The 233,057-nt window shown below is 43.6% G+C and overlaps 39 protein-coding genes across 55 annotated transcripts; 21 read left to right on the top strand and 18 right to left on the bottom strand.

Annotated features, from left to right (window-relative positions):
* Window positions 1-12,902: 12,902 nt before the first annotated feature.
* On the bottom strand, window positions 12,903-13,177 carry LOC27206863. The gene has a single exon (XM_016182646.3). It carries the CDS (start codon window positions 13,138-13,140, stop codon window positions 12,967-12,969), a length of 174 nt encoding a protein of 57 aa, XP_016030767.1. The 5' UTR covers window positions 13,141-13,177; the 3' UTR covers window positions 12,903-12,966.
* A 2,224-nt stretch (window positions 13,178-15,401) lies between these two features.
* Window positions 15,402-17,219, top strand: LOC6737138 (carboxypeptidase B). The gene is made up of 3 exons (XM_002083949.4): window positions 15,402-15,707; window positions 15,931-16,821; window positions 16,889-17,219. The coding sequence occupies exons 1-3, from the start codon at window positions 15,640-15,642 to the stop codon at window positions 17,184-17,186; spliced, it is 1,257 nt and encodes a 418-aa protein (XP_002083985.1). The 5' UTR covers window positions 15,402-15,639; the 3' UTR covers window positions 17,187-17,219.
* Window positions 17,220-19,565: 2,346 nt separating this feature from the next.
* LOC6737137 (carboxypeptidase B) lies at window positions 19,566-21,191 on the bottom strand. Its single transcript, XM_002083948.4, has 3 exons — window positions 21,056-21,191; window positions 20,100-20,996; window positions 19,566-20,032 (listed from the first exon to the last, which is right to left on the bottom strand). The coding sequence occupies exons 1-3, from the start codon at window positions 21,133-21,135 to the stop codon at window positions 19,726-19,728; spliced, it is 1,284 nt and encodes a 427-aa protein (XP_002083984.1). The 5' UTR covers window positions 21,136-21,191; the 3' UTR covers window positions 19,566-19,725.
* A 270-nt stretch (window positions 21,192-21,461) lies between these two features.
* On the bottom strand, window positions 21,462-22,972 carry LOC6737136 (carboxypeptidase B). The gene is made up of 3 exons (XM_002083947.4): window positions 22,864-22,972; window positions 21,878-22,780; window positions 21,462-21,817 (listed from the first exon to the last, which is right to left on the bottom strand). Exons 1-3 carry the CDS (start codon window positions 22,935-22,937, stop codon window positions 21,520-21,522), a joined length of 1,275 nt encoding a protein of 424 aa, XP_002083983.2. The 5' UTR covers window positions 22,938-22,972; the 3' UTR covers window positions 21,462-21,519.
* A 108-nt stretch (window positions 22,973-23,080) lies between these two features.
* LOC6737135 (carboxypeptidase B) lies at window positions 23,081-25,119 on the bottom strand. Its single transcript, XM_002083946.4, has 2 exons — window positions 24,085-25,119; window positions 23,081-23,442 (listed from the first exon to the last, which is right to left on the bottom strand). Exons 1-2 carry the CDS (start codon window positions 25,116-25,118, stop codon window positions 23,136-23,138), a joined length of 1,341 nt encoding a protein of 446 aa, XP_002083982.2. The 5' UTR covers window position 25,119; the 3' UTR covers window positions 23,081-23,135.
* Window positions 25,120-25,527: 408 nt separating this feature from the next.
* LOC6737134 (carboxypeptidase B) lies at window positions 25,528-30,771 on the bottom strand. Its single transcript, XM_002083945.4, has 5 exons — window positions 29,846-30,771; window positions 27,201-27,876; window positions 26,645-26,755; window positions 26,411-26,565; window positions 25,528-25,944 (listed from the first exon to the last, which is right to left on the bottom strand). The coding sequence occupies exons 1-5, from the start codon at window positions 29,941-29,943 to the stop codon at window positions 25,653-25,655; spliced, it is 1,332 nt and encodes a 443-aa protein (XP_002083981.2). The 5' UTR covers window positions 29,944-30,771; the 3' UTR covers window positions 25,528-25,652.
* A 3,080-nt stretch (window positions 30,772-33,851) lies between these two features.
* Window positions 33,852-35,700, top strand: LOC6737133 (carboxypeptidase B). Its single transcript, XM_002083944.4, has 2 exons — window positions 33,852-34,510; window positions 34,574-35,700. Exons 1-2 carry the CDS (start codon window positions 33,971-33,973, stop codon window positions 35,543-35,545), a joined length of 1,512 nt encoding a protein of 503 aa, XP_002083980.2. The 5' UTR covers window positions 33,852-33,970; the 3' UTR covers window positions 35,546-35,700.
* On the bottom strand, window positions 35,685-39,360 carry LOC6737131 (nuclear valosin-containing protein-like). 2 transcript variants are annotated; one of them, XM_016171008.3, is made up of 9 exons: window positions 39,186-39,360; window positions 38,868-38,991; window positions 38,473-38,814; window positions 38,369-38,419; window positions 37,972-38,312; window positions 36,614-37,906; window positions 36,220-36,552; window positions 35,929-36,153; window positions 35,685-35,866 (listed from the first exon to the last, which is right to left on the bottom strand). In XM_016171008.3, the coding sequence occupies exons 1-9, from the start codon at window positions 39,240-39,242 to the stop codon at window positions 35,795-35,797; spliced, it is 2,838 nt and encodes a 945-aa protein (XP_016030763.1). In that variant the 5' UTR covers window positions 39,243-39,360; the 3' UTR covers window positions 35,685-35,794. The 2 variants fall into 2 exon arrangements, with proteins under 2 accessions (XP_016030763.1, XP_016030764.1); XM_016171009.3 differs by having other exon boundaries at window positions 38,369-38,416.
* Window positions 39,361-39,666: 306 nt separating this feature from the next.
* On the top strand, window positions 39,667-44,030 carry LOC6737129 (sphingomyelin synthase-related 1). Its single transcript, XM_016170052.3, has 4 exons — window positions 39,667-40,569; window positions 42,162-42,665; window positions 42,724-42,890; window positions 42,956-44,030. Exons 1-4 carry the CDS (start codon window positions 39,960-39,962, stop codon window positions 43,478-43,480), a joined length of 1,806 nt encoding a protein of 601 aa, XP_016030762.1. The 5' UTR covers window positions 39,667-39,959; the 3' UTR covers window positions 43,481-44,030.
* A 1,029-nt stretch (window positions 44,031-45,059) lies between these two features.
* On the bottom strand, window positions 45,060-48,228 carry LOC6737128 (akirin). Of its 3 annotated transcripts, none has more exons than XM_016171005.3 (4): window positions 47,866-48,228; window positions 46,008-46,373; window positions 45,562-45,918; window positions 45,060-45,500 (listed from the first exon to the last, which is right to left on the bottom strand). In XM_016171005.3, exons 2-4 carry the CDS (start codon window positions 46,243-46,245, stop codon window positions 45,490-45,492), a joined length of 606 nt encoding a protein of 201 aa, XP_016030759.1. In that variant the 5' UTR covers window positions 46,246-46,373; window positions 47,866-48,228; the 3' UTR covers window positions 45,060-45,489. The 3 variants fall into 3 exon arrangements, with proteins under 3 accessions (XP_016030759.1, XP_016030761.1, XP_016030758.1); XM_016171007.3 differs by having other exon boundaries at window positions 47,982-48,228; XM_016171004.3 differs by having other exon boundaries at window positions 46,008-46,348; window positions 47,982-48,228.
* Window positions 48,229-48,357: 129 nt separating this feature from the next.
* On the top strand, window positions 48,358-53,395 carry LOC6737126 (SH3 domain-binding glutamic acid-rich protein homolog). 3 transcript variants are annotated; one of them, XM_016170056.3, is made up of 6 exons: window positions 48,358-48,509; window positions 48,605-48,845; window positions 49,768-50,193; window positions 51,225-51,305; window positions 51,539-51,587; window positions 51,641-52,805. In XM_016170056.3, exons 2-6 carry the CDS (start codon window positions 48,801-48,803, stop codon window positions 52,525-52,527), a joined length of 1,488 nt encoding a protein of 495 aa, XP_016030755.1. In that variant the 5' UTR covers window positions 48,358-48,509; window positions 48,605-48,800; the 3' UTR covers window positions 52,528-52,805. The 3 variants fall into 3 exon arrangements, with proteins under 3 accessions (XP_016030755.1, XP_044779071.1, XP_016030756.1); XM_044923136.1 differs by having other exon boundaries at window positions 48,455-48,845; XM_016170057.3 differs by lacking the exons at window positions 51,539-51,587; window positions 51,641-52,805 and adding an exon at window positions 52,812-53,395 and having other exon boundaries at window positions 48,459-48,845.
* On the bottom strand, window positions 53,289-57,145 carry LOC6737125 (translocation protein SEC63 homolog). The gene is made up of 4 exons (XM_002083936.4): window positions 56,633-57,145; window positions 55,215-55,924; window positions 53,899-55,147; window positions 53,289-53,819 (listed from the first exon to the last, which is right to left on the bottom strand). The coding sequence occupies exons 1-4, from the start codon at window positions 56,754-56,756 to the stop codon at window positions 53,641-53,643; spliced, it is 2,262 nt and encodes a 753-aa protein (XP_002083972.1). The 5' UTR covers window positions 56,757-57,145; the 3' UTR covers window positions 53,289-53,640.
* Window positions 57,146-57,425: 280 nt separating this feature from the next.
* Window positions 57,426-60,301, top strand: LOC6737124. Of its 2 annotated transcripts, XM_002083935.4 has the most exons (7): window positions 57,432-57,731; window positions 57,802-57,974; window positions 58,050-58,184; window positions 58,257-58,795; window positions 58,859-58,948; window positions 59,019-59,188; window positions 59,248-60,301. In XM_002083935.4, the coding sequence occupies exons 1-7, from the start codon at window positions 57,628-57,630 to the stop codon at window positions 60,083-60,085; spliced, it is 2,049 nt and encodes a 682-aa protein (XP_002083971.2). In that variant the 5' UTR covers window positions 57,432-57,627; the 3' UTR covers window positions 60,086-60,301. The 2 variants fall into 2 exon arrangements, with proteins under 2 accessions (XP_016030751.1, XP_002083971.2); XM_016170059.3 differs by having other exon boundaries at window positions 57,426-57,731; window positions 57,802-58,184.
* A 260-nt stretch (window positions 60,302-60,561) lies between these two features.
* Window positions 60,562-63,755, top strand: LOC6737123 (transcriptional repressor CTCF). The gene is made up of 4 exons (XM_039293002.2): window positions 60,562-60,745; window positions 60,867-61,259; window positions 61,320-63,280; window positions 63,344-63,755. The coding sequence occupies exons 2-4, from the start codon at window positions 60,869-60,871 to the stop codon at window positions 63,443-63,445; spliced, it is 2,454 nt and encodes an 817-aa protein (XP_039148936.1). The 5' UTR covers window positions 60,562-60,745; window positions 60,867-60,868; the 3' UTR covers window positions 63,446-63,755.
* Window positions 63,697-69,075, bottom strand: LOC6737121 (geranylgeranyl pyrophosphate synthase). Of its 3 annotated transcripts, XR_005543870.2 has the most exons (8): window positions 68,679-69,074; window positions 68,336-68,490; window positions 65,913-66,057; window positions 65,583-65,843; window positions 65,414-65,516; window positions 65,213-65,340; window positions 64,573-65,076; window positions 63,697-63,979 (listed from the first exon to the last, which is right to left on the bottom strand). XR_005543870.2 is itself a non-coding variant. In XM_016171003.3 (7 exons), the coding sequence occupies exons 1-7, from the start codon at window positions 68,742-68,744 to the stop codon at window positions 64,918-64,920; spliced, it is 981 nt and encodes a 326-aa protein (XP_016030749.1). In that variant the 5' UTR covers window positions 68,745-69,075; the 3' UTR covers window positions 63,697-64,917. The 3 variants fall into 3 exon arrangements, 2 of the variants coding, with proteins under 2 accessions (XP_016030749.1, XP_002083968.1); XM_016171003.3 differs by having other exon boundaries at window positions 63,697-65,076; window positions 65,913-66,021; window positions 68,679-69,075; XM_002083932.4 differs by having other exon boundaries at window positions 63,697-65,076.
* Window positions 69,076-69,307: 232 nt separating this feature from the next.
* Window positions 69,308-70,043, top strand: LOC6737120 (signal recognition particle 19 kDa protein). The gene is made up of 2 exons (XM_002083931.4): window positions 69,308-69,497; window positions 69,570-70,043. The coding sequence occupies exons 1-2, from the start codon at window positions 69,433-69,435 to the stop codon at window positions 69,985-69,987; spliced, it is 483 nt and encodes a 160-aa protein (XP_002083967.1). The 5' UTR covers window positions 69,308-69,432; the 3' UTR covers window positions 69,988-70,043.
* A 170-nt stretch (window positions 70,044-70,213) lies between these two features.
* Window positions 70,214-71,667, top strand: LOC6737119. The gene has a single exon (XM_002083930.4). It carries the CDS (start codon window positions 70,318-70,320, stop codon window positions 71,539-71,541), a length of 1,224 nt encoding a protein of 407 aa, XP_002083966.1. The 5' UTR covers window positions 70,214-70,317; the 3' UTR covers window positions 71,542-71,667.
* Window positions 71,668-72,172: 505 nt separating this feature from the next.
* On the top strand, window positions 72,173-75,563 carry LOC6737118 (major facilitator superfamily domain-containing protein 8). 2 transcript variants are annotated; one of them, XM_044923134.1, is made up of 7 exons: window positions 72,173-72,267; window positions 73,493-73,774; window positions 73,832-74,338; window positions 74,399-74,550; window positions 74,613-74,814; window positions 74,883-75,209; window positions 75,276-75,563. In XM_044923134.1, the coding sequence occupies exons 2-7, from the start codon at window positions 73,583-73,585 to the stop codon at window positions 75,348-75,350; spliced, it is 1,455 nt and encodes a 484-aa protein (XP_044779069.1). In that variant the 5' UTR covers window positions 72,173-72,267; window positions 73,493-73,582; the 3' UTR covers window positions 75,351-75,563. The 2 variants fall into 2 exon arrangements, with proteins under 2 accessions (XP_044779069.1, XP_016030747.1); XM_016170063.3 differs by having other exon boundaries at window positions 74,613-75,209.
* Window positions 75,550-78,030, bottom strand: LOC27209382 (RNA-binding protein lark). Of its 3 annotated transcripts, XM_016184814.3 has the most exons (5): window positions 77,841-78,030; window positions 77,536-77,576; window positions 76,669-77,474; window positions 76,324-76,562; window positions 75,550-76,085 (listed from the first exon to the last, which is right to left on the bottom strand). In XM_016184814.3, exons 3-5 carry the CDS (start codon window positions 77,368-77,370, stop codon window positions 75,968-75,970), a joined length of 1,059 nt encoding a protein of 352 aa, XP_016030743.1. In that variant the 5' UTR covers window positions 77,371-77,474; window positions 77,536-77,576; window positions 77,841-78,030; the 3' UTR covers window positions 75,550-75,967. The 3 variants fall into 3 exon arrangements, with proteins under 3 accessions (XP_016030743.1, XP_039148937.1, XP_016030744.1); XM_039293003.2 differs by having other exon boundaries at window positions 76,669-77,576; window positions 77,841-78,029; XM_016184815.3 differs by lacking the exon at window positions 77,536-77,576 and having other exon boundaries at window positions 77,841-78,029.
* Window positions 78,031-78,389: 359 nt separating this feature from the next.
* LOC6737115 (N-acetyltransferase eco) lies at window positions 78,390-81,920 on the top strand. The gene is made up of 2 exons (XM_002083926.4): window positions 78,390-81,456; window positions 81,519-81,920. Exons 1-2 carry the CDS (start codon window positions 78,560-78,562, stop codon window positions 81,721-81,723), a joined length of 3,102 nt encoding a protein of 1,033 aa, XP_002083962.2. The 5' UTR covers window positions 78,390-78,559; the 3' UTR covers window positions 81,724-81,920.
* A 189-nt stretch (window positions 81,921-82,109) lies between these two features.
* Window positions 82,110-83,851, top strand: LOC27206243. The gene is made up of 3 exons (XM_016170066.3): window positions 82,110-82,288; window positions 82,479-82,835; window positions 82,910-83,851. The coding sequence occupies exons 2-3, from the start codon at window positions 82,542-82,544 to the stop codon at window positions 83,102-83,104; spliced, it is 489 nt and encodes a 162-aa protein (XP_016030742.2). The 5' UTR covers window positions 82,110-82,288; window positions 82,479-82,541; the 3' UTR covers window positions 83,105-83,851.
* LOC120284201 lies at window positions 83,111-83,851 on the top strand. The gene has a single exon (XM_039293004.2). It carries the CDS (start codon window positions 83,111-83,113, stop codon window positions 83,282-83,284), a length of 174 nt encoding a protein of 57 aa, XP_039148938.1. The 3' UTR covers window positions 83,285-83,851.
* Window positions 83,852-83,909: 58 nt separating this feature from the next.
* Window positions 83,910-87,895, bottom strand: LOC6737112 (structure-specific endonuclease subunit SLX4). Of its 2 annotated transcripts, none has more exons than XM_016171001.3 (5): window positions 87,754-87,895; window positions 87,152-87,675; window positions 86,161-87,093; window positions 86,056-86,100; window positions 83,910-85,999 (listed from the first exon to the last, which is right to left on the bottom strand). In XM_016171001.3, exons 1-5 carry the CDS (start codon window positions 87,798-87,800, stop codon window positions 84,099-84,101), a joined length of 3,450 nt encoding a protein of 1,149 aa, XP_016030738.1. In that variant the 5' UTR covers window positions 87,801-87,895; the 3' UTR covers window positions 83,910-84,098. The 2 variants fall into 2 exon arrangements, with proteins under 2 accessions (XP_016030738.1, XP_016030739.1); XM_016171002.2 differs by having other exon boundaries at window positions 85,858-85,999; window positions 86,056-86,095.
* On the bottom strand, window positions 87,523-88,279 carry LOC27209356. Its single transcript, XM_016184791.3, has 3 exons — window positions 88,028-88,279; window positions 87,754-87,962; window positions 87,523-87,675 (listed from the first exon to the last, which is right to left on the bottom strand). The coding sequence occupies exons 1-2, from the start codon at window positions 88,150-88,152 to the stop codon at window positions 87,800-87,802; spliced, it is 288 nt and encodes a 95-aa protein (XP_016030740.1). The 5' UTR covers window positions 88,153-88,279; the 3' UTR covers window positions 87,523-87,675; window positions 87,754-87,799.
* A 223-nt stretch (window positions 88,280-88,502) lies between these two features.
* Window positions 88,503-91,108, top strand: LOC27206244 (major facilitator superfamily domain-containing protein 1). Its single transcript, XM_016170067.3, has one exon. The coding sequence runs from the start codon at window positions 89,056-89,058 to the stop codon at window positions 90,490-90,492; it is 1,437 nt and encodes a 478-aa protein (XP_016030737.1). The 5' UTR covers window positions 88,503-89,055; the 3' UTR covers window positions 90,493-91,108.
* A 9-nt stretch (window positions 91,109-91,117) lies between these two features.
* On the bottom strand, window positions 91,118-93,777 carry LOC6737110 (RINT1-like protein). The gene is made up of 5 exons (XM_016171000.3): window positions 93,517-93,777; window positions 92,634-93,461; window positions 92,350-92,575; window positions 91,503-92,295; window positions 91,118-91,423 (listed from the first exon to the last, which is right to left on the bottom strand). Exons 1-5 carry the CDS (start codon window positions 93,655-93,657, stop codon window positions 91,237-91,239), a joined length of 2,175 nt encoding a protein of 724 aa, XP_016030736.1. The 5' UTR covers window positions 93,658-93,777; the 3' UTR covers window positions 91,118-91,236.
* Window positions 93,778-93,847: 70 nt separating this feature from the next.
* LOC6737109 (guanine nucleotide exchange factor DBS) lies at window positions 93,848-96,256 on the top strand. Of its 2 annotated transcripts, XM_044923135.1 has the most exons (5): window positions 93,848-93,970; window positions 94,031-94,191; window positions 94,257-94,814; window positions 94,872-95,425; window positions 95,485-96,256. In XM_044923135.1, the coding sequence occupies exons 2-5, from the start codon at window positions 94,059-94,061 to the stop codon at window positions 96,169-96,171; spliced, it is 1,932 nt and encodes a 643-aa protein (XP_044779070.1). In that variant the 5' UTR covers window positions 93,848-93,970; window positions 94,031-94,058; the 3' UTR covers window positions 96,172-96,256. The 2 variants fall into 2 exon arrangements, with proteins under 2 accessions (XP_044779070.1, XP_002083956.1); XM_002083920.4 differs by having other exon boundaries at window positions 93,931-94,191.
* LOC6737108 (uncharacterized protein F13E9.13, mitochondrial) lies at window positions 96,199-97,300 on the bottom strand. The gene is made up of 3 exons (XM_002083919.4): window positions 97,145-97,300; window positions 96,989-97,071; window positions 96,199-96,925 (listed from the first exon to the last, which is right to left on the bottom strand). The coding sequence occupies exons 1-3, from the start codon at window positions 97,218-97,220 to the stop codon at window positions 96,257-96,259; spliced, it is 828 nt and encodes a 275-aa protein (XP_002083955.1). The 5' UTR covers window positions 97,221-97,300; the 3' UTR covers window positions 96,199-96,256.
* A 7,013-nt stretch (window positions 97,301-104,313) lies between these two features.
* On the top strand, window positions 104,314-157,170 carry LOC6737106 (BAI1-associated protein 3). Its single transcript, XM_039293053.2, has 13 exons — window positions 104,314-104,629; window positions 105,131-105,413; window positions 128,579-128,715; window positions 138,317-138,922; window positions 141,168-141,417; window positions 144,239-144,479; window positions 146,291-146,459; window positions 148,708-149,014; window positions 149,774-150,286; window positions 150,380-150,853; window positions 152,339-153,728; window positions 153,836-154,082; window positions 154,158-157,170. The coding sequence occupies exons 4-13, from the start codon at window positions 138,493-138,495 to the stop codon at window positions 154,247-154,249; spliced, it is 4,113 nt and encodes a 1,370-aa protein (XP_039148987.1). The 5' UTR covers window positions 104,314-104,629; window positions 105,131-105,413; window positions 128,579-128,715; window positions 138,317-138,492; the 3' UTR covers window positions 154,250-157,170.
* Window positions 157,171-159,310: 2,140 nt separating this feature from the next.
* Window positions 159,311-172,406, top strand: LOC6737105. 4 transcript variants are annotated; one of them, XM_016170072.3, is made up of 5 exons: window positions 159,311-159,506; window positions 160,151-160,294; window positions 170,833-170,953; window positions 171,021-171,443; window positions 171,505-172,406. In XM_016170072.3, exons 3-5 carry the CDS (start codon window positions 170,931-170,933, stop codon window positions 172,022-172,024), a joined length of 966 nt encoding a protein of 321 aa, XP_016030732.1. In that variant the 5' UTR covers window positions 159,311-159,506; window positions 160,151-160,294; window positions 170,833-170,930; the 3' UTR covers window positions 172,025-172,406. The 4 variants fall into 4 exon arrangements, with proteins under 4 accessions (XP_016030732.1, XP_016030730.1, XP_016030733.1 ...); XM_016170070.3 differs by having other exon boundaries at window positions 159,311-159,616; window positions 160,148-160,294; XM_016170073.3 differs by having other exon boundaries at window positions 159,311-159,622; window positions 160,148-160,294.
* Window positions 172,407-172,575: 169 nt separating this feature from the next.
* Window positions 172,576-173,586, top strand: LOC6737104 (mediator of RNA polymerase II transcription subunit 4). Its single transcript, XM_002083915.4, has 2 exons — window positions 172,576-172,912; window positions 172,970-173,586. Exons 1-2 carry the CDS (start codon window positions 172,676-172,678, stop codon window positions 173,507-173,509), a joined length of 777 nt encoding a protein of 258 aa, XP_002083951.1. The 5' UTR covers window positions 172,576-172,675; the 3' UTR covers window positions 173,510-173,586.
* A 160-nt stretch (window positions 173,587-173,746) lies between these two features.
* Window positions 173,747-177,325, top strand: LOC6737103 (cell division cycle protein 27 homolog). Its single transcript, XM_002083914.4, has 3 exons — window positions 173,747-174,441; window positions 174,517-174,592; window positions 174,662-177,325. The coding sequence occupies exons 1-3, from the start codon at window positions 174,418-174,420 to the stop codon at window positions 177,262-177,264; spliced, it is 2,703 nt and encodes a 900-aa protein (XP_002083950.1). The 5' UTR covers window positions 173,747-174,417; the 3' UTR covers window positions 177,265-177,325.
* Window positions 177,326-177,678: 353 nt separating this feature from the next.
* LOC6737102 (meiotic recombination protein P22) lies at window positions 177,679-179,187 on the bottom strand. The gene has a single exon (XM_044923085.1). The coding sequence runs from the start codon at window positions 178,699-178,701 to the stop codon at window positions 177,697-177,699; it is 1,005 nt and encodes a 334-aa protein (XP_044779020.1). The 5' UTR covers window positions 178,702-179,187; the 3' UTR covers window positions 177,679-177,696.
* On the top strand, window positions 179,101-179,902 carry LOC6737101 (39S ribosomal protein L50, mitochondrial). Its single transcript, XM_002083912.4, has 3 exons — window positions 179,101-179,190; window positions 179,247-179,356; window positions 179,413-179,902. The coding sequence occupies exons 1-3, from the start codon at window positions 179,161-179,163 to the stop codon at window positions 179,840-179,842; spliced, it is 570 nt and encodes a 189-aa protein (XP_002083948.2). The 5' UTR covers window positions 179,101-179,160; the 3' UTR covers window positions 179,843-179,902.
* On the bottom strand, window positions 179,899-181,252 carry LOC6737100 (nuclear receptor coactivator 5). The gene is made up of 2 exons (XM_016170997.3): window positions 180,743-181,252; window positions 179,899-180,679 (listed from the first exon to the last, which is right to left on the bottom strand). Exons 1-2 carry the CDS (start codon window positions 181,162-181,164, stop codon window positions 179,986-179,988), a joined length of 1,116 nt encoding a protein of 371 aa, XP_016030727.1. The 5' UTR covers window positions 181,165-181,252; the 3' UTR covers window positions 179,899-179,985.
* Window positions 181,253-181,649: 397 nt separating this feature from the next.
* On the top strand, window positions 181,650-182,843 carry LOC6737099 (60S ribosomal protein L18). The gene is made up of 4 exons (XM_016170074.3): window positions 181,650-181,720; window positions 181,785-181,814; window positions 182,100-182,186; window positions 182,256-182,843. Exons 2-4 carry the CDS (start codon window positions 181,812-181,814, stop codon window positions 182,730-182,732), a joined length of 567 nt encoding a protein of 188 aa, XP_016030726.1. The 5' UTR covers window positions 181,650-181,720; window positions 181,785-181,811; the 3' UTR covers window positions 182,733-182,843.
* Window positions 182,763-184,532, bottom strand: LOC6737098 (folliculin). The gene is made up of 3 exons (XM_002083909.4): window positions 183,273-184,532; window positions 183,058-183,160; window positions 182,763-182,998 (listed from the first exon to the last, which is right to left on the bottom strand). The coding sequence occupies exons 1-3, from the start codon at window positions 184,429-184,431 to the stop codon at window positions 182,878-182,880; spliced, it is 1,383 nt and encodes a 460-aa protein (XP_002083945.2). The 5' UTR covers window positions 184,432-184,532; the 3' UTR covers window positions 182,763-182,877.
* Window positions 184,533-184,940: 408 nt separating this feature from the next.
* Window positions 184,941-185,780, top strand: LOC6737097. The gene is made up of 2 exons (XM_002083908.4): window positions 184,941-185,504; window positions 185,571-185,780. The coding sequence occupies exons 1-2, from the start codon at window positions 184,987-184,989 to the stop codon at window positions 185,710-185,712; spliced, it is 660 nt and encodes a 219-aa protein (XP_002083944.3). The 5' UTR covers window positions 184,941-184,986; the 3' UTR covers window positions 185,713-185,780.
* Window positions 185,781-187,400: 1,620 nt separating this feature from the next.
* Window positions 187,401-188,312, bottom strand: LOC6737096. The gene is made up of 2 exons (XM_002083907.4): window positions 187,700-188,312; window positions 187,401-187,570 (listed from the first exon to the last, which is right to left on the bottom strand). The coding sequence occupies exons 1-2, from the start codon at window positions 188,215-188,217 to the stop codon at window positions 187,429-187,431; spliced, it is 660 nt and encodes a 219-aa protein (XP_002083943.2). The 5' UTR covers window positions 188,218-188,312; the 3' UTR covers window positions 187,401-187,428.
* Between the last annotated feature and the right edge of the window lie 44,745 nt (window positions 188,313-233,057).

Here is a 233,057-nt window from a genome sequence, read left to right as displayed (position 1 = left end):
CCATGGAATGGAATGGTAGTGGGAATGACAAGCCAGCCAAACGGAGAAATGACAATGACTCCGGTTTTGACTACGACTCTGACTTCGGATCCTTCGTTAATACAGGACGAGTCCTGCGGTGCAACTCACAGTTGGAGACTTTTGATTGGCATGTCCTACATACGGACAGTGCGTGCCACAACAATATGGTTGTAAGTAAAACAAACTTCAGCATGAGCATTTTTACTTAAATATAGTATTTAGTATGAATACCCTCTACTTTTGTTCTTACTATTATTATTATTATTATTTTTTGACATTGGATTAAAGTAACCCCTTTCTGATTTAATTGCATTTAATAAATCACATATCCATCCAAAATTAGCCTGAGTGAACACTTTTGTGTTGAGTCAACGCAAACGGAAGTGCAAATCACGAGTCTTATTAAAAGTTTATTTTAGATCATTAAGAGAATAATGCAAATAGCATAATGCCGCTATATATATACGAGTCTTGAATATTTGCTCAGGTGCTCGAGGGAGGGGAAAAAATAATTTGCATTTCATTTAGCCGCCAAATTTTTTGAAGTAAATTCTGCGCCTGAGGGGAAATGCGGATTGTGCGCTAAGATCCGGCGGAAATGACGGCTATAAAAGCCAACTGCCGTATGTGGGATACATGTAGCTAAACAACCGTAAAATATATGCAAACCCCAGACATTGTGCCACCCCGCACGCACGCACAGCAAAGACAATTAGTGTAAGGCAAGCCATGCCACCCCTCCTCCCGCGCCCACTTCGTGACTTTTGGCGCTTCATCCTGGCAACGTTTGGCTTCCCCCTCCCCACAACCTCTTCAAAAAAAAAAAAAGGAAAATACCACCCCGTGCCGCTGTTTTTCCTTTTCACACATGAGCATTTTCTTATTTGCACAATGCGAACTGAACGAATGAAATAAGGTGCGGCAGAGGCCATAAAGCGAAATTAAATAAAAAATACTTACATAAAAAGGCGGCTGAATGGTGGAAAGCCCCAAGGACACGCCACTCTTTGTTTGAAGATTTCATTTTCGCTGCAAATGTTTCTCAAATGTGGTGCGTAATGTGCCATTTTTGAGCATCACGAATTGAGTTTATTCTGAGACCTAATTAAATGCGAAGCTTAAAAAATGCGATTAAGGAATTGTGGCTTGACTTTGGTTACATGTACATACGTATTATAAGAACAATTGGATTTTCTTCAACATGATTGTGTACACTTTGTAAGCACAGAACACAGAACTCAAATAGAAAACTCAATTAAAGCGTTTACATTGATGTAATAAAAGTTAATTGCTTGAGCATATATAAGCCAAAACATTTTGATTTATTAGCAACACGATTGAAAACAAATGATGAACACTTTCATAACTTAAGAAACCACTTTCATATGAAATATAGTCTTCAAGTTTCTGATTTTTTTTAGTTTTTCTAGTGCTGGAAACTTGGTAAAACTACTCCCTGAGTTAGTCATAAGTCTGGCAATTACAATTACGTAAGCCTCATATATTACTAGATGCCAGACTATCCCAACACACCATTGCCACCTCATACAAGTTATATAATTCCATTGGACTAAACCACGAAAAAGTGCCTTAAGAATTAATGATTTCCCAGGCTGACTGCTGACCCTTAAGAACGAAATTCCTCTAATCGAATTAGTGGAATTAATTTTTGATGATATTGAAATTAGTTGCAGGCAGCACCACAAATTTCACGACTTCCAAACCAAAGTATGTGGGTATTATTTGCACCCCAGGGGGTTGCTCGGTGAATCGTGAATCGAACTACAAAACACTTTTGGCTGTCCCCCGAATTCCTCGATGGCGTGTGGGTGCATAAATTTGCTTTGACATCCCGGGGTTGACTTTTGGCCCGTCGCCTTTCATTGTGCTCTTTTGGACCACTTGATTCTGGCATGTATATATATATCTATAGGTAAAACTGAACTCCAACCCTCCAGTTTCAACGTCTTCCACCTTCATTATTAATGACTCTTCGACATGTGTGTCAGGTTCGGCGAGCGCAAGTTTTGTTGAAAAGCAATTTTATTTACTTTTATTTGGCGGAGTTGCAACAGCAACTGTTACTGCTGATATCCTTCGATTTGTGCTTATAAATGGGGGAGGGGACAGGCTGCCATGTGTCATGTTATTATTTATTGTGTGCTGCAAATTAAATGCCAAAATACGTTGAATATTTAATGCAGTTGTGCTTAAAGTTAGCCGCCCCTCAACACGTGAGTTGGCGTTGAAGTTGCCAAGTTTTCGCTACATTTCCTACATTGTCCTTGTCCTTGGGGCACCCAGCCACCCATCCAGCCATCCGCCCACCAGGACATGATAGCACTCTAACTGCTGGCTAAAATAAGGACCCTGCAGGCGCGAGTGAGAGCGCAAGTGTTTGCATGTCAGCGAGTAATAAGCACAAGGGCCATAATAGTTTTGCCAGTTATTTTATTTTTTTTTCTTCTCTCTCCGACCGAGAAGCATTTGCGACCGAAATTCCGCCACGATTACGCGGCCATGACTTGAAAGCCGCCAAGAGCCAACTCTGCTCCTGCTGCAGATAGCAAAAAGTTGGGGGAGATCAATTTGGGATTGACCTATGACCTTTCCATATGTTAAAAAAATTGTTTCTATGAAGTTAGTTCTTATCTAAAAACCAATGAAATGTTTATTTTGTTCTACGAACTTTATTTTTAAAGTTTCTATTCTTTGGACCAATACAAAAAGGGGCGTACGAAACTAAACATTCCATCAAAATTAAAGAGCACATTTTAAATGCGCATTTTAAAATCATAACTCAATACAATATTGAGTAACAGATCTACAAACCTTTTCTAAACTCAAAGAAATTATTGACTAAATGTGGAATGAGCGTTCAATATATTGATTTATAAGGTTCTCTATAAAAAGGTTAACCTATTAAATTCTACCCATTTCCCCCATGTTAAAATCCCTTGAAAGTCTCACATCTGGAGTAATTCTTTTCAGTGTAGCCTAGACCAACTGGAGGAGGCCAAGCCAGGCCAAAACAGAAAAGAGCCGAACAGAAGAGGCGCCTCCACCTCGTTGAGCGTCTTGGGAGGCAGACATAAATGTTGGACATTAACGGGTAATTTTCTTGCAATTTTGTAGTCGTTAGCGTTTTGTGGCAAGGACGATGACGACGCGCGCCGCGTTGACAACAGCAGGCAGAAATTTAATTTTCGCCAAAAATGTTGCGCCACAATTCGCATAAATTGTGCAGCTAATTTCGGGTGGCAGCATCAGGAGCGGCTGCAGCAGCCCGGAGAAAACTTCTACCAAAAAATATATATATACTTCATCTGCAATTATTTAACTTGCAGCCTTAAAGCGCAGCAGAGGCAAAAGCAAAAGCAATTCCGAATGGAAATCCATTAGTGGCGGACAAATTTGTAATTTCCGCTGTTGGACACACGCACGCAGGATAGACAGGACATCCAGGACACAGCTGGACACCCGGCAGGACACCCAACTCATCGCTGTTTTTGAGGTGTGTTCGGTCAGGTAATTTCATTTACCTTACTCATTTAGCACGTTTCTTTGAATGAGCGTCGCGATGGGGGTTGTGGGTGTCGGTCGGTGGGAGGTCCGGCTTTTTCCGGCTGTTTGCATGATAAAAATCACATACACTCCTTAAATTTCAACAGCACGCGATGTCGGATGATTATCCTTGAACCAAAAAAAAAGAAATACCAAAAGAAAAACACCAAAACCGAGAGGAAACAGCATGAGAGAAGTGCAACCCACACCTCTTTCATGGCTTTCCCTTTGTCTCCTTTCCCGTGCAGCAGACACTCAACCTTTTTGACTTTCCTGATAGAAATTAATGCTCTGGCTTTTGTCCTCATAAAATTTTATTTAGAATAGTCTGCTATTCATTCTCCCAGCGCACGCAAGCTCCAGGAATCCAGCTTAAAGCAGAATTCTACTTCCCACCTTCCGGTTCCGGCAACTTTTTAATGAAATTCCATAACCTGGTAATCAAAATCCAGCACCCAGATGACCAGAAATATGCCCAAGCACTTGACGCCGGAGCGGCGACAAGATTGAACGGAAGTTGTCAATTATTCAGGCCAAATTTGTTAGCCCCGAGGGTTGCCTCAAACTTTCTGCTTACAATCCTTGCATAGAACACAAGAGTTCCAAAAATGCAGAATTTAAATTATAATTTTTTGTAGAATTGTATAGAATGTCTACATCAATGTACAAACTATTGCATGCTCAATTTGCTTCAATCAGACTTGAAATTAAACCAACTCCTTTTCTGTTCGTAGCCTGCCAATCTGCAATCTGTTTCCACCTCCGGGAGCCAGTTCCTCTGAGTTTTGTGTCCCCGTTCTAGGCTCAGTTTAATTTACATTTATCCACACGTTTAACCAGTTTGCTGCCCCGAGACTCCAGGTGGAGTTCATTTGCCTATTCCGGGAGTCGGAGTCCTGCTTCTGGTCCGACTTTTGGTCCTTGGTCCGTGGGCCAAAGTCCCCGTGGTGCCTTGGCACGCAGACACACACACACACACACACACACTCTCGCACAAACAGGAAGCGACTGACACCGTACAAAATGTTAAACACTTTGGCAACATTTGCTTAAAACTTTTGCCAGTCCCTGACTTTTGGGTAGGATTTTTCCAGGAGGGAAAGGGACTCGGATGGCAAGCGTGTGCTTTCTAGTTGCGGTTACTGCACACAAAAAGTCAACCGGCACACTGCAGTTAAACCAACAGCAGCGCCAGTAGCAGTTGGTATGCACTGAAAGAAATTAGTATGAATAGAAAACATAAGCAACCTTGTCCGTACAACAAACTTCACAGCTTACTAAAAAGGATAAGCTAAAGAATCCATGTTGCCAAAATACTGAACTATTTATATTATATATATTTTTCTCTGTGCAGCAGCAACAACAAAGGGCCAAAAGGTAAACGTGGCAAACAAAAGGCACGCCCGGAAATGGCAAAGCTGCTCGACTACAAAAACAACAGCAATGCGATCCTGGCGCAGGAGCAGGAATGAGGAGCCTTATTCAGGAGCTGGAACAGCAGACGCCACTTGGCCACTCATTGTCGGTCGCCATGGTGAATCCTCAGGTGTTTTGCGCACAGTTTACTACGTTTTTCATTTAACCAACGTTGGGTTCAGGTCGTTTGTCCTGCTTTTTCCTGGATGATGTTGCTCCTGCCGCTCGTTGTTTGCTGCTGGTTGGTGTTTGGTTTGCGGTTGCCTGTGGACGGCAAAGCGACACCTCTTGCTGTCCGAGCATAATTAAAAATTCACATAAATTTAGCTTAGCGTTGACGCACACACACACGCATTCTAATTGGGTTAATTATGTGTCGCCTGGACCTTAAAAATGTCAGCCAGTCTGTGTGTGTGTGTGTGTTGCACCTGTATTATGGCAAAGTTGTCAGCTTCAGGTGGACAGGACAGCACAGGATCTGAGTTCCAAGTACATTAACACCAAATTATGTTGTCGCATATGGGGTGAACGAAAGGGAGTTCAAAGGAGTTGGTTGTCCATGATGTGCAGGGAAAGTAAAATGGTTTAAATGTAATCCCATGATGTTTTGCTCTTTCATGCTGACAAATTATTGGCTACTTATTCAAGCCTGACCCCTTTAAATACAAATAAAAGGGTTAATACTGTGGCTGCTGTTCTCTGTAAGTTACTTTCATTTCATATTTAGACTAAACATTTATAAAGCGTGCTTTCTTTTTCCTTAACCATTTAAAATAACATATTCCTAGTTTTATACAGGTGCACATAAAATTGCAAGCTTTCTCAAAATTTAATAAAACTTCTGTAGTGGGCTTACTTCTATATTTAAGCCCCCTTTCGTATATTTCTTACCCCTAATGCTGATCCACTGTTTCAAGCTAAATTACACATACGCCCCGTTTGACATGCTCCGGACGGATGTCCGTTTTTATGGCCACCTTGTTGCATAATTTAGACCACAATTTCGGCTCGGCAACGGCTTAAGTAGCCAGAAAAGTTTTTATGTTACCCCGTCTACGTGTGCGTTCCCCTAAGACCAAACGTGAACTTGGCAATAAAACAGATTTAAGTCGGGAAAATGGCATGAAAAGTGTGACAAGATGGCCCATAAAATAATGAAACATAATCATAATAGTAATAATAGGGCGAGGTCTGCTTTTAATCCCGAAGAAAGGCTCTCGACACTCGAAGAAAGCAAAAAGGGACACAAAAGTATGCAACCTATAATGGCAAATGTCAACAGCATGAGCGCTGGGGGGAAAATCGGGAAATCCGGGTGGGAAAACGAAGGGGAAGCCAGCCAAGGCAAGACAAAATTAATTACTCGACGTGGAAATGTAATTACGAAAATATTTAGCCCAAGCTCAGCGGCATGCCAAGGCAACAAAATGCCATTTGTCAAGCGGTGTCCCACCGAGCGGATTTCTTCGGGTCAGGCTCAGGGGAAATCCTTGATATCCTTGTTGTGTGAGTGTGTGTGTTTGGAAGCAATACTATGCCGCATACTAAATTTAATGATTTATGAGCCGAGGCAATTAATCAAATCGAATTAATCAAAACCTCATTAAACTGTGGCGCAGTGCAGCTACGCCCATTTTTAAATGCCTCAAGTATGGATTCCCATTCTATATATCACTAATTTTTGTATATTTCCCCATCCGTTTCTTCTTTGACATTTGTGCGTGCCATATGCACATTAATTCCGCACAAGGAGAACTTTTCCCGGCACGGCGTGTGGAAAAAAGTTCACTTTATGGCCCACTTATTTCAGAACGATGCGGTTTTCCTATAGCGCCAGTTCCGCGGTAATTATCCACTCACCATCCGTCCTACCAACTTGCACAATTGCCTTTCTATGTAAATCCGTTCGGACGGGAAATCAGAAATGGTAGTACTAGTACAATTGCCTTGTAAATGCCATCCAATGGCCTAGATGCGTTTTCTCTTGGGAGAGGGAATAACCACGTCTTTATAAATATACTTATTTGAAATTTAAAGTTAGTTAGAAATCTATAATTCAGATACATTTAATAAACGTTACTTCAAAAAAATACGCTTTGAACTAAGATCGAAAATCCGAGATCTTTTAAGGACCTTATGCTCAAAGTATGTCATCAAGTCGAGTAAATTGAATCCAAGCTACGGAAGGGATGACGATGGCGATGATGACTGCGATGGTTATGGCCATGTCTCGCTTTCAGTGTTGACAGCTCCGCTGACAAGCTGGCCATAAACACGGCCAATGCCAGAAGGGAAATCATGGCGGGAAGATTGGCGGCAAAGGACCTGCACCGAAAGGGCTTCGGATTGGGTTGTGTGCTGCCGCCAGCGTAAAACCGCAAAATTTAATTCCCTTATCAGAAAGTGACAAGCGTGCGTAGTTAATGCAATTTTGCAGCGCATTTAACATGACATAGCTGCCATCAAGGATGAAGGAAACCTTTGTTATGATGGAAAACGTTGGAGCAGCATAACTGCAAACAAATATGCATCAAGCACAATATAATAAAAAATATCGTAAAAAATAATTCAGAGTTTTACGAATTTGAATTCTAAGCATACTTATAGATACATACATCTTACACACTTTTTCTAAAATCAGTTAAAATGTATATAATTTGATAACTTCTTTCTTTGTGTAATCTTAATAAAACGCACCGATCCGCATGGCATTTTCCATTATCCAGCGGAAGTTGTTTGCGTCCAGGATTCCCCTTATTCCATGGCCACATTTCTTCCTTTTGTCTTCGGAGTGGAAAAACCGCAAATTGCGCAGCTGGAACTTGCCCACTTTTGGGCCAAATTACAATTCCGCTGATTGCATTGCCCACTCTGGCCAGGATTTTCTTTGGGTCGCGAGTGAAAAGCGCCTTCGGCTCATTCACATTTTCCACGCGTTATTCACACTTTACGCCTAGATTTTGAACGCCATGAATCCTCCAACTGTTTTGCATATTTGCGTGCCTGATCCTTGCTCCGGACTCCAAAGTCCGGACTCCGTAGTCCGTAGTCCGCAGTCCGCGGCTTCTGCGTCCTTAGTTTGCCGTTTTGTTGCTGTTTTTGTTTCGTTTGGTAGTTTTGCATTCATTGCGAAAGAGATAAAAATAATGAACATACCAAAGGCAAACTCGAATGGCGAAAAAAAAATGGGGAAATGCCAACAAGCAACTCAGCACAACTGCAGATATAGCTCCTTCTGATCCGCCAACGCTAACTTCTAAGCCCCATTCCCATTCCGCCCACCCATTTTTTTTTGTATGTGCAACGGAGCTGCGATTCAGCCAAGTTTTTGTTGGCTTAGATTTATGTGCACCGAATGCATACACGTACAGTAGATACTGTGTTTAAGGAACCCCAACTATAGATAAACTCCATTATTGATATTTATTATAATTTTATATTATAGTATACCTTTTAGTTATACTTCTTTCTCTTTGTTTTAGGCTTAATGATTTTTTATTTATTTATGTTTATTTTAGAGGGTACCATCCCTGTATTTCTATACTTAAAATCGCCTTCAGTTTGAGTGAGAAATGGGCGTTTCCCTGCATTTTCCTGGGCGCCGTGCATAAGGCAAATTGCTTGTAAGTTCAACTCGTATTTTGCATTCTGCCTCACTTCCGACAGTTAAATTAAAGCCATTGTCTGAGTTGTTGTGGCCGTTAGTTAGTTAGTTTTGTGCGCCTAACGTAACAATTGCCCGGCATTTTTATCTGCAACAAAACGCTGCAGCAACAAAAACAACATTAGCCGGCAAAAACAGGAACAGGATTAGAAGCCAAAACAGTTGAAATACGACAGCGAAAACAATTTGTTAGGCCAGAAGTGTTCTGCAAGTTTTGTTCTTGACCAAGTACCTTACCACCCACCATTCCCATTTCGTAATTTGGTTTGAATTCCGACTTTTGGCCATGAAGTTGGGGGTTTTGGTTGCGGTTTTAATTAGTCAAGCAACGCGTCGAAAGAAAAAGCTACAATCAAATGCGGAAAATCTTGTTTTAGACTCTGCATTGCGCGGAAATTACCTAGCTTGATTGAAGAAAAGCATTAAGGATTTACATATCTACTTATATGTCAAAAAACAAATACCTATTTTTGCTGATATTTAAAGATATTTAAACACTATAATTTCACGTAAAAAACGTGTGATTTTTAATTGCTACATTTAGACCTCATCGAGACCCAACTGGCAGCCCACTCGATGCGGAAAAACAACAGCTGGAAAACGCATTAATTATGTGACTACGGAAAGAAGGTTAGTGCCTGGGGCCAAAGGCACCCAACGACCCACCACCACAGGCACCACCAATGGCACCACCCACCGCAGACAACCAGCAGGATGACACAGAAAGAGTGTTGAGCTGCAAATGAGGCAACAATGCGACCAAAAGCGGGGCAGGGCAAAAAAAAAGAAATAAACAAAATAGGGGAAAATGTGGGGAAAATGCAAAGTGGAAATGCTTCGAGTGCAGGCCATGCGTGGCGCAAACAAACTCGGAAAATGCAAAACGGATGTGTAAATAATTTAGACGAGTTGCCAGCACAACCGGCGAGTATCAGTGTGTGTATCTTTTTAGTTTATGTATCATTAAAAAATACTTACAGCAAAACAAAGCGCGAAGAAGCAGAGCATAATGAAAGGCAGTGGGAAAAGCGGAAAATGTGCCATTTGCGAACTGCAAAGCAAACAGAATGGAGGTTCCGTCCTATAGTATATACATATATATACATATATAGTGGCTTCGTACTTTTCCGGAACGTGCGAGAAGTGCAATAATTATATGCATACAAAGGCACAAACATTTGTGTAGTTACTTTTTTGACATGCTGCAAATTAAACAAGAGCAAAAAAAATGTAAAATAAAGAGATCGAAAGACGCTTGCCGAAGTAAATTACTTTTTGCAACAACTGCACACAATCAAATGCAAGGGGATTAAAAACCAACAAGTAACATGTAACAGCGATATCACCTTTGGATTATGCACTAAAAAACACTCAGGATTAAGATCAATTCAGTCGGCAAGTTGGAAAACTGCATCAAATTTCAGTTAAAACCAAAACGATTTTCAAACAAAATCCAAAGGGATGCTGAACTATGAAGCCATGTTATTTAAATTTCCCAATCTTAATTGAATTTTTGATTTTATATCATCATTTTTACTCGCAGTGCACAAAACGCTTCGTTGCGACCTGTCAGTCTGGATAAAGGATGGGGTAAGCATCCCAAAAAGAATGGAACTGGGTGCAACCTGGCAAACCTCCGGCGGCATTTGCATACCTGATGCTAAAAAACTATGTTAATGTGTGAGCTATCCGGGATTGAGGCGAACTGGCAAGCAAGTTGCTCGCCCGAGCTGGAGAACCAGCTGTGAGTCCGCCGGCGGGACAAACCGCAGACATTGAAAGTGTCGCCCGCTCCGTTCGTTTCCTTTCGTCCTGTCTGCCTGTCTATCTCTATAAATCTCTACGGATGTGTTGTTAACTGCCGTCGGGCTTCTGAATTACTCCCCCTTGCATTTTTCCGCCTCCCAGACACAGAGGGGGGCGTGGCGGGGAGGTGGCGCCTCAATTTGCACGCTTCGTTATTCAATTAGACACTTGGCACACAAACACAGCGAGTGGAGAGAAGGAGGAGAAAGGGCAAATTGGGAGGAGCAGCGACTACAAGGGACGCATAATTTTGATTGATGGCCCAATAATGGCGGTGATTTATCATATTTGCATGCTAACATTTAAGCCAACGAACGGCTGGTCTGCTCTTGAAGCCAGTTAGCGAATATGTCTGCGAATTAGCTGCATATCATAATTAAATTTAACCCTTTCAATCTGGGAATTCAGTGCATGGAATTTAGAGAAACCCATAGAAATTACTTTAAAAACTGTATAGATTACGTTTAATAATAATTTTAAATCAAAAGCTTAAAATATATATACTTTGTATATATCTTATATATCTTAAAGTGTCCAAGTTAGCTATAAACTTATTTTCTTACTGGCCACCGAAAAGTATGCTATGCAGCTGAGCAGTTGACACCAATACAACTGCAGCTGTGTGCGTGTGAGCTGCACATATATACGCATGTATTCCGCTAATTGGTCTTTTGCTCTCTGCAAATGAAAGCGTTGCTCTGGCAACAGCCACGTGCTGCTGTGGCTCCTGGGCGTATACGCAATATTTGTAGTTTTTTATTGCACTTTCTCCATGTACGTGTATGTATGTGTGAGTGAGTTTCCCCAGAGCGGCTGTATGTCTATAAAATCCGGCTTAAGCCGCTTGCTACCTGCGAAATGTATGAAATTTTTGCAGCCACTCAGCAGCCTTCACACACACGAACACACATATACACACAGGTGTATGTGTGGGGATAAAGCCAGCGACAATGCAACTTCGCACACGCAAAAGTACACAAAGGAAAATATATGTATCTTAAATAATGAATTTTATTATATTATTAGAGAACAATAATAACGATCAACATAAAATCAAAATAAACTTTGTAATACATTTTTGAACAAGTTAAAAATACATCTAAATTAAATAGATTCAATGAAGTAGGAAGTTAATGAATTGTTTAAGCTTAATATATTTTCTAAAATAATAAGAATAATTTTATATTACATAAGCAAGCTATTATACATCTTTTTAAATTTTTTTCAATCACGGTTATTTTTTGTAATGCACAAATACAAAAAAGCAAAAGTGGAACGCATTTTTGCCAGCAGGTTTAGCTGCCGTACCCGCTGCCTGTGGCTTTGCCGTCGGCTTGGAACGCTGGTAAACACTCAAATCCAATTAAATTTAATACGACTTACTTGGCTTTGTTGCAGGTGGATGTGTGGACAAAGGGACCGGGGGGAAAAACAGAACAGAACAGAACGACGTGTGCCGTTTGTTTGGCATTTGGTTGTTCTCGTTCTGGTTTTTCTTGTCGCTTTATTTCCACTCGCAGGTTGTTTTCTTTTCAGTTTTTATTTTGTGTTTCATTACTTTACTTTTTGCTGTTTTTTTACCAGGTACCTGTAGAGTATATAGCTTTCAGAGACACATATTCTTCACCTGGCTTAAGGACTTTAAGTAAATCCCGCAGCTGATCACTTACCTCAAACATCTAAATTACTCCAACTTTAACATAGTTCTTTATTTAATGTTGTAAATGTTTTTCATTTATGTGGTGATAGTAAAATATGAGTAAATCTTTAAAATAGATTTTCATTTATTTACACTTAAATCAAACTAACGAGCAAGGTATAGTCGTAATACTTTCAAACCTTCTTTCCAGTTTTGTAATGATTTTGCGGAGTCTGCTTTCGTTTGGTTTACCCGAGTGCTTTTGACTTAATTAAAGCAACATTTGCCAAATAAAATTGGCCCCTTCAATGAGCTTAAGAGAGCTAATTGAGTTTTGTGCCCCCGACTCGGAGAATCTGGCTCTACGGGAAGTTGATAAAGTGAATTCGCCGCAAAACCGGCTAAAAAAAAAAACAGCCGTAACTCGAAAATGAGGCAATTAATATCGCCCCGACTGTCAGCGATCGAAACAATCCGGTCCGATTCGTTCAGTTCGAATGGGTTTATTCATTCCGCAACTTCCTTCCGGTTGTCGTAGGTCCCGCGGTGCCACTGGCATTGTAAATATGCATAAGCTCCAGAAATCACTTGGAATATTCATGGAGGTGTGTAAAGTGCCAGGAGCTGCAATCTATGTCATATGCAAAACAAACTCCTTGATAACGGAGGAGTACTCGAGGTGACAGTCTAGCATTTGCACAAAATCTATTTAACAAAGCTTGAATAAACCATTTAATAGTTTAAATCACATCAATTGCAAAAATATGAAAAAAATCCATATAAGCTGCAGTGTTTTGTCATAAATCTAAACTTTATTTTACGTAATATTTAGAATTAATTTCATTTATTTAATAATTTATCCAAGACCCTTCAGACTTTCCAGGGTTCGTGATCCCACCCTTGCAGCATTTGGTGGCGACACCTTTGGCGCTTTTTCTCGATTAACTGACGGAAAATTAACTGGTGGATTTTCGGCCATGAAAAGTGGCAGCAGCAAGATCAGGCAGAGCAGAGCCAAAAGTCGTTTCATCTTGAGTCAAATCGAACTGGCAAGTAACTGGCAATTGAATGTCGAATCGGTCTTTTATACGAGCTTACATTTTGCGAATACACTCGAACAAAGCACAGCTTCGGGGCCAGTTTGCGTTCTAAATTTAAGTGGAAATCGTATACAAGTTGGATTTCCGGCTGGCAATTAAGAAAATTGGCCAACACAACGCTGCTGGCTGGCAACGAGTACATAATGGATTGTAAATATTTGACACCTGCCACCCACTTAACCCCAGCCCCAATCCCAATCCCCATCCCCATCCAACTCAACCCATTGATGTGGCCTTAATCCAAACGCAGAACAATGCCAACAATTTACTCAACTTAAACTGCCACCCAGCGCAAGTTCTTTGTCCAATTACTTTTTGCACGATTTGATTTTACATTTAACGATTTTTCGCACTTAATTAGAAGCCAGTGTCGATGTCAGTGGCAGGCGGAGGTGGATGTGGAGGTGGAGTTGGATGTGGAGTTGAAGGTATCCAGCCAAGGGGTTGCCATGATTTGATTAAATGTGAAGATGAATTTTAATTAAAATCCTCCCCCCAAGCTCCTCCACCATGGCTGGGAGCTCCTTCACCCTTTTGTGGCCAAGTTTTTGACACTCAACGCTTTTCCGACACTCCACCGAAAATCACCCCACTCCTAATAGAGCAATAAAAGCCGCAAGTTCATGCCAGACTTAGTCATCGTAATTTATGCAAAATGAAAATTAAAGATCCGCTGGGCAAAAGTTTTTAATGCAAATGACAGTAGATTTAATTCCCTAACTACATACAAGCAATTTGCCAGAAAATCTACACATCTCGACCATCTATTTCAATTAATGACTTTAAGGCTCTGATTATTATCAATTCATCAAACAGTGAATTATTTGGCATAATTTCCCTTTAAATGGGAACAATGCCGCTTTGTCCAGGCGAAAAAAGCCAGCTGGAAGACTTTAGTTAAAGTTTTTTACCAAAAACAAAAAAAGTAAGCACAAAGGAAAACAAATACAGCCGAGCAATCACACACACACTCACTCGCACAGAATTTTTACGGGCAGTCACATACAGTCCACAAAAAGTACAAAATACGAACAGGAATCGCTGTCCACAGGGCGAATACTTAATGCCCTTAATTTTCTTGATTCATCCCCTTTTAAATAAGTGTTAAATATTATAAAATAATTAAATAATATGGCTTTCTTATTGTTAAGGTATAGAAAACATATTTTAGATTAGAAATCATTGTTTTTTAAGGGACAGATTATTTTTTAAAGATGGCACTTTACCTAGTTTGCAAAGTTTAAAGTACTACCCATCATGAGTAAAAGTATTCAAAGACGGCCTAGAATTTCAACGATATATGCCAAATTTTCAGAACTTGGCTTAGAGGAAGGAGGGGTTTTGACTGTCGCCGCCAATGGGCCATTCAAAATTACGAGCCAACAGTTTCCGCAGTGTTTTTTGTCATTTCCATGCGCTCATTGTCAGTTTTAAGTAAGCAACTTCCTCGTTGTCTTTTTCATTTTTCGAACCAGCAGCCGAAAGTTTTGTGACCAAAACTCTGCCTACAAATGCAGACAAATATGGAAAAACTCATGAAATGCAATAAATTTTCAAATATATTTTGTGTGCGCGGCAGCCGAGTTTTTAGTTAGTCTGTTTTTGTTTGTTTTTTTGTTATCCCTTTTTTTGCGTGCAGGTTAGTTTTTCTTTTAGTTTTTATTCTGTGCGAACACTGTACGGACTTTCATTGTTTTAAATCGAAAACTTTTTTCTTGGTGCAGTGCACAGGGCAAACTGATAAAGCCACGTTTTGCAAACAAATTCAAATACCAAAAAAAAAAAATATAGATAGAGACTGCGACTGGCGCACTCCAAGAATTGACAGAGTCTAAGGCCGAAAAGGCCATATAAATCAAGTGGTGATTGCGCAAAGTCAGATGAACAAATTTACGAGTCGCTCCAAAGCCGTCTAAAAATGGCAGATATCTTCGGTGAATGACATATACAAAATTGACCCAAGTACATGTCCGCACTTAGTTGTTTATTTAAAACAATCAAAACGGTTTACTTTAAATGCGTTTTAATCATTGACTCACCTAATTTTCCAAGCATTAACGTCACAAAACAAAATGTTTTAAAACCCCGCCGAGTAGTCATGAGTTAGTTAAGTGAAAAACTTTTACTACGAGCCAGTCTGTCATCCTCTTGTCAATGAGTATAAATTTTGAGAGATTTTTTTTAGAATTGCCCCATCGCTCGGCGAAGACACAACAACAAATCAAATCAAATGAAATCGAACATCGCCCATCATCTGCGCGCTGATAACTGCTCTTTGCCGATAGAGTTCTCCATTGATAAGAAGCCCAAGTGGGTGGTGGTGGGCTGTGAATGATCGCTGAGCTGGCAGTTGGCTATATAAGCCACAATCTGTGTGTGCGAGCCACATTAGAAGCCCTGGGCCCAAACGGAGCGGAGCGGACTGAAAAATGTTGAAACTATTTGCTGCGGTGCTCCTGCTGGCCAGCGTGGCCTTGGCGGTGGACGACTACGAGGGGTGAGTGAACCGGCGGAGGTGGAGTGGTTCCACAAGCAATTAGCCATTCAGTCAGTAACTTGCACAAAACCTTTTAGCTAGCTTAAATCAATTAAATCAGGGGTGCAAGCTGCTTTCTCAAGGATATTTTAAAAATAGCAAATTTAAGAGCCTGTAAAACTCTAAAAAAAGTAGTTTTAAACAATTTGTTAGCTATTTTACTGATTCCACTTTTTATCTGCAGCTACAAGATCTACGACATCAATGCTCGCAACGCTTTTGAGAAGCAGCTGCTGCTGCGTTTGTCCGGAAATGAGGCATACGACTTCTTTGACCTGCCCCGCTCCCTGGACGCGCCCAGTCGCGTGATGGTGAAGCCCGAGGATCAGGAGGGATTCGAGCACCTGCTGGAGAAGTACGGCGTAAACTACTTGGTGATCAACGAGAATTTCGGCGAGTCGCTGCGTCAGGAGCGCGATGAGAACCAGAACCAGAGGTTGATGAACCTGCGATCCGCTGAACGCAGCGTTAGCTTCAAGGCGTTCCATCGCCATGCCGAGATCAATGCCTACCTCGATGAACTGGCTGCCGCCTATCCCAGCCGTGTGTCCGTCCAGGTGGCCGGCAAGTCGTATGAGAACCGTGACATCAAGACGATCACTATCACCAATGGCGATGGCAAGACCGGCAAGAATGTTGTCTTCCTGGATGCCGGCATCCATGCTCGCGAATGGATCGCCCATGCTGGAGCTCTGTATGTGATCCATCAGCTGGTGGAGAACTTTGCTGCCAACTCGGATCTGCTGAAGAACTTCGACTGGGTTATCCTGCCGGTGGTGAATCCCGATGGCTATGAATACTCTCACACCACCACCCGTATGTGGCGCAAGACCAGGAAGCCAATCAGCAGTGCCTGCTATGGAACCGATGCCAATCGCAACTTCGATTTCCACTGGGGAGAGGTGGGTGCCTCCAGCTACTCCTGCTCCGATACCTTCAAGGGTGAGACGGCCTTCTCCGAGCCGGAGACCCAGTTGATTCGCGATATCCTGCTCAGTCTGACCGGACGTGGCAAGTTCTACCTGACCCTCCACTCCTATGGCAACTACCTTCTGTATCCTTGGGGCTGGACCTCGTAAGTGTCATTGTTGAATATCCGCATCTAGTCCCTCATTGCTAACCCATCCCCAATCTTATTGCAGTGCTCTGCCCAGCAGCTGGCGCGACAACGATGAGGTGGCTCAAGCTGGAGCGGCTGCCATCAAGAGTGCCACTGGAACGAAGTACACCGTTGGCAGTTCCACCAACGTTCTGTACGCTGCTGCCGGCGGCAGTGATGACTATGCCTTCGGAGTGGCCAACTTCCCGGTATCCATTACCATGGAACTGCCGGCCGGCGGTACTGGCTTCAATCCCAGCACCAGCCAGATCGAGGGCTTCGTTTCCGAGACCTGGGTGGGCATCAAGGCCATGGCCGAGAAGGTTGCCGAGAAGTACTAGGCGCGTACAATAAATGCCATTGATATTTTCTAATCGCGCAGTCTTCTTACTAATTGGGAATTCTATTCCCGTTCCTTTCATTTGCACGCTTGGCAAGATAGACGGGCGTCCCATCGGGCATGGCGCCCATATCACTCGAGCTTTGCCATTGACACAGTATTCTAATTGGGCGGGGCACTCGACTCGGGATACTACGGACTTATCGCGGTCTGCTAATTGGGTTCATCAAGTGGAACGGATCTCAAGTGGCGGTCTCGATTAACACGGTTACTCGGACATTAACTGAGTACGAAACTCCAAAATGAGTCAAAACAAATGAGGCATTTGATTCACCAATATAATTTAAAATATAAATGAATACAATATAATTGTCATTTGTTTAGAAAGATGTTTAACCTCCTTAGGCCTGCGGAGTTGGCGGAATTTCCTCAATCGGGTTTCTATTAGGAGATCATATCAGTTTTGTTTTTAAATACAATCCAATCTGTAGACTTACCCCTCCTTGAGCAATTGAATGATTTTACGTTTAACGATAAATAACAAAAAAATCGAAATACCGAACGACGCATGAATATAGTCGGCTAACCACAAAAGCTGTGGAAAAAAATCATAGGTCTGCATTATACAGAGAATCAAATCTAGATTCCAAATAACTCCAAAGTTCATAAGTATTCTCGGCCAAAACATGCCCCTATGATCGAAATGAAATATATATATGTATATAAGTTAAATTCTGAATTTAATATATTCATGCACTTACATCTCTAACTTCACACTTGGACTGCATTCACAAATGATCCTTACATTTCTCAAAAACGTCTTTAAGATCAGAACACTGATGAACATGTTGAAAAGGCTTAAAATCAGCATCACGCCATAGTAGAACACAACTGTGTATGGATAGTTCACAGCGTTCAATTCAATGGAATACGGAAACATGTATGTTGCGTCGTTCTCCAAGAAATAACTAACTAAACAAATAACTACGGTCCAGATGGCAGCAGTTAACCAGACACATAGACAATAGAACCGAAATCGGGGAGTCTTTTGATTAAATTCACAGAAAACTTTGTTAAAAACATGATTCGTGGCCAAGAACCAAAGAAACGAGGCCGTCCAGAAGAAGTAACTAATGTAACCTGCAAATAAAAAATAATAATAGTAATAATATATGGTTAATAGAAAGGACATTTCCAAGGACTTACCTGCTACAGAGCAGTTTATGTTCGACAACCAGAAGAGGCATTTCATAAGCATGCAGATCATGCAAGAGATAAAGCACTTGGAGTGTAAATTCCGAAATCTCCTTAAGTACAGATAAACCGCAATAGTCAGTACATAGCATACACATGAAATCACACCAACTACAACAAAAAAAACCGAGTGATTAAAATAATTCGAGCATTACTAAACGATAGATTTACTTACGTTCGCGCACACCTGGCAACAATTTCCGGCATAAGATCAGCTTAAAGTTATATATATTTTCAGTTAAAGAGTCTCCCGTTGGGCTCCATTGGTGTAATTTTATATCTAGAGTACTATTCTAGAAGCAAGATTTAGATGTTATTATGATAAGACATGACAAATCAACAACAAACCTGTGCCAATGTATGCCAATTACTCTTAGGCTCTTCACAGGAATAATCTCTAACTTTGATATTATCCTCGACAGTTACATTTTTGATGCCATTCATTATGAATAATGAAATGAATAATGAATAATGCTCTTCAATGGGCGCAAATGTCCTACTGGAACAACAATATAGGACGCAGTTGCTCTCTTTACAGAAATATGATATTGTATCGTTTGCACCTCTCGGATTTGTGCAACTATATTGTTCCGTTACATTGACAGGAACTTGGAGTTTTCCGTGCATAAAATAGTCATCCACACTTTTTAAAACACCAATATCCACCGTGTGAATACAGTCAGACATTATCGCTTTCGATTCGCATAGAATAATTAGAAGAATAAATACGTTAAATAATTTCACAGACTTCAGCATTTTGGAACGTGATTCGATGAGAGTAAGTCTCGACTGGCCGTTTGTAAGATTTCTTCTTATATATATATAGTTTCGACACCCACTGATTCCATACGGAACTTAATCTCGGTGTTTTTATTTCGCTAAATTCCACTTGGGTGACCCAACCACTTGAGATCGAAAAATCCCATAAAATCCTTCATAAGCCTTTGATATGTATGTTTTTGATAAGTCGAGAGTCTTGATTGTTAAGCGAAACGGATTACAAATCGATTTGTCAACACACTTAGCTTCAATTACTATAATTGTTGAAATTTTAACTATAACTCAATAAAAATATTTTTTTTCTTTCTATTATTTTATTTCTATTTTAAAAAAATACAGTTTAATAATAACTATCTCTCATTGCTATTCGTTTATTTGCAAAAATTACCAAAGACTTTATCGTTTAGATACCACAAACATGCTATCAAACTGGCGTTCTCCGATTGTGTTTATAATGGTGAGGAAATCAATAAACTGAATAATCGAACAAATTTGTTGTTATAGTATTATGCAAGCGGATACTTTTGTATGACTTTCCGGGCCATGGCCGCAATGCCCACCCAGGTCTCCTTGACAATGCTATCTATATCCGATGCCGGGGGATCGAATCCTTTACCACCGAAGGGCAGTTCCATGGTGAAGGAAATGGGGAAGCCAGCATTGAAGGCATAATCATCGCTAGCTCCGGATGCAGTATAATTAATGGTTGTGGTAGAGGGTCCAATCGTATAGATAGTGCCAGTGGCCTCCTGAATAGCACTTTGACCTGCTGCAGCAACCTCATGCAGATCCTCTTCTGTATCAGGAACAGCTCTGGTAAATAGAAAATTGCAAAATATTTAAAAAAGTATATATAAATTATTGCACTTAAGATACATACGCAGTCCAGCCCCAAGGATACAGAATAAGTGATCCATAGGAATGCAAAGTCAAATACATCTGTCCGCGATCCACATAGCTATGGATGAGATCTCCAACGACCAGAGCCTCTGGTTCTGAAAAGGCCTTGGCGCCAGCATATGTGATATCACATGGATCATCCGAGGCACCCTCCTCGTTCCAGTGGAAGTCAAAGTTACGGTTGGGATCGGTGCCAATGCAATCCGAACTGCTGGGCTTCCTGGTTTTGCGCCACAAGCGAGTATCCTCCGATAACTGGGTGTACTCATAGCCATCGGGATTGACCACAGGAAGGATCACCCAATCGAAGTCCAGCAGAAGATCGGCATTATCTTCGAGATTATACACCAGCTGGTTGATCAGATAAGTAGCAGCTGCCGGTGAGATCCATTCTCGCGCATGGAAGCCACCATCCACGAGGATCACATTCTTATTACGCCTGGCATCGCCATTGGTGATTGTGATGGTTTTCAGCCAGCGACCTTCGTAACTTCTGCCCACGGTTTTCAGGAAAGCCCTACGCGGATGCTCCCTAGCCAAATCCTCGATGAACTGGTTGATCTCCTCATGGTTGTAGTATCTCTCAGTGCCCAATCTTCCATTGTAGGGAAACCACTGGCGTAACATCCGGTTCGTTTCGAATTGACGGCTCAGAGTGAGACCCACATTCCGGTTGATAATATCATACTGCACATTATTCTCATCCATTAGCTGTACAAAGTTCACCTGCTCCTGAGGATGCACCATAATCTTGGCTGGATTACCACCATTAAATTCCGAGAACACCTCATAATATGACGCATTCTTGACCAGTTCGGAAAGAGTTTCTGCAAAGGCTACCGAACGAGCTTTACCAGAGACTTCATAGACTTTATAACTAAAAAAAAAATTTCTTTAAATTACAATTTAAATTATATATTTTATTTTATATCCTACCCTTCGTATTTATTGGTTCTCTGCAGTCCTGCTGACAAGCTCAGACAGCTTAGTGCCAGAAAGACCCACCCAACTGTCATCTTTCAAAGGCGATCCCTATCTGAGCACTAGCAATTCCAAGCTATCGAACAAACTTTTGTTGACAACATTCTTGATTCGTTATCGGTAAATCGCACTTTTTATATGGTGATGGTGGTAAAATCAAGAAAAATCGATTGGAGAGTAAGATTGCTAACCATAATAATAACGAGCCATTATCAATTTGGTTCCCAATTACGTTTTCTCTGAAAGTCAAGTGAATCTAATTCGATTTTAATTGAATACTGTTTTCCATAACAAAGAACTGAAAAATGTTTTTAATATTAGAAAATTTACGTCTCTATCATCAGTGACATATCAGTGGGTATATATTGTGTTCTATAGATTAATGGTAATTTATTGGAAAAACTAAAAGACATTTTCTTCTAATACATCTCGATCACTTTCTCGGCCATGGCACGGATGCCAATCCAGGTTTCGGTGACGAACTCATCGATGCGGGTCACTGGAGGATTGAATCCAATGCTGCCAGCACCGGACAACTCCATGGTGATGGACACATTGAAGCCGGCATAGTAGCCATAGTCATCACTGGCGCCAGCAGCAATATACAGGACATTGGTGGAGGATCCATAGGTGTACACCGTACCAGTAGCGTTCTCAATGGCCTCAGCTCCAGTGCGGGCTACCGCATCCAGATCCTCCCAATTCTCGGGCAGATCGCTGTGAGTTATTAGTTACTTGTTAAAGTATATAATTTAAAATACGATAGCCATGACTTACGACGTCCATCCCCAAGGATACAGCAGATAGTTGCCGTAGGAGTGGATGGTGAGGTACATAATACCCCGATCGGCCAGTGAGTGCATCAGATCCCGGACGGTAATCGTCTCCGGTTCGGAGAAGGCCGTTGGTCCAGCATAGGTGTCCGCACATGGGTTCGAGGAGGCGCCCTCCTCGTTCCAGTGGAAGTCGAAATTCCGGTTGGGATCAGCTCCGTAACACGTCTGTCCAGCGTACGTGTATGGCTGACGGGTTTTGCGCCACATTCGAGCCAGAGTTCCGGTCTGGGTGTGCTCATAGCCATCGGCATTGACCAGTGGCAGGATGACCCAGTCGTAGTCCTTCAGCAGATGGGCGTTCTCCTCGAACTGCTCCACCAATTGATCGATGACGTAGAGGACTGCTGCTGGAGAAATCCATTCCCTAGCATGGAAACCACCATCCATGAAGATCACTTTCTTGTTAGCCTTGCCATCGCCATTGGTGATGGTGATGGTTTTCAGGACTCGCTGTTCGTAGGACCAGCCAACGGTCTTAACAAAGACTCGTCTGGGAAAACGCTTGGCCAGGTCATCGATATAGTTGATAATCTCCTCGTGCGTGTAATAGCGCTCCGTGCTCAAGCGACCCTTTCCCGTGATGGGCGCCAAAAGGCGCTGCATCTGCCGCTGGGCAAACTCCTCGGCTATGGAGGCGCCCAGGTTGGAGTTCACCAGAGTATGTGTCATCTTCTCTCCCTCAACCAGCTGCTGGAAGTGCTCCAACTGACCGGGACTCACAATCACACGAGACGGATGACCCAACAGACGAGTCTCGCTGATGAAATCGTATCCCTGCACACTAAGTTGGTGCAACAGGTGAGCCTGGTCGGCAGTCGAGGGAATCACCTCATAGATGCGGTAACTGAAAGCGAATATTTTAAATATACAATTTTATATCTAAACCCTGGCAGATATCCTTGTTGGGTCAGTAGATCCAATACTTACCCCTCGTAATCCTGTTCGCCAGCCACAAGAGTGGCGCCCAAAAAGAGGACTAGCAAACCCAGAGAGAACTTCATCTTCGCACGAACTGAGCAACCGCGTGGATGTGCCGGGCCACTTAAATAGCTAGACACAGTCAACTGGCCACATATCTAATCGACAAATGGATCCATAAATAATAAACCACTCCAAAACTCCCGCACGAGTGACCCGCAAATCAGAGCAAATCAGAGCTGGCGCAACTCGACGCTAATGTCTCTTTATTTACAGCCCGATTACGCCGGATAGCGTCTTATCACCTCCGCGGCCATGGCCCGCACTCCCACCCAACTTTCCGTGACCAATCGCTCGATGTGGGAAACCCAGGGATCGAATCCCTGGAAACCTGCAGCCGGCAGCTCCATGGTCATGGCAACTGTGGCATTCACCACGCCGAATGCAAAGTCCGCCGTATCGCCGGATGTCGGATATAGGACGTAATATGTACTTCCGTAGCTATATATTCCATTAGTTGAGTAGATGATCGCCTTGGCCCCCGCATCTGCTACGGACATCATGTCCTGGTAGGTATCCGGAAAGTCGCTGGGGAAATTAAATAATAATAATTATTATTTTATTACATATAAGGAGTAAGAAGAGAAATATTGCTCCAGATACTTGCCAAGTTACATAATATTTTTGATAGGCCTAAGAATATGTAGATGGTTCACTTAGAAACTGTCTTAAAATAATATACAAATTGTACTTGTTATGTAAGCACAAGGAACGAACTTTTTGATTGAGATAAAGTCGCAATTTACGATCTAAGCCACCAATAAATTTTATCGTTATCAATTACAAGAAAAATCTAATTTACTATCAACAAAAGCTTACATAATATCTGGAAAATATTGTTCCATAAAAAATCAAAATGAGAACAAAATGTATAATCAGTTATTTCAATAGAATTTACCAAACCATTTTGACTACAATAGCTATTGAATTTAAAATATTGGTAAGTGATAATTCAAATCTAAAAATAAAGAACATACTGATAACCCAAAGGAGCAACTCATTCTTGCCATACCTTCCGATTTCTTTAATTTGGCAATCAAGTAGATAAATATATTAGCTATCTTAATAATTATCTGCGATCTCAGTGGTCACTTAAAGACAAAATACTTTTCTATTAAACAGTTACCATCAATGATGGCCATTAAAAATTATAAATGATAACAAACGTACCTGGTATAACCCCATGGTAACAGAAAATAGTTTCCATACGAGTGTAGTGAGAGATAAAAGTTGAGTCGTCCCTTATAATGGAGCATCACATCTCGCAGGACCTGGGACTCGGGTTGGTCGAATGGTCGCTCTCCTCGGTAAATAGGTTCGCACGGATCCGAGGAAGATCCCTCATCGTGGCCCCATTCGTAGCCAAAATTCCGATTGATATCCGTGCCAATGCAATCCGGATTGCTGGTGGGTCGACGCGATTTACGCCAGTAACGAGAATCCGTGTGTGTGTACTCATATCCATCCGCATTGACTACTGGCATAATTACCCAGTCGTAGTCCTGTAAGAGCTCCTGGTTATCCCCATAGTTGTCCAACAGCTGCTGGATGATATAAAGCGCCATCGATGGTGATATCCATTCCCGAGCATGGACCGTGCCATCAATTAGAATCACCGGCTTATTCCGCCTACCATCTCCATTTGTTATAGTCAAAACTTTGAGGGGGCGTCTCTCGTAACTCCAACCAAATTGCTTCACCTGAACTCGTTTCGGAAATCTTTCGGGTAAACTATCCAGATAATCATTAATTTCTGAATGGGTATAAAATGCTGATAGTACATCAATGTGTGGCCACGGGATGAACAGCTTCTTGCTAAGATTCTCAGTTCGTTGGGCATGCACCAAAGGAGCCAGATCCTCGATCAGAACCTTATACTCCAAGTGGTAGTTTCGCAATGTTTCTAAAAACCTTTTAGCTTCCTCAGGTGGTATCATCACGTTTAGTAGGCTTTCATTGCGTTTTGGCTCGTGAAAGTCCCATAAGGGATTTTCCTTCGACCACTTCCTTACAAGATTCTGCTCCTCAGCTCCTTCGATCTTCAGTTCGTACAGTTTGTAGTCCTTGTAATCCTGCCAAGCAAACAGCACCACGGGCTGCAGCAGCAGTAGGGTTAGCAAACCCAAGAGAAGTGAAGACATTATTGCCCAAAAGTCCGATATTGACTGGGCTAAAAGACTGACTGGCGTGAGGGCTAATCGCATTAACCGTTTTTATCACTTTATTGGAGACGCTGCCGACTGCTTACGATACCAAAAAGCCGGATCGCTTTTATGACCAAGTAGGTAGTTCCCCTTCTTATATTCAGGGCTCGAGAGAACCCACTAGTTCCAGTTCATTTAAACCTAAATTTAAATTTATAAATCATAAATAAAATAGCGAAAATAACTCTGTATTTTATTAGTCGTTGTATATGAGTGAAGACAAATCAAATTTCGTTTCAAAATCAAGTCCGTGATAAATGTTGTCCAGTTTCATATATTTAATTAACATTCTTTTCATTTTTTGGCTACACTTATTTTAATTACCAGCAATCTGCAATTCATTCAGCAAATGCATATAAAATCAACGAATAAATATGCATTCCTTTCAGGTAAAAGAAATAAAGAAATATTTAAACGGAAATATTTATTCACTATTCATCTCTTTAATGCTTAACAACGAGGTCACTTATCATTTTAGTTTTAACAAACAATAAATTCAATTGCTTAAGGTCTTAGGAAATACAGTGGCGCCTCCTAGTAAAGGCTGACGTGCCGAATGAACTCGATGAAGCCGGCGAATGTCTCCTTGCAGACGTGGATGATGTCGTGGGCGGGCACATGGAACTCGTCACCGGGCAGCTCGAGCGTGTAGGACAGCGGGATTCCCAGATTGCCATAGGCGAAGTCGTCCAAGCTGCCGGAGGCCTCGTACAAAATGGACGCGGAGGTGCCGGTGGTGTAGCGCGTTCCACGGTACCTGCCGATCTGGTTGGCGGCCCTCAGAGCCACCGAGCGCAGCGTTCCCACGGTGGGTGGCACGGTGTTTCTACACAGAGAGGAATTATAGATTAAATAAAAATTTAAAAACATATTAGCAGCAGAATGAATATTTCTTTTCATCAAATGTAAAATATTTTAATTGTTGAGTTTTCAAAATTTCAACTAACATTTATATAAACAATCAAAGAAAACCCCGCATATTTTTTAAGATTTTAATTATGACTTATTCCATGCCTTAAAATGATATCACAAATTTTAAAAAAATTAATAGTTTGCCTGTCATCAGTTTAAACTTTAGTATTCAACGAGCAGTGCAACAAAAATGAATTAAATGGTTGCATTGGCAGAAATATTCGCGTTTAATTGCTTTTAGCAAATAATTGAAAAGTAAATTGAATTTCTTTCGGGGCCACCCGCTGGTGGGGCCTTCAGCCACAGCCGAGGATTTTCGGACATGGTACATGCAACATGGAAATCAGGGTGGCTGCACTCCACTTTCCGCCCGTACTCACTTCGCATAGCCGTAGGGATAAAAAATGAATTTGCCAAATGAGTGAACATCCAGGCTGAGTTTCACACGGTTTCGATTGAATTCCAGATACCGCACCACCGCCGAGGTCTCTGGCTCCGAGTTGGGTGCAGTGCCCGAGTAGACCTCCGAGCAGAGCTGTTGGTTTTTGGGAGTGGAAAGAATTTTGGCACGGATTACGTGGCGAAGGTCAATGTCGGGTCAATGTGTGACTTACGTTCTGGCTGGCTCCCTGATAGTTCCAGTGGTTCCCAAAGTTGCGATTGATGTCCACGCCGGAGCAGGAATGACCCGCATAACGATGACGGTTCTTGCGCCAGAAACGATCCTGCAAAGGATTTCAAATATTTATCAAATTCAATAAACAATAAACATAACGGCAATTGAATATTATGTGAAATATGTATTTTTTAGGTTACTTATGCTCAAAATTCATGTGATCATTTAAACTGGCGGTTTATGAGCACGCAAAACATTAAACATATATTTAAAATGTATTTTAAGTCTCATGACATCCAAGCACTTTTCAAATGACACTTTTCTCTAAAATAATTTATGTGTTTTCCCTCAGCTTTTCAATGGATATTTAAAGCGTATATGTATTACAAGATAAATGAGCAAGACTTGTTCAACACATGTTCGAATCTTTGATATTTCGTTGTTTAATTATATAAATTTAAGTTTTTCTTTTGCCCTAGCTGACATAACAAATGAATACAACTTATTTGGATTATATGCATTAGTAAATAAGTTAGTTACACCCCCTCACTTACCGTCGTGTGCGTGTATTCATAGCCATCGGGATTGACCAGAGGCACCAGGAAGATCTCCACATCCTGCAGGACTCTCGTGAAGGCGCGCAGATTGCTCAGCAGTTCGTAGGCCAAGTAGAGAACGGTCTGCGTGGTAATCCACTCCCTACCGTGGGTGGCTGCCTGGATATAGGCCACTCGACGAGGACGTACCCTACTGTTCAGAGAAATCGAGAGAGCAGCTATGTGCCGACCCTCGTTGGAACGACCCAAGGATTCATAGCGACAGTACTGCGGATATCTAGCGGCCAAGCCGCTCATGAAGCTGAGCACCTCGTGGTACCGCGGATAGTGCGAGAAGAAGCCGCGAGCCTGACGACGAGCCCTACGACGTGGTCGCTCCGCCTCCTGGCACTCATCCTGCTGGCACTCCTCGTACTCCGCATCGTAGTTATCCTCCGCGTAGGAACTGTTCGCTTGAAGGGCCGCCATCAGCTCCATGAGCGGCTGCATCTCGTAGCTAACTCCCAAACTGGAAAGACTCGCCTCGAACTGCGTCTTCCGCGTGGGACTCACAGTCAGTACGGAGGAGTTTCTGGTCAGCAGCCAAAAGTCCAGCTCTGCGTCGTTCGTCTGAAGGTCGACCATGTACTTGAAGGCATCCTCGTCTCCATGTTGCACCGTGTATTTTGTATAACTGAGATAAAGATTTTAAAATTTTCTAGTGTTGTAATTTTTTATAAAAAATAATGAAATTAAATCACAATAATAAAATTTAATAAGTTAATTTTGCCAACAATTTTAAAGCCATAATTTCCAGTGAGTATGTCAAGGTTGGGTTATAAATTGTTTTGATAGATACGTGTTAATTAATTCATTGTTGAGATACGCGTTGTTTGGACAAATAAATATTAACATTCAGTTGGCAGGCGTTTAATTAATTTAACAGCAAAACATTTTCGAACTTTTTGCTAGTTGTCTTCAGCAAAACACATTTTTTGTTTGAAACTAAAAGTGTGATATGGTCATTAGTGGTTTCTAATTAACTGATACACCGGATTGCCAGATAATCATAATCTAGCGGCGGGAAATCCCGATGATTGCTCCACATGTCTCAAACTAATTGGACAACAAATTAATTTATGGCTCGCCCTCGCCTGGCGTCAAAATGAGTTGTTGATTCATAAATTTATGCAAAACGACTGCTGGCCGCTGTTTGTTGGCTCTTTGCCACCTCGCAGCGAATCGGTGGCCAATTTATCATCTCTCGAAATTCCACACACAAAACCACACATTTATAAGAAAATACATAAAAATATGTGAATAGTGAAGCAACAAGACTAAATATCTCGTTTGCATTATGCGATTTCGTGGGTGGCAGGGGGCATTGTTGCATTATGATATGCTATTATATGCCACACAAAAGCTAATCACGTGAGCCGGCCAACGGCATTCGATGATAATTTAACAAGACGCCCCAAACAGTTGGCCAAAATAAAATAGCCAGCGGGGCTCATTTTTCAAACTTAAAAGTTACGATTTATTTTCGAAATTTTCCCAACGCCTATTTAATCAAATCAAAGCCTATTGTCCAACTTGGCCTTGTGAAAATGTTTATATCACTCAGCATGCATATCTTTATGTTTTTGAACTTGAAAACGGTTAGGAAACCAAACATCTGGCCAGTATTTAATCGGAAGTATGCTTTTCATTTCGATACGGTCTTCCAGTCGGAAGTTCTGCAACCACAAAGCCATCATTACTCATACGCCACATGGGCCAATGACAGGCGGGGATGTATGCGCGATGGGGGCGTGGCATGTTTGGCAAACAGTTTGCACTGCGATCGCTTGCCAATTGCAAATGTCTGGCAATTATCAACGGAATTGCTGAATGTACATCTGTTGGTCTTTGACCAAACGACAAAACGTTTAGCCCTGCTCATTGTGATGACTTCTAATCACGGCCAATGACCATGGACTAGGCCAACAACAATAAGAAAAAAATGATTTAAAAACATACAGCTTTTGTTTATCCTATGATTAGATGCGGCTTTATGGTGTTTGCATATTTTAAGATGTTCAACAAAGTGCACTGGTAGCCAAAACACAAATCAAGTTTTTCATTGTTCAACGAAAAGCACACAATCAAAATATTTCTAAAACAGAGCAATTTGTATTAGTTAAAAAAAATAATAATAAATATTAATTTAGTGAGCTAACTATCTCAAAATAATAAGCATGAGAAATTTGATAAAATTTTGAATATTTTACTTAGTATTGTAAATTTTTGCAGATGCATATTTTGTTTAGATTTGGCCCTATTCTCTGGCTTCTCTATTCTCTGTAAAAACAAGTAATCATTTGTTTCCTTCAGGCATTTGTTATTTAACCATTACATTTTGATTTTGGTTACTACACTTATGTTCTTTAAAGCTGGACCAGTGGAACTGATCCGGGCCATGAGGGATCATCAAAACCAACTGAAAAAGCCCTGATCATGGATGCGATGCGAAAACCAGTTAATCAGCTAGAAACAACACTCGACCACTGACCAACAAAAAACGTTTAAAATTGATGTATATTACGTATTTCGGCTTTTTTTTCTACTTTTTGTAAACGTTGTAATTTAAAATTAATGCGAGTAGCCGCTGCTGATGATATTACCCTTCGTAGCCGGCGAGATTGTTGGCGATGCCGAGATCCGCCAATCCGACGAGGCATAAAGCCAAGCTGCACACGATTCCCTGCCACATTTTTACCATTTATATGTAAATTTTATATATATCTATATATATATATATATATATGTATATACTGTGCACATGCACCGAGATGCTTCCACGATCTTTGGCTAATTATGTATTAAAATATGCTGTTGCATGGACAGCCGCACACGTATTTGTAAGATTTTTATTTTTGCACTTTTGTTTGGCTGTTTGTTTGTTTTATTGTTTGCACGCTGCACACTGACGGCGATTGGGTAAGAGTTTCAGTTTTTCAAGAGCTCTTAGTTGAAGTGATTAGCTTGGGGAAAATATTATAACACTAAAAGAAACTCTGTTCAGCGGACGCGATCCGTGCGTTCCATCTCCGGTCCGGCGGAAGACTGACGGGCGGTTTGTAAAGCGGCCGAGAAAGAAGACGAGATCTTGGCCAAAAAATGGTCTCGGATCCGAGAGTCGATTGTTTAGAAAAGTGAGTGTCAAGGTCGGGCTTTGCGACCAGTTTTTAAAGTTCCGAAATAAAGCGGCAAACGCGTCACGAGACGAGATTTTGGGCACGCGTCCTGACCATTATAAATACTCCGACTTTCGGCTAAGAACTTTTGTGATATTTTTGCATAATTTATTCACCGGTTCGATTCCCTTTAATCTGTACTTTTTCTTTTCTTTAATTGATTGGGAATTTTATTCGTATTTTTTTTTTTTAGATCGAAAACTCGTTTGTCTCGAAATCACTTTTGATCAGTTTCGCCGCACTAACAATTTGTTCTGGCTTATTTTGTGGCTTTTGCATCCGCATATGTCGATTCGTGAATCGATTCTGAAGCCGCTGCTAGTTAATTTTCTGGTTTTTATAGACAAACTCGCTTCCTAATGTCATCATGATGATGAGTGTTCCTTAGCGTTTCGATTTGAAAGTTCAAGATGTGCTCGTGATGGAGATGGTCCATACTATTGGAGCACTGAACTTTCGAATATTTTGGCCAAAAACGGACAAGGTCACTGGGCCCCAAATAGCCGGAAGCAATAGTGCGATGGGTTCAGTTCATTACAGTTACCATTTGGCGTCTAATACGCATTTATTGAGTTCATTAATTCGTGAAGAGATCATCATCATTGTGATCGCCGCCAGAAGCCAGGTCACTCAATGTCCAACTCATCGTCTGATATTTATATTTGCTTTCGGCACCATTCGTTTTGGACCGCTTTTGTGTGTAATTATAACACTTGGCCATAGCTTCGGGCACTTCCGCCTGCATTTTTTTCGATAGGGAATTTGACAGATAAACAATCGATGAACCGCCATATCGCATATTTCCGGTGCCGAAACCGATTCGAAAAACAACTTGTTTGGCTGAAATAATTTACATTTGAAATTTGGTGCGACTTCTGTGGCTTAATGGCACCACTTGGCTTAATGCCAGCCCGCTCTAGTCGGCTTCTAAATCATTTTAGTTTATTTATTAACCAAATCCAGACACCGCCACATCTTCACAGAAGCCCAAAGGGCATTCAACTTCCCCAGCAAATTAATTCACAATCTCCACGCGACGATCGCATTAGCTTAAAGGCTTATATACATATGTACATGATTATATGTTCGTATAAGGAGGTATCTATTTGGCTTTCGGTATTGTTCGACTCAAGGCATGGCCATTGTTTTTGTCGCGTTTTCGACCGAATTATTTGCATCTGAAAACCCACTGGTGACAATAGATGCGTTTTGGCCTTAACCATGAACATGAAAACTTAAATCTTCGCTTGGGAACGGAACTGCGAGCTGCAAAGGCATAAATTCAAGTGATAGCAGTATAAACTAATTTACTTTTAAGATCAAATTCCAGCTTAGTTATGCTTATTTAATAGAGCGTTTATTGTTTGCATAGGAGTGAGTAATCATCTTGTGCTCGCATAGCAATCAAAGTAATCAGAATATTGCCTCACAAACTATGCCAAATTGCACAAAGTTAAATTGCCCTGCCACATGACAAAAATCCAGCTCATTGGGGCAGGTCCAGGCAACACAACTTTGCCAGCAAATCCGTATTCGTTTGGGCATAATTGTTTGGAATTTCGTTAATTCGTAAACAGTTTTATGCTACATTACGTTTCGTCATCGCAACTCGAACAAAAGACAGGAGACAGCTGTCATTCCTGGCAAGAAAAAAAAAAAAACGGCACCGAATTCAACAAAGTTTGGCCCTTTATATTGGCCAACATGCTAATGACATAATGCATACTTGAAAAGGGGTTTCCCCTTTAACTTTTACCCCCGCAGAAGGACGACCGACAACCGACTGACTTACTGACTGGGAAAGGCTTCACTTGCTTCGTTCATCCATTTGGTTTTAGTCCTTGCGTGTTTATGCATAGTTCCACACTGAAAAAAAACATGAACACATTTTCAAAGAGTATTTTAAAGGGGCTACTTATGTAAATAGCCTTTTTCAGCTAAATTGGTATCTGGTTCCACAAAAATATCATTTTATTTCTAATGTAAAAAGATAAAGATATAAATATTATAAATAAATAGCTATTTCAATTACACAAATTTTAAATTAAATAACTAACCAAGTTCCTAAGCATCTAAGAATAATTTAATTTACAATAGTAAAAGGGTATACAACCGGAAAGGAAATAGCAACGTATTATGTAGACATAGCTAGACGTAAATATATGGCAGTCACTGTGTCAGGAAGTTGACTAAAAGACCGTTAAATGAAAATCAACACGAACATGCTTCCTGTATAAATCAACTGGTTGCGTTGCTCCCGCTATATGCCATACATATTTATACCAATTTATATGGATTCAGTTAAGGACTCCATGAATTTTTGTGGGTGGTCCTGCACCGAACTGCCGCGCACTTTTGACTTTTGCGTTGACATGACATTTGCCAGGACATAGGAAGCATATTACACTAGGCAACAAGTTGTCGGAAAAGTATGAGCACCTTGAGGTGGAATATTTGTCTAATATATGGAAAATATTATTGCTGCACAATAAGATATAATATTATTAAAACAAAACCAAGATTTTATTTAAATAAATAAAAAAAACAATTATAAACGTACATATTAAATATTTAAGCATTTAATATTACATATGTCTGATCTGAAACTAAAAGATTCATTTATGAATATAATTATTTGCCTGCAGCTCAGTGTAATCAGGAAGCCCAGCTCCACAAATGAACTTCGCTGCAAAACGCTTAACCGGAGAAGGCTCCTCCTCCAAATCCTTGTGGCTCGTTTCCCAGGCTGCACGCCAGCAACTGGAGTCCCTGTTTATTTGCATTAGTAGGCGCCTCCTGCGCTTTTGGACGCCCACGTCGCTGCTCCTCCAGCGCCCATTCCCAGCCAGTCAAGCCACCCCGTCCTCCTGTCTGACATTTAGCATATTTGCGTTTTGTGGCAGCTGCAGCCAGGCTGGGGGATTCCGATTCCGAGCCGGAATCCAAATCCAATTCCGCATTACATGCTACCGTGCCCAACTTATTAAACGTTGTCGCTGTCCCATTTACCCACTGCGAACCGCACACTCGAAAAAAAACCTATAAAAAATGTACACACAAATGAGCCCAAATATACTATACTGGTAAAAGTTAAATGTAAGTTATTAGTTACTTAATCTTGCGAAATTCCATAGCCAATAGAGGCTATTCCAATTTAACGATCTCACCAACAACTTGTATCGATTTTCTTGCAGTGCATCAGCAGGAGCAACTCAATGGCGGGAGTTGGACTTTCTGTGGGAGTACGAATTTCGCCATTTGGGAGTACAAAACCCAAGCGTCCGCTGCTCCAGGCCCGCACAATGGAGGACAAACCCAAGCAGGGCACACGGCTGGCTCTGCTCGTGGTCGAGCGGCTGCACCTGAACATCAAGTGCCAGGTGAGCGAGGCACCCAGCAGGCCTGGGTGATTCCACTTAGTTGTCACTGCCGATCGAAATCTCAGTTTTCATTTGTGCTTCTAGCATACGAAGGGTACAAATACTTAAATTCTCAAGTGATAAATCTTTTTCTTGTTTGTTTCTCTGTTAAAATTCTATCGTCTGCTCTGCGATGGCCACCATAACCAAACGTAAAAATCAGACTGCAAAGGATCGGAGCCGTACAGATGCCGCTACGGCGCTTCGCAGGCTGGTCATCCCTCGACCGGACATCCTACACACCTATCTGGAGTACAAGCAGATCAATCAGTATCTGCAGTATCTGGAACAGCGGTATCCACACTTCGTACACGTCCACATCCTGGGCCACACGCACGAGAAGCGGGAGATCCGAGGTCTGGAGATCAACTGGATGAACTCGGAGAACGTGGAGCTCTCGCCGCAAATACGGGAGCACTTACCCCGGCTCTTCGAAATCGGCCCCAATGGACGATTCACCGTTCCGGTGATACACGTGGGTGAGCATTGCCGGAAAACTGTCTTCATTGAGGCTGGCACACATGCCCGCGAATGGATAAGCATCTCCACGGCCCTCAATTGCATCTACCAGCTGACGGAGCGCTACACCAGGAACATCGAGGTGCTACGGAAGCTGCGCTTCATCATCGTTCCGCTGGTCAATCCCGATGGCTACGAGTACTCCCGCACCAAGGTAAGAAAAGATTTTACCAGATTTACCAATTACGACTCATCACATTTTCCAACTCCATGTTAGAATCCCAAGTGGCGCAAAAACCGCCGGCCACACAAGTCCACCAAATTTGTGGGCACTGATTGCAACCGAAACTACGACATCTTCTGGAACAGCGGGCCCAGCAAGATCAACCGTAACACATACAAGGGTGAAAGTCCGTTTTCCGAGCCGGAGACGCGGGCCATGAGGTGCATTCTCGACAGGATGAGTTCGAACCTCCTGTTCTTTTTGTCCCTGCACTCGTATGGCCAAAGTATCATGTACCCTTGGGGCTACTGCCGTGACAATCCGATTTACTGGCGTGAATTGAGCTCCCTGGCGAGTTCCGGCAAGAGTGCGATCAAGTCCTACAATGGCCGGGAGTACCGAACGGGTAGCATCAGCTGTCTGACCAAGCGAACCATTGCCGGATCCGTTGTGGACTATGTATATGGAGTGTTGAAAGTGCCGATGGCATTGGTAATGGAGCTGCCATCTCGAGAGCTCGGCTTTCAGCCGCCAGTGGAGATGATCAGTCAAATTGGCCACGAAAGTTGGTACGGTATCCGGGAGATGTGCAAGCGCTCCTTTGATTTGCGACATCAGATTGTCCGTGAAAAGGAGCCACCACTGCCGTGGCCGGCTCGTAACGAAAGCAGTAATGAGGGCGTGGCTATCCAGAGTACGTCAACGCCCACGGAAGAGACCAATGCGGCTGGTGGCGATTTTGCCAAAACCACGACCAAGAAGAAGCGATCCAAGCGCACGTTTCGCTCGCAGCACGAGAACATTGTACGGCTGCAAAAGAGTTTAAAGGCACGTGAAGCCCAAGATCTGCCCGAGGGCATTCAAGCCCTGCAGCCCGGACTCTTCCCGCGGCAAATGGAGCCGCATTATCCACCGATAAAACGATCCGGACTCAGTCGTGATGGACAGGGCGGTGGAGATGGCGTGATTCTGACCAGCCGTGGCAAATCTACCATTTCTTCGCCAGTGTCGCTGGTGCTCCTATAAGTTTAGAACTTTTTTTTTGTGATTAGTGTGGCAACGTGAAATTAAATGTGTAAGTCAAACTAAACTGCGATGAACCCAAATAGTTTAACTTTTATTTTGTAAGTTACTACAAAAAAATTAAAACGAACCAAAAACAAAATACATTTCACATGGTAGGTTAAATTGTTTTTTCTGGGTAACATTTCGCAATTTACAATTAAATTGGTTCGCGATGGTGCTAAAACAACAAACTCAATATTGTTGATCGGTTTACTTATCATTTGGGCTGGGTACCCTAGGTGCAGCATATTTCAGGCGCAGTTTATCGTATATTTTGCGGTCCTGTTTAGTAAATAAATACACGTTAAACAATTATAAGTAACAATGTATTGGGGCATTCTTACCTGTTCGTTAACGGAGGGCCGAAGCTGCTGCAAAGCTTCCTTGAAATGCTGGCTGCGTACGCACAGATCGTCGAGATTTGTGTCGCCGTTGTTTAGAGATTGACGCAGGGAGAACATGGAGGCCTGCTTGACCAATCCTGCCAAATCTGCGCCAGTATAGCCCTCGGTTTGGGCAGCAATTTCATCGAGATCCACATCGTCGGCCAGAAGCGGACGCTTTCCGTTCTGCGATTGAAAAGAAAAAAATTATTTAAATATAATTTATCGAATGAAATGTCAGCAAAATTGTACCTTTGTGGTGGCCTTCAAAATCTCGGTACGTTCGCTCTGCTCGGGGAAACCCACGTACAAAATGGTGTCCAGGCGACCCGGTCGCAGGATGGCCGGATCAATGATATCAGGTCTGTTGGTGGCCGCCAATATGTACACACCCTTACGCTCCTCGACGCCATCCATTTCGGTCAGCAGTTGGTTAACGATACGAGTGCCCGAATTGTTACCATCGCCACCATCCGATCGCTTGGGACACAAGGAGTCGAACTCGTCGAAGAAGATGACGCAGGGTGCAGAGTTACGGGCACGTTGGAAACAGGCACGGACAGCGCGTTCGCTCTCGCCGACATACTACACAATATACACACATGATGAGCAATGCAAGAAATATACAACATTTCAGTTATCTTACCATGTTCATAAGCTCGGGGCCCTTCACCGATATGAAATTGATGCCAGCCTCATTGGCAATAGCCTTGGCCAAAAGTGTTTTGCCGCACCCCGGCGGACCGCATAGCAGAACACCTGACGGAGCTGTCAGCCCAAGACGTTCCAGCATTTCTGGATACTTAACTGGTGCCAAGACAGCCAACTTGAGCTCTTCGCGAATTTTCTCTAGGGCACCAATGTCATCCCACGTGGTGTCTGGCACTGTTATAAAGCCCTCGCGCTTGGCCGAAGGCTGCATCACCTTAATGGCATCTACGAAATCGATGAGAGTGAGGCAGAAGTTTGGGTCGGCGAACTCCTCGGGGGGGTTGTCAAGAAAATTGGTCAGCTCGGCCAGCGTGGGTTCATAGTACTCGTCGTTGGAGGAGGAGGAATCCACCTCCTGCTCAACGGCTTTTTTCGGCGCCTCGGGAGCGACTTCGTCCACATCCATGGCTGCGTCCGTTGGTTGCTCCGCTGATTTCTTCGGTGTTTTCTTCGGCGACTTCATCAATGATTTGCCGTTGGTCGCTTTCTTGGGGGTTTCAATTTTGGGCGAGTCGCCTTCTGATTTATCCTTATCAGATGTTTCCTTGTCACCATCTTCTTTTTCTTCTGCCTCTGCATCTTTTGCAGTTTCTTCTTTATCTTTTGAGTCAGCCACAGTTGTTGGTTCATCTGCGTCCTCGCTGGGCTCGTCGTCATCCAAAGTGACCGTTGTCATGTTCTTCTCACTGGCAGCGTGCAGTTCACGGAACTTCTTCATGGACCTACGCTTTACGGCCACAGAAGCTGCCCGGCTGACGAGAGCCATCAGATCAGCACCGACATATCCCGGTGTTAGCTCTGCAATCTTATCATAATTTAGTTTGGGATCGACGGACAAGCCTTCGCACTGGATGCGTAAGATTTCACGACGCTCCTTCCGCGACGGGATGTGTATGGCAATTTCGTGATCGAAGCGACCGATGCGACGAAGTCCAGGGTCCAGGACATCGGGACGCGTGGTGGCCGCTATGACGACAACTGATTGGCCAAACTCATTGGCCTTCAGGTTGTCCAGGCTGCTTATCAGCTGCGAAACAATGCGACGTTCCATATCCTTGGACGCCCACTGACGATTTCCTCCGATGGCGTCGATCTCATCGATGAAAAGCACACAAGGCGAGTAGCCAATGGCCTGATCAAAGACCTCGCGAATCCGCTCTTCCGACTCACCAGAGATGCCACCAATTAGTTCCGTGGCTGGAATTTCCATCAGAGGCATTTTTAGTTGCTGTGTCGTAAAGCAGAGATTATTTATATGTGAAATAACAATTTATTTTTAGTTATAAAACACACCCCGCTAATGGCACGAGCAAGAAAGGTTTTGCCACAGCCTGGCGGTCCATGCAGCAATAAACCTCTCGAAGGCAATAGTCCCAATTGAAAGTAGAACTCCGGCGACTTGATATGGATCAGCATTTCACACAGCTCCTTTAGAGTGCTATCCATGCCACCAATGTCCCGGAAACTTTCCGTGGGGTGCTGCACCTCCAGATCCCTTTTGAACTTCCGGAGGCGATCGCGACTTGGGTTTTGGTGCAACTGCTGATATAAGCCAGGCACATTACGGTGATCTTTGGAACGCGGTACGGCGTCCTCTGAAAGATTTTTCGCCCTATTGCCCACAACTTGGTGCACTAAAACAAAAGGTTTAGGTTTCATTGATTTCGCAAAAGTATTTCAAATAACTTACGCTTTTGAATGGTATCCGCACTGCCGGCGTGAATAGTATTCGGTTTAGCTACTAATGAAGAATGTCATTTAACCAAGTCATAGACTAATGGATTGGTAACCCACCTTTCTTTGCAGCCACTGCGATCTCCGGCACGTCCTGCATCAGGCGTTTCAAAGCGCTGCCCTGCACTGCTGGATTAGGAGGAGGAGCAGCAGCAGCAGCTCCTCCATCTCCGTTGGTGGTGTTTGTATTGGAGTCATCTTCGTTCTCGTCTCCACTGGATATATCGATGGGCTCGCTGATTGGCTTGGGCGCCAGCGGCTTTCTTGGTTGACTGTACAGGCTGTTCATCATATTGTTCATTACACTATTCGTGGGTGGTGCCTCGGAATCCTCGCTAACACAATCTTCCTCGGAACTGCTTACCTTGTCCAAGTTGTAGCTTTCCGAAATGATCGAGAATGCTGCAATAGAAATATTAGTTAAAAACAAAAACACCACTATCTTTCATGTTTACCTTGGTGCACCAGCTGTCTGAATGGTCCGAATTTGCGACGTGAATATTCCGGATACTTTTGCATCAACTCCCTGGTCATCTGCTTCACATCCAGGTAGGTTTCCCCGATGTGCTCCTCCAGATACTGAAATCGAAAGTAGAGCGCAATTAGCACACAATGCGGGTAGCCTGCGACCTAACCTTGTTTTCCCTTGCCCAAATTCGCCGCCCTGCGAAGGGTTTTTGTGTTTTTTTTTTTTTTGGGCTGCTTTCATGGGAATTTACCGGCTATCGGGCAGCTGGCTAGTTTGTGGATATAAACTACTGATATGGACCCACCTTCTTTACTCGGATCGTTATAAGATGGTCGTGCAGCAGCGGCTTGGCTTTCTTCATATTATTCGAGGATTAATTCTGTCTAGACATTCGCACGAGGACAATTAAATCACTTTGCCGCTCGCAAAATGCTAACGAAGCGAAGCTGTGGCTTCGATATCTTCGCTTTGGAGGCCGTTTCCACTCTTCCACTTCTCCGCCTCGGATTCGTATTTATCGAACGTGATTTATAACAATCAAGCGGTAATTTTTGAATAATCTCTACACGGCAGACGCCTCAAATTGTTTTATTTAAAAGAATATTTAGCTAACGATAAACCTAACTTTTAAACCTTTTGACTTTTACGAGTGCAAATTTTGCCGTGTGAACACGCAGTAAATCCGGCAGTAACTGTGTCATCGATAACGTTGGCGTTGTCCAAGAACTATCGATGGCCGAAGTCAGCTGTTCGGCGTTGTTATCTCGCTCCCGCCCCCAGCATAGTTGCTCACTCCGCTCTGCTCTCTCGCTCGCTCTCTGAACGGAACAACTGAGTAGTCTGAATTTTACAAGTAACCAAACCAAAAATTAAATGTGCTTTTACATCAACAAACGCTGGACGCGCAATAAGTGAGGTGTTAATTATGCGCAGCAGCAGCAACAGCAGCCAGCAGTGAAAAAATGTTACACTCCATCTGAGTTCGGCCGCACAATTGTTTTGGATTTTGGATAAATCGCAAAATTGGAACGAATAAGAAACAGCCAGAAGAACATCGAACGGAAAAAAAGAAAGCGCGATGTGCGACGGTGAAATTGGCGATCCGGTGACTCAGCCACGTTCCGAGGGCGGTGGATTGGTCACAATGGATCAGGAGACCCGGACGCACTACCCCGACGCGGCGTCAGATAAGCACCTGACCAATGGATCGCCAGATTCGGAGCCCGTGGATCCGCTACTCGTGGCCCAGTGGTCCATCGAGAATGTGACCAGTTGGGCCACCAGCATGGAGCACTTTTCGAGAACACTGCTCGACTGCCTGCGCCAGGAGGCCATCGACGGCGAGGTGCTGCTCTCCCTCACCGAGGATGATGTACGTGATATGCGCTACAAGCTGGGCTACAAACTCACCTTCGGCGAGCTCAAGAAATTCTGGCTAGCCGTGCTCAAGCTGCAGCTACTGGTGAAGAACAGCTCTGCGGAATCCGTAATGCTGGGCATCGAGAGCCATGTGAACGGTAACTCGGTCTACATGCCACTAGCCAGCACCGGCTGCGGTCCACCGTCCTCATCCACGTGCCCCTGTCCGCAGGCCGAATGCCCCAGCTATGTGTCCGATTGCGATACCTATTTGCGCATGGGCGGACGCTATGTTCCGCCGGAATACTTCAAGACCGCCATGAGCTTAGGTGAGTGGTCCACAACCTGTCCCCCTCTTCAATTACGAAGGTCAATTGTCCATTGATTGCTTCGGCGGGCTTATCGGTCGTGTGCCAATTCTCGAGAGCTTTTCGCTTTTCTCTATATAGCGCAGTTCAGGCATAAACTTTCCTTGCGATAGCCGAGAAGTAAGAGGTTTCCCCATGGGTATGACTAGTATATACATACATATATGTAGATAAGAAGCTGAGGCATACGGAACAATATATTGGCGATTTGCCCAGTTAACTTTAAAACGAAATAATGTATTACATAAACACTGCTGTATTTTATCAGACTTTTGCTATCTTTTGCCTTAATAATAATACCAATAAGCTAGGAAAGATTTAATATTTAGTTCTTGTTCTTCAAATTCTGTTACCAGAAACAAACGCTTTTCATGTGACAAACATTGCTTTAATTAGTAAATCTATTTCTAGAGTACATCACTCAATCCAATCACTACATCAGCGATAGGCCAATAATAATGGTTTCAATGTCACGCGTGTTATAAATGTTTAATCATACCATACGTCATTAAATCCCATTTATAGTTTCTGGTTAGTAGTACCCAACCTACGAAAGTAAACGAATTTACCTTCGAGTTCATGGGTTCATTTGCTATAAATTCTAGAGATACGTCACTCTAACTTCAATAATAGTTACTGGTCACTACTGGCGACGCGTTACTATTATTTATTTTGAGCACTTCGGAGGTTATTTGTGGAGACGTCGCTCGCATTTATTTGTGCACTCATATGCCGCTCATTCTGGCTAACTGGTTTTGTTATTTTTGTGTAACTTTGCGTGCGTTAAATTTCAAATTCCCATTTGTTTATGATACCCTTCAATCGGCTGGCTTACTGGGAAATTTTCAACAAATTTAGCGGCAAAGGAAAACATAAACACAGTAGCCAATCGCGTGTTGAATTTTAGCATTTATTTATTTATCTATTGACAAGTTCTAGCTTATTAATTAGAAAAGGAAGGTTCTGTAAAATTATGATTCGCTTGAGAAATGTACTAAATATTTAAGCGATCAAAGTTCAAACGAAACAACGGGCTTATCTAGGCTAATTTGCTATCAGTGGCTTTTTATTTCGATAATGCATTTATCATTACAGACTATGCTTGTTTTTCTTTTGTCATGGCCATTTCAATAGATAAGCCTACATTTTGGCAGATAAAGCTGCTGAATAATAATACTTTTGGTAGTAAATACTACACTTTTATCACTTTCGGAACGGGGTGAAACACACTACCAATAATAATACGAAAATAAAATGGTTTCCTTTTCTTTGTTAAAAGGTTTGCGCATTATATACTAAATTATTATACAAACAAAGATTATTATCAGAAAAGCGTACATTTGCTCTGATATCTCGAGTTTAGTCATCATTGTGATTCAACTTTATAAATTCGCCATCTTGAGATCAATTTAAAATACAAACGGTTTTGAAAATTATATTTAGACAGTTTATAGAATTGCCGATTCCATAACTATTTTTTTTCCGCCTGCTGAACCAAATTAGTCACCCTCAGAATCCGCATGGTAACACCATATTTTTTGTCCCATCAACAGGCTACTCGTTCGTTGTCACCTGGATAACATCGTTAACAATGGTCATTGTGCACGAGCGGGTTCCGGATATGAAACGCTATCCGCCGCTGCCGGACATCTTCCTGGACAACGTGCCGCATATTCCGTGGGCCTTCAATATGTGCGAAATAACCGGCTCACTACTGTTCACCATTTGGGTGGTCGTGCTAACCTTCCACAAGTACAGATTGGTCCTGCTGAGGCGATTCTTTGCTCTGGCGGGCACGGTTTTCCTGCTGCGCTGCGTCACCATGTTGATCACGTCGCTGAGCGTGCCGGGAACGCATCTGCAGTGCAGCCAGAAGGACTTTGCCATCGATGATCCCAATGTGGACATGGTGGGCGCCTTGATCATCCGCATGTCGCGAGCCTATCGCATCTGGAGCGGCCTGGGCATGTCCATTCAGGGAGTGAGGACCTGCGGCGATTATATGTTTAGTGGTCACACGGTGGCCTTGACCCTGCTCAACTTCTTTATCACAGAATGTGCGTTATTTATTTATATCTCCTGTGCTGCTTACTGACTTACACTCTGATCCTTCAGACACGCCGCGGAATCTGTACTTCCTGCACACGCTGACCTGGCTGCTCAACATGTTTGGCATATTCTTCATCCTGGCCGCCCACGAGCACTACTCCATCGATGTGTTTGTGGCCTTCTATATCACCTCACGTCTGTTTCTGTACTATCATACTCTAGCAAATAACAGGGTGAGCATTTAACAGCTTCGTTTTTGTTTAGGAAAGGGCTTTCTAATAATAACTTGTTTCCACAGGCTCTCATGCAAAGCGACTCCAAGAGGACGCGTGTTTGGTTTCCCATGTTCAGCTACTTCGAGAGCAGTGTCGATGGAATGGTGCCCAATGAATACGACACACTTGGCTCGCTCATCGATGGGATTATTGAGCAGATCTTCAAGGCCAAGGACCAGTTGGCCATATCCGTGAAGCGCTGCTGGCTGGATGCCCCGCTGTCCGGCAGTTCATCGGCTCACATTTTTGGCGGCGAATCTGAACAGTGTTTGCGCAATGGCACAGCATCGGCCGCTTTCTTTAGTCCTCACCAGTCGCTGATCGGAGGATTGGGTGGTCAGGAGCGCCAAACGCATTTGCATAGTGCCCAATCCGGCTCCGCCACACCCACCACACATGCTACATCGGCGCCGGCCAAGAGTGTGCCGACCCAGAAGAAGACCTTCAGGGATGCGAGTGTGGATCCCTTCTCGCGCACGACGTTCGCTGCGGTCCAGCAGGCAGAAAGCGCCAAGGATTCGCCGCTGAAGGAAAAGAAGCATCTCTGATTCTCACAGCCATTCGCTCTTCCACATTCGTATATCGATATCGATGTCGCTCTTCGAAAAGCAAACATGCAGAAACCAACCATACCGACTGATATTTTTATTTCGAAATTTCCATCGACCCCCTTCCTCTCACAGCTCTCCCCTGTATTATTGACAGCATTCTACCATTTGTAGTGCCTTCCGGGTCAGATCCCCCCAGATCATCCACCCACCATTTAGAAAATCGTTGTGTCCCCCAAGAGCCTTTCCTTAGTTTACTTGTGGAATTTTATGAATATCGAAGTTTTTTTTTAGCCGGGAGACGCTCCACGTCGGCTTTGAATTGATTATGATGATAAGATAGCCCTCCTCATTCCGTTCAATTGAGTTTTGAACTAAATGTATTTATTATTGAAGACTTTTTAATGCATTATTATGTAATTGTAAGCATGTGAATCAAGCGTATTTTTAGTTAACTAGTGTTAAGTTTGGAAAGTTTCTGTTGAACGCACAAACACATCAATAAATCAAAATGAATATTATTCTCAGAGTCTGGAGAAGCCACTTTAAAGGTTATTCATAATTTTATTCACTAAATGGAAAGTTTTGCACAAAAGGTATCTCTCTTTGCTCAGTCTTTTCCCCACCTTTGGTAGTTTTGCTCCTAGATTCGCAAATTATATTGAAAAACCTGGTTAATAATTTAGCATTAGCTGCATTTGGAGCAACCAGAACCAATTGAGTTTTATTAGGAAAGTACGGGTTGGTATAAAAAGAATATTGTGGGTTACAAACGGATGAAATTAAGAGTTCGCTTCACAAACAGAATAAAAAGCTTTAAAAAGAAAAGACCAGCGGGCTTCTACAATTCATCATTTTATTTTTGTTTGTTTTAATATAAAAATGGCATTTCTTTACTAATTTTAAGTTTAAATTACTAATATAAAGTATGTATGATTGCGGTAATTGAAAAATATATATATATATATATCATATATTCTCGTATATATTCTTCAAGGTGTGAAAAAATAATTTTAATGAACATGAAACATCTACTTTCTGTCAAGCGTATTTTATAAGAAAGCGTTCACTTTAACTTAATGAATAACTTTTATACCTTTTTTGTTGTTTGCCTTTTCTTTTCGTTTCTTCTCATTATTCATTTTTTTATGGTGTAAAGCAAATCGAAACATTTCAGTTGTTTTTTGTGTTTACATTACTTTGCAATAATTCGCATCAAAGGAAGAAACAATTAACAAACGATACTCGAGAAAATAGGCAAAGTCAAGCGTTCGTTTCTCGCCTTAGTGAACAATTAATATGCAAAAATAAACTATGAAAAGTGTTCTTCATGAGTTGTGAGTTATCTTTGTTGCTTCGCTTCGCTTCATAAATTACATTTTCAAAACACAATATATGTAGTTTGATACGTTTTACATCATACCTTATATGCTACATCATGTGCCTAACATTATATTTGCCAATTCTGTCGGTTTGAGTTATGTACGAAGCTACGTTTGAGGTTTCATTGAATCGTTCTCTCTACGGATGCACCCATATGTATATGTCTGCTGTGGCGGTGTGCTTATAGTTCATATAGTTCATATTAGATATTTGTCATTTTATTTAGAATTTGCGTTATTTGAAAAACATAAATTTAACAAGTTGGTTTGTTGGTTTCTCTCTTTTGTGGTTTATGCTTGCTTTTAAATAATTCAATCCTTTTGCTGCTAACCGATACAATATATATGTAAATCTAGGCATAAACTATAACTGTTTTCTTCGCGTGTATTTCAAAATATATTAAACACGATGTATGTTGTAGTTTGTTTTTTTTTTTTTTTGTTTTTTCGTTTTTTGCTTTTTAGGTTTGTTTTTTGTTGGTTTGTTTTGCGTTTGCTTTAGTTTCCTTATTTGTTGTTTGTTTTAGTTTATGAGGGCTGTTGTTGTCGCGGTAGATCTACCGTCACATAAGATCGTAGTGCAATTATTAATTTCTTCTTTCTGAGGCTACAGCTGCGTACACAGCTTTACGACAGGTCTGAAATGAAAATATGATGTAATTAGCAATATAACCATGACGGTTGGCAACTTGAACTCACAGCTAGGCGCTGCCTCGTAGCGACGCTGTATCTGATCATATGTGAACTTCACAAAGGCATCGTACTGCTCGGCCAGCTTGGTGGTCAGCACGGACTCGTATCGCTCCCTCAGCTGATTCTCGCGCTCCTTGATCATGCTCTCGCAGATGAGCTGCACCTGCTTGAACGTGAACAGGGCCTTCTCGCCGTGGCGCATCAGGTTCTGTGGACTGTCCGGGCGGCGCGGACTCTCCGGACCCATCTCCGATCCGCTGGACTCCGAATCCTGCATGCGCTCCAAGGCCGACGATGTGATCGGCAGCTGTTTGCGCTTGTGCAGTCTCTTGATCTCATTGCACAAGCTCTCGGCCATTTTGTCTGTGATTCGAAAAAAGAAGAGTTTATTTAGATAATATGCTCAAAAGGGATACGAAATCCCTTTTCCAGCATCGACCTGATTTACTAACCCGGTGACATTTTGGCCAGCGACGACTCACTGAACGGACTGGGTTCGGTGCTGTCCTTGGCGAATCGGTTGCTGGGCGTGTGGGGCAGACCCGCCGAGGTGCTGGGACCGTCGCGGGATGGCGACGCTGGACCTGCATTGCTCCCGGCCTGTCCAAAAGGATTGCAGCGCCGGCGCTTCGGAGGCCGCTGGTTCATCGACTCCCAGTCTAGGGCTCGTTTCAGGGTTGCACAGGCCATCGCTATGGTTGAGGTTCTACTACCCGGTGGTCTTCTGATGAATAGATGGCTTGCTTGATTGTCGGTAGCTGCTGATTATTGCCTCGATTCCGGATGATGGATGCTGCAGATGGAAGATCAAGCGTCGGCTGCAATGGGCAAACAAACAATGAATGAGTAAGGTGAAGTGAACACCTTGCTGGCAGAGAAAAGACGGACGCAAACTGGTTTCAAGGAAAAAACAGGATTCACAGGCGTGCACTCACGCACACGCAGCAGATAAAAGAAAATGGTGCAGCGATTTATGGCCGCCAGTGCTGGCAATTTGGCCATTTTCTCGCCTTTATGCATCGTGGGCAAGAATTGAACGCTCTCTTATCTTATCGCTTTATGGGGCGTGATTTTGGAAACATTTTAAAGGGGTATGATAACTACCAGATGCTTTAATGCTATAAAAACAAGGCCTTTGCTTTATGAGAGCCGAAAAAAAGGAAGTTAAAAAATGTATTACCAATACAGAAATTAAAATGGGTTTTAACGCTATTATCCGATATTTTTCCCAGAAAGCTATAGAAAATATAAATGCCAGTAAAAAACTTTTAAATGCGAAGTTCACGTAAGTTTAATGACTTTGATGACGTCCGTTTTAGATAAATATTCACGACAAAAGAGATGTGAACAAATTCAAGCCAACAAAAAAATGCATTATTGTCCCCATTTTTACGTTCGTCACGACTAAATTATATTGTTTAATAAAATTATTAAGCAATTAATCATATTGTTATATTCTTATATAGTCAAACCTAATTTTTATAAGACTATCATAGTTTCCAGGACAATTAAAAGGATGTTGGCTTCCTTGGGGTTTCTAGCTTCTTTCGGCTATCGCCGACAGCTCCGATGCCCTGCAAGCAGCTGCTGTTGTCACTGGAAAAGGGCGATACCGAATCGGAATACGAATCCAGAAACTCCAAAGAGAAGGAGAAACCAGGCAAGGAAAGCGATGAAGCGAAGTGGCGCTGCGCAATTAAAGGACGGCCGACAATAAAAATAAAAAAAACCACCACGACAAAGGCAAAATGCATAGCAATGCAGAGGGAAAATAAAGAAACAGAGAAAAGTGTAAACTGTAACCCAATAGCAGAACAACCACCGATAAAAGAAAACTACGCAGGATAATAAAGCGTGTTCTTCTCTCTCTTCCCCTTTCTTTCTTCTCTTCTTCTTCGTCGCTGCAGCGGCAGCTGTACCAGCTGTTTTCCGCACTAACACACGCACACTGCCCTCTCGATAAACCGCAACACGTGTGTATGCGTCTGCTGCTGTTGTTGCTGTTGCCCACAATTATTAAATATTTAAAGTCATATTGAAAACGCTTTTGGGTTTAACGTTATACTCTTTTACGTGACAAATGCCAGAGATTAGTTTAAAAAAAAGCAACTGAAATGGCAGCAGGCAAAGCGATCACACTGGTTGTCCCACTCTAGCCTGCACACGCACGAACACAAAGAAACGCACACGCACACCGTTGTGAGTTGGAATGTTGATTTCATGAAATTTTAAAAATGGTCGCATCGCATATCATTATCAGCTTTTCAGAGAAACAAAAAGTTAAACAGCTTATCCAGACATCGCACTTACATTAATGCGTATTTGAATTTTTCCTTCCGACTGCCTTTTTGCTTTCTGCACCACTTCACACGCGCTTTATTTACTTTTTTATTGTGCCACTAGTCCGCTGGCACATACCAACTTACATTCACGTCCGTACTTCGGTTTGGGTGATTAATTTAGGTTTTCGGTTAGATATAGTTAATGTTATTGCTTGCTGGTTGTTTGAGCAGTATTCCAAAGGCCACTGAAATGCACTGTCAATAGTTGTTCGTCCTCGGCGACTCGCTAGATATAATTTACAAATTTTCGTCTCGCTTCTTAGCAAAAATGGACGACGATGCTTGCGTGACGGGACGTGAACAGAGTGACCGCATTTTGACCGTTAATATTGGTCGCCCTGCTAACGGGTGTACCAGAAAATACTTTATGTTTATACGTATAAACTTCATATTACGCAAAAAAGTGGGAAATCGTAAAACGATTAAAAAATTAGAACCTAGCATGGGAGCATAATAAAATTTAAGTTGTCTTAAAAATAATTAATTTTGAAATATCACTTAACTAAAAAGTCTTTAGTATTTTAATCAAGCATAATATTTAGTATATTTGATAAGCCGGAAGGTTTTCTATAGCCGTCAATGGGCGGTCCCACCATTCAATTCAACGACAAAGTAGGAAATATTTTCCACTCTTGATATCAAATATTTTTGCACTTTTATAAGCGTCGCCAGGCAATTTTTTATCCGCGTCTTTGCCGTTTTTACAGCCAATAAAACCAACGACCTTGCCCAGTGCGTGTGCCTTCGTCACCAGTGGAAAAACATTACGTAGGGGCGCAGGACGGAAGAAAGCAGGAAAAGAAAAGATCTATAAATATTTTTAATCGCCGTGAAAGTAGCCAGCGGATTTTAGTCGCAAAATATTATTTCATTTGCGGTGCGAGGACACAGTAATCTGCGAAAATGGTCTTGAAAGTCTACGTCAGCGGCATGTCCGGCAATAAGGAGGTGAGTTTGTGGGCGTGTCGGGCTTAAAACCGAAATAGTGTCATGTTATTGGAATGTTTGGCCCTGGTATTAGCGACAAACAGATAAAAAGGAAAAGAACCAAACTAATGTGGTGACGAACGCATTGCAAATTCTATTTCTTCTGCTGCGTTTCGTCTTTGTATGTATGTACGTGAATTGGACAATGATGATGATGTAGTGTGTGGTATGTAAGTCTGTATATTTGTACAGTCAAAGAAAAACAAGTGGGTATTTTCGTGAGTGCGCTTGTGTGCGAGTGTTAGTGGTGGCAAGAAGCAGAACAAACATACATTTCATTGCCCATATAAGCTCATTCCACTGTGAACTGTAAATTGTTCATGGAAGAGAGGGATTTCCATTGATCGCAGTTGCGTGGGTCGCGTGCATGTGTGTGTGTTGCGTGTGCATGCGTGAGGGGTGATTCACTTCCCCTCTCTCTCTTTCGCTGCCTTTGTTCAATTGGCAGTCTTCCTCTCCCAATAAGAACAAAAACATAACGGTCATTGTCCGGTTCACAATTAATAGGTTTTTGTCCTGCCTATGTACACTTTAAAAAAGAGTTGGGAAACACATATTCTTATCGTAAGATAAATGCTGGGGTGCAACAAACCATTTTAATTAGCTTTATCATATCGTGAGGTTCTGGCGTTGTTTGTACGTACATATGTTTATATCGGCGGGAGTTGGCTTTGCGTGCGCTTGTGTGCGTTTGGGCTTGCCGGTAACATTTCATTAGCGATTTGTCATCGCTGTAATTAACAGTGTTGCTAAAGGTAGTTACACTGAACAAAACGATACATGTTAAAGGTATTTTATATACTTTAATTTGTAACTTTCTTTTGAAATTTAAATGTGCGATCATATAAGTTCTTTCACTGACACTCGAAATCCATTTTTACAGGTGAAGAAGCGCCAGCAGCGCGTTCTCATGATCCTGGACAGCAAGAACATCAAGTACGACACCGTGGACATCACGGAGCCCGGCAAGGAATCCGAGAAGGAGCTAATGCAGAACAAATCGACGAGCAACGGCGGAACGGTCAGCGATCCAGAGCCCCGTCATCCGCTTCCTCCGCAGCTGTTCAACGATGACGAGTACTGCGGTGACTACGACGCCTTCGACATGGCCAACGAGATCGATACCCTGGAGGTGTTCCTCAAGCTGGCCCCAGCCGACACCACGGCGGTTAGTACCGCCCAAATCGAACTGAAACAGGAGAACGGCGATGCCAAGAAGGAGGAGGCGGAAGCGGAGGCGGAGGATAAGAAACCGGAGTCCGGCGATGGCGATGTGGATGTCAAGGAGGAGGCTGCGGAGAAGGCCGAGGTTTGAACTTGAGCTATTTTCACGTATTTTCCGTTAACTGTTACGACGCAACAAACGCAGCCAGCAATCATCTGCAGCAGAGCAATAGAATTAACAACAACAGCAATGTCTTGAAACTAAAGCCCTTACAGTTAACAGCAGCTATAACACCCAATGTTACCTAACAGCACAGACACTACCAACTTTCTACATATATCAATACTTTATGGAGCCCGTCTTCGATTTCTACGCCCATAGGGTTTGCAGAGTTGTAATTGCAGAATATGAAGTGCAATCTACTTGAAAACCCTTTTAAATTATACATACAAATTCACAAACTAACTTTTAACTACGAGATTTCTTTAGACCTTTTAGACTTTTTAGAGCATGAAATCGAAGATCTTCCAATTTTTAACGAATTCATTATGACGACTGCGGTTGTTAAGCTAAGTTCATGAGCGTATTTAAACGAGGGCGTTCGATTGTGTTGGCCCCCGGTGAAAAGACAATTTTAATCAAAATATTTATATTCATTAACTGACATCCAACAACTTGTATGTACCATTTATACACACCTGTAAGGACTCGGAATACTTACTCGGAGCACTTAAGCCTAAGTTGGAGTAGTGTAGAGAGCTGAAACTTATTGTGCAGCCGTTATGTTAATGCTAAAACATAAAAAAGCGCTGCCCCTGTAATAAAAGGAAATATATTTGTATTAACTAAAAAAAAACAATAACCAATCGCAAGCTTGTTTTTCTAACACTATGCAACACACTCAAACTTTAACACCAACACATCATTAACTCAACGGCTAGTTTAACAATGAGAATGTGACAACTAAATTTACTCAAGGCTTTTCTAATACCAAAAATCTATAGTGAGATTTTCCAAAGTTGGTCTTTAGTTTTGACGAAAGAGCTCTTCGCGAGAAGTACAGGAATATGGTGAATTTCCATATTCTTGAGCAATTTCGTTGCCTTAAAGACCGACTATTTCGAAACAGTTTCGTAATGTAAAAACATTACTAACAATTGAGTGATTCTCCAAAGAACGAAGACGCTGACGGCAAGGACAAGGAGAATTCAAAGGGCGAGGATGAAGACGCAGATGAAGAAAAGGCCGAGCAAAAGGTAATAGATCGATAGATCCTGCATGACCGAACCATAACTCTAGGCTTTTAGGGCTTGTAGGAGCTAACAAAGGCATGATCTCTTGCACTGTAGTAGCCCAGCGATCGTAGAGGTCTGATCTTGTAAATACAACTTCCACTTTCCTCCCAAAAAAAAAAAAAAAAAAAAAAAAAAAACCACCCATCAACAACCCACAAAACATTCGCACGCCTAATCCCACCACCCACAAAAAGACTGAAACCGAAGAATCTGGGGACAAGAAAACGGAGGAGGAAACTGCAGGTAAAGTAGGAAGATCGTCCCTAGACTCTAATCAAAATTTCTACCCCGTAAAGACGCTGAAGGTGAGACCCAAGAAAAGTCCGAGGAAGTGGATACCAAGGAAAAATCAGAGGTTGAGAGTACCAAAGATGATGAGGTTGGAAAATCCGAGGATGTTAAAGATGATGAGGTTGGAAAATCCGAGGATGTTAAAGATGATGAGGATGAAAAATCCGAGGATGTTAAAGATGATGAGGATGAAAAATCCGAGGATGTTAAAGATGATGAGGATGAAAAATCCGAGGATGTTAAAGATAAATTAGAGGGAAGTGAGACCGCAGAAACATCGGACGATGCTGAGACTACTGAGAAACCCGATGTTGAGGCCACCAATGATGATGGGGATACAAAATCAGAGAAAATTGAAACGCAAGAAAAGTCCGAGGAAGTTGATGCCGCTGAAGAATCGGAGGCTGAAAGCTCCAAGGAAAAAGCGGAGGAAAATGAGAGCACCAAAGTCAATGAGGATGATAAATCCGTGGATGTTAATGAAAAGAGCGGAGAAAATGTAAAAGAAGATTCCTCGGATGCGGATAGTGCTACAAAGTCAGAGGTTAAAAGTACCGAAGATGAGATTGTAGAATCGGAGGATGTGAAAGATGATGAATTGGATAAAAATGAGAGCACCAAAAAGGTCGAGGAAGTTGATAGTACTGAAATATCCGAGGTTGTAAGTACGGAAGACGAAAAATCAGAAGATGTTAAAGAAAAACCTGATGAAAATGAGGCTCAAGAAAAGCCCGAAGAAGTTATAACTGCCGAAAAATCTGTAGAGGAAACCGAAGAACCAACCGAGGTGGAAAAACCTGCAGAAACGAAGACAGAAGACACGCCCGAAAATGAAGAAAGTAAACCGGCTGGCGAGAATTCCTCTTCCGAAGAAAGCGAAGAAGAAGAGTAAAAGAAAAGCTATCAAAATCGATTGAACGACAACAAAAATCGCACTGACATCCGCATTACCAACACCAATGCACAAAACACACACACACACGCACATAAAAAAACGCACATTTAGCCAAATAATACCAAAAATGTTTTGTAAATAGAAACAAGAACCCACTAATAACGAGTCTGGTGACGGGTAATGAACCCTAGTTTAGGCCTTTATGTGACTTATTTACAATTTTTACTCCTTTCCCAAAACAAACAAAAAAAACTCGCTCGTGTCTACAACAACAATAAAAGAAGTTACCAGCGACCACAACAACAACAACAGCAGTACCCGCTAAGAAGACTTCAGATTCCCAATCGGATCTCTTATTGGACAGCGAGCGGGCAGCGGCTGCGCAGTAGGCGTCGACGTCAACGCAGGCAGAGGCAGCGCCAGCTTTGATTTAAATTATTTTATGATTTCTGCAAACTATTCGGGCTTGTTGCAATTCTCACTAAATATATCAAAAATCTAATTCTAAAAGCTGTAAGCAATTCGTTTATTTTAATGCTTACCAAAAATGTAATAAAACAATAGACTTTAAAACCGTGGTCAATAACTTACTTGAATGGTTTAAATTAAAGTAATTGTGATGCTATTTATTTAAATGTTAATCTAGAAATCCAGCAAATTGTGCAATAAATTTATGTTGATTCAGCATTAAAATTGGCGAAAGTAGCAACAAGCCCGTGAGTTTTTCTTTATCAGTTTATAACACAACAAAAGAGTAGTAATATCAATAGACTTTTGTATTTACGTGTCTCACTTTTAGTTCTTGTATCCAAATAATTAAATATACAGTACATTATAATTATGTTTAGTACAGTACACGGTAAAATGAAGTTATAGTTATTTACGCACTAGTTCGGGGACTTTTCCATTACAAAACTAGTAAAAATGCGAAGGAAGGGTCGCATTGGTGTGCCTCCGCCACGCGCCACGCGAAACTCATTTACTAAAAGGAAAACAAAGAGGCTTCTCTTCCGTCCCAGTGAATTAGAGAGGAGGTTGAGGTTGATTGGGGTTCGGGACGTCCATCCATCCATCCGTCCGTCCGTCGCACTGTCCATCTAGACAGTAGATTTAGTCGCTGTCCTCCTCATCGGACGTATCTGTGGTGTAGTCGCTCAGGTTCTCCTGCTGATCGGTGTGCTCCGGCTCCGATTCGCTCAGATCCCACTGAGGATGATCCGTCGGTGGTGCGGGCGCCTTCTGTACATCCAGCTTCAGCTCCTGCTGCTGATCCATACCCAAATACGAGTCTGAAACAGAGGGGACATTGTGTGAGAATCCCTTCCAATGACAATGTACTATTCAATGCAAACTCTTTTAGAAACTCACCCGATCTCAGGCAAACGGTGAACGTGTAGACGCCCGGCCAGCGCGGCGCGGTGAACTTCAGCTGGATCTCCTCCTTCTCGACCAGATTGGTCACGTGATAGGGCGCCGTGAGCAGGGTGCGCGACTTGCGGTCGCATATGTAGGTCCACCAGTACTCCTGCTTCTCCTCGGGGAAGTAGGGGCAGTGGACGGTGTGCGACAGCCGAGACTTGCCCTCGAGACGCTCCCTCTTGTTAAGCTTAGCTTGCAGTCGCTCCCACTCCTCGTCATCGTCGTCGTCCAGCGAGGAGTTGTTCTTGCCCTTCTCCTCATCCTCGCTGCCACTGCCGGCAGCCGATTCCACATCGCTGCCCTCCGCATTTCCAGCCTCCGATTCGGCATCAGAGTTACCCGCCGCCGCTTGATCCTCGGATGCCGTGGTCGTAGCTGTGGCCGCAGCCTTGGCCGGCACCTTCTTCTGGTTCTTTTGGTTCTGGGCTGGTTTCTTACCACCCTTTCCCTTGCCACCCTTACGTGGCTTGGCCCAGGCGGAAGCCTTCTTGACCGGCGCAGCGGCAGCAGCCTCATCCTCATCACCGGCAGCCTCCTCGTTGGTCTCATCCTTGATGCCCTGCTTCTCAGGCGCCTTTGTGTCACCGAACAGCGTCTTCATGTCCTTGCGCTCCAGCGTAACCGTGACCGTAACTATGGCCCCGGCGGTCACCACATTGGTGTTCTCATCGTCGATAACCTCGCAGCGAATGGAGAAGTCAATCAGCGGCATCTTGCCCAGCACTTTCATCGTGTTCTCGTACTCAAAGTCAGATAGGTTCTTCAGAAGCTGACGGCTCTCCTCCGGCTTGAGCTGGGCGAATTGCTGTAGGTTCTTGACGTGCCTCTTCTTGTTCATGAAGTACAGATGGTCCTCGGTAAGGTGGGGCAGCTGCAGCAGTGGCGATTTGAACTCCCACAGGCCTTGGATAATCATCGGCGACATCTTCATGCAGTTCTCAATCGTTTCGATGCTGGGCAGGCGGGGCACACGTCGGGCATAGGCCATCATGACCAGCTGGTGGACGCAGGAGACCATTTCTTGAACCAAATACGGACACTTCTTCACCACAAACTGGCGATCGCGCTCCAGGGTTTCCGGATTGAGGGGCATGCGACTGAGATGGGCATGCAGGATGGCGCGAGCCTTGATGGAGTACATGCGGCACAGCGGATGCTCCTTGCACTTCTCATTCAGATTGGGCAGCTGCCTAATTAGCTGTATTCGAAATGGAGTGTTATTTGTAACCGAACAAGGTATGGAAATTCCAATAAAATGCACTCACCGCCGGCACCTCGTCATTGTCCGACTGCCGCTCCTGGACCTGCGAGTTGTGTCGCTTGTCAAACTCCAAACTGGCTGCCAGCACCATAAGCGCCCGCTTTAGAAGCATGTGCGGTGTCTTGTGGATAAAGTAGAAGTACATCTGAGTGGTATCGAGCAGCACCTTGTCGCCACTGAAGCGGATTGAGCGGTACCACCAAACACCCACTGCCGAGGGCATGGCCACCATGAAGACCAGACCGTACAGACCCAAAACCCAAACGCTATTCTCCTTCTCCACAATCCACGAGGGCAGGGCGATGCCAAAGGACATGGCACCCGGACCATCTGGATTACCATATTTCTCGTAGTTCTCCTTGGCCACATCGTCGGTAAGCGCCTGGTACGCTTTGCTCAGCATCATAAAGGACTTCTCGTCACCCGTCTCCTTGTCGGGATGCAGCACCTTGGACAGCCGGTAGTAGGCCTTCTTGATCTCGGCCTGCGACGACGTCGGCGGCACATTCAGGATCTCGAAGGGATCGAAGCTGGCCATCTCGTAGTCGAACTGCGAGACGCGGTACGTGAGGAAGAGCAGCAGGGCCCACCCCAGCACAATGGTCAGCTTGATGGTCCATGACGTGAGAGCTCTGTACGGCTCGGCATTGGCCAAGATGGTCTTCTTTTTCTGGCAGTCGGCGCACTGACATTCCTCTTTAAGCTTGCTGTTATCTGCAAGTATGTGTAAGAAAATTGGGTCAGTACGGGGATTATATAGGCTATTTGATAATAGTATTTGAAATTTATGATTTTCACTTAACATGGCTAATAAAATGATTTAAAATAAAAACTATCTTTACAGGTTAGCAGGTTATACGATTAAAATTAGTTGAGGTCTATGCACAATAATTTTTTTATATTTTTACCGGGAATGCCAGCGCTACAGAAATGGAAATCTCGCGAGAGGAAAATCGTGAGAGAGCAGCCGATTGGTCAGTGAGCGTGTGTGCAAAGTGCACAAGCACAGCATGATCGCGATAAGTCAAAGGTAACTTGCTCTTGATCACACCCCCTCCACCGATCACAATGATAGGGGAGTTATCTCGATATTAGCGACGCATGAACGCTTGTGGAGCGCAGAGTGCGCTGTCCCAATTGGAAAATGAAGAGAGCTCGACTTGCGGTAATCGCAGCTTTCACCCATACGAAGACGATGAGCTGACGTTGTTAGAATAACTTATTGGAACGTGTCCATTTGGTTAGTTGCGGCGGCGGGAGGAGGGTGGGTTAGAGCAGCGGAGCGGGGTAATCACATGTATGTCTCTGCCTCTGCCTTACTGGCACTCACTCACACACACACTCGCGCACAGCTGCAGGTGGAAAATTAAAAAACAAGAGCGAAGAGAGTGCGATTAAAATCGGCTAGGAAGCGGCACTTACCTTCTTTCTTTTTACGTGGCCAATAGTAAATGGTGGTCGGTATCAATATTAGCGCCAAGAACGATAACACAAAGTAGTAGAACGTTCCGCCGCTCTCATCGTACTGAAACTTTTGACCCGCCATCTCCGACAGCGACTATACGTTTCTTGTATTTTTTGTATTTTGTGTTTTGTCTGGCACTGCCTTTTGGCTCCGTTCCTTTCCTTTCTCTGCCGCCGCTTTCCCCTGCACTTTTCCTCCGGCAGATCCAGCTGATGTTGCTGTCGCGTTGGAGTTATCGCTACAATCGTTGCGCCCCGTGGCTTTTCGATCGACACGCGGCGATCTGCGGGATTCGAATGGGGCAGGAGCTGCTGTTGTTGCTGCTGCTGCTGCAAGATTTCGCGAGATTGGCACGCCGCGAACTTAAAAAACTCTGTATTTACACCGACGCATGAGACTGACACGTAGGGTTGTTTGGCTCGTGCTGGAGCCGATAGGCGTAGCTGGAGCGGAGCCAGTTCGATTGCACGGCTATCGATAGTCGGGCGGCAGCATTCATAGTTTAGGGTTGCCAAAGCTGGCAATACTAAGTTTAGAACCTGATATTTTAAGTCACCAAGTATTAAAAATGTTTTCAAGCAAAACTTTTGTCAGCAAGTTTTCAATAAATGTATATTTCTAAATGGATTTGCCTGTTTTTTTTTATAATATTATATGTGCTCGCTAGGAATCCAAAGTAATTATCTGATTAGCATGAGCTCATCGTTTCGTTCGATTTTGGGTTTAGCACGTTAGCAGCCTATTAAATTTTGCTCATCCAAAAAGGTGTCGGTGGAAAACGGGCTATTAATACAAAGGTGTGACCCTTTGAGTGCTTTTCTTCTAGCTTGGCTTTTCGGTATTTCGAGTACGATCGTTCAATTAGTGTGTGCGTGAACCTAAAAGCTGGTGATTTCCCAGCTCAACTCCATTAGCAGCGTAACTGTGGCAAGGAAAAGGTGACAGCTTAGAGATGGCGGATAGCATTGGAAACCGTGAAGTTAACCGCACCGCACGTGAAGTGCAGCAAAACTTTGCCGAGTCGCTCGGCTACGCGGAAGAGATAATCTGGGATCTGTAAGTACTGCTACTGCGCATTAGAATTTTGAGTCCAAAGTGTTTGAGGTAATGCCGTAACCCCTCTCAGGTTGTCCCATGAACAACCAGGCGTGCTGAGGGGCAAACTCTGTCAACTGATTCGTGATTCTCCGCCACCGGAAACTGCAAAGGAAACTGAGAAAGACAAAAAAATCCGTCTGAAGCACAACGCGGATAATGAGCGCGCCCGTCAGATCATTTTCGATGCCGTTTGGGAGCAACGTGAGTTGGACTTACCGATTATATATAGTATAGTACACTATTTCGCTGGCTTAACTGCTTACAATTGTTTTCCAGGAAAGTATACCAACCGTCAATCGCTGACGGCGATCATTTACGTAATGGTGGTAGCTGACGAAACGGACGTTAATCGCGCCGAGGACTCCAGAGTCTTCAGCGTGCACCCAGTCTTTCGGGCCCGTCGATGCATCAGTGAGTCATCCTGTGCATACGTATGCAATCTAGAATATATTTCCCATCTATTCCATCCGATTTGATACTCAGCTGGCAGCAGTGGCACCAGCAGCGACAGTTCGAATTGCTGCAATCTGTTTATCGACGAGCTTGGTCGGGTCTACCAAAACTGGGATATGTATGTGACCACCAACGAGTTGCCTGCCGGAGTGATGGTGGCCCCAGAGAGGGGTATTTATCGCCTGGTCAGGGATCAAGTACGTCTGGATAAGTACACAACGCCGGCGGGCACGACCAACAGGAAGGTGCTGGGCTACCTGGATACTGGGTCGGCAATCGGAGGATTTTTTGCTGCCTGTGTGCCCATTGCTGCCCTGCTAACGCTGCCCGTATCCGCTCCGCTGATGGGCGCAGCGGGAGTAGTAGGTTTGGCCAGTGCTGGATACGCCGCAACGCGGTCGGGTAGCAAGCTAGTCGATCGCAGCCAACACGAGCAGTCTATCAATGTGACGGACCGCGACGCGCGTGGTCACTGGTTGGGCGTGGCTGGTGGCACTGTGGGATTGGCAGCGGCTGGGGCCACCACAGTCTTGACAACGGCCACAAATGCTGGACACGAGGTGGGAGCGGTGAGTCGTTTACCCCCCGGCATTCAACAATGCAACGAAAATGTTTAATATGTATGTACATAGATCACCCAACTGACTGTGAATAGCATGAACATATCCTCGATTGTGGTCTCGGGCACTGGAGTTGCCAACGGTGTGCTGGATCTGATTTTGGCAAGTCTCATTACGAAACTTAGATTAAACTTAACAGCATTAAACTTATGATCTTCTCTGCTAATCATAGAAAGCAAACGACGGTGACGAAATTAGTGGGATGGATGTTCTGCAATTGTCCGCTTCGTTGGTGCTGCTCACGCACAGTGTCTACAACTTCAAATTGGCTTCGACCATAATTAATGAGACAAGCAATGCTAATATTGCCGACTATCGTAGAAACCTTTCTAACAGGCAGAGGTAAATAAGGCTGAAGGAGATACATTCTGTCGTTTCTACTTATAACTTTCTTCCATCAGGCGAACCTTTGACAAGGCTGCCAAGGAGACCGTTCGGATGAAAGGCAGCACTCGCGGCAAACTGGACATTATACGCAACGTAAACGAAATTTCGCCACAAGAGTTTAATGATCTTTTTAAGATCAACAAAAACTTAAATCAGGATGGCGTGCGATACTCATTCGCACCCGATGGCAAAGGATTTTTATTAAATGGCGAGGTGCAGACGACCGGTGCGGAATTGCGAGCTAGTGTACAACATAACCAAGGAGGGAATGTCCTAGGCAAAGTTAGTCAGCCCATTCCCGGTAGCCATGCGGGTTCCGGTCGCCTTCAACTGGGCGGCGTAAATCAGGTTTCCCGCCTAATCGGACCGCTGCCCACATCCCATCCTCGACAGGAACCCAGTACCTATGCCGCCGGCGTGTTCGCCTTGGAGCTGAGCTCTGTGATTGTGGGCGGTGTTGTTTTCGTACTGGAGAAATACGGAAAAATCATCTTTGAGCACGTGATCAATGCTGAAAGTTTTGAGAGCCTAATCAACACCATGGCCAATCAGCTTGATCCAGAAGTCTTTGACTATATAATGCAATTGACCCGAACCTTCATGGACAGCATGCTGGAAGACCTCACCTCGGTGCTAAAGTTCTATATATCAACGGAATCCGTTCTTTACCGCATTTTGGTGTACATTGTACGGAACTTCGCGAACATTCAATATTCGGTTATTAAGGATCACACTGGTGAGATCATAGCAGCCGTGAGGGCGTACTTCATGTCCCTGAATCCAAATGCGTTCCCGGGTCTTCTTCAGAGGTGTCCAAATTGTATCGGCTACTTCAGCATTTGCCCCTTGTAAGTGTCTAACGAAATTGTTCGTTTTACATTGGAAAGGCAATCAGCGTGTGATAATTGTTGCCTTATTGTTTAACCACAAAGAACGTTAGTTAGTTGCGCAAATAATCAATGGTAGAACTAACTTAATATGAGCACAAATTGACAACGATGAAATTGTTTTAACATTTAAATAAAGATAACCCTGTTATAATAATTTTAAAAAAAGGGGAATTTTGAACCGGAATGTTTATGATTTCCTGTTTTCGAACACAGAATATGTGAATCATTCATTGTATAACGGGAATTTTTTAATCTTTACAATCTAATGGTCTCTAAGGCGACATATAAGATTAGATATTTTGTAGGTGGTGTTGACAAACTGGAAATCGTTGGACCCAAAGCATTATATTGGCAATATTAATGTGTCGAATGTTTGTTTATTTACTATGTTGCGAATGTAGTTTCTTTCTGTTATCAAGAATTAAAGATAGTTTATATAGAGATGACAAGACACGAAACCAATCGAACTATCGATAGCTGGCGGTACTGATGCTATATGTCGCCATCTTTTATTAGAAATGGGCAGCTGTTTCATGTGGACGCAAGTTAAATTGTAGATTTAACAACAATAACGACAACCGGCGTCCTTTTCAACATATTTTTTGTTGGCCACCAAGTGTCGGTAGGTGAATTGAATCAAGCGGGATTACAATTGGTCGCTGCGAGAAATCGATAAGCGCCCTCTTCGGGATCCCGGTCATCCGCTGTGCGTCGCCACCTAAACAAATCCAATTTGTCCATAGGAATGCCAAGGAGGACAAAAAAGGACGAGGACCCCGAGGATCTGCAGACCTTCCTCAACAATTTCCACAAGGAGATCGAAGGCAACAGCGATGAGAAGGTGGTGAACACGATTTTGGAGGCCATCAGCGCCGAGGCCATCGACTTGAATGAAAATGGTGAGGAGGCTGGTGGATCGAAACCGATGGAGGAGGCGGAGGAAGAGCAGTTGGCTGATGCGGAGGAAGCGGAGGAGGAGGAGGACGACGAGGACAAGTATTTCATAGATGACGAGGGCAACTGCTATATCAAGACTACGCCCAAGAAGCAAAAGGAGCTACAAAAGAAGCTCAAACAGGCAGCTGCCAAGCCGGGAAAAGCCACACGTTCCGTGGTCAGTACAGCCACCAACAAATGTGAGTACCCTTTGCCATATTTGTGCGTTTATTTTTATCACTTGTTCGACTCTTTGTTAGCCATCAATTTGCGGCCAGCCAAATCGACACCGAAAGCGACTCCTTCGAAGCCTCCCCCAGAACCCAAGGCAATTAGCGTTCGACCAGCCCGAGCAGCTGCAGCCAAGGCGAAGCAATCGGCGATGCCACCGCCACCGGCATCAGTGGTCAAAGTACCGGCACCCAGGGGCAGGCCGAGAAAAAACCCTGTCATACCGAAGCCTGAACCCATGGATTTGGAGCGGGAGCTAGAGGAGCTGGTAGATGAGCCCGACATCAGTTCAATGGTGACCGAATTGTCGGACTATGCCGTAGACGAAGCTGCCGTAGAGGCAGCCACATCTACGCTCACGCCAAACGAGGCGGAGGTCTACGAATTTGAGGACAATGCGACAGATGATGAGAATGCCGACAAGAAGGACGTAGACTTTGTGCTAAGCAACAAGGAGGTGAAGCTGAAGCCAGCTTCTTCTATTAGCCAAAATTCGAATGCTTCGGGGCATAAGTACTCATGCCCACACTGTCCGTATACGGCGAGCAAAAAGTTTCTGATCACGCGCCACTCACGGAGTCATGACGTCGAGCCATCCTTCAAGTGCTCCATCTGCGAGAGGTCCTTCCGATCGAACGTGGGCCTGCAAAACCACATAAACACGCACATGGGCAATAAGCCGCACAAGTGCAAGCTCTGCGAAAGCGCCTTCACCACCAGCGGCGAGCTGGTCCGTCACACTCGCTACAAGCACACCAAGGAAAAACCGCACAAGTGCACGGAGTGCACGTACGCCAGCGTGGAACTGACCAAACTGCGCCGCCACATGACCTGCCATACGGGCGAGAGACCATATCAATGTCCGCACTGCACCTACGCATCGCAGGACATGTTCAAGCTGAAGCGACACATGGTGATCCACACCGGCGAGAAGAAGTACCAATGCGACATCTGCAAGTCGCGATTCACGCAGTCCAACTCACTGAAGGCCCACAAGCTCATCCACAGCGTGGTCGACAAGCCCGTCTTTCAGTGCAACTACTGTCCGACGACTTGCGGTCGGAAGGCTGACCTGCGCGTTCACATTAAACACATGCATACCTCTGATGTGCCGATCACATGCCGGCGCTGTGGCCAGCAGCTGCCGGATCGCTATCAATACAAGCTGCACGTTAAGTCACACGAGGGCGAGAAGTGCTACAGCTGCAAGCTGTGCAGCTACGCTTCGGTCACCCAACGCCATCTGGCCTCACACATGCTCATCCACCTGGACGAAAAGCCGTTCCACTGCGATCAGTGCCCGCAGGCCTTCCGGCAGCGTCAATTGCTGCGCCGCCATATGAATCTCGTGCACAACGAAGAGTATCAGCCACCAGAACCGCGCGAGAAACTGCACAAGTGCCCGAGTTGTCCGCGGGAGTTTACCCACAAAGGTAATCTAATGAGACACATGGAGACTCACGACGATTCGGCGAATGCTCGCGAAAAGCGGCGTCGCCTTAAGTTGGGCCGCAATGTGCGGCTGCAGAAGGATGGCACTGTCATCACGTTGATCAAGGATCAGTTTGTGGATATGGACCAGGACCAGGAGGAAAACGAAGAGGATGACAATCCAGAGAGCTATGACTTAGCTGAAATCGAGCCGGAGAACTCGGAGGCTGAAGACGCTGATGATGATGTGGAAACCATAGTCAGTGATCCGATCCGTCAGAGAATCAAGCCCGCACCTATCATTATCAACAAACAGGCCAGGCTTGCCGCCTCCGAAAAGCAGCCGATGATCATCAATCAACGCCTCCGAAGTCAACGGGGCACCAAGACGTTTCACATCAAGGAGGAGCCGGACAACTCTGACTTCACCGTGGAATGGCAAGGGGATGACGGCGAGGTAATGGTCGTAGAGCTGGTTAATGGCGACGAGGAGGTGTTGGTCAAGCACGAACCGAGCGCCAACTCCAAGATCAGTGCCAAAAACTGCTTTGGTTTCGAGGTAAGTTCGCAAAAACTTCAGCTGGCATTTGTTCCATTACTCAAACATTTGGTTTTCATGCAGGACGACGATGATTATGAGGAGTATGCCGATGCGGAAAACGAGGTCGATGGCGCTTCCCAGGAGTTTCTGCAGCTGATGGATATGATTGAGCAGGATTCTTAGTCTCCTGAAAACAAAGCTAATGGATAAGTAATTATGACTAACTTATGTACATACCAAGCATACGATAACGTATTTTTACGTTACATTGTTTTCTATTTAAGTACACATTTAAAACAGTTAGGAAACCTATTTTTACAAGGTTAAGAAATGGATTTTAAAAATGTATTCTTTCGAAATGAATGTATAATTCTGGATAAGCAGTTAACATGCCGACATGGCGACTATTTTTAAATGATCCCCGACACTTAAACTTTAGTTGACAACTTGGCATAAATATTTATTTAAATACATTTACATATATTTCAATGTTTTCATTAGTAGTATATAGTATATGGGCAAAATGTTAGGTGCGCTTGCGTTTAGCTGCATCTGGGCGTGCACTGTAAATTCTCGGCTATTAGTTGTCGTTTCTACCGTAAAATGTTCGCATAGTTCATAGTTTTCCATTTCCACTTCAGCAATCTGGTTAATTTTCTTGTTATTTTTCCGGTTTCTCTTGCCCGTTATATCATTTTGTTTCTTTCAAGTGTATAACTACAATAAAAATATATATATTTATATATATAATATATGTATATATTTTTTAGGTGGTGCAATGTGCAAAAACCTGCCGTGCAGTGCATCATTATCATTATTTCAATATATAGTTGCGTTCATTTGTGTTGATTTTATAGTGTCTGCATAAAACATTAACAATTTGTCGTTAATAGTATACGAATCGCATTTGTATAACAATTAAAATGGAACAACGTCGATAAAGGAAGTGCACATTGAGTTCCGAGTGAGTTAGATTTGATAAAATGACACTTAGAAATCGAAAATTGCTTGCAGAATCGAGTTACGAATACGAAACACACTTAGAAATACAAGAGCTAAAAAATTGCATATCCTATAATTCAGTAATGCTCTGCGAGATTTGCTTGATCCCCACCCCCGCTTCCCATTGTTGGGCGAAACTAAAACTGGTGAAACTAAACGAGCTAACTAACTACGTAACTTTAAAGCAAAATTAAGATTAAAAGTATAAAGTAAAATGTAAAAGTAAAAGTAAAAAAAAACAAATTCTTGGAAAGCTGTACTATGGCTCTTTGCTAGCTCAACGATAAGCTTGGCTTATATCAATTTACTTTTGGCTTAACAATTTTCTGTAAGGCTGCTGTTGGTTTTGTTATCCATCCCATTTCATTCATTTCACTATCCAATCCAATCCAAATCCTATCCTCCTCCCATTTCCGTTCTCATCGCTCTGGTTTCGGTTGACAGTTAGGTAGGGGTTCTCTGTGGGCTTTTCGGTTTGGCAAAGGGTAACATAAATCTCAGAATATCTTCAGCTTCTGCAGGAAACGCAACAGGGGCGCACTGAGGCACGCAGGCTTCGGCTGGCTGCTGGCCTGCTGCTGTCCCGGATTGGCGGCAAAAGAGGCTCTGCCGTTCGCAATTCACGACTGCTCCCTCTTTTGCCTCTTTGGCTGCTAATTGCAATTGAGCGTGTTCTGGTTGGGGCTGCTGCGTGAGACGTTGTTGTGATTGATCTGGTTCGACTGCGTGATGCTGGCGCTATCGCTCGTCTTCCACGACAGCAGCTTGTTGAGCAGGCGGTCCATGTACGGATTACTACCCAGACGAGCCACCTGTGTGGGTTGAGAGATTACTTTAGTTTAGCACAAAACACGTAGCAACGATGGGATGTGTGCGAATTTCTACATTTAACATCATCAAGACTTCCAAGCAACTTCCACTTCCCATTGCTTGTCTTGAAGTACTAACCTCCGACCGCGCCTCCGCGTCGAGCGTCTCCAGAACCTTGCGTGTATACTGAAAGCTGCCCAGCTTTTCCAGCAAGGTGATGCAGTACTTCTTGACCTCAATGTCGTGCGTGCGCTGGCGTAATATGTCTGTGGATATAACCATAAGCCATCAGCTTAATGAGTGAAAAGCCTTTGGTTGAGGTCAAGACGTTGGACTTACGTAAAACCTGTTTATCCTGCTTCTGGGTGCGAACCGCGTGGATTACCGGGAAGCCGAACTTGCCCTCCGTCAAGTCCTCGGCGAAGCTCTTGTTCTCCGTGTACTACAGCGGAATGTCATCACAGATTAACAATGACTTATGCATATTGCCAACCATTCATACGCTCACCTCTTTCAGACTCAGATTGCAATAGTCGTCGCGTATCTGAAAGTACAGGCCCAATATAGCCGTCAACTTCGAATAGTCCTCCTTGTTGGAGCTGAACAGCTGCATCAGGCGAATGGCCAGCATGAAGAGACCGCCAGTCTTGCGCACAGTCATCAGCTTGTAATCCGACTCGGAGGGACACGTGAAGCTGTCGCGCCAGTAGATCTCCATGCCCTGGCCTCGGTGCAGCTCCAGCAATTGTTCGGTGTACACCTTGGTGGCCTGCAAGAAACGCGGGTTACTTTGAGCTCCATAGTAGAGGTGGATTCGCTGATCCGATTTCGTGCGTACCTCCGGATGATCCAGCTGCTGCACCTTCTCCAGCGCCAGAAAGAGTGCATAGTTGGCCGCATTTATGGTGCTGGCCACGCCGTAGATGGAATGCGCCACGGGCACACCTCTGCGAAGGATCGAATTGTCTTCAATATCATCAATGCTGTAAGTTAGTATCAAGAACACACATGTATATAATTTGCCGTGAGTTAATTGTGTACTTATATATTCAAGCTTAATATACTTTCAAGCATTAGATACTACAATTTCACTGCCTTACAATCAACTTTGCAAAGAAAAAATTCGAGCCAGTCATGTGAAATTAGAATAAATGCGAAAATATGTTCTTCGTTTTAAGATTCACTAGTTTACTTATCAGCAGATGTTTTTGTAGACCTATTAATTCAGAATTGCACGAAATCAACACGTACTGCATAGAAAAGTATGGGTTTTTAAATAGAATTTCACAATTCGAGCGAAGGGAGCCTCGGATTCCATGTGTCCACCATCCACATTCATATTTATAAACATACGTTGGCGCTCCCCCTCCACCTCCCCCCTCATTCCACCAAAATAATGGATGTGTAAATTTAAGCCTCGCTTAAAGGCCGCCATCGCTTCAATAACTACGATGCCCGGCGGGTAAAACGAGCTGGGCAGCCCAACATTTGCGTAATTAAAAAATGTTTGCGCTCCGCCAAAGCTGGCAAAGTCATTGGTAGGGAATATGGATGGCATGGGCCGCGGGACGGGATTGGATGGCTTGGCACGAAGGCGTGGGCGTTGAAGCGACAACGCACAAAGGGGCCGGGATATGGAGAAAGGATGGGATGAGGAATGGTATGGGATGGGGATTGGGTGCAAAGGAGGCTGGCTGGTGTTGGGGAAAATGAGGAAAATGGGCTGCGCAAGAGTTGTGACAATGCCTGTCGACTGGCGACGGCCTGACTAACTGACAATGGGCATAAGTGCATGAATGACGAACGGACGGACGAGGGTCGTACGAGGAGGCACTATGGCCGCCACTGACTACGGCTGCAACTGCTGGCGTCGTTGTAAAACTAAGTTTTTTGCCAATATGAAAATGCATTACTAAAACGGAAAAAAGTAAGGAACAAGTAAGAACAAGCAGGCCACTTGGCGGAGGAATGAGACTGCTCGCTGTCAAGGAACAATGCTGGGGATTTTAAGCAGAATTAAGGCCATTCCTGAGTGTTTTTCTCCGAATGGTTAATGGCGACAGGTGGCCGGAGGCAGGACGGGATTAGCTTGAAAGCGACATGAATATTTCCATAGCTGCTGCCTGAAGATAGGCGAAAATCCCTGGTCACTTCGACTCACTTGACTGTCTTCAATTGAAAAGCGGCGCAGACACTTCAATTGGCTGAGTTCAAAGTTTAATTGCGACTGTTTTGTTGGCAAGCCATCATCTTATTCATCGCTTTTCCTCCGAAGGCCGCCCTGGGGAAAAATCTAAATAATTTATGCAATTTCCGAATCCCCACATTGGATTGCAAAGAAATTCAATTGTAAACAGAGAAACCTGCGGGCTCATGATGAAATTTGAAAATTGATTTGAGGCCAGCGCACAACGCTCTATCCAAATAATCCACAAATGTGCGAGACTATATATATGGTCAAATCCAATTGGGCAAAGAGGAGTGCGAGAGTGAGTCACCGCCATCGAAATGATAAAGCAAAGTTCTATATAGCATATGCGCGTTATGGAAACGAACTGAGCTGATGATGATAAGAGTTTCTCCAACGAGCATATGGCAGCATTTTCATATTTTTGGAGCGTGGAGTCTCTACAATTTTCATCACTTGCCCAAAAGAACTTCACACTCGATTAGGCATTTTACTGGAATCCATCTGAACGAAAGCAAATATGCCAAATGTATACAAATACAGACTCTGCAAGTGTGAATTGAGATAAAACATGCAGGAGAAGTGGCCAAAACGGGGTGGGGGTCAAACGTTCGGGTGTTTTGTGTTGGGGGCACAAACAAAGCGTAAACAAAGCCAAATGATGGGGAGCAGAAAAGCGAAGGAAGGCAAGGGTCAAAACTAAAAAGTAAAGCACGCCAAGCATGATTAGTTGGCTGGCAATAAATCGACAGGTATTTAAATACATTCGTACATAAAACTAGCGCAGATTTTATATGGTTTCTGAAAGGCATATGTTTAGTGAGTATGTATGATGATACTTTAGTAAAATATTTTGTTTTAATATTGATATGCAAGTTAGTCAGTACATTGTTAAGATAATATTTATCGCTTGAGTTAACTTTGCTAAACTTTTTCATAGAAAGAGGATAGTATCTATGCCAAAAACAAGGCATTGTCTGTAGTTTCATGCTGATTTATTGGCGTGCTATTAATCTGATATAGGGCTATTAATCGGACCGCAGCTGTATACTATAGTTAATTGATATACTCACAGCAAACTGGAATTGTGCAGCATCTGCACAATGTCTCCGATTTGCGCCAACTTTTCGCCCGGTATGAGCAACCAGTGATTGAAGGCCAAGGCCAACTCGGAGCGGAATTGCTTGCCAGGAATCTGTTGTATGTATGTGAAGGGCTGCAGCAGAATCTGGATAGCGTTTTTGCGTGCGTGGGCCACATGTAAATAAAGCCCAAAATGAAGTGGGTCGAAAAAGAAGGAGAACGGAAGGAAGGCCAAAATAGCTGGTTAGTTTGCTGTTGTGTCTCTCGTTCGGTCGCCACTTTCGAATGTCAAAGTTCACGGGGTCCGGAAGGATTAAGCCGTGGGATAAGTACCTCATCCTGCTCCTTTTGCGTTGATTTATCTTTGGTCTTCTGTAATATGATGTTCAGTTCTTCCATTGTTGTCGCTGTTGTTGTTGCTGCTGCTGCTGCTCCGCCGTGGCCTTGCGTGTGTGCTTTTGTTGTTTTGATTGCGCGCGGGGGGTGGTGGTGGTGGGGGGTCACTGCGGTGTGGGGCGTGCTTTTTATTTACCGCTTGGCTTCGCGACACGCGTGACTAGAATTGCTGTTGGCCGCCGCTCGTCGACTCGTCGATTCCACTTGGTTTTTCGCGTTATCCGCACAACTCAAGGCAATTACACCACGGAAAGACCAAAAACAGACTGTTATTGAAGTTCTTCCGCGGCCTGCATATTGGAGATGGTCGCAAATCGATGTTTCTATCGATAGGGTTAGAAGGGCTTTTTGTTGAGGTATCATCGATATGGCAAGAGATGAGAAATCTGGCTTAATAGAAATAAGCAGATAATAGCCAAAAATTAAAATTACCGTATTATTTTTAATAAATAAAATAATTTATTTTATGTACTCTTTTAGTTTAAATCGCTTATAAATAATCTCTTACTTAGTAGCCGGTAAAAGCTATACAGTCCATTACTGGCTCCATCTCGCCAAATATCGATTACTCGCCCTGCTGCACTTGCCATCGCTATTTCAATTGGGTTGCTTGCGTGGAAAATAGCTTTCTAGCTCACTTTTTGATAATTACACACGAATTGCAATAAACAAACAAGGAATTCACTGCAAAATGGCGACAGCAGCTCCCATGCTAAAACACTGGGACCCCAGCATGAAGCACAACGATATGGAGCGGTAGGGACCAGGCACTGGCCAGCAAAACACAAAGTTCGATCCCACATGTAACTCTTATTGTTGTTAACACAGATGGATTTGCGTATATCCCGCCTACATCAATAGGAAAAAGACCCGCCAGGAGGGCCGCCGGCTGCCCAAGGAGAACTGTGTGGACAATCCCAGCTATATTGAGATCCGCGATGTGCTGTCCGTGTCCAACTTGCAGTTCCTCATGGAGAACAAGAAGTACTGTCGCGAAAACAGCAGCGAGATGGAGTTCCGTGGTCGTGTGCGCGTCCAGCTGCGTAATGTCGATGGCACTTTGTACAACAATGACTTTCCCACGCGCGAGTCCATCATGCTGCATATCGCCAGCAAGATACCGCAGCTGAAGACGCGACAGAACAAACCCGGCGACTCGTACCACCAGCAGTCGCAGCCGCAGTCGAATGCATCCGGATCTGGGGGTGGTGGTGGCGGCAAGAAGGGAAAGGGCAAGCGCCGCTGATGACTTCAGTGGCAACTCGTTGTTTGGTTTCTTTTGTAATAAACGCTGTAAACAAAGATTTATGTGTGTTCTGGGCCAAGTTCAAGTGCGGGAATTCGGCCTTGGCACGCCGAAGTGTGCCAAAAAAAAACCAAAAAACCGGCACAAAGAACTCAATTAGAGAACCCAATTGGGAAATGTCTCAAGATCACACGAAGTCAGCATAAATTCCGGCGAACTGTAAGCTAGAATCAACTGTCAGTCACGAACATCTACGATTTCACCTGGTCAGCGTTATAAAATCGGTTGCGCATCGCAATTGGCCAGACAGTTTGAACTGGAGCACCCACAATGATGACGGAAAAGATACGGAAGAGCAGCCTCAGTGGCTATACGGTGCTACTTCTACTGGCTGCTATTCAGTTCCAAGCTGTTATTGTGTCCAGCACGACGACCAAACCGTCGTCGACATTGGCCACCTCCACGAAAGCTAGTAGCAATGTGAATCCCCTCACGGAGTCGAAGCTCGAGAAGAATTGCAAGGCGCTGTGTGAGCATTGCGGCTGTTTGGGCTTCTACTGCGGCGAGGAGTGCCTGTGCGAGTGTAATGACGACCAATCCGATACTGAGTGCATCCGCACCATGCAGATGAATGCCAAGACGTTGAATCTACCATTCGAAATCGTCATCCAGGGACCGAGCAACAATCGCTTTGTGCGCAACGCCCAGCAGTTCGAGCAGAAGCGGGATCTGGTGGCCAGGAGCGCCACCACTTCGGTGCAGTCGCCTCGAAATCGTCGCTCAAACATAACCATCTACAAGCCCTCCGCAAAATTGGTCATTCAACGTAAGGCCAATGCCTTGGAAACGCCATCCAAGGCTTCGGAGCAGATAAGGCACAAGAGATCCGTCGATCACCTGGAGTGGTTCAATGACTTTGCGAGTTCCTTGGTGCGTCCCTCGCCACTGGGCACTAGAGGGCAGAAACAGCAGCGTGCATCAGCCAAGCCATCGGCATTCAAGCGTCAGGCTGAGCTGGAGGAGCCGGCTCGTCGGGAACCATGGTTCCTGGAGCAGGCTGCTTCGCGACTGACTCGCCCCGCTCCCCTTAAGAAGGATCCGTTCTCGCGTAAGAACAAGAAGAGTCCTTTGTTCCGAAAGAGCGCCAAGAGCAAGGCGTCCAAGGAGCAGTCGCGCCAGCAGCCGGAGCGAGAGATTCGACCACTTCGCGACGCCTTGCAGGTGGTGGAGCGGATACCCAAGGTGCTCCAGGATACGGTCAGTCATCTGTCCTCCGATCCACGTACTGGAGATGTCTTCAGCCTGAATATTAGGAACGAGGATGTGCCGCAGAAAAAGGATCGCCAGGCTGAGGATCGTGTGCCACGCAGGCCGAGCGCCGCCTTCCGTGGATTCCGACGCAATGAGATCATACCCGAAGCCGTCACCCTGGCTGCCCCAATGGTCCTTGTGCCACGAGCTCCACTCCCCGGCCAGCGTCCAGGTGGACTCCTGCTGCCCTGGCTGAGGCAGCGGCGACTGATGCGTTTGCAGCAGGCACAGGGAAATCTGTAGACCCCACAGACCCAATTTACTTTCACTTTTATTATTATAATCATTTGTTGTATATTTATAAGGCATTTTGGGCTCTCAAAAAACAAATAAATTTGCACATTATAGTGTTCTGCAGTAGCAGCGAAATTATTTAAGTAGTTCTGAGTGGATTCTTGTAACCAAAGTCTACTACTACTACTTTATTTAACTCTAGAACACAGGACATCAGTTCTCACATTCTAGAAAACTATGTAAACTCACAAATCTATCTGAAGTGGTAAGATCTTTATGTACCCGTAACATTATGATGGCGTTTTTAAAGATCGTTTTCAATTGAGTCCATATAGTATTCAGCCACGCAGGTAGAAGTTTGGTAGGTTATACAGGTTTTTAGGGAACTCCATTCTTCAGTTTCCTTATTGTTTCAATCGAATCTCAAAGATACATGTTTCCTACTGATGATCTAGTATAATAAGGATTTACATGGATTGTTAACAAGTTACTATACTATGCTTAGGGACTATTTTGCGATCTATCTTACAGATGACAGAGGAATTAGATTATCTTAGTAGCATACTTTCGGGCGCGGGCGTTATCTGCCGAGTGCTCCTCTCTCTCCGGACAGCTCCAACGCGCTCTGTGGCGACGCGTCGTCCGATTTGTTGGCAACAGGCGCTGCCGCGTCAGTTCAGTTCAGTCCGTCGCGTTCGTTCATCTCCAGTGGTCGTCGCTGTTCCGCTGCAACAGGTAGTTAAAACACCGAGCCCGATTGGTAAAAGGTGCATTACCCGCTGGAAGCCCCACAAAAGGGATGCGCGCGGTGGGGGGGTGCCCTTGAGTTCTAGATGCACCGAAAGATACATGGACGTAGATACAGATACAGATATAGCCATTGGTAGAGGGAGAAAAGCGCTTTCTTTGCGGTTGGTTAAATATTACAAAAATCGAGTGAGAGGAAGCGGGAGAGCGAGAGTGAGACAAAGAAAGAGTAATTTCAAAAAAACAAAGAGTGCATGTTTTCATTTAATTTACATACTTGTGCCACAGTGTGTGAAGAAAAATCAAAATACAACTTAGTAAACTGCAGAAGGCGGGCCAAATAATTGAAAATCAAAGCAAAGAGTGCAAAGGCAAAGTAGCTTAACGAAAAAAAAACAAAAGGCAGCCAAAGATCAACGGTCGCTATCTCATATCTAGTATCTTGTATCTGAAAGATGTGTGTGTGTGTTTGCGTACTTCGAGAACGAGAATGTGGCGCTCAACTGAAAACAACCAAGTGCATCAATTGGCAATTGGTATATTCAATCAGAAATTGATTTGCGACGGAGTGATCTTCAACCAGTGATGATTTGATTGATGTAGGAAGTGGACAAGTCTGATTGATATGGCTAATCGCTGCACTTGTTGCACTATCGTAAACTAAAGTTATAGCATAGTGTTTTTATTTCGTACCCTGTACTGGCGAATCATTTTCTTTGGCTCTGATAAATGAAATCATGTAATAAACTGACGAACCTTATCATGCCATATAAACAAAAACAACGGCATACTCACAGTGATAGTGGCTCTTACTAAAGAAAAACGCCCTACAGACAACCGCACATGGCAACGAATAACTACAAACAGCTGAATATTGATTGCCTTTATCTTCCGCAATTTGTGTGATAAGTTCAGCCAACTGTTTTCCATATCTTCGGTTTTTCGAAGGAGGATAATCACGCGACGGCTGGCAGATAATCCATTCCATCCATATTCAAGTAGTTGGAGGAACCGATTCGAGATAAACTCTACTCTGATAAGTGTAATATTAATATTTACAATACTTCATGGGGCAAAAATGCTCTTAGTCCTCGCTAAAATTATTACAAAAAGGCTTATTCATTTTATACAATCAGAGAAAAAATGTCCAACAACTGACACATTCATTCACAAAAGCTCCATCAAAAAAAAACTCATTCGAATCCATTTACAGAATGACTCAGTGGCGGTGAAATCCAGCAGACACATCCATCGCAGTCAACCCACCCACCAAACATCACACAAACATCACAGCAAACCAATTATGGAGTTTGCCCGCCGAGTTTCCGCTCGCTTTGAAACCAAAAGACTGCCGGAGGATGTGGACGATGGCCTGGAGACGCTGGAGGAGTACAAGCAGCGCTGGCGCTCCGTCCGCATCATCTACTTCACGATGTTTCTGATGGCTTTGGGCTTCAGCATCATTCTCACAGGCATTTGGCCCTACCTCAACAAGGTGCGTACCCATTTTGGCCACGCTATTCAGCTGCTTTTCAATCCCATCTCTCTTCAGCTAGATCCGGATGCGGGCAAGGAGTTCATGGGTCTGATTGTGGCCGCCAATCCGCTGGGACAAATGATCTTCAGTCCGATCTTTGGGTGGTGGGGCAACAAGCTGGGCAAGATTCGTCTGCCCCTGCTGCTATCGCTGTCTCTATTCACGCTGGCCAGCGGCATATACTCCTCGCTGGAACTGCGTCCGGACAATGTGAAGTACTGGATGCTCTCCTCGCGTTTCCTCATCGGCGTCAGCTCGGCGAATATTGCCCTGTGCCGCTCCTATTTGTCCGCTGCGACGCGAATCAGCGAACGCACCCATGCCGTTGCAATGGTTTCGCTGGCTCAGGTCCTCGGATTCATCATTGGTCCGACTCTGCAGGCGGCAGTCACACCGCTGGGAGATCAGGGACACGTCTGGCTGTGGGGCAAGATGCACTTCAACATGTACACGGCATCCGGATGGATCAATGTGCTGATGAGCATTGGAAACTTCATGATGTTCCTGCCCGGAGTGTTTGAGGTGAGTGACCAGGTTACTTGGTTCGCTTAAAAGTGGCATTAAATTTGAACACTCCTTCAGGAGCACAAAATTGCAGCTCGCGAGGTGATGGTGATGCAGGGCGGCACATCCGAGAAGGAGACTTGGAAGGGCATTAAGCCCAGCTATCTATCCGCATGGACTTTGATCGTCGCCTTCTTTGTTCTGGTATTCAACTTTGTGCTGCTGGAGACGTAAGTAATCCTCAGAGTGCCTTTTTTTTTGAGCTATATATGATTGGTTCCTCGCCTTGCAGTCTGGGCACATCCCTGACAATGGATATGTTCGCTTGGTCCAACGACGAGGCCCTATGGTACATGGGCATCATGATGACCATCGCAGCTATTGTCTCCCTGGTCACGTTCGTTTTGATTGAGCCCATGTGCAAGATTATCGCCGAGCGTTATGTGCTCATCTGGGGCGGATTCTCGCTGATGTTTCTCGGTCGCGTGCTCTTCGTGCCTTGGGGTCCGGATCCGCCAAAGTTGGCGCAGCCTTTCAATGCCAGCTGGAACCTGAGCGAAAGCGATCCCATCTTCTTGGGCTGCCCCACAACGCAGAAATGGTGCGGCGAACTGCCGGCCTTGACCCTGACGCAGTTCATCATTGGATTTGCCTTCACCTCGATAGGATATCCCATTGGGGTGACTCTCATTCAGACCATATTCTCCAAAGTTCTGGGACCTCGGCCGCAGGGCGTCTGGATGGGCTGGATGACCGGTTCGGGTTGTCTGTCCCGCGTCCTTGGTCCAGTCTTCGTGGGATCCATTTACACGCGCCTGGGCACGTTCTGGACCTTCGGCGTTACTTCGGCCATGATGCTGGTCTCCATGTTTTGGTTACAGTGCAGCAAGTAAGCTGAAATACTTTTCTTTTTTAAATGGGGTTCCCCACAATAAATAACCTGTTATCTTCCCAGTCGATTACTAATCCCGCCAACATTCGAGAAGGCAACACCTGTCGAGCTGCAAGAACTGAACAAGCACAATGGTAGCAAGCTGCTAGACGACCACTCACCCGATAAGCACAATGGTACCCCACCGGAAGATCTGTCTCCCGATCAGCCCATTTTGGGCAAGCACGGCAGCCAGCACTCCATTTCACATGCGTAACGACGACTGGCGATGGAGCATCCGTAGATCTAAGACATATCGTTGCAATACTGCCCCTTAAACTAGCTTTAAAATACAGTGTTTATTTTTGCACAGTTTCGACTGAATATGCGTTTATTGGTACTACGGATGAATGTGTAGAGGTTGCACGTCGTTGTCTAGTCTTTTAGGCGTGTTTTGCAAGTAGGAAGGATGCTTCGACACGTGTTTCCATCTTCTTGTTTAAGTGTACGAGTAATGGTTAGTTTGGGCTTAGTAAAATGTATGTGGTTTACCAAGGCGGCAGCCACAGTTGTGAAATTGTCGTCGGCATCAGCATGTGCTGCTGGTGTGCTTGGTGGTTATGGTAGTAGGCCGTCGCTGGCGACCAGCAGAGCAGCCAGCAGTCCCCAGGCGCCGTTCTTCGATTGCTGGTTGTGTGGTAGAAAGTGTGACCCATGGGCAGGGGCATGGGTAGTGCAACCGCTACTCAGCTGCTGCCGTGATAGTAAAACTCATCTCAGTAGGGCGCATATCTGCGACCCGGCGGCGATGGACCGCGCATTCCGCGCGACGAAATCATGCGTTCGTCGAATGCATCGCGACTAAAGTCCTCGTAACCATGTGGAGTGGGTGAGCTGGGGTGAGAAAGAAAATAACTCATTAAAAACTGATTTCAAAATAGGTTCAATGGATATATACGTATGTTATCTACATTTTAACATTTCGTTGTATATTTTCATCAAACAAAGCACTTTCTTGGTCTTTATTTGCAAGTAAGTATGTACAACTTAGTCATCTGATAAGAATTAACTTTAGTACATACATATTTGCAAAAGAAAGTGCGACATTTCAATCACTCGAAGTGTTACCTACCCGTAACGACTCATTCCATTGCTGCTACGCGGCGGCGGAGGCGAACGCCGGCTGAACATAGTGTCGTATCCACGAGAAACGCTGCAGGAGCGCAGGCTACCGCTTAAGGTGGGCGGTAGAGGCATGGGTTCGCGGCGAGAGATGGGCGGCGGTGGGAAGTCGCGCATTCGCGAGGTCTGATAGCGACGCTCGTACAGATCGCGTGAGTCCTCGAAGCGGCGGTCATAGTAGTCATAGTCCTGCGGGTGGGAAAACAAGTTTCAGATTAGTAGCAGCACAGAATGTGAATAATACATGGGCACAATGGATGATTTGATCGGGGGGCAAAATGGATGCTGAATTTACCCTAAAGCCATCCATGATGCGGTCACGCAGGAACGGCGGCGGCGGTGGTGGCGGCGGATACGGGTCACGACCGTACATGCGATCTCTGTAGCCGCCGGCGCTGAGGGGCGATGGCGGCTCGCGTCCGCCTCCGGCACTGCCGTACAGTCGCGGACACTCTTTCGACCAATGCCCGGATCTTCCGCACCGATAGCACTGCTCCGGATCGCCCATGCCCGGCTTGGGGCGGACCCGACTGGTCGACACTTGAACCTTGAGCGGCTGGCCATCGACAACGCGACCGTTCAGCTCCTTAATGGCGTCCTGCACATCACCGACACAGTCCAGATGGACAAAACCATAGTTGCGCACAATGTCGCATTCGACGACGGTGCCGTATTTCTGAAACAGTTCCCGCACCTCCGGCGCCCGCGTCTTGTCCGTTAGATTTCCCACGAAGATTTTCGTGGTCGGCGTATTGGGCGCCCGCCGGCTCTTGGCCGCCTCCACCTTGATGGCGAACTCGTTCAGCGTATAACCGTTCAGATTCTGTATGGCATCGCGACCCTGCTGCTCCGTCTCCATGTGGACGAAGCCATAGTTCTTCACCACGTCGCACTCGACGACGGTACCGTACTTCTCGAACAGTGCACGCAGCTCGGTGGCCTGTGTCTTCTCGTCTAAATTCCCGATGAATAACTTGAACGTGCCGGCTCCGGGCATGGCGGCAGCGGGTTCCGCTGCGTGGTCGTCCACGGTTATATCGTTTATATCACTCTGGGTGGGGTAATCCCGGAAAATGGATATCTACGCGGCGGCGGCGGCGGCTGCGTCGAAAATATATATATATATATATATATATTTGCCGATATGTTTGTATGTATATACCGCGGTTGGAGGACGACGACGGCGACGAACAAACGCGATACCTCAAGAGAAGAGAGAAGACAGTGCAATTTTTTTCTATTTTAACCAATACGAGCAAAGGGTAAACATTTAGGCAGCAGCACAAGGAGCGCGATTAGCCAGTAATCTTAATAAACTCGGTTTTAATTCGCATTATTGGCGTTGGCCTAACGCATACATAAAAAAAAGATGGCGGCGGCTAGAGTTCACACTTTCTCACGGTTCTCGTTGCTTTCGTTGGCGTGGCTTTCAAATGCGGTATGGATAATGTGGAGGAGCTGACTTACCTGATCGGCAGCGGGGTTTGGCTGCAAATTAAATTTTAAATGCACAGTTTTATTCTTTCTACTTTCCGGGCCGAGCAGCAGATTTTCCCAAATCGATTTGTCCTTTGTCCGCAGTATGACTGTGTAACGTCTGGAAGAGTGTGACTGAGTCTGACTTGGCTGGAAATACCAGCAAGAGCTTGTCCCGTTATGGTCACTTTAACTCTGTACAAATATCGGTTAAAATAATGCGAAAATTTTTAAAATATATGAAGATTGGAAAAAGTTATAGAAAGTTCAGCGATTATGATTGTAACTCAATAAATGGAACTTTGTCTCGGATCAAGGAAATAATTGACTTCCTTCCTTATTTACTTTACAGAAATTGTAGAATGAATATGTACAAATAATTTACCGAAAACTGCTAGCTGACTTGATCGTTTCAAGGAAAAATGTTAAATGTAAAATGTGGTAGAAAAAATCATAACTAACAGAAAATATTTACATTGCAATTTATTTAATATTTTCAAACATTGCTGTAAAAACATTTAAAAACAATGTAGTGTATTTAGTATTTATAAAAATTGCAGTAAAAACACAGACGATCTGTCAAGTGTTGGCAAACGACCGCAGAGACCCCGATCGATCCAACCACCCCCAACACTAGGCAGCTACAAAAAAGCGCGAAGGAGTCACAATTTGGACAAAGTTAATGCGAAATAAAAGATTTGCGCGCGATCATGGAGACCCCGACGGGTAGTGGGCGTCCCGGTCGCATGGCCACTCCGCGCCTTTCGGAGCGCAAGCGGCAACTGTTCGGCAGTCCCAGATCCAGGCTCCGCCAGATCAACGACGACGAGGATGATGCGGACGTAGACAGTCTGGGTGTCTTGCCATTGAAGACCCATGTGGCGGCCAACAGGCAGGGCAGGAGTCTCTTTGCCGCAGGCGCCGCCAAGTCGAGCAGCAGTGCGAACAGCAGCCCGGAAACCAACAAGGAGAACAAGAAAACCCGTGGCGGAGTCATGACTGCCACGGCGGAGCAGCTGCCCCAATTGTTTACAGCCACCATGCGGCTAAATAGCAACAGCAGCAGCAACAGTCGCAACAGCAGTCCCCGCCAGCTGAGGGTCCAAAGAAAGCGAGCTGATTCTTCAATGTCGTCGCCCACCTCTTCCTCTGAAGGAACTCCTTCTTCGAGAGCCAGAACTAGCATCAGACGCAGTCCACGAACCTTCAGTGCGCAGAAGGATCCAGATTCGTTCTCCTCCCCAGAATCATTTCAGACTAGGCTAAGCAAGGTGGCAGATATGCTAATGAAAGGTCAGGATCCAAGATCGATGTTAGAAAGATCAAAGAAGAAACACAACCACAGCCTAAAGACCACTGCCCAAGTGCATACAACTAAACCGAAGAAAACGAGCCCAGATGAAGAGTCCCAGTCGGAGGACGGGAAACCTTCTAGCAGTAAGAACTTCAGGAAGAATACAGAAGTTCGTGAAACAAGGAGCTCGCAAATCATCAGTCCAAAAACCAGAAATAGCCGAAGAAAGGCCGCTGCCCATGTACATGAGAACTTGAGGTCGGATGACGAAGAAAACCGAGATATTAAAAAAGAAGCATTTAAGATAGAAAACACCAGTAGCAGATCCAAATCCCCAGTAGAAGTTTTCAAGTCGAATGACAATAAAACAGCGAGATCTTCCAAAGGAGCCGCAGCAAAATGGCCAGAAAGCCCAAGAAGTGGTATGAAGATTGATTTCGAGGTGCCCGAATCAGACGAAGAAGCATACGATCATAAGCCGCAAAAGCGACAGCACCCTGAAACGTCCACCCAGGCTGCTCCTTCAGCGGACTCCGACTCTGGTTCGCCGCAGAGCAAGATGCGCAGGGTGACGCTGAGCAGCAGCATTCCCACCATGGCCTTCTATTCCCACAGTGGAGAAGCGGTCACAAAGTCAAGAAAGCGACCGTCCATATCCAAGAATTCGCTTAAACAACCTACGAAAATCTCGCCAACCTCCCGTCCACTTTTGGGCATTAATAAGGGAGTTCGCCACAAAATACGCAAGCGTCACGGTTTTGCCAACCGACTGCCAGCCACCGATATGGACAACATTCTCAACTCGCTGAGCAACGAACGGCTCAAGAACCTGATCACCACCAAGCGTGAAGAGCGCGCCAAAGTGGAAGAAGTCCACCAGATTCTCCGTAATGCCAAGGACCCGATCAAAATGGCCAAACCATTGAGTGTGATTGAAGCCGACGATGCTAACAACAATAACAATCTGCCAGCAACCGCATGGCAAGAAACATCCGCCGACTTCTCTGATCTTAGTGATGTTGAAGACATTGATCCCATCATCGAGGTGGAGCCTATCATACCGATAATTCGCCACGAGCCGGTTCAGAAATCCCCAACCGCCGAGCCAGCCGATCTAAGCAAGCGAAAGTTCTTCAAATCGGGCCGGCGAAGTAGCACCTGCATGGAGGTGAGAATCACGGACAACATCCGGGCCAGCGTCAGTCAGGGCAAGATTGAACTCGTCCAAACGATACGCCGAAAGCCGCGGCAAGTGCGCGTCAAGTCGGCCACGATATTTTCCGCCGAGCAGGCCACTGTGGATGCGATCCTGAAGAATCTGGACGATACGGTGGTTGATGAGATTGTTGAAGCGAATCCGGTGGCACAGGCAACGCCAATGGATGCGGAGGAGACGAGCATGGAAACGGAGCCCCTACCGGATATAATTGAGTATGCACCAGAAGCGAACGATGTGGAAATTGATCCCTTTGCTGAGTTTCGTCAACGTTTGCCATACCAAACCGACGATCCCAATGTCGTGGAGCAGCAGCAAATCTTGCTGGAGTTTCTCATTAGCAACAACATTTGCACCGAAAAGAACTTTGAGATCTTTATTGCCAATCCGGATAACTACAAGGAGGAAGCCAATCAAATTGTGGACAATTTATACATGGTGGTAAACAGCGAGGAGGCTGCGCAGCTTGCTCAGATGGAAACAGTGGAAAATACAGCGGTGGCCATTGCACCACAACAGGAGGCGGCAGCAGTAGAGGAAGTTCAGCCAAAGCTTTTCCCCATATTCACTCAACGCTTGCAGCCCGTTGTCCAGAAATCGTTGCGTCGTCGGCCGGACACATCGATGAGATTGCTAACGGCGGCGGGAGGATCGAATCAGTACCAGATTGATGCTGGTCAAAAGGCCTTCGGAGCACGGCAGTGTCAGCAGTGCGGGCTGGTGTACACCGTGCACGAACCGGAGGAGGAGATGCTGCATCGCGAGTACCACAATTCCATCCATGTGCTGCGCTTCAAGGGTTGGATCGACGAGGACATTGTGTCCGTTTATCCGGAGTGGGCCAGCGACGGCCGCATCATACGGATCAACGAACGCGCTCCGGCAGCTCGGCTCGACAGGCTGCGGGATCTCATCGGCGTGGTGGACAAAGAGCTGGGCTACTCCTCGTACATTGTGCCAAAGATCTTTGTGGCCTTCATAGCAGTGCGCAAGCAGCAGATCGTGGGTTTCTGCCTGGTGCAGCCCCTCTCGCAGGCCCATCGTTTCATCCAGGTCGATGGCACGGACTACTTCAGCGAGGAGAGCTATCCGGCCAGGTAAGACATCCCCATATGCATGCATCTTCCCTTGTCAACGGCTAAAATGTGCCTTCTTTCAGCTGCGGCGTCTCACGCATCTGGGTTTCTCCTCTGCAGCGGCGCAGCGGGATCGCTAGCAAGCTGCTTCGAGTCGTCCAGTGCCACACGGTGCTCGGCCAGGAGATCGCTAGGGAGTGCATCGCCTTCAGCACGCCCACCGACGATGGTAGGGCTCTGGCGCGCCAGTTCACCGGGTTGGATAACTTCCTTACCTACGACCAGTGATCGGGGAAATCTATTGAAGCTATTGAATAGCTGGATTGTTTTTGAGTTGGGATTGCTTCGAAACCTGTAATAGTTAATAATAATAATAATAATTTGTTTACAATGGTGGCTTAAGATGCCTGTTTTTGCGCAATGAACTTGATCTATTCGTCGAGTCGCATTAATTTTGAAAATATAGATTAATATTGTTTATCATACTTGTCGGGTTTCTAAACATGTAAATTTGGTGTTACTAAAATAGCATATACGTTAATTTTTAAATTATTGTGACAAAGGTCATAAATATTGTTTAAAATAATTAAATTCTAATAAATAACGTTATGCCTAAAGTTATGCAGTAAAAAATGTACACAACCTGCACTTGCGATCGATGAATGGTTATCGATCGCTTGCAACCATGCGGCGAGTCTACTAAGTGCCATCACTAGCTCACTGAGCCTGGCTTTTGGGCGTTGTTTTCGTAGCTGCAAAGTGGCTGAAATTAATAACTTTCAAGAGCAGAAGTGCGTAACACACCTGAATGGGACTTGTGCCAATCTCTGTGACCACCAATCGCGCGCAAATGGTAAGTGCAATCCGCATCTAAGCTGCAAAGTGGGGAGCTGCAGGTGCTGCTAGTTAGTTTACTTTGGTGACGCCACGCCCAATGTGACAAATTGGAATCGGTGGCAATTCGTTTCGGGGTGCAAGTGGCATGCAGCGTGGTGGTTGAACCGCTTTCTCATTGCGAACGCATTTCTTCTCCTGCCCTCCAGACCATTGAGCATTGTGCAGCAGGCTATTGAGGCTCTGGCAAGTAACCACACCCCTGAAAGACTATGTCCACAATCGAAGAGGAACGCAAGGCGTACGAAAAGAATCCCTACTTCACCGGCCACATCTACGGCAACTTCTCGCCGTTTTATGTGACCATTGCCATCTGCACGGTTGTCCTGGGCACGATCATAATACTGAACATTATCCTGGGCTGCTGCTCCAAGCATCGCAAGTACTGGCAGGACAGGCACACGGGCAATCGCTGGCTGGTCTCCATTTGGTCTGCCACGCCCCACAATCAGCCGCCATTGGACTTTACTGAGCTGAAGGACGCCTCATACTTTCAGCGCTTCCATGTGAGTTTTCGGTTTTTTTTGGCCAGAACCCGAAACATCGAAGCTTATTGTTTGGAAACTTTTACTTCTTCTAGCCCACAACCCATCAGCAAGTGTTCCCCGACGACGTTGTCATCGGCGTTGACGACTTGGAGCCCGTGCACTCGGCGCACCATCATCATCACCAGCAGCAACACCAGCGTCCACCACGCCCAGAGGGTCGCACTCTGCACCAGCAGCGCCAGCGCGAGGAATACGTCGAGTTGCAGAAGCGCGAGAGCGACATCTAAGTAGCAATGGCTCTTTACTTCCTTTATCCCGCCGTGGCCGCCGTCGCCCTGTTTATCGTGGGCGTTATCATTGTCATGCTGCGCTACGGACCGCGTTTGTGCGGTTTGCGCCACCATGCGCTTCCCGATGACGAGGACCTGCGGGGAAAGACGTACGAGCATGAGATTAGCTATGCCTAATCTTGTTCAGGGGTGTCCCATTAATCCCATTCAACCAATATGCCTTTTCAACTTTCAGTAGCGATATTGTTGGTGATTTCTTGGACAGCCCTGCCTTTAATTTACATACTTCTACATGCCGGCAATGCTACGAATTGCTTCTTATATATCTCTCCCCCCGAAACTAATCCTAGCTGCTGTAAGAGCCCACTAACCCGTCTGCACCCACCAACCATATCAGTTTTGCATGCAGTACAAATAGCTTCATTAGCAACTAGTTTCGTTCGAGCCGTTTCCATTCCATTAATCGCAATCTGACAATGTGCCTTCCACGTAGAGACTCGTGAGAAAATTATATCGTCCAAGTGTCTTTTTAGCGCCGTAAGATCGAATTGTATTTTTACATTTAATACCCATTTTGGGTAGTCTGTCCACAGATGCTGCATTTAATGTTGTCCAATATTCTACTCGTATGAAAATATCAGTGTCTTGTATCTACTACAAACTCTATACATTTGTATTCGTCCATTAGTTTTGTAATATTGTACTTTGAAGTTGCATCAAATAAATCTACGGTCCCAAAAATAATATTGTGTTTTTTATTCATAGATGCTAGTGGTTAGCTTGAAATGGCAAATAGGAATGGTTAACAATGCTTCAAACAAAAGTGTTGAATGTATTTGAGTTTTATAAATTTTGCATACAATAAATTTAGATCGCAAATGCCAAATAACAATATCTTATTCAATAATACAATATAAGGTAAATACTAGAAAATAATTCAATGCATTCGAAGTGAGGTATAAGTACAAAGAAATTCCATAGCTTGTAGAATCTACTTCCTTTTAGAAGGCTTTTTTGTGTGTCTTCGCACATGACGCTCCGCTTGCTTGCCGGGAGCACCCAGTTCATAGCGAAAGATAATGCAACGCCGATCGAAGAAGGTCTTTAGATCCTTTGGATCGTATCGATGCCCCATGTGCTTCAATTGTAAGTAGACCGCCTGCAAATCAATGGGTTCGTACGTGAGCACACTCTCGTGCAGTTGGGGATTGGCGCAGATGAGATTGTGCCAGGCGATGTGCAGTGGCACCAGCGGCTGTGGCGTCTTCTTGGTAACGTTCGTTTGCATGACAAAGGTCTCGAAGTCATCGCAAAGACTCGGGGGAAGGGATTGGGAGAAGCGCAGCAGTTCCTCGCCCGTGGCATCGTTAAACGTGAAATCCTTTTTTGGCCCAGTTGCCGTCAAAGTTTTAGTGGTTAACTTTGATACTTGCGAATGTGGCCGCTCCATAATCACAGGAGTTGACTTGGAACGCACAATTGGCTCAGATCTGGCTGGTAAATCCTGAACAGCAGTCGTCTTCATTATGGGATGCGTTTGATTGTAGATGAATTCAAGCATTTTCACCGCCTGCTTGCGTTTCAGTGGCTTAATGCCGTACTTGTAGAGCTGCTGGAGGATCTCCGATTCCGGGAGGTTGGCGAAATCTGGCTTAGGTGTGTGGCAAACACGCACGGAGTAGACATTACCGTCAACATCTACTTGCTGCGGTTCAATCGGAGTTTGGTTGCCTGGAGTTCTTGCCTCCGATATGTCTGTGGTTTTAATCTCTCCCTTCAACAAAAGATCCAATCCTCGAGGCATGTCACTTGTTTCGCTAGCACTGGAGGCGTCTTCCTTTTTGCTTTGGAAAACCATCTGATCGAATTCGTCAAAGTCATCATCAGAATTTTGCGCGGGTTTGCTTATTTTCGACAAGAGCTCGTTAAATTTGTGGCTGCTCCTGCGTGCCAATGGCTTTGCTGGTGCATCCAAAAACGAAGCTTCTGCCCAGTTGATTTCATCATCCGATGACTTCTCTTTGCCGACGGGACTCTGCAGTTCAGATAGACTGAAGGGTTGAGACGGAGCAGCATCTAGTATTCCGAACTCGGCACGCTCCTTGCTAAGAGCACTCTTGTTGGGTGAATGTGAACCTTGTGATCCATTGCCATCCGTGGAAAAGGCCATTAAGAAGGCATCCAGATCCTCCTCAGTTTGGAACTGTGGGATAGCTCGCTTTTTCGATACCGGAGATGCAAAGCAACTGTCTGAGCTATCGTCCCCGATATCCAAATCCTTTACGGTCTTATTACCCTTCCAAATGGAGTAATTGATTTCCTCGTCGGAGAGCATAATTGCGTCGTTTTCATCATCGCTGTTCTGAGTTAAATCCACACTAGCATCCGACTGTTTGTAAGGAGAAGCAGCTGGCGAGACCATCTTCTCGGCTGATGAGTTCGTTTTCCAGTTTAGCGGACTTTTGAAACTGAGATCCGTTGATAGACTAACGCTCCTTCGAAGCGAGTTCCTCGAGAAATTCAATTCACCAAAGCTTGAACTGCGTTCGCTCTCATTTGGAGTGGTTAATATGCAGAGCTGGTGCGACGATTGCTCGGAACTCTTCAAATCTCTTTCCATGCTTAAGGAAAATTCAATTTTATCCTCCTCTTCTGCTGCTGCATTCCACACAGGGAATGTTTCAACCTTGGCATACTTTGCGTATAATTCCTTGGAGATGGGACAACTTACCTCTTGGGAACTAAAATCTAGAATTGTATCACCATTTAGGTTGTCTACATTGGAATCTGCTTCCGATGATGCAATTAAGTTTGGGGTTCTAGGCCTTGATTCATTAAATTCCACCATTTCGAACTCTTGTGTTAGGTCTATGAAGTCATCGATTGGTTTGTCTGGAAATTAAAATATGAATGAGATTTTGGTCGTGCACCTTTCCTTACTTACTCACCATCAAAAGAAATCTTCTCCTGCGTAGCGTTGGAAACAGTCTTTACTGAAAGCAAATTGAAATACTCTTAAGAGGTGTGCTGTCTATATGAATGGAGATTCTCACCTTCGTCGCTGGAAAACACTTCAAACGTGGTTATCTGAGAAGACTCATCATTGCTGAATACAATTTCTATTTCCGCGACCGAAGATGATCGTTCGCTTATGCTGACATTCTTGTAAACCTTCATTGAAAGATTCCTAACGTCTTCGGGTTCGTTGGAGATAGCACTCGTTACTATATCCGGCTCATCTTCGGAGTCCGCAAAGAGATCCGGAGAGGTGCAGCGGGTTGACTGGGCGGGAACGGTTAGGCTGGCCTTTGAGGTTGTGGGCTGCAGGTTTTCCTTGTCTTCCATTGTCATTTTTGGACGCTTATCCGGCGGCTCCATAGATGGACTGCTACCAGTCGACGAGGTTTCTGCCTCCACAATATTTATCACTACAGAATCATCTTCGATCATGTTTTCTGCCACCAGTTTTTCCAAATCATCCAGTTCCTGCATCACCTCCTCTTCCAACTTCTGTGGATCCCCGAAGTGCCGTTCCAACTCAGCGTAGACAAGTTCATGTTGTTGCCTCAATTGGCGGCATTTTTGGGTCTCACGCTCTGGCGAAAAATCCCTTCCCTGTATCGCAGCCCAATTCTTTAAAAGATGGTGTGCCGGCGTGCGACTAACTTCAAACAAGTCGGTTACGTAGTATGATCCTAAGTCATCTATGGGCCCTTCGCTTGGTTCTCGAAGGATGCGAGATTCACCCTCAGCTCTGAGTTCCTTCAACGTTGCGGTGATCACAGTGTATGGTAGCAGATAACAGTCTTCTTCCTTTGGCTCCTTGCCGCGCACTTTTTGGCCCAGCAATGCAGATACTTTCTCCTTGAGCTTCTTCTGTTGCACCTCCGGATTTCTTAAAGTTAGGGCAGTAAACTTATTGGCCCACTTGCCACGTCTACCTCCTTTGCTGGCCACTACGGGCAGGACCGCCAGAGATTTATAATCTAAATGGGGATAAACGAAAGTCCAGTCGTACTGTCTTAACTTTATTTGATTACTTACCTTCCTTGGCGGCTGTGCGGAAACCATACTTCTGCAGTTTATGACGTATTCTCTCCGTGGACTTATCTTCGTCATCCATTAGGTCAACCACTGCATCGTCATCGTCGTGCAAGCGCAGGCGTCCATGCTTCTCACACTCCGACTTGGACAGCGCCAGCGCCATTTCAATGTCATCCGGACTGAAGTTGTCCGCCATACAATGCTGGGCGGTCACCTCTGCGAAGATCTGCTCGTTGCGCAGGAAGTTGCTGATGCTGGGCTGCTGTTTGCTCTTTCCGCGTCCGCGACGCGCGCCACTCGACGATGGGCCCGTGCTGGTCTTGAGCTTGGGTGCCTTTTTGGGCTTGGGCCCAGGTTTTTCGAACACATTGCTAGCACGTATTGGTTTGATTTTGGGGGCAGGAGGATCGGGCTGAACAGGAATGTCGGCTAGACATGACGGAACTTCTTCAGCACTTTCGGGTGTGGCGAAGAAGTTGGACAACGATAATGTATCTGCGGCTGCTTTGGTGCTTCGCGTCGAACTTCGGATGAAAGGAAAACAAAGTGTTCGGTTAGATAATAACATTCATTTTATTGGCCTTTATTTCAATTAAAATTACCGAGGCTGCAGGTTTTTGAAGTTGGCCCGCCGCGTCTTGCGATCCATTATTTGTTTCTCTGCTCCTCGCTCTCCTTGATGGCGTCCTTGATGAACTGCGAAGTCCTTGGCGCGCCGAACTCAAAGAGTCCTTTCCTATCGCGCTCCTGTTCGGTTTGGGCCACCGCCTGGGACAGCTTCTCGTTGGCAATGCGCTGGATGGGAGTCAGGCTGAAAACGAGGCGGTGGCAAGCATTAAAACCACATTTATACGTTAAATTCGAAGATCTACTCACCTCCAAATGCCGAAGAGCACAGTTCCGGCGGCCAAGAGGGCATAGGCAAATCGATTGCGATACGTGTAGGATGGTGTGCCGTAGGTGCGTCTGGGCTTCCGCTTGGTGGTGTCGATGGGATCCATTGCTGCAAGGGCCGCTGAATTATATAATTAAATACATTTTACCCGGCAAAAAGTATGAAAACATGCTTCAACTCGGCGTTGCTGGATTAGGGTTGTCAGGCTATATTAAAACAAATCAAAACAAGATGCAAGAGATTTCTGCGTCGTTGAGTTGTACTTAAATAGTTTCTCAACTAATCATTATCTGGTTTAATTAATATAATCAAGCGTAAAAATATATTTATATTATTCTATTTTATAACTAATCATGGCTTACTAAAATTTGCATTTCAATCAGAGAAAACTTTCGATTATAATGGAGAGCAAAACAGGAATACCATTAATATTTGTGATCGTTATCGCCTGCCAGCTGTTTGAATGCACCTGTAGCTGCGTCGACAACCCTGCTCTACAGCGAGTTGGCATCCCCGCCATTGTATATGCGTAATTAACGCTAATTAGGCAGAGAAAACAATTTAGTTTCATTCGATCAGCAATAAAGTGCGGTTGCACACGTCACCGAACATTTGTTGCCCAACACCGCACTGCGAACTTCAGCAACTGGAGTGGAAAAACTGCTGATAACCGATGAACCCAGCTACAACTAACTAGCCCACACAGCCAACAACAACAATAGTTGTTAGACAAAGGGTACTAGTACAGTAAACAAAAACAAAAGCAGCGAGATAAGCAAAGACAAAGCAGAAGAGTTCAACTCGCTCGCTCGTTCGCAGAAATTGATACAAATATTTTCCAGAAACGGCAATAACGAAAAGAGCAAAACGAAAGCGAAAAAAAAAAACAATTGCGACAGGAAATCAGAAAGCCGATTAATCGTATCACATAGTTTTGCATACGCCCATTCTGCGGGAATCGGCCCCCCATCCAACTGGTCAGTGCGGATTGTGCCAGCGTTGAGTGGAGATGGCGCGCGAGGACGAGGAACGCATCGTGGACAATGAGGAGGTGTCGCAACCGACGGAGGAGGACCAAGTGGTCAGTCGGGACGGTCGGCGTGACAATGAACTGAGCCTTCCGTCCGGCGGCTGCTGCATGCCCTCGAGCACGAGCCACCGGTTCATGGCTCTGGTGTTTATGTGCCTGCTGGGATTCGGCTCGTATTTCTGTTACGATGCACCCGGCGCCCTGCAGAACTTTTTCAAGCGAGATCTTCACCTGACCTCCTCCCAGTTCACGCTCATCTACTCGATTTACTCGTGGCCCAATGTCGTCCTGTGCTTCGTGGGCGGTTTCCTGATCGATCGACTGTTTGGCATTCGACTGGGCACGATTATCTACATGATGATCCTGCTGGTGGGTCAGCTGATCTTTGCCTGCGGCGGCATACTGGACGCCTTCTGGATGATGATTTTGGGACGGTTCATCTTCGGCATTGGCGCCGAATCACTGGCCGTGGCCCAGAACAGCTATGCGGTGCTCTGGTTTAAGGGCAAGGAACTGAACATGGTATTCGGCCTGCAGCTGTCGGTTGCCCGATTCGGCAGCACCGTCAACTTCTGGGTGATGCAGCCCATCTATGAGTATGTGAGCAATTTTTACCAGGGACATACCGCTCTGGGCGTCGTCTTACTGCTGGCTACGCTCACCTGTGTGATGTCGATGATCTGTGCCCTCATCCTCGGCTGGATGGACAAGAGGGCCGAGCGGATTTTGCAGCGTAACAACAACCCGGCTGGACAGATACCGAAACTCACCGATGTCTTCTCGTTCAAAGCACCCTTTTGGATGGTATCCATCATTTGCGTCGCCTACTATGTGGCCATCTTTCCATTCATTGCCCTCGGACAGAATTTCTTTGTTGATCGCTTCGGGCTTTCGCCTGCTGAGGCCAACACCGTGGACTCGCTGGTGTATCTAATTGCAGCCGTATCGTCTCCGGTCTTTGGTTTCATCATCGACAAACTGGGCAGGAATGTGACCTGGGTGTTCACAGCGACACTGACCACCATTGGAGCCCATGCCCTGCTTACGTTCACCCAGCTGACACCCTATGTGGGCATGATCATCATGGGACTGTCGTATTCCATGCTGGCCGCTAGCCTGTGGCCTCTGGTGGCTCTCATCATTCCGGAATACCAATTGGGCACGGCCTACGGCTTCTGCCAATCGATACAGAATCTTGGCTTGGCGGTCATCACTATCGTGGCTGGAATCATCGTGGACAACAGCGGCGGCGAGCACATGTGGCTGCAGTTGTTCTTCATGGGCTGGCTGACCATTGCTCTGATCTCCACCGGCGTCATCTGGGCCTACAACAACAAGCACCGCGGTAATCTCAACATGACACCCCAGCAACGGGCACAGTTCGTCAGCGTCGAGAATTATCAGAACTTTGAATAGAAAGGGGGGATACAAAGGAGCGAACGGCACCCGCAGATCGGATTATTATCGGTTATTTAGTGTAGACATAAAAGTTACTCTCTGCGGGCAATGCGCCTTGGTCCGTTCCGCGATGTGATGATGATGTGTGATGTGCGTCTCGGGTCGCAAATTGGTATTTACTAACTGCAATTGTTTGTCATCCGACGATAGGGATATACAATACGCCCTGATCAGCCATGAATCAGTATTGATATGCGATTCGAGCCCGATCAGGCCGGTTTATATGCTATTTTACGCTATGTATTTTTAGAGCAATTTATTATTATTAAAGTTACCGCATGTTTTTGTGTCAACGTTTTACAAATTAAACTAAACATTGAGACCCCAATTCCAACTAAATGTTTAATTATCACAAACAACATTCAAGACTTGTGCGCCCAGGGCAACGAATTGCTATTTAATTGTAAATACGTACTCGAAATTAAATCTCATTCATACAACTTGGTCGTTTGTTACTAGCATTCGCACGAGTTCGAAACTGTGTCCTGGTTAAATACAAATTAGTTAAATCTCCGACATGATAACTTTGTTTATACACATGCCTTTCTTCAAATAAAATGAATGTAAATTACGACAAACATCGTTTAACTTTCATTTTGGGTGTTAATGATTTTATTTCGCAAAAAAATGGTGTCTGAACGTTGTATATCGTTTCAAAAGTTCCTAGGGCCCAATTAACTAGCTTAAATTAATTTCCATCGCCTAAAACATCTTTATGTCCGTCCTCCGCTCCAGCACCTCAATGCACTGCTTGCTGTCCATGCTGAGCACATGCAGTTCCCTCAGCGGCTTCGTCTTCTCCTCCACCGATTGATTACCACGCAGCGCTTCCAGCAGCAACAAAGCTGTTCCTCGTGCCGCCGCCAGCAGCTTGCAGGCATCGTGTGTTCTGGCGAATCGAATGGGAGTGAAAGGTGTCAGATTTATGTTTATTTTGCACCAAAGCTACATATGCAGAGATGACTCACCGCTTGAAGAGCAGCTCGGGACGACGTGTATACTGTCCAAAGAGCGCGAATAAATTGCGTGTCATGTCATAATTGAATTGCGCTGCTCCCGCAGCTGAGAACTTCGTGTTCATGACCATGCTCTCGAGCATGAAGTCATCGATTTGATGGGCTATCAAACGGAGCGTTTGGGTGAACAGATTGGCGGAGAGTTCCCGTTCCAGATTGTGCAGCAGCGTGACCAGCACCTGGAACATTTCGCCACCACTGGGCGAAAGGATGAACGGCTCCCGGCTGTTTTGTTCGGGCATAGTTGGCCACGCATCACGGCGATAGCTCATCGATTTCGCTTTCATCTCATTGGTTGCCTTGGTGGCCAGATTCCGCATTAGTTGTCTGGCCCAGTGCTCCAACTCAGCGACGGCATGCTCGAACACTGAATTAATCTCCGTGGCATTTGGACCGGCAAGTGCCGCATGCAGGTGCAGATAGTGCACGTTTTCGCCCCATTCACGGAGCACCATTACCAAATAGTTGATGGCATTCAGTATGGGAATGCTTGGCACCGCTCCGCTGCTGTGCAGTTGCACCAGGCGTTGTCGGAAGCTATCGATCAGCTCCAGTTGCAGGTGCAGGAACTGCAGCTGGTGGCCCGGTTGAATCAGCCCATAGTAACGATCCTTAATAGCGTCCAGCAGGCGCATGAACTGATCCGCACACTTGGGGATTTTCAAATCGTTCTCGAATGTGTTGGGATCGATTAGCTGGAATGGTGTCTCCGCCTGCAGAATGTCATCCATTTTTTCCGCACAAACTAGGTAAGCACATTATTAAATAACAGCAATCGAGGGCAGAGACCTTATCTCACATCGTTCTTCCAGTGAAATCCAGCGTAGCAAATACATCGGTTGAGTGATGACAGAAATCGCGCTCGGAAAACTAGCCGGATACCCAAATGTTTCCCGTAACTCGGATTCGAAAGCCAGCGTCTCATCCAGCAGATGGGCAAATAGTATCTCGTCCTGGGCAATCTGTTCTATGTCCACCGCCAACTTTTCAATGGCTAACTGCACCAGACCTCGAATAAACTCCAGCTAAAAGAGGATCACAATTAGAATCTTGAGTGTTCTAGTAAGATACCGAGACACTCACCCTGAGATTGTAGTCCAGCTTACCCGCTTTAATGGCAGCTGGCTGAAATGTTTTGCCCACAAAGAAATGCGTCTCCTTGCCCCAGTTGAGAATTTGCGTGTAGAACCACTCGGGCTTGTCTAATCTATTGGTTTGCCTGGTGCCTGTGAAGTGAAATTGGAAACGCTGGCGATACGGCGCCAATAGGAGCTGCACCACCCGGTTGATGGGCTGGCACACGATGCTGGGCGTGATGCTGTGCAGTGGCGCCCGCTCTTCGGCGGGAGATTTGATGAGGAACATGTACTCCGCTAGCAGTTGCGCCTTGGCAGTGTCTCGTGCGGACGAATAGTTGAGGGCCTGCTGTTCTAGATGTGCCCAGCGCATGCTCTTCAGTACAGCCTCGAATTCGCTGGACAGCCGCTTGAGGAGCAGCTTGTGCCAGTAGATGGCAGTGCGTTCGGCAAAGGATTTCAGCGACTGTGCCTGCACAGCATGCAGGCGACCCACTACGCTGTGCTCGCAGTCGTTGCCCTCGTAGAGGGTTAGGTAGATATTAACCAGTTTGTCCTCGTCCTTGCCATTGATGGCGTTGCCCAGGGCAGCGCTTATCTCCTGAATGTCCTGCACCAGGAGCAGATACTGTTGCAATCGCTGCAGTTGTCGCACCTTGTCCAAATCCTCCGCCACTCCCTCAAGCACGGGCTGGCATTCCTTGAGCTTCCTTTTCAGCTTGTCCTCGAAGTGAGCCAGCTTTTCCAGCTCGAAGTCGATGCTCTCGCAAACCTGTTGCTGGCATTGGAAGGCGGTTTTCAAGCAGGACACGTTCTGGGGATCCTCGTAGTCGAGCTTTTGAATGATATGGATCAAAATCATGATCTAGATAGATAGAGAATCGTCCTACCGATTGGTACAAAATTTGGAGGTGCTCTTTGTAGTGGCTAACGAGGTGACTAGCCCGGTGCAGCTGGCTGGCATCCTTTCCGATCTCCTCGTTTAGTCGCGCCACTATGCGCAACTCCATTTCGCTGAGTTCTGCATGCATCTCGGTGCAGTAATAGCTAAAACAACATTTAAATTAAAAGCTAAACGGGCCACGAACCACGTATAAAAAATAAATAGTTGAGCTAGTGTGACCATGTCGCAAAACAATTGGCTCGACGAGTGCAACTAATTTGCGGGCACAAAAGTTTTAAATTAAAAAAAATTTGATATTGCAATAACTGGCTGTCAAGATAAATAGAAAGCTACAAAAATTGATAGAATAATATTATATTGTGCTAAACTTTTTCTTACTCTTCAATCTCCCCTCGCCAATGCGGTCTCACAGTTGCTAGTGTGGCTGCCACTCACAAACGGTAACACTGCAGAAGCGGCATTGTTCAAATTGAACAGGTGTGGCGTCGTTTTCTTTTTAGATCTTCTTTCCAGAAAGTCGGTTGGAAAATGTTTACGCCCAGGCAGAAAGGATACGGGAATGGCTTCATTTCCTCGCCACAAACACCTCTCAGCTTCAGCCGGGAACTGCGGCAGGTGCTGCAGGAGCGGAATCTTCTAACCGCCAAGTCGCGCAGGAAAGGTGAGTAGCGTACAAAGGCGTCGCCAGGTGTTCAACAACTAATGGTGAATATTCGCTTCGTGCAGTTTGCTCCATGCTGGACAGCAACAATAGCAGTCCCATTGGCTCACCCAATCCGGAAGCGGGAAAACGATTGGGTTTCCGTCGCCAGGCCATCGAGGAGATCATCTCGTCGGAGAAATCGTATCTGGAGCAGCTGGAGCTGCTGATGAACTTTTTTGTGCGTCCCTTGAAGGAACAGGCTATCATCGATTGCTCCAATCACACGCTGCTCTTCGGTCAAATCGAGATGATTCACAATCTGAACGGAGAATTCCTGCGCGAACTGGAGGCGAACATGGAGAATGTTGCGCACGCATTCCTGAAAATGGCTCCATTCTTCAAGCTGTACTCGGTGTACGCCTTTGACTACCGCGGAGCTCTGTTCATCATTCAGGATTTGATCAGCAAGAATCCGGTGTTCCGAAAGTTTCTGGAGCAGACTGAGAGTCGTCCGGAGGTGCAACGCAAGCTAAACTCACTGATGATTGTGCCCATCCAGCGGGTACCTCGGTATAAGCTTCTTCTGGAGCAGGTTCTGCTCTACACGAGTCCCGCAGATGCTGACTATAAGTTGTTGAAAGGTATGATCTTGAAGTTAATGTTAATCAGATATCGAATAATTGCGCTCATCCTTTCAGAATCCGTCAAGGAGATCGAGGCCACCGCCAGTCACATAAACACCTGTGTGGAGGAGCAGGAAATTACCCAGTATCTGATTCATTTGCAGAACTCCTTGGTGAATCGCACACCGAACATTGTGAAGCCATCGCGACGGGTAATCAAGGAAGGCGTTCTGCAGAAGATCACTCACAAGGGCACGGAAATCAAGCGCTATTGTGTTCTCATGTCCGACATCTTTATGTACTGCAAGATGATCAAGGAACGTGCGCCCAACACCGTTGTGGAAAATTCATTGGAGTGTTGCTGCATTTTTCCGTTGAAAAAGTGCAAAGTGTACGAAATGCTGCCGGGCAACTTTAAGCTAACTTGCCAAAGTGATGGCATAATCTTCGGTAGCGGCGATGTTCAGCTGTCGCGCACTTGGGTGGGCTTCATCCGCGATGCCATTGATCTGCACGTTCAGTGTCGAAAGACACTGCGAAAGGACTCGAGCAAAAGAACGCCCATACGCAAGAAGGACATGAAGAAGTTCGGCGCTGATTATGTACTGAGTCCCAATAAGCGCAAATGCGTGAGTACCAAATAGTAACATTTACAAGATAAACACTCATTTTTTAAAAAACACTATAGGAATATGAAACGGTTTTCCGCAATAAGAATCGCAGCACGGATTCCGAAGAAGAAACTGAGGACAGTGCTTGCTTTTCCCGAAAGCGAAAAGCGTCCAGTGGAATTTTAAGGACTCCAAATTCCAATCCAATGGCAAAGGCCTCCTCCACCTCCTCACTTCCCATGAAACGTGTTGCACCGCCACCACCAGCTCCTCCACCGCCTCCGGCAGTGCAGATGCGCCACCAGCCGGGTAGACCAGGAGAGTACGCCAGCAAGGAGAATCGCATCTCAAAGCTGTACAAAAAGATTGCTGCCGGGGACAAGGTAGCCAATGTGCGCGGCATCCTCAAACGCAGCAATGTACCGGCGCCCAACAATGATCACGATCCAAGCTACGGCTTTGCCAGTCGCTACTCCGACTCGAAATCATATTTCAGGGCCCACAATGTGGACAACACCATACCAACATTTGTGAAGCGAGAGGATCTGTTCAACGGGGACAACATGTTCCCCGTGCATTTGAAGAGCCATGAGGAGATCTGCACGCCGCCGCAGAAAAAGCGCGTCAAGTTCGACGACACCTTGGATGCAGTGTCTCCGGTTTTGGTCGAGAAGCCCTTTGCTTTCTCCAGCGAGTCGTCTTCCGCCCTAAAACCCACCTCTTTGCGTGAGCGAATTTATGATTTCTTTGCAAATCTATTCTAGAACTAGATGACATCAAACTAAATCGTATACATATATCATCGTTTACAACATTTATACACATCAATAAATCCATTAACAATTGTAATCATTTCGTGTGCCGCAGTTGGCAAATCTTTTTCATGAATTCATCCACAGCTGGTTCACTGATCTCCTCCAGCCAGTTGCCATTTCGCTTAAAATGCGACCCAATTATCACAGCGTGCGCATCTTTGTAGTAACTGTCGATATTATTCCTGGTTACTCCAGAGCCAATAATCAGTGGAACCTTCACCCTGCCGGATAGCTGCTGCAGATCTTCGGGACTAGCTGCATGACCCGTTGCTGTTCCCGTGATTATGATACCATCGGTCATGAAGAACTCTGCCGCATGGGCCGTTTCCAAGAGACTAACATCGGCGGTTATGGCATGTGAGCTGTGCTTCTTCTTCAGATCCGTGAAGATCAGCACATCCTCGGCATCGATGAGCTTCCGGTAGCGCAGCAAATCGCCCGCACAGGCATCCGTGAAGCCCTCATCCGCCACGTGGCCAAAGACGAATCCCTCGGCGCGAATAAACTCCAGCTGACTAGCTTTGGCAATGGCCAGTGCTTGTTTATTGCCGCAGGCGAGCACTTGGACACCACACGGAATCTCCTGGGGGACCACTTCGCGCACCGCCCGTGCCAGGCGAGTCATGCAGGCGACTATCTCGGCGCCAAGAAGACGCTCCGGCACATAGGGAATGTCGTGCATGTTCTCTATGAGCACAGCATCCTGCAAAGGGACTTGCAGTCAGTTTAAACAGAATGGAATATTACTTATGTATGTACATCCTACCAGTTGGTGTTTCTTGTACAGATTCGCCTCGAAGATGGCCTTCTCAATCGTCTGCTTCCAGTTGCCGGCATATCGTGGTGTTCCTGGTGTTGTGGTTCCCGGATTAGTAGCAATCGGATTTGGTGGTTACTGAGGCTCTGGTGTAGACTCTCTCACCTGGCAGCGCATCCACGTGTATCATGCCGATTACTTTGCATGTTTGCTGGTTGAATACCTTCAGGAATCGTTGCATATTTGATTTTAAAGCGAAGCAAATGGTGGGTAAACCAAAGTAGTTTGCCGGCAAACAGCTGATAAGCGAACCAGGGATGGATGACATTTGTTTATGTTTTTTTTTGATAAATTAATTAACTACAAAGTAAAGCTATAATTAAAAAAAAATTATTAAAATTGTTTCGTAAATATTTATATAAAAAAGTTTCTTAAATATTTATTTTATTTTGTTTTAATTTATTTTTAATTTTTAAGTACTTAAATACTTTTTAAAGTAAGCTGATTTTTTGAATAATACACTTTGCCACTTTTAAGGACTCAAAATCATTTAAAAAATCTTTTATGTTTTAGATCGAAAACAACAACATCACGAAGTGGCACTTTAAATAAATGGCTAAAGCCAGCGAAAACAATTATGACACTTTGGTGGAACAATGAGTACCGCTATCGGCGGCAAGGAAACCGGAAGTGGACTGAAAGCAGCCGGGAAAGAGGCACTGGGAATAGTAACTGGGGAAATCCGCCTACAAAGTCTCGCCGAATGAAAGGCTTCTCCATTTGGGCGGTGGCACAGCTTCTGTTTTGTTCCTGTCGCCACTCAATTACATTGTTTCAGGCGCCAGGAGCCCGTGGTCCTTGAGTTTGATTTGGTTTGCAGTGGGTGGGGTTGGGCTGGAATGGTATGGGTATGCGATGGTGTGGGTGTGGTATGTAGGATGTGCTCCTAACTGGCTGTGCCCAGCGGAAACGTACTATGTGCGCGACAGAATTTCAATTATCAAAGCGTGCGAACTTCTCCACCTTCGATTTGCATACCCATACCCTGTAACCCGCACCCACTTCATAGTCGCCATTTGTTTGTTTGCTCGTCATTGTTTTCCTCGCCATCGATGTTCCGCGATGTCCTTTGTGCCAGCAACAATTGCGCTTTGTCCTGTTAGCAATATGTAAAAACGATTGTTGTAAATGGACTCCACTGCTGCGGTTCCGATTGATCGAGTTCCCATAAGAATGTGCAATCTAATTGAATTTTGTTTGGCACCTGATTGGCCAGCAAGGTTGAGCCAAGTTCAACACGGCAAACAATCAGGATATGCCAGCTTAATTGATATGGAAAAGAAATATGTTTGCTCCTAGCTGAAATACATTGGGAATTTTTTTTATCCTGGCTTGCTGATTAAATCGAGTTTCGTTTCGCTCGGCAAAGGACCTGTGCAAATATCCTGGGCCAAGTGGAAACTCTTTACCTGTTTGGCAAACAGTATAAATAATTTATAATCTGAGCCGAGTGTCCTTTCGCACTTCCAGCCCACTTCCGCCGCACCAGTTCCCATTCCCCATCCCCAGCTGGTCCGCAGGATCTGTGTCCTTTGGCGTCGCCTCACACACATGAGTGTGTGTGTGTGTGTGTGGGTACCCACTTTGTTCGGCTTGTAGTTGCAACAAGTTGTTTCCGTGTTTGCCTTTTGTGCCCCCGCCCTTGATTATGCGAGCTGCTAACAACCTTCATCTGTATGTTTGTCTGCACCGCACGGCATGGCAAACAGAAAACATAATGTCCAGGATATCCTCCCATCACGAACCCCCAGCAGGACCCTTCTTTTTCTAATTAGCTTGCGGAGCGGAGTGCATGATAAAAGCACTATGGGAAAATCAAAACAAGGATTTATTATCTATCAAGGTTTGAAAAATATGCAGTCAAGTTAAAAGCATATTTTAAATGGGAATTATTAAGTTTTAATCTAATTCCAAATTAACTTTTGATGATTTGCTGTTTCAGTGTAACATATAGTACTTCTACTTATATTTTCTTCAGTGCCGAGTTGAATGCCAACTTTATGCTGACGAGGCCAAAGAACCAATTACTGACCAACTGATGGAAGTTTTGCCAAAAGGGAGAGCTTCTCGAATTCGCACTAATTAAGCTGCCCGGCTGCAAGTGCATAAAATATATAACGCATTGTGCAATAACAAAAGGCTCTTCAAAAGTCAAAAACAAGCCATGTTGATAGCCATGTGGACGTGGCCGAAAACAATTGAATTATTTAGCAGGCAGCAGGGTAAACTTTTTATAGTCTCTAATTGAAAAGTTGCCGTCAGTCGTGGATTGCCAGCGTTCCTTCACCTGCATTCAGCCTGTTCCCAGTACTCCGAATTTCTCCCTCAACTGTCAACTGCAGAAGATTGGGCGAAACAGTTGGGTAGCAAGGTAGCCCATTTTCCTGACCGCAAAAACTTGCCGACATTCATTTGACAGGAGACAGTCGTCGTCCTGGCGAAACTAGAACCCCCAAAAAAACGGAAGGAAAACTCCAGTCGGAAGTCGGCCTAACGAGTTTTCCATTAATCTCCGCGTAAATTACATTTTCACACCTAATGCCGCTCAACGTGGGCGAAGCTCTTTATCATTGTCGAATCAGCGGCGACCATTTTACAAATTAGCATTTCAAATATTCGGGCGACGTTGATTTTCCAAGCTGTCGCAGGACGAAGGACTCGATGGGCGCGTGAGAGAATTTGATAAATTTGCCATTTTATTTGGCATTTGAGCGTTTTTCATTAGCCAGTGTAAATGCAATTAGTCAATAAATCGAGTGAATATTACCAATTTTCATGCGAGCCACGTCGGCCGGCCAAATGCTGAAGGGCAAGGACATCGTCGCGACGTTCCTGCGAAATGTGCGTGCTGTCGCTATCGGTGGCCATAACTCCTGGACGCCACCGGCAGCGCATCGATCATCATTGGCCAGCCAAGTGAGGGTGGGGGTAATATGGCCAACACGCAACCAGGCTGCACTGCAAATTGCTAAATGAGCGAAAACATGGCCAAAATGTGTGTGCACATTGTAAGCGGCCAAAACTGCAAAGCGTTGGGTGGGTCTATCCTCTTGGCCAATATAAGCACAGCGAGAAGTGCTTACCTTAAAGGGGCTGATTTATTGGAACATCTTGTTAAGTTTACATAGCTAAGCACTCATTTTTTAAATTAAAAATCTGGAGTCTTTCTTAGAATATATATTAATTAAAACAACAGCTTAAAGCCATATTCATACAAATTAAAATCAAAAAGTAGCTGGTCAAATTCAGAGAAAAGCTAAGTGCTTTTGCAAACTAACAACAAAGGTTTAGTTTTAGGAACTTCAAACTTTTTAATCATATTATAAACTAAGCAATTTGCATTATTTTGTAAATTTATTAAAATGCATCAGTAAATATTAACTTTTGGCGTCGCCTTTAAGACTCGAAACTTCGCCCGCGTTATAGCCATTGAATGCCAGACTGAATGTCTTGCATCTTCGCAGTTTAACCCACTTTATGGCTCTTTCCATAATGAGCAGTGCTAAATTTTCACCATTTCTCAGCGGTTGGTGCTTACCAGGCACTTCGTTTAATGTTGACTGCTTTACAGCCCCCGCAATATTCCACTAAATGATTTAGGTGACAAAAAGTTTGCAGACGCCAAAGAGCTGAGCCAAAAAAAAAAAAAACAAGAGACAACTTTTTACTTGGTTGTTTTGGCTATGAAAATATAAATATGCCACAACGCGCAAGGAGGAGAGTGCAAATGATGCCATAAACTGAAATTGCAAGCGCTGCACGAACAATTAAAGGCGAACAACACGTATACGCCACGTGTGCACAATTTGCTGCAGCTGCTCAGGGAGCAAATAAATTACTCAATTCGCCGTTTCAACTGACAGGCAGACAGGCCAACCAAATAGGCCATAATACGAACAACGTCGAATTTTCAAGAGAACTTTAATTAAACTAAGCCACAGCCGGAGAGAAAAAGCGACGTTTTCGTGACCTCAGGTGGCAAATATACGTTGGCGCACCCAGTACCAAAAAAAAAAAGGAAAAAGAATATACCCGATGAGCAGACAGCTGGATTCGGGGAGTGGCCACTGCTCCAGACATGGCTAGTTGGACTATTGGACTCGCTTTATCTTGGTCAGCCAAAAACAAATTGTCGCACCTTGAACTGCCCGCAAAAGTATGCTATGCTTTTTCATTTCACTTTTATTTATTGGATTTCGCTGCAGAACGAAGCGAGACTACAGATACAGATACTGTGTCTGAGGAGTCAAAACCAACTAGAACATGGCACACATACATTATAATTCCCTGCATTAAGGAAAGAAGAACTTAATATATCAGCTGCGCTGGGTTTTTCCTTCGTGTTCTTTAGCTTTTAAGCCGTACTTCATAGATAGTCATCAGTGGGCAGGGATAATTAGTGAAAGTGATTTGTGTCGGTGGTTGAGTTGATCGTTCTGCAAATCAGTGGCACTTCAAGAGCATTTTCCCTTCCATTTAATTTGCATTCCCTGCCCGACAGTCGACGACTCCTTTTCCAACATCCTTAAGCCTCGCTTTATCCTGGTCTTAAAAGGCAAGCAGGTATTAAAATGGAGCTGCCATGCAGCCGGCTTTTGTCTTTCCCAGCCGACTAATGAAGCTGGGCAAATGCATTCTGCTGAAATTCCTAAAGGATATAATTTGCATTCCATTCAAGTGGGTCGGGTATTTGAGGCATTTGCTTGGCTATTTGGATTTTTAATCAAGCAACATTCTGTTTGCCTTGCTTTGCAATATAATTCCAGCCACTGTGTGTGGGATAATATGGCGGCTTTTCTATAAACTAAACATGCAGTTTTTTTATCCCGAATTTAATGAATTAATTCTGTAAGCTCTTTACGGATTTCGAAGTTAGCTAACCCTTTAAATAATTACATACTTTACTGTGTTGGCATTTTAATTATTGTAATTTAATCTAGGCTTTGTATGTAAACTAATTACACAATATATAAAAGCCAAACTAAAAGCGGGTTAAGCCTAAAATTAAAGCGCTTGAAGGTGTGCAATCCCCACCGCCTGTCTGTGTATGTGTATGTGTGTGTATTCGGGGCAACCAATCAAAGTTCAAAAGTTCACATCATTGACAGCGAACAACTTTGGCTGCTGTGGCCCAACTCAAATTAAGAAAAGATAGCTGGCAAGCAGGAGAGACGCACAAAACTTTTATCATTTTCACAGTCCAAGAGAGCAACGAGAATAGTTAGTTACGAAGTACACACTTGCCACCCCAAGCACCCGCAGTCCTGCGACAAGGACTCTTGTTCACCTCCTCCTCGATATTGTCGCATATTTAAGCTGCTTAATTCCGTTGCCAATGGCATCCGTATTCTTTTTATGCCCTTCCAAGCCAACAATCAATCACAGCCTGGCTGACGTCTGTTGACTCCCGGCCAACAATGCATGATGCAAAAATGCGTCGCATTCGCACTTCCATTCCATGGAGCAAAGGCCCACAGGACCAAACAGGACCCACAAATGCCAAAGCCCCAAGCCAATCAGGCGGAAGGTATGGGTGCGACTGCAGATCTGTGGGCACGGAAAATGCCTTCGATGCCCGGACACACACACACTGCCTCCCAGTGCTGCCCTTCCGCCATCCGCCACCTCGGTGGATGAATCTGCGTTCTGCGTTCTCCGTTCCTGAGCGCCGTGTACGTGGAGGCATGAAATTGGGTCGCCTGGCGAAAGGCGGGGTTCTGGGTCATCGTCGTGGCGGAGCGTTCCGCACGGATTCGGTCTCGGATTCGGGCGGCCGCAGATGGAGAAGGAAAATGCCAACCATGAGTCTAAGATTGCGGAACTAAATTCCTAAATAACATGGAAATCTATTTGGGTATTTAAGAGGAATGTGTAGCCCTTGCAGATGCAATTTCGCAATTGACAATTTTTGGTTGCTATCGGTATACACTTCAAAAAAATCATGTTGAATATAGATTTTAGAAAAACTTAAGAATCGAAGCTTAGAAAAATTATATTATACGAATTCTGCATTAAAATTTATATTTAAAGTAGGTTGTATTACAAATGTTGTAAAAAGATAAAATAAATCATTCTAAGTTTTATTATTTTTGTATTGAGTTTATCATAAATTTGTTACATGTTGCTTAATTATCTTAGAGTTATTTAACAAATTTGAAATCCATATGTTTGCAGAACTTTCTTTGTGTGTAATCCTTAGTGGCAGGATGCGAGTGGTTCGGTTCGGATTGTGGCGTTTGCTGGGTGGTGAGTGGCCAAGGAAGGAAGCCAACGCGCGCTAAGCGCCGTCGCTTGATGGAGCTCATCATAATTTTTGGGGCGCCATGGTGGAAAGCAAAAAGGAAACAAAACAAATCGAAGTGGAGCGGACAAGAGCAACATGTTGAAGAGCGCGCGACAAAAGAGAGAACGGTGAGAGCGAGAGAGTGCGAGAGCGAAAGCTTTGACGCAGCTTTTCGAGTTTTCGGCACTAACCTTCATCTTGAACTTCACGAAGAGGGGAGCCATATGTTTGTTCGCGTGTGTGTGAGTGGGTGGGTGGTTCGGTTGGTTGTATGCTCCATTTCTAGGCCAAGTCTCGACCCCCTTTTACCATCCTTGGCCGTAAAAACATATGCAACAGGAGGGAATTCATTCATGACCAACCCACACCATTAAGCAGCGGATAATCGTAGTAACAGACGGAGCTTTGGTAGAGCAAGTTTCGTATTACCCAAGGAAGTGCCATTATGTTATAGTTCTATAATAAATACTTGTTATAATCTTCTTGGAAGTGAAACGTGCATATCATATTCACAATATGTTTATTAAAAGTCTAATAATTACCTTTTATAATGGTGGAAAATATTGTTATCAGAACTTTAAAGTTAAATTTGAATAAATTCATTTTTAAGGTTTTTAAATAATAATTAAGTGCACTTAAATATTATACAAATATTTTTTAAAGAACATTTTTACAACAAATGAGCTATTTTTCATACGACCATGTTAAAAGTTCTTTGATTTATGCTAGAGAAAACAAAATAGTAATTTAAATTCTTAACTTGACACAAACTTATGCTATATATTTTGAATTTATTAAATAAAATATGTCAAAAATTTGAAATTCAAATGTTCCTAACGGTAGAACTCCCTGTTGAGCTTTGTTGAAGAGAGTCGGGATGTTGGGGAAAACTGAAGACTGAGCTTTCCACACACACTCTCGCTCTCTGCGGCTCTCGCGCTCTCACGCACACCAATGCCAGCTCTTATCAAAGGACAACGGCAGGCTGGAAGCCAAGCCAGCCAGCAGGACTCGCATTGAGGATAGCACAGGAGCAGAAGCAGGAGCAGGAGCAGCAGCAGCAGCGGGAGCAGCAGCAACAGTGCGATGGATGCACGGCTTATAAGGTGAAGCCCGAAACTGGAGCAGCTCAGTTCGCTGTGGGCAGGCGTCGCAGAAGGTAGTAGCTCTATCCACCCAGCGGCACCAGAGGAAGTCCAGTCGGCAGCCGAGGGACCAGTCTCCCAGCCAGGAGTCAATCGAATCAAACAAAAAAAAAAAGGAAAAGAAAAAGAAAGATCCTAGAGCAAACCGACGGCGGTGTGAAAGTGAGTGCGCGAGTGCCAAATGAAATGAAACGTAACGAAACGAATAAGCCAAGCAAAGCAAACTGCTCGTCCCTAAACTAAAACAAATTGAATTGAATTAAATTGGGAGAGAGGTGGAGCTGCAGCAGCAATTAAAAGCAAATTGCTTGCAGCTAAACGACGAAGGATAAAAGGGGCCAACCGACGGGATCCGCCCGTTTATGTCACGCTGCATTTGCACATAATTGCAAACTGTTGCGCGGCCTGCAGTTTCGCCTTTTATTGCCAGGCAATAAAATAAAAATCCATTTGCCCGAAACCATTACACTCCGCTCTTAAAAAAAACCCACGACAACTGTTGCACACTGGATACACCACATAGGACTTAGGACGGACACACGGACACACTGAACGCCACACTACACCACACTGCACTTGGGGGCCACAGGACATAACCATTTATTTTACGATCTCAGCCTTGGTCATGCCCCATTAAATATGCTTCTGAATGTTTTGTTCAAGTTGAAACGGAAAGCGAGAAACGAGAAACGAAAAGCGAAAAACGACATGCGAAATACCAAATACGAAAAGTGCACAACCAAAAATTATGCTAAAATAAATATTACAAAAGAGAGCGAAGTAGACTAACGCAAAAAAAAGTAAAAAAAATCCTGAAAGCAGCAGCAATTTGCATCAGAAATTCCGAGTTCTGGTCAAAACGGAGCAGCGTGTCAATTTATGCAGCCATAAAAGTTGAAGGCGAACTCGAGAGCAACCGAAGAGGAAAAGGATTCCCATTCACCAGGTGAGTCCTTGAAACAGTTTGCACTATTCACTGGAAATGGTTAATAAATCGACAGTCTGCCAGCGACATTCGCAGTGCAATTAATGATAACAACCATGGCTCTTTAATTATTCATGCCAGTCTTCATTATTGATTTAATCCTTGTAAATTCCACACACGACTAACATATGTACATATGTGCGATATAGTAGTAAATATATGTATTATTAACACCTGAGGGCCCTTTGCGATTGCGAATGTCCGGCTGAAAGTTGATTCACGGCTTAATAACATCAGACAGAGAAGGTGATATAAAATCCGTTTTATTATTGCAATAAAGTATTCACGCAATTTTTGCAAATCAATATTTATGTTCGCACTCAGTCGGCGAACGATGCATTTGTTGTTAGGATAAATCCCGGAAAAGTCGAAACGGCGCACATGGCGTATACGTAATGCGTATTTTCTTTAATCATGGCAAACAAATATTGACGCAACGCCAGCGAGCTGGCCGTAATATTTTGATGATGTGGATGCCTCGGGCGCATTTAATGACCACCGCTTCCTTATCGCACCAAACTATTATGGCCACGTACACGAGTATTACGCGTATTAAATGGAATATGTCGACTAATTTGCTGCCGTATATCATTTAACCGCGCTGCCTGCGAAATGTGCAGCTGTTGTTTTTATGGTCGGTTGCCTTGGATGTGTTGCATGGTCTAGTTGGGTATATAGAATAACAAGTGTCTGTCAAGCAAAAACGTAAACAAAAACAGCAACAGGCCGTTGGGATCGCTACATCCGCAGTTAATTAAAACTCAACTTCAATTTGGCAACTGTTCAGTCGCGGCTGGCTAATTAAATTTATGCAAAATCCGTGTCAATACACACACACACGCAGCTGTAGCGGAATGCAAATTTCAAATCAAATTAAGCAAGTAATTCCACGGTGGCCCACCTGGCGTATGAGTGCTGCGGCTCAAGTGGTGCCATCTGTTTGGCTTTGCTCCATTTCAAAGGCAAACAATTAGGAGGCAAGTTAAAGCTGAAGGACTGTGAATGGGGCATCATTTCATTTGGATACCCTGAAAAGTGATTAATTTTTCTGTCCAACAAATATATCCCTCAATCAGCTCTAAAAATAATCGTGAAACTTTTACCCACAAACAACAACAATTGATTCCGAATATAAGCTTCACTTGCCCGCAAAGGATGTGACCTTTGATAAGTTAGGGTATTGATAAAAGGCGGCACGGTGAACAAACGAAAAGTGTGGCACCGTGCTTTCATGTCAACTTTGTTAATTAAATGAAGCACTTAACATCGGGGGACATATTTCACCCTTTTTTGGGGTGAGCTGCGTTTTGTTTTCCCTGTTTATTTCTTCTTTTTCGCTGACTACATAATTCGGTGTACCAGTTCCATTTTAATGACTGTCCAGTTCCGTACTTCTTATCATAATTTCCATTTTGACTTCCGTTCGCCGTGCTGCCACTTCTGTGCTTTATTGCTCGCCCATTCCAAAGATTTTTCGAAATATTGTCCTTAGACTGAATGTGGGCAACTTCAAAGGATTCCGTGGGCCACTGTGACTTTTGCCTTTTTCCGCTGCTGTTTTGCATAAAGGTTACAAACAAGTTGTTTTTCAATTTCATTCTTCCGACGCTAATTGCAAGAAAAATGTTTAGTTTCGATGAGAGCGCACTACTTTGGCTACTAACTACTTTATTATTTGCAATTTATTGCTGTTGCACAATCTGTGCTATTTTTTCGGGCTATTTCCATTGTTTTTGACATTCCCTGTTTGTTTGCCAGCTGCAATTGTTGTGGTTTCTGTGGTAAGTTTGTTAGGGAATGGCTTAAGGGTAGTGAACAAAAAAACAAATGCACACTGTTTGCAGCGCAAACCACAACTTTATTGCATTCAAATTTGTATTTCCAACAAGTTTTTTTTTTGTTTAAATTGAATAAGAACGAAGCGAAAACAAATAAAAAACCAATTATATGCAATATGGGCAATCGTAAAAATGTGAAAACAAAAGAGTTTTGTATTTCTGGAAGAATTTCTTTAGTTCGTAGGCATAATTGTCTGCATTTTGAGTTCTTAATCTAGATAATCTTTAAATATGGTTTATTTTTGTGCTGTACATAAGATATGGAAATAAATGTAGGTTTGGTGTTGGAAGTTTTGTATAGTATCTTGTAAAACTTAATCCTTTAAGGTCCTGGCATTAGTAATAGGATCTAATTTGGCTTTGTTATATTTGGAAACTACCTACATGTCCTTTTTGTGCGGAGCTTCTCTGTAAGGTTGCCATGTCAATGAGCTCACTTAGATTCAGTATTCCATTCATATTGCTCTAATATGCGACAACAAGTATCCATCATTAGCTTGATATTCCCATATCGAGTTTCCACCTCCTCCCGCTTTCAATTTCCGAATGACCTCTGCCAGAAATGTCGCAAAATATTGTCGCCTGCTGTGTTCCCAAATATTTGTGTTATGTCGCCGACGATGAGCGTCAAATCAGAATTCGATATGTTCAACAGCCAAAAGACGGTTGGCTATGTGCTAAAAGCAAATGGAATTCGCCGACGAATCGAATCGAAAATACCCTCGTCACAGCAGACGACATTACATCAAAGAGTCCTTGAAGGAGTTATTAGCATGCCCACTGAGTTATGAAGGGTATGCCAAAAATGGGCAATTAACCTTATCAAGACGCTGCGTGCTAGTAAAACAAGGAATGCCAGCAAAGATGTGTCCTCAACATCGTTAAGATTTCGCAGTGAGGAAAAGCGACACGGCGAAATGAAAGGAAGAAACAAATAAAACAGGACGAAACCGAAACCCGTAGCCTAAAATATACGCCATTAGACAGACGGAATGCCAAAGCAAAGGCAAACAAAAAAAATAAAAATAAAAACAAGGAGTGGGCGAAGGGTCCTTCAACGGGGTGGCAAAGGCAAAAAGCAATTTCAAATATTTTCGTTACCTGCTTGTAGAAATTTTTACGTTTTTCTGATTACGGAGCAAAGCTTTCGTTGCCTCTTTTTTTATTGTTGTTGTGTAATTGTGCGCACCGAAAAAGGAGGAAAAGGGGGAAAAGTGGGGGAGTCCCCCAAAAGACGACGGTGAAATGGGTTAAGGGAACGGGCAAGTTGTGGAGCAGGAGAACCTGAAACAGCTGGGTGGGTGGCAGCACTTAAGGTACGACTCCAAGGCTCCATTCTAGATATTTGAAATGCAAAGAAGCATTGCATACTTTTCCACATCCAGCGAAACAGCAAGGAGGCAAAAAAAAACACTGCATTTTATAGCCAAATGCATCACAACGAACATTTGGGCCCAGAATGGCAGCGAATGTTCCTTTCGAGGACCGGATTTGTCAACCAGCCAACAGGACGAAGAGGCTTGCTTATTAACCATAGCATACTTAGCAGCTGAAATGGAAATGCTGGCCAAAGTATGCTGAAGAAGTCAAGAGTTGTCGTGGCAGAACTTCAGATATAATTGAGATTTGTTTTCGTATTTGTGCAGTGCACTATGGGGCATTTGGCCTGTTTTTTTTTGCAAAAATGTGTTTTTCACAAGTATGCAAAATTGAAGTATTTTAGTATTAATACATTGGAAATACGTTAAACTATTATGTTATAGACGGCAAAAGTAATTTTAACAGTGTACTGTTATAATAACAGCTGTTAAAGTCGGCTGTTACTAACATATACAACGTGGCTGAAATGCGCGCAGAATTTAGCTTAACTTTCAAAGTGTTAAAATTTAAAAAGAAGACGAAGAAGAGTATAATTTGAAATTGAAATTCAATCTTTAGGTTTTTATTATGTGTTGCTATTAATATATTGTTTATTGTGTGCGCCTATTTCCACCAATTTGTACATTTAGCAAGTGGTGTCAACATGTAGTTGTTTGAAACAAATTTCAACTTTGAATAGAGCTACAAAAATTTGTTCAAATTTGTTCAGTAAGTGCTTATATCCATGTTTTAGTGTGTTCAATTCCTAACTCATATCAGGTAGTCTCTATGTGCGTTTTTTGCGGGTTTTTGAGAAATTTCATTTTTTAGGGAACAACATCTCGATTGCCCATGCAGCCCTGCTGGAAGTGTGGCGCAAGCAAAAGAGTGTTCGTCAAAAGGAAAATTCTTTTTGCACTTTTATTAGTGGTCATTTTTCTGATAGCAAGCTAGACTTTAATGAACGATTAACGAATAGTAATAATAACGAATGTTTTCAGTCAATCTTTTGCGAAATAGGAGAAAATGCAATCGAAATCGAAATATATGAATTTTCGAGTATTTTTTCAAAATGGTTAGAAGAACACCTAGTCCTGAAGGTAAAAGAGAAAAATAAAAAGGAAAGGAAATTGGCTGGATGCCCGAAAACGTCATATTATTTTAAAAGTTCGAGTGGCCGAAGACAGCAAGTAGATGAACTCGTATGGGCGCAGAACCACAACGAACGTCTTTTGGGTCAAGCTGCAATGCTAGCTGCACGGAAGGCGGCCTGCTGGATCTTGCAGACATAGTTAAAATTCTTTTTTTGAACCCAGCCAAGGCAAATATAAATAATATCCCATAATATCATCAATAAATATAAAAAGGCGCGTTCGAAAACATAAGCGACTATCTCTTCCACCAGAAGTCATTCAAAATTTCAATTTCAAATGTTAGCTTGCGAATTTGAACCTGACACCGATTCTTCAGACTCTATTGATTGTAAAGACGAAGACGATTATGAATTTGTATACAATATTAAAATTAAAAATTAACTTTTAAAACATAATATTAAAAAAAAAAAATAAAAATAAAAAATTGGGGCGGAGTTGGGGGCACGCCCACTTTTCCAAAATATTCCTGGGGGCATATGTAACACATAAAAAAAAATTCATCCAAATATCTCCCATAGTTTAGGAGTTATTAATTTTTGTAAAAAAAACAGGCCAAATGCCCCATAGTGCAGTGCTCAGAGAAATTTGCGTATTACATACACACGTGAATTGGGTTGAAGAAGCAAGTTGGCAGTCATCAAAGGATTGAAGGAAAAGATGGCTAGAACTTTTCTAAGGATTAAAGAGCTTTGCAAAAAATATTCTTTGCTGTATCTGGGAAATCCAGCATGAGTTTTTTTTTTTTTTTTTTTTTTTTTTTTTTTAATATTTATTAAGTGAAGAATCCGTACATCATAATATTGTATCTTAACATCACAGTGTGGAGAAGTATTCTTATCAATTACCAAACACTATAAAATAAAATAAGTGGAGTAGGAACATAAATGAAGAGTTTTTACTGCTGCCCAATTGTCTTGGCGAAGCCTTGCCGTTTAAGTCTTCTTAGAGGTCGAGCGGGGATGAGACGTCTTGCAAGAAGACTGCTATGGCTCAGTAATCTGTCACTATATCGACTTGTATGCCTCCCAATTTGTGACTCAACTGTGTGAATATTGAGGTCTTTATGGAGTGTAGAGTTACGTACATACCAGGGGCAGTTGGTTATTTGTCGTAATGCGCGATTTTGCATCACCTGGATACGATTATAATTCGATTTGGCTGCAATTCCCCAAATCTGGATCCCGTATAACCATATCGGTACGATACAGTGCGCATACACAGCTCTTTTGCACCTCATCGAAAGAGTGCTCCTTCTATTCATGAGCCATCTCAGCTGTTGTGATCTGTGGCCACATTTTTTTACTGTGTTTTTTAGATGCGGCCCAAAGGTGAGCCGTTTATCCAGGGTGATACCTAGATATGTTGCTTGCAGGGGCTGATTCAGGGTAACTCCTTCTAGCCGAATTGGAGGGGTGTTTGGGATAAGCGTTTTTAACGTGAAGCACGGGTTTGTTGTTTTCAGTGGGTTTATTTTTAGGTTCCACCGTTTACACCAGGCTGCCAGAGCATTAATATATTCTTGTAGTCCGTTAGCTGCCTCTCTGCTGTCCCTAGAGTTATATACAACTGCGATGTCATCTGCATAGGTTGCAATAAGAGTCCTGTTCGGTGCTGCCATGTGTTCGAAACTCGGGCAAGGGATATCAGCAGTGTACAAGGAATACAGTAGCGGTCCGAGAACACTGCCCTGAGGGACTCCAGCTCTCATTGGGTATATAGAGGAGTAGCTATTTCTCACCGTGATTTTAAATTGTCTTTCTTCTAGATATGACTTTAAAATACAGAAGTAGGGCGCAGGTAGAAGGGTCTTTATCTTGCATAATAATCCAACATGCCATACTTTGTCGAAGGCTTGTTGCATATCTATAAAGACGGCGTTGGAGTACTCGCAGTCGTCAAAAGCCTGTAGTATGTGTTTCACCAGTCTGTGGACCTGTTCAATAGTTCCGTGTCCCTTTCGAAATCCAAATTGATGATCCGGCAAGATATTGCCTTGTCTTATAATGTCGTTTATCCGATTGGCAATAAGTCTCTCCCATAATTTAGAAAGTGAGGGTAAGAGGCTTATAGGCCGATACGACTCAGGATCATCTTCCGGCTTTCCAGGCTTGTGGATCATCAAAATAGCAGCCATTTTCCACTGTCTTGGGAACACTTGGATCCTTAAAATAGCATTAAAGATTAGTGCTATATATATTATCGCTTTTATAGGTAAAACCTTTAGCGTGGCATGACAAATCCTGTCAATTCCTGGAGCTTTATGCTTCGGCAGTAATTTAATTATTTCAAGGATTTCTTCTATCCTTATTGGCTTAATAGGCCAAGACATCTGCAATGGCATTTGTAGGTACTGGTGAGTCTCTCTTATTTGTTCTGTCGTGGCGAAGTCGTAAGGAGTGAAGCGATCCTCTAGGTGGAAGCCGAATGCATTAGCCTGTTCCACTTCAGTTTTTGCAAATTCCCCACCTGGACAGCGTACGGGTACCCATCGAAGTGGTTGTCGTTTAAGGGCTTTTGTGCACTTCCACAGCGAATAGTTTGCATCAACGGTGTAGTCCATGGAGGATAATTTTTGCTCAAAGAAATCACTTCTGAGTTCCCTTAAGACGACTTTGAGTTGCTTTGCTGCTCGGTTCCACAAGATTCTGTCCCATGGATCCTGAGTTCGAATTGCTCTTCTTCGAAGGCGTCTCTTAGTTCTGATAAGTTCTCTGGCCTCTCTTGTTAGAACAATACCATAACTTCTGGGGCGTATCTCGGGCTCAGACGGCGTAGAAGCAGAAGCAGCTCTATGTATATTTTGCGTTAGACTGTCTACTGCGTTCTCGATGTCTTCCTTAGAGCTCAGAACCGTATTTAATTGGAGAGAGTTTTCCAGATGTTGTCTGAAAACAAGGAGATCAGTTCTGCTGTTTATTAACCGAGAGCATGGTCTAACATAGGCACCTTCTGTTTGTAGAGTAGCCACAAGGGCTACATGATCGGAGTCTAGATCCCAATTTTCAGAAATACTAGTTCTGTCTAAGTTTATCCCATGGTACACAGCAAAATCAATGCAGGTAGGTCTGTGACTGGGCACATGTGGGTATCTAGTTGGTGAACCTGTTGCAAGGATATAAGCCCCTCTGGCTGAAATGGCTTCTGCTAGTTCTCGACCTCTGGGTGAATTGTACGTGTCACCCCATAGCCAATGTCGGGCGTTCCAGTCCCCACCAACGAAATACCTTTGTCCACAAGAGACGAGTATGTCACTGAAGTGCCTTTCCTCAATTCTATTTCTTGGTGGACAGTAAATCGCGCTAAATTCCATATCTCCCAGCCCGGTGGAGACCTTGACTGAAGACATCTGAATAGTTCTCGTTTCAATAACTCTTTGCGGGAAATGACGAAGAGAATTTCTCACCAGTACTGCTGCTCCTCCCATTCCGTGATTATGGCTTGAAGGTTTGTATGCGGGATAAAAGCTGTATCCATATATCTTAACTGTGTTCCCTCTGTTGAGTCTGATCTCGTTTAGGAGAAGAATGTCAATGCCGTTGTTGTGTGCGAAGAGCTCTACTTCTCTGGCTTTACCTGAAATACCATTTACATTCCAGATAAGAATCTTCAGAGGGTTCATTGCGATGGTAAAGCGTTACTATGGAGTTGGGGAGCCGATGTATCCCCAGTCCGTTGCTTCAGCATATTGGCCATTTCAAAAACAATTTTTTCCAGCCTTTCGAGTCGTTGACTATTCAACTTGTTTTGTTGTTGTTGCTCCTGTTGCTGCTGCTGTAGCCACGATAGGAATTGCTGCTGTTGTTGCTGTTGAAGCTGTTGCTGCCACTTCATAAATTGTTCCTGTTGCTGTGCCAATATTGACTGAACGTCAAGCGGGTGTTGCTGCTTAATATTAGTTCCCTTTAATTGTACATTATGTAGACGAGGCTGGGCTGTCGTATTGCCATTTCTTGCAATATCTGCGTAGGACAAGCTCCCAGTATGATCTTTGGGAGTGCTAGCTATTGCATGCTGCTGTTTTTGCTGGGGTTGTTGTTGATTTGTTGCACTTTTATCAAACCTGGCTTGCTTAGGTTGTTGCTTCTTTACAGTGCCCATTGATCGTCGAAGATACTCCTGGTAAAACTGGCAACCCTTGTAACTTGCCGTGTGATTTCCTCCACAGTGTATACAGATAGGCTGTTGATCATTGGGAAGTACGCATAGCTTGGTTAAGTGATTTTCACCACATCGAGCACAGTTGGGATGACGACGACAGTATTTAGCTGTGTGGCCAAATTCCTGACAACGTATGCATTGTGCAATTTCAGATGATTTACGCATTCTTTCTATCCGCACTTTCTGTCGGCATATTGTGTTAATATCGTATATGTCATTAATTTTTGCACAGGTCTTTATATTAATGAAGAATATATTAAGTTTTTCTTCTCTATTTCTCCTGGATCTTGGGTTGTGTACTTGTAGAACATCAAAGCCATATGTTTTAAAGTTGTCGATAATTTCGTAGGTTAGGGTGCTATGGTGGAGTCCCTTAACAACTATTCTGTGAGGCTTCTCTTCCTTCATTTGGTACGTATGGAATTCAATTCCCGAATTATCAAAAAGATTAACAATAGCTCTGTAAGTATCAGAGTCTTTGGGTAATATTCTCACTGTTTCCCCTTGATTGACTTTAACTGTTAAATTATCTAGGCTAGTGACCTCCGTAATGAGCTCATAGAGATCATTAAGATTGGTAAGGCTCAGTACTATTTGCGGTGGTTTTGATTGTTTATAAGAATTCTGCTTATCAGTATACTGTTGTGGGCTATTGGATGTCACATTTGGTACACAGTCATCATTAGGAATATTCGGAGCAGCCGATGCACACGAGGTGGATGCGACATCATGACAAACTTGTGGAGTTTCTATGCCATCACTGGTTTCGTCCAATTCCATGTCTAGCATGGCAAACCTATTGTTTGAGTTTGAATTACTATTTATGGCTGGATATGGCTCCAGCTTCGCGTCTCTGACAGCTCGTTTAGAGCTATGGTTGGGTGTTAAATTGGTCTTCCTCTTCCTCTCTTTCGTCAGAAGTTTTTGCGCATCAGACAATCTAGTAGCAGCTTTTTCTCTGGAGCTCGGCCTACTGATTGCTGCAGTTGTTGTAGATGTAGTATTGCAAGTTGCACTTGTAAATGTTATCGTCGTAGTTATTGTGCTTAGGTTAACAGATTCAGTGCATGAAGAGCGTTGATTCAATAATTCCATCCTGATATCCAGTGGAGACTTACCAGCTACTTGCCGCATTTCTTCATAATCAATCGGCTTATTTCTAAGCTGAGAGTTAGAAGTTTCGTTGTTCGTATCCATTTTACAGTTACTAATCCGGTCTATTTATTTTTTTTTTTTCTAATAAGTACGTTGCTTGTTGCCTCCCTTGTGCGGCTGCCACGTGGTGAGGGGCCCAATGGGCAGAGAATGCAAATTTTTTTGCACCTTATCCACCGTTCTTTGTTGATGTTCACATGCCGACTCTGCAAGGCAGAGTCCAAATGTTAGAATGCGTGCTGTTTTGCACAGCTACGAATGCAGGTTTGCGAATTAAATTTAAAGTGAAATTCACAGACAAAAACTATAAACAACCGCTCAGTGTGACCAGCTCAGATTATCCAGCATGAGTGATTAAGTTAAAGCTGACTAAGGCATTTATTAAAGTGTTTTTTTTTTTAATTATTATTTATTAAGTGAAGAATCCGTACATCATAATATTGTATCTTAACATCACAGGGTGGAGAAATATTCTTAGGAATTACCAAACACTATATTATAATAAGTGAAGTAGAATTAAAGTGTTAAAAACAGCTATTATAACTGAATGGTGCCCAAATGTATGCAACACATTTTAACTTCGGTCAAAATTCAAAATTCACTTTTGTAAGTGCCTATAGTTTTTTCGTCGAAATATCAAAATAGTGTCCATATATTTCCAATTTAAATGGAGTTCCATCCGCATGTCTGACTTTTGTTTATATTTAGCTCTGCGGCTTAATAGCTTCATGTTCATGCAAAACCGGAATTATCCTGCGGAAAAGCTGCTCGCCTACTGCTCTTTTGCGACTATAAATAGATTCAGCTCCAGCTTCAACTGTTGCGCAGTAACCGCCAACTAAAAATAGCAACCAGCTGTGCTCCATCGCCGAGCGGCATAAAATCCAATAAATTCAGCTGCGGACAAAGCCGAATTACTCGACACGTCCTGCGTCCTCCACAAATGTCGACGTGTTTTAGTGTAAACACACACACACACGCATATACCGCTTCGCTTTAGCACTCGAATACATATTTGTTTAGCTGTTGGATGTTTATCAGCTTGTCGCATGATTGATTTATATGCCCTCTGGATTATTAATGGGCGGGGCCAAGTCAATTGAAACGACTCCACGGGACTCGGCTCATTCATTATTGATACCCTGCATGAAAGTGACACACACGCGCACCGTCACAAATACAAAAAAAGAAAAACCAACGGAATTGGACATCCATTTGCTTTTTTATCATATTCAAATGCTGTCCATTCAATTATTTTGAATATCTAAAGTTTGCAAAGTTTAAAGTTGAAAGAGAAGCAAACTTATAAAAAGGATAGTTGCAATAAAAGCTTAATAATGGGATGCACTACCCTTTTGTTTCAACAAACATACTAATGATATTACCCTGTTAAATGGAAGTACTGGCATTGTTATGTTTCTCTACCATCAGGACACACACACAAAAAATGGGCTAAAAAACAAAGGGGTGGGGGATGGGTAAATGGTAGGTAGCTCCTCGCTTAATTGCTACTCCGCTGGGAGCAGGAGCAAGCATCGCCCGGTTAACTTTGTTTGCTCAAGCAGAGCTGGGAAATGGAAAATGCCATGGAGGCAGTGGGCAGATCATGAAAGCGGGACAAAGTGAAAATTTCCTTTTGTTTCTGCTAGCAGTTTTTACCTACCACCCCCCAAATCACCCCGTCTCCCAAAAATAAAGAAAAACTTTCAGCCCAGCAGATGGGGAAAAACACACGCATATGACAATTCTCTGGAGGACCTTAGGAAACCTGGTGGGCGCAGCTGACTGTTTTATGGCTCAATCATAATTTTTCACACTGTTAATGTGCAAATGCGCCGCCAGACAAAAAGTGCCGAGGGGGGAGGGGAGGGCACTTGGAAAAGCGGCAAACACTCAGACAGAACAAACACACACATCCACGAGCGAGTAAGTGTGTGTGGAAAAGTTTTTCAAGTGTTAAATGAGATAACGTAAACATTGTGAGGTTCTCTCTTCACAGGACGTGAATTCCAGGACAATGGCTGGCAGTTCTCATCTCTTTGCAACACGCTGACAGACTGACAGCTCACCTCCCCGCCCCTCCGCCCACTTCAAGGTCATAATAATTATTAAAAATAGCTCGCGCTTCTCGAAAGTTCTTAGGCAAAATGAGCATTTGTATGACCTCCAGCCTGCCAGCTGCAAAAAGTTATAATTTATTGTTCAAGTGACGTTTTGATTGCGCCTCTTACATCTCCACTTCTTTTTTTTTTTTGCTGTGTGTGGCAAGTATCTGCAAATATTTGTGTGCCTCCTTTGACATTCGCAGGCGCAACACTTTCGGTCCTCCAAGTTAATTGAGTTTCAACAAGTGGCCATGTCCTTGCGTCCTTGGGCGGCTGGAAAGTGCACAAATCGCTGTGGATTAAGCTCTTCAAGTGGTTGGAGCCTAATGAATTGCCCTGGCATGCAATCGGTTTCACTTGGTTAATGAAGTGCTCGTCTGCTCGTGGATTTGATTGCAGTTCGTTGCAATCTGAATGGATCAGGTAGGCAGCTCAGTTTGCTCAAGGCAGACTGACATAGTTGCATCGATTTCTATTTGCCGATTACTATTTGCTGACTATGCTAATAGCAAATATCGATGGCTAAGGAGTAGTACACTGGGCAAAATAAGCGATGAGTATGTAAAAATTATTATAAGTTATGAAACATGAAATCTAATTCTTTCTTATGTTATCATTTAATCTTAAATATTAAATACATTTATTGTACAGAAATCTTGACTTGCTCGAAACAACCTATTACTTTTATTATTTTACCCTTTTATTGCACTCGTATTTTTTACGATTTTCACACAGCAAAATGAATGATTTCTGTTGCGTGATGGATATTCTGCTGCCTCGGATGCCTCTGAATTCCGTATTCATATGTGTTTGGTTACAACAGGATTATACGAGTATATACATCAGAACGCAGCCCCCATGCAACGCCAAATGTCAATTTCAATTTATTGAATATGTAAAGAGATCAGGCGCTGAAAACAGAAATAAATGGGCGTCAGAATGAAAATTGAAAACGATGCCAGCTGCGAGGACCTCGACTGCGTGCTGGTTGTCAGCCTCGTTGGCTGCTTATTAGTTTAAATTGTAAACAGGAAGTGTTGCGGCACCGGATATAAGGCCAAGAAGCTTTTAGGCCAAGGAAAAGCCAGGCAAGGAAAGGAAATGGAGGGCATGGGTGGCATTTTGATATTTAGATGGAGCACCAAAGAAGCGACTGGCGACTTGCGACTGGATTCAACTTGCCTTTCGCCTGTCAGCGGCAGGCGAGGAATAAACTTTTAAGCGAATGACAACGGCGGAAGCACTGCGCCCAGAGATGCCTCTTCACTTGGCCTTGGCTGCCTGCCCACACCCCACGCGCCACTTCCTCATCCACGCCCACTCTTTGCCATCCTCTTTGTTTGCCGTTTGTTGCAACTGTCGAGCATTTAGTTAACTCTTGGCGGTGTCCTTGTCGTTCTCAGTCAGTCGGTCGTCAGTCAGTCAGCCAGTCAGTTGGAGGAAGTCTTGAGTAGTCAGTTAGCCACGCCGGCGGCTTAAGGCTCAATGGGGTCTTTAATTCGCTCCTGGAGCAGCTGGCACTACCAACTTCGCCGCTGGCCAATCCCCCTGCTATTTTCAGCATGCTCCTGCATTTTGCATGAGCTGTTCATTGTTGTTGCTGATGTTATGGTGATAGTGTTCTTGTATGAGGATGTACACCAATAAAAAGGCTAAAAAATAAGTTTTATTAAGTCTAAGTAAGCCAGGTGCTTTAGAACTTTAACTATATGCTAATTTATAAACTTACCATTAACTTTTAAATTGATATTTTAAAAAGAGTTCGTAACAAATAAAAAATCTTAATCTGCAATGGATGAGTGTGTTTTCTCTCACTGCACTTGCTTTCTCCATTTTGGCTAGTAAAACGCACAAACGTTTCCATTCATTTCGAATAGCTACTGATGCCAGGACAGGGCGGATGGATAATATACGAGCAATCGGAAATCAACGGGTGGGGGGAACAAACACGGCTGCCGGGGAATTAAAACCAACAAGACAACAGAAATTAATTTAAAAATCCTCGAGTGAAGTGAAGGAGCACCAAATCGCTTAATTATATTAGCAAACATTAAGTTTAAAGCTTAAGTGGGTGGCAGCAGATTTGTTCGCTGGGGCTCAAAGTCAAGCTTCCGCCTGTTTCATTCGCTTTCATGGCGAATTGACAAAAGAAAATTGTTGCTATAACAATGACAGAGCACCCAATCCCACCTCGCTCCTGCTCAAAGGACGCGCCTTTGGGCCTATTGTCTCGCTTTTATTCGTCACAATCCAAGCGCAACAATGCGACATTTTAGGCATTTATGGTGTTCCAAAGTTGTTGCCAAAGGCCGATGATATAGACGTTGTACCCCTACATCCCTCTCACCATTCCATGGTAATTGAAGTTGTTTTTGCCGTGGGAAAGCTACAAGGTCCTGGCCATCGGGCCGATATCAATCATATTTATGCAGTTACACGTACGACAGGACAGGCACCTTTCGTCCCCCCCCCTGCACACCCCCCTACAAGCCAGTTTGCGTGATTTATGCGTCCCATTCCTGGAAAATCCTGTGAATCCCCCCCTGTCCCAATCCCTGTGGTAGTCTCCTGCTTATTTTATTTCTTTTCTTGCCAAGCTGATAACCAAATTTTGAACAACATAAAAGTTGCTTTTGTCAGTTGACAAACAATGCGCATAATGCATGAGCAAAAGGCCCCCCAAACCCCCAATCACCCAATACATGCTACCAATCTCGACCTCGGGCCACACCTACTGGCCAAAATTTGAATGCTTCTGTTGGCACGAACATGTCGGGGAATAATGGACAGCTTACATGCGCATTAAGCTGCTTTCAATAACGTTGGCCCAAGTACAAGTTTGATTGGAAAACTCTCGATGGCGATGGCGATTGCGATTGCGATGGTCAAATGCTGGCCAGAAACTGGAGCAGCAGCCATTGTCCATCAATTTGTTGTTATCATATTTTGGCCATTTTTGTTGCTCTTCGCGATCCTTGGCAAATCAATTTGCAGGCGCAGGACAATGGAATGCCATTCAAAAAAGGCAAACAAATTGGGCATTGTTTATTCACGAGTCCTTTAAGAGGGCATTGTCATTTAAATTGTCATTAATTTTACTAATAACATTCTATATATGTTATTAACTTGCTCAAATACTTTGTAGCAATTATTTTCCACTCGTCTAGACTGTGGTTCGCAAATAAATCTTTTCTTTGGACCTAATGGTATCATTTTCTGTATCATAACTTTCTTGGCCGACTTAATCTGACTTTCTCTGCTCGCTTATAGCTGAAATTCGGTTTACTTGTGAGGTTTTGGCATATATACATATAGTATGGCCTGCATATTTATGTGCTATATGTTGGTCACGCTCAGCACTCCATAAAGGTTAAAACTTTATAACTGACAAAAGCAAGCGCCAGACAAATGGCCAACTTTTTTTTTACCTCCATTTCATTTTTTTCCCTTTGTCTCTCGATTTTGGCCTGGTGGCTGAGGGGGGCCCAAAAGGACTAAAGGACCAACACGAAGACAGTTTAATGGGCTTTGACAACAAAAACATAAAAATTTAACTGACATAGACGAGCTACGACAGCGTCGCTAGAAGGAGATAAACACACATAATATTTATTTATTTTCCCTCGATTGTGTTTGTTTGTGTTACAGAATTGTGCTTTGGTAATTTGTAAATCTGAATGTGGAATGCGGGAGATTGCTCATTTTAGCAGGCATATTTCGGAGCAGGCAAATGGTTGTCCATTAAAGAGCATGTGTTTTTCGAGATGTTTGTGCGGCGCACTTATTATTGTTGGTTTTCAAAATTAAAATACCTTAAAAAAAGTGTCATAATATACAATAAATAGATACAAATTTCTTTTGCATATCACTTATTTGCATTTTACTGAAAAGATACAGTATCGAGATCTTAATATTAGCAATAATTAAGGTAGTTTAAAAGTAATGGCAAATATCCTGTAAATATCCTATCCTATAGAATATCCTATGGAATCACTTCCAGACCGTTTAAGCCATTATCGTAAAGCAGCTTCCGCATAAACGAGTCGCGAGTTCTGCTGCGTCCTTGGCTGTCTGCCTGCCAGTCTGTTGCTTACCATTTTTTTGATAGAGCCTGTCTGTCAGTCGTCCTTTTGCTGAAACACCCGGACCGACACCGCCCCTCTGCCCGCTCCTCCGTTGCCTTTGTCCTTTTCATTTTCTCTGTTTGTCTAGGCAGCCATTTTGAGTGTTGTTTTTGTTTCTGGCGTTGCTACCGCATTTCTAATTGAATTGCTTGCTACGTAAACGTTGCCATTGCCATTGCCGGTGCCGGTGCTCCTGACACGAACAGGCTGCCACCAGGATCTCCAGGACCTGCTGCACGGCACACAGACATAAAGGCAGCAACATACATACACAACGGGGCACACAGCGACACCCGCTCACGGCCATAATCGAATTAGATAAGTTAATAACTTGATAAAAAGTTACAGCGTGCTGGTGCTATTTGGCTGCCTGAATTTGCCTTTGTTGGGCGACCGTTTGTCATTCATTGTTTGTCAGTTGTCGCTGTCAATAAACGGTACGAAATGAAGTTGCCGAACAAAATTTGTTTCACAAAAAATCGGACGAAACAAACATTGAATTTGCAAGTTTTCACGTTGCCGACGGGTTGGTCCAGACGGATTTGGTATGTGGGCAGTCTGAGGGCTTAAATAAATATGCGTAATATTAATAGAACTTCTAAAAAAGGTATATTTTTGGTAAATATAAAGAAATCTGTTACAAGGGATTAGGTTACCCCGTATAAATAAAAGAGGCAAATTTTATATAAAACCTTTTGGGCTTTGGGCTTCAAAACATCAACAGGAAAATAATCATGCAACAAACCAAGAACCAACAAACAAACAAACAAGCTGAAAGAGAAATCAGAAGGGAAAATGGTGGCGGGAATTATTCCCTGAATTATTAGCCTCGTTATGGCAGGGGCGTGGCATAATTTACGAGCCATCACCCTCAATTCGGCAGGACCGCAATGTCCTTATCGATTTTGTTGCCGAATTTATGCATGATAATATCCATACATATGGCTTTAAGCGACGTGATGAGGCTGGCCAAAAACTTCAGACAACCGCCGAGTGTTGGCCGCTTTAAGCCAAAAGCCCTTGATCAGGTTGTGGCCAGGAAACGGGCCACTGCCACTAGACTGACACTAATCAGTTCAAAGCACATTGACCCAATTTTCCACAGAGGGGGTTGGGAAGAACCACGACAACGCTTTGAGCCCATCAAATGTAAACACAACGGCTGAAAGGGGAGACACGGCTATGTAGATGGCCATTGAGGACAGGAATGGCCGTGGGCCAACGGTGCGTATGCGTATGCAGGCCACAAAAGCCGTCAAGGCGAACCACTCGGCCATATGGACTGGCCCATGGCCAAGTCTGTATTGACAGCTCTCCAGCGCTCCAGCTCACCAGTTGTCCGACCCGGTGCATTTTAATGAGTTTATTATGCCCATAATAGCTAGCCGGCGAAGGGCAGCAGAAGCGGTGGAGCCAAAGGAGCGAGCAAAGCAAACATATTTAGCCGGTTGGGCGATAAATTAAACAGCAAGGAACCAGCTCCACTGGGCAGCTCAAACTGGGGCACATAATAATAATGATGTGTGCATAGGTGGACTCCGCCCGCGGGAACTCCACAGCTAAGTTTCCCTAAGTCCCCATTGGGGTTACAGTAGAAGAAACAAGTTGGCTAAAAGTTGATTTAAATGGGAATTCACTTTTATTGCTATCTGACTTGCATCACCCGAATCCTTTGATGTTATGTGCAGTTGTTTTAACTAAATTTTTTTAAGTGTATTTTCCTGGTCAAAGTCCAGCCGGTAGCTCCTGGCAAAACAATAAGCTCAGCTGCCCTGTCTGACTGCCAAAGCTCCAGGGCGTTTCCTGAGCTCATTAAAGTCACGTCGTCAACAAGCAAAGCTCATTTAAAGGTGTTGCTAGTATTCAATTTCTGAAATATTCATAAAAGTGCTAGAAATTATTATTAAATTCAGCAGAATTAAACACGAACGCATTGCGGAATGGCCGTGAATCGCAGTTTGCTGGCCAGACAAAAGTAATATTTATGTATTGTACATAAAAATGGCTGTGAAGTGCGTGGGTGAAAGTAGGCCAAGTTTTTAATAAACACCCGACACGCAAAAGTTTTTTGGCACGCACTCACACACACATTCATCGCAACTAACACACTTACAAAGGAATATTTATATGATTACTCTGACGAACAAGTTTAGAGAGCAACAAAAGAACTTGGCGAAGAATAGAGTGGCAATTTGGGGGCAGTGGGTGTAACCTGCACATGTGCCCCAAATACACAGAACCAAAAGTATTGTAGATTTTGTTTAAGGAAAAAAGTATAAACATTAGGCAATTGTATGACAAAAAGCTGGTTAAATTATGTTGGGCTTCTACTCTATATAGATCTTAAGCTAATTTTCCATGCTACTTATTGCTGTTGGTTAAAAGTGGCCACGTCGCGTTGCCTTATTAAATTAGTTAGCACACTCAACTCGAGCTCGAAAGCAGCTGAAACGGAAGTCGAGCATATACAAGTTTTTCAATTTCCTGTGGCAAGAGTGTGAGTGAGTGTATGAGTGTGTGTGTGTGCTCGTTTGAGTAACGTGTGATACCACACCATTTTTAGTGGCATTTACCAACCAGAGGAGAACTTAACATGGGGCCAAGCCCCTGCGATAACCGCTGTTCTTGCTGCCAGGTCAACTAGTCGGGCTTATCCTGTCCCGCTTTTGGCTTAGCTAAATCAAAAAATAAAAAAAGAAAGGAAAATAAAAGCAGGAAACCCCAAGCTGCCAGTTTGCTAATATACCAACTGAAATGCTGACCAGCTCACCTGGGCTCCGCCCCACCATTTTCAGGCAGCACAAGCACAAGCGTACACATATTTTATCTCATTTATTTCTGGTAATTTACTTTGATTCATCGATTTTGTAATATATATACGTGATATGGACGAAAGGAGAGCTGAGGAAACACGCTTTTATTACACTAACTGTGGGTAGTATGGCGTTTTTACGATGTTTGTTATTCGCTGGGGAGAGTCGTGTTTACACCAAAATGGTCTTAAAGTTTCCGAGCTGGCAAACGAGGTTGTAAAAGTTTTTAAGTTTAAACTCCTTGAAATGGGCTAAATTAAAGGGGCAAAGGACTCTTGTTCAACAACTTCAGAGTTAAAGAATTAAATGAATATATATCAGATATAGTCACTTTTGAATGTTTTCATTTTTGGTGCTTTATTTAGGGTATTAAAAAACACATCCTCAATTGCCTTCAGTCTCTATAATATATCAATTGGTTGTTGTTTTTCGTTTGGCCTGGGCAATGCATCAAAATGTTTCAATCCTCCAGTTGTTGTGTATGTGTGTGTGTGTGTATCTCATGTGTCGAAATCTGATTGAGTTATTGAGCGAAAATTCCCTTTAGCTTCCAGATAATTTCGTTGCTCGCAATTGTGCACATCCCAATCGTAATAATAATCGTATCTTTTTATGCGGCAGATAGAAGTTCGGAGTCCATAAAAAGCCAGCAGTGGATTAGGTTATATTCGAAGGTCTGTGAAAGGCTTTAACGCGATTTGTGCACATTAATCATACGCCATGATGCACAGTATTGAAACCAATAACAGCGACTTATACAAACATTATTCCTAGGGCATGTTGGGCATTTTGGGCAAAAACTTATGACGGTCATTTTGGCAAAAGTGTGGCAGACAATGAAATCGAATTTCATTAAATTAGCAGAGAGCAGACTTGAACAAGGACACGACTCTGGATGCTCGAATCAACGGGCGCCATTAACAAAAGCAAATACGAAGAACTTTGCTAAAGGTAAAAAACAATCGATTGAGCTGGCATGGACAACATCTTTCCCAGAGGGCGATTCATTGACAATTTGCCAGGCAGGACGACTCTCAAGTTTTTGGCACCTGATTGGGGAGTTTGGCATGGATGTGTGTGGGTGGACCCTATGCCTGTCGCTTTATTGTTTGCAATTTGTTTCTAGCTGCCCACAAACAAAACTTTATTTTTATGGCTAAGCCTGAGGCAACGACGACACGCCCAAAGGGCTAAAAATAAACGAAACGTGCCGCTCTATTTATAGCCAACAGCATATAGCGACTATAACACTTGGTGGCAGCAACTAATACCGATTGCCATAACCGAGAAATCGTGGATGAATGCCATTGACATTTAAGCTGCCACAAAATTGGTTTTCTGCGGCAGCAACTCCTTGGCTTCTGCCACACCTCATCCATGCTTTTTTTTTTTGGCCTGGTCATGTGTTCTCCTTTTATTTTCTCTGTGTGGCTTATCGAGCGCATTTACATAACGAAAAATGAAATTTTCAAATTATAACAAATTGAATTTCCCCAAAGCGTAGCAAACAGAAAACCGAAATGGAAATGGTAGAAAAAGCCGGCTAAAGAGGATAACCAACAATCGAAGAGCTCTAAATATTGACATATGCCATAGGCTTGCCAAAGAAAAAAAAAAGTAAAACAGGTGGAGCACAAAATGTCTAAGGGGATTTACCAGGTGATTTGATTGGCCATAGTTTAGCAAAGGAAATTGACCGGGCATAGTTACCTTTATGTTATAAAATATTTTAATTTTTTATAAATGAAAGCAGCCTGCTCCTTGCTACAAATAAAGTGGCCCCATTCGAAAACTAAGGTGCTGCAATTTCAATCTGTGCTCCAGTTCAATGAATCCTCAAGCGCTCGCTGTCTGCAACTGGGAACCAGTTCCAATCGGATGCACTCCGCATCCTTGTATCCTTGTAGTCCAATCAGTCACCCGCCTACGTGTTCGATTCGATGAATTCAACATGTTGTGGCGCCGCCTTGGCATCGCATTTGCGGCACATTGTGTTGTCTTTTGATCGGCGGACGCCATTTCTTAGCCGTCTGTTCGACAGGCTCAACTTCAGCTGGGCGAGTCGAGTCCTTGTTTGCCTTCTTTTTTTGTTGTATTTATGCGTTGATGTTTTACGTGCCCGAAATGCCAATATCCTGGCCACCCTGGCCATCCGAAAGGTATGTGCGAATACTGACGATCCGTATGTGCGACGATTGTACGTGCAAAGTTTATATTGTGTAAATGCTGGCTGGTAAAGTGAAAAGGCTAAAGTGAGAGGCAACTTGGTTAGATGTTGCTAAAAATTGTATGTATGACCCTGGAAAAAGGGGTTAGCATGCCAAATGAATTTATGTGGTTTTTGCCGGGCTTCACCCATTTCGACACGGGTTACATTCATATTTGGTATTCGAATCCATTCGTCAAATGCAGAAAGTGAATTTAGCGCTTTTTGTGGCTTTCATTTTGTATTTTCCTTTTCGTTTTCGATTTTATTTCTCATTTTGCGATTTCCGTTTTTTTTTTTTGGTTCTCCGGTTTCGCTGCCGGTTTTCACTGTTATTAAAGCGTGGCAAAATATTGACGCAACCATTAACAAAAGCTTTTAGTGCAAATACAGCTGGCAGTGGCACATGGCCATCGGCGATGCCATCGTCCAGTCGTCCAGTGAAAGTCCAGCGAGAGTCCAGTTAAAAGGCCGGTCGTCACTTTGACAGTCCTGTCGTTTTGTAGCCCCGCTTTGTATGCCGCGCTGCGTTGCACATTTCCATTTGCATTGTCCTGCCTCATATCCCCCCTCTCCATCCAGGGCCAAGTGAGCTGGTCAACGGGCTATCTATTTTTGCTGCCCTGCAGGTCCGCTGTCCTGCTGAGCACTTTCAGCCGTTCCAAATTCGCTTCGGCATGTGCAATTGCCTGGGACAACGGCCACATCCCGAGCTGCAGCAGCAACATCGAAGCATGCAACAGCAACACACATTGTTGTTCTGCATTTGTGTTTTGTGTCATGCCGGCTCTGCCTGTGGCATTGATTTGACTTTTCAGTTGCCAATGGAAAACGTTTCTCGCCAAGGACAAAACGCCAGCTTTAAATCCGAACTCTGACAGTATTGTGATGGGGTATATGAAAAGGATATTCAGCACAGCTCAGCTCAGCTTGCCCATAAATATTCACAGCAGATGCTTGATTTGATTTGCGAAAGGAAATTAATTACACTGACTTATTTTGATCATCGGGCTTCTCTAAGTCCTTGAGCCAATTTCCTTCAATTATGTAATTAAAAGTGTTAAGATGCAACTTAAATTTGATTTAAAGAGAAAACTGCATAACATTTGATTTTGTGGCCCCAGGCTAAAGAAAAATCAAATAAATATATTGGTGCTTGAATAATTCAATTACAATTTGATTAAGATTGCATTACGCATTTATAATTGAAAATAAACAATAATTTTATATATACTTGTATTTTATGTACTTAAAGCTTTACAGTGGAAATTTTCGCAGAAAACAAACTGGCTACTTAATTATTTATAGTTTTAAAGTCTAAATAATAATGGATATGAAATCCATTTGCAGATTGAATTTCCATTTCTTTTCATTCCATTTGCGCTCAGATTGGATTTTGAAAATGGGAATGAATTAATTTCAAGAATATTTGAAATATTAAATTTTCCCCAATTGCTTTAAATGTATAAGAGAAATGTTGAAATGTAGAGTGCATTTGAGTTATTCGCCGCTTTGAATTCCACCAAATTCCAATCTCGACAATCCTCCAATCCCATTCCGTCAACCTTTCCGCTGCCAAGGCAATCAAACATGGATTTTGGCTGCCCTTCGAGGAGCACCCTCAATCTGAAACAGGCAAACACAATTAATGGGATAAAAAACGAACTCGAACTGGGAGTCGCGCACTCTAATTTACTTTATTTTTGGACACGAATGGCGGACCAAGTTAAGTGCGTGGCCTCAGCAAAACGGAAACGGATACTCATGCAACCGAAAGCGGAAATGTTACGCCGACGACAGCGAATAAGACGGTGTGTGTATGTGTGTGTCTGTGTGTGTGTGCGAGTAGGGACGCTGGGCAAAAAAAGGACGAAAATAAGAGGCACCCAGAACGGATCCACAGACACACAGGGTCGAGTCGTGTCGAGCGAAGCATTTCTAGCATTAAATTTATGTACATGTCATTGGGGGCGTATACGTAACGTGCCCGACGGGTATCACGGTATTTTTGGCCCGTCCGTCCATAAAGTGTTGCGAATTCCTTACCTGCACAGTGCCTTTGTCGGCGCCATTTGATGGCCGGGCTTAAAAAAATATTTGCTGCCGCACCGCGCCTTAAATCCACACAAATTAAGCCCTAAATTAGAAAGCCATCACTTGAAGTAATTGCCGGGCCGATTTTTATGCTTTATATCTTGGTTTTTATCTTTGCAGTCGCAGCATTAGCGGACGTGCCCCGCATGCCAACATGATGTAGTAGACTCGCTAGTCCCCAGCAAGGACAACTCAACTCAATACTGTTGCTCTGATGATGCCCCATTTCTCGTGCCATCGAATTGTTTGCGCCAACGGTATGTGTTTAAAATTTCATTTTTACTATACGGGTTTTTATTTCGCATTTAATGGGCTTCCTAGGTCTTTTTCTTCAGTTTTTTTTTTTTGTGAGCGTGGCAACAAACCCTGAAACAGTAAAGTTGTTTGGCTGCCCACATGAAACTTTAATTTATTTTGGCATAATTTTCAAGGTGTGTGTGTGTGGGAAAATGTTCATTAAACACCCGCAGGAATGTGTCTCTCTGCTGCGCCGAAATGTTTTTGTTTTAAATTAAGGTAGCCGCCGCATGGGTGCGATGGTCCCCGGGCTTCGATGTCCTTGTCCCTGTTGGGACACGAGTGGGCTGCCGGTCCGGGTGACAGTGACACCAATTATGCATAATTTTGTTGGCAGTCACGGGACGACAGAGGGGGGAAAACAACCATAACGAATGCCAACTTTATTAATCATGCATAACGCTAGCCTATGAGGATAATAAACAGCGGAGTTATCGTTATTATAATGATTGCTGGTAATGGACAGGAAAATGAGGTAGTCCGGTGGAATTATCTCATTAGTAGGGTTGAATTAAAAGATTATTGTTGAAAAAACTATGCTGATTTGAAGGATTTCATAATTGAACCATATATATTAAATATGTAATTACGTTGACTTATCAAATACGGGAATATAGTTATAGATATAGCTATAGTTCTCTTTGGTATATGTACACATTTGATGATTCTATCTTTAAATGTTTTCCTTTGGCCTTTTCTACTTTTTCGACCTGCGTCATTAAAACAACACCCAACTTCGTTAGCTCGCTCCACGGGCCTTAGTTGTGTTTATTATTATATCCAAATGCCACGCCCACAAACAGACCATAACATGCACCGCAAGGACGCCCCCGTGTGGCACATCATCCCTCATCCCGCCAGGAGTGATAATATTTAGCCTCGGTCCGACCGCAGTTTTAATGCCTTTTTCATTGTCTTTTCATCGTCATCGCCATGGTCGAGGCCCATGTCGCTGGTCACGCCCCTGGTGGTTGGGCACATTGGGTCCTGGATCCTGGATCCCTTTGCATTCATGTAGCTGGAGGTTTCAGGCGGACCGAGACTGAGTGGCTCTGGCAAATTGACGTCATGTCATCAATCAATCTTGCTGCAGAGCTGCGAGCCGCACGCCAACGCATCATCACGCTTTTCCTTTTCCCATCCTGACAGTCTGTGAATTTTTTTTTTGTTTTTTGCATTTTCCGCCGCACTTCGCTTAAATCCAAGTTTGTCCGAGCAATTTCAATTTACTACGGAATACTGTTTTTCGCTCGGACAATTATCATTATGCATTGCGATAGCTTTTAACTGCAGGCCGTTGGAGTGCGGCTTGAATTATGTTTTTTTAATGAGTCCCCCTGACGTTTTAGCTATTGTCTGACCAAGCGTGAAGCCCTCGCAAATTTCAGACCTTCGAGTGGTCGCTTTGAGCGTGTTTGCGGGGCAAAGGGTTCAAGGCCATAGCATTGACCTTTGCCACAATAAATATTCAGAGGACGTACTGTTGAATGGGAAACAAAGTAAGAAATAGGCAACGAAATGCGTCGGGTGCTGTTAAATTTTAATTGCGTCGCAGGACAGGGCCACCATGGCGTATACGTTATGCATGTGACCAGGAGAAGTTGTCGCCTGCTAATTTACCATTTAACATGGCTCCCTTTTTCAGTGCGTGCAAATGTGTGTGTGTGTGTGTTCGTTCCGCTGTTTTATTGCTCGGTTATTTTAATTAAAAACTTTGCTCAGCTGACAGTAGCAATTGCCCCAAACCGCCCATCCTTAACCCATTTTGCCTGCCTACTCAGCAACTTGCCACCGCTTTCTTGGGCCAAAGTTTCCTGCGCATTTTGACTGCCTCGAGCTGCGTGCGGCATCCAGACAACAAAGCTGTCGCTACAAGGGCCACTTTTGTGCGAGTATCTTCCTTTGTCTTGGCCTTGTTTTCGCCACCATCCCACCCACACATCCAGTCATCCGACGTTTTAGCGACTTTTGCTATTTTTACGCTGCTAAGCCGCCATTAAAGCCATATGCAAAATATGGCCACGTTAAGAGCGTTAGGATGTGAGGCGCAATCTTGTGCCTTCTTCTCTTTTTTTTTTTGGATTTTATTTGTTCACTCCTCTTATGTCACCTTGTTGATGATGTTGGCGACATTCGGAAAAACAAAAGCGCAAAGCGGCGGTCCTAATCCCGCTTAACGTTCTGTTGACATCGCCGTGCCAACCGAATGCCACCAGGCATTTCGTCACATAAAAATACATGGCCAATATATATATGTGGAAAACAGAATAATGAAAAATGTATATGAGGGCCGAACAGCACAACAAAAATGAAGGGTCCTTAACGAAAATAAATCATAAAAAACGAATGGGGAATGAAATACAGATTACTTGGGCACGAACCAAGCCCCTCTTTAAGCGGAATTTCGCCGCCAATCGGCTAATGGTTGGTCACAGAAATGTTAAAGGATATTTTACCAAGGGAATTACTGCCTCCCTCAAAGAAACTTTAATTCAGTTAGCTTTAAGCAATTAACTTAAACGTTAGTTAGCCAAAACATAGTGATACTTAAAATGCTGCTGGAATAATTGCATTTTAACGTTGGTTAGGTAAAATAAAATAATTTGGCTTAAAGCAAACATTGTGCGAAATTAGTTTCCCATTTAAGTCTGACTGGCATTTCGAGTGGCAGAATGCACCTGACCTTAGCAAAAATCCCACATAGTTTGCGAAAATTGCGCACTGTACCACTGGCAGCAACACGTTTTAATTACCAAGCATTTAAGCAAACAAAAGCCTGAATGTGCAGTACAAAAATACATTTTCATTGCCCCGCAACGCGGTGTGTGCATTGCGCATACGCCGCGTACGCCGGCCAAGTTCGTAAATAAGCTGCGGCGCCCTTAATTGCAGACTTTGTACTTTGAACGGGGCAAACGGGAATGGGTTAATACAAAACGCAATGAAAGCAAACAATAAACCCGGTCGGCATAAAGGCCAATGGAGAAAAAATCCAGAACACCATGGAGCAGAAGCTGAAAAGCAATTTTTATGATGGTCCTTTGCTAACCCAGTAAAAATGAACTTAAAGCCGAGCTCAACGAGTTGGAAACATTGAACGTCTGGCAGAACCATAACCCATCTTCTCCCCACTCCCCGCCAGTCTGTCATGCCCCCCCAACCCCGAATCCCCTTGTGTCCCCAGGAGATGTTGTGCATTGAGCCGTTTTGGATTTTCTTGTAATTTGCAACAATGTTGAGCTGTGGAAGCTGCTGGTGCTACTGCAACATCTTCGTTCCTTTGCCCCCACTTTTGTTGTTCGCTATTTGACATGTCAAAGCCAAACAAAGCGCTGCTCGACCCATACACACATTTATTTTGGAGGGAGCTCAACCATTAGCACTCCCCATGGCGTTGATTGGCGTCAAAAAACGCATCAAACAAAGGCAAGGTGACTTTCAAGTTCAGCGCACATGGTCAAGAGGTGGGGGGTGGAAATTGAAAGGGTTGAGATATTTTGGGGGTACTAAACGCTAAAAGGCCAATTAATATAAAAAAATATTTAAATCAAACTGAAAGCCAATATTAAAGAGGCCTTAAAATGGTTTGAAAACCAACTCTTAAATAAATAAGAAAGCAAGTCCTTTCTAAAAATGAGAAATCGATGAATTCGGGAAAGGATTTCATAGTTACTGCTTTACAAACTTCTTCATGTAACAATTTCAAGACTTGTACAATATTCCTATTAAAATTTTAAAATAATGACTATTTACTCATTAAGTCTTATGCTCTTTATCCAAAACTTTTAAAACTTGCATGGCCAGTGCCTCACAGAATTTAGCCAATATTATGCATTAATTAGCAGCATAAAGAGTTTATCGAAAGTTTGTACTTAGTTTTGGGGCCACAACCAGTACGAACAAGTGCAGGCGTAATTTTCCCATCGATTTTGAATGAGGCGAGCATGCTTGGAATTTGTAATTAAAGGCGGCCAAAGCATCTGTGGCAGGGGTGTTCAAGCGGCAAGCACTTTCAAATTGTTGCAATATCAAAGGCGACAATTAAACGTTGACTCGGCCTGTGTGTCGCTACAGCCACTTCGTGGTTTAGGCCACACTTCACAATTAGCCGAAATAGGACACACATAGCACGCACACACACACACACACACACACACACGCACACACACAAGGCTCATTAATTATGCATGCGTATGTGTGTGACGCGCCTCCAATTTCCAGGGCCACACATTCCTCATTGGCAAAAACATTTTTGCGCCACCGCAAATATAGTCAATGGATGGATCCAGTGTCCTCTGGGAGTGGGAGAACACTGAGAGAAATTTGAAGTATATGATATATTTTAAATATTTTTTGAATAAGTAGAACAGTTGTACGAAGATAAAATATCTTTGACTTTTCCGTTTGGCATCAAAATGAATGCCTAAATTAGTATTGTTGAATTATAAGCTAATTTCTTTGAGTGTACCTTGTAAGATGCCTTACTTGAGTTTTGCTCAAGACCTGCGTCTAATTAGGCAGCCTGCGTACGCCTCGCTAGGCTTATACGTAATTTGATAGTTTTAATTGGCCATTCCATGGTCCCCTTAGACTTGAGATGGAGATGGAAGGGTGAGAAAACCCCTTACATATGGAAATTTGGATTGAAAGGCGAGGCATATTTAATTAGATCCCTTTCAGTACACAAAACTTGCATTAAAGTTTCTGTGTGAAAGTGGAAAGTGCTCGAGTCTTGAGATCTTCTGTCGATTTCCCCCCTGACTGGTTAATCTTAAGGACGATTGGCCAAAGGTTTCTGCTTGATTTCTCGCATCCGCCATAAGTGCAGCGTGTTTTGATGGCAAAACCTGTGTAATTGATAGCCGCAAATCCAGCAAGTTAATTGAATTTCTGTTGCATTTGCGCAAATTGCCCATACGCCCCGTTGTTCGCAGGATTGCGTGTAACGCTTGTGTTTTCCCTCTGCTCTCTGTTTTGCGCCCTAACAAATTAAGCAATTTAACAGACAGCTGCACAAGGCAGGTGACCCTTCTTGGGCGCATTTATCAAAGGGAACTCCTTCTACGGCCTTTCAGTTCGTTCAGTTCGGCACTTTTGCATGCTCGATGCCCATTACTCATGGCCCCTTTTGCCCATTGTCCTGGCCAGTTAGTCCTGCTGCTGTAGTTGCTGTTCCTCACCAGACATCTTATAGTGCCCACACACACACACTCACACACAGAAGGATCTCTGGTTTATTGCATTTGACAGAGAAATAGAGCTCGAGTCCTTGCTTTTCGGCCCGGCAACATGCTGACTACAAATTGCCAAAGCAAACAATGATCGAGGGTGGGGGGCAGGGAAAGTGCGGATTGCGATGCATATGCTGCACTTTTGTGATTTATGGTGATGACGATGGTGCTGATGATGATGCCAATACTGATGAAGCGGAAAAACGAGAAATCCCTGTGGGCGGACACAAAATCCCTCGTTTTCTGGTCTCTGTGGTGGATGCAATTTTTTTGCATCACGTTTAATGCAATTCATGCTTATCGCATCACCTTTCATCACTTTTCAATGGCTTTATTACGGAAAGTACAACAATAGTTTTCTATCTTTTCAGAAACAGAAAACAATTGCAAACAGCTGTAAAAAAGATGAATACTTGTACTTTAAAGTTTCAAGTTGTGCTTAGAAATTATTATTTTTATGAATATTTTTTTCTAAATTTATTATCCATCCCTGTCATTAAAAATGGCATGTGGTTTCTAAAGAAACATTTTAATTATGTTTATTTTTTGAACAATACGGTTGCTAATGGCCATGGTTCCTGCTGTTAAAGCCATAATTATTACCATTATTGGTTGCTATTAACCTGGCTGGTTGCCACAGTTGCCGCTGGCAATTAAATTATATTTGGCCACAATTGCAGCATTGTTAAGGCCGTTTCGCTCCCTGAATTTCGGTGTCAGCCCGTGCGTAAAATAATTTATGTTTTGCCACGCCCACGCACACACACACAACTAAGGAAGACATTTGAATGCCACACATTTGTTTGGCTCAGTTTTTAGCCCAAGCCATGGCAATTTTTGCCTTTTGAGATGTCGAATCTGGAATATCTGCCGCAATGTAAACGACTTTTTTTCTCCGGATTTTTTTCATGTCGGTTTACTGGCTTTTCTACGTTCGTTCCTTTCTTTTTCTGGCAGATATTTAAAGCCACATATCATGTGCGGGCCAGGAGTGAAAAATAAATTTTATGCCAGAGCATGCGTTGCCGTTTGTTGTTGAGCAGCTGCTTTGTCATTTTCACGTACAACCGTGCACCCTAAAATCCCCATATTCGGCGCCCCAAAAACATCCTGAACTTCACCCCCATCTTCACGTTTTTTTTTTTTTTCAGCGGTATGCGCAACACATTCATCTGCCAGTTGCCTGGAAAAAACTTGGCTTTCGCGAAAAAAAATGACATAAAGCGACATAATAATTTTGCCTTTGAAATTGCCTTACAATTGCTTTTTTTTTGCGGGTGTGCGCGAATTCCTTTCGTTTTTTGGGGGACTCTGCGTTTTTTACACAGCTTATTTATAGCTGTGGCTTTTGTGATATAAGGTATATGATGAAACATTAAAATTTCAAACACCCTGCATTTATATTTATTTCCTGCTCAAGGATACCCCATATTAGGGATTAATTTATTATTCATCTTCGCTTCATACAATTACAATCTTTCAAGCTTTGGTTAGCGTATTTAAAATTCTTCTTGCTAAAATCCACGAGGGTGTTTTTCAATTTTCCGCCTTCTATTTGGTTTTCGCAACTTTTTGTGTGCAACTTGCTACCGCAGGATTGTTTGCACAGGTGGGTGGATGGTTTTCAAATTATGCATGGCAACCAAATCAGCTCACAAAATGTGTCTAAAATTGACTAGACCCTTGTCTCAGTTCATTTTGGGGCACAAAAAACGATAATTACTGCGAGTTGATGTAGAGCGCTGTGTTGTGACAGCTCTTCAGAGCATTCGGGAAGTCACATTAGTGCAATCCACATTTAATTTAGTTTTTTACCCCCGCGAACGAAGAAAACTTTTGTCGAACAAGGGTTGCTGACGGCAAACGAAAACCCACGCAGGCACCACTTCTTCTCACTTGGTCCACATGTCGTATGCGCAATCATTAATAAAAACTAAATAGATTGAAGCAACAGCGGAAAGGAAATGGCATGTGGCCTTCCTTTATGGCTTACATTAGTGCACTGAAAAAATATGTGGTTAAATGACGATTAATTACGTTTTTTATGTTCTATATATGGAAGGGTTCTATTGGCACAGAGAGCTCTTCAAGGTGGCATAACAAATATTTTAGTGAGAAATACAGAAAATTTCGTATTTTCTGTGCATTTAGCCACCTAGTAACTCACACATGGCACAATGACTTGGCCAGTGACTAATTAATCTTAATTAAAGCCAAGTTGGCTGCGTATTTATGGCCCCTTTCCTTCACACACATGCATGTGGCTATATCTATCTATGTATATATCTATAGGTGGTGGTGGGCAGCTGTTGCTGTTGTGGCTCCGCTTCCATTTCATTTAATTGCAATACATTTGTCTGTCGCTTAATGGCAAATTTACGTGCACCATATAAATCAACTTTTGTGTGTTGGTTGATTTATTTTTAGCGCTTTTGGGCAAGCAAAACGAAAACCCAATAAACCCAGCCACACACACAGATACTACAATGAGATAACAAAAATGGTTTGCAAATTATTTTCAGAGTCCGCTAATTATGGCACCAGTTGTAAGCAGGATAACATGCGGAAGCTAATGCCGCCTAGAAAGAGACGGGTGTACCGCTTAGAGAGAGAGATGGCACCATGCATGAATGCGCTGATTACGCCCACGAACGCAGTGGCTTACACATCGCAATATCATCGCTGTTTTGGCCATTGTTTTTGCTGGATGCGAGTTGTTGGCCAACTTTAGTTCCAGTTGCTATGACTGCTGGCCATTTAAGGCCATATCCTGGCACAGCTCGCTTTTATGGCATTTAAAGCCACTCAGCACAGCACATAATACCTTTCATTGTCCCCGAGAGTACTCGACTACACTATCCGGCGTGTTGCCAGCCACGATAATGTTGAGAATTTAATCAGTTTTGTTCTTATGACGACAGTAAAAAGGTTGACAATAATCAAGTATTTTATTGTGTACCAGCTTAACAACAGATAGTTCGTGAAATGTCATTGATCTCGTCGAAATCCTATTATGACATTATGGGCTCGATGTGAGAATGACAAACGTTGAATGGCTTATTTTCATATTTATTCGCATTTTTGGTATCCAGTAGTTCATTTGTTCATTTACTAGGTGGCTAAATGCACAGGAAATACAAAAAGTTCTGTATTTCTAACTAAAAAATATATAGCTAGAATATTAAATATTTAAGTATAAGGCCCAGAGCTTTGAGCTTTAAACTATTCAATAAAACAGATTTCGCAAATAATATTTTTGATTAGAAAGGCTTTGCTCTGCAAGTATAAAATCCTTTAATTTTCTACGCTTTCCACCCAAGTTTAAGCTACTTCATTCTTATTGCCAAAACGAAATGGCCCAAGAGCCTTTATCCGGATACATTTCCATGGAAATTTCAACGGAAGGAAAAGGACAACTAAGCCCGTCACGTTTGGATGGCTGGGGGAAAAGCTGGTCCCAAAACTGTTGGTGTTCAATTTGCAATTTCATTTTCGCCAGCCGATTTGCTCATCCATAAATGAGGGCCAAAACCTGGCAAACTAATTAATTAGCTACTTTTCTGCTTGGTCCAGCGTTTATTTTCGCTCGTATAATTATTGTTATTATTTAGTGCGAGGCCATATATGTGGGCTAATTTATGGACCAGGACAACTCGTCCTTGTGTTACCTTGAATGTGTGTGCGTTGCGCCCAATTATTCATGCAGATCGATTAGCCGTGAATCCAAAAACGGCTCATTAGGCTCAGCTGATTAAAGGTTAATTAGGCCAGCGATACTGGGGGCGTACTTCAAAAGAAATTTAATTAAGAGCTGTGCCTTGAAGTGAGCAAAACGACGCTTCAATCAATCGATGAATGTCTATAGAGCAGTGAACCAGTGCCTAAATGCAATCGTCCTTTTTTTCGCCCGCCTCCTTGATATTTGTACAGAATTTGGATGAGCAAATAGGAGACGGGGCGGTAAGTCAACAAAACTGCTGACGAAACGAATCAAAGACAAATATAATGACTGACTCGGAAATCGGGGACATTGGGGAACTCGATTCGAATCACAGTCCCAGAATGCACTGGCTATAAAAGTGCCAAACAAGTTGGCTTAATTAATTTTTTTTTTTTGTTTGGAAGAGCACTTCGTCTGGCTTTTCTACTTTGTAATTGCTTTTAGTCTGAAAACGAAAATGTTTACATACAATACATACATACATAATTCCGCTGAAGTCCCGGGGTCAAAATTCAATTATTGCCCAAAAATAGCTGAGTACCATTCTCCAGCGGATTGCAGAAGTTTTCCACCTTAAACAAACATCTCGTTTCGTCTTTATCCTTGCAGAGTCTCGATAAGCGAAAAACGGCGCAAGTCTGGACCAATTTATAATCGGGGTAGGCAAATCCCGGGCGCAAGTTTCCAAGTGATTAATTTCGCAAAAAAAAAAAACGACGAGGAGTAGGAGGAGTAACAAGTTGAGCCAATTACCAGCCAGCCAGATAAGAAAGCCAGATGCCGCCATGAGTTTCCTCAGCTCCATGCAGCAATATGTAACAAGTGGCATCTCGAGTTTGGGCCTGGGCAATCGACGCTTCTCGCTTTCCCGCCAGGAGTCGAGTGAACAGCAGTCGGGGATCGGAGGCGCCACATCTGGCGGCCTCGTTTCCGGCCAGCCGCAGCAGCTGCAGCAGCAGCAGGTGCCGTTTCCGCAGCAGCCATTGCAGCAGTCACTTCCGCAGCAACAACAGCAACAGCAGCAACAACAACAGCAGCAGCAGCAGCAACATGGCCACGCCCCCTTGCAGCAACAGGCGAGCATCGGCAGCGGACTGGGCGTCTATGGCACCCCTGCCCCGCCCACCGGAGTGGTGGCATCTTCGACGTGCGGCAGTAATTACCCCTCCGGCGGGGTGGTAATCGGCAATCCAAATGCCACCAATCCATTACTGGGTGAGTTCTGATAACAATATGGTGTTTTTTTTTGGTAAATGTACTAATGTACTTTATTTAAATGTGGGAAAATACATTTAAAATAAATATTTGTTATTTTATTTATTTTAATCCGATTACAATTAATAGCTTACAGCATATTTTAAAGAATTACTATTTAAATCATTCTAATTTAGTTAGTTTATTTAGTTTTTTTTCCATATATGATTTGAAAAGAACTTAAGTTTCTTTATTGCATGTTTGAAATATTGTTCATTTTTTTCCAATATAAAAGCTAAAGGTTTTTAAACGCCTTGCCAAAGGTCATATACTCGCAAAAAGTAAGAATGGGTTGGCTGGCTTGCCCTTAATTAAGTTGTTAATGGAGTTTTCCGATGTGGTTTTAACCCTCCGGACTTATCGAGAAATCTTGTACAGAAGTACGCATAAAAAGTGCCCAAGATACACCTTTAACTTGGCTCTCAGTTGACTTTCACTTTCCATCAGCTGCCATAACTTGGCCAAAAAAAAAACAATTTGTTTGCGTATGCGTGCCGCAAAGATGGTAAACATGGAAAAGTTTATTGAATCCGCCAGACGCCATCGTCATCGGGTCTCAATATGAAAATTACATTACATGTCTTGCCATCCGCCAAATGCGACCAAAGTTTCCCAATCGCCGAATGTTTTTGGCCAGCAACGCCTCTCGCATATGGATCAACAAATGTGCAGACAAAACCACCGCAATGGGGTGCCAGTTGGTTCTGGTGGCTGATAGTGGTTCTTACACAAAGAACAAAAATTCTAGAAAAATATTTCAGAGTTTTAAAATATTTGATAGCATATGTTTAGCTGAAAAATAACATTTAAAGCCAAATAAATTTGATCTACTGATATAAGAGCACAATTATTATGATCTTCTATCTTTTATATGAAAATACAAAACTTGCTCGTGCAGCTTTAGTTTCTCTCAGTGTATGATAGCTGGCGAAGCGAAAGCAATCAGCATGCATATGTGACTTCTTGTGCGGCTTCGTTTCCGCTTTGGCTCCGTTTGGCTATGCAAAACTTGTTTGCCAAGCTAAACGATGTACAAGGTTGTTGTTTCTATCGCAGTTGGCAAATGCAAACACATTTAAATGTCAAGACGCAGCAGTGGCATCAGCATCAGCATCAGCAGTTGAAGGAGCAGGAATAGCAGGACCACAAACCGCCGGATCCTGAACTTTCCGCCATAGCCATCACATGCCCATCGCCATTGCCATTGCCAACGACATTGACTTGCCATTTGGCTGGGATTTTGATTCACCGACGTCTGCAGCATTTGAATCAAAATTGAAATTGGCTTATCTTGTTGCACGAGCGGCGAACGAGCGGTTTTTCCTGGCCAAACAGCTGCCAACGGGGAATTGTCGTTTCCATGCAACAAAAAAAAAAAAAAAATATCCCATCAACGTGTGTAAGCGCTTTTCCCAATTCCGCAGTCCACTGCAGTCCAACTTTGACTTTACGCCTTGTGCACACTTTTAAACCAAACCGAAATTCGAGCGCATATTCGTATTCCTTTCGTTGCTTTTCTTTGCAATTTTTTAGTTGGCCCGGCTCAACCGCTACTTGGCCAGAAAAAAAAGCATTCTTTTCATAGCCACATCAATGGTTAGCTATTTCCATCCGAAACCCGCACCACAGGCACTCTCTGCCACCGTCGTCGTAGTCCTTGGCAGCCAGGAGTGGCAACCAGGACCAGCTGCAGGAGCCACAGGACCCACACAGATGCATGTCAAGGTTGCGGGCTGCGGTTGCATTGCCGTTGCAGTTGCCACTACCGTTGCCTTCAGCACGGACCACTGCACCACACGGAACCACATCGCACCACATTGACTTTGACTGCGTTCCTTACACACCTGACTTTCCGTGAGCGTGGCCATCAGCTAGCTGTGCTCCACAGACATTTGCATGTTGCGGGAAATTATAGGATATTGCACAGGGCAAATAGTTTCCAAGATCAAACTTTTCGTCCGACTTTGTTCAATCTTCTTATTTCGATGTGAAGAAAGTTCACAGAAGCATAAAGAAAACTAAGGGAAAACAAACATGGGTCTATTTTCTTTATGCCTTTGCATATATGTAGTTAGCACATCTTCAAAAATTTATATTATTTTTATATTGAAGTCAAACCAAATACAAACCATATTAGAGTAAATAAGTATAATAACTTTTGCTCACCAGCTCATGCTTTTACCCCTTCTAATTTTTTTCCCAAAAGGTTACCCCAAAATACCAGGTGGTGCCGCGGGACCCGGCAGTCCCTCGACATCCGGCTCCGTTGGGCCAGGTGGCACGCCCCAGTCGCGTCGCCAGTCGCGGGCATTGGAATGCCTGGCTCCACCGCGCACCGGATCCTTCAGGCAACGCAATTCGCCACTGCATCAACCGGATCCGCCGCCTCGTCCGCCGCTGGCCTTCTGCAAACGCCGCCTGAGCTGGCCCGAAGTGGATCCGCGCTCCAATTCCGGGTAAGTGGAAAGTCATAGCCAGAACCGAGACCAAATCCAAGTCCGGTGCCCTTAATGCATAGTTGATGAAGTGCCAATGGATTTGGCAAATTTAATGCCTGTCTGGCGGAGATTGGGTCGCAGAGTGGAATGGGTGGAGGTGCATGTTTGCTGGAGGTAATTAACCCACAGATGGAAATGCTAATATTTTGCCCCAACTTGGCTGCCAGATATTTACACACCAAAACACACACACACGCGAGAATACAGAGGTATTCGCATGTGAAATGCATAAATTAAACATTGCGGCATAATGAGCTTCTTTGGGGATTTGGAGGGCAGTAAAGTAAACAAGGCGTGGCGCTGGGAGTCACCAAATGCGGGGAAAATCTAAAATAAATTACATACATACCAATTAATTAATGTACTTCAATTTCACAGTTGTGTTTTTCGATTTGTTTTTCGAATTGCCAAACAAAAACTTTACCGCTCGACCTTCATAATTACGTAATTACAAAAGTTCCTTCAGTTAGTTGGGCGTCGAAATTGGAAAGAAACTTCAGCACCCGCCCACTTGCCTAGGACCATGGCAACTTTGGATGCGGGCGAAAAAACCTTTGAGTGTCGAAAAGTTTGTTTGGGAATAACCTGCACAAACACACACAGACACATACTCACAAATAGAGGGTCTTGTTCGTTGGGCTTAAAGGTGCCTCTTTTGGGTCCTTGGATTGCTCTCAGTGCGGCCGAGAATCATCTGGCATCCAGGTGCAACATCCTCCAGACGCTGCAGCACCATCTTTGTGCCTCAAAAGGCAGCTTTTCCAGCACTTTGCATAATGCGGCATCTGCTTAACCTGGAAATGTGCGCTCGTCGCGAGTGCGGATCACAGGTTACATTTAATTAAGCCCGAAAATGAGGTTTACTCTGGAGATTGCTTAAAGAAATATGAGGTTTTGATGAGCCGAAAGTGTGAAATGCGCCCTGAAGAGCCCGAGCTGCCAGCAGCGAAGTTTTAACATCCATTAACATGGCTGGCTTTGGCTTTCCGGCATAATTGGTCTCGTAAAGTATACCAAAGTTGTTCAAGGATGAAATTAATTTTCACCGCTTTGTAAACTCATGACCTGGGGCGCAGACCAGTGGATATTGACCACTATTGATATTGATATATTTTTTCTCATTTGCACAGCAATTTGATTTATTCACATTTAATTGCACGCTAGTTGAAAAGATAGAATTTCTCCGCCATTTGGAAGTCAAACCAAAAATTGAGCTTATTAAAATGCAATTGATGCGCGAGAACTCATATTTTATGCATTAACAACTAATTGCTACAACATTGGTTTGCCACCACAGCCGATAAATTTTAGCAAAACGAAAATAAATTGCTCGCAGTGGGACTGATTAATTTATATTTCATAAGAGCCCTCTTAACACAAAGCCGCTGCTTATCAATTATTTAGCATCAATTGGCAGTCAGACAAATAAAAACCAATATTAATTAAGTGCTGGAAAAAAAAACAAACTTTTTCGCCCTTAAAATTGTTTACCTTAAGTTAAATACAAAATAAATATTTGCGACTAAATAAATACGAACGAAATATAAAAAAGTTTAGCAAAAACTTTTCCCTCAGCCCGAAAAAAAAAGAAAATGACAAGAATACTGTGGAAAAATCTTAAAAATTGAAACCAAAAATGAGCGTTCTCCGAGGCGATGAAATCACAAAGCAAGACAGCAAGAAGAAAAATAAAAGCAACTCAAACATCTGGGCAAAAACTTTAAAATTACATTTTTTCACAAAACAACTTTAAAGTGGGACAACTTTAGACAACGCAGTTAGTCTACCCTATCATTTACGGCAATTATGTTGGCCATTTTCGCACGAACACGCCTTCCGCCCCAAACACTCACCGACATATATATGATATATATATATATTTATTTATATATTTGTCTAGATGAACACCGAAAGGTGTGTGTTCCCAACATTTCGGGCTCGACAGGAAAAAGTGCCGACAGAAATTGTTGCCTACTTTCGTGGGCTCTTCAGTTTATTTTCTGCCATAAACGTAAACGTAAAAAATCATCAACGCCGGCGACAAAGTTAAGCCGCTTAGCAGTTTTCCCTGCTGAGTGGACAAAGTTTTTGGCCAAAATTTTCCTTTTTTCCTGCCACAGCTGCTCGAGTAAATCCGATGGGCTTTTGCCAGAGTGCGGGGCATGCAAATCAAATGATTAGGAGCATCCACTATCGGGACTAGTACTAGTTAGGACCAAAGCCAAAAAGTTTCAATCTAGCATGCACTGTAAACAAATATTATGGATAAGTTTACAAGGTTTTAAGTCCTCATACCTATATAATTTGCAGCAAACTTCAGTAGGAGAAATTTTAGATTTCTTAAGGTCAAATTTTAGCTTAGTTTCAAAATTTATTAAATATTTTGAATAATTAACTAAGTTGGGTTCATAGACCTTTTTTTCTGTGTGCCGACGGGTGAATATTTGTATACAATTAGCGGCTCAGGGAAAGCCTCTGGTTTTTGGATATCAAGCATACGCCGAGTGGTACGCGGCAACAGGCGACGACCCTTATCAAAGTTGAAATAGGTACGGCACTGTCACATTTGTATGTCGGCAACGGCATATTGACAGTGCCAATTAAAGTTGGACACCCAACTGACAGCGGCAGCAGTCGATTTGAATATCCTTTGATATCCAATCGACTGAGAGAGAGAGATAGATAGTGAGTGAGTGAGTGAGACTCCATAAAAATGCACACATACGTATTCCAATGAATAACCCTATTTTATACCCCTATTGTATGTTTCCCTTCACAGCGTTCAGGAAACGGATGGGTCGTACTTCGAGAACTTTACATCGCTGGGCTGGAAACGTGAAAATCGTCGCATGTCGGCCACGCGTGCCGCCGAAGCACGTGCCGAGGCTAATCCCGAGAATGAACGTGATCCGCCGGCGGGTGAGGAGTCCATTGACCGCCAGGACGAGAAGGAGAAGCTGTATGCGGAGGTGCTGCACACCATTGCCAATACGGTGGGCGCACCGGCTCCAGGTGGACAGGTAAATCAATATTCCGGGATGAGTAGTTGCCTCAGCTGCTTCGAATACAATTATGATTTGGGACATTTTTGGGATGGAGCTTAGGTTTGGGTTACGGGGACTTATGCAAATAGTTGCAAATTACACAAATTAGGGCGATTTAGGAGATACGGAAAACATTTTTGCTCCGGGGCGGGGACACCACATGATTGAAAGGCTTAATCGCCGGCCTTAAGCTTTGAGACGTTTTGCAATTTGAATGATTAATGCTTGGGGTTTTGGCCAGCCCAAAGGCAAGGAAGCACATTCTGGGATTCGGAGATTTTGCAACTGGACGAAATCAAGTGGGTGGATGGGGATATTTCATTCCATTTCCAAGCTCCCAAGTCTCTGTTGAGAGGGTAGCAAAATTCAATTAAAAATGTGCTACTTTTCCTTCTCATTGCTGATTGCCATTTTCAAAAGGAATTTCCCAATAATTCTGCCATGGTCGAGCCCGGCTTAACACGAGTTCATTTTTCAATTATCGTTTTTAATTTAGCAGTAAGAAAATTGTTAGACGCCCAGTGCACAACTAATGAAACTTGAGCAGCTCCTCCCCAGTGGGCGTGAAAGTGGGTGGCGGATGGCAAGGTTACGCCATCATAACAAAAGTTTCAACTAGTAGCGGAAAATAAGGTTGCTTCGCTCCTGCTGTGATTGAGTTGAAACCGGTCAAATCTCGCGGGTCTCCGCAAAGCGGATCGAGAAATGAGAAAACAGGACGAAGGACGAAGGACGAAGCAGTGAGTTGGCCAAGTCAGTAAAGTTATGGCCTGGCCGACTCTGCGGGCGTCCCCAATGCTCGAGTTTTTGCATTTAATGGTAAATAATTACAAATAAATGCGATTTGCTCGGCCAGCGAGCCATCAGAGGGTTAAACCTGTCCTAATGGAAATTAATGAAAAGCGGAAAAAATAAAATAAAAGTAATAACGAAATGGAATGCGGGAAACAGTTGCAGAAACAGTTGCTGAATTGCGAAGGTTGCTTGGTAACAATCCGGCCAAGTGGTGTGCCATTTAAAAGATAAACAAACCGAGCTGAGCTCCGATTATTTTCAATTATAAAGACTTTAGTTGCAGTAGCAGTAAGAGTATCTTAAATGAAGGCGCCACTTCATTTTTTGCCTAATGAGTATAAATGTAACTGGGATCATCAAGCTTAAGTCGCAAAAATCCAATTCGCTGATTTAGTTAAGCACACAGAAGGAATATTTAATTTTCCCACTTAAAAATCAATCCAAGTTCTCTTCATCCAAAACAGCGTATTACAAGTAAATGTAATTAAATTTTTAAAATATTGCTCGCTAAATGCAGATTGTGTGCAGCAATCTATCGAGTAAATTTAATGAAAGTCAAGATTATTCATAATTTCGACTGCAGCGAAAGCAATCAAATTATAATAACATCCCAGTAGTGGGGAAAATGATGAAAGCGTTTTTCGAAGCGTGATTGAAATCAAAAGACGGCAGGCTAATAAATTCAACGAGGATAAATCAATACATTCGATGGAGAAAAGAGAGTGAAAAGAAAGTGGATTTGGTTCGATGAGGAGGGCGGGGGCGGGAAGTCAATAAACGAAATTTCAGCCAAAGCGAAATATGCAAATTTTTGTCCCAAAAATGATATTATAATTTTGTTGACTTGCAAAATATTTACAAATGAACGACAATATAATTAAATTAAATTTTTGAATATATTACTCTCTCCCTCTGCGCGTCACATGCGGCGTATACGTAATGTGGCGCAACATGCTCCATACTCCAAACTCCTTGCGAAATCCGGAGCACAGTTTGCACACTACAAGGACGAAATGTATCTGCACGCACAGCGCGCCTTCGGTGTCAATCCGGATCGTCATTATCGCCTGCTGCACGCCTCCGCCGAGGATAAACCAAAGATAATCGTACTCTCTGCGGTGGTAATCGAGGCTGATGGCCTCGAGGCAAAGGATGCCAATGGTAAGCCAACACAATCGGCACTTTGCCGCACTTTTCCACAAATTTCCACACTTTTCCGCCCGACTAGCATCCACCTGCCCCCCAATCAATGTTTCAATCTGCCTATCCATCTACCGTGCGTAAATATTTTTAGTTTGTAAATTGATTTTGCGGCTACTGCGGTAATTGCATTATGCGGCATGTGTGTAGGTGTGTGTGTGCACTTGGGCAAATCAAAAAGCCAAACGAGCCATCATCTATGGAACTGAGCACCATGTGCGTTGACTATTTCCACCAATTATCCCACATTTTCCGTGCAGCATTTGTGTTGCTGTCCTGCCCCAATCGACCAAGTCAAAGTTACAGTTTTGGTTATGCCCCATCTTGTTCCTTCGGCTCCGTGTGCGTTCAATAAATTTGCAATTTAATGCTTCCCATTTTGTTCATTATGCTCAAGAGCCAGAAGCCCCAACGACCAGAAATAGAAATGCACAGAGGGAAATGTTCGTGGCAGCAAGTGAAGCATTACTTTTAATTACATCTAAAGGTGTTATTTCGAAAACACAGGAAAAAAGTTGGCACTTACATGGAATTTTGCAAGCAATCTAGTTTGAAGTTGAGCTAAAAGTTTATTGCATTTTCATTCTAATTTCATCTAACAAATTTTAAATAATTCTGTTGAAACAAAATTGTTATAGTAAGCATAGATATTGGATGGCTTCTGCGAAATGATTAGCACCATTTCTTTACCCTCAAAGAGAAACTTGTAGGAATTCTTCTCAGTGCAGCAGCAGCAGCAGCCTCATCGAAGGCAACGCAATTTCGCATTTTAATGTGCTCAAGGATGTGTAAGGAATACGTTGAGTGCTCCTTCGTCTGCGTCTGCTTCAGTTGGAGCATTTTTCTATCGCTCGGCTGGCCGGGTGGCCACATCACCATCCCCATTCCCATCACCATGCCCAATCCGTGAAGAAGTAGTGCAGTGTTAGTGTGCCGTCTGCCATCTGTTAAATGTACTGATGATGACGGCCAACGTCTGCAGGCAGGGGGCACAGCAAATAGGCCAGAATGAGGCATCCTTCTGGCTGGGATGGGGGGTTTTGTGGACCCGGGGCCCCTGGGCAGATGGCAAACAACTCGTTGCCAATGAAACGTGGCCGATGAGAGCGGTCTGCTTTTGTTTGAGCCCATTCTCGATGGGCCAAATAAGCTGGCAAGGCTGAGAATCAGGTTCAGTTCCGTGCGATTCCATGCGATTCGATTCGGGTCGGCTTGGTTCGATTTTCATTAGCAGCCAGTAAAGCCCTTCCCTTCCAGCGGCTGACTGGTCAAGCATGAAAGGCAACAATCAAATTGGCCATTACAATGAGTGGCTTCAATGTACGAGTCCGAATTTCAAATAAATCATTTCGGCGGCGTAATCGATTTACCGGCGCAAAAACACACTAAATGTAAATCGAATCCGTAAGGAATCCGTTTTAGTACATAATCAGCCAGCAATGGCAATCGGATATTACTTCGCTTATTTGCTGTCCACTTTGAACCCAATTAAATTAATCGCCCTGAAATCATATCGTGTCGGCTTGGAGAAATTGTCCTCAAGGCTGCGTAATTGTTTCAATTATGTAGATCTTTGTGCAAAAATCTTAATCTTGGCATCTGTGGCAGGCGAAGAGCTCTGCGATGTGCGCGTAAATCACTGGCACTCAATAATTGAGCGGCACTTTATGCAAATGAAATGTTAATCATACGCAATGTGTGACTGGGAGCAGCTGACGCCACGTTGTCCCCGCCGGCAGTGCCATTAATTGCCATTTAATGTCATCAGGCGACCTCTTCATTAATGCGCCACCATTTCCCACTCCACATTATTTATACCCTCCTCCATGTCAGCATCCATCTTTTTGTATCTTGGTTCGCTCGAAGATAAAAACATAATATCAGTTACATTGCGCCACCATAGCTCATTAATTGAATTATTATTGTATTTTTAAGGGCAACACTTGAGTGAAAAATTGCAAAATTATATCTTTATATCTTTTTGTGTAGCTATCTGCGAGCTTAAAACATGAACATTGTTTTATTGTATATCTGTCAATTAACTAATTTATGTTTATCCTTGCAAATGAATTTGCAGCCTTTAAATACTATTTTATTTGCTAACCTAACTAATACATATTTAATTTTCTGTTGTCTGAATCTCTCTCTCTCTGCAAAATCCAAAACTTTGTTCCATGTTAACTTAATTATTCATTGTCCACCCGCCCAGGTTTCTCGGATCCGTACTGCATGCTGGGCATCCAGCCGGACGAAAACGGCGGTCCGCCCGTGTCGCCGCTGCCGCTGCCGCCGACGCCGCGCGCCCTTTCGGCGGACATGAGCGGCGGCTTTGATAATAGCGCCACGGACTCGCCGCCGCACCGGAAGCACAGCTTCCGGCTGAGCTTCAAGCGGCGGGAGGCGGGACGGCGGGAGCAGCGCGACTCACTGGGCGGACCGGTACCGGCCAAACTCATTAAGGCGACCAGCATCAAGCCGCACACACTGACGCCCAAGTGGAACGAGAAGTTCAAATTGTAAGTAAATCCATTGCGATTCTAAGCTCTGACATTTAATGATGGATTTGTGGAACTGAATCGAAGCGGCAAGCATCAAAAGACAGGCATTTTTGTTTCCGCCCGATCGACTGATAAATGAGAAATCCTGGCAACAGCAAAATGAAATTTAAACAAATCATTGGCATTTGTGGTTCCTGTCACATGCTTCGTTTCCATATCGAATGTATTTTACGAGTTGTAAGCCATAAAAGAAACAAATTAATTTGCATTTTCCATAAATGAAGCACAAATGCACATAAGAAATGGAATAAAGCTTATATTGCAACTGCAATAAAAATGAAAGAGGCAAGGATACCAAATTTAAAATGCCCTTTTCATAACAAATGAGTAGTGATTCGTGCGATAATTAATATAACAAAGAGATTGTTGATTCATACTTTTCATGGAATAACAAATTAGTACATATTTAATTGGTTTATTGTTTCTCAGAATTCTTGTATCATTGCCTTCATTAAAGGGAAACCACATGTTCCTCGAAATATGAATCTTTTCTCAATAATTACCCAAGGTTTTTGAAATGAAACAAATTACGTGTTATTCTTGGGAAATCAACCACAAGGGTAGGGAAAATATTGTTTCAGCTTCAAAGCAAGAATAAATCGAGCTATAAATTAAATGGAGCAGAAAAGCTTAGCACCCAGAATAACCATAAATCTTTGCGGAAAAATAAATCACTTGAATTTAAATTGCACTTCCCCATATTATTACTTCCCACAGCGACATAGATGACATCAATACGGACACCTTTCACCTGGACATTTGGGACCACGACGACGAAAGCTGCGTCATGGACGCCGTTTCGCGACTGAACGAGGTCCGTGGCGTCCGTGGACTGGGTCGCTTCTTCAAACAGGTGTGTCAATCCGCTCGTCAGGGTTCGCAGGACGATTTCCTGGGCTCCGTGAACATTCCGCTGTCGGAGATCCCGTCCACCGGACTGGATGCCTGGTTTAAGCTGGAAGCACGCAGTCATCGCAGCACCGTGCAGGGTCGCATCCGGCTCAAGTTGTGGCTTTCGACTCGCGAGGATCGGAGCACTGTTAGCGAGGAGAACCACGAGCAGCAGATCCACAAGGTGGAGCAGCTCCAACAGGTATTTATGCAGCACGAGGTCACCACGCACGAGCCTTCGTGGACCTGGTGTGGTGACCTTCCGGGTCCGGCTCTGACCATTCTGCATCAGCTGGCCGTGCAGTCGGATCTCTCGGACTTACACTGCGCCATGGCCAGGTGGGTTACTATAGATTATTTCATTATTAAATATATAAATAGCTAAATTCTTTGACTGAAACTTGCTTTTGAAACAAATAATTCCATTTCCAGATATGTGGCTGCTGCCAAACTGAATCGATCTACCCCGCTGGACCCCAAGTTCCTGCATCGCCTGCTGAGCGACGTGGAGAAGCAGTGGAATCAGCCCAACCAGGAGGCACTCAGTCGAGATCTGGAGCAGTGGCTGGCGGATGCGATGAATGGCTTCGTGGAGCGCTCCCTCAACCAAATCCGTCGGCACAGGGACATCTTCCCAGCCCTCAATCCGCCATCTCTAATTCGACTGGAATTCCTGCTGCGCTGCCTGGGACTCCTCGGCTCCATGCGGGCCTTTCGCGCCGTCTGTCCATTCAATAAGGGCGTCAGGGGCGAGGTGGTCAATGCCCTGCGCAAAGGGTCCGTGATGTGGGGCCAAACGGTGATGCGGGAATCGCAGTCAATGCCCAATCCATTATCGAATTTCGTAACAACATTAACGGCGGACATTCAGCTGGGACAGACGTACTACCATGCCCTCTTCGACAAGTGAGTAGATTTTAGGATCACTTTTAGTCGCCGGTTTCGGTTAGTTACCTTTGTCCAACACCCATACCCACACCCACACGCATCGGTTTGGATTGGATTGGGTATGTGGCACACGTGTTGCCCATTAAATGGCTGGTCCAAGGTCCACGCACCCACTGTCCTCATCCTAGATATACATAAAATGTGCTCGGAACATTTAACAAAACAAGCTGGATACCGTTCGATCCCATCCCAGGATCAGGGGTTACCATGCGAACTCCGTGTTGACCCAATTGAATTGTGACCCCCACGCAAGTGGCGTCACTTCGATACCAACTAATCCGCCATCGGCGCCGGGGGCGGAGCACTTTACAGTTGCCGGTTTCTAATCAGCTTGTGCATTTGTCAAATGGCCAAGTCAAAGTCATAAAGCTAACGAGCATTAATGAGGGCCACAAAATGTTGTCATGACAGATTGCCAGCAGCGTTGAAAGTGACTGAACTAGTTCAACCCCAAAGGGCCAAGTGTTTCTCACTTAACTTCTCAAATAAATGTAACCGGAAGCGTGCATTTCCATCCGGAAGTTACCTACTGTTTAATGTAGCTTAGAATTTATAAGATACCTGTACCATTTAGGTATCAATTTAGATGCCAGCACTGGTTTCTACCACAATTTTGGAATGTCCATCAAGTGAAATGATAAATCGAACCACCTAATCGCTGAGATCACGTTACGGCCGTAAACGCAACCGGAAGTGCTTCCATAACGGGTCATTTATAGGTGCATAGAGCCGCATCCTTGGCCATCCCGCCGGACTAATCAGTCACATATTCGCCAGTTAGCGCGGCCATAAAAGGACCTTAATGAGGACATCAAGTGGCTTACACACATAAGCCCCAAATTAATTGCGCTGTCATAAAAATGCTCTCACGTTGCCCTTCTCTTTTTCGGCCCGGCGAACAACCCGGCCATCCTGACGAGGCATTTAACAAATGTCCAGGGGCTGTCAGCCAAAGTGTTGAGTGCTGAGTCCTGGAGTCGGGTAGCATTAGCAAAATTTACTTGCCGGCTAATTGCTCCATTTTCTCGCTTTAAACTCGGCAGGCCATTATTCGCAACTCTTTGGGCGGAAAGGCAGCTTAAGTGGTGATGACTGTGTCAGGTGTTTATACCATAAAAAGTTAGTTTATTTATGAGCTTTAAGACCTTTTTATTAAAAATGAGTAAATGATATTATTTGAATGAGTAGTTTGGTTATTGTAGTTATTGTGGTTATTGTTTGGTTATTGCTTACTAGCAACGAAAGTTCCAGTTCCTATCACACTAAATAACCTTTAAAAAAAGAGTCCCATGCGCAATAAAACAAAGAGAGGGAAGATATACCTTCGGGAAAAGTTAAAGAAATAATTAAAGCAATAACAAGCCGAGCGAACGAACACCTGAGATCCCATAAATCCCATAAATCGATGTCCAGCCACGTAAACGTTTCTATCTTTCTCGGCAGCACGAATGGCATACAGTACTTCAGCATCATCTACAAACAATACGATGCGATGGTGGGCGAGGAGGTGTACAGCCGGATGGCCGCTGGCCAGGTGCCCGGTGTGCGAATGAACCTATCCCAGTACGCCGTGCTCGAAGGCGATGCGGAGCCGGTGGACACCAAGCCGTTCGAGTTGTTCCTGGCCCTGCAGGAGTTCTGTCAGCTGAAGCGACACCTGTCCGCCCAGCCTCAGCCGCCGGAGAAGCCATTGGCGTTGAGCAACAGCCACGAGTGGTTTATACCTACGCTGGAGCGCTGGATGATGGTGAGCAAGGCCAAGGCGCTGCAGAGGATTAGGGCGGCCATACGTATGGATGCCATATGCGAAGGTGAGCGAATTGTGCGGTACAGCAGCTCCTCGGTGGACACGGCCAGCACGCTGCTGAACATCAAGGAGTTCTGGAAGGTGCTCAATTGGCCGGATGAGGATACGGCCATCATGATGGAGTCGCAGCTCATCGATGTGGTCTGCTCGGCGGCCATGCACTATTGCGATTTAATTCACACCGCACTGGCGGACAGTGGCTACTACGAGCAGCAGGGTCCATTCCGGTGTTCGGATGACATGTGTGTGACCGTCAACAATGTGGAGTATGTGCGTCGTACTCTGGCGGAGTTTCGTTCCGATGAGCAGCCGCTGGAGGAGTCGGCCGATAATCTTCTCGAGTCCAGTCTCACTCACATGGAGAACAGGTGTGAGCGGATACTGTCCAAGTTGGCTCCACTCATGCAGATGTCACTGCAAAAGGCCATGTTCCATCTGGCCTGGTCACCCGACTCGCTGCCCGCAAATCAAGCCATTGTACCACTGCTGGAGTACTTGGATTGCCACCTGGCTGCTCTGAACAGCGCCCTGCTCACCAAGAACTTCAACCGATCGCTGCGATTTATTTGGAAGACGGTTCTGGGCGAGATGTCCCGCCAAATGGAAACTGGTGATGAGACGGACAAGCCGACTCATTTCCACAAGCGACTCTATGAGGCACTGCAACTGCTCATCGATTTCTTTCATGCCGAGGGTCAGGGACTGCTCCTGGAGTGCCTGCACACCGAGGACTTCTGGCGCATCGAGCAGCGGCTTCAGTTCCACAAAACGGACACGGATCGGCTGATCGACATGTTCTATATGCAACGTCTGAGGGAGCAGCTGATGGCCGTCATGCCCTCGCCATATGGATCGCTGGCGGTGAGGGCCTACTTCAACCACGACTCGCTCTGCGTGGAGGTCCTGCATGCCAGGGATGTGGTGCCCCTGGATCCGAATGGCTTCAGCGATCCCTTCGTGGTCATTGAACTACTGCCGCGAAGGGTTTTCTTGCACTGCATGGAGCAGCAGACGAATGTGCATAAGGTAGGATACCAATTAACTACATTCAGCTAGAACATAACATACTTCCTACATGGAACCATAGTTTCTAAAAATATATATGTTAATTTTTGAAATATTCATACATTTAGCGTACACTCAACCCCGTTTTCGATGAGTGCTTTGAGTTCTCCGTGACCCTGGAGCAATGTTTGACCGAAGGAGCCATGATTTGTTTCACGGTGATGGATCACGATGTCCTGACGGCGAATGATTTCGGTGGCGAGGCCTATTTGGCACTGGGAAACATACCCGGTGTGGCTGACTACAGTACGAGTGTGGACAACTTCCATGGACTGAAACAAATCGAGCTGCCACTCATGGAGCAAAAGGATAAATGTGAGTAGAAAATACCCAAATAGCGTAGTTATCCTTTGATGCTATTTAAATTGTTCTACCCTCCCACCCATGAAGGCAATCCCATTTTGCAAATCCTCGAAGTGCGCGTCAATGACAAGCAGGCTCAGGACTTTGTGCGCAAACAGAAATCGCGGTTTATCAATTGATTCTAGAAAGGATAACAAAGGAAACAGGACTACCGAACGAACCGTTTGTAAAACGTTGAAAAGTGCGGATCGAGCAATGTAATTGCATCGATGGCGTTGATGTTGATATAACTTAACCAATCTAAATTGTATCCAAACCAGCATTGTATGTATTGTACTTAATCTAGTTGTTCGACAAAGACTCCTCATTCTCTTCAGTTTGTAAATGTTAGCAAGGAATCGAAATTCAAATGGTGCAAAAGTGACGAGTGACTACAAATCGGGGAATTCAGAGATTCCCCAGCTCTACACACAAAAAGTTGCTTGAACAAAATTATGAATAAATTGAAACACAAATTAGGGACTTATTAGAAGCCTAGCATTGCTGAAATTGTCACAAATTGGCAATCAAACCAAAGTTATCTACAGCAAAAATCACATATGCGAAACACACACAAAAACTTGAGCTATCTACTCCAGCACCCAGATGCGTTTTGAAGACTTTTACCAGAAAAAGACGATATACATTGTTGAAAACTCGCAAAATATCACTTGTACACTGAAACACTTTTTGGGTCAATTTAAACGAAATACGAATAATATCAGCAACAAGTATACCTAATTATACAAGCCACAATTCAGCGTCACATATTTTCTACCATACGCCAAGAAACAATCAAAAACTGCGTAACTCTGAGCTTCTTTGAAAACCCCCCAAAAAGAAACACAAGACACGATAATACACTTACTATACACAGACAGGAGAAAGCTATTTACAAAATAAATATTAAATATGAGATATATGTACATGATTTGTACATTTTATATCACGCCCAAAGGACAGTGTAACTAAGTCTAAAGTATATTTGTAAACTATTTTCTGAGCACAGATTTTGTATAAATTTATTAGACACGCGCTTGTCCCCAGAGAGGCAGCCTTCAGCTCTTTTGCTTATACACAACTTAGGGCTTTCCTTCCCATCCCCCACCCACTTTTATGGATCCAGTCTCCTTCGAAAAGAACCCCAAACCCCCAATTGGTTTAACCCACCCAGAAGGACTCGCTTCTATTGTAAATTTTGTACTATATACAAGGGTCTCTATGATGAAGGAACTTAAAACCTATGCACGCGGTTAGCTGTGTGTGTGTTATAAATAATTGAAGAAATTGTTGAAACTGTAACTCTTAACTGTAAACTGTAGCAAGAACTTTTTATACCTGTCGCTAGGGAGGCAGTGGGCGTGGCTGAGGACAATTTAAGTGGGTAAAAACTGAGGATAAAACGAAACTAAACTAAAACTAAACTACTAAAAGATGCACAACAAAGATGAAAATCCAAGTCAAATTACAACTAAATATTTTTAATATTTACACTTAACTCAAGAGATCTGCAAAGAAATTTCATGATTGTTAATCACAAGTAAATGGAGTATTATGCAAAGATGATATACATAACTATATATAGATAAATGGATACAAACTTAATCGATAAACAAGTATTTAGTTTGTAAGATAATTCTTTGGTTTCTCATCACTGCACAGCCATTCAACCTTTTTTCACTTCAAAAACTTCTTTTTTGAGTTGTGTTTTTCTATAGTTATTTTAGTCTGCCATCGCCAAGACATCGACAGTGATCAGTGACAATCCTGGACGCAGGGATGTTAGGATCCCGAGTAAAAGATATGAAACATCGAAGTAGAGTCAACGCTGTACGATCATAATTTCTTCTAAGTACTCCCACTTTCACTCAGTATCTTCCAAAGGGCACTCGTTATTTTCGAAAACTACCCACTTCAAACTGCTATCTTCCAGAATGCATGTGCAGCAAAAAGCCAGTAAGCAGACAAATAGTTAATTGGATAAATAATTAAATATAGGCCAGAGTTTGCTGTACTAACCAACCATTAACTACTGTGTTGATATGTGTACCTATGATAATTTCACAAATTCAAACACACACGCGATCGAAGAAGAACAAATAAAATGAAATCAAATCAAATTAAATTATTCATGTTACTAGCACTATTTAACAAACAAAAAAATGTGAAAAATATATGAAGCAGGCAGAGTAGGATAATTTTAAACAATTGTAAAATTTCATTTCAAAGCGAAACTGATAGAAGAATGCGGAAATTGGCCAAACAATGAGACCAAACGCATTTCCCAACCGCAACAAACCCAACAAGCAACTGAAACTGTGGAAAAACCAAGGCCAAAACATGCATAAACCTATACTAGAACTAAATATATATATATATGTATACATACATATTTGAATGTGCAATTGTTGTGCTAGTTACAGAATACAAAGGAAACCTACAAAGAGCCCTCCTACATATACAGATTGCAAATGCAAATACGAAACACTTTTAATTGCCACATTTACAAGCGACCAGCAGCTGAGATACAAAAACTGCAACTATTTTCGATGATAAAGAAGGTAACATGTATTTATTTCCCCGTTTTATTCAGGGCACATAATTCCCAACCAACAAAAAAAATAAAAAGATACCAGGGACTTGAAACTATTTTTTGTATGCCAAGACAGAACTAATTAAACAATCCACCGCCGAATCTTGATATCAATATTTTGAAGGAAACTACTGAAAACCAAGCGTAAAGAATATAGTTTTTTAAATGTGAATGCAAATACCAACGGGCCGCAATTCAGGTTCCTAAGCTCCCCTCCGTAAATATCTGAATGGATGTATCTGAATAGCAAACACCGCAAACACTAAACTATAGCTAAGTACATAAATGTGTGTCTGTGCCACAGCTAATATCAAATCAAAATGAAATCGATACGAAAGCGATAGGGAAACTAAGAATGAAACCGAGGACGAAACCCCTTAAAACATATTCAATGTAAATTCAACAAATGCTGCAGCAAATAAAAAAAACATTATCAAATTCAATCAATAAATGTCAATGAATAATTAACTAGCAAGTGTCTTTTATTCAAAAGGGTACGAAAAGGTAAATATGGGATTGCTATGGAATGGATTGCAGATTGTACTGTAGACGCCATTTTACGTAGTGACGAAGCGCACCAGCTGACAAGCAGAAATCAAAGAAACTCTTTAGGTTCTACCCTTTTTAATTGATAAGTAATTGCTGCTAGAAGAGTAAGATTCGTTATCAACTTGCTGGTAATTTATATTTGCTAACAATTTAATTTTCCAGAGAACTTTCATCTACTGATAAGCTAGAATCAATCCCGACGTCAGAGGTATGAAAACAAATTGTCGTCTTGCTGTCGGGGTTGCGGCCGGGAAAATGTTTGCGGAATTGATTTGAGGCATTATCTGGTGCACGTCAAAGGTCCGGAGTGAAAGTGTGGAAAAGCTTTTATCTAAATTAAATCCCGACACATGCGAACCCGTCGGTTTTTCCCCTGTCTTTTTTCAGCCATTTTAAGCACATGACGTACGAACGACTTGCCACTTAAAGGGGTCAACTTAAAGCGATCCTTTGAGACGACGATACATATGTACATATGTAGATGGTCTCATTGTATTTAAGGCACAACCTAAACTTTTTCACGACACTCACGACTGAGAAATCTGTGCAGTTTTATGCAACTTTTATGACACCAGAGCGCGCACACAAAAAACTTTTTACGACTTGCAGTGCCAAAGAACAAACACCAGAGCATCTCGAGCTGCGCCTGATGCGTAAAGTCAACAAAAAGTAACGAACGAGTTACTACTACTACTACCCTGAGGAACCGAGTGAGGGATTTCACAAAAAAGTGTTTGCAAAAAGTGCTGGCAGGAGGAAAACCTGAAATAGACAATGCACAAAGTATGCACAGGATCCTGTTCGTGTCAGAATCAAAGATATCCAACTTAGAACAGGACGACATTCGCTGTACGGAGCAAATAAAAAAATTAGTAAGGATTTGACACGCTGGAGATGGGGAACAAATATTTCACATATCTCAGTTTCAGATGAAAGTTAAACAACAGCTGGTAAGTGCACTTTTCAGTCCAGTGGGAAGCCATATTAAATGAAAATTAAATTTTTAAATAATATATACATTATTTTTATTTTTATCAAATTATAATTGCAAAATAATTTATGAAAGTAAACTAATGCAAACTGCGCAAATGAAAGTTGCATGAAAGTTGTTGGAAAATTTCGCGCAATATTTCTATACAAATGTCGAAAAATGTGGCATGTAATATTTTTTTACATGACTATTTTGAATACCATTTAGCGTATAAATTGCAACCTTAAACGTTCACAGAGAGAGAGAGAGAGAGCGGGAAGTGCGGGGAAAAGTGACCCAGAGAGTTGGGCCTCTGGCCCCATTATCGATGCCACTCATCCTAATGACATGATGCAAATTAAGCCCCCAACTTCTGCCCGCCAGCCAACATGACCCCTAATGCTCCAGCCAGCAGTCAAAAGCATTGCACAGTCACGTGCGGCAGCTGGCCAAAAGCGTTGCCTGTCAGCCAGTGGAGCCTAATGTAGTAAGCCCCCAATGCAGTTCACCTCCCTGTAACCCCTGTAACGCTCTCACTCCCACCCGCAACTCCTCCCACCACCCACTTAGCATCCCAGTGCACTGAAACAATTTAAATAGAGAGAAAATGTGACAAATTAACAGCTAGTTGGGGAATTATGTAGAAATAGTTTTCAAGTGTAAAAGTAATCTGCATATTGATTTTTAAGTAAAATAAAATACAACTAAAAATTTTAAATATTTTTTAAGCTTATTAACCAAATGCAAATACAAATTCTAAACTAAAGAGAATCTTTATTTATTTAAATAATGTCTTTGTTTTTATTACCTTTTTTTCTCTGTGTGCGAATGCAGTGCACGTGTTGCAGAAGTTTCGGTTAACGGTTATTAAATGCAGTTTTTGCAGTTTGACAACAAAATGCAGTCGCCAAAAGTGCAAAGTGCAGATGGTGGAGACCGGCACGGCCAGGCCAACAAAGCCACAGAGAGTGAGTAAGAGAGAGCGCGAGTATAGCTGGGAAAGAGACCGAACAGTCGGTAGTGAGGATTGAGTTGGCCAAGAGCGCAACCGGTTCGAGTCGCGTTTTAGACCAGTTTAGACCACTCACAGGTGCTGGAACGTTGTCGCAACTCTCGAGCGATCAGTTTGAGCCGAGATCGCGACGCGTTCGCTTCGATTTTGTCCAATTTTTGCAATCTCCGCGACTGCCAAACAAACAAAACAAAGTTGTACTCCAACGAAAATAAAAAAAAAATATCTGAGATAAATAACGCGCAGCAAAAGCAACTATTTTTAGCGGATTACGTGAGTGTCATTTGAATTTTTTCGGCGTGAAGTATACGCCCGATCTGCTGGCGAAAAAAAAAGAAAAAGAAAAGAACAAACAGAGTGCTGACCAAATTTGCTGGCCATCTGTATGTGTGTGTGTCTAAGCCAAAGTGTGTGCGCGAGTGTGTTTGTGTGTGTGTGTATTTGTGTGTTGGCCAGCTCCAAAACCTGCTGCTATTATTAGCCTTAGCCAAGATTATGGGCGATTTCATTATGGCGCTGCAATTTGCTGTGCCGCCGCAAAAAGCGAAACAAAAATGTAAAACAGCAGTGCCCGGGCCAAGAAGATTTGAGCCAAGTTAGACGAGTTCCGAACTCTTGGCCATTGTGTTTGGGCCGCCACACAACGACCGATTCAAGCCAACTTGCGAGAAGCTGCAACGCCTTTCATTCATTCATTCATGGCAGCGCAGGCGATTATATCATTCCGTGTATTAATGTGTTGGCTGGCATTTTGGCCAGAACCAGTAAAGGTTTTTGGCCCACACACACACACACACAGAAGCACATTGGCAGAGCGGCGACGATGTCATCGCCTTCATATTTGCATTAATATTTTTCTCCACACAACCAAACCATCGCATTGCCAATGTTTGTTTTCTCGATTTTCGGTGCAGCAGCAGCCAAGTGAAGTGTAATGAAATGTGTACAGCGGCCAAAAACTAACAACCTGTCGCACTGGCTGGCAAAAAGCGTTAACAATAAATAAGCGAAACAATACCAACAGCACGGCCAGTTCAACTGTATAACAATGAGGGGAGAAGGTAAGCCAGTTTTTGTGTTTTTATTTATTTTGTAGCCCACAACCATGCCGCGGAATAGATTCCCATATCTCTGTATATATGTATATGAAGGGAAGTTGTGTGGATGCATAGACGAGAATACAGAGAGAGAAATTCAAGGACACATGTTTCATAACAAAATTAGATCATTTGAAGATTTGCTAACTCAATTGAGACTGTGAATTTTCAATTAAATTTAAACTTTTCAGAGTTTTCAATTTCTATTACGATATATTTAATGGTTTCTTATAATAATGACTTAGGATCAAACGATTGGGTTTTTAAACTGATTTATAAATCATCTCTAGTATTTTTCGGGCACATCAATTTTTTTTAAATTTATTTATTTGTTAACAATTAGCTTTTGGCGCAGTGTAATTGCATTTCGAGCATCTTAAGGCTGCCATCCACCTTCAGTTTCAATTTCCGCAAAACGTTGAACCGAACTCAGCTTTTGCCTTTGCGTGGGTGGTGATTCCATTGATTACGCACCGGTTGACCCTGAAAGTGTCAGCCAAATGTTGTCTGTGGACTGGCCTTATATGAGCACGATTTTCGGTCTTTTGTCGTTCAGTTTGTTCGCCTCTCGATGGCCGAAGGAGGAGTGCTTATGTCATTTGTCAACGGACCAAAAATGATACTCCGCACCGAAATCCGTTGGCAATTCGAGTGAAAAGGCACTCTTTGGTCATTTGGCAGCAAGACTGCAATCTGTGGAATTGCCTTTAGGCGACAGGGAGACCAGTACAAATGCCAATACCAAATGGATCAATGAGTGAAATTTAATGTGCTTATATGCATTTAATTTATGGCTTTCACTTTTCGCCCGAAAGTGACAATCGTGATGGCAAAAGGCATATCAAGCGAATGCTTTGACATAAGCCCTTACCCAACCAATATTATCATATGGCAGACTAGGAAAAGCGTTTTCAATGGGCTGCTGGCTTATCTATATGGTGTATCTGCAGCTCCCATAGTTACCATAGTTCAGATATAAGAGAGAAAAAACCCCCCAATGTAACTAACCCACTGTGCATAACAGAACTTGCTTTTGGTTTTGGTTTTGCTTGTTCAGTTGGTTGGATTTTTCTTCGGCACTATTTCATCGTGTCTTCGCCGTTGGCCATGTTTATGCTTAAAAGCCAGCCATGCTTAGCACGCTGGCCATCCAATAAAAGTTGCAGCTAGAAATTCAAAACCAACGCCAGCGGCCAAGTGTTTCTAGTTTTTCGCTTAAACCCCCCTGTTTTTTTTTTTTTTTTCTTTTGGTTTGATGACAATGTTTTGATAATAATGATAATTTTCTGTGTCTCTTATTGTGCTGGGGTTTTTCTCGTTTGGGGTCAACATGAAGTTGTGAGTTTCGTGATTGCGCCGAATTCGGTAACAATTAGAGTTTTGGCGATGATAGCTTTTTAGCTAAAGAAAAAAAGCCACTGCTCATGGTCAGCAGCGTAATTCGCAAGATGCAGGGAAAGTTACGTAATGCTGCTGCGGCTGTTGCGGTTCAGCGCAGACAGGTTTTAAACGGCCAATTTGCAGCTGCACACGGTGCGTATACGTGTTAAGCGAGAAACTAGCGATTCATTGACTCCAAGCCACAGTAAAATTTAACCGAAGAGGGTATATGTATACCCACATTTGGGTACCCAAATGTATATGTATATGCAAAATACTCATCAGAAAACACAAATCAATCAGAGCTAATCACTCTTGGCAAGTTGGTTATATAAAGTCAAGTTACTATACACAAATATGCATAAATAAACTCCCAGCTTTCGCAGTCTTTCTCATTTTTCGATGTTTGCGTGTGAATCGGAAAGACAACTAAAAACTGAACCTAAAAACCAAACCAACCATTATGCAGGTACGAATTATCCAACCAACTGCAACTTTCATCTGACATTTGAGGCGACTGTATGCAATTGAAATCTGCAAACCGGCAGATGACTTGGTGATGGTGATGTCATCATCACATGTAATTAATGCCTCGTGTCGCTTGCACATTCATTGCGTGCAAATTATACGAAAAAGTATCCGACATTCAAACATTCAGACATTCAGGCATTCCGCGGTTGCATTCGAGCTATATAAATCAGCGATCGAGTCGCAGATCGATGCTAAGTTGAATGCTTATTGAATCAATGATGCCAACCGGTTTTGGCTCCGATTTCTGATGGCTGATTCGATTTTTTAGGGTATCAGCCAGCAGCAAATTATGGGTTTCATTAGACTCTCAACAGCGATTTCAAAGGCCATTACTGGCATTCTTATTATTGTGTTTACAACGCTTATGCATAATTCTAAAGAATATTGACTGGTGAAATTTAATTGGTTGCTAAACATTTATTCAGAAATATATGTATAATTGCCTAAGAGCATCTTAATAACTTGAAAAAACTGTGTTAGAAACTAAAACAAACATAATTTATATACTACTTCCTTAATTTGTTCTATGCTCCCACTAGTTTAAGCCCCAAATAAATCCTATCGCATTTCATTTGGCCTGGGAAACAATTAGAAGTGTATAAACAATAAACAATGCTCAATATGCAAAACCTCTTCACTGCTCAATCCATAATTCAATCGGAGGCGAATTCCAAGCCATGGCAACGTCCTCAGTTTCAACATCTAATTGAGTGAGCAAGCATTTGATGAAATGTGCCCAAAAACCGAGAAGCAATCAAAAAATGGCAAAAGAAGCAAAAGAAGCTGAAACTTGTTGAAAGCACACACAGTTTTTTGGCTTCTCGAGTGCCTTAAGCTTAAACAATGCCAGCCAAACCGAGATTCTGTGAGCCACACTTGACATTAAAGCATTTTCTCAGGGGCCACATAACACGCCCCCACAAATCTTCGACGTGGCTACGAAATTATACATGTATTCCGAGCAAAAGCAAATAATATACAACATCAAGTTAGTTGGCCAAATTATAAAAGGCAACACCCATCTCATAAATCGCTGTCTGCGTTTCGCCGCCAAAAGACCTTGACGGCCAGCCAAAATACAATAACTCTATAAACAAATATACAATGGGGGAGAAAAAGAAGTCTCAAGATTGTGTTTGATACTTAGCGCAGATTCGTTAAGTTCAACATATTTAGTTTGTTTACTACTTCTATGATCTAAGCTCATCTTCATCACGAGAGTCGCGTCATCGCAAAATACGTTGATTACACGGAGATGTCATGCAAACATTAGGGTATAATTACATAAGTTAATTTTTTTTTATTTTGAGGAAAACCCAAATGGAGTTCCTGAATGGAGAAAAACTGGTGTTGGAATTTCCGCCATGCCGCGAAATAATTGTGAAACAATGAATGTGCACAAACAAAAAAAAAACGGCCTAACGAGTTGCAATATTAATTAATCTCCATCCGTGTCCCGGCTGCATTAGAATACTGGTATCCGCCACCAACTGGGCATTCTCAACACCGATCCATTCCGATCCAATCCAATCCAAGCCAATCCGCTACTATCGGAGCAGCTGCAGCCTAGCGTGGGAAACCGATGGCGATGCAAACTGGCCAAGGCGGACACTGGCGGTCCGGGATGCTAGGTGGAGTGGTGGACGTGGATATATAGCCACGATCTGGAGCCCCGAGTTTGCATATGCTCATGTGTGGATTGCTGCCGCATTGGTTTATTATTTGATATTTAAGGTCTGCTCTTATTTGTTTCCATCGCTTTTTTCATTTGCCCTGTCAAGTGTACTTACCAACATTATTGTCAACTGGCTGTGTTGTGCAATGGAAATTAATGCAACAGATTGATAGCAAAGCGCAAGTACAGGCGATACTCACTACAATCACTTTCTTATTTAATTGAAAGTATTTTGTTTTTCAAGTTAACATCAGACTTAAATTATGTGTTTTTAATTAACTCGATGAATCAGAACTGAGTCTTATGAATCAACTCATTAAGCACGGTAGGTTCATTAAAAATGCATATATATATGTTTCTAATTGGTTTGAAAGATATGTCCGAAAAAAGAAAGTACAACTAGTTTTTAAAACCGAGCCAAAAGTTTCGTATTTTATTATAATAGGTGCAACTCCCATATGGTTATAGTTTAAAAAGGCATAATAACACCAAATTGGCTTAGGTAGTTTCGCCTGTATTTGCATTGCACCACTTGTTTGCAACTCGATCTTTATGTTCGTCTGTAGATCAATAGATTACTGCGACTATGGGGTTTACGAGGTCGTAAAAGTGGCGCAGTGTTTAGTTTAGTGGGTCTGTCTGCCTTTGATGTTCAGTCGAGAGAGGCACTTGTGCAGTTATTTGAACTACGTGTATTAATGAAACCGAATTATGTGCACAGGCGGTCGTCGGAAAGGAAAATGGAAAAGCGGTGGCAGGCGGCGGGAGGGGGGGTTGGCAGAACGAAAGAAAAGCTATAACGGTGCGGCTGTGTAGCGGTGGCATGCAGTCAAAGAGATACATTTTGGGCTCCCTACTGGCTTGGCTGACTGCCCATAAATAAGGCAAACAGGTTTACCCATGGCAGTCACCCCCCTCCCAACCAAAAAACCACCGAAACCACCAGCGAACCACTGGAGCCACCACCACCTCAGCCCAAAAGCAAGAATATTTATTATGCGCATTGTTTTGGGTGCCATTTAGACCGTGTGCCACAGATACGTATCTGTGCGGACTCAAGAACGCAGTTAGAATTATACTAAAGTACTGAAAACACCTGACGATCTCTATCTGCATCGGTTCTGCTCGGGGACCTGGTTAATGTGGCACAACAGCGTTGGTAATAATCTTGGTAGTAATCCAGACGCCTGTCTAAGTAGATCATTCATTGTGCTGTTGCCAATCGAACGACACCCTTGTTTGCACTCAAGCCAAAGTGAAAATCAATTTACTTATTCCATATGGCAGGGAAGGCAACCTAGGGAGTGCAATAATGCCGGAAGACGACACCATTAGCCCACATGACCATATTGGAAAAGTGGGCTAATGAAGTGCGAATGGCCAAGTGTGAACTCCACCACATATTGATGCGGAATATGTTGGTGGAATGAAAGGCGGGCATAGAAGTACTTAGCTACTGGTTACTCTTAGTACTTAAATAATATATACCCTGTAATTTAAAGGGACAATACTAAGTATCAATACAATCTTGACCGCATTTCGAATGAGCTTCAAAGAACTACAAATCAATGAGTAATTTTTTTCAATCAGCGGATTAGCTTGATCCCCCAGTAAAAAAAGTAGAACAATGGAACTTAACTTTGTGCCAAATCCGCAAATCATCTTGGACCTTTTGGACTTTCAAGTGTGCCTGCTCATGTTCTAAGCCCTTGAATCCAAATGTTCTGTTTTTGGTGGAGTTTGGAGCCCAAAGACAACTGTTGCGTTTGATGTGCAAAATGGGGGGCATGTGGAGTCATACATATGTGGCAAAAATGGGAAAGGAGGATGGGGTTGATTGAAATTGATGTGGCAAACGTGACGCAGTCGAAATAGGGACCTTTTTAGACACCTCACATGACCACTTCATCGTTTCTTGGCCAACAAACAACAGCTTCATTTTGGCCTTAAAATATAAAAAAAAGCAAAACAACCGAATGTTGTAAACAATTTTTGCTGTTGCCTCAAGTGAGCTTGCAAAAAATAAAAAATGAAAGAATCAAAGGGAAAAAATTGAAAGAGGATGGAGGTGGGCGCGGTTTTTTTCTTCTTTTTTTTTTGGGAGGAGGAAGTGGCCTAGCTAAGGCCGTTAAGTCAACTTTCTCCACCCGATTGTTGGGATTTAATATTGTTTGCAACGCCAATTGTAAACTTCTTTTCGAGTCCGTTTCTGTGCAATTCTTTTTCCGCCTCATATCGGCCATTGATTTTAATGGCTTACTCGACGCGCCGCAACATTAGAAACACGCAGCAATAAATGGCTTAAAAATTAATAAAAGAAATATGGCATCTTTATCGCACTTTCATCGCCCAGTGCCCGCACTTGGCCATAATTAATTTGCCTTTGCCTTTGCCTTTTTGGCCAAAAAGCCTGACGACGTGAGCGAGCATTTGATGGCTAGAAAGTTTTTGAGCAGGGGGTGTCTGGTTGGTTTTTTCGGCCATTTCGCACGGCTTTTGCCTTTTGTCGTTGTCAAAATGTTTTGCCAACTGACCGCCCATTTGAATTCTTTTTGGCCAACTTGTTGGATTACCATGGGTCGCTTTGAAAGGGCCACAGTGAAATTACATTTTATGCGTTGAAAGTTTTAGCCCTGTTAGTTTCCAAGTTCAACAGAACTTGCCCATCTTGCTTTATGAATAATATATGGCATTGTATAATATTTTTGTAAAATGTACATAAATAAAGGATCCTGCCCATTGTACAACTGAATAATTTTAAACGCTGCTCATTTTTCAAGTCTGCGCGCCCTTTTCGGAATCCGCGGCGGCCTCTTTTCTACGTTCGTTTGTGTCTTTAATAGCCGGCAGGGTTAAAAATTTAATGGAAAAACGTTTTAATAAATCAGTTAAGTGGTCTTGCCGCTTTTTTCACCCCTGCCCCTCCCCTGCTCTTTGCGGCTAATTACACGCATTAGTGTTGGCCAGTCCCACATCCCCAGGTCGTTTTCTTTGGTGTGTTAACAGCCGCACCGGTGTCTCCAGCTTCAGCTCCATCTCTCATGGATCCGAGCTCCACATCTGGAACTCCATATACACACATGTATATATATATATATATATAGACCCATATAGCCTGCAGACCCTCGTCGCAATGTCGGCCATGCAGCGCGTAATTTAGCAATTAAAAGCGATTAACGCGCAGCAGACATGGCTACTTAGTGTCTAAGATCGGCGACTAGACTACGCATTATATACCTACTTGGTTATATATAGTTGGATGTGGCCAGTTTGAAGAGCGCAGCAAATGAGCATTATGTGTCTGACTCCCAATAATGCAATCAAATTTTATGCTGATTATCGAAAACATGCAGCCAAAGTTAATAGTCGTGCGCAATTAAGCGAGGCTATTCTATTCGAATGCATTTGAGTGTTTTTGATTCGAGACTCGAATATTCATAAATTCCCAGCGGTATACTTATACTTATGTGCTCGCTTAACGACTTATGAAATGGGGTTTAAGGCTTGGAGAACACCAAACTATTTGGTTTGCTATTGTGCAGAAGGCTTTAAATTTTGTTATTTACTTAAAGCCCAGATTCCCAGATACATCAGGTTAAACATTCACAAATTCCAAAACGTTTTATTAAACAAACAAAAAAAATGGCTTAACCCATAACATTTGCTGATTTATGGATATTAAAAGATACTGCAGCGAATGGTAATGGTAATTGTAAAATGCATATAACAGACTCAAATTTCGCAGAATGACATGGTAAAGTGTGTTATTATTTATTCTAGCGAATTCTGGGGGATATTTATTGCAACTTTTGGCCAGGTAAAGTGGATATCCCCTGCCAACTCCACATCCTTCGGCCGAACATCACCGGGAATTTTTTGTTTTTTGTGAAAGGCGAACCAATGCGGGTTGACTGTTACAGATTTGTTCGATGGCAACTGGCCTGGCCTGCAGTTCTAGTGAATGCCATGGCCCAGTTTTTTTTTCGGCCACATCCATGGCATGGAGGGGGAGCAAAACTTTCTAAACCGCGCCCCCAGATGAAAAAAACAAGAAAAATATGCCTCTCTGGCCATGAAATTTGCATGCTGACCACAAGTTTTCTGCTCCACCAGCAAGTTCAAGTCGTTCAACCTTTACGACACTTGACCACAACTCTTGCAGTGGAGTGCATTTTTGTGGTCATTCACTTTGGCGATGGCGCCTCGCCTGGTTTCTCACCTGGGCGTTGGTGTTACACAAATTGCCGCGAATTAACTTCTCGTTTTCAGCGACGAGCAATGACTTCCGCTCTTAACCCATTGTTGCCCCTGCACCAGCGGAAGCAGCGAAAGTGGTGAAATCCATCGAAGACAATGGTGGAGGCGCCACCGCTTCAACGGTCGGTCGAACGACAAAATGCAAATTTCTTGTAACCCGGTCCATCTAAAATGCTTTACGAGTGATGGGGCAAGAGCATATAGTACACAGAGAGAAAAAAATGGATAAAGTTTAATATGATATTCAATATGATATTCTGTTGTAGGAAACTTAACTTCAGAAGGTTATATGTTTCAGAAACTATATGTTACTAAATATGTATTTCAGCGCAAAATTTATACAGCATGATACTTTAATATAGTTTTTTTAAGTGTGACATATGGTTGCCCCCTTATAAGTAAGAAGCATATATATTTTATATATATATATGAAACTAACGATGCTCTCGAGTGAGTTCTCGAGGCTTTCACGGTTTATTAAGGCTGTTTATGTGGCGTTAAATGTTAAGGCCTCTCTGTGCGCCAAGGTAAATGGTAAATGCGGGAACAAATACATTTTAATGGCATTCGCATTCCATTTGCTTGGCCCCGCAAAAGGAAAAGGCTTTAATATAAGTCAGGCCTAACAAAACAAACCCCAAAAACCGCATAAACAAATCAATGTGCGGAGTGGAAATCCGACGCATGGGAGTTGCAAGTCCGTCGTCTTTGATGGCCGCCAAGTGATAGAAGTGGTCAGAAATCAGTGGAATACATACATACTCGCAGCCAAAGAGGCCAAATGGAGCGGTTCGAATCCAAGCCAGAGCCACGGGGACCACACAGATGAAAGGGTCGCTCGCCCTTTCAGTTTTCTTCTCTTAATTTTTTTTTTTTGTTTTCTCCTAAGGTTCCTTGTCTCCCAAACTCCCCGAACCGCACACCCAATTCGATTTTTCATTTGACGACGTACCCGCCCACACCATAAATGTATGTTTGTGTCCCCAGGCACAGAAATCACCGCATTGAACTTGAAAGTTGGCTATGGGTGTAGAGGGTCTGGACCGAACTGAACCGCAAAGAGACCCCCACACGAGTCCACAGATCCAGATCCCAACTGACAATTGTATCGCGATTGACCGCCGGGCAGGGCACAAATGTAAATGCACTCGGCGATTGGCTTCAGCTGAAATAATAAGAAGGCTGGCCGCCATTTCTGTGGAGGATTGGCGAGCGGAGCAGGAGGAGCAGGCAGCCCATCCTAGCTGGAACAACTTGCCGCGATAACGACACCCTTTAATTGGCCTAATCGAGGCAATAACTCAATTTTATCAGCTGCCAGGCGTTAATGATATGCTGCGAAAAAAGGAAGCCCGCAAATTATAAACAGCCAGATTCGTTAAAAATAAATATATATATCTGATTACGGACAGTTGAGTTGTGCAGCTGATTTTTCTTCAAAGCATTATGCTAATAATAAGAGGCTGCATGATATGGGCACAAATCTCAAACAGGTTCGTTAAAATTCTTGGCAAAACATCTAAAAGTGAGACGAACTCTTGTTTTTCCATTATATGGCTACTTTTGATTGACATATTCGAGTGTCATAAGTAGAACTCATAGTTGGCAAGGGGTTAATGATGCACAGAGGAAAATCAGGTATCATATATATCTAAACTATCTTACCTGTTGATTGACATATACGAGTGTGATAAAAATGCTGATTTATGAGCAACTGGGGTGCGTAAACAAATGCATGGGAACATCGGACAGTTTGCGGCCGATGGAACCAGTTTGCCCTTAACCCGCTGGCGCTCCCTTTCATCAACTGTCACCTCGGTGCGATCGGGTTGGATGGGATTGGAGTGACGCACCCAGAACCGAGCACTACGTGACCAAGTGACAAATTGCCAGCGAATGGCGAATGCGAAGGACAGGCAACTTCAATTTCTCTGCCATGAACTTGAAAGAACGAACGAACGAGCGAACGAATTTCTCCAACTTGGCTGAGTGCCTGCGGTGTTCCTGGTGGCCAGGATGGTTGGCATGGGTATGGGATATGGGGGCGAATTTAACGGAAAAGTGCAACGAACTGCCATTCCCAATCATTAAGCTGGGTGTGTCCTCCGCTCGGGAACCATAAATTGATATAAGTTATGCAAGGCGTAAGGGAAGTTTAAGGTCTGTTTTGATTGCAAAATGGAATTAATGGATGCAGAGAATCCTCCATGGACGACTGCCAGCTTATCGAAATACCTCTGAGTTTATGATCCTTTGTCGCGGGTTTCAATTAACTGCTGCACTTAGATAAGGTAGAATGTTTAATATAAACATTATCTCGCATTATTTTCCATTGAAAAACATTTCCTCTGGAGTTGCTTGAAATTTTTAATGATCCAGATGATGCTCTGGAGTTTTTGTGTAATTTTAATAAATATTAACTATTCAACTTGTACAACGAGCAGAGAACACAGAGCCATGAAACTTTACATTACGCTTGTGAAATTCAAACAAACCAGTTATTTTATTGAATATGGCTGCTGTCTGCAGTCTGCAGTCGAATGAAACTTTCATCGCTCTAATTAAAAGTTCTAAGCTAGTCGATAAAGTGAAGCCAAAACCTAATTGCCATGAAGTCGAGCTCATCGTGTGTTTGTTTTGCTTTACTTACCCATTGCAGGCACCTCGAGGAATTGCTAGACGGGTCCATTAGCAGTCAATCAGCCGCAGAGAAGAGCCAGCAAAAGATACAGATACAGGCGGAGCAAAAGATACAGGATGCACGAGAGACAAGTGAAGAAGTGAGTAGCGCGGATGGGCCACTTAGCGGCTAATATAGCGGCGATAACATTTGCGATCCAATTACAGGTTGAAGGGCAGCCATTATGTGGCCACGCACGGTCGCCTTACTCCGGATCCGCCCTACGTCCACTCGAACCGTGGCTACTCCACCGACGGCGATGAGACCCACTCCCACCGGGCGCCCTCGGAGCGCACCTACTCGGAGTACACGCTGACCCACGAGCGCATCTCGCCGCAGTACAATGGTTCGCGCAAGAAGCGCTCCTCATCCTCGAATGGACACCACCAGCACCTGCAGAGCAGCTACAGCCACAGTCAGATGGGCCTCTCCAGTTCGCCGGACAACGGAGGACCTCGCTCCCTCAGCGGACCGCCGCCCACGCGCCAGCCACCGCGTGCTCCGTCCGCCCTGAGCTACGACCAGGCTGGTGACGCCGGCAGCGACATCTATGTGACCAGTGCCGCCTACAAGGCGCCCTCCGAGATCAGGTGCGTTGTTACAACTACATAGCATATTATACATATCTAAACTATCTATCATCCATTGCAGTCGCTACAGTCAGCGTCCAGTGTCGCGAGGAGCTCCACGGAGTGTTTACTCGGTGGCCAGTACGGCCAAGACCGGACGCAGTGCGCGCTCGACGACTCGGCGAGGCGCCAAGGTGGAGACGATGTCCGCCCCAAATCCATTTTGCCCCAATGTCAAGGGCGTGTGCTGCCTGATGCTGTTGCTCAACTTGGGCCTGATCCTGGTGACGCTGGGATTCGTCATTGTGGTGCAGTTCTATGAGCCACTGTACGTGTGGATACTGGGAATTGTGTTCCTGGTCTTCGGCTTCCTCACGCTGATCGGCTGCATGATCTACTGTGTGTACGTGTTCCGGGATGCGAAGACGCCGTCGCAGGTGCGCAACGAGGATCTCTACTGGACGCGGCACTGGCAGAAGAATATCGGATACACGCCGCAGGAGATCAACTACAAGGCGGACAAGTATGATGCCTACTCGGATCGCTATTCGGTTAGCAAGCTGAGTGGCAAATACTCGGATCGCGAGAGCCAGCGATACTGATTGTTATGCATATGTACATATGTATGTACATACATATGCGGTTTGATGAAAGGGGATCCTTTGGGCGGAGAAGAAATATGAATAGCCACATATAAACCACTTATATCTTAACTAATTGTAAGACTATCTACTAGTTCTAAACGGTTATTAACAAGGCCCCTCAACGTACCTGCTGCAAGTTGCTTGCTGGTTTGTATGTTTTAAGAGTGAAACTGACGGGAGACGCGAACGCGAGGATGCAACGGAGTATTGTAATCTGCCATATTTGAGAAGGTTTATTAGGTTTGATTTGGCTAATCAACAGGAGAGTTTTATGCTAAAATTGTAACTGCAATTGTAACACACGAGAAATAAACAAGCAAATAATACCTACTAGAGACAACGCGGCGAATTTGTTTTATTTTCAAACAGTGCTTTCTATTCTTTAGTTTCGATTACTTGATTCCCTTTTTTTTGAGTGTAATAAAATATTCCATATGGCAACTCTTATTAGTCTGGTAGCCTATACAGTTGTGGTATTTTTCCAGCGTGGTATTAACAGCGTGCATGAATACTATACGGTATATTTCAGCAATCGAACAACGGCCACATTGCGGTGTGGAAAATAAACAAATTGCAATTATTGCTTAGCACAAACGATTTGCCGTGATAATGTCGTTTCACTTGAGCACAAAAGAGCGCCTCCTGCTCCTGATCGACGACATTGAGATGATTGCCAAGGAGTTGATCGAGCAGGCGCACCAGAAGATCTCCAGCACCGAATTGGTGGACCTGTTGGATTTGCTGGTCGCCAAGGATGAGGAATTTCGCAAAATGCTGGAACTTGCGGAGGAGCAGGCAAAAGTGGAGGAGGCGATGGACCAACTGCGCGCCAAGGTCGAGGTGCACGTAAGTGGATGTTTTGCATTCCCCAAAAATCAGTTAAAAACTGGATTTCCGCCGTAGGACCGTGAGATCCAGAAACTGCAAAAGTCGCTAAAGGATGCGGAGCTCATACTGTCCACGGCCATCTTCCAAGCACGTCAGAAACTGGCCAGCATCAATCAGGCCAACAAACGACCGGTTTCCTCCGAGGAGCTCATCAAATACGCACATCGGATTAGTTCTGCCAATGCGGTCAGTGCTCCGCTCACCTGGTGCATAGGTGACCTGCGGCGTCCCTATCCCACGGACATTGAGATGCGCAACGGGCTGCTGGGTAAATCCGAGCAGAACATCAACGGCGGCCCAGTGACCCACCAGAACAGCGGCATGCCCTCGGAGCAGCAGCGAACCCTGTCCGGTAGCGCAGGAAGTGGGAGTGGCAGTGGTGCCGGCGGCGAGGTGCCCAATGCCTTCCAGAACCAGTTTAACTGGAATCTCGGAGAGCTGCACATGACCATGGGCGCGTCTGGGAACACAGTGGCCCTGGAGACGCGCGCCCAGGACGATGTGGAGGTCATGTCCACGGATAGCTCCAGCTCCAGTTCCAGCGATTCGCAGTAGAATTGGATAAACAACTATAACTAAATCTCGTTTAAGCTAGTAGTATTAGGTATTTAATAAAAGCGCGCTATAAGGAAGGCTAGTTTTATATATACGTGAGTAGCTGGGATGTAATGATGTTAATTTACAATTTGAATTGGCATTTAAAAATATTAAAATTGTCATTGCAAATGAAATGTATCAGTGGAAACAGCTTATAATAGCTCCGTGACAAGAGCTTGGTACTTTTGGCTTACTGCGATACGGTCCTCCTTAACCGCACAAACAATCGATTGGCAGGGTCGCGTGCAATCGATACTTTGACAGCTCTCATGTATTTTAGCTTTGGTTTTTCAAATAAAATGGAATGCAACGCGAATGCAGCATGTTTCAAGTAGCTAAAATGTGGCCAAGGTGTAGTCCAGTGTCGCCGCCAATCGTAGATCAACACCGTGTGCGCCTTTAACGAGAGATAAGCCTCGAAAACGATAGTAGAAAACCGACCCCCCGTTCGCAGTGTGTGTGTACAGAGGGCGAAGCGAAGCGAAGGCTCGACTCAAACCAATTGCAATATCAAATATAAAGAAAAAGTGGAAGTGGAAGGTGGAGTGGAGTGGCCAGGGAGCGAGAGACACCGCCATCGCCACTTGCATCGCCGCATCCGCAATCGGGTTACACACGACACTCACATACCACACAGGCCAAACTTTTACTTTTTCCCATTCGATATTGTTGAAGAAAATTTGGCAAAAAGAAAACAATTTGAATACAAATACAAACAGAAGAGTGTACGAGTGGGGCGACATGATAGTTTGTTTGAGTTCTACACACTGCACGTTTGAATTATTGTAAAGTCCTCAAGTACAGTGAAGACACACGAACGTACATCCCATACAGCGCCCCTAGAAAGTCGCACAGACCGCCCAGACATGATGATTCAAGAGCCCGTGCAGGTAAATCAATAGCTTCTCGGTCCACCTGGCCTCTAAAAAAACCAATGTTCTCCCTTCTTTTTTTCGGTCCCAAAGGCCGCCATATGGCATTGCCTGAACTACTACGACTTCAAGGATGCCGTTTTCCTGTCGGAACGACTGTGCTCAGAAGGTATAGGTCAAGGTCTCGTTTGTCTGACCGGGTACATCACTGATTTTCTCTTTCACCGTGTCCTTGCAGTGGAGAGCGACGAGACGATATTCCTGCTGGCCACCAGCTACTTCCGATCCAATCAGGTGCACCAGGCATACTGGCTGCTGAAGGAGAAGGCACGCCGCTCGCCGCAGTGCCGCTTTCTGCAGGCCAAATGCGCCTACGAGCTGAAGAAATACGCCGAAGCAGAGAGCTCCTTAATCTCCACGGGATTCGCGGACGCCAAGAACTGCGATGAGCTGCAGCGGGACTTCGGGGATCTGGCCTGCTTCGCCTATCAGCTGATGGCCCAGATCTGCATGAGGACCGAGCGCAACAAACTGGCTGTCAGTGCTTTAAGGCGCGCCCTCAAGCTGAACCCCTTCATGTGGCACGCATTCGCGGATCTGTGCCTGCTGGGCCAGGACACAGATGCGGCGACCATATTCCAGATCCACAGCACAGATGTGTTCAATACCTGCCAGGGCAGCAGCGTAAATGCCAATGCAATGGTGCTGTTCGGCGCCGAGCAGCATAGTCAACAGCATCAGGAGCGCCAGTCACTGATCACCAACCTAAGCAATGTCTCCAACTACATTCTGACCACGCCCGTGGATCAGCAGCAACAACAGATCAACCAGAATCAGAACCAGCACCACAACAGCAACATGGTGACGCCCATCAACAATAATAATAATAACAATAATCTCAATAGTTCGATCAGCATGCTGCGCGGCGGTTTGGTGCAAAACTCTAGCATGCTGGCGATGCTGGAGGACACACCTATGGGGGCTCCGCAGGACACGGCCGGCCAGTATCAGCAGAACCAGCAGCTCTACGACATGAGCAGCGGCACTCCGTTCCGCAAACAGTTCAAATACCTATCGGCGATCTCACCGCCAACTCCGAGCTTCGGCATCATGCCTTTAACTAGTCCTTGCACCGGCAACGATGGATCCTTCATCGGCAACCACACGCCCGTTATGAATATTAGCTATTCGCCGATGCCGCAGATGCTGGTCGAGGTCAACCAGGAGCCGAAGATGATGGGCAAAAAGCTGAAGACACATGTGGGCGGACTCATAAATCGCAAGGAGGGCAGCCTTAATAAACCCGCCGTCTTTACGCAAGCCGGAAACATAACGCCCCGCACTCCGAACAACAATAATGTGGGCAACAATGGCAATATGAATGTGCCGCCCAATCCGAATGCTGCAGTGCGTCGCAGTTCGCGGCTGTTCAGCAACTCGTATTCGGTGAAGGAGAACAATAAATCGCCCAACATAGCCAACAAGTTCGTGCAGCCACGTTCGCCGCCCCGCAAAGCCAAGTCACGGATGACCAAGATCTGCCTGAATAACGAACTGATCGAGGAGAAGTCCCACCACCTCTCCGAGAAGCGCAAGGAGAAGGTGGAGACTATTACATCCTCGGGAGCGAATAACAACAGCGGTGGACGCAGTGCCGCCGAGGAGGCCAAAGTACTGCTGAACAATAGCCTAAACAACGCCCAGACGATGGCCCACCAGCTGATGGGACTGAAGAAACAGTCGGCCGATGGACTGATGGCCCTGCTGCGGGGTTTAGCTGAAGCCTATCAGCTGCTCTCGAACTTCCAGTGCAAGGCGGCCATAAAGCAGCTGGAGACGACGATACCAAAGCACCACCTGAACTCCAGCTGGGTGCAGTCGCTCATCGGACTGGCCAGGTACGAGATGCGCGAGTATGAGGCGGCGGTGGCGATATTTGAGACCATCCACAAGGCGGAGCCATGTCGCTTGGACTACATGGAGATATACTCGTCATCCCTGTGGCATCTGCAGCGCGAGGTTGAGCTGTCGGCTCTCGCCCAGGATCTGATTAACCAGGACAAAACCAGCGCGGTTACCTGGTGTGTGTCCGGCAATTGTTTCTCGCTGCAAAAGGAGCACGAAACCGCGATCAAGTTCTTCAAGCGGGCTGTCCAAGTGGATCCAGACTTCGTCTACAGCTACACACTGCTGGGCCACGAACTTGTACTCACCGAAGAATTTGACAAGGCGATGGACTACTTCCGGGCCGCAGTGGTTAGAGATCCGCGGCATTACAACGCTTGGTACGGCATCGGCACCATATACTCCAAGCAGGAGAAGTACGAGCTGGCTGAGATTCACTACGTGAAGGCGCTGAAAATCAATCCACAGAACTCGGTCATCCTTGTGCACATCGGCGCCATGCAATTCTACATGAAGAAGAAGGATCTGTCGCTGCAGACGCTAAACACGGCCGCCACGCTGGACCCCAAGAACCCGCTGACGCGATTCCATCGCGGCTCCATCTACTTCTCGCTGGGCAAGTACCAGGAGGCGCTGCGCGAACTGGAGGAGCTTAAGGAAGTCGTGCCCAAGGAGTCGGTGGTGTTCTATCTGATCGGCAAAATCCACAAGACGCTCGGCAACATGGATCTGGCGCTGATGCACTTCAGCTGGGCCACCGACCTGGATCCCAAGGGTGCCAACAATCAAATCAAAGATGCCTTCGACTCCATGGCCCATCCCAGCTGCTGTCCGGCCAACACAACGGCCCTGGACGTTGATCTGGAGCCCACTTCGGAGCGTTCCGATGACTCAACGCAGGCGCAGCAGGACGGAAGCTACGACAGCGACTACTAGGGAGCTGCAACTCCAAATTCACGCGGTTGTATATACGTTAAATGAGAACACAGTAAACAAAGGAAAACTTAGTAACAGATACAAAAAAAACCCGATCGATTGCTGCTGTATTGTCGTGGAGGAAAGGAAACCAATTATGAAGTATGATAAAGTCTAGATAACGTTTAGCATTAGTAATTTAAAATATACAAAAAGTAAATGGTTTAAACAAAATTTGTGCACTCTGAAAGTCTAAGGCAAAATAACGAAAAACAAACAACAAAAAAAAAAACAACAATTAAATACCACTTAAAAATATACAAAAAAAGAGAGAGATACATTTTAAATGTTAAGTTAAAGCAACAAGGATCTTATGGGAATTAAATATGTTGGACTTGGACATTAAAACTATTTAAAGTGGAAACATTTCGTATGTTCACTTATACTACAGCTCTATAATATCGAAGATACTTCCAATTCAGCCTCTTCTTGTTTTATCGGAAAACGCAGGATCTGCTCGTGGGTCAATCCCTGAGTGATATCCAGCACGCAGCGCAGTCGCTCCAAGTCCACGTTCAACATGGTGGCCAGTGTGGGCAGATGCTCCTCCAGCAATATGTACTGACGCGGCCGCTGCATGGTCAGAATGCTGCTGATATCCTTGGTGCCGAAGATCTCGCCAATGGAATCGGACAGCGAGATGTTCATGGAGACATCGGAGTCAAGATCCGATGGCGATTTGTTTCCGATTTCACCACGCCGCTCGGGAGTTTGGATCTCATCGGGTGTGAGGCACAGATCGCTAAGTTGCATCGCTGGAGCAGACAAGGATCGTCTTCGAGCGGCACAGCTGAATTCCTCAGCGGGCGGAAGTTGATGAACAAAATGAGCGGGATATTTGGCAGGCAGCTTGGATGGCGATGGTGTGTTCCCTAGCTGATCAGTGGGAATTCTTGATTGCAGTTTCTTAGCCGGTTGCTTTGGTTTTCGACCACGTTTTTTGGGAGTGCATTGAATGCTCTTCCTTTGTGAGTTCCTTGGATGAACTCCTTTCTGAATATTATATTTCTTCTTTTCGGTCTTTTCTACTTCATCTAAACTTTTCAGGTGGATAATCTTATCTGAAGGCTTCAGGTGAACGATTCTTTTGGAAGTTTTCAAGGGGACAACTTTATCTGGGGATCTAAGATGGACTAGATTATCCGAGGATCTCAGGTGCACCAACTTAGCTGCAGGCTTCAGGTGAACCACTTTCCCTTGCTGCAACAATAGTTCGCTGTAATCATCTTCCGTGTTTCCAAATAACTGAGGAGAAAGGCTTTTGGGCGGAATCTTCTGCACATCCCGGTTTTCCTTGTCGATGAGGCGCTGTGATCGCCGCAATGGGGAGTGATGGGAGCCACACAAAAAGGAGCAGTATGTGGAGGCCGGACTCGGGGTGGCTGTTGTCCTATCCATACTGTTTTACACTACATAAAGAACACGAATATGGTTTAAAACTATTATTCAATGCAAAATTATAAAACAAATAACAGTTGGCGCGATAGCTGGATTTGCCAATTGAATAACAGGACCTTATTATCGAAAAAGCTTAGAGTTGCCACACAATTTAATAACGTTATCGGTCGTAAAGTTGTGTCGAATTTAGTTTAAAATTGAAATTGATGGAGTAATATATTTTTAAAATAAAATCCACTTATTGTTGCTAAATTTTGTTCCAACAACTACTAACTAAATGCTAATAATGTTTTAATATTTTTAAGTTTGCTTATAAATTTAACAGTGGGTTAACAGTGAGTCCACCTGGCAACGCTCAAAGCAGTATTTTAGTATTACCATCTCTTTACCTGTAAGTATAGTACATATATTTTCAGTATTGACTATCATGCCTCATTGTTTTTAATCTGGTCACATCCGATGGCAGCGATTTTACGTAAAACCCCAATTGTAAGTAAAAAATAATGAAAATGTTCACTTAAAATCGAATGCCACCATGATTTTAGCTTGCGGGAAGCCTGCATAGGACTTTTGCCTCCGCCGCCAAGGCCGCAAAAGCAAAACCCGTCAAAACCGGCTCCATTTCAGCTGTCGGCGAGTCCATCGCCGCCAAGGGGTAAGCGCTTTTAATTTATTTACTTAAAAACCAAGTAAATAATCTCCTGATTGTAGCTTCCTGCGTCCCCATAAGCCGTACTCTCCACCTGCAGATGCCGCCGAACGTATCCGCTCCGTAGCCGCCTCGCTTCAACTGAAATCCGATCAGCTGGGGAATCTCGCCGAGAAATTCGAATTCCTGAACGCGTGCTTTCAGGAGCTGCAGCACGGAGTGCCAAACTCCCAGGTACATGAACTGCGCACCGTCAGCGATGTTATCGCTTTCTACCAAACATCTGTGGACACCACCGTGCCGTTTGATGCACTGAAGCGCATCGAGCTGCCGGAGAATTTGCACATCCAGTACGAGTACGTGCGATTCCATCCCGAGACAGATACCAAATTCGACGGCAAAACGGCTTTCCCCAGAAGCTCCACCCTGGTCACCGGTCTCAAGTACCGTGGCAAGTACGAGGGTCACGAAGCCAAGCGATCATGGCCTTAGAAACAGCCAATTGTTAGTTGTTAATGTCTTACACTTATTAAACGCCTTCTGGAAACCTGAGTTATACGTAATATATATTAGGTATTACATTTACTAAATGTGGTACTTCGCTTAAAACTACTAAATACTACTAAGTATTGAGTCTATAAATGCTCGGCTATAATCTGTCTGAGATCCGAGTTGTAAACACTTTCCAGAGCCGCCAACACTCGATCGTCAGCAAGTAGCTCCATTAGCCTCCTGTCCTCCTTGACTGCTTCGAAAGTGGGATACATAAGCTCTGTGGTGATATCGGTCACTGCCGGCTTGTTCATAATGCTGAGGATCTTCTTCTGCAGCTCGATCTCTGGATCGGGAGCTTTTAGCTTGGCCAGAGCATTGGCTTCGCCCACCTCTCGCTTTAGTTGCTCCTCGCGTTCGCCTTCGAGGTACTTAAGAATCACCTCGTACTGCGACGCGGTCAATGGATGATTGTCTGCCAGCCGTTCCAGCAGCCCCTGCATTTCCTCGGGATGTCGTCGCTGTCCCTTGTGTATGGACGATGCCGGCGGTAAGACGACAGCGTCGCGCTGTTTCTTGAGCCTAAAATCGGTGGAGATCAGGGTGATGGCGTCCTCCAGCGGCATGTTGCGATGCTCAGCGGGTACGCCATACAGAATGTTTACTGTAATGCTGTTGTGTTCCTCGTGCTGCGGCGTAACCAATACCGCATACAAGCAGCCTCGCGAAGAGATGTTGGCCAGGACCTTGCCGAGCAAGACGTCCTCGTTGGGAAAGAGGACATCCACGCGCAGACCGGAATTCTTTAGCCGCTCCTCAATGTATTCTGCGTATTTGCTGCAGGTAATGAAAGCCATGAGTATCACCAGGAGTTGAAAAGTATTGGGTATCATAACTTACGTATTTTCGCGATTCTGGACTATGATCTCGCAATCGTTAATGAGGGGTTGTCCTGCTGCCGCTGCCGCCGCTGACATCATAAGGCCGCCCTGTACTGTGACCTGGCCTCCTTGATTTGAATTCCTTTTGGCAATAGCATTAGCCGCCTTCGATTTGATGCTGGCATTGCGTACGGTGAGCATGTTTTGCTTGAAGGTGGACTTGTGCAGGGCGAAGGCGGCTTTATTGGCCAGCTCCTCCGTTTCAAACTGCACGAATCCATAGTTCTTCTGGACCATCGAACCAAGCACTTTGCCATACGGCTGACAAATGCTCACCAGCTCCTCGCGCGTGCAAACCGGCAGGTTGCCCAAGAAGATTCGACTCTTGGCCAGGGCCGGGTCCTTGGTTATGTTGTAACCTGCACTTCCTGGATCAGACATAGATATTTAAAGCTTTCTGCTGCACACAAAACCGAAACCGAAAATTCAAGTGTGACCAGACAAGGCTATGCAAACATACACACCGATGAATAGTTTTTCTGAATTGGCATCAGTTTTAAATAAAAAATATTTAGCTTCCTTAAGTTGCTTGTTACAAGTTGAGGTAAAATCATTTTATAATTTACAAAATTGCCTCTTAAAACTTCAGATACTATTAATATTTTGTTGTATCCCCCTAATATTAAAAAAAAACCCTATGGTCATACTAATGATGTTAAGTTCATTAGCGGCGTTGCCACACTTGTATATCCAGCAAATAAGTGTTTTCAAATATTATTTTGTTTTAATTTGATTTATAGGCTTGGAAGTTTTACCTACAGTATTATTAATGCTAGAAGTGTTGTTTATAAACATGCCTTATTTCTTAAAAAATAAATTAAGCTTGCGCGTTAACAGCACGCTGTTATGATAACAGCACAGTCGGATATTTTAGCGTCTTGCCTGTGCTCGGTGCAGCCACACTATTTTCTTTCTTTTGGCTTTCGTTTCCGGCGAGGTACGTCCAAGAAATTCCTGCTCCACGTTTTTGGCTTAAATTAATGTCAAATTTTCCATTTTAGCGTTGATTAATACATTCAACAGAAGAAATGGTGGGTTCCCGACAAAAGTGCGCCAATGATTCCAGCAGGAAACTGACAATTAACCTACAAACGCCAGCTGTGGCCCAGCCCACGTGCATTGTGAAGCTTCCTGGCGACGGAATGAATTAAAAACAAATTTGTGTGGTCGGCATCTAGTTTGTGATGCTAAAATACCATGGAATAAACAGATTAACTGATCGGTGCCATGGATATGTAGTAAACATACGATCGAATGCCGACCAATTGTTTTCCCGGTCCAAAACACCAGTTCTAATACGTGTGTTTCGTTTGCAGGGTATTGATATCAACCACAAGTACGATCGCAAGGTTCGCAGAACCGAGCCCAAATCCCAGGATGTGTACCTGCGCCTGCTGGTCAAGGTGAGGCTTTCGATAGCGTTGACTACCAGCGGAATGTGGAGATTAATGTTTTTTTGTTTGCCCCCGCAGCTGTACCGCTTCCTTCAGCGCCGCACCAACAAGAAGTTCAACCGCATCGTCCTGAAGCGCTTGTTCATGAGCAAGATCAACAGGCCGCCGCTATCGCTGCAGCGCATCGCTCGCTTTTTCAAGGCCGCCAACCAGCCGGAGTCTACCATCGTGGTCGTCGGCACCGTCACCGACGATGCCCGCCTCCTGGTGGTGCCCAAGCTCACCGTGTGCGCCCTGCACGTCACGCAGACCGCCAGGGAGCGCATCCTGAAGGCCGGCGGTGAGGTCCTGACCTTCGATCAACTGGCTCTCCGATCGCCCACCGGCAAGAACACGCTGCTGCTGCAGGGCAGGCGTACCGCCCGCACCGCCTGCAAGCACTTCGGCAAGGCTCCCGGTGTGCCCCACTCGCACACCCGCCCCTATGTCCGCTCCAAGGGACGCAAGTTCGAGCGTGCTCGTGGTCGTCGTTCCAGCTGTGGCTACAAGAAGTAAGCGACTGGCTGACTGGACTGGATTCGGCATCCTTTTGGTTAAGATAATGATTTTTCTCGCCATTGCTTAAGCAGCACGGCAATAAAGAGGTTTTATTCCAAAAGGTGAAAACGAACGTCCTTAATCTGTGCGGTATTCGGTTGTACTAGTGAAGGTGTGTGCTCCAGTAGTTGATGATCGGCTGATCGTGCGGCTGCACGCCAAGCACCTTCTTAAGTTTGCCCTGCACGCTGGTGGATTTGGCATGGTTGAGGCAGGTCACTTTGCTGGAGATGGAAGTCAATTTAGTTTTGGATCTATCCAGCAAAATAGGACGGCTACTCACTTTTTCCACTCTTCGATGAGCACCTTGGTCTGCTTGTTCAGCACGAGTTCTGTGAAGTTTTTCTCCTCCACCGCCTTCAAAAGTTTCACCATAAGATCTGGCACTAAAGTGGGAGAATTATTAGTTAGGTTCATGTGTAAATGGTTCCCGTTTTCACAAAATCACCGACTGGTTCTTATCAGTGAAAGCGGGAACTGACTGAAAGTGAAGCTTACATTTTCGTGGCAGCTCTCCCGGCCATTTGACCGACACCTCGTGTCCGTTGACGTGTTTGTCCAGAAAATCGATCCGATAAACGGAGCTACTGGCCATTGGCACGGCTATGTCATTGGACACGGATATGATTTTGTACTCGGAGCTGATGGAGTGTTGATGTTGGGCATCGATTCGCATTAGATTGTGCATGGGCTCGGGCAGGAGTTTCTTCAGGCAGACCATGAACCGGAATGTCTTTCTGGGATCACCTCTGACCACAATCTTGACCCCAGTCAAGGCGCAATAGCAGACCGTGGCAAACTCCTCCTTGCGCACGACACTCTTGAGATGCCGCAAAGAGAAGAACTCCTCCAGATCGGGATCGTCGATGCTCTCTATCATTGGCAGTGTGGAACTGTTGTAGGTGAGTCGCTGTGCGGGCGGACGGCCACTACTTTGTGGCGGTAGCCACGGTAGATTACCGAAAGTCACGTGCTCGGTGAGGAAGCGGGATCCGGCCAGCAGGAGCCACGAGAAGTGTGAGTGCAGCTGGGCGAAGATGTGCTCCTCGCCTGTTAGCTCCAGCAAGGAGCGGGAAGTGGGCATCAAGAACTGAGCGCCGGACAGACGCCTCTGTCGCTCTGAGTACGTCAGCTCCTCCGTCTCCTTGGTCTTTTTGGCAGCTGCCTGCAGTTCCGACGACACCTTTTTCAGATGCTCCGCCAGGAAGGGCTTGATGTTGAGCAGGAAATACTTGTCCTTCATCAGCACAATGATGGAGAACAGCTGCGAGTAGCCGCGGGCCTGCAGGTCGCTCACTCGGAAGGTGTGACTCAGGATGTGGCCCCTGGACGAGTCGCCGAAGAACACGAACTCACCATCCTTGCTGGCATCCGTACCATTGCTCAGACTGAGCACCGCCGCCTGCTTCACCAGACTGGCCACCTCCGGCAGCACCGCCACCTTGGTGCTGACGAATGTGGCCCCACTCTCTGTGTCCCTGCTGTAGATCGCATTGTTATTCTTGCCCATGGAGTAGTTGCAGGCGGAGCAGGTCTTTTGCGTCTGCTGCTCCAGCGACAGGTCCTCCAGCTTGGTGTCCCTCAGTGTCTGGGTGCAGAAGATGGCGCAGGGACCGTGCGCTTCGCAGAAGTGGCATAGCGCTATCACGGCATTCATCGCTGCTCTGTGGTTTCTATTATATCCTTGGTTATGTTATTGTTTATTTTATTAGTTAATAATACTAGAGTGACCAGGTGTGTGCATTCAGTGAAATACCAGAAGTGGCGGTAAGAACATAGAAAACATCGCCAGGATTTTTCAAGCGATATTTTAAATTTGGCGGGAATATTTACTTAATTTTTTGTTAAATATATATATTTAAGAACTTGTTGTTTTGTATATGTAAAATATGAAAGCAAAAATAGTAATCAATCTACTAATATTTAATAAGCACACATGACAATCAATTCTTTATATTAATAGAAGTTCTAATTAAAAAAAGAATTTTTCAAGTACGTTTTTACGATATGTAGATATGTATCTGTAATTATTTACCCAATTAATTATGCAGAACGAGAATGTAAAGCAGATCTGGATGTCTTTATAACCCAATTTGGATGCTAATTGCTTGAGTCTATAATGCTTTAATTCTCAGCATCCCAAATGGGTACCCATTCAAGTAAGCTTCATTCTCGAAAGTTATTGTGCCACCGCCAGTCGTTTTTCCACACAATGCAACTGGTTTCTTGGATATATTTATTGGCCTGTTCATTGCCTGTGGTGAGGAGTGCGTATAAGGTGGTCGCTGCTCCAGTTGGCCAGAATATCACGGAGTATATGCATGCGCGCCAGAAGAGGCATCAGTTGATCTACAGGAATGGAGGTACCATCCGTTTGGTAGTGGGTCCCGTGCTGGCCACTCAGCTCGAGGATCCCGTGGTCTGGCGCAGCATGGTCTACTACTATGTGCTGCATTTCGGGGCATTTACCCTGCCATCGGCACCACTTTATCCCTGGGACAAATGGGAGACGATATATGCGCGTTCGTTGCAGGAGAAGATCAGGAGCTTGGATGAGACGCACGAGGACGACACTCGCCTGTTCGTATATGCCGCCTTGGAGAACTACATGGACCAAGTCAGTGGATCTCCTGGTCGAGGTCGTCAATGCTTGCTGCGAGGCATCTGCGAAAATGCGCAGGTGCATCACCATGTGGGCATCATGGCGGAGCTACTAGACGTTCTACTTACGTGAGTTATTGTTTTGGAATGCTGTTACTTAAATGGAAGATTTATATATGTATATAAACTTAATAGACCTGGTAAGACGCGCTTGGATGTGGCCTACAAGGAGGCTTTAGCAGCTGGCCAGGCTGGAATCGATTGCCTAGCTCGCTATTCGGATTGTCCAAGAGGTGAAAGTGTGTTGGATGCATATGCTCTGGATGTGGAATACTGAATAATGTTTTTAAAACAGATTTTAAGTGATATATAATTTTGCGACTTGAATAAATCAAGTTAATTCAATGATTACCACTGACAGTGCTTTTCAGTAAGATCAACTGGAATCACTGTCAACCTTCCAGTAATCTCTGCTCACATGAACAATCTAGGTACTCTGTTGAATTTTTAACACTAATTGCAAGTGATTTGCGCCCTTGTCGTCGCCACGCCCCCTCCAACTCCACCGACTGGAGGATGTCGCCTTTGGTAAACCAGAAACATGAGTGCATCCATGCCAACATCCTCCCCAGAATCTGGTGGAAAAATGCGTTAACATTAATGGCTTGTGGCTGGTGCAAGTTGGGCTTGGAAAGCGGTGCAGCGAAAGCCAACACACGACCGCCATTTTGTCAACAATGGCGTCAATTAAATGGAAAATGCGGCACCAACAACAGCCGCCGTGCGGCAAGAACGCCGGCAGCAGGAACGAAAGACAATAAATGCGTCTTAAGTGGCACATTAGGCTCGCAGACGGTGCCAAGCGGATGGAATGGGCTTTTCAACAGGGTGCAGCAGATACTATTTCAGTCAGAGATTTCCCTAGAACAACTAACTAACTAATAATTGGATTTAAAATGAATAAAAGTGTATTTTCCATATAACATTAACATTCTTATTACCTAAAAATAAAATTGCGCTTCTAGTTGAATATTTAAAGAGCTTTAAATTAATTCAATATTAATTGAATATTTTTGCTTCAAATAAATTTTAAAGAATCTTTTTTTACGATAATGAAATGATATAAATATTTGTATATACAGGTAGGATAAAGTAAATCTGTAACTTGTATTTGTATATTATAAATTCATATCTTCGTTTATTTTAGTTTGCTTATCATTTATTAATTTGAGTATTATACATTCATGCACCCTGTTCAGAATGCTCAGCTGCGCCTCGTGTGCACAGCTAATTCAAATGCGATTATGACAACGCGAACAACGAAGGAGCTAAGCGGCGGAGAAGGCGAGGGGAGTGTGGTGAAAGCGGAGAAAGTGGGGCGAAGGAACCTGCCAGAGTGCAGTTGGCGCAGCAAAGGGGGTGGATGGGGGGGGGGGGGGGGCAAGAGTTGGATGGCTTGGGGGGAATGCCTGCACAACTTTGCGGTGTTTGAACTTGTGATGGTGCAGTGGAATAGGTAACTAATGTCTGCGGCTGCCATGTTTATGCGACAGTAATAACGTGAATTGAAAAATATCAACTAAATATAAGGAACAAAAATGGAAAAATCGTTAAAATGACTACCAAATAATTAAGTTAGTTATGTAGACTTCGGCAAATGTTATTACTTAATACAATCCGCATACGGTGCTTATGATTAATATTAAAATATATTTCAATTATTAGTTATTCTTTTATTGGTGAAATATTTCAGTTATAGAATTTCAGTTTCCCAGTTTTCCGGTGTTTTTAGAGCAGGACAACCGCATAAACCCTTCAGCATGGTGGGGTGCCTGCATCGATGTGCACACATGCTCATCCTGGAGCCGAGTCAACACAGTTTCCTGCCCCCTCAGACATGCTTCCGTGCATTTCCGCCCCAAATTATGCAGCAAGAACAAGCGGAATCCGACATCAGGACAAGAACCATTAGACATGCACTTTGATTTGGTTGAAAACTTTATTGCGGATCCCCATCCCCCGCAGCAGTAACAGTAGCAGGAGCAGCAGTAAATCAATCATCTTCCACAATCAAAAGCCCGTCGAGGAAGTTGAGACCCCGAGGACAGGCGCTGTATAGGCCCAAGCAATTGGCTCCAGCTCTTCCCGCGGCGTAGGCATCATGGTATGCATTGTCCAGATCCGCTTTGCCGGGACTAAAATGATTGGCGGATTAAAGTAGCATTTAAGGGGATTAGAGTAAGTGTTTGAAAATAAATGAGAAATAATGAGGGAGCACTTAATGTTTATAGCATTTCTAAAACTTGAAGACTCTCATCTTTTACCTGAGTACGATATCCATTATTTCCGAGAACACACCAATATGATGATGGATCTGAGCATTCTCGCATATGGAGCGCAACAGGCATTGTCTGCCCATGGATCGGTCATTATTCCTCCTGCCCATGTACTCCTCCAAAGCGGTGTAGACCAACAGCCTGGCATCGTCCGCATATCGCACTCCGCCATTAGCCACATGGCGCTCAATATTCCTACGCATTTGCGTCAAGGAACGAGCGAAGGTGCCTTCCCACTTATCCCACGGCCAGATGGGTGAGGTGGGCAGGGAGTAGGATCCACCTTGGAGCGTGAAGGAGAGCACACAGGAACGGAAGGTCACCTTGTCGCCCAAGGGAATGGGTAACGATGGACCAATACTAAACTTCATAGACCCACTATTCTGGTAGATCAGCCAGCGTTTCTGTCGATGTCCCATGAATTCCGTGAGATTTCGAGAGCCAAATCCCCGGGATGGCAGGGTGAGCATGGCCACCGCCAAGAGCAGACCCGTTGTCCACTTCATGCTCCCAACGACTAACTAGCTGCAGGTGTAGGCGTCACGGACTTAACTCGTTCTGAAATAGCCCGTGAATTAAGTGAGCCATCAACGCAAGATGACAAGTGGAAATTTCGGAGGCACAAACATTTGGCCAGGCAATTAGCATTATGAATACCATATGATATGTCAAGAACTGGATTACACTGACCCAAAAAGGTGCGTGTATGCATAAATATTCAAAGTGTACTATCACATATATGATTTACCAATTATTTTTTTGGCTTAAAAGTAAGAACATATTTAATAAATTAAATAGCATGTCAATATATAAAACAAATAAATAAGCCAAGTTGATTTTAGGCATGCAGAACACATTATTTTTCAATGTGTTCCCAATTCGTTTTGGTTTTCTATTTGCACACGTGAGTGGAAAACTGAGTGGACAACAGCCACCTAATTGGGTTCGGCCCAACTAGAGTGACCCAGAACGTGGCAGATCGAGATGAAAGGTCACAGAAATATGGTGAAAGACCCACCACTTAGAAGACCATTAAAACACGGAAAATCTGTGCACACAATCAGAGTTTCATTGGCAGAGCGATGAAACGAAAAATGTTTTGCAAATTATTTATACAAATACGGGAAGTAGCACCAACTGTCTGGGCGACCGCCTCAAGGCGGAGATAATATCCTTTTTTGGGTTGTTTTCTGATTTGTCGACGTGGCCGGAAATGAAAAGCAAATAGCTGTTGCAGGAAGAGCAGTTGGCAACCGAATTTGCTTATATCACAGCCCGGGCATGGCAACTGTGGTGGCAACAATCGGAGTGCTGCAAACACGTCTACAAGCCGCAAAGATGAAGACGAAGGAAATGGATTCCGACCACAAATAGTGGTTACACGCTACCGAGAACCCATGTGGGTGTATAGGTAGGACAAATTCCCAGTGCCGCGAAACTTTTGCCATCCACCTAAATTTCGGACACTTCCGCTTTCTAGCGAATAACAGGCAACAACTCGCAGAAGATATAAATTCATGTTGACAATTGAATGATTTATAAAAAATGCGTGCAGACAAAATTTTCACATTTCTCAAATGACTGCCCAAAAGAAAAAAATATATATGGAGGCCTAAGTGTAGGCGTAAATGAAAAGATCAACAAAACCTTCCGATTCGGAGCAATAAACCCATTTAATAGACACGTGCCTAGCTCATTATTCATTTGAAAGACGAACTCCTATAAATTGTGCAGTCATTGTTGATATTTTAGTCTAGAAAGTGTCTATGGCATTTATGCAAAATCCATTTTAAAAATAGATTTTTAGCTGACAAAATATTTATTCAATAGAAATTGATCTTTAAACTGTTTAAAAGTGTGCAAGAATGTAAAGACATAAGTATTTTAATGATTTGCCTCAGTGCAATTTGCTGATTTCTAATTTGTTACAAAAGATTATGTTTCGTTTGAATAAGTAAAATTTTAAAGTTTAATTTAAAGTTTTTCTTTTGACAACCAATAAAGATTTTAAACTCTAGAATTCTTTTCGGTGCGCTTCGTCACTGTGTTACTGCCATTCACAGTGATGCAAGTAGCTTTTCATCTGAAGTTAAAGTGCACAATATGCATTTGTTAGGCAAAATAATTCCCGACCTAATAGAGATTTTGGATTGCCTATTATGACTTGGGTCCCCAGTGACCAGCAATCCATTTTTGAGTCCTCTGTTGCATCTGCATTACTTAGCAGTAGTCCTGATTTATGGTTGCATATGTGCACTTGTTTGCAATATTTTTGGCAAAAGCTTGTTTCATGCCGACATTGCCGTATCTCATGCTCAGTCCTATGACATTGCACATGTTTTTACCCATTTTCACTTGGCCCGTTCGCCAGCTCCTTTTGCCCAATTTGGCACAGCCAGAAACTTTATTTTTCTTGGCCGCAATTAGGCAGCGGGTGTGCAAAGGAGTGAATTCTCGGGAAAAACAATATCTGAAGTAGGGCGTGGCAGAGCTGCCCGCAAGGAGCATTACTCCAACTGTCAAAGGCAGCGTGAAAAGGACGAAGGACCAGGGTAAATGGAAGTAACTGTGACACCCAATGGACTCGTAGCTACCTCATTCGACCTTCTGCCTCCCACCCAAAAAAAAAAAAACGACTCCCCAGAGCGAAGTTCTTCTTCTTCAATTTCTCACACAAACTGTATATAATATTTATTATGTTGGCATAATAAATTGCAACATGAGGCAGATTCATTTTCGCACTTGCGGACATTTTTCATTTTGTTGCCCGCCGGGCAGCAGCTGCTTGGACTTTGTCGGTGCGGAGGGTGAGGTGGGTGGGCGGTTTGTGGGCGGTATGGTTTCCTTTTTTTGGCCGCCGGTTTAGTGGGTGGTTGCGGGCAAAGGAGAGGAAGTAAGAAGCGTTGGCGCCACATCCATGTCGCCACTGGTGTCCTCGTTGCGGTGTTGCAACTGATGAGCAAAAAATACTTGTTGCCCATCATCGAGTTCCGTTCGAGCTGCCTTTGAATACAAATGGCATTTGAAGACCGACTTGATTTATTTATAATCATTCGCATGCACTCGTTATTCATATCAGTGGATGCAAGAAAATAAGGAATTAATGATAGTAAAACTTGTATAATTTAAGAAATGATATTTGTATCTAGAAAAATATATTATTATACTATGCAGATATATAGATATATACTTAAACTTTCTAAAAATTTTTAAGATAATTGCTTATTTTATAATATAATTAAACGTAATTTTAATTTTCTATAATATTGATTATCTTAAATAATTCCTTTAATATATTAATTTGCAAATATAGAATGGTAATTAATTAAGTATCTTTCATTATGACCTAGAAATGTATTTAAAAAATTGAGCCAAAAATAATTTTTCACCACAATGATTTATGTAGTTTTCTCTAAATAAGTTTCCAAGCTGGTTCCTTCCTTGGCTGCACTGCATCACCTGTTCTTCCTTCGCCTTCGCCTTCGCCGGCTGCCTTGGCATGTGCACATTTTAAAAGGGAAATTTAATAAACCTTGTCCTATTTCACGCTCATTAGTGTCATGATAAATTGTGGAGCCACACAGCCCCACGTAACCGGAGCGCAAAGGAGACCGCCGGATCCGGGGCCATTTCTCAGGTGAGAAACGCCGTTGAGATGGGTATCGCGTTGGCCATGTAAATGTGTAAATGTGGCCCGGTTGCGAAGTTCAAAGGGCAGCGGAGCTTAACTGTTGCACAATGCATAGGACCCCGCACAGAAATGGCCATAAATTAGAAAAGTTCGCCGCTGATGCGGACAAGTTGCCTTTGATTTGCCAGTTTTGTTCGCCATTTTATGGCCGTTTAATGTGCTGACATGTCGGCAATTACAAGAGAAAGATCGCCGCGAAATGTAAATGCGGATGGGCGGGGGATGTACACGAGTTCATAGAGCTCACATAAATTCAGGCAATAATCTCATTGTTTTCCCATGCGCTTTTTATCACGCATCAGGGGGGGGCGGGGGGTCGGTGGAGGTAACTGAAAATCGAGACACTTTTCCCCATCTGTTTGCGTTTGCTCATTGCCTTGCTGTTTTCCTTTTTCCTTTGTTGTCAACAAAGTTTTGCAGACACAATATGTCTGCGGCAGTCGGTTGTCTATATATAAATATATATATATGGTATATCTACACATGGTGTGTCCCAATCCCTTCGGTTCATCTGTCCGTCCGTCTAACTGAGCTCTGTCCGTCCCGCCAGTTGCTTCCATCTGCCATCTGATGTAGCTACTTTTATGGTTGATGTTATTACTTTTTTCTTGTTGTCCCCACTGACGCCTCGCTTTTCCATTGCCCTGCGAACTCCTGCCCCAGCTTTTCCCGCCAACTGATACTGCGGCATGCAACAGCATAAAAAGTTGAAGGTTGAAGGCAATCTGATGAGCAGAGTGGTAGGATGTTCCTAGATGCACTAGAGAGCATTGAAAAAGATATATTTTGATGTATAGATTATTTTTCTTGAGTTTATAACTATATCTATACACTTATTTATTATTGCCTATGTATTTGTATTATTATATCCTAAGCTAAAAAGCGTATATACCCTCTCCTTAGGGTATCATCTAACATAACTAACTTCAGCAGCTGGTTATTGTTTTTTATGCTAGTTGCAGCATTGCTTTTTGCCTTTGTGGCTGCCACTGCACTTCAGACGTCGCCATCCTCGTGGCTTGGCGACGACATTTAAAGCGCCATGAATATGCAAAACTTTTACACTTGCTTTTTATGCGCAAATGTATAAATTGAGGGAAAAATGAAGAGGCAAGGCAAACAAACGCCGCTGGCAACAAGGATATTTTTTTTGTCCTCTCCGGGCTCAGCACTATTAGTCGCCAGCATTGGCAACTGGCAACTTGTGCCGCCAGGATGCTGGAAAGCTGGGATGTTGCAATGCTGGGATTCTAGGATCCTGCGATCCTGGGTTAAAATGCCCCCCAACCCCCTCCCCTTCGTCGCGCGCAATAATTCTTCAATAATAACGGAGCTGAGTTGGCGGAGGCCAAAGCGTTTGTCGGTTAGGTGGGAAAATGTGTTCCGGCGGAATCGGAGTTCCTGGCCTTCCACTTTCCACTGCCATCGCTGCAGCCAACTCCATTGCGGGCTATAAAATAAACACTCACTCACTGCTGCCCCAGCTCCTTGTCGCGTTATCCTTTTTCCAGCAGCTTCTCATGGAGCACTGAGAGAAATCAGTCAGTACACACAGAAATAATTTCATATAAATGTTTTGTAGTTTGGTGGTTAAGATATTATTAATACAAATTCTTAATAAAGATGTATCCTTTATTGAATGATGGTAAAAAGTTATAAATAAAAAGTTTCAAATTTGGTAGAACCCTTTCACAAATTTCTCCAAATTGTGTTGAATATGTAAATGAAATTGCAATATGAATTGATGATTAATGAATATCCAATGTATTTTCTAGTGTTCAGCGCCTTGCCAGCGTTTTTTGTCACTAGCTGCGGTTGAAGTTTTCGTCCTTCCTTCTCGGCTTTTCCCCATTTTTTGTTCGCAACTGCGGCTTGCTAAAAATTTGTTTGTATTTGCAATGCAGAATTAAATTATTGCTTCCCCGTACACCCAACGTATTCTAACTTTTTGTCTGCTGCTGTTGCGGTTTTTCCATGTTGCTGCCACTGCCGCTGCGTGTTGCTGTTGCACGTTGTTGTTTTGCGCACAGCAGCAACATTATCGCCGGGTTTTGGCTTGTTATTTGAACGCCGCTTTGAGACACGAAACTTTTGGCCGCCAAGCACTGCGGTGTGAGGGCCATATTGATTGGAAGGCGCTTAAAGTCGCCAAGAAGCTGGCCAGGATACTGTGGTCCCCGGGCGAAGTTCAAGTTGCCGCCGCAGGATGTTATTGATAGCGATCTCATCTATTAAACGCTTTCGAGAGTAATTGCGGTGGGGGGAATTAAAATCCTTGAACACGAGCAAGTTGGGAATTTTCTTGTCTCGGGAGCAATTTCAAGTGGAAATCCAATTATGTAATACTTCTTAATAGCTGGAAAAGATAAGATATGCAATCAATATGCATTTTACTTTATAACAGAAAGATAATAATAAGATAGAAATAATATCGAAACCACTGTTAAAAACGAACCCTATTTATTTGCCCAACTTGAGCAATTTCTCAGCCAAATAAGCAAGACATTCCATTTGGTTTTGCCTTTTTTTTTTTTTGGCACATCCTGAATCTGTCGCTGTCCTGTCCGCTTACTTGCCGCTTTGCATTCATTCCAAATATTTGCCGCCACATTTTCACAAACAATTTTCGCATGCATACTTTGGCAGGGTTAGAGTTAAAAAAAACGGCGTGACTTCAGCTGTAAGGCAAATCCGGCAATAACTGTCTTGAGTCGGGAATCAGGAATCACCAAGGATGCGATGACTACCGCACAGCAACAACAGGACACCCGGTCGCGGCACCCAAGGTTCCCTAATGCGTTCGTCTAAATTAAGTTGGGACAAAAAAATATGATCAAGGACGAAACATTAATACACTTTCAGCTATTGAGAACATATCAATAGCAAGGAAAAGTATTGATAGATTGAGATTATATTTGAATATCTCTTATGCTAAAGTCAAGGGTCAGACTTTTTTACAAAATCCAGTGCACTAAGCTTAATAGTTGAAATTTACTTTGAGTTACTTTGAGTTAGCTTCAGTAAGTTTCAATATCCTTGATCTTCCAATCAAAAATGTATAGGACACCACCTGCAAAGGGTATTAAACGTATAAAAAGAGAAGCTAAACTCAAGGAAGGAAAAGGCGGCGACGAGGTAACAGCTCGGATCCTGGCTGGCGAAGTTTGCCAGCTTGCAGGCCGTAGTCTCAGTCTCGTGCCCATGGATGAGTTGGCCCGGGCATGAACTGTGACCCCGGAATGGGGGGCCAGAAGTCAGAGAGTGTGCGGGGGTTAAATATGTTTTTTGTTATTTATGCAAATTCGTTTCTGTGTTGCCAGCGACCTGGGCATTGTTGTAAGTCATAATGGCATACACGCGGCGCGGGAAAAAGGAAAATTCAGGGTGGTGGTGGGGCATTCCGAAGGGGTTTCCTCAGGCTTCTAACCTGTTGGCATTCGGGGGGCTTCGTGTTTATGTGCCAAACACTCGTGCTTTCCCCTTGTTTTATGCAAATTTCCTAACCAGCCGCATTTTCTCGTCCATTTTTCACAGCATCTCGGTGGCTGAGCTATAGTCGTGGTACTTGGTCTACAACTTTGTTGCAAGTTGTTCATTGCCGGCATTCTATTTTACCTTGCTACATATTTAATGCCCAACAATAGGCTTGAATAATGAATACGTTGCCCTGTGCCATCCGAACTCTCACACACACGCACACTTAAGTTCGCAAGGACTCACATTCAGGTTCAATATTTGACACTCTGGGGCAGCACTTTAATCTCAAATTTGTGCCTGCGCCCAGTTTATTAGACTTAATGTCATAATTTATTATATATGCCTACGAAATACTCAAGGACGAACGAAAGCCAGACCCCAAAAGTTGGCTGCTCGAGGACATGGGTAATTCCAGCCATTTCTGGCTGCATAATCACGAAAAACACTCGAAACATTTTTAATTAAAATTTTGTGTTATGTTTGGGCTGAAGTGTTGGGGCGACTTAATGGGTTACCCGGTGTTTGCTGCAGGTCAGCTCTGCTCACATTAATTTACGTAACCGAAAGGTGTGCCCATTACATTAAATCAATTAAAACGAATTCGCTTACATGGTCATTAAATAGGAACTAATTAATTAGATTGGGTTTAATAAGCGAAAGGTTGTAAATCAAATGAAAGTTTACTAGTTCATTTCAGGAGATTCAATGCAGTTTTAAATATCATTTACCTAAGATTCTAAACATTATTGTTGAATTTAATACATACATTTATTTAATTCCTTTTGTAACAATAATAATATTCATGCTATGATAGGCTTCGTTTGTGTTTTGATTTATGTATTCTGAGAAATGAATCCTTACTCAGCTCCAGTTAATATAAAAAGGATCCACCTTTCAGACGCCCTAATGTTTTTTGGTGGCTTCGTTGATTCGGGTAGTTACTCTTTCCATCTCCGCATGTGGGTTAATTTATTTAAATCTCACCTGTAATTCATATTCCAGAGGTAACGTTGGCTGCATAATAAGCAACATATTTGGGTAATACTGCCGCAAAAACAGCCAGCATCTGAGTTCCTCGGCTGATTTTGCTGAGTATCCTTGTTCATGGGTGCGTGTGCGAATATTTGAGACATAAATTTGGCAAATTTTGTGGAGCTACGTGTTGTTGGTTGTTAGGTTGGTTGGTTGGTTGGTTGGTTGGATTTCGTGTCCGTGCAGCATTCGTGTCGGGTGTAAATTTGCAGATAAGTAGCATTAGTTGGGCTTTCCATCCTGGCGCCTTTAGCACGGTTATTATGTAGTTAACGAGTGTTTATTAGCATTTTAATTACCTTTTGGGCGCGTGAAAGCTGCGCGCATTAGCCAGCCCTTAGTCGCAGTTATATGCCGGCGGGCTGGCAATTTACCCCTGGGACTTGGCCGACAATATATGGCTAAAACTTTAATTATGTTTTTAAAGTTTAATGAGCGGCAGCGGCTTTGAGCTTTGAGTGCTTTCAAAATATTTGCTCATTTCAGCAGGTGCAAGAAAAAACTTAAAAATCATTTCATTAAAAATTCTAACTACAGTGAAAACGATTTAAAACATACACACATATAATCGAATGACATAAGCATAAAGGAAATTAATTCGTGCAGTTTTTCATTTCCTAACATATTTTAAGGGTATTTAAACATTGTTTTAGAACCCGAAAGATTTTGAATTGTCTTGTGTAACTTGCGTTTTTGAACCTCAACTTGAAAATATTTTGTCCCTTGATAGCAGATAATCCCAAAACGTTAAAGTAAAAGTTAAAATTATAACTTATTGTGGTAGTACTATGAAAAACATGTAAAGCACAAACTATTTTTTGCATGTTGCCATTTGAACGCAAAGGGTTTCATTTAAACGGACTTTGCTACAACATTTCCCATATGCTACAATAGTAGAGAAATATTTGCATTGCTCTAATAAAAACAAGGGAAAAATTGCAAAAACTAATTGGATGTGCTGGGCGGAAAAAAAATTGCACCACGCAGCGGTAAGCGTAGGAAACGGTGGGCGTGGCCGTTACGGAAAAAAGGGGCGGATGGCTGGTTGCTTGTTAAAAGTTCATTAAACTCATAGAATGCTTGTAAAGCGAGATGATAAATTAATCTACAGCAGGCAACGAAGCGCGCTATTGAGTGGGCGCAGCGAAAGGGACGGCGAATAAGGAGTGTGCGACAGAGAGGGGGGTAGGTGGAGTGAGGAAGAGGGGGAGAGAGAAAGAGAGAGCGGTGCAGATGGAGAGCTAACATAAATGACGAGTTTAATTTGTATGCAAACAAGTTGGCGGCGTCGTCTCGACACAAACACGCTGCTGATGTTGACGGCGATGAGGATGATGTTGGACCCACAGTAATTACGCACACATTTAAAGAAGTGCAGCGGACACATACACACTCGCAGGCGGAAAGAGAGCGGGAGAGAGAGCAAGCAAGATGGCGAGGTAGCCATGATGGTTGCTAACTGTTTCCGCTTGATGCTGAGTGACGTGCGAATGCCAGGAATGAAGAAGCATTGCACTGCAGCCAGAGAGAGGGAGAGAAAGCGAGAGAGGGGAAGGGAGTGAGGAAGAGAGAGCGGGAAAAAGTGCTGAGAGAATTATTGTGATGAAATAGCATGTGCATTAGTTAAAGTTGGGGGAAAGCATTTCACTGGGGTGCACGATAATGCCAGCGAGGGGACTCCAAAGTAATGATGCAGAAAACATGGCAGTTTTGTCATTCGGTCGCCTTCTTTGAATGGCAAGGATATTTCAACGCAAGCTGCATACACTTTTGGATTTGATTAAATAGGTCAGTATTGCGATGGACGAACTGCACTGAACTTATAAGCAAAAACCGAATTATTAAATTCATACATACATTTATGTCAGCCCATAGAGTTGTGTTACCAAACAAACAAATGCAATTAATAATTAACCAAACGAATGAGCAGAGTAATCCAATTAGAAAGCACTCGGACTCCGTGGCGTATGCGTTATATTTCAAAGAAGCACTGGGATCAACCTTTTAATTGGATTCTCGGCAATAAAATGATTCGCTCGACTAGCAGCTTGTAATTAGCATAAACTCGAACAGTTAATTAGCGTAATAATTGCGTTCATTCAAACAAACACAAAGGCAGAGGGGATTTTAGCACCAAAGGGAAAATAAACTAAAGCAAAACAAAGAAGCAAAGCAAAAGCCAAATCCAAAATCCAAAGTGGAACAAAAACTAAAACTATTGGCGTCTTAATTAGCGTGCGTGTTCAATTACAATCGAGAGAGCTACTGTTGCCCCCAGTTTCCTTAGATTCCTGGCCAAAGTTGCCTGGGAGTGGGTGGCGTTGGTTGAAGTGTAGTTCCTGGTAATAAGCCATTATCAGCTGCTGTTACTCGAATTTATTTGCCAGACAAAACACGCTGGAACAAAGCAGAAGACCCGGCCAGCACGTAATGCCAGAAGGAGGTGGGCGTTGCGGAAGGACGAGTGCCGGAGGACAGGCTGTCATTCATGAATTTCAAATAATGTCGATGTCGAACACTTTGACTTTGTCCTGCTGCCATGCCATGCAATGCGATGCGATTGAGGCGAAAACCACCTCGTCCACGTTCTCCTCCTGCTGCGCACAATGTCGTGATTCCATTCCGTGATGCCTGGCATGCCAAAATCCAATGAAAGACGTTTAGTTTGCCTCGGTGTCGTAGTCCTGCGACGTCTCGAGGAATTCGCAAAGAAAACAAGCAATGAAATCGCATAACTAACAATGAATTCCTAACTTGAAGCTACTTGAGCAGCCAGCCAGCCACCAGCAGAAAGAAGCCCTGAGATGAGTTGAACGTGGTCTATGTCTGTGTTTCTACGGTTCTGCCCCGCACGCCCCTCTTTCATCAGCCACACACACGTAACTATACACAGAAAATATAAATCACTAAAAATGATTATCAATTGGATTCATGCTTATTAGTAACTAAATACGAAAGAATTGTGTGGCTTTAAAGCTGTATAAGTTCAAAGAACTTTTAGGTATTGCACGATATTTATCCTGTCTATTAAACCATTTAAATAAGCAATTAACTGTACAATATATTTTATTCAAGATTTTCTTCTTGTGCATGGTGTGCAAAAGTCGACTGGGAGTTCCTTAGAGATTTCTTGGTGAAAAAATAACTTGAAGCGTGCTTTTCTCCCGTGTGTCCTGCGGGTGGGCCTTCATTCCTATGCTGCCTGTGTGCTGCCGGTCGCGATTTGCTTTTCCTTCTGCTTTTCCATTTTCCTGCTGCTCCGGATGGAACGTGGATTCTTTGCTTTGCTTTCTGTCCGCCGCTTGGTTTACTTGTGGGCGCATATTTGATTTCTGTTCGCTGGAATTTCAAGGAGTCATCAGCGCCAGTTCCGGCTTCAGATTCATATTGCAGCTCAGTTTTTACGCCATTTGAGCAAATGCAGTCGATTCATTGCATAACACTGAATTTATCTTATCGCCATGCCATTCCCATGAGTCAGCAAATATTTATGGAAACTGACGTTGGGCAAGCATAGTTTCACAGCCAAGAGAAATGCTTCCTTGGAAAGGTAATTTATTGCTTATCATTTAATTGTTTGCCATTAAATTGATGGCCAAAATATTGATGGTGCTATCTGATTGGGTTATCAACTGGGTCCAGGCTAAACCAATTTGTATAGCTGTATATAAGAGTTTATATATGTTCTCATGTGCTACTTTCAAACGGACACATACATATGTGCTAGCTTGCTGCCCACAAAGCCAATAAACATGCGAGTAATTTCATCGACAAACAAGGCACAAATCCCTCGATGTTTTGCTTACTTTTAGTCAGCAAAGAACAACAAACGAAAGCAATACGAATTGAAGGTTTTCGAGTTCAATGGAAGCGATTTCCAGCTACGATCCCAAATCCAAAATCCATTGCATACTTCAAGGGGTGGCTGGGCTTCAGATCGCATGCGACTGCTCTTGACTTGCATTTCAAGTGCATGTTGGTTTGCTGTGGCTGCCGTTCCACCATTGTTCCATCGCATTGTGGTCTTCTTCTTGGCCAGCTTCTAGTTTTAACAATGCCACTGACTGCGGATGACAGCATTTCGTGTTCCAGTTGTTGTTGTCTTAACGCCACAGCCTGCGGGCTTTCCAGCTATTGTGGCCATGCGGATATACGTGCATATGTATGTGTGTAGACACACATACGTGTGTATGTAGACAGGCACTTCTATGACAAGCTGAAAAACATGTTAATTTTTGCTCCCAAAAGGAGAGAGGGGATGCGGGGAATCGATTATCACAGCCTAATGCAAAACGCCGCAACTGCTGATGCATAATTTAGACGGCAGACTGTGCTCCAAATGAAAAGTCGGCTTATCAGCAGCGCCTCTAATCAGGGCAAGGTAACAAATCCTTCGCCAGAAAAAAAAATATTCCAACAGCGCGGCAGGCAAATAAGCATTATAAAAGCACGGCGAAGACTGCAAAAAAGTGTGTACAAAATAATTCCACAACAGACAGAGGGTAAAGAATAAACAACGTTAAGGCAAAGGTGCAAGTCAGGTCGCAACCATGGGTGATAAATAAAAATAAGGACCCAAAACCATACTTAAATATGTGACATTTCTAAAATATTTAATAAATTGGATATGAACATATCTCTATCCTTATATCTGTATTTTTATATGCAAATTAGGCTGAGCTTGAATATAATTTGCATGAAATAAAAAGCTGTTTTTGTTTAAATATTTGAATAACCACACTTTTAGTCGCCACACCCATGGTGTCTGAGCCATTTGGTGTGCCGTTCCTGTTGTCGCCAACGACTTGTTGGCAAAAGGCATTTAACGACACCTAAACAGAAGACGTCCGCCCAGCCAGGAGAACAGGACAGCACCGGGACAGGATACAGAAGACAGGACTCGCAACTGGAGATGGCGAACAAGACGCTGTTTACATACAGCGATGCAGGGTGTGGGTGGAACATTTTTGAGGGAGACGAGGAAATGGGTGAGCGACTGCTCGCAAATTCTAATAAATGTAAAAGAAATTGAATGAGGTTATGGGGAAGGTTATGCCACGGCAGCTGCGAAAATGGCAGAAATTGCCAGGCAAACGCAATTTTTAGACTCATCGTTCTACTTTTCTTTTTTTTTTTTGCTTTTTTTTGTAGCTCTGTGGGTAAAATGAAAACTAAACGAGTTTGTGCTGGCCTAGGCAACATCATCCTTGACTTGGATTTGATGGCAGTCAGCAAATTGGCAAACGCACTGCGGAATCGTGGTGCTGTCGGCGACAGTGAAAATTGCTGAGCCAAAATGGATATCGTTTTAATTTTTTCAAATTGGGGACTCAACATCGTTACGCGGATAGACAGGCTGCAGGCAGGCGGGCTGGCGTGGCTGGCAGGAAGATTTGTGTGTAGAATTTTTGACCAGGAATTTAAATTATAATTGTAAGCGGTGAGGATCTGACTGCAGACGAGCCATTGGAACCCGATAATGTTGCGAAGAGGAATTCCCGATTTGCCAATCGGATATGCAGTCGCAATTTGGAAACGATTTAAATTGGGCTGGCCGGAACGCCACATGGTGCACTGGTAGTGGTAGCAGTAGTACAGTGTCCTGCTGGCTGACTGACTTTACATAATGCCTGCCTGATTAGGGCAAAGGGCATGCCATCATGCCCCATGCCCCTGCCACTCAGCCTGCACTGGCCACAGTTAATGGCGCCTGCATCTAGGCCTCAAAATATATAACCCGAGCATGTGGCCAGTTTCGTGCGTGGGCATGTGTGCGTGTGTAACTACATAATGCCCAAAATGTGTATTTGCATGGCAGTATGTGCGCCAGTGTGTGTGTGTGTGTGTGCCGAGTGCGTACGCAAAATTCATGTCTCTATACGCACAGGCGGCAACATTGGCGAATCAATAATGATGACCTGAATACGCAAAAGCTGCAGCCGATTAACTCTGGACCCTGCCATACGCACACACGCACACAGGCATGCATTCAGATATTGCGTATACGTATACGCACAGCAGATATTACGTATACGCACGCCTCGAAATAGGCAACGGAAATGGTATTTGTTTTGTATGGTCTGCTGACGTTTTTTCAATTCTTTCTTCTTTTCCCTTTTTCTTTTTTGTTGCCTATTTCAATTGCTGTTTTGCTTCAATTTGCTGGCGCTCCGTTTGCCAGCTCCCCAGTTTCATTTGCGCTCTCGCCAGCGTCTTGTTTTTCAGCTCTGTGTTCTGTGTTTTCATTGTCTTGCCGCTTGATTGTTCAAAGCGCAGCTTTCGGCTGAAACATTTGCAAAGTACTATTGGACACCCAGTCCCCGTTGCCCACCCATAGTCACCTGCCAGCGCGTTTTACTACGATACGAGGGATATACGTTCGTATATACGAGAATGGTCTGGTTGTAGTGCCAGTACATAGGCCTCTCCCTCGCCGGTAAATGTGTGTGCTATATTTATAGGCATGTGCATTCCATGTGCAGTCCGTTTTCATTGTGGGTCACTCCCGTTCCCAGTCCCATTCGGGCTCTCCATTCTCCGCCGCACCCTTCTGCTCTCACATTTTTATGTTTTCGACGCCTGCCTGCTTCCATTTGCATTCGCACTGTGCACACGAAATCCGCTTTGCCCACTCACACAGATGCACAGACAGATACAGCTGCCTATACATACATACGTGCATACATACATGCAATCCTCCGTCCAGTCTCCGTCTGACATGTGTGCCTGTGTTGCGTATACGCCGCGTGGCCCATTGTGAGCCGCGCCTCGGTTCGTTCACCAACACACATTGGCCGCCCTCCTCGCCGCCTGTCCACTTGCATTACTCATATGGAACAGCAGCCAACGAAATACCGACAAATAAAAAAAGGAACGTCGAGCAAAAAGAGGATCGCAAGCGAAGAAGTAATAAAAAAAAATTGCACAAATAATTTATTCATTTACGTGGCCAACCAGGGCTGCACCACAGCAGACGATAAACGGACTGAAAGTCGAACGAAACTGGGTCAGCAATCGAAACCTTTAAACTGCATTACAAATTGATGAAGTCCCACTCGAAAATATTTTAATTTTAATGTGCAAACATGCCGTTGGGGCTCAGGATGGCAACAAAGGGCATACACGGTGCCAGTGTTATCAGAATATCTTATTACAGAAATAAATGAAGTTATTCCGACCATTACGGAATGTCCAATTACTTGTTATATAAGGAAAACATTGAGAATTGTTTAAAAAGTTTACTTAACAGAATACTTTCAGTTTAAGTGTTAAGATTTGCTGCCGCTCTTTAAGTGATGATGTTCATGAAGTTTCATTTGTCACATCGTACTGAGCTTTCACTTGTCTAAATTGTAATAGTTTTACCTTAGCTTTAATTGCTCAAATATTCTCATTGTGTGCGGGCAGTCTTTTAACGGGTTATTTTGCTTGAGTGCGGGCCATCAAATATTTAACTAGAATTTGATGGGGCTGCATTCTGCCATCTATTACTATCTAATTCTGCTGCATATTTCTGCGATATGCCATTTATCTTTGTTATGCATAACAGGGCGACTTTTTGCCCTTCCCTTGGATGCCCATTTCCCATCTTCGGTCTTACTTAACCCATTTGTTATGGCTCTTAAAGCCTGACCCCTTATTGCATTCTACGGGCAAACAATCACACACACACACACACACACAGACTTGCGGGGCATACAAGTGTGTACATATACGTTTGCTGCAGCCCTGTGTGTTCACTCGGTATATGTGTGTGTGTGTGTACTGGTCGTCATTCGGCTCTTCTTCTTTTTGTTCATCTTCTTTGCAATGCATTTTGCTGCATTTTATTTATTGTTCCACAGGCTGGATGTTGTTGCATGCATACATTTTGCATTGCCACCTCTGCATGCGTGTGCGTGTGTATCTCTCTCCCACTTTTCCTCTGCGTGTGTGTGTGTGTGTATGCATTTCGTATTTACGCCTGCTCCAATTTATTTATTGTATGTATATTTGTTTATATCGTATATAGAACTCTCAACAAATTGCCGCTCCTGCTGCTGCTGCTGCTGATGTTGCTGTTGCTGTTGCCGTTGCAGCTGCAATTTTTTCGACATTTTTTATTGGGCGTTGGCCGCTTTATCGATTGGTTTTCAAGTGTTTTGCGGCTGCCTTCGCACCGCCTCGCAATTGATGCAATTTCAATTATGCACGCACAAATAATTAAATTGTTTTAATTGCCAGAAATGAAATTTGCCATGTTGTTAATTAACGGCGGAGGAGCTGGAATACTAAATATTTATCAGTAGTCTGCCACACAGGACACATGTCCATCGCACCTTCAAAAGATACTTATACACTTGAAAGGAATGTATCTGTATTCTGTAATTTCAAAAAGGTCACTTTCAGTGTAACAATAGAGAACATAATATTCATACACGTTTCTCGCAAATACATTGCCTCCTTCAAAGCAACAAAATAACTATGGGGGCTTTAATTTCAGTTGATTATTTTACTCTCTGTGTACATTTACGAAAGGGATACGTTCACATAAGCAATGGGCATGAAACTTTTCATTTTCATTCCCTTTGCTTCGTTTTCAGCTTATCTAAAATTACTCCTTCACACACACACTTGCACTCACGCAAAAGGAAAAAGGGAGAGGAATGTGTGGATAGCCTGGCAGCCAGATTAGAAAATATTAAGGTCAACAGGTTAGTGTGCTGTCCCCAAAGGACACAAAAAACGGCAGCTCCGGCAAAACTGTTTTCTAAAAATTCTTCTCTAAAAAAGTAGGTTGTATCCCGCCCGTTTCCATTTAGTGTCGATGTATGTGTGTATTTTGATTACTGCCTAATTTGGTGACGGAGCGAATGTAACATGGCGTATACTTAACGCGGCGTCTGCAGCTTGGCTCTTTCATGTGAAGTGCGGTTTCTTGCTTGAGTGAATGAGCGAAACCTTTCCTCTTATCTGCCAATCCCCCTCCCGTGCCGCCTCCCCACCCAACGCAATTTACGTACAATTGCTCCATGCGTGTGTGTTTCTGTGTGTGTGTTAGTCAGAGGGGTGAGTGTGTGCGTGCTGATGACGATGCCAGCGACGTTTCAGCAACACTTGTCGCAAAATGCCGCATTAAGCAACGTGCGTGGTATATAAAGTCGCCATGGGTGTTAGGCCATGTTAAGGCAAAGTGCTGGAATACACAGAACTTTTCGGGTGGCGGAGGCCTCCGCATGCGGTGTGTGTGTGGTGTGTGGTGGCTACGGAACTTGGCCAGGACGAAAAGCTGATGAGAGGCGAGTGCGCTCGGTTGGCCCGGGACGGGAAATGTTTGTGCTGCTCGAGTGGAGTCGGTTTGATGGGTGCCCGGCCACGATCGGTTAACACTAAGTGGTCGGGCACCGGATTATCGAAAATCAAGCGTGAAAGGAATGCCAGGAGTTAGAGTATTCATGTAGGAAAATGAAGGTCTAAATGTTGAATAAATCTAATCAACTACATTAAAATTTTTATATTTTGTAAAAAATATCAATTGAAACTAGTTTTATAGGGGAAAGAAAATATACATTTAAATTTAAAATTTATTTATTTTTTCTAAAGATTTTTCTTATATTTTTTTAACAGTGATTTTCCCAAAACGTTTATACAAAAGCGGCTTTTCCTTCCCTGCCAAGGAATACAATGCACACACACTTGGCCAAACTCGTTGGGGCTGAGAAATCCTTGCAGGACTAAGGAACTGAGGAACTGAGACCGCCTCACGGACAAAATGTTAGCATAATTTTAGGCACGAATGCGCTGCCACCGTCCTCCATCTGTCTCAGTGTCTTCCGACGTCCTCCGCCTGTTTCCGCACCTTCACCAACCGAGCATCCCCCCCTCAAACCCACTGTGTTTGTGGTCGTTTCCCTGCTCCAAAAGGACGAAATTGTGTAACCGAGAGGAGAGTGCATTCGGGGAAAATGTGGGCGAAAATGTTGGGGGCTGCGGAGAGAGGTGAGCATCTGAGCATAACTCAACGAGTCAATGACTTCTTGGTGGCAACGTTGATGTGCCTTAATATTAACAACATCATGGGCAGGAGCACTGGCACATGAGGCGGCATTTGAAGAGGCACATTGCGCATCAAACTGCCACTTACCCGAGCACACACAAATAAATTTGCAAATGAACACGTTCCGAGCGATGCTTGATGGCGGGCTGGTGGGGTAGTGGGCTGGTCGTTGCTAGCCACGCTCCACTGTAGATGTCTGATAAGTGTGTCAACAGCTCCGTTTCGCCACCGCATCTCCTCCAGAGAGAGAAAAACAATTTTGGGCACAAGACGATTTGATTTGAGAAATTAAATTCGTAAGTACACTTACCTTAATTAACGTAGAAACTTCCTGCTAAATTGTATATTCCACAAAGCATCCTTTCACTTTTATAAGATATTTTAGCTACGCTTTTATATCTTTTTCCAGTGCCCAACTAAACTAAATCTGCAAATTGGCTCCACTTGACTCGTTTTCGCTCCCTTTGGCCGGAGCCTGCTTATTAATAATCATCATTTTTTTCGGGTCTCCTCTTTGGGGAATGGTAATTAAGCAACACAATAATAATTATAATCTTCATCTGGCAAGAGATGCATAAATCAGCAAATTACCAGCGAATGCCGCCGCCGCTGCTGCTGCATAATTAAATAAAAGGCGAACGTGATAAATAACAATCTTTCAGCAAATACGCCTGGGAGATTTTTGCATTAAATTGATTAAATGCGCAGCACATGCAAAATGATAACAACTACAGAAGCGCCAGAGAAGCAGCAGAAATTATCAACTTGGACCGAAAACCCGTTGAGACTCATAAAAATGTGCCACTTAGCAGGGAAGTTGGGTGGCCAACCGGGGAATTGCTTAAAAGGAGGAGCACTGGAGGCTGGTGGATTGATAGGGGGTGGCGATGGGTGTGGGTGTATGGGGATGGGGATGGATGTTGCACGCACACTGCGGCATAATATGTTGCCTGTTGGTGTTGGCCTTATGCGGCTATGTGGCTTTCAAGAGCGCTGCCTCTCTTTGTGTCATGGTGAGCATGCGCAGTGGCATCAATTGCCAAAATGGCGGCCTACACCAACAAGAGAAATGTGACGAGATTCCGGGGAGTTTGGCGGGACGCTGGCGGACGGTTCGAGCCAAGTTAACAAGAGAGTTGAGTTTATGCTGCAGTTCCGTGGCGTAAATGTCAAGTGTAATGTCACAATCAGCAGCAATCAAATACGCAAACACACACACGCACCATCTTCCATGCATGCACGCATACTACTAATGTGTGCGTGTGCTCAGGAAATGGAAAGACAACAACATCGAGTAACGGAGAATATTATCCAAATAGAAACATTAACACATTTGTAACCTAGAAGCCTATAAAATAAGCAAACAATTTGGTTATGTGTTGATCACAGAACCCAATCATTTTCAAATTAAATCAAAAGTGGTTAATCTTCCTTTCGTTAAGTGAAAGATCTTTTATCCATTAAAATTTCATATTTTTTGTAGATTAAATTAAATATGATATATTATGAATATACATACTTAATGGTTTAATTAGTAATAGTATAACATTTTCTTGGTCCTTGAAACAAATTTTTCGATTTCATGACTTCGCCCTTTGAAAACGCGCCAAAAAAGTCCCACTCATTATGTGAGTTTTGTTGGCCTTTCCTTTGGCGCATTTTTTTCTACTTGTTCCTCTTGATGAAAAACTTTTTTAGTGAAAATCATAGTGTGCTAGTCACAAAAAAGAGGAGGAAAAAAAGCTGCTACCCAGCTGGGCAATCTTCTCTGGGGTCAACCTCAAGTCTTGGCTCTCAAGTTTTTCGATGGTCAGAGGGGAAGGTTTGTTTTGCACTGGCAGTGAAGATGGGTTTTGGGGTGTAAGGGCCAAAAGTGTTATTAGTTTTTGCGGTTCATGCTCATAAAATGTTGTTCTTTTTCAAGTGGCCGCTGCGCGAAGTTTGGAACGTTCTTTTTGTTTGATTTTTTTTGTACGCCGCTTGCAAAAGGGGAAATAATTAAAAATTTGAAATAGCTTGAAGCCTCTTAGTTAGAAAGTTTCAAAGGGCTGATGCAAGCGGATATCTGCTTTGGTCATGCCGGAAATAATACGAAATATCTGACTGGAAGACCAAATGGGATTATCTTAGTGAATACTAAAAGGAATGTTTTCATGAAAATGGAACTTTAAGCATTAACCTCTGCAATTACAAATAAAAATTGTATTATTTATTGTATTAATTTCATCGTTGACTGTAATGAAGCACCGACATTAGCTTCAATTAATCTACACGTGGGTTTGCCCTTAGGCTTTTTTGATTGATTGCCTATCATTAATCTTCCAGTGCTCTCTTGACATTTCAGACAAATATATTCGTTAAGTATACGCCGCGAAAGCCCAAGGATATCTTTATTATGTTTGCTTAAATTTAATAACATTATTCTTGTTTATTTATATTTTTGAAAGCAATAGCATTTTGTACTAAAAGATAGCTTAATAAAATGGTTCATTTCTTAATAGAGTTTAACCCTCGTCACACAATCTAACTTAAAAGTCCCCCAATGTTGTTCTTCGCTTATTGACAATTTTGTTGCACTTCGTTTCAAGCTGTTTATGTTTGGTTTGTAATGCGGGAGTTGAATTTTTGTCATCACATTACGGGGACACTTGTACACTTCAAGAAAATAAGAGTTTCCCAATGTGTATGTGCATATGGCATATGCATGTCTTAGCCCATTTTTCCTCTTCTCCCTTTGGCTGACTGCTGCGTTAGGACGAATTTCTTGAGTTGGCCAAGCGAAACTATTGTGGACATCCATGGGAAGCCCGAAGGGAAGCCCATCGTTCTGAGTCCTTTCACTAGCCACTCAAGGATCGTTGAAGTGTGCCACCCTGTGTGTGTGTGTGTTTGTGTTTGCCTGGGAATACATACACATGAGTGTCAAAAGCCTTTGTGGCAACACAGAAAAGCGTTAGATTCTAAGAATTGCATGGCACCCCCTGCCCCAACTATTCAGTTTTTCCCCAAGTGGTTAGCTTAAAATTTCAGTCCGCTCACATTTGCAGTAATTAACAAACCCTCTTCGCGTGAAAGAAAGTTGCAGGGTATGAAATTGAAGAGGTTCGCAATTTTCTTTCATTTTCCAACGTTTCTCTCTCATCATACTCGTTGTTTTGCTTGGCTTCTATTTGGTCTCCTGCCGGCACTTCGTGGGCTTTGCCACGCCCACTGGGGGGCTAAAAACCCTCAGTTGTGGCATTTGCCAACGTCAACTACAACTTCAACGCCAAAGCGGAAGTTTTATTGTTATTTCCCCTAAGTGCGTGCAGGAGCGCCGCTCCTATATTGGCCATAAAATATGTCGTATGAAAAATGTCAGCATGCTGGATCCTGGACGGTGGATCCCCTGGTTTTATGGCCACAGCATCATCCACTTACCTCTTACACGACCCCTTTCCACGACATTTTACAGTTCAATCAACTGTTCAATGCCCCGCTTTTGTGCGCAAATTGTTTACAAATGCAACAGCAATTATGCAATCATTTGTGGCCGGCAAATGAAAAGAGATTTACATGCTGGCTTCCTCTGCAGGCGCCGCGCCCCCCACCCCCCCGAAAAAAAAATCACAAATCGATGGTGCAATAGAGCAAATATATATCGAGCTGTGCGGTTGTGTGTGTGTGCGAGTGCTTGTGACCAATGTTCCAATGAGCCAGGTCAGTATTCAGCCGGCCAACGCCCAAGCCTCCTCATCGTCCTCGAACCCGATCATGGGTCCACATTCTGCCGGCCTCTTCTCTCTGATTGTATGCAATTGTGTTCTGCGTATGAATGACCAGAGACCACATTGCGAATGAGTGCTCCTGACTCGGCCTCCACTGCACTCCACACCAACCCATCCTTTCACCTTTTCACCCACCATCGCATCGCATCGCATTGCATAGCATGCAGTGCCCGCCCTCCCACTCCGACCCACTCCACGTCCATGTGCATGTGCTTATTTGTATGTATTGTATTAGCCAACATAATGGCCGCAACAGCAGCAGCATACAGCTCAAATGGCAATAGCAAAAGGACACTGAAAGAAAACTATTACAGGAAGAAGAATACCAAATCAAATAACATATAACACATTTAATTCATTCAAGGGTAAGATGTAGGACCACTTAAAATGCTAAGCTAATGCTGAGCTAATGGTAAAAAAACTTTTGATAAACTTGTATTTAATATTTCAAATACTAAATACACTGAATGTATGAATCCATTTAATCAGTTATTATTTCACTTAGCTAGTAAACACATTTTCGTGCTGTGCAGCAAAACAGCATCCTGCTGGCAGCAATTTCGCATTGGTCATAACGCTGGCTCCGCCATGGGTCAGGTCAGGCCGCTTCCGTTTCCGGCTGGTGCCTGTTGGTCCTGGCATCCGTGGCCATTGCCATAGGAGAGGGTGGATGTGGGCTTTAGGTGGGCGGAAGTGGGCTGGATGGTGGCGGAGGTGCCCGGCTGCCCTTACTGCAATCCAATTTTCGTTGCTGCTATGTTTTTGACACTTACAAAGTGGTTACGGCTTTTGCTTTGGCATTTCTCACTTCAGCAACCGCACAAGCAGCGCACAGAACCCACACGGCACCCAAACACAAACGCAAACACAGAGCAAACACAAACACGAATACAAATACAAATACATAGGACAACAAACAATGTCGAGCGGGCCGAGCAATTTACCAAATGTGTGTCAAAATCCGCCCCCCAGGCTCTGTGCCACTCGGTATTCCACCCACTTCCCATTGACGAGGTCAGTTCTTAGCAAGTTATTGGATTGCCATTATCAGGCGGCCCTCCTCATTTCAATTAATTTGCTTATGGCCGGATCCAGATCCGTGATTGATTTATCTTAGCCAGCAATTGACAGAGGTGGGTAGCTGGTTGCTTTGCAGTCTTTGCAGAAATTGAATTTAATTTAATCAATTTCTGACCTTGAAGTCTTGAGATTAAAGGGAACAAGTAAAAGTTACTTAGGAGCTTGGGACGTTATATTGATTTAAAATAATTTAGTATAGGCTGAATAAGCAAATAAGATTTTAAAACATATCTAAATGGATAAAATACATATATGTTTAAATACCATTCTGTGTAAGCTGATTTAATATATAATTTGTGCAATAAAATTTTCCCATTTAAAGCTTTCCCAATTAAATTTGCTAACGACGTTTGTCGTTGTACTGATGAAGAATGTAGGCCATAAATTTATCTGTAAAGTTGCGAGCTTGGACAGCAAATACTTAATCAACGATTTGCTAAGTTTTATCTCGAAAGTACAATTTATTTGCGTATTTCAGAATGTATGTGTTGTTTAATTTAAAAAAAAATGTAAAGCTGAACGCTAGCCAACTCACATATTACAAATTTTGTGCATTAGGGGCATTAATTTTACACACTTATGACACCCAAGCGTCTCGTAAATGGGAACCACACGCAAATGACATTGGGCGAAGATGTTTTGCCTTGAGAGGAAATGCGGGTGGGAAAATGGGGAAATGTGGAAATGGGGGGCAGTTCCGGGCTGTCGCGGCTGTCAGCTAAGCTGTGGCATTTATTAGAGTTGCCGCGCGACAGTCGTAGGATCCGCAGCCACAACCACAACCGCATAAGCTCATTTCCAATGGCTGTCCATGTGACAGCTATGAAAAAGCAACGCAAAGGACACACCATCAGGCCAACGTCTTATTGTTTAGCAAGGAGGGGATAACCCAAGGCTCAAGATAGGATGCGGTTACCCGGGAGGCCCACAACCCACATCCCAGATCCCAGATCCCTATTCGCAGAACCGAGGACCCAGATCCCTGGAAGTTGCTAACAAGCCAGCCAAATTGTATTTGCATGCAAGGCGCTACATCCTTCGTCCTGTCAGCTACAAATGTATGCAGATGCCTGCAGAAACCAAACCAACGCACACGACAGCCACGACATTCTAAGTGAATTTTATGTCGAAAAGTTTGAGAAGGGTAGCACCAGGGACGGCCGGGCGCCTTTCTCTGGCAAGTCGGCCAGGACATCCTCCAGTCTCCATTCTCCTCTGGCATGCACATATCCTGGGGGCAGAAGGCGCAACAAGTGCTCTGCCGCATGTTGCAACATGCCGTGAGTCGCTGGGTGGCAGTGGCAGTGGTCGTAGTCTGGCCCTGTTGCGGCATTTGCATTTTCGGCTTTCCTGCTCTCGTTTCGGGAGTTGTGAATTATGTAAATGCTTAAATAATAAGATTCACCCTGGCCTCTATTACCCTCTGGTCCTTCGTATCCTTTCAAACGCCGTGTGGCTTAAGCTAATTGAAATAACAAATTTGATGCAAGATAGCCCCAAATAAGGTCGCAAATTTGTTGTAATGCAGTCTAAACGTTGGCAATATATAAAATGATTGCATAAGGAACAAATTTAGATAAAATGCTCATCTTTTTAAGAGTCTATATACACTATCTTATAGACAAACTGTACTTAATATATTTTTCAATAAATTCCCAATGCCCACGTTGTCCAAATGCAACAGAGTAATTAAGAAAGAAAGCAATCGCGAAACCCATAAAGATAACAGCCATTTAATGTTATGAAGCTCAGATGAGAACTGCCATTAAAAGCTCCATACGCACTGATTTAGTGGGTCGAAATCCCATGCCACCCATGCCGAAACTCCAAGTGGAGCTAGACCCCCCCGAAACAGCTGTCACATAACAAGTTGGGCTAATTAGAAATATTCCGAGCCATAAACAACATTCGTTGGCCAAATCGCTAAGCGAGTCCTTTGGCATGTTTCAGTTTTTATTAAATTACGCGTACGCGCTGTTTTGCGACAATAATTTCCTTAGCTGTCGTCTAATGAAACGCCATAAAATATGAAACAGCCTGTGGACTCAAAAAGGCTTCAAAGGTTTTCCTGTTTTATCCCTACTTTGTATGAAATTGTTAATGAGCCTACATTTTTAATGCAGCAACTTAATCAAGGATGAAAGGGGTGAAAGCTTAACTTAAATATTGTTATATATTTGTTTAATGAAGGTGCGGTTTTTCTAAGTAAAGTCTTTAAGTCTTTATAATGATATGCATTGAAAATTTGAAAGTTTCTCTTCAAATATAAATGTTTGTATAGCTTAAGTTCTTAGAGATTTTCGTCTCAAAACAGATTAGATCTTCCCCGAACAGTTTAAAATTCATATATGCGTCAGCATTGATCACAAAACCAGTCGAGCACCGACTAATCGTAAGCAGTCCTCCAAGGGAATAACTGGCTAAAGACTTCCAGGAACCCCCATGTGGACCAGCCCCACCCACTCGGTCATGTGCTCCAAACACTTCCTCTGTTTTGGGGGCTTATGTACGCATGCTGCATATTTAATGGATTTTGACAGCCTAATCCATTGCACACAGGCCCAGGATGTCTGGACTCCTCGGTTGGGTTATGCCCGGAATTTCAAGCATAATTTGCCGCATATTTCTGGTCTACTGTATTATTTAACTATTAACGTTCAATTGCCGCCAAGATTTATCGTCGAGCTTACAGTCTCGGCATTTTTCCAACCCACCCCGCGATGTTCTTCCCGCTGCCACGTCGGGTGGCAAAGGAGGAGAGTGTATCCGTATCCGTATCCGTCTCAGTCTGAGCTCCACGAACAAAAAGGTAATTCAATATCTTAATATCCGCATAGATCAAGTGCAGGTACGTGCAGGTTTGCACAGTTTGACTCGGGCGCCGTTTAACGTGGGCTGTCTCATTGCTGGGGCTTCCTCCTCCATCGGATTCCAGCTGGCTTACAAGTCTTACAAGTGGGTGGAGAAAATGCCGGGAAAACACCTTGCCTTCCGGCCCGTTTTCATAGTACTGTTTGCCGGCACAAGAACAAATTTGAGCAAGTCATTATTGCAAGTCGTATTTAGAACTATCCAAAGTTGTTTCAAGACTTCAACAAAAATAGTTCCAACTATTTTAAATGTTCCAACTATTTAAAAAAACACTAAATCCTTTTTCTTTCTTGACTTTCATTTAAAATATGTTTTGTTTTAAGGCTTATCTTTTCTTAACTATTTAGCAAGTGGTTTGCTCTGCCTTGATTTTCTAATGAAGTTAAAGTAAAAGTGTTTCCTCTTTACTGCCTTCTTTTGGCCGTCAATTGTTAGCCAAAATGATTGTGCGGTTATCATTATACATTTACGAATTTCCTTTGTAAACTTGTATTTTTTTTTGCAGGCTGCGTTGGTCTTTTTGTATTTTGTTTCGACCGAAAATCTCGTCGAAAGTTTCGCAATAAAACTAAAAGTTTCAACGTTTATTGTCGCCAACTTGAAAGTTTAAACAATGAGCACAGTTCACGAGCCACAATTTTTGAGGCTGCTTTCCGTTGGGTGGGTGTGGTGCAGTTTGAGAATTGAGTTTTGTGGCCAAAGGGTTTTGCCGGCATCATCAGAACCAGCAGGATAATTAAAAGCTACAACCCCGAGTGTGGGCCCCAAAAAAGTTTATCCAATTCTAGTTTTTACTCCTTTTCCCTTTTTTGTGCCATAAAGGGGATCAATTAATTCAGAAGGGGGATGATAAGCCGCAGTAAAGCGGCTGAGGCATTATAAACTTTTTTTTATGAATGTTGCGGAAATTATGAATTTTAAAAAACGTCATAGATTCAGTACGTTTCGCATATCGGGCTTATGTTTAATTTAAAACGACAAAATTATTGCTGTCGCTGACGTTTTTATTGACCCAAATGCTGGTCGCAGTTCGCATGGCGTGGGTTTAACAAAACGAGTTAACAAAATGCCAACTAAAATTGCCATTTGCGGCAGCTGAATCGTTATAGTCCACGGCTTATATGCACATACACATACACCTCTACATATATATATATCACTTTAAATCTGAATTTTTTTTGTCTGAATAAAAATAAAATTTATTTATTTAATTTGCTGTTTGCCGCTGCGTTTTGTGCAAACAAATGTGCGAACAATTCATTTAAAATGTAACGCTCACACACACATACACGGATCGTACGCGAATGCATTAAGCGAAGTGCAATTGCACACACACACACAGGTGCGCACATGCATACACATACACACTCACGTGCATAAATTGCAATCGCGTTATTTGCATTTAAAATTGCCAGGCAACGGAAAGCCAACTTTTTACGAGGTTTTTGGCATATTTTTTCGAGGTTTATTTGCGGCAATTTTTTGCTTCATTTTGAAATTGATTTTTTTTTTTTAACAAATACATACGATGTGTTTGCTTAGTTTCATTTTAATTGAATGATACGGATGATTTGGATTTTGGAGTTGGGTCTGAAAAACCCGATTAAATAATTATTTGAATATTTAAGAGCACTATGCAGGGACTGCAATATTAATTGAACTACTTTCTAGTTAAAAGTGCTTACAACAATACATTAGAAGTATATGGTTTTATGAAATTGCATTATATGTGTGCTTATGTAATTATTTTTGAAATGGTTCTCGGAAATTTCGAGCCTTATGATTGGATTAAGTTTGTTTGAATACCAAACCAATTCAATCAAGATTCCTACTGAATTTATTCACAAGAGATTTTGCTCTTCTCGACCTGTCCGAATTTGATTATCTTCTCCTCAGTTTTTATTTTTTTTAATCCCCAACCCCCGGATTCAACATGATTTCGTTCCCACGTCAAGCAAAACTAATAACATCCGTTTGCGGTTTGCTCGTTTTGATTTCAATTCTGATGCTTCAACGGCGAGTGCAAAGCGGCTGTCAATTACACACAATTAAGCCCGATTTCTATGTATTTGGATTTCCATTTCCGCTGCGTGCTTCGATATTAAACGTCCGCCGCAAATCCACAAACAAAACGGAACGAGATCTAAGCCCCTGTCTGGATTTCTGTTTGTACATTTAACGAAGAACGGAAATTGATTTGGTTTTTATTTGTTGTTATGGAAAATCAACTTTGTTTAGGTAACATTTTTCGTTGCGCCCGGCCCGCATGAGGGCTTGGGTCAATGAACTTGGGTCAATTCAATAAGCATATTATAATAATCAGGCCACAATGATGATGACCAATCCCAAATGCACATAAAAGATGTTGACACAGAGGGCGAAGTAGGGCGGTTGTGGTTTGCGATGAGTGAATGGAAAAACTTTTTGATATATTTTGCAAACAATAATGCCCAAGGCAAATTGCGAATGTGGGTGGTTCGAGGAGGCGAACAAAACCGACAGATGGAAGTGCAAAAAGCAACGAGGAGGCGAACGAAGGTGGACATTTCGCATCTGGGAATGCGTATCATACGGAAACCCATCGGGATTACCCGAGGAACATAAGCTACACAACCAACACTCGAGGAGGTCAGAAATACAAAAAAAGTGTACAAATGAAACAAGGATAAAGTAAAACAATCATAAGCAGCACAACTTTTCCATATTTCGCCAGTCGTCGTGTCCTAACTATCTCCCATTTTCGCCACCCAATTTTCCCACCGACTTTTCCAGAAGTTTGTAGCATACATTAGGGCGTGTTGAAGCGCATTGAATTGTGTATTGGGAATTGTTTACAATGCTGCAAAAGTTTTTACGTTCGCTTAGCCAACGGCAAAGCGACTCGAAAGTTTCTTCAGCAATTGCCAGGACGCTCCAGAACAAAGAGGCAGCAAAGGATGGCCGTGGAGGAGGAGGAGTTTTTGGCATTTATTAGATGCCCAACCCCCAGCGATTCTACCCTATCTCTTAGCCCGATCCTTTAGCTCTGGGCCATGATATAACTTTTCAGCCACAGCATTTCGCTTTGCGGTCGTCGCCAAAGGACTTTTGGGCCTGGGTTTTGGTCTTTGCGTCCGCTTTTAATTTATTTAAAATACTTTTAGCTGCAGCTCGGCGAAAAGTTGCAGTGCAACAAGTTGCAACAAACAGAACAAAGGCATCTGTGCTCAATAGTTATGACTTTGCAAGGACCAGCTAAACTTCAACGTCGCTTGCGAAATTTATGCAAAATGTGCCCAATTATGTATATGTTTTTCTTGCTGTCCGACGAGCTGAACCTCCGATCTTCGATAATAAATCAAACAAATTAGTCTGGGTTCAGTCAATTTCGCCTTGACTTTCAGCTAATATCCTGTCGCCGAAACTATAATCGAGCTGGACCATCGCAAATTTGCTGTTTGGATTTGTAATTGCTTTTGCTGCGGGCCATGTCCTCTTAATTATATCCGAATGGCTTTTTTCCAGGACCCGGCAATTATTTTGATTGCCTTCAACGTGCCACTGTTTTGGCCATGTTAATTTTCGTTGAAAACTTCTACGGCACACGTCGCAATATTGCTTTTTATGGCCATTAATTAGAAATACAATTTGTCCCGTGGCCATGTGGCTGTGTGTGTTTGTATGTGTATGTGTGCGAGGATTCGAACCGGATGCAGGACCCTCTGGGGCTACTCTTGACACCTGAACAACACACCAGATTTCTCGGTCTGGGTCTAAGTCTCAGTTACATCCGCCCGAAGGAAAACGATGCGAAAACTCTGGCTCTGATGCTGACTGATGAGATTAATTAAGCAAGGCAAACAAAAGGATTTCAGTTTCATGTAGATATAGATACTTCTGGCACACATATGCTACGAGCGCTCATTGTTGTTATTGCTGCTGTTGCTATTGCTGTTATCCTTGTTGGATTGACAGGCGGCATTGCGTATGCCTGTTGGCATTTTTATTGACAAGGACACATTAATTACTCAATGACATTGTAATCAAATATAAGCATTGCCTGAAAGCATTTGCTAGTTCATGTTCGCCTTCTTGTTGTTGTTGTTTCTGCCATTATCTTTGCGCTCTGACTTGGCCAGCGTGTGCGTGTCTGCGTGTGATATGTGTGCCGAAGTTCACCGTGGGTTCCAGTAAATCTTTCTCCGATGTCAATATTGCGCATACGCCACCGACAACGCCACGTTGCACGAGTGTTTATTCAAGCTACACCGCTGCTGTCCTATGAGCCTGGACACGCCCTTATCTACATGCACGTGGTCGTGTCTGTGTGTGTGAGCGTGTGTGTTTGCCCTTAGGTCCTGTGTTTTATTAATTACGTAATTATGTAACAAATTAAATGCATGTACAGGCGCAGCGAACAGGAATGGAAGCTGAGGCTCGGAGCTACTTAGACCGCTCGCTGGCATGTCGATATGGAGCCAAGTGGGTTAACTTGTGCCCCAGCGCGCTCCATATGATACGATGCATCTGCTGACACACATCCATCTCAAAGGATTGCCGCTCCAGGAGAGTGCTTCGTGTTTACTTGGTCCGCAGCACGGAGTTCGCAGCCTGGAAGCCCTGGTACAAAGTGAAAAACATGTTTTGAAAACGAGCCATGAATGGCATGCTCCAAAATGCGAATACTTGAAATTTAGGATAAGAGCTTGGCAAACAAGCTGAAGCTAAATGAAAATTATATATAGCCCTGTCTTGGTAATGTTTAAAATTAAGTGAGTGGGCCTAATAAATAAGTGCGATTTCCTAATTAGTTGTGGGTAAAAAAATAGATGTGTTATAATTAATGTAAGTCTTTCTTAATCAAACAAATTAAAAAAGAAAACCTCCTCGAAACTTAAATTGACCAAACTGATTTTAGTTTCGAGCTAAACAATGAAGACCACAAATCTTCAAGCAGCAGACTTCCCACAACTCGCAAAGAAATCTGAGTAATTACAGATCCGACACTCAAAGTTTATCCAGTCCTGCACCTGCGATGGCAAGGACATCCAAACTCCATTCAACAGCCATAAAAAAGTTTCGCTCGACGTTTTGCGCTGCGTGAGTGTATGTGTGTGTGTGCGTGTGTAAGTGTGGGCTACAACATTTGTCTCATTTTCCCCATCGCCGTCAAGAGTCTCCGGTACTTGGCATCTCCATCGCGTCGCTGGTCCTGGTCTCACATAACACCACGGCACGCATTTAAAATCCAAATTAAATATTTCCGCATGAAACTCAAATCTTACAACTGATTAAATAACCCACGACCGGAAGAGAAAGAGAGAGACAGACAGCGAGAGGCAGAGAAAGAGAGAGATGGCAGTAGAGTCCTTGTTGTTGGTGGTGTTGAAATACTGCGGGGCAAGTCAAAAAGGCAGTGAAGGCAGCAAGAACTTAAAATGTGACAAATTTGTGTGCACACAACGAAAACAATTCCTATTTAATTTGGAAATTAATTTAGCATGATAGTCCCAATAAAAATAGTTTTCTTCATTATAAAAAGCATAAATATAACTAAAGGTTAATATTTACTTAGAAATAAACTTTTTAATGGATTCATTGTTTGTTTGTAAGGAATAACAGATTCTTAAGTTAAAGTATAAATATTTTAATGTTAAGTTGTTCTTTTTTCCCTCAGTGTTTCAGTGTTAAATGTGTTTGTATAATTGGCATGCCAGCAGACATACGTTTGCGGCAAGCTTCTATACCCATTTCTTTCCCTCCGATCTGCCTCTCTCTTTCGCTCAGCTGTTGCTATATGGCTGGAATTTTTACCATTTAACAAAACACTGCACAGGCGTCGTTGTCCTGGGGTAATTGCGTTGTTATTTGCCATCGCCCGAAACTCGCTCGCTCCTCGCCTTGCGTGAAAACTCATTTGGATTCTGGCCAGGAGAAGGAGCACCTGGCTAGATGTGTGTCTGATTGTGCGTTTTATGAATGAATTTAGTCTCCTGCCGGCGCCTCCTTCCAGCACACCTTGCTGATTGCGGAAAAGGACGAGTGCATGATGATAGCGAAGGGAGCGAAGCAAAACTTCGTCCTTAGCTTCTGGCCAACTTGCGTCCTTGCGCTGTCACTCACTCGCCCATTGCTTACAGTTACAACCTTTTCAAGGAACTTCCCAACTTGCTTGAGCGAAAAAATAGTTATTTTACATAAAGTCGATTTAGCTTAGCATTATTGAATACTAATTAAAAGAGAACTTACAAGATACTTACTCCTTATAAATTAAAAGATTTATTACGTGTGAAGCCTTGGGTTCAATTTAAATATTTTATTATTAAGTCCGAGCTTATGGTAATTTTTTACCGTGTTTTTATCGTGGCTAAGATTGTCCTGCACTTCTGGCCATCACGGGCCAAAGTGAAAATCATTTGCACGGTAAAACGTTTTTCGGTAAACTCGACTTGACTTGGATTTCGGATTATAAAATAAAATTACCAACAAATTGAAAATTGCATCCTGCGTGCATCCTGCCCTTGCCATTCCTTTCCAAATCCCAAGGCGCCCGTTCAAGTTGGTACACGAAAAGTTTTCTATTTTATACCCAAGGATTATGCTATGAATATAAAATCTTGCGAAATTACACTGGCACAGACACAGGCACACGTGCCCAAATCTACACGTAGAAAGTAACTGAAAGTTGCGGTCGTGACTTTGCAGTGGGCGAACCAAAGGTTATGACTGTGCGAATGTGATTTCAGATTGTGTGCCTTAGTTAGGGACTCACTGAGAAAAAACAGGCCTTCTTTACAAAATGTAATACTTATTATAGATGGAAATTTCATAGTTGCATTCACTTGGAAGAGCTCAGTTGAAACTCAAGACTCTTTAAGACATGTAATACCACTTTAAAATGCTTTTCACCTCTAGCGCGGCAGGGTTCTAGCCTTTTTCTGTTGCCAATGCAAAAGGAAACTTATTATCCGATCGAAAACTTGACGCTTGCCAACAAGTTTTGTGTCCCCGCGGCAAAGTGCAACAGCTGGAATTTAGCTGAAAGCTTGAACTTCGTGTTGGCCCCGGGCAAAAAGCGCTCAGTGTAGCTATCACATTTGCAGCAATTTGAGAAACTTACTTGCAGTTTCTTCCGCTGCAGCCTGCATCCTGGGGCAACCTGGCGAGGATGAGCAGAAAAGTAGCATCTGGCAGGGCAGCTGGAAGCGCAATCATAAGCCAACACCTAAGCACGTCAACAACACGGCTCCACTGGAAAGGAGAAAAGGGGAAAGCCCACGCCCTCATCAGCTAACACTGTTTAGTGTGAGAAGAAGCGAAACTTTTTGCAGCTACTACAAGTAAAACTAAAATTTGCCAGATCATTGCTTCCGCTACGTGCAAGGATTCAGGATTCAGGATGCAGGGCTGGCGTTGCAACATCTAGTTGCATGCCCCTGGGAGCCGTAATGTTATTATGCATATGGAGTCCTTGCTGGCGTGGCATCCTTGTGTTGTGATTGGCACTGCGAGGGAAAAACTTAATTCGAATGCAGGCGGCAGGCTGCGTGGCTTTGTTTTTGCTGACTCCTTGTGCGGATTTGGCTAGGCACAACTTTCAGCCCAAATTAAATGTTAATTAAAACGTTATCAGTATAAAAAAAGTGGTCTGAACAGTTGTTGAGCATTACTCGAATTGTCGGGGCTTTGAAACTAAAGTTAAACATAATTTCTGCACCAATTGCCACTTGGCGCAAGTTTTCGCTGGCTGCTTACTACTTACTGCACGCTGTTTGCTGCCTGCTACTTGAGCGTAAATTGCACAGCTCCAGCTACCCGAAGTCGGAGTCAGTTTCAGAGCCACAAACACACATACCCACACCCACATCCTGGCACACACCAACACACACACACAAAGGCGGGCAGTCAGGCGAGTAAAGCCCAAGGGTCGGTCCAAAAGGGCAGCAAATGAAATAAACGTGAGACCAAGGAAGGAATCGAGGCGAGTTCCAGTTTCAGTTCTTAGTTCATGCACTGAAAACAATTCAATTCCAAAAAGGAATATTTGTATTGTTCATTAAGTAATTTATATGTTTTCTACTGAATTAAGGGTTGTCGTATAAAACAGCACATGAATAAGGCATAATCAGTTTAGATGATTGCTCCTGGGATTCTTATACATTAATTGATTTAATATAAACATTTTTAGATGGCCTGACTTATTTTTGCTAAGTGAAATGCTCCCATTGAGCCACTAGAAAACTGCAATGAATGGTTAATCAAGCAGCCGGCTTGAACAGCTTTTGGCTTCATTTTACAGCAAGTTGCACTGGGATTGGGAAGGGAATGGTATGGAATGGAATGGTAGCGACCAGGCCCGTTTTGTGGGCTGGTTTTTGGGTGGTTGGGAGTTCCAAGTGCCGGCTGCTTAAATGCAGAAAGTGCAGGAACGGGTATATTATGTGCAGAAAACGCACATAAACAAAAGCCCCAAGCCGGAGCTAAATAGGCCGAGTGCAAAAAGGCAAATGGTGGCCGGGCAAAGGTGTTCCATGCTTGACATGGCCATGGACAGGCCGCAGAAAGGACCTGCCAACTATACGGGAATTAGTATAATGCCTGGCTAAACTTTTTAAGTATACGGCAGGGTGCGGCAAAGGGCCATTGTGCACTGATATGTAATTGATGGATGCACTTGACAGGTGGCTGAAACGGAGACTTTGAACCACTTCGGTCGGTCAATAAAGGAAGTTGATGGGCAGCGACGAGGTTGTGTTGTAGGCGCAGTAAATTATAATTTCGCCTGCCTTAAAACTTCACATTCTGACGTGTTTTATGGCGTGGAAACTTGCTTAAGTTCGTTTTATAAAGCTCAGATTAACGTAGCCTGACATTCAAGTGACGGGTTCTAAATCAAAAACATAATATTTATCGGCACCGAACTGCATTCTAGCTGGAAATATATATTTTTACGACTGCAGTAAGCTGCTTTAGGCAAAAGCGGAATAAATAAGACCAGATGCAGCCGTAAATTCAGCAACTACCCAGAATTACCTCTGGCCATATAACTGACAGTTTAACTATCTGTTAAAAAAGGTAAGAAAGAATAAAAGGATGAATATAAATTTTTTACCCGTTTTATTGGCCAAAGAGCTTAAAAACGTTGAATATCTATTAAATATCTGGCGCACACGTCGTATACGTAATATCAGATTACGGCAACGGCTTAAAGGCAAAACAAAAAAATGGAAAAGGGGTTCAGCAATGGGTGGGTGGAAAAAACAACAAAGCGCGGAAACAAAACAAAATAACAAAACAACAAAGGTAAATACAGAAAAGAAGAGAGTGCAGCAAAAACAAAAAACAAAAAAAAAAACGCCAGGCATAAAATAAAATGGAAATTACACGGAGTGAGATGGGAGTTGGTTTGCTATAAAGGTGCTTACGTTTTTTAATTACCTCGTTTAAGGTTGTGAATGTGTGTGTGTTAGCCAGCTCTACGACTTGTCTGTGTGTGTGTGCGCGCGCTTTTATCAACTCGTTTCGCCGTGTTTTACTCACTCGCAGACGTTGCCATAAGTTTTAATTAAAATTACTTTGCTCGCTGCCTGCCGGCTGATGATGGTTGCTGCTGCCGCTACAGCCACTTTTCCATTTTCCATTTTCCATTGCAAGCTACCAAAAGCTACCAATGCTGCCCGCTCCTTGTGATTCCTGTGCTCCTTCTGCGGGCCGAGTGTTTTGCCGTGTGCTTTTTGTTATTTGCTGTTTGGCTCCTCTCACTCATCACTTTTGGCCACTGTTTACGGCGGAGTTTTTGCGGTTCCATCCATCCATCCATCCATCCATCCAGCCAGGTCGGCTGTGTTTTTGTTTTTGCCCTTGCATAGGCCCTGCGGCAGTGTTTTCTTTATTTTTTTTTTTTTTGCCAGGACTGCATACAACGGCATTTGCAGCCTACGCCTCTGACATTGCCCCATTACAATGACAATGCCACTCGCTGGTTGCTGGTCATTGGCCGCGTTTGGTTTCGGGCCGGATATTAAAACGCAGCGGAAGTTGGCAAAATATTGAACACTTATCACCACAGGATGGAAATTCGAAAAAGGGTTCGATTTCGGGTGAACCTTAGTATGCAAAAAAATAATACGTAAATAATAGATTATAAGAGTCTAAAAAAGTGACTTCCTAAAAGAAGATATCTAGGACTAAACAGTATATAAATTGAAATAATAAATCCAAAAAACTCAGTTTAAAATATTTTCCTTTTGAATAGGAAAGCATTTTTTATGTTTATCGTATTTATTTGGAAATCAAAAAATTCAGGTAATAAGGTTCACTCGAAAAGGTATACACAAACTCATTGATTATCTTTGGGTAGTAAATGAAAAATATTTAACAAATTTGTAGCATATAATTGCTTATGTAAGAAGTAATAAAAAAAACGTATTTGCGGTAACGTAATACTAAAATATACATGAAGTTATTTCATATATTTTATCTATAATATGAATGTGTGACGGAATGTATAAGTTAATAATATAATGTATATATTTAAGTGTACTATTTTACAATAACCGAAATACATAATTCCAAAACGACCATTAAGGCTCCAGTTGAAATTATTAATGGCGGACGTAGTACTTATTGAGCGCTGATATTCAACTGGGCATGACAGCCCACTGGCATTTAGTTTCCAAGCTGGGCCTTATGGACTCCGGATTCCGGATTCCGGAGTGCGACTCCCCAGCGTCGTCGTCATCATTCAAACAATCAGCCAACTGTGAAGCTGCGGAGCAGCCAAACGAGCGACTCTAAACGCGCAGTTCAACGCTTGGCTTGTGTTGGCCCCAAACGTGCGGGGGGTCCAAATGGGCGGTGGGGCTAGTGGTGCCGCTGGATCTGGTGGATGTGGTGGTTCCGGGGGTATATTTGCCACATGCTGATAAGCAGACATAATAATAAAAAATGTATGAGCTGCCTGGCAAGCGGCAGTCATAATAAAATGTGCAAAATAAAATGGAATGGCGAGCAAACCACAGCGAGGGAGCCCCGAATGCCAGGACTTAGGATGAGGACCACTACCAGGACGAGGACCAGCACCAGGAGCGGCAGCTGGAGCAGGACGAGAATGTTGGCGGCACCGGATGTGCGGCAAAAGCAGCAACGGAAACGTTGCAAAATTTTGCGGCGACGGGCGTTAAGATGAAGGGGGCGTGGCTGGGGACAAATACGACATAATGAAGTCAAAAGTTGTGGCGGCAACCCGGCCCAAAAGAGTTTTGAACGTTTTGCTAATGAGAGCTCAGAAAGCTGGCTGCGATTATCAGGGCCAGCACACCGATGCAGGCGGTCTGGAGCTCAGATGATGGCTAATACCATCCCTCAACTCTCTCAACTGCTTCATCGCAATTTTGGTGGAATATATTTTTGAAGAGACCAGAAGTTGCTTAGGGAGCACTGCGAAAGTTTTATGCTCACGAATATACGGTTTTGATGCGTAAGAACATAATAGCATAATAACATATTAATATGTTCTTCACACAAGACAGGATATATAATATTTCCACAAGATTTAGCTTTAGCTATTCATTCCAAACGATTGGTTTTTAGAAGCTAGCACTTAAATAGTTGTATGAAATACCGGATGTCCAACTTTGGCTAACAATTGTTCGCTGTGTAATGCAGCTGGGCAAAACAACATGTTAGTTGCATAACTTGCTTAATACGAAAAACCAACAGGGAGAAGCAGCAAAAATATCTGCACATTATGCCACTCAACGCCGTTCAGTTGCTCAGCTCCTCGATGTTCCTCGATGTTCCCCGATGTCGATGTTCCTCGATGCTGTTCATATTTTGCGACAGGGGCGACAACATTCATGGCCTTTGGCATTAAGAACCTTCATAAATTCCAGAGAGCAGCCAATGAGCAGTGGAGCATCCCATGCCCCCCCATTTGCTCCAGCATCCAAGAGATGCTGTCGCTTTCTGGCAGCAAAGTCTGCATTTGATTGATACTCGGATGGGTGGCAAGTAGGAGCGGGTGGGTGGTAGCGATGAGTGGCACCAAAATGTGCGACCAGGCGATGGTGTTGATGTTGTTTACGTTGCTCATGTTGTTGTTTGTTTGCCCCAGCGCCAGGACTTGTTTTTGTTGTCTGAGGCAACAACAATTTAATAATAGATTCATTACACATACACACATGTCGAAACTCGGTTCAATCTCCTCTCTTGGCTAGCAAAATAACGAAACATCTTTCAGATGACAGACGGGCTGGCTTGACGCCTCATGCGTATCATTATGTCAACAGAATATAAGTGTCTCTATATCGAATATAATAAATTGAATAAATTTTCATCAGCAATGGGAGCGAAAACAGGCGCAATAATAACATTGCCAGCGGCAACATCATGTTAACAAATAAAGTCGCCAGTTGGAGGTTTCTAGGATCGGGAAATTTGCTTGGGAAGTTTATTGATATGGTAAGCGAATGGTTCGTCAAGTGATGTGTGGTAAACAATTGAGGAACAGTGTCATAATAATAATATGTATTTATTATTAAAAGTAGGTAAAAAGCTTGAATTTAAATAAGTAATACATATATTATTAGCCTTACTTGTGACTTGTGATGTACTATATCAAATCAAATTCTGTTTCATAGTTATGAAACTTAAAAACCGTCTGAAGTTAAATGAACTTTTTTCAAATGCAAACAAAATCTATCATTCACATGTTAGTTAAAAACCTATGACATTTATTTCCGTCTTTCTTGTATTTTTTAGATGGCACACTAAAAATGTCTTGCGAACAAGCAGCAAAAACATTGGTCATGTCCTCCATTCGGATCCTGGATCCTGTATCCTGTCAGGACAGCTAAACTTAGTGGAGGCGTTGAGGCGCTAACAGTTTGGAAGTTTATTTGGCATGTGGCAATATTCGAGAGGAGTCATGAGTGGCGGCTTCTGTTCATCGACGTCGGAGGATTATTATCTCCCAGCAGTCAGTCGCTGGAAGGATGTATCCCAGCACGACCCTTCGCCGGCGACCCTTTCGTTGTTTTTCAATAACGTTTTCAGCGGAAGAAAAAGCATAAAAATTTCATAGAAACTTGCTTTGATATTTTATTTATTTTTATTTGCCCAGCCACAGCCAGCTTTATCTTCCACTCGTCTTGGCTCATTTTTCCTGCTTCTTGCTGTTTCTAATCAATTCCAAATCATTTAGCACACGCATGAGCTGTCAGTGTCTGCATTAGTGTGCGTACTTTCGTCCTTGCGTATGTGTGTGTGTGGACGGTACTTTGATTGCGTTAAAGTTGTGTGGCTTTAAGCCGCTCAAAGGCAAATGACGGTCATAAATCAGGAGCGTGACTGGGCGCAAAAGCCAGCCGACAAAAGCCGAAAGCTGTGCTGGTAATTATGGCTAATTAACGTGCCCAAAAGCCAACGGCAGTGTCGACCAGTCGATATTACGAACCGAATATCGCAAAACTTCTTCTTTTAATAAAATCATCAAATTCGCCTTGAGGCGGCATAAAAGGCTTTTGCGGCAGACATAAAAACGTCGTCGTTGAATGGCGAATGTCCAAGTCGAAGTCGAAGTCCCAGGACCTCGAATGTTTATGGCCAGCACATGTTTCCAACTGGAGTAGTAGTGCCTTCAATGGGTCTGTAATTTAAGTGGCGTAAATTATGGTCAAGAGGTTGTTCGCCGCCTTGAACCCTTGAACCGAAAAAGGGCAGCACGATGGACCATTATCCTGGTCCCAGGATATTTTGTTGGTTCCGTGCTTTGTTACATGTGTGAATCTCCTGCTAGCCAAGTATGCATGTATGTATCTCTGACCAAGGCAATTTTTGGCCATTTTATGTGCGTACCAGACCAGGACATACCAAATATGACAGTTCATCCCCCCATCCCCCATCACAAAACCCGCACAGAATGTAATTTCAGCAAAGAAATTATAAACAGCAGGGACATTTTCCAGTCTCAGTTTTCACATCTTTTTCCACCAGCAAGGAAACTTCGGCCGAAGTATTTTCTCTTATTTACTTTCGTCCGCTGCGAAATGCGCAATTCAGCACGTTTCCATTGTTCATAATAAATGTTCATAAATAAGTTGATTAGTTTTTTATGTGGTTAGCTGGTGGAAAGAGTGGCATTTCGGGCGCCATCTTTCCTCCTGATTCCTTGAAGACGGTAATTGAAAATGGCTCTTAGTGCGTGATTATTACATTTTTTTTAGCCCGTGCCACATTACAACGTGATAGGACAAAAACGAGAGGGACAGCCAGGATATTTATTGTGTATTAACTTAAAATGGAAAAGTGCACAGTAAGCTGCTTTTGTGCTGATCGAAATGGAAAGGGTCCTTTGAAAGCGTATTTAAAATTGCATTAGCACAGCTTACTAACTAATCATGGTGTGCAAGTATTTGTTTTGATAAACATATTTCCAAGCAAATGTAACAAGTTTCATTGCGACGAAGGATTGACTAGTTAAATAAAGTTAGCTACAGCAAACAAACTTTTTAATTTACTTAACATGAATATTTTCAGTCACATATTTGGGTTTTCCTTTCATGTATTCCCCAAATTTCTATGCTTAATCAAGTTTTCATTTCGAACTTAGACTTGCAATCGTTTTGCTGGCTTCCACAAAACTTCGTCTGTTTGAAAGTGTCCTGTTTTATGACCCAATCACTTCAAATAAACTTTTCTTTAATAGACTTCTCTGTTGAGCCGTTATAGTTTTCCCAATTGTCTCTGCCTAAAACGGAAACTAAGTAACGGTTATTTCATCTTTAAGTGTGCATTTGTGTATGTTATTTTGGCCATGCTCATCGCAATTTCCGCTCCGCCAATAGAAATGCTGAGTTCAGAGGAAAACTTTAGAAAACTTTGGCACATTCGGCAAGAATATCAGCTCGAAATGCTCAACAACTACTTGGCAAATTGTTTGCCATTCCAATTTCCGTTTGATAGAGACAAAAACGATCTTAAAACAATCTATTTTTTATAGCTGGTAATAGATTTTCTTTCGGTCTGTTTGGTTTAACTCTTTGGCTGGGTAGTTCGACAATTGGATTGGGTTTGCAGAATATTTTCGATTTCATTTTGGGTCGGCGCTTGAAATTAATTTTTGTTTTATGCCTTTAGTTTTTAGGTATTATATGTTTCGATTTGGATTTATTCGCCTAAGTTCAGCTGTTGCTTTCGTACTTGCAACATGCTGGGATATTGAGTGATTGTTGCGACATCTTTTAATTATTTAACGTGCTACGTTTGGCACACACAATGCCATCTTCGAGTTCGGCAGCAAATGCATTTTGCATAATTTGTTTGTGCGCTGAGGCGTGCGCAGGCTTCATCATTGTCATTCAGCAGCGCATACCCATACCCATTGTCATACCCAAACTCAACCCATACCCATGCCCATCGTTTCCATTCCCATTCCCGTCGTCATCGTTGGAGCTTGTCATATCAATCTCCTGGCTCAACCCATTTGACTACTGTCAACACGGGGAGGGTGCAATTGAGGAGTCCATATATGTATGTAGACACCACCCACCTGAGCACATGTGTGTGTGGCAAACATCAACCCTCTCTTGCCACACACACTTACACTCTCACTTTAATTTATGTGCCACGACCCTCCGTGGCCCAAACAATGTCACTTGGCTTTTGTAAGCTCACGTGTTACATGCAAATGCGCTTCCTGACTTGCCAGCCAGCCTTTGTTTTGTCTCTTATCCTGCGAGGGGTTAAGTGTGGGTAAATATTGTAATGATGTATGTGATACGCGAGTCCTTTGTACCAGTGCCTCCCTCGCCTATCATCAGTTGATTGAAATCACTCCTTATCCCATCTACAACTTCCCAGCTACCAGCTTTCTTCAAGTACTTCGAACCACTTGAAGAAATTTTTGCAACATTTTGCAAGCATCTCGCTTAATGAAGTAACAACATGGCTGAGGTCCACGAAAAAAAAGTCATTAAAAAATGCTAAATGCAAGTGCCAGGCACAAAAAATCAATAAACAATCAACGGTGTGGTGAGGAGAGGATAAATAAAAAATATATATATATGTATGTATGCCTGCTGTAGGCCTCAAGGCTGCAATTATGTTGAATGACGTTTGCCATGTTGTCAAAGAAATTGCGGCAAAATAAAAATAAAAAACGCCGCAAAAGGCTGAATTTCTTTCTGCGGATGAAATTGAAAAACATGTATGTAAAACGCGTTGACGATTGCGTTTTTCAAGTGCAGCCGAGAGCCGCAGCCGTCGTCGCATTTTCAACTCACATGAGTTCGCGCACGGCCAGCTGTATACCAATTAAAAATGCAGTGGACAACGCCCAAAAAAGTATGCTACAAAACGGGTTGGCCGAGTGGGCGAGTGCAGCAGGAAAAGCACTCACACTCACACACTCGCAATCTGCTGGCGACTGCTGTCAATGACAGGGCAAATAAAATGCAACAAAGCTTGTTGTAAAACGCGCAAAAATGAAAATCAATAGTGAATGCGCCTACATACACAGATATATATATATATATAGAGATATATAGATATGTGTTGGTGTTGCACATATATATATGCACATACATATATCGGCGCTATATAACGCACAATTCATACGATGGTGCGGCAGGTTTGGGCCTGGTCAGCTGCTGCTTTTACATAGGCATCGTGGGTGTTTGCCATAACAACGAGAGCAGCGACAAAGGGGGCGTTGGGAGGTGTGGCAGCAACAGCAACATAAACACGGGAAACGGAAACGGACAAGGATGGGTGGCACACAGGATAATGGGTGAGATGGGTGAGGCCGGGTGGCAGGACATTCCCGGTCCATGTTGACGTCAGTCATAGAGCGTGCAAATGTTGACCTACATACAAAACGTTGAGCAAACAGGCGCATAAATGCCACGTTAAACAACTGCAACAACAACGGCATCAACAGCACCGCGCTCTCTGCAGATAAGTCCGCCTTTTTGCCCAGCTGCCAACGCATTGTTAGAAATTGTCGGAGGACATGGCCAGCCGGCACAGTTAATAGCCCATGGTTGTGGCCGTAGTCCGAGCCAAATCTATAGTTTTGCATGCATGCACTGTCAAAAGAAGATACGAAATCGAGCTGGGATAGCACAAAACAATCTTCAAGATGTGCAAATGGCCTGGAGAATATGTATTAGGATAATTATTGATGTCTTCCAATTAAATATTCTAGAAATCTCTGGAAGTTTCTAAATTAACTTCTCGAAGAAGATGGACTGGTCTAGAAATCTCAAATTAGTACATACCTTTAAATATTATGAATTTATTCAAGAAGTAAATATAGCTTATTAATATATCGGCTTTCAACTAAAATGTCTAGACTTAAATTTATTTTAATTTTCAGTTGTCTTCATATAAATTTCACTTATATTCCGTGCACTCCCCTACTTCCTATCGATTCTAAAACTTACCAGCATCATAATTGTTATGCAGATTTATAGAAGTGGGTTGACAGGCCAACAGTGACCAGTAGTGGCCAGCATCGGATATGAACCAGAGCATTGAATGCATCCGAACAAAGCCTGGCAACCATTGCATTGTGAGCCAAAAAACGAATGACCAACTGAACTGAATAGACTAGAATTTTAAAGGAGCAGCCTCGAAAGTTACATTTCTGCCCCCAAATTTATAGCCCCGCTGGGGAGTCCTTTTTCCTGTATCTTTTTGGCACGATGCATGGACATGGGGAGCGGTCGAAAGTGCCAAGGCACCTGGCAGGCCTACCAATCCACCCAAGGCCCACCAATGTACCCAATCCACCAACACAAGCTGCAACCCCCACCTGACCCAACTCTAATGATGACAGAGTGGGGCGAGTGGCCAAAATGAAACAGTGGCCATAACGGAGCGTTGTTGTTTTTGCTGCCCGTTGACTGCATTTACTCCCGTTAAAGCTGCCAACGTGTGCAACACGCATTGGCAGTCAGTCAGTTTGCCATTTTGCCAGTTTGTTAGTTCGTCAGTTTGTTAGTTTGTCAGTTTGTCAGCCAGCCAACCAGGCAACCAACAAACAAACACGATAACGCTGCTTGAGCCAAAGAGTGTGACGGCAAACGGAAAGTTGAAAAAAGTGGGGAGTCTAAGATCGAACATTTATTTACCCTCTATTACTTACACTAATATGTAAAGGTATATTAAACCATATTTATATATTTGCTTGAAGCATAAAAGGCATACAAACTTATTTAGTTAGTTAGTTAGTATCCAAAACAGTTTGTATAAATATAACGTCTAGGGTATGCAAAGGGTCTGCCTTGCAACTTCTGATAGCACACATACATGCACAAATGCTCACCGGAACAAAACTCAATGAGTCAATGACTTTTTGGTGTCGTTCGTTGATGCGCAACGCGGTCCCGTTGTCATTAGCAGCGACACCAGTACCAATACCAGTACCAATACCAATACCAACACCAATACCAACAGCAACGCCATTACCATTACCACCACGGACAACGTCACGCTCACAAATGCAAGTCACACTCGCTGGCACACATACACACACACACACACTCACAGACTGAATGGCATACAGGACTCATGAATATGGTTACTGTTGCTTGTTGTCTGTTGTTTGCTGCCTGACTGTTTGGTGTTTGTCATTCGGTGTTGCCGTGGGAAATGCTAACGGGTCCAAAATAAATTTGGCAAGCAAACACGTTTCGGCTTATGTTTTATTGTTGCTGCCTTTGTTGCGGCGGCGGCTGCGGCATCCACTGTCCTTGGCACGCCTAATGTGGGCCAAAACCCGATCCAAAGCCCCCATTCGCCGCTTTTTACGCGCTCACGCGTCCCAAAAACAAGAAATTGGCCAGCGCCAAATGTACACAAATAATTCAGTGCACTGAAAATTGAAAATACGGAAAGAAACACAATTTTTTTACTTCCATAAAATGTATCTACCATACCTTAGTTATCATACCATATGTTTTAATAACCAAATTTGCATAATCTAATATCGAATTCAATCAAAGTCTAAGCAGTAATTGGTATTAAATCTTTTCTTAATGTTTTTTCTCTGAGTGCTAAAAACTTGAAATAGCACATTTTGGCGCTTAACATAATGAATCTTGGCAGCTGGCTGAATGCGTTGTTGTGGTGGCACTTTTTCCTGGTACGAGCAAAGACCCGACCTTGTTGGCCATAATTTCCCCTGATGCTCATTAGCAGAAATGGCCAAAAAGTAGACAACATTTATGCGCTGGCAGGAAGGGACTTAAGTGTAAAATTGCTATGCATAATGCCAAGTAAATTATGCTGGCAAAGTCGATGTTGAACCTAACAAATTGCGTTATTAATTGAAAGCAAATTTATGGGATGCCCGATTAATTGAAAGTAAATGAGATTCTTAGCCCATTCCCATTCGATTTCGAAAGAGTC

This window comes from Drosophila simulans, chromosome 3L, assembly GCF_016746395.2.
Source record: "Drosophila simulans strain w501 chromosome 3L, Prin_Dsim_3.1, whole genome shotgun sequence".
Taxonomy (NCBI): domain Eukaryota; kingdom Metazoa; phylum Arthropoda; class Insecta; order Diptera; family Drosophilidae; genus Drosophila; species Drosophila simulans.
Note: the sequence above shows the minus strand (reverse complement) of the source record. Positions and strands in the feature narration are given on the sequence as shown.

Bases quoted from the DNA above. Each gene is read 5' to 3' on its own strand.
- LOC27206863 (XM_016182646.3), bottom strand. From the start codon at position 13,140: ATGAAACGACTTTTGGCTCTGCTCTGCCTGATCTTGCTGCTGCCACTT.
- LOC6737138 (XM_002083949.4), top strand. From the start codon at position 15,640: ATGTTGAAACTATTTGCTGCGGTGCTCCTGCTGGCCAGCGTGGCCTTG. The intron at 15,708-15,930 runs GTGAGTGAACCG...TTTTATCTGCAG, and splicing joins GCGGTGGACGACTACGAGGG to CTACAAGATCTACGACATCA. The intron at 16,822-16,888 runs GTAAGTGTCATT...ATCTTATTGCAG, and splicing joins TATCCTTGGGGCTGGACCTC to TGCTCTGCCCAGCAGCTGGC.
- LOC6737137 (XM_002083948.4), bottom strand. From the start codon at position 21,135: ATGACAGTTGGGTGGGTCTTTCTGGCACTAAGCTGTCTGAGCTTGTCA. The intron at 20,997-21,055 runs GTAGGATATAAA...TTTTTTTTTTAG, and splicing joins AGAACCAATAAATACGAAGG to TTATAAAGTCTATGAAGTCT. The intron at 20,033-20,099 runs GTATGTATCTTA...TCTATTTACCAG, and splicing joins TATCCTTGGGGCTGGACTGC to AGCTGTTCCTGATACAGAAG.
- LOC6737136 (XM_002083947.4), bottom strand. From the start codon at position 22,937: ATGAAGTTCTCTCTGGGTTTGCTAGTCCTCTTTTTGGGCGCCACTCTT. The intron at 22,781-22,863 runs GTAAGTATTGGA...ATTCGCTTTCAG, and splicing joins GGCGAACAGGATTACGAGGG to TTACCGCATCTATGAGGTGA. The intron at 21,818-21,877 runs GTAAGTCATGGC...AATAACTCACAG, and splicing joins TATCCTTGGGGATGGACGTC to CGATCTGCCCGAGAATTGGG.
- LOC6737135 (XM_002083946.4), bottom strand. From the start codon at position 25,118: ATGCGATTAGCCCTCACGCCAGTCAGTCTTTTAGCCCAGTCAATATCG. The intron at 23,443-24,084 runs GTACGTTTGTTA...TAATTTCCCCAG, and splicing joins TTACCATGGGGTTATACCAG to CGACTTTCCGGATACCTACC.
- LOC6737134 (XM_002083945.4), bottom strand. From the start codon at position 29,943: ATGGTAAAAATGTGGCAGGGAATCGTGTGCAGCTTGGCTTTATGCCTC. The intron at 26,756-27,200 runs GTAAGTGAGGGG...AATCCTTTGCAG, and splicing joins ATGAATACACGCACACGACG to GATCGTTTCTGGCGCAAGAA. The intron at 26,566-26,644 runs GTAAGTCACACA...AAAAACCAACAG, and splicing joins ATCAGGGAGCCAGCCAGAAC to CTCTGCTCGGAGGTCTACTC.
- LOC6737133 (XM_002083944.4), top strand. From the start codon at position 33,971: ATGGCCACCATAACCAAACGTAAAAATCAGACTGCAAAGGATCGGAGC. The intron at 34,511-34,573 runs GTAAGAAAAGAT...ACTCCATGTTAG, and splicing joins ACGAGTACTCCCGCACCAAG to AATCCCAAGTGGCGCAAAAA.
- LOC6737131 (XM_016171008.3), bottom strand. From the start codon at position 39,242: ATGAAGAAAGCCAAGCCGCTGCTGCACGACCATCTTATAACGATCCGA. The intron at 36,553-36,613 runs GTAAGATAACTG...TATATTGTGTAG, and splicing joins GCCCCGAGCTTATGAACATG to TATGTCGGCGAGAGCGAACG. The intron at 35,867-35,928 runs GTAAGAATGCCC...TTTACTAAACAG, and splicing joins GGCCCTCCGTTAACGAACAG to GACCGCAAAATATACGATAA.
- LOC6737129 (XM_016170052.3), top strand. From the start codon at position 39,960: ATGTGCGACGGTGAAATTGGCGATCCGGTGACTCAGCCACGTTCCGAG. The intron at 40,570-42,161 runs GTGAGTGGTCCA...TCCCATCAACAG, and splicing joins CAAGACCGCCATGAGCTTAG to GCTACTCGTTCGTTGTCACC. The intron at 42,891-42,955 runs GTGAGCATTTAA...TTGTTTCCACAG, and splicing joins ATACTCTAGCAAATAACAGG to GCTCTCATGCAAAGCGACTC.
- LOC6737128 (XM_016171005.3), bottom strand. From the start codon at position 46,245: ATGGCCTGTGCAACCCTGAAACGAGCCCTAGACTGGGAGTCGATGAAC. The intron at 45,919-46,007 runs GTTAGTAAATCA...TTCGAATCACAG, and splicing joins GCTGGCCAAAATGTCACCGG to ACAAAATGGCCGAGAGCTTG.
- LOC6737126 (XM_016170056.3), top strand. From the start codon at position 48,801: ATGGTCTTGAAAGTCTACGTCAGCGGCATGTCCGGCAATAAGGAG. The intron at 50,194-51,224 runs GTTTGAACTTGA...GATTCTCCAAAG, and splicing joins AGGCTGCGGAGAAGGCCGAG to AACGAAGACGCTGACGGCAA. The intron at 51,306-51,538 runs GTAATAGATCGA...ACCCACAAAAAG, and splicing joins AAGAAAAGGCCGAGCAAAAG to ACTGAAACCGAAGAATCTGG.
- LOC6737125 (XM_002083936.4), bottom strand. From the start codon at position 56,756: ATGGCGGGTCAAAAGTTTCAGTACGATGAGAGCGGCGGAACGTTCTAC. The intron at 55,148-55,214 runs GTGAGTGCATTT...TTTCGAATACAG, and splicing joins ACAATGACGAGGTGCCGGCG to CTAATTAGGCAGCTGCCCAA. The intron at 53,820-53,898 runs GTGAGTTTCTAA...CCTCTGTTTCAG, and splicing joins CACCGTTTGCCTGAGATCGG to ACTCGTATTTGGGTATGGAT.
- LOC6737124 (XM_016170059.3), top strand. From the start codon at position 57,628: ATGGCGGATAGCATTGGAAACCGTGAAGTTAACCGCACCGCACGTGAA. The intron at 58,796-58,858 runs GTGAGTCGTTTA...GTATGTACATAG, and splicing joins CTGGACACGAGGTGGGAGCG to ATCACCCAACTGACTGTGAA. The intron at 59,189-59,247 runs GTAAATAAGGCT...TTCTTCCATCAG, and splicing joins AACCTTTCTAACAGGCAGAG to GCGAACCTTTGACAAGGCTG.
- LOC6737123 (XM_039293002.2), top strand. From the start codon at position 60,869: ATGCCAAGGAGGACAAAAAAGGACGAGGACCCCGAGGATCTGCAGACC. The intron at 61,260-61,319 runs GTGAGTACCCTT...ACTCTTTGTTAG, and splicing joins CAGTACAGCCACCAACAAAT to CCATCAATTTGCGGCCAGCC. The intron at 63,281-63,343 runs GTAAGTTCGCAA...GTTTTCATGCAG, and splicing joins AAAACTGCTTTGGTTTCGAG to GACGACGATGATTATGAGGA.
- LOC6737121 (XM_002083932.4), bottom strand. From the start codon at position 68,744: ATGGAAGAACTGAACATCATATTACAGAAGACCAAAGATAAATCAACG. The intron at 66,058-68,335 runs GTGAGTATATCA...ACTAACTTACAG, and splicing joins CTGCACAATTCCAGTTTGCT to CATTGATGATATTGAAGACA. The intron at 65,077-65,212 runs GTTAGTACTTCA...CAACCCACACAG, and splicing joins ACGCGGAGGCGCGGTCGGAG to GTGGCTCGTCTGGGTAGTAA.
- LOC6737120 (XM_002083931.4), top strand. From the start codon at position 69,433: ATGGCGACAGCAGCTCCCATGCTAAAACACTGGGACCCCAGCATGAAG. The intron at 69,498-69,569 runs GTAGGGACCAGG...TTGTTAACACAG, and splicing joins AAGCACAACGATATGGAGCG to ATGGATTTGCGTATATCCCG.
- LOC6737119 (XM_002083930.4), top strand. From the start codon at position 70,318: ATGATGACGGAAAAGATACGGAAGAGCAGCCTCAGTGGCTATACGGTG.
- LOC6737118 (XM_016170063.3), top strand. From the start codon at position 73,583: ATGGAGTTTGCCCGCCGAGTTTCCGCTCGCTTTGAAACCAAAAGACTG. The intron at 73,775-73,831 runs GTGCGTACCCAT...ATCTCTCTTCAG, and splicing joins TTTGGCCCTACCTCAACAAG to CTAGATCCGGATGCGGGCAA. The intron at 74,339-74,398 runs GTGAGTGACCAG...ACACTCCTTCAG, and splicing joins TCCTGCCCGGAGTGTTTGAG to GAGCACAAAATTGCAGCTCG.
- LOC27209382 (XM_016184814.3), bottom strand. From the start codon at position 77,370: ATGCCCGGAGCCGGCACGTTCAAGTTATTCATCGGGAATTTAGACGAG. The intron at 76,563-76,668 runs GTAAATTCAGCA...TCCCACCCGCAG, and splicing joins GCATCATGGATGGCTTTAGG to GACTATGACTACTATGACCG. The intron at 76,086-76,323 runs GTAGGTAACACT...TTCTCACCCCAG, and splicing joins AATGGAATGAGTCGTTACGG to CTCACCCACTCCACATGGTT.
- LOC6737115 (XM_002083926.4), top strand. From the start codon at position 78,560: ATGGAGACCCCGACGGGTAGTGGGCGTCCCGGTCGCATGGCCACTCCG. The intron at 81,457-81,518 runs GTAAGACATCCC...GCCTTCTTTCAG, and splicing joins GAGGAGAGCTATCCGGCCAG to CTGCGGCGTCTCACGCATCT.
- LOC27206243 (XM_016170066.3), top strand. From the start codon at position 82,542: ATGTCCACAATCGAAGAGGAACGCAAGGCGTACGAAAAGAATCCCTAC. The intron at 82,836-82,909 runs GTGAGTTTTCGG...TACTTCTTCTAG, and splicing joins CATACTTTCAGCGCTTCCAT to CCCACAACCCATCAGCAAGT.
- LOC120284201 (XM_039293004.2), top strand. From the start codon at position 83,111: ATGGCTCTTTACTTCCTTTATCCCGCCGTGGCCGCCGTCGCCCTGTTT.
- LOC6737112 (XM_016171001.3), bottom strand. From the start codon at position 87,800: ATGGATCGCAAGACGCGGCGGGCCAACTTCAAAAACCTGCAGCCTCG. The intron at 87,676-87,753 runs GTAATTTTAATT...TTTCATCCGAAG, and splicing joins TTCAAAAACCTGCAGCCTCG to TTCGACGCGAAGCACCAAAG. The intron at 87,094-87,151 runs GTAAGTAATCAA...ATCCCCATTTAG, and splicing joins CCGCACAGCCGCCAAGGAAG to ATTATAAATCTCTGGCGGTC.
- LOC27209356 (XM_016184791.3), bottom strand. From the start codon at position 88,152: ATGGATCCCATCGACACCACCAAGCGGAAGCCCAGACGCACCTACGGC. The intron at 87,963-88,027 runs GTGAGTAGATCT...CCTCGTTTTCAG, and splicing joins GTGCTCTTCGGCATTTGGAG to CCTGACTCCCATCCAGCGCA.
- LOC27206244 (XM_016170067.3), top strand. From the start codon at position 89,056: ATGGCGCGCGAGGACGAGGAACGCATCGTGGACAATGAGGAGGTGTCG.
- LOC6737110 (XM_016171000.3), bottom strand. From the start codon at position 93,657: ATGCATGCAGAACTCAGCGAAATGGAGTTGCGCATAGTGGCGCGACTA. The intron at 92,576-92,633 runs GTGAGTGTCTCG...ATCCTCTTTTAG, and splicing joins AGCTGGACTACAATCTCAGG to CTGGAGTTTATTCGAGGTCT. The intron at 91,424-91,502 runs GTGAGTCATCTC...TCGATTCGCCAG, and splicing joins CCCGAGCTGCTCTTCAAGCG to AACACACGATGCCTGCAAGC.
- LOC6737109 (XM_044923135.1), top strand. From the start codon at position 94,059: ATGTTTACGCCCAGGCAGAAAGGATACGGGAATGGCTTCATTTCCTCG. The intron at 94,192-94,256 runs GTGAGTAGCGTA...CGCTTCGTGCAG, and splicing joins CGCCAAGTCGCGCAGGAAAG to TTTGCTCCATGCTGGACAGC. The intron at 95,426-95,484 runs GTGAGTACCAAA...AAAACACTATAG, and splicing joins GTCCCAATAAGCGCAAATGC to GAATATGAAACGGTTTTCCG.
- LOC6737108 (XM_002083919.4), bottom strand. From the start codon at position 97,220: ATGCAACGATTCCTGAAGGTATTCAACCAGCAAACATGCAAAGTAATC. The intron at 97,072-97,144 runs GTGAGAGAGTCT...CCACAACACCAG, and splicing joins ACACGTGGATGCGCTGCCAG to GAACACCACGATATGCCGGC. The intron at 96,926-96,988 runs GTAGGATGTACA...GTCCCTTTGCAG, and splicing joins TGTACAAGAAACACCAACTG to GATGCTGTGCTCATAGAGAA.
- LOC6737106 (XM_039293053.2), top strand. From the start codon at position 138,493: ATGAGTTTCCTCAGCTCCATGCAGCAATATGTAACAAGTGGCATCTCG. The intron at 150,287-150,379 runs GTGGGTTACTAT...TTCCATTTCCAG, and splicing joins TTACACTGCGCCATGGCCAG to ATATGTGGCTGCTGCCAAAC. The intron at 154,083-154,157 runs GTGAGTAGAAAA...CCACCCATGAAG, and splicing joins CATGGAGCAAAAGGATAAAT to GCAATCCCATTTTGCAAATC.
- LOC6737105 (XM_016170072.3), top strand. From the start codon at position 170,931: ATGCACGAGAGACAAGTGAAGAA. The intron at 170,954-171,020 runs GTGAGTAGCGCG...ATCCAATTACAG, and splicing joins CACGAGAGACAAGTGAAGAA to GTTGAAGGGCAGCCATTATG. The intron at 171,444-171,504 runs GTGCGTTGTTAC...CATCCATTGCAG, and splicing joins AAGGCGCCCTCCGAGATCAG to TCGCTACAGTCAGCGTCCAG.
- LOC6737104 (XM_002083915.4), top strand. From the start codon at position 172,676: ATGTCGTTTCACTTGAGCACAAAAGAGCGCCTCCTGCTCCTGATCGAC. The intron at 172,913-172,969 runs GTAAGTGGATGT...TTTCCGCCGTAG, and splicing joins GCGCCAAGGTCGAGGTGCAC to GACCGTGAGATCCAGAAACT.
- LOC6737103 (XM_002083914.4), top strand. From the start codon at position 174,418: ATGATGATTCAAGAGCCCGTGCAG. The intron at 174,442-174,516 runs GTAAATCAATAG...TCGGTCCCAAAG, and splicing joins TGATTCAAGAGCCCGTGCAG to GCCGCCATATGGCATTGCCT. The intron at 174,593-174,661 runs GTATAGGTCAAG...GTGTCCTTGCAG, and splicing joins GGAACGACTGTGCTCAGAAG to TGGAGAGCGACGAGACGATA.
- LOC6737102 (XM_044923085.1), bottom strand. From the start codon at position 178,701: ATGGATAGGACAACAGCCACCCCGAGTCCGGCCTCCACATACTGCTCC.
- LOC6737101 (XM_002083912.4), top strand. From the start codon at position 179,161: ATGGCAGCGATTTTACGTAAAACCCCAATT. The intron at 179,191-179,246 runs GTAAGTAAAAAA...CCATGATTTTAG, and splicing joins TTTTACGTAAAACCCCAATT to CTTGCGGGAAGCCTGCATAG. The intron at 179,357-179,412 runs GTAAGCGCTTTT...TCCTGATTGTAG, and splicing joins GAGTCCATCGCCGCCAAGGG to CTTCCTGCGTCCCCATAAGC.
- LOC6737100 (XM_016170997.3), bottom strand. From the start codon at position 181,164: ATGTCTGATCCAGGAAGTGCAGGTTACAACATAACCAAGGACCCGGCC. The intron at 180,680-180,742 runs GTAAGTTATGAT...CATTACCTGCAG, and splicing joins GTCCAGAATCGCGAAAATAC to CAAATACGCAGAATACATTG.
- LOC6737099 (XM_016170074.3), top strand. The intron at 182,187-182,255 runs GTGAGGCTTTCG...TTGCCCCCGCAG, and splicing joins ACCTGCGCCTGCTGGTCAAG to CTGTACCGCTTCCTTCAGCG.
- LOC6737098 (XM_002083909.4), bottom strand. From the start codon at position 184,431: ATGAATGCCGTGATAGCGCTATGCCACTTCTGCGAAGCGCACGGTCCC. The intron at 183,161-183,272 runs GTAAGCTTCACT...CTCCCACTTTAG, and splicing joins GGGAGAGCTGCCACGAAAAT to TGCCAGATCTTATGGTGAAA. The intron at 182,999-183,057 runs GTGAGTAGCCGT...TTCCATCTCCAG, and splicing joins CTCATCGAAGAGTGGAAAAA to CAAAGTGACCTGCCTCAACC.
- LOC6737097 (XM_002083908.4), top strand. From the start codon at position 184,987: ATGCAACTGGTTTCTTGGATATATTTATTGGCCTGTTCATTGCCTGTG. The intron at 185,505-185,570 runs GTGAGTTATTGT...TAAACTTAATAG, and splicing joins CTACTAGACGTTCTACTTAC to ACCTGGTAAGACGCGCTTGG.
- LOC6737096 (XM_002083907.4), bottom strand. From the start codon at position 188,217: ATGAAGTGGACAACGGGTCTGCTCTTGGCGGTGGCCATGCTCACCCTG. The intron at 187,571-187,699 runs GTAAAAGATGAG...CAATCATTTTAG, and splicing joins ATAATGGATATCGTACTCAG to TCCCGGCAAAGCGGATCTGG.